Source organism: Ranitomeya variabilis, chromosome 3, assembly GCF_051348905.1.
Source record: "Ranitomeya variabilis isolate aRanVar5 chromosome 3, aRanVar5.hap1, whole genome shotgun sequence".
NCBI lineage: Eukaryota > Metazoa > Chordata > Amphibia > Anura > Dendrobatidae > Ranitomeya > Ranitomeya variabilis.
The window spans coordinates 44981846-45270203 of NC_135234.1; positions in this window are offsets into that span (position 1 = coordinate 44981846).

Here is a 288358-nt window from a genome sequence, read left to right on the forward strand (position 1 = left end):
CCAGTATACTAATTATTATTATTATTATTATTATTATTATTATTATTATTATTATTTTTATTTAAAATAATACACAAACAAACCTTTTTTATATTGAAACTAGACTGTGGCCCAATTCTAATGCATCGGGTATTCTAGAATATGCATGTCCCCGTAGTATATGGACAATGATGATTCCAGAATTCGCGGCAGACTGTGCCCATCGCTGATTGATCGAGGCAACCTTTATGACATCATCGTCGCCATGGCAACCATTATGACATCTACGTCGATACTGTGCCCGTCGCTGATTGGTCGAGGCGAATTCGCGGCAGACTGTGCCCGTCGCTGATTGGTCGAGGCAACCTTTATGACATCATCGTCGCCATGCTGTGCCCGTCGCTGATTCAGAGACGCGGGATTTCCAGGACAGACAGACAGAAAGACAGACGGAAAAACCCTTAGACAATTATATATATAGATATGGTCCATTATGTGAAAAATAAATATAAAAAAGTCCAAAAGATGTGGTAGTGCCATGTCTGTAATAGCTCCATCTATAAGTTTTCATGCTCTGTAACTCACACAGTCCATGCTATAAAAAGCATATAAGAAAAATAAATGAATGGCAACTAATATTTTTATATCCTGCCTCACAAAAAATAGAATAAATAATGATCAAAGAGGAGAATGAATTTTGAATTTATACCAATTTAAATGTGAAGTTATAAATCAAAAAACAAACCTCACAGAACTCTGTTGGTTGAAAATTTGCATCTCAGACAGCTCTGTAATGGTCTTCAGTATTTTTATTCATAGAAAACTTAGAACTAGGAAACTTTTAGTTCTTAATGTTCATTTCATTTTCATAAGATGTCTAGATCGTCCCACACCTTAATCTATAGACTAGTAAATTAGCTAATCACAGTGTCCATGTTTTTAGGAGGTAATCTTGTTTAACCCATTCCCAGCAGTGTACTGTCTATTGACAGCTGGTGGAGCAAGTTCTGAGTTTGCAGACGCTGTCTGGTGAGAAGACAGAAATGTTTTTTTACTGCTTCTGCCTTCTGTGTCTCAAAATACAAAGCTCTCAATTGGTGCTGTGTAGAGAATCGACAAAGACGATGAAAGTAAGGGACACATTGATTACATGACAGCTCTGGTGGTGATGTGTGGACTATTTTTCTTGCAACTGGAGCTTCTATTGATAAAAAACTGACCAAATGAAAAAAAAAATAATGTCCTTCAAAGGAGTTTTTCACCTATTTGAGGACATATTATGTAAAAAATATATGTAAATGGATAATCTAAGAAAAAATTGGATACAGATGTGATTACAAAAAATTTAAAAAATGTTATTTAAAAAAAACACTTTTTCTATGGTGGGAATAGTATGTTGATAATAAGGTACTGTTGGAAGTCTCATTTATTGTATAGGGAATCTCTGAGAAGAAGAAAACAGCAAGAAATAATTTAGAGACATGGAAAAACAGTGCGTGGCTAAATTATTCAGCAGCATACATAAGGTCTATGAATGCCAGAATAATCAATAAGTGTTAAGAGTACGATCATTGCACATGTGATAGGTGTCTGCCATAGCTCTGCAGTCTATGTTCATATACTAACCCGTTTCTTAACATGACTCTGATATTTCATTGAAGTATGTAGTTTGCCAGCAAGGCGTTATACATTCTGTTCTTGCTGCAGTCTTTTTTTTTTAAATTGGTAAACAAAATTAAAGTTTCATGATTTTGGGACATTCCCAGATGTAACCAGAATGATTACAGCGCATGCTTTACTTTTAAGTATCAAAAGTAATTATTTAATTGTTTTGTCAAAAAATTACTAATTAAGTCCACTAAATTAAAATGTTGCATTTACTGACCATACAGGTCCTTCTCAAAAAATTAGCATATAGTGTTAAATTTCATTATTTACCATAATGTAATGATTACAATTAAACTTTCATATATTATAGATTCATTATCCACCAACTGAAATTTGTCCGGTCTTTTATTGTTTTAATACTGATGATTTTGGCCTACAACTCCTGATAACCCAAAAAACCTGTCTCAATAAATTAGCATATTTCAACCGTCCAATCAAATAAAAGTGTTTTTTAATAACAAACAAAAAAACTATCAAATAATAATGTTCAGTTATGCACTCAATACTTGGTCGGGAATCCTTTGGCAGAAATGACTGCTTCAATGCGGCGTGGCATGGAGGCAATCAGCCTGTGACACTGCTGAGATGTTATGGAGGCCCAGGATGCTTCAATAGCGGCCTTAAGCTCATCCAGAGTGTTGGGTCTTGCGTCTCTCAACTGTCTCTTCACAATATCCCACAGATTCTCTATGGGGTTCAGGTCAGGAGAGTTGGCAGGCCAATTGAGCACAGTAATACCATGGTCAGTAAACCATTTACCAGTGGTTTTGGCACTGTGAGCAGGTGCCAGGAAGCATGAAGTGCTCCAAAATCTCCTGATAGCTAGCTGCATTGACCCTGCCCTTGATGAAACACAGTGGACCAACACCAGCAGCTGACATGGCACCCCACACCATCACTGACTGGGTACTTGACACTGGACTTCAGGCATTTTGGCATTTCCTTCTCCCCAGTCTTCCTCCAGACTCTGGCACCTTGATTTCCGAATGACATGCAAAATTTGCTTTCATCAGAAAAAAGTACTTGGGACCACTTAGCAACAGTCCAGTGCTGCTTCTCTGTAGCCCAGGTCAGGCGCTTCTGCCGCTGCTTATGGTTCAAAAGTGGCTTTACCTGGGGAATGCGGCACCTGTAGCCCATTTCCTGCACACGCCTGTGCACGGTGGCTCTGGATGTTTCCACACCAGACTCAGTCCACTGCTTCCTCAGGTTCCCCAAGGTCTGGAATCGGTCCTTCTCCACAATCTTCCTCAGGGTCCGGTCACCTCTTCTCGTTGTACAGCGTTTTCTGCCACATTGTTTCCTTCCAACAGACTTACCATTGAAGTGCCTTGATACAGCACTCTGGGAACAGCCTATTTGTTGAGAAATTTCTTTCTGGGTCTTACCCTCTTGCTTGAGGGTGTCAATGATGGCCTTCTTGACATCTGTCAGGTCGCTAGTCTTACCCATGATGGGGGTTTTGAGTAATGAACCAGGCAGGGAGTTTTTAAAAGCCTCAGGTATCTTTTGCATGTGTTTAGAGTTAATTAGTTGATTCAGAAGATTAGGGTAATAGGTCGTTTAGAGAACCTTTTCTTGATATGCTAATTTATTGAGACAGGTTTTTTGGGTTATCAGGAGTTGTAGGCCAAAATCATCAGTATTAAAACAATAAAAGACCTGACAAATTTCAGTTGGTGGATAATGAATCTATAATATATGAAAGTTTAATTGTAATCATTACATTATGGTAAATAATGAAATTTAACACTATATGCTAATTTTTTGAGAAGGACCTGTATATAGTTGTAGAATTAACTATAAGATTGCTAAACTACATTTATTCATAAGTTTGTAAGCTAGATAAACAGAGCAGCCAGTACACTGTTGGTATGGATTGGGAAAAAGAAGAGAGCCGGAGGGTTACATTGAAACTTGTTTTAGCTCTATGAAGGAAAATTGCCCTGTATTATAGGGCTTGCATGTATGGCCGGATTTTTGGTCCAAGTGCGATCCAACAAAACATCCACCAATGCTAGTTCATAGGGCCGTGCACATGTCAGAATTTTTCTTCAGACCAAGTCGTTCTTGTGAAAAAAATTGCAGCCTGCCCGAGTTTGGTTTGCATTCGTCCATTCAAGTCAGAGTCCGTGGAAAACATTGGACTCCACTTAGTAGACATGTGAGTGCAGTCCGATTTCCATGGCCTTGCAAAACTTAGAAGATGGAGACACCTGGATATGATATGGATATGGATATAAGGATATAGATGGATGTGATTTAAATGTATACAATATAGAATATTTCTCATGCATTGATGTGATAAGTATGGTATACCTGCAAAACCATTTCAGGCTGAGTGGATCTTTTATGGCTAAGTCATCCTACACAACATGCACGAAGAAGTCTTTTCTTTATTTGCACATTTGTTTATGTCGCACGTACAAAGGTATGTGTCTTTTATTGCTGCGTTGTTTGAGAAGAGCGCAATAGTTAAGAAAGTAATTTGCAATCTCAATAGGTTTCTTCTTTTGTGTTGTGTCTGGGACCTCAATTTCAATCAGTGCTTCTTAGCTGAGACGAAGAACCGTAGGCCACCACCAGAACTGACAAGTGAAAAGAGATTAGGTACTTAACAGCTCAGTTGCTTGGTAGCTAGATCCCAGAGTGAATCTAAAAAGAATAGGAATAAGAAGCTTCAGGGGGATAGCAAGTCTGAAAAAGAAAATCTCCTATTTGCAGCTGCTGATGAATATAGCACTGCCAGCTTTTTTCAAAGAAAGCCTAATACACCTTTTTTTTATTTATATTTTACTTTTTTTTATTTTTATTTTTACGTGCATGGCATATTTATTTTAGAGCATTTTTTTCCCCTTCAATCCTTTTCCAAGACTGCCCACAACCCCTTGTATTTACTTTTATTCCATTCCTTTGTATAATTTGGCTGTACCTTAATTTGTGTGCTTGCCCGCCTGCCTGACTTCGTTACAATCTTCTGAAAGGAAACGAGCTTGGGGGAAAATTGCACATATTACTGTTAATTTTCTTTTTTCCTGAATACCTTCTACCATCAGCTTTCACAAGTGGAAATAATCAATATATGTTTTATGTAAAATGTAGCTCTTCAGTACAGAATTCTTCCAGCTTTATTTTCCTTCTCTTTTTATATTTATGACAATCACAAGCGCAACAACCATAATTTCTTCTAGGAGGACTGCCAAAATTGTATTTCACTTGAGAGAACGAGAGAGAAAAAAACACTGGGATTGCTTATGAACAATTGTTTTTTTTAAAAAAAACATATATATTTTTTCTTCTACTATAAGTATTGCTCAATTTTCTACCAACTTAACTTCTTTGTGTCAATGCTTTATAACATTTCTTTTTTTACATATTTGTTTCCTGGAGCAGACCATTAAAATATCATTGAGTCATTTGTTTTTATAGGGATATGTATGTTATATTGAAACCTTCTGCTGTAGGTGCTTGGTCGAGCTCTAAAATTTACAAGGAGCAATAAAATAAAAAATATAAAGCGATAAAACATAACATAATAAAGAAATTTTTATGGGTTTTAAGTAATACCTATCTGTTCCTTTCTCAATGATTGTTTTATGCCAACCTTCACTTCTGCTGGGATATATATGTACAGTTTATATATTTTTTAATGGTTACAATCTAGAAATGCCTCATGCATTATGAAATTTCAATTGGTATGAAGTAGAATGAGTTAGCTGGTACTTAAATGAGCCATCGTCAGCCTACCCAGCAGGATTTTTAGTTTCAAGGTCAACTTTGATGCAATCTGTATCGGGAAGGATTCTAGATTTTCTGCTGCATACACAATATACTGTTCAAAGCTAGCATAGAAAAGGAAATAAAATAGAGACATATTGTATGTAAAAAAGTTATATTGTCAACTAAGTGTTTCAAATATTGAAAAATTATCTAAAACGTTAAAAAGTTATATTCCTATTTAAATAATGACATATCAGGAAAACACAAAATTGTACTTTTCAAGTTTTAGATCAAATAAGGTCATTGTCAAATTAAAGAGGCTGTGCAGCATTTTTATTAAATTGCCAGAAACGCTTCTGGTAAAATGCCTATCGCTTCAATTCCACTACTGCTGCCTGCAACTGTCCTGCGGTTGGAATGTACTGACCCTGTACACATGAATAAGGCCGGTGTCACACTTGCAACTGCAATGCGAGAAACTCGCGCCAGTCTCTCGCCTCAATACCCGGCACTTACGCCGGCGGTTCGAACCAAAGTATTCAGCTGCATAGAAATACATGCAGCCGCACACTCCGGTCCCGAGTGCTGGTGGCAGTGTCGGGCATTGAGGTGAGAGACTAGCGCCAGTTTCTCGCATTGCAGTTGCAAGTGTGACACTGGCCTAATACAGTTACTGGTAGAAAAGCAGAAAAATATAGCACTCCACAACATTTTGATCAAATGTGGTAAAAATTTGAGGTTTAATTGGTTTTCAATTGACCCGTTTACCCCCAAAGGTGGTTTGCATGTTAATGACCGGGCCAATTTTTACAATTCTGACCACTGTTCTTTTATGAGGCTATAACTCTGGAACGCTTCAGCGGATCCCGGTGATGCTGACAATGTTTTCTCAAGACATATTGTACTTCATGTTAGTGGTAAAATTTCTTTGACATTACTTGAGTTTATTTGTGAAAAAAACGGAAATATGGCAAAAATTTTGAAAATTTCTCAATTTTTCATGCCCTTAAATCACAGAGATATGTCACAAAAAATACTTAATAAGTAACATTTCCCACATGTCTACTTTACATCAGCACAATTTTGGAAACAACATTTTTTATTGTTAGGGAGTTATTAAGGTTAAAAGTTGACCAGCAATTTCTCATTTTTACACCATTTGTTTTTTAGGACCCATATCACATTTGAAGTCACTTTGAGAGGTCTATATGATAGAGAATAGCCAAGTGTGACACCGTTCTAAAAACTGAATCCCTCGAGGTGCTCAAAACCACATTCAAGAAGTTTATTAACCCTTCAGGTGTTTCACAGGAATTTTTGGAATGTTTAAAAAAAATGAACATTTAACTTTTTTTCACAAAAAAATAGCTTCTGATCCAATTTGTTTTATTTTACCAAAAGTAACAGGAGAAATTGAACCCCAAAATTTGTTGTACAATTTGTCCTGAGTATGTCGATACCCCTTATGTGGGGGTAAACCACTCTTTGGGCGCATGGCAGACCTCGGAAGGGAAGGAGCACCATTTGACTTTTCAATGCAAAATTGCCTGAAATTGAGGTGGGATGCCATGTCTCATTTGAAGAGCTCCTGATGTGCCTAAACAGTGGAAACCCCCCAAAAGTGACCCCATTTTGGAAAGTAGACCCCCTAAGGAACTTATCTAGAAATGTGGTGAGCACTTTGAACTCCAAATGCTTCACAGAAGTTTATAATGTAGAGCATTAAAATTAAAAAATCTTATTTTTTTCACAAGAATGATTTTTCGCCCCCAATTTTTTATTTTCCCAAGGGTAACAGGAGAAATTGAACTGCAAAAGTTGTTGTACAATTTGTCCTGAGTACGCTGATACCCCACTCTTTGGGCGCATGGCAGAGCTCAGAAGGGAAGGAACGCCATTTGACTTTTCAATGCAAAATTGTCTGGAGTTGAGATGGGACGCCATGTCTAGTTTGGAGACCCCTGATAAGCCTAAACAGTGAAAACCACCAAAAGTAACCCCATTTTGGAAAGTAGACAACCTAAGGAACTTATCTAGATGTGTGGTAAGCACTTTGAACCCCCAAGTGCTTCACAGAAATATATAATGTAGAGCCGTGAAAATTAAAAAATCTTTTTTTTCCTCAAAAATGATTTTTAACCCCCCAGTTTTGTATTTTTCCAAGGGTAACAAGAGAAATTGGACCCCAACAGTTATTGTCCAATTTGTCCTGAGTACACTGATACCCCATATGTGGGCGTAAAGCACTGTTTGGGTGCACGGCAGAGCTCGGAAGGGAAGGAGCATCATTTTACTTTTTCAATGCAGAATTGTATGGATTGAGATCGGACGTCATGTTGTGTTTGCAGAGCTCCTGGTGTGCCTAAACAATGGGAACCTCCCAATTTTAACTCCAACCCTAACCCCAACACACCCCTAAGCCTAATCCCAACCCTAACCACACCCCTAACCTGAACACACTCCTAACCCTAATCCCAACCCCAATACACCCCTAACCCCAACACGTCCCTAACCCAATCCTAACCCTAACCACACCCCTAACCCTGGCACACCCCTAACCCAACTGTAATCGTAATCCAAACCCTAACCCAGGGGTCGGGAACCTATGGCTCGCGAGCCAGATATGGCTCTTTTGATGGCCGTATCTGGCTCGCAGACAGGGCTCCTACCTGTCTATGGGAAGGATCAGTGGCGTAGGAAGGGGGGTGCGGGGGGGGCGGGCCGCCCCGGGCGGCACAATGCGGGGGGGCGGCACAATGCGGGGGTGAGTCAGTGGCGTATCTAGGGGGGGAGCAGCCGGCAGGGGGGCGCAGTCGGGCCGCCTAAAGCGGCGGTCCGCAGTGTCTCCCCCGGCGGCTGCATTCTGTCACCCCCCGCGCTGGGAGTCAGCTGTTCTCTGTGCCGACTGTCAAGCTGACAGCCGGCACAGAGAAGCTGCAGCGTGCCGGCTCCCAGTGTTCAATTGTACTCGTATCTGTGATGCGAGTACAATTGAAGCTCTGACTGCCGGGTCAGAGCGATGCCAGCAGCGTGATCAGGTCATGTGATCACGCTGCTGACGTCACTCACCTGCGCGGCAGAGCAGGAGATGCAGAGCGGTGGTAAGTGCTCCAATGGAGCTGAAGACACCGAAAGTGCAGGGGGGGAATTTACTGTGTGGGGAAGGGGGGCATATATTGTGGGGGGAATTTACTGTGAGTGGAGGCTGGAGCTGAAGACACCGAAGGTGCAGGGGGGGATTTACTGTGAGTGGGGATGGGGGAAAATATTGTGGGGGGGATTTACTGTGAGTGGGGATGGGGGCATATATTGTGGGGGGGATTTACTGTGAGTGGGGATGGGGGCATTTATTGTGGGGGGGATTTACTGTGAGTGGGGATGGGGGCATTTATTGTGGGGGGGATTTACTGTGAGTGGGGATGGGGGCATTTATTGTGGGGGGGATTTACTGTGAGTGGGGATGGGGGCATTTATTGTGGGGGGGATTTACTGTGAGTGGGGATGGGGGCATTTATTGTGGGGGGGATTTACTGTGAGTGGGGATGGGGGCATTTATTGTGGGGGGGATTTACTGTGAGTGGAGCTGAAGACACCGAAGGTGCAGGGGGGGATTTACTGTGAGTGGGCATGGGGGAAAATATTGTGGGGGGGATTTAATGTGAGTGGGGATGGGGGGCATATATTCTGGGGGGGATTTACTGTGAGTGGGGATGGGGGGGATTTCATGTGAGTGGGGATAGTGGGATATATTATTGGATTGGGGATATTTAATATGAGTGGAGATGGGGGGATTTATTGTGGTGGGAGATTTAATGTGAGTGGAGATGGGGTATTTATTGTGTGTGGGGGGAGATTTGTCATGGGGATGGGGGGATTTAATGTGTGGGGGAGATCTGAGGACACAAAATGAAGAGCAAAGGGGGAGATGGGGGGGCATATATGAGGAAACAGTATGGGGGATGGGTGCAGACAGCTTGGGGTCAAACAGGGGAATGTATGAGTAGCGATGTGAAAAACGTATGTGGACAGAGTACGGGGAGTGAGGGTGTTGGGATGTGTGCATGCGTAGCATGGGGGACAGTGTAAGGGCACAGCCAGGAGGGGATATGATACAAAGGAGGGGGAGTGTGATGAGAGAGTACAGTATAAATACTGGGCCCTATAGGGGGGACACAGTGTGAGAGGTCAGTGTGAAGAGGGGTCCGGTATAGAAAGGGGAGGGCAGTGTGAAGAGCAAGTACCATAAGACAGACAGTGTGGGGGTCATATTTTATGCAGACAATATAGTGCGGGGAAATTTTTTATTCAGGAGCATTATAATGACACTTGTATCTTTAAGGGCGTCATGTGGAGACTTTCTGCAAAAGAATGGAGAAGATGGAAGTCTGCAGAGACGGCTGTGGATGAGAAAACTCATCATGGGATCTGGACAAGATGAAGAAAAGAAGAACGGCTCCAGAGGCGACGTCATCTATAAGGTACCTGGATGTAAATGTTATTTGTGATACTGACTAACTCTCATGTTTTTATTTATGTTAGGAGCATTAAAGTGGATGTCCAGGTTTGTAATGAGTCTGCAGTCATTCTTTGTGACTGCAGACTTCTGAGTTCTCACAGTGCACCCTGCACACTGTCAGGATTCTCTGGTGCTGGCGATTTACATACATGCGGTCACGTGCTGACTAGACATGTGTGGCCTCACTCTATGAAAATGAACTGAGCGAGGCCAGGCACGTCTAGTCGGAATGTGGTCGGAAGTATACAAATCGCATGCTTGTGCTGACATGACTGTCCACCGGCCAGGGAGAATCCTAAAAGTGTGCAATGCATTAGTTGTGAGAATTCAGAAGCTGCGATGTCAGGATTCACCTCTGCAGGTTCCAGTCGTCGACACATGGACACGTCACTCATATGCGATTTTCATACTCATGGTCCTGTAACAACGAGCTTCTCTTCTGCTTCTCTCAGTTTTTCACTGAACATTGGGAGCTTAAGGGAGAGGAGCTCGTCGGTACATGACTAAGTGTGAAAATCGCATACGTTCTAGGGGGGGGGGGGGGGCGCCAAACTCGGGAACAGCCCCGGGCGGCAAAAGCTCTAGCTACGCCCCTGGGAAGGATGCATGCACCGCGCTCCATCAGGCCGCGGTGCACGCTGATATTGGTAGTTCTTTGATGGCCTGATAAGCATTGGCGGCAGTGGTGAGCGGCAGGGAGCATGGACTACATTTCCCATAACTCCCTGCATAGCCGCGCCATCTGCAAGCACGCACCTGCGTCCCCTAGTGAAGCGGCATCTGCCTCCTCCCTTGTGTCTCCCTTGGATGTTCCAGAAACCCCTGGCTGTGCTGTTGCTTTGAAGGTGCACTAAGCCACCGCTGGACCTAAACAATAATTCGCTGTAAAATAATAAAATAGATAATTGACATAACTGACAATGCGTTGTGTGACATGTCCAACATTCCAGCTTCTTTCTTCTGCGAATGCCTCAAAGCTGGCATTCTCTCAACATCAGGTGGGAAGAATGCCAGCTTCCAGTCATGCGCAGGAAAAAGAAGAAGCCAGACTGCTGGACTGATGTCATGCATCGCAAGCTCACAATGTAAGTTATTTATTTAATTTTTTTACTGCTAATTACCATTGTTTCAGTCCAGTTGTGGCTTTATACAGCAGGGAGGAGCATTCCCTGCTGTACTAAGTGAACATTGGAGCGATTGATCTGTCAATGGCCCTTTAAACATATTGTACGGCTCTCGCGGAATTATATTTCAAAATATGTGGCGTTTACGGCTCTCTTAGCCAAAAAGGTTCCTGACCCCTGCCCTAACCCCAACTGAAGCCCCAAACTTAACTTTTGCCCCAACCCTAACCCTAACTTTAGCCCCAACCCTAACCCTAACTTTAGCCTCAACCCTAACTTTAGCCCCAACCCTAACCCTAACTTTAGCCCCAACCCTAACTTTAGCACCAACCTAACCCTAACCCTAATGAGAAAATGGAAATAAATACTTTTTTTATTTTATTATTTTTCCCTAACTAAGGCAGTGACAATGGGGGGTTTGATTTACTATTTATAGCGGGTTTTTATAGCGAGTTTTTTTGTTTGGCAGCTGTCACACACTAAAAGACGCATTTCATTGCAAAAAAAATTTTTGCGTTACCACATTCTGAGAGCTATAGTTTTCCATGTTTTGGTCCACAGAGTCATGTGAGATCTTGATTTTTGCAGGATGAGTTGACGTTTCTATTGGTATCATTTTCGGGCACATGACATTTTTTGATCGCTTTTTATTTCGACTTTTGTTAGGCAGAAAGAACAAAAACTTGCAAGACTCCTCACTGCAGGACCCGAAAGGAGCCTTGCAGCTATTTTGGATCCGGGGCCTGCATGGAGGAGGACGGAGGAGACCCTCGGAGCAACGCGATCACATCGCGTTGCTCCGAGGGTCTCAGGGAAGCATGCAGAGAGCCCCCTCCCTGCGCGATGCTTCCCTATGCCACCAGAACGCTGTGATCATGTTTGATCACAGTGTTCCAGGGGTTAATGTGCCGGGGGCGGTCCGTGACTGCTCCTGGCACACAGTGCTGGATGTCAGCTGTGATAATCAGCTGACACCCGGCCGCGATCGACCGCGCTCCCCCGTGAGCGTGGCTGATCGCGTTAGATATACTATCCCATCGGTGGTCATACGGGCCCATACCACCTCAACAGGATAGTACGTCTAATGTCAGAAAGGGGTTAAAAGGTTTTGATAAATATATTTTTCATTGTTTTACTGTTTTTATTTTTTCAACAAAATGAATTTGTACTGTATTTTCTTTTTCCAGTATAATTGTTTTTGTCACAATAAAGACTTTGCAAATGCAATTATCTTCATCTGTGCGGTATTTCTGTGATTGTGTTATTTCAACATTTTGCTGAGTTATGAAAGTTATAAGGGCGCACTACCAATAGAAAATGACCATACAAATAGAATATAGTTTAAAGAGGAGGTGCTACCGGGGTAGTAATATTAGTCAATTAGAAATAAGAAGAGAAAGAGCTACCCGATAAGTGTGCACAATCCAGTCGGATAAACAAGCACTGACACTACACACAAGTGAATTAAAAACAGTTTAGAAAGTACAAAAACTGTAGAGTCCCAAAACCAGATGGCCAGAAAATATCCACTTAAATGATAAACAGACCAAAACCTGCAGGAAAACAGTCCAAGACAATATAGAGTGCTGTTATAACATATACTGATTTCTATATTGTCTGGGACTGTTTTCCTGCAGGTTTTGGTCTGCTTATCATCCAAGTGGAATATTTTCTGGCCATCTGGTTTTGGAACCCTACTGTTTTTGTACTTTTTTTAACTGTTTTTAATTCACTTCTGTGTAGTGTCACTAGACTCCTGGTATCTTGTGACAGCAGTCTGGGAAGGGCTCTGGAAAGTCCCCTTCCCTTTTAGCAGTGGGTGAAGAATATCCCAGTCCTTAAGGACTTGTCTAGCAGTGATGGCTTGTGCAAAGTGCCTCTATATCTGTGCTTTGCTGGTCTAATGTGAGTCACTACAGATTAGTTATTCCTGCGCATAATAATCTCAAGCTGTGGTGACATGATGGATGAACACTCTGTAGGTAGATCGATCTTGTGCAATCCTAGATAGGTCCAACAGGGTCTTCTCTCATCTTGATTGTATCAAGTCATCGGATTGATGTTCTTCCTCTTTGCCTTGTTATTTTTCCGATAATAATGTTCTTCTCCAGCGATGGCTCTAGGCAAGTCATAGTTTGGTGATCTTTGCTTCAAGTGACATGTCTGGCTTGACTTGTTTCAAAATTGATTTGTTTATTCTTCTTGCCATTCATGGTATTGGTAGCTACTTTCTCCAGTACCACATTTCAAAGGTGTTGATTCTTCTTCTATCCTGTTTCTTTATCGTCCAAGTTTTGCATCCATATATTACTACAGAAAACACCAGACTGTGTACGAGCTGTCTCTTCTTCATCACAATAATATGCCTCGATAATTGTTTTTCATTTCACCCAATACTTCTGTTCTTCTGCTCCAGTAAACCTCTCTGTTGCAGCAGGCAGGTATCTGTTTTTATAGAATTAAAAGTCCTGATCAATCTTTATTTTTAAATATATTTGCATTTACCATTGTATTTTTAGCTAAGTATTGTATACATTTTAACCTTGAATATAAAGACTATCTGATGAAGACAGTGCCATCAAGATCATGATAAAGCTTGAACTTTGCAAAACTATCTACCACATATTACACATAATAATTATGTTTTTTGCGATTCACAGCATTGAATATACCAAAATATGTCATATTTACAAATTCTATTCCATACTGAAATCTGATTTGGAGTGAAATCCTAAATAACTTCCTGCACATGGCACAACACAGCTGTGAAGGGTTTGCAATGAAACCAAGCAAACAAGTGTATATCTGAGTATTGCCAATTAACTATTGAAAATTCAATGTTAATTGATTTGATTTGTAATGGACGCATAGTTTTTCATGGTTGTTGGTTGTGAGGCGTCGTTACAGCCACACCTTGCCCCCATGATAGTTGCTCGTCAGATTGGACCCTAACATTTACCTTGATTTAGTCTGTTGAATATCTAAAAACTAGAGATAATATAAACTTGAGCAAATCGTGCTGTAGCTTTTTATTAGCACATCACATGGCAACGTGATTATATATGTGTTTGACAAATAGCTGTAAGCAGTTTATGTGAGTAAAATGAAAAGATTTTTTTCTTTAATTAAAGTGGACTTATTCTACACAGATGGATATTATGTTTTCATTCTTGCAGATTTGTTCCACTATAATTTGTTCCTTTATGATACTTTATATTCAGAAAATAATAACAGAAAAATTGCACTTTTATATTTACATATTTTATAGTGTTTTTTATATACTGTTGGGCATTTTTAAAATTTATTAGCATAGGATTATTGCCTAATAAACACTATGTTCTCCAAAACAGAATTACGCTTTAAATGTTTCTATTAACTTTCTACTGTGTACGTTTATTAATGGGAAGCTATCATCAGATAATTAACTATTGTTTAAATCCAATTTTTGTGTTACATGTATTTTTTTAAATTTTTCAATGTGAAAATCATTCTGATATTTGGCGCTTTCCCCTCAATGTCATGGCAAGTTTCTGTTTTTTATTTTAGCTTTTTCCTCCCCTTCTTCCAAGAGCCATAACTTATTTCTTTTTTAGTAAACACAGCCATATGAGGGCTTGATATTGCAGGACGAATTGTGCTTTTGATTGACACCATTCATTCTACCACATTCTACCACACTGGAAAGCGGGAAGAAAATTCCAAGTACGTTGAAATTGAAAAGAATTTCTTAATTGTTTTTTGGTTTTTTTTTTATTTACCATGTTCACTATATGGTAAAAAGGACCTGGAAATATGATTCAAGAATTCGATATGAGTATGAGTACGTAGATATCAAACTTTTTTTTTTTTTTTTTGTTAAAGCAGTGAAGCAAAATTCAGAAATTTGTAAGAATTTTTATTTTTTTTTGCTTCAGCCCTATTTTAGTTTTATTTTTCAGAATCTGGGGTTGTGTGAGGGCTTATTTTTTATACCCTGAGCTGACATTTTTAATTACACTATTTGGGGATGGGTACAATGTTTTAATCGCCTTTAATTGCATTCTGTTGCAAGTTGCGGTAGCCAGAAACAAAAAAAATTGGAGTTATGATTATTTTTTCATTACACCGTTTACCATTTGGATTAATTTATTTAAAATGTTCATAGATCGGACATTTATGAATGAAGCAATATGAAATATGTGTATTTTTTTACTTTTTTATTTTTATTGGAGAAAAAGTGGATGATTTGAACTTTTGTGTTTTTTTATATTTTTTGCATATTTTTAAAAACTTTTTTAAAATTCTCAGTGGATTTGTTATTAATGAATGGGAGTACTCCTTTGCAGAAGACCCATGCGTTTTGCCAATGAGTGTGGCTTCTTCTGGGTATTGGTGCTGTGTTTTGATGTGCTATAAACATTGGTGATCAATAAATAATAAGCAATACAGTACCACTGTGATTTTAGGTCCAGGAGCACTCTGGAGACCAATCCCCCTTACTAGCACAAGACAGTGATTCTGCTAACTCAGGGCTGAGGTCAGCACCCGGCCAAGTGCTGGGTACCTGAGCAGGTGGGGGGGCCCACTCACCATCGGGGACTTACATCTCCCTGTTCCTCCACAGCTGCAGCATATTCCACATCTTCTGATTCTGTGATGTTTCAGATTTCAGGTCAGAGGGCGCAATGATGTCACTACACTCACTGCACTCTCTGCTCTAAACAGTCAGTGCAATTAGCTATTAGACGGTGACGCTGTGAAGTCCAGAGCAGAGCAGCGGCGAGTGAGAAGTGTTAAGTGCTTTATTTTTTTTATGTTTGGAGAAATATATTGGTCCATTCTGCATGGAGCATTATTTGGGGCCCATCATATACTTGTAACATCATATGGGACAAACCATATATGGAGAAATATATGGGGCTCATCATATACTGGATCATTATATGAGGCCCATTCTGTATGGAGCATTATATGGGGCCCATTATCTATGGAGCAATATATGGGGCTCATTATGTATGCCGCATTATGTTAGGCTCTTTATATATGGAGCAATATATGGGGCCCATTATGTATGTCGCAATATATGGGGCCCATTACATATTGTATGGAGCAATATATGAGAATCATTATGTATTGAACATTATATGGGGCCCATAATGTTTGGCACATTATATGCGGATCATTATATATGGAGCAATATATGCGGTTCATTATTCTGTATGGAGCAATATATGGGGTCCATTATACTCTATGGAGCACTATGTGCTGCCCATAATACTGTATGGAGGACTATACTGTCCAGTTTCTGCGCTATTATAGAATTTACAATAGCTGTCACTCATGTAATGTAAGAAGTAAGTAAAATGTTTGGTATTGTACTATACCTATATTTCTCTGCCGTATCTGTACATCATGAAGCGTGGTATGTGTTAAAGTGGCCCACTGAGACTCTTTCACCCATGGCCCATAAAAACCTAAAAATGTGGAGCCGGCCTGTGCTGACTACCTGAACTTTCTAAGTATTACTGCGCTGCAAATACATAGTGTCAAAGATGACACGGGAGGGTCATGCAGATTCTACCTCTGCCACCAATTGTCAAGGATCACAGCCAGGAGAGTTACAATGAACCACCCTGCTTTTACCTTTTTGTTACAAACAGCTTCTGCTGCTCCTATAGTCAGGCCAATTACATAATTGGCTGATGATTAATGAGTGAGGCTGCGGCTGTTACCACTAATAGGCTAGTTATGGGAAAACTAACACTGAGTGTATGGTATGTACGCCTCCAATTCCAATGCATGGTATATACAGTATATATACCCTGGTACGGTAACTGCTAACTCCACGATAGCCAAATAACTACTTGCTGCCACCACCATTTGTTTATAAAGGCCTATTGGATGCCTAATTTCTGGTAGTGTATGGCTTTCAGGAGTGTGATTTACAGAAAAAAAGACAGAACTGTTCAATTTTATATTTAATCCAGATTTTACAAAAGGGACAATGCAATACAGCATATATAATTACATAAAATAAAAGGAGAAACAAAAGAAACTTACTATTTTGGTCATAGAGATGGCTCAGCTTAGTGAAAGAGAGCGCTTCAATTGTAAGCGTCCAGGAATGGGAATTATGCATTCACTCATATGCATGTCTCTGCATGGAACACAGATCATAATTTACCTTGTCTTTTTATGAGCACCTAAGTTACATCCACATACCTCCCTTCAATGATTCACAACAGAGCTGGTCATGGGATGTGGCTTCAGTTTTTGAAAATTATGAAATTAGGAACATCCACGATATCTTCACTCCTGACAGTTGCAGGAGTTCGATATCATTGCCATTTTTTTCATCCGGACTTTACCTTTTCATAGATAAGAAACAAGGCATTGCTGTTGTTGATAATCTGGCCATTATTGACTTGGGGATTATAGGTATTACTGATCTGCAACACAGAACTAAGGTAGAAGGGGGGAAAACTGACCCTGCACTATGACTAGGCTGAAACCCTACGATAGAGTGGGCAACCCATTCCTTGCGAATACACCCACTGACGATCCTAGGTTAATCTCAAGCGAAGACCTATAGATAAGGGGAAGGGGTTCCCAAAAAGAACTAAGGATTGGGTACAAAAATGGGTCACCTCCTAATAGAAAACACAGAGAAAGCTGCATAAACCAATAGAAAACAGAAACTAAGGCTAGCAGAACCAGAGGTACCAGCACTGCACAAATAACACACACAGAAGACAAAGCAAAGCACCAAGCTAGAGCCCAATCAGATTAACACTGCTGTCCAGCAAGGACTGGGAGGTAGGTGCTGGTTAATAAAGAATGATACAAACACCTGACCCAAAACAAACCCAACACCAGAGGAAAAAGACCAGCAGCCAGAGCTCCACAAGAAAATGGCGGATAGTTACAAACTAAACAGATTCTAACAATAGGCATGTGTCACAGTTATGAAAAAAATATACATATTCTTCCTCAATTAGTCTTAAAATTGAAGATGTACGCTCCTTCCAAAATTGGATCTATACAAACCCCAATATTCATAACTTTCCACCGATACTCAAATGTCTAGTTGCAGATGTAAAGTTCCTTCTAACGGTTGTAGATTTCCAGCTACTCTTCCTCTCTAATCTATAAATCTCACAAAAGACATCCTGCTTGGCCCTGCTTGGATCCTCTGCTTTAAAGGGAGTTTCAATTAATTTTCTCACCCCCAGCTATGCATAATTTATTATCATCCCATATGTTAAACAGGTGGTTCTGTTACCCAAAGAGGTTTGTAGATTCCCCTATTACAATTTTGTGTGAGAGAGGAGGGGGGTGAATGCCCCCTTCCTGGAAAAGTCTTAAGAGGCTTTAACTTTTTCTATGATGCATAGTACATAGGTACTGTATACACAGTACCAGATCAGATAGATTACAAAACGCATGCCCAAGGCCTACATTGTATGCGTAGGACAAAGATAATGTGCAGTCTGCATGCACTGGAGCCTGAAAAATGCATCAGCATATAGACCTGTCAATTCATAACTCATGACTTATAAAAACTAATGGCAGATATATGATAATGGAATTCTAGGCTTACATCTTAAGCCAGCATTCAACTAATTTTCCCAGTAGTCCAAAATGTACATCTATGGGGTGATCAACACAGAAAATTACTTGAACACAATTCCAAAAAAATGATAGGAATGATATCCCTGAAAGAAAGACCTCAACTCTCTGCCAACATAATCTAGCAGAAGTATGGTGATTGGTGAAGCATTACTACTTCTAAAGACTATTTTAATCCTTTTCTCCCCTATTTGAAAATTGCCATTTATTAATATGATCGCTGCTGTTCCAAAATTGTAAGAAACAATATATGAACCTAAACCATGTTTAGCAAGCAATTCTGCCTATAAATACACTGCAGTCTATATAATGTATTTCTATGTGAAGAAACTACCAATTTAATACTGTTGCTTTCGGTTATTAAAGTGCATTCAGCCATTGGTTAAAAGAAAAGCCAGAACTTCTATTCTAGTTGTATGTATATAAATATAAGATGCTTGCAATTTCATTATTCTGTCACTGCAATTTCATTGGTCTACTGGACTTTATAATTCCATTTACTAAGCCATGCTAATGGTATTTTGTATGCATTTACCTGTGGCATTTCTAAGCAAAGGTGAGTCACTTGCTAATGTTCCGGATTTTTTAATACAGAAAGAAAGCATTGGACCCTGTTAATGTATGACTTATGGAAAAAGTCATTTGAATTATGTCATTATGCTTTTAAGATAATTTTTCACGGCTTGTTCTTGTATTTTTCTACTGCCAATGGAGATTTAATTTATCTTTTGGGACAATCTGAAATGCGCATTCCATTATGTGACCTCAAACGCATTAAAAAAAGGCAAAAATTGACAAAATTGTCAAGGTGTATAGGCAGTTACCACTCAAAGTAAAACATGACTCAATGCAATCAGAAAGATGAGAATGTCAAACATTGTAACAGTTATGTATATATTGTCTTCAATTTGTTACACCTTGACTTAAAATTTATTGTGAAATCCACAAAAATTTGAGAAATCAATAACAGTAAGGCTGTGTGCACACGTAGCAGATTTCTCATGTTTTTTTCGCGGGTTTTCGCTATAAAAACGCTATAAAACCGTAAAAAAAGCACTCACATTAAGCATCCTATTTAATAGAATGCAAGCCACATTTTTTGTGCACATGCTGCGTTGTTTTCCTGAGCGGAATCTTATTCCAGAAAAAAACGCAGCATGTTCATTAAATTTGCGGAATCGCGGGGATTCCGCACACCTAGGAATGCATTGATCTGCTTACTTCCCGCATGGGGCTATGCTCACCATGCGGGAAGTAAGCAGATCATGTGCGGTTGGTACCCAGGGTGGAGGAGAGGAGACTCTCCTCCATGGACTGGGCACCATATAATTGTTGAAAAAAAAATTAAAATAAAAAATAGTGATATACTCACCTTCTGATGGCCCCAAAGGCTTCCCATCTCTCAGCGGTGCACGCGGCCGCTTCTGTTCCTATAGATGCTTTGTGTGAAGCACCTGCGATGACATCGCGGTCACGTGACTGCGACATCATCGAAGGTCCTGCACACAAAGCATCTATAGGAACGGAAGCCGCTGAGGAGATCCGGGGCCATCCGAAGGTGAGTATAACCATTTTTAATTTTTTTTATTATTTTTAACATTCTATCTTTTACTATTGATGCTGCATAGGCAGCATCAATAGTAAAAAGTTGGTCACACTTGTCAAACACTATATTTGACAAGTGTGACCAACCTGTCAATCAGTTTTCCAAGCGATGCTACAGATCGCTTGGAAAACGCTAGCATTCTGCAAGCTAATTATGCTTGCAAAATGCTAGTTTTTAGCAGGAATCTGCATGCCAATTCTGCATGCGATATACCAACGGCAAGAGTTGCAGAATTGGCGTGGAAATTTCCGTGGCAATTCTGTGACGTGTGCACTTAGCCTTAAAGTTGAAGGTAAAGCGAGAGTGAGACCATCCCGACTAGGTACACTTTGTCGCGGTGGGATGGCTTATATGCTTTTTTGATCAAAATAGCGCTAACTAATTACCCTATGCTTTTTACAAACACTATTACTGATTACTTAATTACTTACTATAGGGTATATATTCAATTTTTTCTTTCTTGAGTAATGTTGCCAATTTTTTGCCCCTTGATCTACAAATTATTGTGAAATCCTTATTAATTGTAGAACTGAATTACAATTAAAGTTGAAGGGTAAGCAAGAAATGGAACATTAGAAATACAGTGGATTTTCGTAGTCCAAACCTTTATAACAGATAGAACACTATAGAGAAATCCCATTAAAGTCAATATTGATCAACACTGAAAAAACTAAGCTTAGATTTTTTTTAATAGACAAGAAATGTAATTGCCCTCATTGTTTGATATTTTTCAATATTTTCTGCATATTCCTGAAATTCAGTATTTGCAAAAATCATGCAAGGAACAAAGGGCTAAATCTCCTGCTGATCATTTACATATTTACCTAGTACACACTAAAACTCTGCCCCTTGGCGAAACAGATTTACAGGGTACAGGAAGAAGGCTTCTGCTTCAGCCATTCATAAAACAGTGAGGTGGAGGAGGAAGAAAGAGGATCATACTGCAGCAAGTTGTCTTACAGCAAGTGAGGAGGAGGAAAAAGAGAGGGGTTGGGAGGATCCCGCTGCAACCAATTCTTTTACAGCTGCAGTGAGGTAGAGGGGCATGGCAGAACTTCTTAGTCACAGATAGAAGATATCTTTATATTTTTCTCATTTTTAACTGTTATATGAAAAACAATTGGATCACTGAAAATAAGGAAGTGTTGGGATTTTTTTTGTTTAATTGCATTGCAAGCCCTAATATGCACCCACTTAATGAAAAACAAGATTACAATGTGTTTGGTATTTAAAGTAGCGGTAGAAAAAAGAGAACATGATAAAGTATGCTTAAATTCAAGTGCCTTTGTAGCTTCTAAAAAATAGGACAGTAAATGTAAGGAAATCCATTTTCTACTCCAATTTTGCTTCTGTTATTATTCTTTTAAAGGGAACCTGTCACCCCATTTTTTCCGTATGAGATAAAAATACTGTTAAATAGGGCCTGAGCTGTGCATTACAATAGTGTAGTTTGTGGACCCCGATTCCCCACCTATGCTGCCGAAGTACGTTACCAAAGTAGTCGTTTTCGCCTGTCAATCAGGCTGGTCTGGTCAAAAGGGCGTGGTGTCTATCCCAGATTTTGCTTAGTTTTCCGTTGGTGGCGTAGTGGTGTGCGCATGCCCAAGTCCAGAATCCTCTGCCAGGGGATTGAAAAGAGAGCAATGTTCGTTATTTCATTGGTGATCGGTGGGTGTGGCCATCTTCCTTTGGCCGCGCGTGCGCAGAAGCGGCGCTCTGCTAGCCGCGGCTTCAGGAAAATGGCCACGGGATGCCGCGCGTGCGCAGATGGATATCGCGGCGGCCATTTTCCTGAAGCAGAGTTCGCATCTCGGCTTCAGGAAAATGGCCGCCGCGATATCCATCTGCGCACGCGCGGCATCCCGCGGCCATTTTCCTGAAGCCGCGGCCAGCAGAGCGCCGCTTCTGTGCACGCGCGGCCAAAGGAAGATGGCCGCGCCCACCGATCACCAATGAAATAACGAACATCGCGCTCTTTTCAATCCCCTGGCAAAGGATTTGGGTCCTTGGGCATGCGCACACCACTACGCCACCAACGGAAAACTAAGCAAAATCTGGGGGAAGACACCACGCCCTTTTGACCAGACCAGCCTGATTGACAGGCGAAAACGACTACTTTGGTAACGTATTTCGGCAGCATAGGTGGGGAATCGGGGTCCACAAACTACACTATTGTAATGCACAGCTCAGGCCCTATTTAACAGTATTTTTATCTCATACCGAAAAAACGGGGTGACAGGTGCCCTTTAAGTAAAATTAAAAAGTTCATTCTGTTCTGGAGAAAACACAAGACAAAATGCCTGTAGACTACAGTAGTACACATGGTTAAAACTTGAAAATGTAGCTGGTCATGAAAGGAGAAAAGCTTCTGGTCTCCAGCAGTTATTAATAAGCAGATCACAAGGTGTCTAACTACTGTGACCATAAGCGATCATCTTTCAACTTTGTGCAATATAGGATCTAAGTATTCAGTATCCCTGCAGCGCCACAATAGGACAAATGAAGAATTACACCTTACCTATTTTCATCAATTGACATTACATGAATGAGCCCATCCTCTGAACTTATGAAGGATAGTTGCAATTCCTGTTCCTGAACATCATAAAGACTCACTTGGATATTAATCTTATTCTGTCCAAATAAATGATAATATACATTAGTTTGCAATGGGCAGCTGACACCTGTCGTTAAAATTGTATGTATGCATTGTGCTTGATATATGAGATGCGAATTGTGTCAGAGATGTTCATTCATGGCTTCTTGTTTAATCTTGTTTATTTTAATCTTGCGACTATTACTTTACAATCCCAAATCTGTAAGAGAAGGATTACATAGATTGTGATAGTCTTCAGTCTGTGATTACATTGTGCCAGGTGCTCCCGGCATTGGATGGTGGATTTCAGCAATAATCCGTAGATAATTTGTTATGTCCTGTCTGGGAGATTAAGCACTATAGATCTTTAGGACAGAAATAAAGTAAGTGCATGTGTTCTTCCTCATTATGTACCTTGTAAATCCATTTACATTACAAGGTTAAACATACTGTATGTGGTATAAAGAAATCTAATTACGGAACACAAAGATATTAATGGACTGCGGACTCAATGTGACATTAATAAAGAAGTACTGTCTGTAACTTCTCTTGTTCATTATGTTGCACTGAAGCAGGCTGTGCTATTTATTGGGCCAGAGTACAGGTGCGAGAATCTGCTGGAATGTAATTTTGTCAGAATTTCTCTAATTGGGCTGGAATTTCGATTCGCATGAAATTTATTTGAATGTGGCTCATTGTAATCTGCAGTATTTCCAGACACCGAGCATACCAAAAAACATGTTTAATGAAAAAGTACTCAACTGAACCTCCACGCAGCTCCCTAGCAGGTCTTCAACTTGCAACTTGCTTTCTCTAATATATTTTTTCATCTTCAGCGCTCATTAGAAAATCCACAGCTCGGGTCTAGTGTTGAGCATTCCGATACTGCAAATATCGGGTATCGGCCAAAATTCACGGTATCGGAATTCCGACACCGAGTTCTGATACTTTTGCGATATCGGATACTGGAATCGGAAGTTCCTATAGTGCAATTATGTACTATAATGGAGTGTGGGTGGAGACTGCGTGTGTGTGTGTGTGTGTGCGCGGGCAGGGTCTGTGCGTGACCGTGGGGGTCTGTACGTGCCTTCCGGGACTCTGTGCGGGCTGCCGAGGGTCTGTGCAGGCACGCACAGAGCCTTGGCAGCCCCGCACAGAGCCCCGGCAGCCCGCGCAGAGCCCCGGCAGGCACGCACAGAGCCCCGGCAGCCTGCACAGAGCCCCCGGCAGCCCGCACAGAGCCCCCAGCAGTCCGCACAGAGCACCGACAGGCATGCACAGAGCCCCGGCAGCCCACACAGAGCCCCAGCAGCCCGCACAGAGCCCCGGCAGCCCACACAGAGCCCTGACAGGCACGCACAGACCCCGCTCGCACACACATACACGCACAGTGTCCGCCCACACTCTTCCCCCCTCCGGAAAAGGAAGAACAAGGACAGAAAGGGCTTATTTACATTCCGATATTTGTGTCCCATTGACTTGCATTGGTATCGGGTATCGGGTATCGGTATCGGCGATATCCGATATTTGTTGGATATCGGCCGATCCAATCTGATACCGATACTTCTGGATATCGGAAGGTATCGCTCAATACTACTCAGGTCTCAAAATCGCATCATAATGTGTGTCCCCCCATCACATCACAATGCAACATGAGTCTGGGTAAACACTGAAGAGCCAATTAGCAAAGTGAACAGAAAAATTGGATTAGTGGGCGCTAACTATGTAGAGGATTTGGGACCTGCACATAGGGCCGAGTGAGAGCCATGGTGAATTGTGTATAATTTGCTTTTGCTGCCCCTTCCTGGCTTAAAAAAAATCTAGCAAAATGGCAGCTGTCATGTTGCTGGATTTGAACAAATCACATTTTTGGAAAAATCAAGGTGAATTTGATTTGCTTCAAATAGATTTGTTTATTGTGAGTCCAGAGTCAATCTGAATTTACTGTAAACAGGATACGATCTTCCTAAGGCTTCGTGTACAGGTTTTGGAGTTCTGTGCTCTTTTAATCTTTGTAACTACAGGACTTCTGAGAGCAGTTGTGCAAAAAAAGCTCCATTAAATGCTGTATTTATGGAGCTATTCAAGATATCCTCTACACATTCAGTAAGCGAATCTAAATAACAAAGCACAGCAATGTCAAAACAACATTCCTGTGCACATGTTCCATCTTATGTCACATCTTTTAACTACTTCAAGGTTTGAAAACCCAGAAGCATGTATAATTTGTGCCACGCTTATCGTTTGGAAATTTTGGACAGCCTGCATTAGGTTGCTGCCTGCTGTCTTTACTTCACTGTATAGCGTAAAAGACTCTGCTGTCCAAGAACAGCAGTAAGAAAGCCAGTAAAGCTACTTTAATACCTTTAAAAATCATAAATATCATACAGAAGTCCTCCAGAGCTGGAGGCATTCATTGTCTGGTTATGTGGTTTTTCTCTATGGCACCATGTTGAAAAGAATTTAATCCCTATAAACAAAACTTTTATCAGAGAGGAACTTCAAAGTATAATTTATGTGTGTACATAGGCCGTAGAATGCTGACGGTTTGTAATATACTCCCTGTCTACATACTGCTTGATGACTTAGGTATCACATTTAGCCATGTGAGCAGCTTTCTCCTGATTCTGGAGGAGCTGCTCACTCCCTGACTAGAGACAGTAACGTCACAACAAACTTCACTCCCCTAGTCACTGTCAGACCCTCTCCCTCCTGCCTCCTGCTCCAGCCACCCTGTGCAGCACACAGTGAGAGGCAGCAGTGGAAAGACTCAGCTGATTGGACTAGTCAGGATGGAAAAGTCTTCTACATAGGTAAGTATAATGTGCTGTGTGCATCCATTCCTCCCTCATCCATACATCATCCATCCATCCATCCATCCATCCATCCATCCTTCCCTCATCCATCCATCCATGCATCATTCCTAATTTTCTATTTTATTTTTTTTTAGCATTTTGGTGTGTGTTTTTCCTTTTTATTACTGGGACAGTTATGGGGATGTCTGATAAACACCTCTCCATTAGTAACTCCAGGGATTGAGATCAGCTGACACTACACAGCTGACATCAACCCCAAATACCATTATCTTGATTACCACAGCACCAGGGTAATTGGGAAGAGGAGGGCAAAAAAAACAAAATTGTAGCATCTAATGTGATGCGCCATTTTTGGGTGTCTATGGGCATGTAATTTTAGGCTAGGAAGGACTCAATAAGTATGGACCTTCCCAGTCTGATAATATCAGCTCACATCTGTCTGCTTTACCTTGACTGGTTATCAAAAATAGGGGGGAACCACACATTATTTTTTCTATTTATTTAATGTTTAATACAAAGCTGAACAATAAGCTCCACATGCCATGCACTAAAGGGTGCAATTTTATAATATCTTGTGTGGTAGTGAAGTTATATATTAGCCGGATATCTATTATCAACCACTTTATCTATAGCTCTGTGCATCATTATCTTTGCAGATCATTAAATGGAACCTGTCAACAGAAAAAACACTATTAATCTGCTGATATGGCACTAATCTGCAAGTTTATAGCATTACTAACCTGCCTTGAAGAAAATGAACTTTATTCTCCCCCACAGTGTTCTGGTGTCAGTCACGGGGGAGGTGCTGGTTCGGTCATCGCTCTGAGAATACAAATCTCTGGCTGTAATTGCCAACCCCGGCTCTGACTGACACTGGCTCTGCTTTCAGTCAGGACCTAGGATGCAGTTACAGGGAGCACTCTGTACATTCCAGAGCGATGACTGAGTCAGCACCTCCTCCATTACTGACAACTGAACGCTAAAGTGCATTTATCCCTGCAGCTTTTAACTAAATGTGAGCACCAGGCAGGTTAAAAATTCTTTTAACCTGCAGAATAACACCATATTTGCTGATTATGTTTCTGGTGACAGGTTACCTTTATTGCATAAAAATCAGTAATTTCTTGAATGCATTATATTCTGATACAAAGTCACATGAGCGGCACATACGTACACACAGATGGTAAAAATGGACTGGGCACACTTTTATGTGTCCATGTGAAGGAGGCCTAAGACGTATTATGAGGTTCTGCAGCAGATGAGGTGTGAATTGGGAGATTCTGCAGCAGCTGAAAAGTACTAGGAGGTATATATGTAGATTTACAAACACACACATACACTCTTGCGCACACACACACATCACTATAGACTGAGGTTCTGCAGCAGCTAAAGTATATTATGAGGTATACATGTAGATATACACACACACATACTTAGTACTACAGTAGCTCTATCACCACTGTGGATGTTGTGCGGAGTGCAGTGATTGTGCCGCTTTCCACAGATGAGGACCCTGCTCTGGTATTTCCCATACTGGACATGTGTCCCTAACAGCCACCAGTGGAAACGCATCACTTGCTCCACCCATCGACACCCCTGTCACCGGGCACCGATGGGTTGACATGACAACCCAGGGTCTGCAGGAGACTCCCGTGGTTATCATTGCTGATCTGGTATGAGTGCCGCCCCCTGGCCAGCGCTCATAGCAGATGATCAATTCTGCTACACATAGCAATGCTGAAACCCTGCTATGTGTAAAACAAGAGCAGCTTCAAGTCTCCTAAGGAGACTATTGAAGAAAGTATAAAGTAAAAAAAAGTTTTTAAAAAAACAAAAACAATATATAAGTTCAAATCATCCCTGCTTTCTCCTTTTCAAACTAAAACTATAAAAAAATAAAAAATACACTTATTTGGTGTAGCCGTATTCAGAAATGCCAGATCTTACAAAAAATTAAAATAATTAATCCTATTGGTAAATAGCGTAACGAGAAAAAACTTCAAAACCCCAGAATTATGGGTTTTTGGTTGCGCAACATTGCAATAACGGGCGATCAGGACATTGCATCTATCCCAATATGGTATCAATAAAGCACAAGATTCCAAAAAATGGAGATGCTACGGATCTCGGAAAATTGCACCATTTGTTTTTTTTAAACGAACTTTAATTTTTTTTTTCACCACTTAAATAAAACAGGTTTGCTCTCTACGAACTTGTAATGACCTGGAGAATCATAGTGGTGGGTCAGTTTTAGCATTTAGAGAACATAGTAAAAGCAGCAACACCCCCCAAACAATTGTGGAATGTCACTTTTTTTGCAATTTCACTGCACTTTTTTTTACCAGTTTTCCAGTACAATATATGGTAAAATAAATGGTGTTGTTCAAAAGTACAACTCCTCCTGCAATAAACAAGCCCTCACGGTGGAAAAATAAAAAGTTGTGGCTCTGGGAAGAAAGGGAGCGAAAATGAAAAAGAAAAAATTTAAAATGTCCCAGGAGTGAAGGGGTTAAGGATAAATTGCTTTGCTTAATGCCCAATAAACATCAAACAAAAAAAAAAGTTTGAGATGCAAAAGAGAAAATGTCAGATAAGTCAAAGAAGCTCAATATAAAACTTAATGAGTTGCTAATGAAAATGGAAAAATCTCTAATTTCTTGTGATATAATTATAATGAGGAAAAAAATTAGAAGATGCTGTAATGCATGAGGTGTAACGCATGTAAGCTTTCCTGGAAGCACTTCTTTTAAGAGAAATAGAAGAAAATATAACGTCTTACAGAGGCGCTATATGACAAATACATGCTTTATGACATACATTTACAAAAACTTTTCACTGCTTTTAATACAATTCCAAATCTTTGGAAAGAAAAACATAAGGCTGTGAGTCCATGATAGGACGATTTTGGCGAGTTTTTGATGCTGTGTATTTTCTCAGCTTTAAAAAACGCAGCGTCTTACAGTTCTTGTGATATCGACTGGAGCTTTAAAAATCTCATGCACAATGTGCTTTTTCACTCAGCATAAACTGATCTGCACGCTTGTATTAAATCCACAACATGTCCATTATTCTTGCAAGTAGACTGAATTTTATGTGCATTATTTTTTCCAAAAGACTTGCATTAGATGCGGAAAGTCTGATGGTAAAAAATGCACTAAAAATGCATGTAAAAAAAGCCCTAAAAATGCAAAAAAAAAATTATAATAAAAAGATTTGATAGAAAAAAGAGAGGAAAAACGGGTGTGATATCTAAGCATAATGTTAAAAGTGTAACATCAAAGTGGGTTATGAGCGATTAATCTCATCTTATGGAGTTGTGCAAGCAACTTGAAAGGCAAGTGTCACCGATATGGATTCCTGTTGGTGGGTTCCTGCCAGCGTATTTGCATGGATGATTCCTGAAAATGGTTCCAACGTGACGGGTAGAGCAAAGAAACAGAACACCATGCTGTAAGTCACTTCAACTCAGATGCATTGAGGATCCATAGAGATGGAAGGATGGAAATGTTTCATTTTAAAAATGTAGCACAGGGTTACTACATGACATATGACACATTAAAAAAAAACTTATTAAAACATAAACAAAATGTGTTTCAGATGTCTAGCTTTCATCAGGTGTACAAGAAAAAAATGCAAGTAAGCTAATTTACTTAATTAGTGCAGAAATGATGTAGAAAATCTGCAACATCAAAACCTCACCAAAAGCTCATTCTGGAAACGTAGCTTTGGACAATGATAAACGCTTAGCATGTATGCTTGAAAACCTCACAACAATCATCAATAGAGGAAACACTTCCTCTGGCATTCCGGAGCACATGTATTTTTTTCTATTGGATACTGTATATTGCCTCAGAAGAGCTCCGTACATGCCAGTAAAAAATAAAGATTTACTTGGGATTAAACTGGTTATTTCATCCTTTTTCTTATGCTTATCACACCTATTCACTTTCAGTGACTTAACTTATGGTAAATTTAAAGTGTCAAATTTTATTGCATATTTGGAAGGCATATGATGGTGTATCGTTAACTCAACTTTACTGAAAAGTGCTATTGTATGCCGAAAAATCTATATTATGGAATTGGGCATACAGCTACATATTATACATGAAGGGTATGAGGAAAAATGTTTGGTGGACCGTTTCAAATATTCCAATTGATTATGATTCCAATATATGACATGAGCCTAGTCTTATCTTTTTCTTCTTCTTATTATTATTATTTATTATAGCACCACTTATTTCATGGCGCTTTACATGTGAGGAGGGGTATACATAATAAAAACAAGTACAATAATCTTAAACAATACCAGTCACGACTGGTGCAATAGGAGAGAGGACCCTGCCCGCGAGGGCTCACAATCTACAAGGGATGTGTGAAGATACAATAGGTGAGGGTAGAGCTGGTCATGCAGCGTTTTGGTCGATCGGTGGTTACTGCAGGTTATAGGCTTGTCAGAAGAGGTAGGTCTTCAGGTTCCTTTTGAAGGTTTCGATGGTAGGCGAGAGTCTGATATGTTGTGGTAGAGAGTTCCAGAGTAGGGGTAATGCGTGAGACAAATCTTGCATGCGATTGTGGGAAGAGGAGATAAGAGGGGAGTAGAGAAGGAGATCTTGTGAGGATCGGAGGTTGCGTGCAGGTTAGGGTACCGTCTCACAGTGGCACTTTGATCGCTATGATGGCATGATCCGTGACGTTCCAGCGATATCCATACGATATCGCTGTGTCTGACACGCAGCAGCGATCAGGGACCCCGCTGAGAATCGTACGTCGTAGCAGATCGTGTGGAACTTTCTTTCGTCGCTGGATCTCCTGCTGTCATCGTTGGATCGGTGTGTGTGACACCGATCCAACGATGCGTTCGCTTGGAACCAGGGTAAACATCGGGTTACTAAGTGCAGGGCCGCGCTTAGTAACCCGATGTTTACCCTGGTTACCATCGTAAATGTAAAAAAAAACAAACAGTACATACTCACATTCCGGTGTCACGTCCCTTGCCGTCCACTTCCCGCAATGACTGTCTGCCGGCCGGAAAGCAGGGCACAGCGGTGACATCACCACTGTGGTCTTCTTTCACTTTACGGCCGGCAGTCAGTCAGTGCGGGAAGCGGACGGCAAGGGACCTGACGGACACCGGAATGTAAGTATGTAGTGTTTGGGTTTTTTTACATTTACGATGGTAACCAGGGTAAACATCGGGTTACTAAGCGCGGCCCTGCGCTTAGTAACCCGATGTTTACCCTGGTTACCCGGGGACTTCGGCATCGTCGGACGCTGGAGAGCTGTCTGTGTGACAGCTCCCCAGCGACCACACAACAACTTACCAATGATCACAGCCAGGTCGTATCGCTGGTCGTGATCGTTGGTAAATCGTTTTGTGTAACGGTACCCTAAGTTCCACGAGAAGAGGTCACAGATATATGGAGGAGACAGGTTGTGGATGGCTTTGTATGTCATGGTTAGGGTTTTGTACTGGAGTATCTGGGCAATGGGGAGCCAGTGAAGGGATTGACAGAGGGGAGAGGCCGGTGAATAGCGAGGTGACAGGTGGATTAGTCTAGCAGCAGAGTTTTAAGTAGATTGGAGGGGTGTAAGAGTGTTTGAAGGAAGGCCACAGAGCAGGAGGTTGCAGTAGTCGAGGCGGGAGATGATGAGGGCATGGACTAGGGTTTTTGCAGACTCTTGGTTTAGGAATGTACGGATCCATGAAATATTTTTGAGTTGAAGGCGGTAGGAAGTGGAAAGGGCTTGGATATGTGGTTTGAAGTAAAGATCAGTGTCAAGGATTACCCCGAGGCAGCGAGCTTGTGGGACTGGGGAGAGTGGGCAGCCATTTACTGTAATAGATAGGTTTGTTGGGGGGTCGCGTGAGATGGAGAAAAGATGATGAATTCTGTTTTGTCCATGTTAAGTTTTAGAAATCTAGTGGAGAAGAAGGATGAAATAGTGGACAGACTTTGAGGGATTCTGATTAGTAGGCTGGTGATGTCTGGTCCAGATATGTAGATCTGTGTGTCAACAGCATAGAGGTGATTCTAAAAGCTGTGAAATTCTATGAGCTGTCCCAGGTTGAAGGTGTAAATGGAGAAGAGCAGTGGCCCTAGGACTGAACCTTGCGGGACTCCGACAGATAGGGGGCAAGGTGAGGAGGTGGTGTGTGAGTGGAAGATGCTGAATGTCCAGTCTGCTAGGTATGACCAGATCCAGGATAGGGCCAAGTCTGTAATGCTAAGGGATGAGAGGGTCTGTAATAATAGGGAATGGTCCACTGTGTCAAAGGCAGAGGACAGGTCCAGGAGGAGGAGGACAGAGTAGTGTTGCTTGGTCTTGGTGGTTAATAGGTCATTGGTGACCTTAGGGCAGTTTCAGTGGAGTGTTGTGACCGGAAGCCAGATTGTAAGTGTTTGAAGAGAGAGCAGGAATAGACATGGGAGGACAGTTCATGATGGACGTGTTGCTCCAGTAGTTTTGAGGCATAGGGAAGAAGTGATAAAGGGCGATAGCTTTATGCAGAGGATGGGTCAAGAGAGTGCTTTTTGAGGATAGGTGTGATTGAGGCATGTTTAAAGCTTGAGTAGAAAACACCAGTTGTTAGTGATAAGTTGAAGAGATGGGTTAGGGTTGTGATGAAGACTGTGGCTAGGTTTGGGATGAAGTTGGAAGGGATCAGGTCAAGTGCACAGGTGGTGAGATGCGATCTTTAGAGTAGAGTGGAGAGTTGATCTTCTGTAATGGTGGAGAAGTTGGTTTTGGAGTTGGAGGGCTGGGCAATTGGGAGGAAGGGCTCTGGGGGTTGTCGACCAAAACTGTTTCTGATGTTATCCATCTTCTGCTTGAAAAATGAGGCAAAGTCTTCAGCTGAGATGAGTGGGGAGGAAGGAGGTGCTGGGAGACGGAGGAGAAAATTGAAGGTTGTGAGACAGATGTCACGGGGAGACTAGGTAGGCTAAGGCTGGTTACCCGGGCCCCTGTGATATCCCTCAGACTAGGGAAAACCCTGTCTGTCCCTCTCCCAGAATTTACACTAATGGTGTGCTTGTCTGGGCCACCAGGCCTGGCCCTGACTCCTGTTTCAGCCCTATGCTGAAACCACAACCCGCCACCCAGTGAATAGACCACACACCAACACCCACAGAAAGCACAGACAGGGAAAACTAAAAAACGCACCATGCCGCAGACACACAGGAAAACACTATAATGTGCCCAGGGCAAAACAAATACAAATATAGGAAGGAGAAATATAAAAAAGGATAATACACCACCAGATAAGATATTTCTTCTCCAAGACCACCACTCCAGACCGGAATCACTAGGCACGAGGCACAAGCTATAATCAGCGACGCCCAAAGTCCAGCAAAACTATTTAAAGGGCGTGGGCGTGACAGAGCCTCCAACCCGAGTACCAGCTAGATTAACCCTGGGCATCTTGGATAAAAATCTAGCCGGCGCCACTGAGCGTATAGTGGACGAATGTGGAATTACCGATGTCTGTCGGACGCCTTAGTGTCAATAACGCGTCCGACATGACAACAGTGAGGATATGAGAGATGAGGAGTAGGTTTGTCTAGCTGTGGCGAGTGTGGCCTTGAAAGAAGTGAGGGACTATAATTATAAATAGTGATGATCGAATAGTGAAATATTCTGATTCAGAGAAATCGGTATGAATAATTTCTAATATCAGTGTATTGATACCAAATAACGAATCCAATGCAAGTCAATGGGAAAGCTGAATATTTTCATGCTGCACCCAACAACCCAATAGAAAGGTCTGGGGGTGTTAGGTGTCGAGATGCCGCCTCTGCACAGGGGGAATCTTGAACCATCTCCACTGCGGCCTCCCATTCTTCTCCAGCCACAGTGGAGTCTGCTCAGCGGAGACAGAGAGAATATAGTACACCGCACACTCTGTATGTATATTGCAATGGTGAAAATTTATTGACAAAATAGCTATGTGAGGTGAAAGCGACCAGAGGTAATTATGACGTTTCGGCCCTACCAGAGCCTTAATCATACAATCGCTAGGAAAAAAACAAAAATAAAAACATAAGTATACAGTATTTACAATAAACAATATTCAAAATAAATAAATAAGAATAAAATTAACAGATCCCAACCTGGATGAAAAAAGCAAGGAAAGGGTACAAAATAGAGGGAGTACAGTGTAGTAACTGTAAAATCACAATATGCAAAATATAGGAAACACCACGTATATCTGTGAAGAAAAGGGGAGGGGGGAAGGGGGTGGGTGTTTATACGCATTATCATAATCACAGGAGAAAAGGCTAAGGGAGCCAGGTCACATGACTACGTACAATTGAAAAACAAAGCGGTATTTTTTACCTTTTTTGTGCATAGGAGAGAGGATAGAGAGAAAGGCATATACTGTAAGGAAGACGATAGATGCATGTAAGAGGATGCTTTTTTCATCCAGGTTGGGATCTGTTAATTTTATTCTTATTTATTTATTTTGAATATTGTTTATTGTAAATACTGTATACTTATGTTTTTATTTTTGTTTTTTTCCTAGCGATTGTATGATTAAGGCTCTGGTAGGGCCGAAACGTCATAATTACCTCTGGACGCTTTCACCTCACATAGTTATTTTGTCAATAAATTTTCACCATTGCAATATACATACAGAGTGTGCGGTGTACTATATTCTATTTATACGTAGGGCTTTCACAGCCCACTACACCTGCACATCGCTCCCTTATTATCCTGAGTGTGCGCCAATTTTCTTTATTTATGCTCAGCGGTCCCAGCATCTAGCTCAGGCTGATACTGGACCACTGCTTACTACTGCCTATCCAGCTTCTGCCATTGTAGCCAGTACTGGGCAGCGGCGAGCAGACGTGTTTGGGACTAAGTCCTGCTCTTCCCTTTATGAACATGCCCATGGCAAGATCTCTCATTGGAGATCAAGGGTCATATGCTTAGATACTGCAGCAAATCCCATTGGTCCTTTAGGAAGGTCCTGAAGGTGTTCTTCTTATGTAGATTGGTTGTTACGTCCCCTTTTACGTGATATTCCTTCCTTTATAAAAGACACCGGAGATTTTTTGGGTACAATAAATAATTTTGTCTGGCAAGAAGATTTTTGCTTGACTTCAATTGACATTGAAAGTCTTTATACCAGAATTCCCCAGAAAATGGGAGTGGAAACAATTGATATGATTTTAAGGAATACCCCGACAGATGCGGGAACCATTTCCTTCATCTGTGGGGGTCTTTCCTTTATTCTCGAACATAATGCCTTTCAGTTCGACGATATCTGGTATAAACAAATTGAGGGAGTAGCGATGGGCACTCCAGTCGCTTGTACCCTAGCAAACCTCTTCTTGGCCAGACTAGAAGAGGAATATATATACTCTATAAAAAATCCCTTTTTGAGACACATAAAGTTTTTTGTGAGATTTGTGGACGACGTATTCATGGTGTGGGACGGTGATAGCGACACCTTCACAAAATTTGTGGAATACCTCGAGACATCCAACACCTTGAATATGAAGTTCACGTCTCAATTTGGAGGAAATTAATTAGTATTCCTAGATGTCAAACTCACGGTTATTGATGGTATAATTCACACAGAGACATACCGAAAACCTTCTGCAACAAATGCTTTGCTTCATTATAATAGTGCTCATCCCCTCTATACTAAAAAATCCCTGCCTTATAGCCAGTTTTTACGGGTAAAAAGGATTAATAATAGTCCAGCGGGATTTGAACGTCAATCAGAAGAACTATATAAGAGGTTTTCAAAAAGAGGGTATCCACAATCGATTTTAGATGGGGCTTTAAATAGAGCTGTAAGTGCAGATATACACTCACTGGCCACTTTATTAGGTACACCTGTCCAACTTCTTGTTAACACTTAATTTCTAATCAGCCAATCACATGGCGGCAACTCAGTGCATTTAGGCATGTAGACATGGTCAAGACAATCTCCTGCAGTTCAAACCGAGCATCAGTATGGGGAAGAAAGGTGATTTGAGTGCCTTTGAACGTGGCATGGTTGTTGGTGCCAGAAGGGCTGGTCTGAGTATTTCAGAAACTGCTGATCTACTGGGATTTTCACGCACAACCATCTCTAGGGTTTACTGAGAATGGTCCGAAAAAGAAAAAAAATCCAGTGAGCGGCAGTTCTGTGGGCGGAAATGCCTTGTTGATGCCTGAGGTCAGAGGAGAATGGGCAGACTGGTTCGAGCTGATAGAAAGGCAACAGTGACTCAAATCGCCACCCGTTACAACCAAGGTAGGCCTAAGAGCATCTCTGAACGCACAGTGCGTCGAACTTTGAGGCAGATGGGCTACAGCAGCAGAAGACCACACGGGTACCACTCCTTTCAGCTAAGAACAGGAAACTGAGGCTACAATTTGTACAAGCTCATCGAAATTGGACAGTAGAAGATTGGAAAAACGTTGCTTGGTCTGATGAGTCTCGATTTCTGCTGCGACATTCGGATGGTAGGGTCAGAATTTGGCGTAAACAACATGAAAGCATGGATCCATCCTGCCTTGTATGGAGCATCTTTGGGATGTGCAGCCGACAAATCTGCGGCAACTGTGTGATGCCATCATGTCAATATGGACCAAAATCTCTGAGGAATGCTTCCAGCACCTTGTTGAATCTATGCCACGAAGAATTGAGGCAGTTCTGAAGGCAAAAGGGGGTCCAACCCGTTACTAGCATGGTGTACCTAATAAAGTGGCCGGTGAGTGTAAATGACAACTCCTGTGTCAGGTCCACAAAAAAAGAAAAAAGATTTGTTTTTTGTTTTGAATTTGGACCTATGGATTCACAAATTAGGTCAGTAATTCGTAAAAACTGGCATATCCTAGGTCAGGACACTGACTTGAAACAAATGACAGATAGGGGGCCTTTATTTGCGTGTCGGCGTAGCAGAAATATTAGGGATTTGATAGTGCGTAATAGGTTCTCCTCAGATCGGGATAATTGGCTCACATCAAATACACCTAAGGGAAATTTTAAATGTGGCCACTGTAATTTTTGTAAATACCATCTGACAGGCACCTATGTTAAAATTGGTCCCATCCAACATACGGTTCGAGATTTCATCTCATGCAGGTCCACTCATATTGTATATGCCATTTTCTGCCCATGCGGCTTTTATTATATAGGCAAGACAATCCGGCCGTTGTTCAAAAGAATAAGAGAACATTTTAATTCGGTGAAAACAGGCAAAGGGGTCCCAAGGTTTATTAACCATGTAAGAAATCAATGGTAATATACAATCTTTACGTTTTGCGGGGTTAGAACAGGTTTCCTTACCAAAACAAGGTGGAGACTTGCAGCGCTTGCTACTCCAGAGAGAAGGGAGATGGATTATGCGCGCAGGCGCTGTAGGTCCCCTAGGTCTAAATGAAAGGATCGACATGGCCGTTTTCCTCTGAAAAGTGATTGTAAAATTCATTGCAATGTTCTGTTTCAGATTTAAATAATTGGTTGCGTTGTTTTTAAATTGGTTTTAAATATGTCTTTGTTATTAATGTTTTCACATTTAAGATATAGGTGATTGGTGCACCTTGCTGACAGGAGGAGTAGCAGGAGGGGCAGTGCCTTTCAGCTAGCACTGATATGGACCCACCCTACTTCCTTTCAGTGTTTGGACCCGTTGAAGTGCTGAGGCACGAAACGATCGTTGTCCGCATTTTTTCTACACTCTCCCTGGCTGTTATTGTAATGTTGTCCGAATAAAGTTGTCACTTTTTACATACACGGGTAAGTGCACTTTTTTATCTTTTCATGGACTTCTTATGTGGCTGACTCCCATTGGTCCTTCTGGGAAGGTCCTGTTCTTGCTACAGCTATAAAAGGTTTGCATAGCCGCACGGCCATGCGCTAGTGTACATTTGGAATCGTGTGTGTGTTGATGAGTGCAAGTCGTTCTTTAAAATCCCCTCCCTTTTGTATGACTGTTTGCAAAAGGTGGATGCTGGCTGTCTAGCGCCCGACTAAGCTGTCAACATAAAGACACACAATACAGCGTCTATTACTGTAACCGCCAGTGCAGCGCCGTGCGCTTATAGAGCGCTTTCCTATCCCAAGTCTGTGTGGTTAGTGGCGTACGCCAAAGCGGCACAGCACACACTCTTGTGCTTTAAGTTATATTTTCTGCTACTTTGACACTCCAGTTGCAGTGTCTATCGCAAGTGGTCTGAACGTACTCTATCCTGTGGATAGAGTCCTGAGACTCCTTGCTTGCGCTCTTGGTGCGGTACCGCGGCCCTGTGACGCAACAGGGTTTGCTTCCTTCACACAGGGTGAAGTTAAGCCATGTGTGTATCCACATTGTACCGCCATATAGTTCGTCATTACTCAGCAGCAGGTTCCATCTCTGCACGGTGGACCCCGGGCTGCGAACGCACCTTATACCATCTCTCTTATAATTTGGTGCGTTCCACTAGCCCTAACAGGGGGCGTAGGAAAAAAAAGCTGAAATTGATGAGAAAGAGTTAAAACTAAATGGGAACAGCATGGAGAAGATATCTGCATGCTTTCCTGATTCACATCTGGTATCTGGGAATAATGTTGTCAGACTATTGCACTGGTTTTACGGATTATCCCCAAGGGTGGTTTGCACGTTAATGACCAGGCAAATTTTTACAATTCTGACCACTGTCCCTTTATGAGTTTATAACTCTGGAAATCTTCAACGGATCCTGGTGATTCTGACACTGTTTTCTCGTGACATATTGTACTTCATGATAATGGTAAAATTTCTTTGATATGACTTGCATTTATTTGTGAAAAATGCGGAAATTTGGCGAAAATGTAGAAGATTTTGCAATTTTCCAACTTTGAATATTCATGCCCTTAACTCACAGAGATATGTCACACAGAATACTTAATCAGTAACATTTCCCTCATGCCTACTTTACATCAGCACAATTTTGGAACCAAACTTTTTTTGTTAGGGAGTTATAAGGGTTAAAAGATGACCCTCATTTTTACAAAACCATTTTTAAGGGACCACATCACATATGAAGTCACTTTGAGGAGTCTATATGATAGAAAATACCCAAAAATGACATGACTCAAAAAAACTGCACCTTTCTGGAGCGTCATAGGAATTTTTGGAGTTTTTAAAAAAATGAACATTTAATTTTTTTTCACAAAAAAAATACTTTAGATCCAATTTTTTTTATTTTCCCAAGGGTAACAGAAGAAATTGGACCTCAAAAGTTATAGTGCAATTTGTCCTGAGTACACTGATACCCCACATGTGGGGGGAACCAGTGTTTGGGTGTATGGCAGAGCTCGAAAGGGAAGAAGCGCCGTTTGACTTTTTTCAACGCAAAATTGGCTGGAATTGAGATCGGACGCCATGTCGCTTTTGGAGAGCCCCAGATGTGCCTAAACAGTGGAAACCCCCCCAATTCTAACTCCATCCCTAACCCCAACACACCCCTAACCCTAATCCAAACCCTAACCATAACCCTAGCCACAAACCTAACCCTAATCCCAACCATAACTGTAACTTTAGCCCCAACCCTAACTTTAGCCCCAACCCTATCCCTAAGTTTAGCCCTATCCCTAACCCTAATAGAAATAAATACATTTTTTTATTTTATTATTTTTCCCTAACTAAGAGGGTGATTTACTATTTATAGTGTGTAATTATAGCTGTTTTTTATGTTTGGCAGCTGTCACACACTAAAAGACACTTTTTATTGCAAAACATAGTTTTTGCATCACCACATTTTGAGAGCTATAATTTTTCCATATATTGCCCTCATGTGAGGGCTTGTTTTTTGCGGGACAAGTTTACATTTTAATTGATACCTTTTTCTGGCACATTGCTTTTTGATCGCTTTTTATTCTGATTTTTGTGAGGCAGAATGAACAAATACCAGCAATTCATGAATTTCTTTTGGGGGGGTGTTTATACTGTTCCGTTTGTGGTAATTGATAAATCAGTTTTATTCTTCGGGTCAGTATGATGACAGCAATACCTCATTTATATTTTTTTATGTTTTGGCGATTTTATAGAATATAAATTATTTTATATAAAAAATAATTATTTTTGCATCGCTTTATTCTGAGAGCTATAGTGGCTTGTTTCTTGCAGAACAAGATGACATTTTCTGCGGTACCATGCTTATTTATATCCATCTGTTTAATAGCGTGTTATTCCACTTTTTGTTAGGCGGTATGATGATAAATAGTGTTGAGTGATACCGTCCGATACTTGAAAGTATCGGTATCAGATAGTATCGGCCGATACCCGAAAAGTATCGGATATTGCCGATAGCGATACCCGATACCAATACAAGTCAATGGGACACCAAGTATCGGAAGGTATCCTGTATGGTTCCCAGGGTCTGAAGGAGAGGAAACTCTCCTTCAGGCCCTGGGATCCATATTAATGTGTAAAATAAAGAATAAAAATAAAAAATATTGATATACTCACCTCTCCGACGCAGCCTGGACCTTACCGATATAACCAGCAGCTTCCGTTCCTAAGAATGAGCGCTTGAAAGACCTTAGATGATGTCGCGGCTTGTGATTGGTCGCGTGTTGGTCACGTGACCGCTCACGCGACCAATCACAAGCCGCGACGTCATCTAAGGTCTTTCAAGCGCTCATTCTTAGGAACAGAAGCTGCCGGTTACATCGGTAAGGTCCAGGCTGCGTCGGAGAGGTGAGTATATCAATATTTTTTATTTTTATTCTTTATTTTACACATTAATATCGATCCCGATACCGATTCCCGATATCACAAAAGTATCGGATCTCGGTATCGGAATTCCGTTACCGCAAATATCGGCCGATACCCGATACTTGCGGTATCGGAATGCTCAGCACTAATGATAAAGCATTTTTTTTTGCCTTGTTTTTTTAATGATGTTCACCAAAGGATTTAACTAGTGGGACAGTTTTATAGGTTGGTTCGTTACGGACGCGGCAATACTAAATATGTGTACTTTTATTGTATAGATTTTTTTACTCAAATATTTATTTATTGATGGAATAAATACTGATTTTTTATTATCATTTTTTATTATTTTTTTTTAATATTTTTACAATTATTATTTTTTTTAAATTCATTATTACTTTTACACTTTGTGCAGGCTGATCACTTCTAGATCTGAGCACTGCAGTTTCTATTACACTGACCTGGGAGGCTTACTGGTCATCACTGCGCATGACAGGAAGACTCTCAGGTCTGGAGACCTGGATGTTGTCATGCCGCAGGGTCTCCGGTCCAAAGGCAGAGGGGCTGTGCACAACTAGTGCACATTTTTGTCCCTAGTTTGGGCGGATAGTGGCGTTCACCAGAGCGTCGCTGGACGCACTCAGTGCGCCATGCGTTTGTGGGTCTAGAGGGACTCTATCCCGGTGTCCTCGGGGCAGAGTTCTGTGACCAAACACTTGAGCTCATTTAGCGGCATTACGGCTCTGTGAGGCAACATGGTTCGTGTCTGTGCATACCAGGTGACGTTAACCTGTGTGTGTTTACCATTATACCACCATATAGTGTCCACCATTACTGAGCAGCAGGTAACATCTCTGCACGGAGGATCCCAGGCTGCGAACACACCTTACTACTACCCTTTATTATTTGGTGTGTTCCGCCAGCCCTAACACACTATCCCCACCTAACAAAGAACTAATCTATTCATGTTCGCAATTTTTAGCTCTTAAAGGAGCTTTTTGGAATGAATAATGCTCCCTATACACTCCTATCACTCTTCCTACGCTCACACTACACTCTCTCTGCGCTGTTTCCAGCTGCAATGTGCGAAAGATGGCACCGGCAGCCTTTAAATATCCTCTATAATGCTGTAAGGCCAGCCAATCACAGTAATGCCACAAGAAGGATGGTGGTGGCATAACTGTGATTGGCAAGCTAGCCCAGCATGTTCATTGGCTGCAAATAAAGCACCAAACATGCTTGGCTGGTGACTCAATATAACGGCGCAAATACCTAATTACTCATCGAGTATCGAATAGCCCATATCGCGTACTATTCGTGCAAGTAACGAATAGTGCAGAATGTATTCACTCATTACTAGTTATAAAGAAATGGTCATCTATCCAGATCAATATTTTTATATCTATAACATAATAGCTATAACATAGGACAGTCACATGTGCTTAGAACTAGTTTTCAAAATTAATATGAACAAGAACAAGCATTCATTTGATCTCAGTGAGTGAAACACAAATGGCTATATGTACGTAAGAAGAAAGGTTTAGGTTTTTCTATTACAGAAAGAACACATTTAGCCAAATACACAGAAATGATTTAAAATCATATAACTAAAAGCATATAACTCTGCAGAGGGACTTCCATCTGTTGGCAATGTAATCAGCTGCCTCCTGGTTCAAGTAAAGGACAATTTAAGATTATGGCCCTGAAAATGTCAAAATTTCCATTTAAAAATATCATCAAAAGTCTACCTCTTTACAGACTAAATAATAAATGTTATTGTGCGGAAGTGAGTTATCAAATTTTGCCTAACAAAGGAATTAAAAGGGCAGACAGATAGAAATAATTATCAAATTTGGGTTTGAATACCATTACAATGTTTTTTACAAATCCCTTTTAAGTTTATTTTTTTGTTGGTGGTAGGGGAGAATCATGTTAACTACCCCGTGATAATGTATCAATAATGTCACTATATTTTGGCAAGTATTAATAACAGCTAGAGATCAGCGGTTCTTTTGAAATTCAAAATAGTTTTTTTCCAAATATTTGATTTGTGGCAAATAAATTTGCATTGATCACATAAGTAAAAAACATGTAATTACCTGAAAAATAGGTGAAGTACACTATGAGTTTCATTTAAAATCAATTGAATATGTTATACAGTCAGCAATGCAAACACAGCCATTACAATGTCAATTTGACAACCTATTAGGGTGCGTGAAAATTGATGGTGCCAGAGGAAATTAGCAGCATAGTCAGAAACAAGCTGCAAGATTATAGTTTTTAGACAACTAATAATTGTCTTTTTTAAAGGTGGGAGATGGATGCATTGCTTTTGTTTATGAACAGGTTGTGAAAACAGAAAAAGCTGTGGTACTGTGCAGCACCCCAGAGACCTGGTCGTTGCAGTAATGCCGCTCTGTCACTCAGGGGAGTGATGTTACGTCTGATTGCACAAAAGGAGTTCACCTGACCAGGTATCACAGTCACACACTACATTTCACACTTCAGCCGCCTGGGGGAGCAAAAGGTTCTATGTATTAGGCCACTCCTCACACTTGGGTAAAACTAGGGGCTGGATAGGAAGTTAGTCAGAAGCTGACTGGGTTGGACCCAGGCAACATCCTGTGGCAGAGGGTGTTGCGGGGGAAGATTCAGGGGGTCTCTGTCAGGGGTGGGATCCTGACAGTGACCTAGCGAACAGGACAGATTGTTACGGAGCCGCGCCTGCACTCGAATGCGGCGGCATCTTAAGAAATGAAACGAAGCGAAGTTTATTGTGGAGAAGTGAGAAACGAGATCGCAGCAAAAAGGAGATAAACCAGTAGGAGTCGTGCCTTAAGATCGTGGCAGCATCCTACTGAGGCGCGTAGCCGGTGGCCGGAACGCCGAGGAAGTATTGGGCTCCAAGCAGTACTTCAAACAGCGGCAGGACAGTTGATTATAGGTTGGCTGTCTCACCTAAAACACCTAAGTAGACATAGGGGGCAATTGTGGGAGAGGGGCGACGCTAGGGTCCCAGAAGAACTCCAGGCCTACCCGTCATATGGGTGCGTCCTAGCCATATCATCTGGGGGACGGAGAAAGAACATCAGAACAGATACGAGTTGTGAGAAAGAACATCAGAAACAGACACAACAGTTGTGAGGACTATCCCATGGTGCTCAGCAGGGAGGTACTACAACACACAGGCGCTAGAAGGTAGGCACTGATTTCCACCTGCAAAGGAAACTCTGGATGTGCCTTTGGACCGGCCAGTCTCAGCCAGCCCTGTTAGCAGTACTCTGGATTGTGGACCCTGAAGCCTTCAGTAAAGAGGTAAAGAGACTGCAACCCTGTGTCCTCCTCATTCATTGCGACCTGCACCACGCACCATCATCACACCTTTCTTTGGACGCCCCTCAGCAGGGTCACGGACCGGGTCTAGCCACTGTGACAACCCCAGGACTGAGACTGAGAGGCCCGGTACGGAGTACCCCGCGGCCCTGCATCTGGGGGCACTCCAACTTGGCGTCACGAACAGGATCTACTTAAGCCTGAAGAATCAGGTCATGTGTGCCTTGGAACTGTGTTGGATTGTGCTTGAACTGTGATTTATTGCAAAGATTGTGTATTGCCACTTGCCGCCAAAAGTTCCTGCCAAAACCGCCACCATTGCAGCGCCACGGGGAGCGCAGAAGAAGAAGAAGGGCGTGCCATGGGAGGAGACTATCAAAATGGCGCCAGAAGCAGTGACCGCCCCCTCCGTCTACTGCTGCGAGATGACGACCTGCCCAGAAGCAGAGGAGAACCGCCCCCTGATTTGCAACGGTGGGAACGAGAGGAAGAAGAAGCTACGCCCTCAGAAATGGAGAAGCAACGTGAATGTGCCGCCGAAGATCCCGGAGCAGGGATGGCGACTAGCGAGTCCCCGAGCGACGGCAAAGTGATCCCGGCCTGTCCTCGCCAACCAGAGACGGACCCGAACCCACCGCAGCTGGAGGATCCGGACTTCTCAGAGCTACAGGCGGCGGAGCCGAGCCGGCCTATCCCGAACGCGGAGCCAGCCGCTGTGAAGCCACGGAAGTCAGAGCCCTGTGAGAGGGTCGCACTGGAGGAACCGCGGTCCGGGCTGCAGCCGATTCCAGTGTCCTCGTCAGCAGAACAGATCGGCATCGGTGGAACCACATCTGACGCAGGTATGGAAAGCGTCCCTGCTCGTCCGACCAATCCTGCTCCCATGACCACTCCCCAGCCCGACAATGACCGAGTCCTCACCGCTGAGCTGGTAGTGATAACCCCAGGCACTATGGAGAAGCTGGTGCCTCCGTTACTAACAACTATGGGGAAACCGCTAGATGTGAGCCCAGAGGGGTGATCTTCCAATGGGACTCTCCACGGATTGGGCCGGACGGAGCCAGGCAGGATGGCCTCAGCATTGCTGCACTCACCTGGGAACAATATAAGCAATGCTTAATTCTACAATGGCAAAACCAAAAAGAGACAGAACCAAATGACCCACCAAAAATACAAAGACCAAAGACCGAACACAATAAGAGGAACTCGGTAAGGCAGGGGACTGTACTAGCCTTTCACCCGAAGCGGGGTTGGGGCTCCATAAAGGAATCGGGAATGCCGACTGAAGTCTTCTTTACCAGCTACAATGTGAAGACTTTGTTCCGCAACAGATGTGACAAACAATTATGTAAAGGGAACAAGGTGACCTGCACCCGCTATCGGAGTGCGCAAGGGTGGTGCGCTCGGGATATCCAACGATGCGAACCAGCGGTGGCGCCACCTACTGTCCTGACCACGGCTAATTCTGACTTGACAAACGCTACTACTGTCGCCACGGTGTGTATTATCGCCGCGACTGAACTTGCAACCACAGCTGACATTCGAATCCAGATGCCGGGTGACCTGACCGTGCCTGGGAGGCCAACCAATGATACCGATCCCGCATCAGCCGAGAACAGAGGACTGCAGCCTTACCAGTCAGGGAGTGTTCGCCACCAGCTGATGCAGTGTAACCTCCTGTAAGGAAAAACCTCGGAACCACGAGTATGTAAATAGTTTTCTGGAATTGTTCGTTTGTTTGTCCTGTTTTGCTGCAACAACCCGACTAGGGTTATTTCTTAAAGGGAACCCTTTGTTTACCCGGGATCCCTATTATTTTTGGTTTTGTTTTTATTTTTGCTTTTGTACATCATTGTTTACAAAGACTGCTGAACTATGGATGGAGAATGGTTCACAAACTGTATTGTAAATAGTTCGCACCTTCTTAAAGGTGCCCTTTACTGGTTTTACAAAAAGGAGAGCTTTTTGAAGAGACTGTTCCTGAATACAGCACGGAAGCTCTTGCCTTAAACGGACTTGCAGATAGAGAGTCTGCACTACCTCGAAGACTTGGTTCCCTCTTAAAGGGAATGTTCACTTGTTGCACTTGAGTATAATGTTGACTTAAGAATGTTGAATAGTGATAATGTTTTACATAAAAGTAGTATGTAGTTAGCTAGATAGTTATAGAGAATGTTTAATGATGTTACCAAGAGATTGAGGACGGGAAAGAGTTGAAAGCTGAATTTCAATAAAGTGAACCCGTGGGGGTTGGTTAGTGAGTCCTCCTGAGAGCCAAAGAGAGATGGTTAATTGATCCTGTACTAAGAAAAGAGGCAGTAGGCCTGGGCAGATAGACAGGCGGTCCTGCATATGAGAAATCAGAGAGTCAAAAGAAAAATGTTGCACTTAGAAAAAGAGAAATAAAGAAAAAGTTAATTTATATTTCAGAGTTTTATAGTAAGCCTTTAGTGGGTTCAGCCTATACGCCCTTAAAGGAAAGTTAAATTATTGTTCAGAATTTTGCACTTGATAGATAGAATTCCCGGCTGGGTAATAGAAGTTATTTATAGTATGTTATTTAAAATATTTAAACATGTTTCTGTTTGTAACGTCCAAGAGTCCTCACCTCCCATAAAGGGAAGCACTGTTATAATTATTTGTTTATTGCATTTCAAAATTTTGTATGTCTTTTGCTGACATGTATTGTTGTTCTTCTTCCCAGTCCGGGAGTAATGGATTTAACCGGGGGGGGATTGCAGCGCCCCAGAGACCTGGTCGTTGCAGTAATGCCGCTCTGCCACTCAGGGGAGTGATGTTACATCTGATTGCACAAAAGGAGTTCACCTGACCAGGTATCACAGTCACACACTACATTTCACACTTCAGCCGCCAGGGGGAGCAAAAGGTTCTATGTACTAGGCCACTCCTCACACTTGGGTAAAACTAGGGGCTGGATAGGAAGTTAGTCAGAAGCTGACTGGGTTGGATCCAGGCAACATCCTGTGGCAGAGGGTGTTGCGGGTTAATATTCAGGGGGGACTCTGTCAGGGGTGGGATCCTGACAGTGGCCTAGCGAACAGGACAGATTGTTACGGAGCCGCGCCTGCACTCGAATGCAGCGGCATCTTAAGAAAGGAAACGAAGCGAAGTTTATTGTGGAGAAGTGAGAAATGAGATCGCAGCAAAAAGGAGATAAACCAGTAGGAGTCGTGCCTTAAGATCGTGGCAACATCCTACTGAGGCGCGTAGCCGGTGGCCGGAATGCCGAGGAAGTATTGGGCTCCAAGCAGTACTTCAAACAGCGGCAGGACAGTTGATTATAGGTTGGCTGTCTCACCTAAAACACCTAAGCAGACATAGGGGGCAATTGTGGGAGAGGGGCGACGCTAGGGTCCCAGATGAACTCCAGGCCTACCCGTCATACGGGTGCGTCCTAGCCATATCATCTGGGGGACGGAGAAAGAACATCAGAACAGATACGAGTTGTGAGAAAGAACATCAGAAACAGACACAACAGTTGTGAGGACTATCCCGTGGTGCTCAGCAGGGAGGTACTACAACACACAGGCGCTAGAAGGTAGGCACTGATTTCCACCTGCAAAGGAAACTGGATGTGCCTTCGGACCGGCCGGTCTCAGCCAGCCCTGTTAGCAGTACTCTGGATTGCGGACCCTGAAGCCTTCAGTAAAGAGATAAAAACTGCAACCCTGTGTACTCGTCATTCATTGCGACCTGCACCACGCACCATCATCACACCTTTCATTGGACGCCCCTTAGCAGGATCACGGACCGGGTCTAGCCACCACGACAACCCCAGGACTGACACTGAGAGGCCCGGTATGGAGTACCCCGCTCCAACTGTAATTTGCACTTTTTTACAATATGATTATGGGGTTAGTAATGGGGTGTCTTATAGATGCCTCTCCATTACTAACCCATGGGCTTGATGTCAGAGGCAATAAAACAGCTGAAATCAACCCCAACGCTATTTCCCCATTAGCCACTGCACCAGAGCAAGAGGGAAGTGCGAGGCTAAGGGCCAGATTTGGCGCATCTTATGCATGTGCCATTTCTGGGGCAGCTAGGGGGCTGATATTGTTAGCCTGGGAGGGGCACCAATATCTGTGGCCCTTTCCCAGGCTACAAAAATCAGCCAAAGCCCTTAAACTAAACAGTAAAGGCTAAGCAAACACACCTGTGAGCTGTTATTAACAACCTGCGAACCTTATCCAGATTATTAATATCAGCCCCCAGCCGTGGGATTTCTCTTTCGCTGGTTCTGATTATTTGGGAGCCCATGCCATTTTTTGTTTAATTATTTATTTTACACACGATGTACAAAGAGGGTGGTGAATACAACACTCATCATTATAGCTTGGTCGTGCTGAGATCAGCTGTCTTCAGCACCCGGCACCTGAGAACAGCGCAAACTGCATGACTTTTCTCAGGCACCAGTACGAGTTACACTGATGTGGAACACGGACGGTACATGGATGCCACACATATATAACATACACACATGACAGTTAGCTCTAATAGTGGTTTTTCCAGCACCAGAAATATTAGGACGTGTGAAAGGGCCCTAACTGCGATCAGAGCAGTGAAATAGGAATGATCGAACAGCTTCGAATATGAGGTTATTTGAATAGCTATAGCATTTCCCAAATAGCTGCCTCTGTAACCTGGGCACCTGGAGGACTCCCAATAATCAGCTGTTCAGTGCCGCAGCTGCATGTGTCGTGGCTGTGTGACAGTCACAACAAACAGGCTCTCCATGCATGTGCAGAAGTTCTATAGCTATTTGGATAAGGCCTTATCCGAAGATATTCGATCAACCCTTCTGTGAAAGTGAAAGTGTCATAGAATGACTAGGTAAATAAGAACAAAAAAGTTATAAATATTCTACATTTAAAAAAAAATATCACAAAATAATAAAAGAAGTACACATATTTGGTATTGCGGAGTCCATAATGACCCGACTTAGAAAAATTGTCCAACTAGTTAACCCCTTCAGTGAACACTGTAAAAAAAAATAAATTAAAAAACAAATAAAAAACTATGCTTTTTCATCATACCGCTGAACAAAAAGTGGAATTAAAATGCAGTCAAATAGACAAATGAAAATAAAATAATAAATAAAAATGGTATCACAGAAAACATCATCTTGTCCAGAAAGAAAAAAGAAAGTCATACAGCTCCATCAGCAGAAAAATAAAAACGTTAGAGTTCTAAGTATAAAACGATACAAAAATAATTACTTTTTCTTGTGTAAAAGTGCCAAAACATAAAAAAATATATAAATGGGGTATTGCTGTAAACAAACTGACCCAAAGAATAAATCTACCTTATTAATTTTACCACACATGGAATGGCATGAAAAAAACAAAACAAAAATCAATTCCTGAACTGCTGTTTTTTGTTGATTTTGCCTCCCAAAAATCTGAAAAGAAAGTGATCAATAAATGTTATGTGCCCAAAAATGGTACCATGAAAATGAAAACTTGTCCCACAAAAAAAGAAGCCCTCGCATGACTCTGTAGGCAGAAATATGGAAATATACTGCTCTCAAAAAATTAAGATGCTAAAAACTGTTTTTTTAAGAAAAAGTCTTTTAGTGTGTGATGATAGTCAAACATAAAAACCCATAATAATTACGGTAAATGCATCGGCTCGAAAAACAGCATAAAAAATAAATAAAAACAATTTTTAATGTGCTGTTGACTTGTTCATTCTGCCTCACAAAGATCGCAGTAAGGCTTAGCTCACTTATATCCTGCACTATAGGCTGAGTGCTTACACCGGAGTTTCCACGTAAATCTTTGAAATACATGATTCAGATGAAACTCACGGTGGAAGATTCTTTATAATGAGGCATCGAGAGTCACTGCAGTCTGGCCTGTACTCTGGCAGTGTCCGTCTTTTTAGGTGCGCATAAAAGTGTCGTCGGCCACAAGTGTTTGCACCTCTTTAAAGAAGGAAACCGCTGAACAGAGGCCAGGAAGAGACCAGAACAACTCTGCTGCCTCAGTATAGTCAATGGATCTCTAGGGCATTTCATCTGACTCAAATCATTCAGAGATTTAGATGGAAATCTTGATATAAGTGCTCAGTGTAGAGCACGGGATAAATGTGATCCCAAATTATGTGTAAAATGATCCCAATAAAATCTTAAACTCAATCCACAAAAAAAGCAAGTCCCCACTCAGGTCCATCGTCTGCTAATGGAAATATAGGGGGCTTGTATGGATAGTATAAATGCTCTGTAGAGCACTATGGCGCCTCGCCTCCAAAAGAAATCCAGCAAATTTTGCCGAATCCAACTGCCTCCCTCCCTTCCGAGCCCCACAGTGCGCCTAATCCACATTTAGCATCCATATGTTTCGCATCTCTGTAGCGGTGAGAGCCTGCTTAGTTTATGGTTGCATGTCTCCAGAAGCATGAGCTGTTTATAAAGTAAAGGGCACTACAAATATACTAGCACTGCAATAGCAGATTTGCAATTTTCACTTGGCAACATCCACTGCTTCTTGTTTCTGGAAAATACCCATGAAGTCAAAATCATCACTACACTTGTACATAAATTTCCAAAGGGTTATAATTTCCAAAATGGTGTTATTTAAGGGTGTATTCTACTCCTCTAGCTCTTAGGGGCTCTGTATATGGAGTCCGCAAACTGTTCTAAGAAAATCTGCGCTCCAAGAGGCAAACAGTGCTTCATCCCTCCTGAGTCTCGCCGTGTGGCTAAGTAGTACTGTACAACTGCATATGGGGTATTTCCACGTTCAGCAGAATTTGTGTGAAAAATTTTGGCTATTTTTACCTCATTGTGAATATGTAAAATCTGGGGCTAAAACAAAATTGTTGTGGTACAAATGTAATTATTTATTCTTCACTGCGGAATGGTATAGACTTCTGTTATGCACCCATGATGTCAATATGATCACTGCACCTTTAGATGAATTCACTGAGAAGAGTACTTTGTTAAAAGGGCTCACTTATGGAAAGTTCTGCTGTTCTGGCACCTCGGGGGCTCTCCCAGTGGTTTATAGCACCTTCAAGCCATAACAGTAAAATGTGCATTAAACTATGGCCCTATTTCCCTTCTCAGTTTTGCACTGTGCCTTTAACCTCTTCACCTCTGAAGGTAGTTTGTACGTTAATGACCAGGCAAGTTTTTACAATTCTGACCTCTGTCACATTATGTGGCAATAACTCTGGAATGCTTCAACGGATCCCGATGATTCTGAGATGAACAGCAATTTTTCATTTTTCCAACAAAATTTGCAAAAACTTTTTTGGGGACACATCAAATTTGAAGCCACTTTCAAGGAAGTTTAGTAACTCTTCAGGTATTTCACACAATTTTTTTAATGTGGAAATAAAAAATGAACATTTAACTTTTTTTTTTTCAAAAAAATTACTTTAGATACATTTTTTTTATTTTGACAAGAGTAACAAGAAAAAAATAGACCTGAAAATTTGTTGTGTAAGTTCTCCTGAGCATGCTGATACTACTTATGAGAGAGAAAATCACAGTTTGGGAGCACAGCAGAGATTGGAAAGGAAGGAGGGTCATTTGACTTTTTGAATGCAAAACTTGCTGGAACAATTGGTGGATTCCATGTTGCATTTGGAGAACCTGTGATGTGCCTAAAAAGTGAAAACAAAAACCCACAAGTGACCGCTCATGGAACTGATATAGATGTGTGGTGAGCACGTTGAACCCTTAAGGTACCTTCACACGAAACGACATTATAACGATATCGCTAGCAATCCGTGACGTTGCAGCGTCCTCGCTAGCGATATCGTTTCGTTTGACACGCAGCAGCGATCAGGATCCTGCTGTGATGTCGCTGGTCGCTGAATAAAGTCCAGAACTTTATTTGGTCGTCCGATCGCCGTGTATCGTTGTGTTTGAAAGCAAAAGCAACGATACCAGCGATATTTTACACTGGTAACCAGGGTAAACATCGGGTTACTAAGCGCAGGGCCGCGCTTAGTTACCCGATGTTTACCCTGGTTACTAGCGTAAAATGTAAAAAAAACAAACAGCACATACTCACATTGCGTCCCCTGCAGTCTGCTTCCTCCTCTGACTCAGCGCCGCAAAGTGAAAGTGAAAGCAGCACAGCGGTGACGTCACCGCTCTGCTCTCACTGTACGGCGCTCAGTCAGTCAGGAAGTGGACGCAGGGGGACGTGAATGTAAGTATGTGCTGTTTGTTTTTTTTAGATTTTACGCTGGTAACCAGGGTAAACATCGGGTTACTAAGCGCGGCCCTGCGCTTAGTTACCCGATGTTTACCCTGGTTACCAGGGGACCTCGGCATAGTTGATCGCTGGAGAGCGGTCTGTGTGACAGCTCTCCAGCGACCAAACAGCGACGCTGCAGCGATCGACATCGCTGTCGCTATCGCTGCAGCGTCGCTTCGTGTGAAGGTACCTTTAGATGCTTCACAGGAGTTTATAACATTGAGCCATGAAAATAAAAAAATCACATTTTCCCCACAAATATGATTTAGCCCCAAATGTTGCATTTTCCAAAGAGGTCCGGTACTTAAAAGGATGTGTCATGGCGGCAATGACCCAGTCCATGGCCCTAGGCACCCATGTTAAAGGGAAAGTCTTTAAAGGGGTTTTTGAAATAAAGAAATTTTGTGACGCCACCTGTGGTATTCGGTCAGTAGGGACCAACGCTGCTTAACCCCTACATGACCCAGTCTGTTTTGACCTTAAAGACCTGGCCATTTTTTGCAATTCTGACCAGTGTCCCTTTATGAGGTAATAGCTCAGAAATGCTTGAACGGATCCTAGCGATTCTGAGATAATTTTTTCGTGACATATTGGGTTTCATGATACTGGTAAATTTAGGTCGATAATTTATGCATTTATTTGTGAAAAAATCGGAAACTTGGCGAACATTTAGAAAATGTTGCAATTTTCAAAATTTGAATTTTTATTCTGTTAAACAAGAGAGTTATGTGACACAAAATAGCTAATAAATAACATTTCCCACATGTCTACTTTATATCACAACAATTTTTGAAACAAAATTAGGCGCAAAGTATTAACTGGTCTAAATGGAGGCCAGGGCCCCTGTATATTTTAACTATCATCTATCATTTCAACAAATTTGTATTGGCAGTGCCATTGAAGGATTTATCAGCACAGACTACACTGTGGTGGAGCAGGGAGAGGTAAGTATTGCAAGTGGTAGAGCACTGTTTGAGCTGGGGGGAACACTCTCTCATGGGCGGTGGTACTGGCAAAGGGCCCCTCATATTACAATGGTGTGTCTGATGTTGGTTGTGCACCCCACCATCAGAGACACTTCATTGTACTATGAGGGACCCTGTGCCAGTGCCGTCGCCCAAGAGTGGGCCCACCCACCTGTCCAGGCAAATGGCACTCGCACGGGTGCTTGCTCCAGGTGGTGACCACGGCCCTGTTGGGGGAGTCAGCCCATTTAGGGAGGTATAAAAATGGCCTATGGTGGACATTCAGCCGCTGCAAATGGAGGAATTGGAGAAGTCAGTAAGAGGAGGCCAAAAGCCAGACATTTTTCAGGCAAGCTACGTGTCAGCAGGGGAAGGTGGGGCAAAATAATTTGAAATACATGATTGGTTCATTTTAATGAAGGTTAGATCATCAACATTTTGGGTACCCAGACGTGTCCTTTTTTTGGTCAGTATTGAACCAGCAGCACTGAAGACTCTTTCTGATAGCACACTAGCAGCAGGGCAAGCAAGCTCCTGTAATGCATATTCTGCCAATTCAGGCCAGGTGTCTATTTTAGATGCCCAGTAATCAAAGGGGAATGACCTGTGAGGGAGAACATCGATAAGGGAGGAAGAGTAGTTCATAACAACACTGAACAAATGCTGTCTCCTGTCACTTTGAATCGATGCAGCAGTACCTGTCGTGTCTGCGGTCATTGTGAAATCACTCCACAACCTGGTCATAAAACCCCTCTGTCCAACGCCACATCTGATTTGTGCACCTCTAACACCTCTGCCATGTTGCCCCTCGCAGCTCGTGTGAGAACCATCACCGCCGCTGTGTGCTGGGAATGCCTGAACCAAACGGTCTACAAGAGTTGCTTGTTTGATAGCCAATATTTACTCAAGGTTCTCATGTGGCATGATATTTTGTAATTTTCCTTTATATCGTAATATATATTTATATTCAGGACTGAAGTATATCCACTTTGTGAGAATTTGAATCTCACTTTTTTATGGGGAGACTGAACCAAAACTCAGGCCCAGTGTATATAACAACACAATGTAAGTGGCAGAAAGTGGCTGGAAGATATATGAAAAAATACAAGGACTGTAGTACAATTTCAATCTCCCTACAATGATCTCAGGACAATTATGGCAGCAATAAAAAGTACTGCTGCACACAAAAGTGTGGACAAATAAACAAGATAACTGTGCAGAAAGGAGCAACAGGATTTTTGCTTTTAAAAAAAGCAGTTGGTTTGCACAGCAGCGGTGCAAACAGCAATGCAGCTATCAGGGAGCCTTATAAGGCAGCCTAATAAGCTACAGAGCTGATGCACAGAAATCTAGCCTCCACTGTCCCTGCAAAACAAGGTGGTGTTGGACAGTGGAAATCGCTACAGCACAAGAGGTTTGGGGGTTAATCTTCCCTCCCTAACTATACCCCTTCTTCTGATGAAGCTGCAGCAACCTCTCCCTATGCTAAGATCAGCAGAAGTAAGATGGCGGTCAGCATGCACACCCCTTTATACCCCCTGTGACGCTGCAAAAAGCAAGCCAATCTCTGTCATGCCCTTCTCTAAGATGGTGGGGACCGAGACCTATGTCATCACGCTGCCCACACTCTGCATCCTCCTTCATTGGCTGAAAAATGGCGCTGAAAGCGTCATATGAAACGCGACTTTTGCGTGCAGATCGCCGACCTCATGGCCAATCCCACACTAGGATCGGGTCGGGTTTCATGCAACCCGACTTTGCCGAATGTCGTTGATTTTTGAATTTGTCCTATCCGTTTCGCTCAACCCTACTGTTCACAACAACAGTAAATTTGACCAGGTATACCCAAACTTTTACATGCCACTGTATGTTTGACTTTGAAACTCTGCGGTGTTTCATAGAAAAACATACGTTAAAAGCCACTGAGCTGCAAGACCATGCTATAGACTAAATGGATAGTCATGCCCTTTTGACTTCTCCCTGCCCTGAAATGACATGTCTCTGCATATGTGCGCAATAAGGCAGAGACCTGCTAATCCAGGGTAAAAGATGGGGAGAAGCAGATGTGGACCCACCTTCATGACTAGTCTATAGTGCAGTCCTAGTCCCAGAGGCTTTTAATGGATGTTTTTCTCTGAAACACGGCATCGTTTTAGATTCAAACATACCTGCCGTTTTCATGAAGCCAGTACCTGATTCATGCTGCCCAAGAATAAAGACTGCGAAGCATGTATCAGGTGTCAGGTTCTCTTTAATTCAAATTTCCTTGCCAAATTAGAATAAAAGTGCACAATTCAAATTTCAGCAGATTCACTCGTCACTACTTAGTCTCCTAATATTTTTTGCTGTTACAGTAGCTCGTGTGGGATGGCTGTCGTCTTCTCGTGTAAAATAAAAAAAAATCTGATGATATATTTGTTAATTATATTAATTAATATCTAGTGATTAGCGAATATACTCGTTACGCGAGATTTCTCGAGCATGCTTGGGTGTCCTCCGAGTATTTGCCGCAGCTGAATGATTTACATCTGTTAGCCAGTATAAGCACATGTGGGGATTCCCTAGCAACTAGGCAACCCCCACATGTACTTATGCGGGCTAACAGATGTAAATCATTCAGCTGCGGCAAGAAAATCTAAATCTCCGAGCACTAAAAAATACTCGGAGGACCCTCGAGCATGCTCGAGAAATCTCGAGTAACTAGTATATTCGCTCATCACTATTAATATCCCTTTTTTTAATATTTATGTAGATAAGAAGGCGTTGATGTCTGACAATAGTACCGAAATAATTTTCTCAGGGTTGTAAAAAGTATATGTTATAAAAAACTGAGATAAAACTTGTGAATATTAAATTAAATAACTATGGTGTTTTAGGTGCATGGGGAAATAATATCTAAGAAAAGAAATCTGTTGATAGTGATTACGCAGTCTTTGAAGATTTATTCAGTTCATCCACAAGGGCAGAATTGCTATATGAACTGTCTAGCTGCACAGACTTTTATAAGTTGTTGTAGGAATGGCTCATTAAGTGCAGTTCATATCATCGCACAATATATTCCTCCATCTTGCCCTCAGCAGCTTTCTGGTGCCTGTGGATTACTAGCTTGTCTGCAGAAGACCTCTTAGCTTTTTGACATTTAATCAGAATTTTGTATCTTTCTTCCAGTATCATTTTGTGACTAAGTACGGCAATTGTGTCATTTCAGGAGAAAACCAAAATAAAGATGATAAATTGCTATATGGCAAGTTTTCAGTATACGCTGTGTTATTATTTATTTTTGTCGTGTTAGCATCAGATGGGACATGAATTGATTCTTTGTAAATAATGTCCAGGAGCGAAATCTTCACTTGTTAATTTTTTTTCTTTGTTAATTAGGAAGATTCACGTTTAACTGAACAATATGAAAAAACTTCAGACTAATGACTAGAACAGTCCAGTGATTTTAATTAGGTATCTAGTAGTTCAAGAGTGAGTTGAACAAATATATGAAATATTTATTTGAGGCATATTGCCAACAAGCAAAGTCATTTAATGGAGCCAAATTCTTTGCGTATATAAGTCAACAGAGGCTGAGACCCATTAGAAATAATCCGTATTTCAGACTTCATGAACATACATGTAGAATAAGCAATCAGTTTGTAACAAACTAATGTCATTCGTGAATTCCTCATAAGTCAATTCATGTGCCTTTCAGTAAAAAGACGGCACTCCCATGACTTCTCCCACCTCTCTCTTTCTGGTTGTCTTTCACATGGGGAATAGTCCCATGATAGAGTAGGCAGATCAGTAGAGCAAGAGGCTTGGGAAAAGAAACTGAGAAGAAGAAAGAAAAGCCAATCAGAGAGGTATGGAGAGGTCCATGGAAAGGTTCTTATAAGCATTTTTTAAAGGGAACCTGTCACCCCCCCCCAGGCGTTTGAAACTAAAAGAGCCACCTTGTGCAGCACAGCAATAATGCTGCATTCTGACAAGGTGGCTCTTTTAGTTATTGGTGCTGTAACTGCCGAAATAATCAGTTTTGTAATTTGTCCTAAATACCTTTTCTTCAGTCAAGGAGGCAGGCCTTTCCCCCCTGCTGCAGACGCCACGCAGCCATCACTCAAATCTTCTTGGCGCCGGCTCCTCCTCACCGCTGTTTTGAAATGAGCCAGCACCTACGCTCTTTTCTCCTGCCTTGTGCAGGCGCAGTGAGCGCTGCCCGTCCTCTGTGCTCATATGCAGTTTAGCTGACTGCGCCTGCACGGCCGCCCTGCCTGTGAATCCCAGCCCCGCAGTGTCTTCTGATTTATTCTCACTGTGGGGCTGGGATTCACAGGCAGGGTGGCCACACAGGCACAGTCAGCTAGACTGCATATGAGGATGGGCAGAGCTCACTGCGCCTGCCCAAGGCAGGAGAAAAGAGCGCAGGCGCCGGCTCATTTCAAAACAGCAGTGAGGAGGAGGCAGCGCCAAGAAGATTTGAGTGACGGCTGTGTGGCGTCTGAAGCAGGGGGGAAACGCCTGCCTCCTTGACTGAAGAAAAGGTATTTAGGACAAATTACAAAACTGACTATTTCGGCAGTTACAGCATCCAGAACTAAAAGAGCCACCTTGTCAGAATGCAGCATTATTGCTGCACAAGGTGGCTCTTTTAGTTAAAAACGTCTGGGGGGGTGACAGGTTCCCTTTAACCTTTTCCAGACAGATTAATTTTGGATTAGATTACCTGACAGAATTTGAGTGCATCTAATAAATTAGAAATTAGGCAAATTCATTCATTCTCAACATATATGGAAAAACATCATTTTGATTCAGGATATCCATCCAAGAGATTTACCTATTCTTATGACTTTGCCTACCAGCACAGCTAGGTGAAGGACACCCACAGTCAGCTTGATGTTGTGGGTCCAAAGAATCTGTGGTCTTTTAATCTCTATTCTGAAATTTAAACAAGGAGACCCATTTAAAATTTTATACCAAAACTTATACCCTTATCAAACAAATATCTTAATTCAAAAATTGTCAGGAACATCTGAGATGCTTGAGAACAAACTTTCAAACTATTTTCTTTTCAAATAGGTAGCACTTTTTACATGTACAATACATTATTTTTCTAAAATTTGCCACATCCTGTTGAAAAAGCCACGCGAAACGCGTGTCCGGGGGGACCGAGTGAGGTGGGGAGAACACACCTGATCCATAATGGGTAAGCAGCAACTATATGTACTTATGAAGATATGATCTTGTACTTCGGGCTATTTAATCATGTGAGTTGGACACAGTGATTGTATTTGGTCGTACGTTTTTTCTTATATTTTGAGTTGACGCTGCCATCCAAAAGGTGTATATGTGAACTCCCCCCCTGACTTGGTCATTGCCGCATTTTCTCCTTTATGTGTCTTCTGCTATATGGCGGTATTGACAATACACCCATGTTTTGTATTTTACATATTTGTATTTGTACATGATTGATTACTTAATAAACCTTTTGTATATTGTTTTCTAAATATGTTGAAGTGGACTTTTTTTCTCCGTGTTTTTGTTTATGTATTGGTTTGGAGTAGTCCCAGAAGGGCACCTGAGGAGTGCCTAGAGAGAGTTGGTATTTACCACTCATCTATACAAAGTATATTGGTGCTTCATGACTGTAATATTAAATCCTTGCTAAGGTTCAGAGACACAATAAAGTTTATGGCACATTTCTGTTCCTAGCTTTATATAGCCTGGAACAGTGTTATACTATAATACTGTGTATTTCATGATATATAGTGATATTGCATAGATTATCACAAGACATGAACGTACCACTTTATGCTACCCTGGTCCATGGTTCAGTTAAGTGCACTCTGGCCGTGTACATGGGTTTTAAAATTTTCTTACATTCTGGGTTCCTTGATTGATTTGCCACAGTGGCATGATGTTATCAATGTGCTTTGCAGTAGCCAAGTAATGCCGCTCCAGCGCTGCAAATCTTAAGACTAGAGATGAGCTACTCTGCTAGGAAAAGTGTGGCAATCTCAAATTTGGCACGAACATAGCACATTTGGATTTGTGTTTGCTTTCACACGCTTTTTTACTCAAAGTCGGAAAAAAGTCAGTCAACGTTCAGAAAATCATTGCGTTTCCACTAATGCTTTTGCTATTACTTTGGCTATAATAGTGGTGCTGTATGATGAGAGGAGGGGTAGGGGGCTGTGTTTGATGAGGGGAAGGAGGTGTGTCTAGGTCAGAGGAGCATGTGGATAGGTTACGCTTCTTTTATGTTTTTTTCTTTCCTTAACCTTACATGTGTTTAGTCTGGCAACCAATCAGGGCACATAAGCCATCCACAATGTCACATGAGACAAGGTGTTCTCTGATGGGTTGCTAAAGTCATATGTCTCTGGCCATATAAAAAGCAGACATCTTGCTTTGCTGGCACTATTTGCTCAGTGTCACAGTGCAGAGAGGTCGCTCCGCCATAATTTGCTGCTGATAGCACAAAATGATATGTTTGAACGCAGCACAAATACTTCTGTTAAAAAAGTTGTTAGTATCATTAAGATGTTTATTAATTCTGATATTCATGCAGCGGCTAATGCAATCAACTTAATTCAAATGACATGAGGTACATTGAATACAATAGATGACATTTTTAATATTACAGTTAATAAACTGTTAAATCATGTGGTTTTGGGTATTATTATAATTAGAGAAGGTTTTGCATGGACTAGCAAGTCTGCATGTTTTGCAGCGTGTTGCTCAACAGCGAAAAAAACCTTTAAAGTTGAGCCATGTATTTTTGGGAATACAATTCTTCATGCAGCCAGTTGTCATCCTCAAGATGTCATAAGGTCAATACCGGTTGGTGAATATATTAGGAAGGTGAGTTTCAGTGCTCCTTTCATTTTGGTGCTGGTGCTGTGTGGCGGCCATTGTTGCTGTGGCTTTGTGCTGGTGGGGCGGCGCAGTCTGGAGTCATGGAGGCTCAGTCTCCCAGCATGGGTGCTGTGGGGCAACAGGCCATTCGCCCTGCTGGTGCATTGCCGCTGTGGCGGTGGTCGCCGCTGTGGCGGTGGTCGCCGCACGGCTCCGCTCCGTTAGGGCGGTAGGACCCACTACGAGGTTTTCTGTGATGTGGCAGTGGGCTTCATACAGTCTGATCAGAATGTTAAACTGAAAACCTCATATTCAGTTATATAAATTTTTGCCTAGCGGCTTTAAATCAACTTATGATTTTTGGCTTTTTTTTTTTCCTTTTTGTGCAAAGCATGTTCTAGTCTCTTTCTTGGACCAGCACTCCTCCCATTTGGCACAGGTGATTTTAATTGGCAGGAGACTGCAAAGTAAGGGGTGCAGCCCATTTTGGCTTTCACTGAAGAGCTGGAGGTAGGTGAGTTTCAGTGCTCCATTCGTTTTGGTGCTGTGTGGCGGCCATTGTTGCTGTGGCTTTGTGCTGGTGGGGCGGCGTGGTCTGGAGTCATGGGGGCTCAGTCTTGCAGCATGGGTGCTGTGGGGCAACAGACAGGCTGTCCGCCCTGCTGGTGCATTGCCTCTGTGGCAGTGGTCGCCGCACGGCTCCTCTCCATTAGGGCAGTAGGACCCACTATGAGATTTGCCATGACAATCAGTGGGCTTCATACAGTCTGATCAGAATGTTAAACTGAAAACCTCATATTCAGTTATATAAATTTTTGCCTAACGGCTTTAGATCAACTTATGATTTTTGGAGGTATGGTTCATGCTTTTTTTTCCTTTTTGTGCAAAGTATGTTCTAGTCTCTTTCTTGGACCAGCACTCCTCCCATTTGGTACAGGTGATTTTAATTGGCAGGAGACTGCAAAGTAAGGAGTCTAGCCCATTTTGGCTCTCATTGAAGAGCTGGAGAAAGGTGAGTTTCAGTGCTCCTTTCATTTTGGTGCTGGTGCTGTGTGGCGGCCATTGTTGCTGTGGCTTTGTGCTGGTGGGGAAGCGCAGTCTGGAGTCATGGGAGCTCAGTCTCGCAGCATGGGTGCTGTGGGGCAACAGGCCATCCGCCCTGCTGGTGCATGGCCACTGTGGGGGTGGTCGCCGCACGGCTCCGCTCCGTTAGGGCGGTAGGACCCACTGCGAGGTTTGCCGTGACGTGGCAGTGGGCTTCATACAGTCTGATCAGAATGTTAAAATGAAAACCTCATATTCAGTTATATAAATTTTTGCCTAGCGCCTTTAGATCAACTTATGATTTTTAGAGGTGCGGTTCATTCCTTTTTTTTTCCTTTTTGAGCACTCCTCCCATTTGGCACAGGTGATTTTAATTGGCAGGAGACTGCAAAGTAAGGGGTGCAGCCCATTTTGGCTTTCACTGAAGAGCTGGAGGAAGGTGAGTTTCAGTGCTCCATTCGTTTTGGTGCTGTGTGGCGGCCATTGTTGCTGTGGCTTTGTGCTGATGGGGCGGCGGGGTCTGGAGTCATGGGGGCTCCGTCTCGCAGCATGGGTGCTGTGGGGCAACAGACAGGCCATCCGCCCTGCTGGTGCATTGCCGCTGTGGCGGTGGTCAGCACACAGCTCCGCTCCGTTAGGGCGGTAGGACCCACTATGAGGTTTGCCGTGATTTGGCAGTGGGATTCACACAGTCTGATCAGAATGTTAAACTGGAATCTTCATATTCAGTTATATAAATTTTTTCCTAGCGGCTTTATATCAACTTATGATTTTTGGAGGTGTGGTTCATGCCTTTTTTTTCCTTTTTGTGCAAAGCATGTTCTAGTCTCTTTCTTGGACCAGCACTCCTCCCATTTGGCACGGGTGATTTTAATTGGCAGGAGACTGCATAGTAAGGGGTCTAGCCCATTTTGGCTCTCACTGAAGAGCTGGAGGAAGGTGAGTTTCAGTGCTCCTTTCATTTTGGTGCTGGTGCTGTGTGGCGGCCATTGTTGCTGTGGCTTTGTGCTGGTGAGGCGGCACAGTCTGGAGTCATGGGGGCTCAGTCTCGCAGCATGGGTGCTGTGCGCCCTGCTGGTGCATTGCCGCTGTGGCGGTGGTCGCCGCACGGCTCCGATCCGTTAGGGCGGTAAGACCCACTACGAGGTTTGCTGTGATGTGGCAGTGGGCTTCATACAGTCTGATCAGAATGTTAAACTGAAAACCTCATATTCAGTTATATAAATTTTTGCCTAGTGGCTTTAGATCAACTTATGATTTTTGGAGGTGCGGTTCATGCCTTTTTTTTTTTCCTTTTTGTTGCAAAAGAAGCTCTTTCTTTGGGCAACGTGTCATCACCCAGTTTTTTAATTCTTCCAAGTCCAAAAATACATGGCTCAACTTTAAATGTTTTTTTTCACTGTTGAGCGACACGCTGAAGAACATGCATATTAACTAGTCCGTGCAAAACCTTCTCTAATTATAATAATGCTCAAAACCACATGATAAAGCAGTTTATTAACTGTAATACTAAAAATTTCATGTATTGTATTCAATATACCTCATGTCATTTGTATTACCGTATGTTGGTTGCACTAGCCGCTGCATGAAAATCAGAATTAATGAACATCTTAATGATATCTCCACTACTAACAACTTTTTCAACAGGAGTATTTCTGCTGCGTTCAAACACTTCATATTGTGCCATCAGCAACATTTGATGTCCCTACTAGTCTTTGGCATTGAAAGGGTGAGGGATCCTCCACGGGGCGGAGACATCAAGAGATTGCTTCTCAACACAGAGGCATTAAGGATTTTTAATTTAGGATCCAGATCACCGGAGGGTCTCAATCTGTGCTGTGATATTATGTGCAATTATTAGGCTTGTTTTTCCTCCATGTATTTTTATATTTTGTTCATATTGATCTTGCATTGTGTTTTTTTACACAGATTTTGTTGTGCTTTTTCTCTTTTGTTTTGTTTATCCATATTGTTTTTAGATCATGTGATTTTTTTTCTGGCCAACTACCTTCATTCACTGTGGTTTTAAGACTGATGGGAAATATCAAGCATTGAGGAAGAATGCTGTTTGTGTTCGAAATGCGTCAGTCACAACCAAAAGTGACACAAACTATAATAAACACATAAATAAAGTGCTAGTGCTTAAACCAGTGCTCAATAAAAAATGTTTTGGTCTAACCAATATGCTGAATATTTTTTGTAACAGGTCCATATTACACAGGAACAAAACATATAGTCCAAAAGTACAGGGGGAATTTTCCTCGTATTCCCTGTCATGCCCCTGCATAGCTCCTGTCCTCACAAGGACAATCCCCAAGTGTAGGCTACTACCGGTTTCCCACCAATGATGTAAACAAGTTAATCTCCCTACGCATTTCCTCCCCAGTAGGGGGGATTCATCACGGGAGCAAAGAAGATAATAGTAGTGGGAAAATAAAGGGACCATGCAGTGGCAGGAGTCCTTATCTCAGATATGACCTTTTGTGTCACAACCGATGTGTTGAAAGTAAGTGGTACAAAAGAGCCCTGCATACTCTGCTCCTATAAATAGAGGCGCGCCATGCCTCACTTACCCCGGCATGTGACACTACCTCCAGGTCTCTGATCCAATACAGAAGCACTGGAGATTCCGGAGGTGATGTCCTGATTCTATCACATTTGGTGGATAAGGGGCATGGTATCGTGTTGTCCACCAAGGAACGCAGACGGCCCAGAAGTAGTGGTGCCATCTTGGCAGTGTCATGTTTAGTAGCGGTCCCCGCATGTTACCCAGTTTTCCATGAATATGTAAATTTGTCAGCTATTCAAAGTAATTGGACCGCTATGCTTACATGCACCTAGATCCACATGGGGGGCATTCCCATTCAATGATGTGGAAATTCCCTCATTCATTACGGCCAAGGAAGTCACACTATATCATAGAGGAAAGTTCCTAGGTGTCACCCGGAATCAGTAAGCCAGCATATATTTAGACTGGATAATGTGACATGTGAATCTTTTTTATTTTTCCCCTGTAGTAGAGGGAATAGCACAATTAGAGGAAAGAGAGTCCATCTATTTGAACTAAATCTTAAAAAGTTTAATTTCCTGTATCATATGCGATTATCCCATGGTAAAAAAAAATGGAGTCTTAGATACACAGAGAATTTGGTATGAATATGATTAGTAGTGATATTCTTCATGATACCTATTAAGTCCTAATAGACCTCATAATATAATCTGTTTTCAACGGATGCCCCCACGGCAGACAAACAGATACAAGGCCACTGAGAATTGATCATGGCGTTAATATTTTCATAATAGCAAAAACTAAACAATCAGACAAGAAATAGGGGAGAAAAAGGAAGAAGGGAGGGAGGGGGGTTTAGGGGTAGGGGGAGGAGGGGTGGTGGTTTTTGTATGAGAGACCTAGGGGGAATTAGGAGGGATTAAAGAAAGGGGTTCTTGTAATTCCATGAGTGTATAACCAGTGGATGCAAGATACTCACTTCTTAAAGTAAACATCCATAATTTAACTGCTCATTAAGACCCCAAGGGTGGCAAGTATACAACTGGAAAAGCACAGGTTTGAAATGACTACTTAGATGGTTAGCGCTGATGATGCCTTCATCAGCATCACTATTACAGTCATCTACATGCTGTTGCACTCTTTGAAAAGTCTGCGTGAGAAGGTGATGGTCCCAGAGGAAAAGTTGGAAGCAAAGGAGGATGCAGAAGGGATAACAGTATCTCAAATTTCCGGACTGTCATCACGCAGGCGGATGCAATGGGAGGGTGGCTGACAGAGATAAAGGGGGTATCATAATACCAGACAAACTGTTAGTGAAGATGCAGGAGCCAAGGAACAAATTGAAGAGGACAAGGTGATGGGCGAGCAACAGTCAGGATGTGAAGAGAATAACGATACACTTTCTGTTTTCTGTGGTTGGCAGGAGTGGACGGAGGAATGAGACCACCTCGTCACATTTTGCTAAATTCACACAAAGTGAAAGGCAAAAAATATGGATTTATGAGAATTCAATTCAACTCAAGAAGTTTGCTCATCTTTAAATAAAACCCTTTGCAAATACGTCACATTCTGTATCACTAGTACCAAATGTCCATAGTAGAGATAAGCAAACTGTTTTGGAAAAGGTTTGTCAATCTTAAATTCAGGATGAACCTTGCGCATTCAGATTTGTGTTCGGATTCCCAAGCATTTTCCTCAAAATGATCAAGTTTCCAGTAATGCCTTTGTTAGGATCTTGACTCGGATAGTCGTGCTGTATGATGAGTGGGGGAGACGTGTTCGATGAGGGGAGGGGGTGGGGAGCAGTCAGAGGAGCAGCAGATTGTTATACTTTTTTTATTAACTGAATGTGTGGAGACTCTGGCAGCCAATCAGGGTGCAGAAACCATCCACAACATCACACAAGGTCTTGTGTCATTGGCTGCTGAAGTTTAGGAGTAAGGGGAGCAGGGGCGGTGGTTTTTGTTTGAGAGACCTAGGGGGAAATAGGAGGGATTAAAGAAAGGGGTTCCTTTAATTCCATGAGTGTATTACCAGTGGATGCAAGATACTCACTTCTTAAAGTAAACATCCATAATGTAACTGTCCATTAAGACCCCTAGGATGGCAAGTATCCAGCCAGAAAAGCACAGATTTGAAATGACTATAAATCTGGAGTGCTAATTCTGTGGTTCAGCCACAAGTCACCATTTCAGCATATAAATCCATAGCGCTGCTGATTCTGTGGTGCAGCCTCAAGTCGCTACTTCAGCACATAAATCGATAGTGCTGCTGATTCTGTAGTACAGCAACCAGTCACCATTTCAGCATATCAATCCTTTGTGCTAATTGTGTGGTCAAGCCATCAGTCCACATTTTCAGCATATAATTTCTTTATTCTAATTGTATGGTTCCGTCAGCAGTTCACATTTCAGCATATGAATGCATATAAAAGTTTTGTTCTAATTCTGTGGTCCAACCATACTATCTCAGCAAATAAATACTGATTGTTATTTTAGTGACAGGTGACTGACAGGTCTGGGCCGAGGGTTGTGGAACAGCTAGTTAAAAAAGGGGAAGGGTACATCCAACATGAGTGGGAAAAAGCGAGGTTGTGGTGGAAGGAATAGGTGTGGTGTTTGAGGTGTACGTGGGGTAGGTGATAATGTTATTTAAAGCTCTACTGAACAAACAATGGCTCATCCTATCCAAAGACAACTGACAACTTCTGTTACTGGACAGGCTACTCAACTCCCTTTATTTGGCACCAGCACAGTAGTACGTCTTGTATATAATTTTTTGAAATGTGGAAACTCCAAGTTGGGTCTCCATCTGGTGGGTTGCCTTTAGTGGAAGGGGTCTCAGAGCCCCATTATACTATTTCTACTCTCCGGAAATTGATGCCCCTTTAATGGTGTGTGCCAATAAATTTTTTTGTACCTTCATGTGTGTTGAATTTGGCAGAGCTGCAAGCACAGCAGGCCTACACCATTCCCTCACCCACCTCTTAATTTTAACTTAATTTCAAAGCTGAAAATGCTGGACCAGACCCTGTCTCTTGCATAGCACATGCCTGACTGCTTACACCATTATACAATTTCAACTGTGGGTTAATTGATGCCACTTTTCTGGTGGCTTCCCCTAATTTTTGGAAATGTTTGGACTCCAAGTTGAGTCTCCTTCACGTGTGTTGCCTGAATTTTGCAGGGCTCTCAGAGAACCAGGCCTATACCTGTCACTCAACCACCTGAACAATGCTTAAGCTAGAAATGTTGGTCCAAGCCGACAGACCCTGTCAAATGCATCCATGCTGTGCAATTATACTATTAGTACTCTGGGTCAATTTATGCAAATTTTCCTGGTGTCTATCCCTAATTTGAGCTTTTTTTGTGTAGCTTTTGCCCCCCCCCCCCCGGAGGGGGATGTTTATGCCTTTGTTTTTGCCTAACATTGAATTGAATGGGGTTCGTATAAGTTCAGAGAACATTGTGAAGTTCACCGTGCTGAACCTTAAAAAGTTCACTCATCTCTAGTCCTGACTCCTTGGGGAATCATCTCATAAGGAAGCTCAGAACTGACTCCTGCGGACAGTTGAGTCTTTTGTATAATGAACATATGACTTATACAAAGGTTTTTTTTATTTTAATGATATGTATTTAGAAACATATCTATGGGAGTTCTAATGTCTTAAAAAACACATATTTCTATGCTAGGTTTTTAATATCTTCCATTCTGATATATCATTTGGCTAGATAAACTAGCTCACCTAAATTAAAGAGGTGTCCTGAAAATGCATTTTCTGACATATTAATTACATGTGTGAGTGGTCCATCAATTAGACCCTCTTTTCCCCCCTCCAATGCCCCTAATGAGTTACTATTTAGACCTGTATTCACCTCTGATTTGTCAATGTCAAGTGGCACAGTGATTATTTTGCTAATATGTTGTCTTTTATTCAAGACCTGAGTGAAGAATAGACCTTGACGCATTGATATAGCTTTTTGCATTTCTGATTGATGGATCTTAAATGTGTTTACATTTAATAGTAAGTTTTGACCCTTAAGCAATGGACCAAAAACCTAAGAATGTTAGCAAATTATAATAAGTACTAGGAAACTTAATTTGAAGTCTAGCGATAATACTATATTTTGTAAAATAATTAAAGTTTAGTGTTATCTCACAGATGAGGATAGTGTCTAAATGATGGTTTAAGCAAAGGTAATTAGAGGTGCCATATTTAACTTCTCCTTCATTTTCTAATATTCAGTCAATCAAGAGACCTTAAATGAGTGCAACAGTAAAGCATTGAGCTGGACTTCAAATCGTCTCCAACACATTGCATTTTATCACTTTTAATAGTGTCAAGACATCTCACAGTAGGGTTTACATTGGGTTTTGACATGTAATAGACTATTCCTAAGGCAAGCCATAATTTCAATCCATTAGACTAATGTACTGCAGCTGCTGTTAGCAGAGGCTATGTCATGTTTAAGCATAATGAGGCCTTGAAAGCATATCAAACTGAATAAACCAAAAAATAGCACAATTTATCACACAATAAAGAAGAGTTATCTCTTATGAGAGTAAAAGGATACTTTACTATCACAAAAAAATTGAAACAGAATTGATTTCTTATGTAATTATTTTATAGAAGGATTTCTAGCACTGATTGTACTTTAACCCTTTTAAATCGTAGCAAAATGATATATTTAGATTGTTATATGCATACTGTACTGAAAAGTTACTAAAATATAACAAAAATGTCCAATAGTGATGAGGCCCTAGGATTGGATTGGATTACCAGTGTCATGTAAGTCTTGTCCGGGACATCTCCAGCACCTTTAATCACTTTCTGAAAGAAAGGAGAAATTGGAGCTTTTAAATTCTGGACTATAAAGTGGGGGAAATAAGTATTTGATCCCTTGCTGATTTTGTAAGTTTGCCCACTGACAAAGATATGAACAGTCTATAATTTTAAGGGTAGGTTAATTTTAACATTGGGACATAGAATATCAAAAATAAAATCAAGAAAATCACATTGCATAAATTATATACATTTATTTGTTCTAGTCCCCATCCTCTCTGAAGAGACAATTTGCACTATTATTAGTTGCATTATTTTCCCTGAGGAGCATTACAAGTCTTAAAAGTCTCCTCATCTCTCCCTTACATCCCATGCAAATAAATAGAATTTACAAAACGGTAACTTCCCTTGCAGAAAACTTATTTGACAGAAAAGTAGAACAAAATAAATGTGTAGCATGCTGCATATTTCAACCTTTTGTTGCATGTCAGGGACATCGTAATAACTGTTAAGTTTTTATGTGCTTGAAACATTGCAGATCTCAATATATTTGAAGGCAAATTTTGCCATTATATTTGGAATTGAGCATAAATAGTTCCAGGTGGAATTATTTATGGCCATTTTATAGCTTAGCTAACAAGAACTAGAAGTTCACTTGAGCTGACTGAAATTCTATTTATAATTTGAGAAAAATATATATTTAATTTAGGATAAAAAGATATTTGCTCTCAGTAAAGTTTTATGAAGTCATTGTATTTTTGGCAATGAGCTTTCACAGTCTTAATACCCAACAAGACAATTAGCAATTACATGTTGCTGCAAACTCAAGGCTATAAGAATTAAAATATATTACCTACACTGCCTGATGTCAATTCCCTTAATTGTGATTGTTGCTGAAAAGAGCTAAAGTATGCTTATTACCAGTTTTAATGTTTTAGTGTATTGCTCTCATCGCTACTTTACTTCATCTCTGTGATCAAGAAGTACACGTTTTAATTATTTTCAGTCTTATTCACAGCATGTCGGAAACAAAGGAAATTAAATGTCTTATTTTTAATATAACCTTGAACTTCAATTGTAAACTATTCCATTTTGTTCTTTCTGGAGTATACATCTAATGATTTGGTTTTACAATCTATATAATTAGCTATTTGCATCATTGTTTGTTGGTGAAATGCCACGGTTAGGAATCTTGCCCAAATCAAATCAGCTGCCAGTAAGACATCATACTGAAACATATAGATTGTACATATTTGAAAATGTAAATATTTTTATAGATGGGAAATGATTTTTTTCCTCCCCTTATTGTAGTACCATTAATGTGCATTGGAGAATAAGCATTTTTTTACTCATAGGCTGATTAGACAGTCTGAAGATGTGGTGCACAAATTCTCCAAACCTAACATGTAAGGAACCAATGTCACTCCAACAAAAGGTCACTATTAACCCCTTTCTGAGATTAGACTTAATGATCCCCTGGGCCCTGGGCCTATTTGACCAGGGATGGATCACTACATCAATGCAATTGCCTGCACACACAGGGGTTGTGCGGGCGATCGCTGCCAGATGTGTCATGATTCTCAATGGCGAGAGAACATAGCCCAGCATATATGAAACTAGCTCTTGGAAGATGGAAACTATACTGACCATGAACTAAACCTGCCGCACAACTAGAAGTGGCCGGGTAGCATGCCTACGTTTTTTATCCCTAGATGCCCAGCGCCAGCCGGAGAACTACCTAATCCTAGCAGAGGAAAAGACAGTCCTGGCTCACCTCTAGAGAAATTTTCCCAAAAGGCAGACAGAGGCCCCCACATATATTGGCGGTGATTTCAGATGAAATGACAAACGTAGTATGAAAATAGGTTTAGCAAAATCGAGGTCCGCTTACTAGATAGCATGAAGACAGAAAGGGCACTTTCATGGTCAGCAGAAAACCCTATCAAAACACCATCCAGAAATTACTTTAAGACTCTAGCATTAACTGTCATGATCTCTGCAGGCAGAGATCATAGCAAGCCTATAGAGGGACAAGCTCTCGGAAGATGGAACTATACTGACCATGAACTAAGCCTGCCGCGCAACTAGAAATAGCCAGGTAGCATTTCCTATTTATCGCTAGATGCCCAGCTCTGGCCTAAGACCTAAATAGCTAGCAGAGGGAAATATAAGACCTGGCTCACCTCTAGAGAAATATTCCAAAGAAGACAGTAGCCCCCCACATATAATGACGGTGAGTTCAGATGAAACAACAAACGCAGCAGGAAAATAGTCTTAGCAAATTTGAGGTCCGCTTACTAGATAGCAGAAGACAGATAGTATACTTTCATGGTCAGCAGAAAAACACTAACAAAACACCATCCAGAGATTACCTTAAACTCTGGCATTAACTCATAACGCCAGAGTAGCAATCCCTGATCAACGAGAGCTTTCCAGACACAGTAACAAAACTTCAGCTGTGAACTGGAACAAATAGGCAAAACAAAACATGGACAAAAGTCCAACTTATCTAGTAGTTGTCTAGAAGCAGGAACAAGCACTGAGAGGCATCAGATAACATTGTTGACCGGCAAGAAACCACCAGAGAAATGAGCTTAAATAGCGACACCCACTACTGATGGAATCAGGTGAAACAGGAAAGAGGATGACAAGTCCAATTCCACAAGCGGCCACCGGGGGAGCCCAGAATCCAAATTCACAACAGTACCCCCCCCTCAAGGAGGGGGCACCGAACCCTCACCAGATCCACCAGGGCGACCAGGATGAGCCCTATGGAAGGCACGAACAAGATCAGAAGCATGAACATCAGATGCATTGACCCAAGAATTATCCTCCTGGCCGTAACCCTTCCAGTTGACCAGATACTGGAGTTTCCGTCTGGAAACACGAGAGTCCAAAATTTTCTCCACAACGTACTCCAACTCACCCTCAACCAACACCGGAGCAGGAGGCTCAACTGAAGGTACAACAGGTACCTCATACCTGCGCAATAACGACCGATGAAAAACGTTATGAATGGAAAAGGACGCAGGGAGGTCCAAACGGAAAGAAACAGGATTAAGAATCTCCAATATTCTATAAGGGCCGATGAACCGAGGTTTAAACTTAGGAGAAGAGACCCTCATAGGGACAAAACGAGAAGACAACCACACTAAATCTCCAACACAAAGCCGAGAACCAACACGACGATGACGGTTGGCAAAACGCTGAGTCTTCTCCTGGGACAACTTCAAATTGTCCATAACCTGCCCCCAGATGTGATGCAATCTCTCCACCACCGCATCCACTCCAGGACAATCCGAGGATTCCACCTGACCGGAGGAAAATCGAGGGTGAAACCCCGAATTACAGAAAAACGGGGACACCAAGGTGGAAGAACTGGCCCGATTATTGAGGGCGAACTCTGCCAATGGCAAAAAAGCAACCCAATCATCCTGGTCAGCAGAGACAAAACACCTCAGATACGTCTCAAGGGTCTGATTAGTCCGCTCGGTCTGGCCATTAGTCTGAGGGTGAAAAGCAGATGAAAAAGACAAATCTATGCCCATCCTAGCACAGAATGCCCGCCAAAATCTAGACACAAATTGGGTACCTCTGTCAGAAACAATATTCTCAGGAATACCGTGCAATCGGACAACATTCTGAAAAAACAGAGGAACCAACTCAGAAGAAGAAGGCAACTTGGGCAGAGGAACCAAATGGACCATTTTAGAGAAACGGTCACAGACCACCCAGATGACAGACATCTTCTGGGAAACAGGCAGATCTGAAATAAAATCCATCGAGATGTGTGTCCAAGGCCTCTTAGGAATAGGCAAGGGCAACAGCAGTCCGCTAGCCCGAGAACTACAAGACTTGGCCCGAGCACAAACGTCACATGACTGCACAAAGACTCGCACATCTCGTGACAGAGAAGGCCACCAGAAGGATCTTGCCACCAAATCCCTGGTACCAAAAATTCCGGGATGACCTGCCAATGCAGAAGAATGTACCTCAGAGATGACTCTGCTGGTCCAATCATCCGGAACAAACAGTCTATCAGGCGGACAACGATCCGGTCTATCCGCCTGAAACTCTTGCAAGGACCGCCGCAGATCAGGAGAAACGGCCGACAAAATTACTCCCTCCCTAAGGATACCTGTGGGTTCAGAATTACCAGGAGAGTCCGGGTCAAAACTCCTAGAAAGGGCATCTGCCTTAACATTCTTAGAACCCGGTAGGTATGACACCACAAAATTAAAGCGAGAAAAAAATAAAGACCAGCGCGCCTGTCTAGGATTCAGGCGTCTGGCAGTCTCAAGATAAATCAAATTTTTGTGGTCAGTCAATACCACCACCTGATGCCTAGCCCCCTCGAGCCAATGGCGCCACTCCTCAAACGCCCACTTCATGGCCAAAAGCTCCCGATTCCCAACATCATAATTCCGTTCTGCGGGCGAAAATTTGCGAGAAAAGAAGGCACAAGGCCTAATGACGGAGCAGTCGGAACCTTTCTGCGACAACACTGCCCCAGCTCCGATCTCCGAAGCGTCAACCTCAACCTGAAAAGGCAGATTCACATCAGGCTGACGCAACACAGGGGCAGAGGCAAAACGGCGCTTAAGCTCCTGAAAGGCCTCTACAGCATGAGGGGACCAATTAGCAACATCAGCGCCTTGTCTGGTCAAATCAGTCAGTGGTTTAACGACATCCGAAAAACCAGCAATAAATCGGCGGTAAAAGTTGGCAAAGCCCAAAAATCTCTGAAGACCCTTAAGAGAGGAGGGCTGAGTCCAGTCACAAATAGCTTGCACCTTGACGGGATCCATCTCAATGGAAGAGGGAGAAAAAATATACCCCAAAAAGGAAATTTTCTGGACCCCAAAAACGCACTTAGACCCCTTCACACATAAAGAATTAGACCGCAGAACCTGAAAAACTCTCCTGACCTGCTGGACATGAGAGTCCCAGTCATCAGAAAAAATCAGAATATCATCCAGATATATTATCATAAATTTATCCAGAAAATCGCGGAAAATATCATGCATAAAAGACTGGAAAACTGAAGGGGCATTAGAAAGACCAAAAGGCATGACCAAATACTCAAAGTGGCCCTCGGGCGTATTAAATGCGGTCTTCCACTCATCCCCCTGCCTGATCCGCACCAAATTATACGCCCCACGAAGATCAATTTTAGAGAACCACTTAGCACCCTCTATACGAGCAAACAAATCAGTAAGCAATGGCAATGGGTATTGATACTTAACAGTGATCTTATTCAGAAGCCGATAATCAATACATGGTCTCAAAGAGCCGTCTTTTTTAGAGACAAAGAAAAACCCAGCTCCCAAGGGAGAAGAAGATGGACGAATATGTCCCTTTTCCAAAGACTCCTTTATATATTCCCGCATAGCAGCATGTTCCGGCACAGACAAATTAAACAAACGACCCTTTGGATATTTACAACCCGGTATCAAATCTATGGCACAATCGCACTCACGGTGCGGAGGTAACGACCCAAGCTTGGGTTCGTCAAAGACGTCTTGATAATCAGAGAGGAACTCAGGGACTTCAGAGGGAATGGACGACGAAATAGAAACCAAAGGTACGTCCCCATGAATACCCTTACATCCCCAGCTCAACACAGACATTGCTCTCCAGTCCAAGACTGGGTTGTGAGACTGCAACCATGGCAATCCCAGTACCAAATCGTCATGTAAATTATACAGCACCAGGAAACGAATAATCTCCTGGTGATCCGGATTGATACGCATGGGTACTTGTGTCCAGTATTGTGGTTTATTATTAGCCAATGGGGTGGAGTCAATCCCCTTCAGAGGAATAAGAGTCTCCAAAGGCTCTAAATCAAAACCACAACGATTGGCAAAGGACCAATCCATAAGACTCAGAGCGGCGCCAGAGTCAACATAGGCGTCCGTGGCAATGGATGACAAAGAGCAAATCAGGGTTACAGACAAAATAAACTTAGACTGAATGGTGCCAATGGAAACAGACTTATCAAGCTTCTTTGTACGCCTAGAGCATGCCGATATAACATGAGTAGAATCCCCACAATAGAAACACAATCCATTCTTCCGTCTAAAATTCTGTCGCTCGCTCCTGGACAGAATTCTATCACACTGCATACTTTCTGGCGTCTTTTCCATAGACACCGCCAGATGGTGCATCGGTTTGCGCTCCCGCAGACGCCTATCAATCTGAATAGCCATTGTCATGGACTCATTCAGACCTGCAGGCAAAGGGAACCCCACCATAACATCCTTAACGGCATCAGAGAGACCCTCTCTGAAAGTTGCCGCCAAGGCGCACTCATTCCACTGAGTAAGCACAGACCATTTACGGAATTTTTGGCAGAAAACTTCAGCTTCGTCTTGCCCCTGAGATAGTGCCATCAAAGTTTTTTCTGCCTGAAGTTCCAAATGAGGTTCCTCATAAAGCAAGCCCAAGGCCAGAAAAAACGCATCCACATCGCGTAACGCAGGATCCCCTGCTGGCAATGAGAAGGCCCAATCTTGAGGGTCACCCCTGAGCAAGGAAATCACAATCCTAACCTGCTGAGCAGGGTCTCCAGCTGAACGAGACTTCAGGGACAAATAAAGCTTACAATTATTTCGGAAATTCTGGAAGCTAGCTCTATTCCCTGTAAAGAACTCCGGCAAAGGAATTCTCGGCTCAGATACCGGAGCATGTACCACAAAATCTTGTAAATTTTGTACTTTCGTGATGAGATTATTCAAACCCGCAGTTACACTCTGGAGATCCATTATTGTCAGGTGCACACAGAGCATACAGAGATTAGGAGGAGAGAGAGAAAAAAGACTGCAGCAAGGCAGACTGGAGGAAAAAAAAAAAAAAAATTCCAGCAGACTTCTTATAACTCTCCTTTCTCAACCTGGGTCTTTAACACTTTATTGGGCCGGTCAAACTGTCATGATCTCTGCAGGCAGAGATCATAGCAAGCCTATAGAGGGACAAGCTCTCGGAAGATGGAACTATACTGACCATGAACTAAGCCTGCCGCGCAACTAGAAATAGCCAGGTAGCATTTCCTATTTATCGCTAGATGCCCAGCTCTGGCCTAAGACCTAAATAGCTAGCAGAGGGAAATATAAGACCTGGCTCACCTCTAGAGAAATATTCCAAAGAAGACAGTAGCCCCCCACATATAATGACGGTGAGTTCAGATGAAACAACAAACGCAGCAGGAAAATAGTCTTAGCAAATTTGAGGTCCGCTTACTAGATAGCAGAAGACAGATAGTATACTTTCATGGTCAGCAGAAAAACACTAACAAAACACCATCCAGAGATTACCTTAAACTCTGGCATTAACTCATAACGCCAGAGTAGCAATCCCTGATCAACGAGAGCTTTCCAGACACAGTAACAAAACTTCAGCTGTGAACTGGAACAAATAGGCAAAACAAAACATGGACAAAAGTCCAACTTATCTAGTAGTTGTCTAGAAGCAGGAACAAGCACTGAGAGGCATCAGATAACATTGTTGACCGGCAAGAAACCACCAGAGAAATGAGCTTAAATAGCGACACCCACTACTGATGGAATCAGGTGAAACAGGAAAGAGGATGACAAGTCCAATTCCACAAGCGGCCACCGGGGGAGCCCAGAATCCAAATTCACAACAATTAACTCATAACACCAGAGTGGCAATTTCCGCTCACAAGAGCTTTCCAGACACAGTAACGAAACAGCAGCTGTGAACAGGAACAAAATGCAAAAACACACAAGGACAAAAGTCCAACTTAGCTAGGAGTTGTCTAGTAGCAGGAACATGCACAGAAGGCTTCTGATTACATTGTTGACCGGCATGAAACTGACAGAGGAGCAAGGTTATATAGCGACTCCCACATCCTGATAGGAGCAGGTGAACAGAGGGGATGATGCACACAAGTACAATTCCACAAGTGGCCACCGGGGGAGCCCAGAATCCAATTTCACAACAGTACCCCCCCTCAAGGAGGGGGCACCGAACCCTCACCAGAACCACCAGGGCGATCAGGATGAGCCCTATGAAAGGCACGGACAAGATCGGAGGCATGAACATCAGAGGCAGTGACCCAAGAATTATCCTCCTGACCGTATCCCTTCCATTTGACCAGATACTGGAGTTTCCGTCTGGAAACACGAGAGTCTAAGATCTTTTCCACAACGTACTCCAACTCACCCTCAACCAACACCGGAGCAGGAGGCTCAACGGAAGGCACAGCCGGTACCTCATACCTGCGCAACAATGACCGATGAAAAACATTATGAATCGAAAAGGATGCAGGGAGGTCCAAACGGAAGGACACAGGGTTAAGAATCTCCAATATCTTGTACGGGCCGATGAACCGAGGCTTAAACTTAGGAGAAGAAACCCTCATAGGGACAAAACGAGAAGACAACCACACCAAGTCCCCAACACAAAGCCGAGGACCAACACGACGACGGCGGTTGGCAAAAAGCTGAGTCTTCTCCTGGGACAACTTCAAATTGTCCACCACCTGCCCCCAAATCTGATGCAACCTCTCCACCACAGCATCCACTCCAGGACAATCCGAAGATTCCACTTGACCGGAGGAAAATCGAGGATGAAACCCCGAATTACAGAAAAACGGGGACACCAAGGTGGCAGAGCTGGCCCGATTATTGAGGGCGAACTCCGCCAAAGGCAAAAAAGCAACCCAATCATCCTGATCCGCAGACACAAAACACCTCAAATATGTCTCCAAGGTCTGATTAGTCCGCTCGGTCTGGCCATTAGTCTGAGGATGGAAAGCAGACGAAAAAGACAAATCTATGCCCATCCTAGCACAGAATGCCCGCCAAAATCTAGACACGAATTGGGTCCCTCTGTCAGAAACGATATTCTCCGGAATACCATGCAAACGAACAACATTTTGAAAAAACAGAGGAACCAACTCGGAAGAAGAAGGCAACTTAGGCAAGGGAACCAGATGGACCATCTTAGAGAAACGGTCACACACCACCCAGATGACAGACATCTTCTGAGAAACAGGCAGATCCGAAATAAAATCCATCGAGATGTGCGTCCAAGGCCTCTTCGGGATAGGCAAGGGTAACAACAATCCACTAGCCCGAGAACAACAAGGCTTGGCCCGAGCACAAACGTCACAAGACTGCACAAAGCCTCGCACATCTCGTGACAGGGAAGGCCACCAGAAGGACCTTGCCACCAAATCCCTGGTACCAAAGATTCCAGGATGACCTGCCAACGCAGAAGAATGAACCTCAGAGATGACTCTACTGGTCCAATCATCAGGAACAAACAGTCTACCAGGTGGGCAACGATCAGGTCTATCCGCCTGAAACTCCTGCAAGGCCCGCCGCAGGTCTGGAGAAACGGCAGACAATATCACTCCATCTTTAAGGATACCTGTGGGCTCAGAATTACCAGGGGAGTCAGGCTCAAAACTCCTAGAAAGGACATCCGCCTTAACATTCTTAGAACCCGGTAGGTAAGACACCACAAAATTAAACCGAGAGAAAAACAACGACCAGCGCGCCTGTCTAGGATTCAGGCGCCTGGCAGACTCAAGGTAAATTAAATTTTTGTGGTCAGTCAATACCACCACCTGATGTCTGGCCCCCTCAAGCCAGTGACGCCACTCCTCAAAAGCCCACTTCATGGCCAAAAGCTCCCGATTCCCAATATCATAATTCCGCTCGGCGGGCGAAAATTTACGGGAAAAAAAAGCACAAGGTCTCATCACGGAGCAGTCGGAACTTCTCTGCGACAACACCGCCCCAGCTCCGATTTCAGAAGCGTCGACCTCAACCTGAAAAGGAAGAGCAACATCAGGCTGACGCAACACTGGGGCGGAAGAAAAGCGGCGCTTGAGCTCCCAAAAGGCCTCCACAGCATCAGGGGACCAATCAGCAACATCAGCACCCTTCTTAGTCAAATCAGTCAATGGTTTTACAACATCAGAAAAACCAGCAATAAATCGACGATAAAAGTTAGCAAAGCCCAAAAATTTCTGAAGACTCTTAAGAGAAGAGGGTTGCGTCCAATCACCAATAGCCTGAACCTTGACAGGATCCATCTCGATGGAAGAGGGGGAAAAAATGTATCCCAAGAAGGAAATCTTTTGAACCCCAAAAACACACTTAGAATCCTTCACACACAAGGAATTAGACCGCAAAACCTGAAAAACCCTCCTGACCTGCTGGACATGAGAGTCCCAGTCATCCGAAAAAATCAGAATATCATCCAGATACACAATCATAAATTTATCCAAATAATCGCGGAAAATGTCATGCATAAAGGACTGGAAGACTGAAGGGGCATTTGAAAGACCAAAAGGCATCACCAAATACTCAAAATGGCCCTCGGGCGTATTAAATGCGGTTTTCCACTCATCCCCCTGCTTGATTCGCACCAAATTATACGCCCCACGGAGATCAATCTTAGAGAACCACTTGGCCCCCTTTATACGAGCAAACAAATCAGTAAGCAGTGGTAACGGATATTGATATTTAACCGTGATTTTATTCAAAAGTCGATAATCAATACACGGCCTCAAAGAGCCGTCTTTCTTAGACACAAAGAAAAAACCGGCTCCTAAGGGAGATGACGAAGGACGAATATGTCCCTTTTCCAAGGACTCCTTTATATATTCTCGCATAGCCGCGTGTTCAGGCACAGACAGATTAAATAAACGACCCTTAGGGTATTTACTACCCGGGATCAAGTCTATGGCACAATCGCACTCCCGGTGCGGAGGTAGTGAACCAACCTTGGGTTCTTCAAAAACGTCACGAAAGTCAGACAAAAATTCAGGAATCTCAGAGGGAATAGATGATGAAATGGAAACCAAAGGTACGTCCCCATGAGTTCCTTTACATCCCCAGCTTAACACAGACATAGCTCTCCAGTCGAGGACTGGGTTATGAGATTGCAGCCATGGCAATCCCAGCACCAAAACATCATGTAGATTATACAGCACCAGAAAGCGAATAACCTCCTGGTGATCCGGATTAACACGCATAGTCACTTGTGTCCAGTATTGTGGTTTATTACTAGCCAATGGGGTGGAGTCAATCCCTTTCAGAGGTATCGGAGCCTCCAATGGCTCCAAATCATACCCACAGCGTTTGGCAAAGGACCAATCCATAAGACTCAAAGCAGCGCCAGAGTCGACATAGGCGTCCGCGGTAATAGATGACAAAGAACAAATCAGGGTCACAGATAGAATAAACTTAGACTGTAAAGTGCTAATTGAAACAGACTTGTCAGGCTTCTTAGTACGCTTAAAGCATGCTGATATAACATGAGTTGAATCACCACAATAGAAGCACAACCCATTTTTTCGTCTAAAATTCTGCCGCTCGCTTCTGGACAGAATTCTATCACATTGCATATTTTCTGGCGTTTTCTCAGTAGACACCGCCAAATGGTGCACAGGTTTGCGCTCCCGCAGACGCCTATCGATCTGAATAGCCATCGTCATGGACTCATTCAGACTCGCAGGCACAGGGAACCCCACCATAACATCCTTAATGGCATCAGAGAGACCTTCTCTGAAAATCGCCGCCAGGGCGCACTCATTCCACTGAGTAAGCACAGACCATTTGCGGAATTTTTGGCAGTATATTTCAGCTTCATCTTGCCCCTGAGACAAGGACATCAAGGCCTTTTCCGCCTGAAGCTCTAAATGAGGTTCCTCATAAAGCAACCCCAAGGCCAGAAAAAACGCATCCACATTGAGCAACGCAGGATCCCCTGGTGCCAATGCAAAAGCCCAGTCCTGAGGGTCGCCCCGGAGCAAGGAAATTACAATCCTGACCTGCTGTGCAGGGTCTCCGGCAGAGCGAGACTTCAGGGACAAAAACAATTTGCAATTATTTTTAAAATTTTGAAAGTGAAATCTATTCCCCGAGAAGAATTCAGGCAAAGGAATTCTAGGCTCAGACATAGGTGCATGAACAACAAAATCTTGCAAATTTTGTACCTTTGTGGCGAGATTATTCAAACCTGTAGCTACACTCTGAAGATCCATTTGAAACAGGTGAACACAGAGCCATTCAAGGATTAGAAGGAGAGAAAGAGAGGAAGGCTGCAGTATAGGCAGACTAGCAAGTGATTCAATTATGAGCACACTCAGAACTAGAGGAAAAAAAAAAAAAAAAAAATTGAAGCAGACTTCTTTTTTCTCTCCTTTCTCAGCCAGTAATTTAACCCTTTTTCAGGCCGGTCAAACTGTCATGATTCTCAATGGCGAGAGAACATAGCCCAGCATATATGAAACTAGCTCTTGGAAGATGGAAACTATACTGACCATGAACTAAACCTGCCGCACAACTAGAAGTGGCCGGGTAGCATGCCTACGTTTTTTATCCCTAGATGCCCAGCGCCAGCCGGAGAACTACCTAATCCTAGCAGAGGAAAAGACAGTCCTGGCTCACCTCTAGAGAAATTTTCCCAAAAGGCAGACAGAGGCCCCCACATATATTGGCGGTGATTTCAGATGAAATGACAAACGTAGTATGAAAATAGGTTTAGCAAAATCGAGGTCCGCTTACTAGATAGCATGAAGACAGAAAGGGCACTTTCATGGTCAGCAGAAAACCCTATCAAAACACCATCCAGAAATTACTTTAAGACTCTAGCATTAACTCATAACACCAGAGTGGCAATTTCCGCTCACAAGAGCTTTCCAGACACAGTAACGAAACAGCAGCTGTGAACAGGAACAAAATGCAAAAACACACAAGGACAAAAGTCCAACTTAGCTAGGAGTTGTCTAGTAGCAGGAACATGCACAGAAGGCTTCTGATTACATTGTTGACCGGCATGAAACTGACAGAGGAGCAAGGTTATATAGCGACTCCCACATCCTGATAGGAGCAGGTGAACAGAGGGGATGATGCACACAAGTACAATTCCACAAGTGGCCACCGGGGGAGCCCAGAATCCAATTTCACAACACAGATGTCAGCTGATTCTGACAGCTGACACCCAGCACTAAGTGCAGGGTCCTGATCATTGCCATGGTGACTGGATGTCGTCATGATGACATCCGGGTCACCACAGCTACGAAACTTGCTTCTCATGTGCAGTGCAAATTTTTCTATCAGTGCTGAACTGACAGTTTCTGCAGCATGGAGATGCTGCTTCATCTCTATGCTGCAGAAGCAATCAGCCGGCAAAAAATGTTAGTTCACTAGTGGGACAAAGTAAAAAACTCCTAAACCTTTCATCCAATTTTAATGTGGATACCCTCAAATAAAAGCTAAAAGTCTGAACTTCAACTGCATCTTAATTGTTTTGTTTAAAATTCATTGTGGTAATGTCTATAACCAAAATTAGAAAAATGTAATCTCTGTCCAAATATATGTGGACCTAACTGTATGTGATTCAGATGGAACCTTTGGCGAAAGATTTCTTATAATGAGACAAATGGAGGCACTGTAAATGCTGTGTGCCGGTTTTGTGCACTTCTGAAAAGAAGGACACTGCTGAAGAGAGGCCAGACGGAGTCCAGAGTAACTCTGCTCCCTCATTATAGTGAATGGATCTCTCGGGGGTTTCATGTGAATCAAGTCACTCAGAGATTTAGCTGGGTACCCCAAAGTAAGTGGTCAGCATAGAGCCAAGTCCTGCTGGTGAATGAAATTTCCATCTCCAGAAAGCTTGTCAGCAGAGGGAAGCATGAAGTGCTCTAAAATTTCCTGGTAGACGGCTGCATTGTTTTTGGTCTTGATAAAACGCAGTGGACCTACACCAGCAGATAACATGGTTCCCAAAACCATCATTGATTGTGGATACTTCACACTAGACCTTAAAAATCAAGGTCCCAGAGTCAGGAGGAAGAGTGGAGAGACAGACAATTCAAGCTGCTTATGGTCTTGTGTGAAGATTTCACAATCAGTGATGGTTTGGGGAGCTATGTCATCTGCTGATATAGGTACACTGTATTTTATCAGCGCAGCCATCTATCAGGAAATTTTAGAGGACTTCATGCTTCCCTCTGCCAACAAGCTTATTGTAGATGGAAATTTCATTCTCCAGCAGGACTTGTCTCCTGTTCCCACAGTCAAAGTACCAATACCTGGTTTAAAAACAACAGTATCACTGTGCTTGACTGGCCAGCAAACTCACCTGACCTTAACCCCATAGAGAATTAATGGGGTATTGTCACGAGGAAGATGGGAGACACCAGACCTAACAATACAGACAAGCTGCTATCAAAGCAACCTGGGCCTCCGTGTCACCTCAGCAGTGCCACAGAATGATCACCTCCGTGCCACGCTGCATTCACACAGTAATTGATGCCAAATGAGCCCCGACCAAGTATTGAGTGCATTTACTGAATATATATTTCAGTAGACCAATATTTTGGATTTCAAAATTATTTTTTCAAGCTGGTGTTATAAAGTATTCTAATTTACTGAAATAATGACTTTTGGGTTTTCATTGGCTGTAAGCCATAATCATCAACATTAACAGAAGTAAACACTTGAAATGCATCACTCTGTTTGTAATGGCTATCTAATATATGAGTTTCACATTTTGTATTAAAGAACTGAAATAAATTAACTTTTTGATGATATTCTAATTTTGTGAGATGCACCTGTATGTAGCTGTACAGTACTTCTTAGCCAAACGACAAAACTCAGGAGGCTCTATTTGCCTCCTGAAGCACAGATTTTCTTAGAATAGTATGCAAACTCCATATACAGAGCCCCAAGTCAGTGTTCCCCAACTCCGGCCCTCAAGAGCCAAGAACAGGTCATGTTTTCAAGATTTTCTTAGTATTGTTCAGGTGAAAATTGCATCACCTTAACAGGCAATAATTTAATCACCTCTGAAATACTATGGAAATCCTGAAAACATGATCTGTTGGTGGCTCTTAAGGACCAGAGTTGGGAAACACTGCTCTAAGTGCTAGAAGAGCAGAATACCTCCCTCAAGTGACCCCATTTTGTAAATTATACCCCTTTGGGAAATTATCTACAAGTATAGTGTGGATTTTGACTCAAAGGGTGTTTTCCAGAAACAAGCAGCAATGAATATTGCCTAGTGAATATTGCAAACCGCTGTTGTAGTAACCAGTACGTTGTAGTGACAAGTACCTTATAGTGTTCAGTAAATTATGCCCAGACCATGCTACTGGAGACCCACACCCGTAATTTCGGCTTGCTCTTATCTCTTGAGAAATGCCATACATGTGGATGCTATATCTGGTTTGGGCACACTGTGGGGCTCAGAAGGGAGGGCACAGTTGGATTTGAGAGCGCAGAGCTTGCTATATTTCTTTAGGTGGGTGAGGAGCCATTTTGCATTTCCAAAGCCTTTGTACTACCAGTTACGTGGAAGCACCAATATTTCCATTAACAGATTTCGGACCTGAGTGGAAACTTGCTTTTTTGTAGATTGAGTTCAAGCTTTTGTTAAGAACATTTTACATAATGTTTAGGATCACATTTTTCTGGCGCTTTATGCTGAGCATTTACAACAGGGTTTCCATCTAAAGATCTGAGTGATGTGATTCAGATGAAACCCTTGAGGGATCCAATCACTATAATGAGGAAGCAGAGTTACTCTGTACTCATTCTTGCTTCTGTTTAGTGCTGTCCTTCTTTTCAGAAGTGCACAAAACAGTGGCCAACTGCACCAAATGCATGCCTGCAAGACGGACACAGTCAGATAATAGGTCAGACAACGTCTGCAGTGCTTCCGTATGCCTCATTATAGGCAATCTTTCACCGTGGTTCTGTCTGAATCACATATTTCAGAGATGTACACGGAAAGCCCGGTGTAAGCGCTCAGTATAGAGTGCAGGATAAATGTGAGCCAAGCCTTATTGTGCTCTTTTGGGAGGCAGAATTAATAAATCAACAGCATTTGAATAATTGGTTTTATTTATTTTTTACCCTGTTCCCTTGTGTGGCATATATAATACACTGTGTGCAGAATTATTAGGCAAGTTGTATTTTGAACTCATGATACTTTTTATACATGTTGTGCTACTCCAAGCTGTTCAGGCTTGAGAGCCAACTACCAATTAAGTAAATCAGGTGATGTGCATCTCTTTAATGATGAGGGGTGTTGTCTAATGACATCAAAACCCTATATAAGGTGTGCTTAATTATTAGGCAACTTACTTTCCTTTGGCAAAATGGGTCAGAAGAGAGATTTGATGGGCTCTGAAAAGTCCAAAATTGTGAGATGTCTTGCAGAGGGATGCAGCAGTCTTGAAATTGTCAGACTTTTGAAGCGTGATCACCAAACAATCAAGAGTTTGATGGCAAATAGGCAACAGGGTCGCAAGAAGCGTGTTGGCCAAAAAAGATGCAAAATAACTGCCCATGAATTGGGGAAAATCAAGTGTGAAGCTGCCAAGATGCCATTTGCCACCAGTTTTGCCATATTTCAGAGCTGCAACGTTACTGGCGTAACAAAAAGCACAAGGTGTGCGATACTCAGGGACATGGCCAAGGTAAGGAAGGCTGAAAAACAACTACCTTTGAACAAGAAACAAGATAAAACGTCAAGACTGGGCCAAGAAGTATCTTAAGACTGACTTTTCAAAGGTTTTATGGACTAATGAAATGAGAGTGACTCTTGATGGGCCAGATGGATGGGCCAGAGACTGGATCAGTAAAGGGCAGAGAGCTCCACTCCGACTCAGACGCCAGCAAGGTGGAGGTGGGTTACTGGTATGGGCTGGTATCATCAAAGATGAACTTGTTGGACCTTTTCGGGTTGAGGATGGAGTGAAGCTCAACTCCCTGACCTACTGCCAGTTTCTGGAAGACAACTTCTTCAAGCAGTGGTACAGGAAGAAGTCGGTATCGTTCAAGAAAAACATGATTTTCATGCAAGACAATGCTCCATCACATGCCTCCAACTACTCCACAGCATGGCTGGCCAGTAAAGGTCTCAAAGAAGAAAAAATAATGACATGGCCCCCTTGTTCACCTGATCTGAACCCCATAAAGAACCTGTGGTCACTCATAAAATGTGAGATCTACAGGGAGGGAAAACAGTACACCTCTTGGAACAGTGTCTGGGAGGCTGTGGTGGCTGCTGCACGCTATGTTGATCGTAAACAGATCAAGCAACTGACAGAATTTACAGATGGAAGGCTGTTGAGTGTCATCATAAAGAAAGGTGGCTATATTGGTCACTAATTTTTGGGGGTTTTGTTTTTGCTTATCAGAAATGTTTATTTCTAAATGTTGGGGAGTGATATTGGTTTACCTGGTGAAAATAAACAAGTGAGATGGGATTATATTTGATTTTTATTAAGTTGCCTAATAATACTGCACAGTAATTGTAACCTGCACAAACCGATATCCTCCTAAGATAGCCAAATCTAAAAAAAAACCCTCTCCAACTTCCAAAAATATTAAGCTTTGATATTTATGAGTCTTTTGGGTTGATTGAGAACGTAGTTGTTGATCAATAATAAAAATAATCCTCTAAAATACAACTTGTCTAATAATTCTGCACACAACGTAAGGCAAATTTATTCTTTGGGTCAGTGTGATTACAGCATTATGAGATTTTTTTTTGTTTTTTATGTTTGGCTGCTGTCACACAGTAAAAGACGCTTTTTATTGCATAAACTAGCTGTTGCATCATCATATTTTGAGAGCTATAATTTTTCCATATTTCTCCCGACCGAATGAGTCATGTGAGGGCTTGTTTTTGTGGGATGAGTTGACCGGATTGGTACCATTTTCAGACAACTGACATTTTATGATCGCATTCTATTCCTATTTTTGTTAGGCATAATTAAAAAAAACAGCAATTCAGGATTTTTTTACGTTGTTCCTCATGTGGTAGAATTGATAAGGCAGTTTTATTCTTCAAGTCAGTACCCGTTACCACATATGTATATTTTTTATGTTTTGGCGCTTTTACAAAATGAAAAATATTTTATAGAAGAAATTATTAATTTTGCATCACTTTATTTTGAGAGCTATAACTTTTTTTTTTATTTTTCTGCAGATGGAGTTGTATCATGGCTTGCTGTTTGCAGGGCAAAATGGCATTTTGATTTATATTTGTCTTTTTTAACATGTTTTATTCCACATTTTGTTTGGCAGTCTGATAATAAATCAGTGTTTTGTTATGGTGTTCACTAAAGGGGTGAAGTTGTGGGACAGTTTTATAAGTTGGGTCATTCCGAATACGGTGATACTATATAAGTGTACTTTTATTGTTTATATTTTTTTCATAAAATAATTTATTCATGAGTACAATATATTTTATTTTTTTATATTTTTCAATTTTTAAAAATTTTTTTTTTTTACTTTTTTCACTTTGTCTCACTATTGAACTTTCATTTTTTGCAGTCTGATCGACTGTATAGCATAGCTATGCTAGCGCTGTACTGACAGAAAAACATGCTCCATCATCCTCTGACTATGATCAAGCAACTTTGCTAGCTCTGGTGACCCAGATGTCATCATGACAACATCTGGTCACCATGGCAATGATTGGAAACTAATCAAAGGGCAGAGGGGCTTTCATCTCTCTGCCTGCTCCCGAAATGCTGTGATTGAGTTCAGCTCCTGAGTGCTGGGTGTCAGCTGTCAGAATCAGATAACACCTGGCGGTAATCACATAAGCACAGCATCTGTTCATGCAAAATTGCCTAGACGTACCCATATGTCCCAGGTCAATAAGTACCAGGTCACAGGGATGTATGGATATGTCTAAAGTGGTAAAAGAGTTTCAATCACATGTCAAAAAAATGAAAACCAGAAACATATTAAAACAAAAAGTACCGCATTTCTCAACAGCCACCAAATAGCCTCAGGATTTCATGACTGAACGATTACTGGCTCGTGTTTTTGCAGCCATGGCAGACCTAGAAGCAGAGATTGAGACAAACCAGATAGCAAAGAGGAATATTTTATGAATGCATCATTCCTACCCGAAGTTCAACTGGTTCAGTGACGGAAAGGAGGCCTCGGAAAGGGGTCTTCCGTCTTTCGTCAACGGTACCTCTAGACGTTGGACCGGTATCTGATATCACTCCACAAGTGACTTTTGGATGAAATTACCTACAGACACAGAGTCCAGGAAAGCTAGTTCAGACCAGTCCAGTACACAGCTACTGTCAGAGACAGTGATGGAGAGTTGTAATTCTTGCCCAGAGTGACCTCTCCCACACACCCTAGGCTCTGCAGTTTCCTGGTCTCTCAGGACAGGAGTGGATGACATGCTTGGAACTGCCACAATAAAAGCACCTACCCTCAGTGCGATGGACCTCCCAGCCCCAGCGATTTTTAGCCATCATCACCTCGTTCACTTGCATAGGCTCTGGTTAGGATGCCAGCTTTTGAAAAGTAGGTGTCGGTGTAAGGGTCTTCTCTCATGGATCACCTCTCGGGAGCGCTTCTGGAACCTGATGTCAATCCATGTTGCCAGAGACACCATGTCATTCAGAGAAGAGGGAATGTCACGACCGGCCAGCTCATCTTTGATTCACCTGGAAAGACACTCTCAGAAAGTTACACCTAGAGCTTTGTTATTCCAGGTGAGATCAAACAAGAGTGTGTGGAAACGTACAGCATACTGGTCCACTGTGAGGTTTTACTGACACAGACTGAGGAGAGAAGAGGCCTCTGAGGACACATGTCAGGACTTATCAAAAACCTTCCTGAAGGCCTCTAGGAAGGACTGGAGATTTGATACAAGGGGATCCCTTTTCTCCCATAGGGGATTGATTCAAGCCAAAGCCTCACCAGAGAAATGGAACATAATGAAAGCTACATTGGCTTGGTAAGAGATGTACTGATGAGCCAGGAGTTTGAAGTGCTCATCAGAGTCTCCCTCATAGCGTGGAAACACAGACAGATGGGGTCCAGAACCAGGCATATAGCTGGCAGGCTGTTGGATCACAGCTGAGGTGGTCACAGCTGGAGAGCGTGCAGGTGTTGCCAGAGTATTTAATGCATCCAGATGGGTGGTTACAGTCCGTAGCTAGGAGAGCATTTTATCGAGCTGCTACTTCCGGTGGGAGACTTCCAAGTACAGATCTAAGAAAAGGGAGGTCTGTGAGCCAGTGGATTCCATAGCATGTGTAAACTGTAATGGGCTGGGTGGTGGAACCGCTATGCCAGGGACCAAAGATAGCCTGAAGGGGCTTAACTATGGGCTTCAATTTATCTGCCCACCGATACACAGCGGCATATGATATAGTGATCTGAGGATAGTCAAAGGAGGTGGATCAGATGCTATACAAGGACTGACTTTTGGTACGTGGCAGCTGACCCCCTAGGGATGGGTAGCTGGGATGACCCAAAGTAAAGTACTGATTATGCAGGCTCAGTAGGAACACAGGAACCACAGATACAGATGGGATCGGATCGGCTGATGTACTGATGAGCACTAGCAGATGTGGCTGGACCAGCTGACATGGAGTTGAGCACTGGCAGGTGCAGCTGGACAAGCTGACATAGAGATGAGCACCAGCGGGTGCAGTGGGACCAACTGGCATAGAGATGAGCTCTGGCAGGTGCAGTTGGACCGGCTAACTAAAAGTTGGGCCCTGGCGGGTACAGGTGTACACAGCTGATAGACAGACAGAAAAGCACAGATGATAGGCTAGCGGGCACGGCTGATAGACAGGCAGGTATACAGGAATACGAGCACTGTGACCTGAGAACTAACAAGAATGTTTAGGAACAAACTTATAAAGTTGCACAGGCACCTCCGTTCAGGTGGAATTGCCTTAGATATTGAGTGTCTCCCAGCCATTGACTGGAGACACTTTATGACAGTGCGTACTGTCCCTTTAAGAGGATGGAACCACGCATATGAACTAACCATGGTGCCAGGGGATCTGTATGCAGCGTGCACCTCAGACATTAGCAGCAGAAGCAGTAATTTGGAACTAGGGTAGTGTCGAGAAGTAAGTCAAGGTCTCTGCTGGGGAAGAGTGGCAGCCGGCAGCCTTACAAAAATATTTTCTTCAGTGGAAATTGAAAATTCAAAATTTCAAACAATCTGTCGAACTCTAGAATTGGGATCTACTTTAAAAGTTTTGTAAGGAAAAAAATAACACAAATTTCTATTGTACATTTTTAGTCATTGATTTCCACATTGATAACAGCTGTTTCCAAAGAGTCACAACAGCAGGATTTTCTTCCCAATCAAATCTTAGTTGAAAAAGTGTTTATTCTGATTAATTGTTGAGCTTCTGAAAACATGACTTAACTTTTTTAATTATATCTCAAAATATTAAAGTAAATCAATTATAACAGAAAACCAATTTTTATATACACTATTAGAAAATTAATTAATGCTGGGGATCTTCTGTTTAGGATATTCATCTTTTATTCAAAGGGGATAGCGGTTACAAAGAAAACGGTCTCCTGGAAGTTAAAGGGTATGTGCACATGATCATTAAAACTGCAGGTTGGATGCTGCGTACTTGTGTAGCATCTAACCCGCAGCGGCCAGATGATACAGCAAGAAATCTCATGCCCACTATGTGTCCATAGATGTCCGCGTTTCACCAGCATGTCAATTTCTCTTGCGGTAATGCTAGTCTCCGCAAAAGAAAATTCACCATGGTTCAATGAACACATGCAGATTCACCTGAGTTCAATAGACGGCAGCGATTTGGAAGCTATGAACATGCGCTGCGTCCAAAGTGCTGCAACTTCCGGATCGTGTGCACATAACCAAAGGGGTATTCCTATTTACAAGATCCTATACCAATATGTAGTAGGTGTAATAATAATATAATTAACAAATATCTCCAATTAGAAATGTAACACAGTTCTTCTGATTTGCTATGTTGCTTACCCCATGTGCAGGCCATCCAATATCTTAGAGAACTATGGTTACAACCACTGATATAGTGGCAGTTAGTTAGCTAATTAGTTAGTTAGTTAGTTAGTTAGTTAGTTAGTTGTTAGTGGTCTTAACCATGGATACCTATGCTACTACAATGCCCTGCACATGGAGGAGCCACATAGCTAATCAGAACTGTACTACATTTCTAATTGGAGGTATTTGCAAATTTTATTATTATTACACCTATTACATATTGGGATTGGATCTTGGAGATGGGAACACCCTATTAATAGTAAAGTGCTGCGGAACATGTAGGCACTATATATATAAAATACAAATTTTTATTATTATTATTATTATTATTATTAATATATGTCCTATCTTGTATTACACAGAAAGCTCATTAATTTGAATAATAAGCATGTAATCTTTATTTTCTCCTGTGGTGGCAAATAAAATCTGATGTAGTTTTGATGTAGAAATATAGAAAATTCTGAAGGGTTCACAAACTTTCAGGCATACATGTATATTTCAGATTAAATAATAAATTGCACTTTCATTTATTAATTGTGTATGTAATTACCCTGGTGAATGGAATATGGTAATTTGTGTCTGGAGGTTCATAAATTTTCACAACTCAAATCCATGTAGTGTGGCCTCTTCACACTTTTCTCTGTACATTTCATGGTAGCTAATGATTCAATTAAGATACATTTAGAGAAAATTTCTTACCAATGAACTGAATTGTAGAAAGTACTAGTTCATTTTTTATAACCACAAGAAGATCAATTTACACCTGATCATATAATTTTCAAAAACTATCTATAACTAGATGGTGGCCTGTCATGAATCCCAATGGCTAGGGATAGCAAGGGACAAGCAAAGTAATACAAAATATCGGACGAGCTCTAGGGTGATGGAACCTGGGCTGACCGCTGCCCTACGCCTGACAAACGCAACTAGAGATAGCCAGGGAGCGTGCCTACGTTGGTTCTAGACGCCACGCACCAGCCTAAGAGCTAACTAGTACTGCAGAGAAAATAAAGACCTCACTTGCCTCCAGAGGAATGAACCCCAAAAGGTATAGTTGCCCCCCACATGTATTGACGGTGAAATGAGAGGAAGGCACACACATAGAGATGATATATATAGGTTCAGCAAATTGAGGCCTGCTGTAAACTAGAAAGCAGAACGATACAAAAGGGGTCTGAGCGGTCAGCAAAAAACCCTAATCAAAAAAACCATCCTGAGATTACAAGAACCCATGTGCCAACTCATGGCACATGGGGAGAACCTCAGTCCACTAGAGCTACCAGCTAGCATAGAGACATAATAAGCAAGCTGTACAAAAAAACCAACAACTGAAAATCAGCACTTAGCTTATCCTGAAAGATCTGGGAGCAGGTAGGCAGGAACCAAACAGAGCACATCTGAATACATTGATAGCCGGCAAGGGAATGACAGAAAGGCCAGGTAAAATAGGAAACACCCAGCCTCTGATGGACAGGTGGAAACCAAAGGCCGCAACCCACCAAAGTCACCCAGTACCAGCAGTAACCACCAGAGGGAGCCCACAAACAGAATCCACAACAGTGGCCCGATTCTAATGCACGTGTATTCTAGAATATGTATGTCCACGTAGTATATTGCCCAGCCACATAGTATATTGCCCAGCTACGTAGTATATTGCCCAGCCACGTAGTATATTGCCCAGCCACGTAGTATATTGCGCAGCCACATAGTATATTGCCCAGGCACGTAGTATATTGCCCAGCCCACGTAGTATACAGCACAGAGCCACGTAGTATATTGCCCAGTTACGTAGTATATTGCCCAGCCACGTAGTATATTGCCCAGTCACGTAGTATATTGCACATCCATGTACTATATTGCCCAGCCCAAATAGTATACAGCACAGAGCCACATAGTATATTGCCCAGCCCATGTAGTATACAGCACAGAGCCACGTAGTATATTTCCCAGTGACGTAGTATACAGCACAGAGCCACATAGTATATTGCCCAGTTACGTAGTATATTGTCCAGTGACGTAGTATATTGCCTAGTGATGTAGTATACAGCACAGAGCCACGTAGTATATTGCACAGCCCATGTAGTATACTGCCCAGCTATGTAGTATATTGCCCAGCCACATATGACACAGGGTAAAAAAAGTAAAAAATAAACATACTCACCTTCCGCTGGCCCGTTGTAGCTGTGTTGCCTGTGTCGGGTGCAGCCGGCCGCTTCCGGTCCCAGGCTGTGATGACATCGCGGTCACGTGACCGTGACGTCACGGCAGGTCCTTTCAGCGCAGGCGCCCAGGACTTGTGATGACGTCGCAGGTCCTTCTGCCAGACCATCCGTGCACCGGAACGTGCCGGTTGCATCGCAAGGAGCGGGAAAGTCGGCGTAGATGAGTATATAATCATTTTTTATTTTTTTTATTATTTTTAACATTAGATGTTTTTACTATTGGCGCTGCATAGGCTGCGTCAATAGTAAAAAACTTGGTCACACAGGGTTAATAGCGGCAGTAACGGAGTGCGTTACCCGCGGCATAATGCGGTCCGTTACCGCCGGCATTAACCCTGTGTGAGCGGTGAGCGGAGGGGTGTATGCGGGCACCGGGCAGTAAGTGCGGGGAGTAAGGAGCGGCCATTTTCTTCCGGACTGTGCGCATCGCTGATTGGTCGCGGCAGCCATGACAGACAGCTGCCGAGACCAATCAGCGAACGAATAACCGTTACAGACAGACAGACAGAAGGACAGACAGATGGAAGTGACCATTAGACAATTATATAGTAGATTGTTTTCATGAATGATCTGCACAGACTTGTTGCTATGTTCACTTTTCTCTAATACCATGTGTCAGTGAGATACATAAAATTAGTGCTTTGCGTGTCAGGACTGGCGGAACGCACCAAATAATATTTAGAGAGGATATGAGGTGCATTCTCAGTCTGGGGTCCACTGTGCAGAAAGGGCACCTGCTGCTCGGTAATGGCGGACTAGATGGCGGTATAATGTGTACTGTATATACACATGGGTTAGCTTCACCCGGTATGAAGAAAGCGAGCCCTGTTGCATCACAGGGCCATGATACTGCACAGAGAGCGCAAGTAAAGGGTCACAGAACTCTGTTCCAAGACAAGGGGAAAGAGTTCCTCTAGACCTCTTACGCTTGACACCATTACTGTGGTGTCAGGGGTAGAACTAGACAAATAATTAATTTATCGCACAAGAGTGGACTGCATACAATGCCGTTCTGGAGGACGCCACTAACCACCCTAACCAGGGCCAGGAAAGTGCACTAAGTGCACTGGCGATCGCTGCTGAGAGATGCTGCATTGTGTGCTGGATGTGCAGAGTAGCACTGTCTGGTGCTAGGTAGCTTCCACCATTCGTGAGCAGGCAACAACACTAGGGATGGGAATGAGTCGGAGCTTCCATCCATCCATCAACAGGCATTCATCTACACACACACAAGTAAATCAGTTTACACTAGCGCATGGCCGAGCGGCTATACGAACCTTTTATAGCAGTAGCGCTCCAGGACCTTTCTGATGGTCCAATAGGAGCCACAACAGGACCTGAGCATGTGACCCCTGACCTCCAATGGGAGGTCATCCTGTGGGCATGCTCAGTATGGGAAAAGAAGGACTTAGTCCCAGAAAGGCCTGCTAGCTGCTGATCAGTGCTGGCTACAAAGGCAGAGCCTGGAAAGGCAGCAGTAACCATTCACACAGTATCAGCTTGAGCCAGATGCTGGGACCGATGTCTCCGCTAAGCAGGCTCCACTGTGGCTGGAGGAGATTGGGAGACCGCAGTGGACATGGTTTGAGATTCCCCCTGTGCAGCAGCGGGAACTCGACACCTAACATTGCGTGCTTAGTTTTCTGTACTTGTATTTAGCCAATAATTAAATAAAAAAATAGTGTGGGTTCCCCCTTATTTTTAATATCCAACTTAGGGACCTGTGAGCTGGTGTTATTATTCTGGGAAGGGACCAATATCTATGGAGCTTACCAGAAAAATAATATTGTCTCATAACTGTTTGCGTAGACTTTACTTGTAATTTAAAAGGGGGAATAAAATAAATTGCTTTGGGTTTCATCTTTTTTAATAACTAGCAAAGGCTAAGCAGGCAACTGTGGGCTGGTATTAATAAGCTTGGAAGGGTCCATGGATATTGGCCCCTTTCCAGACTAATAACACCAGCACTCAGCTATCCCAGAAATGGCGCATCCATCTAATTAATTATTTATTTAATAGGTTAAATAAGGCTAAACACCCTTTACTGCCACATGAAAAGAACTTAAGGGTCCTAGTTTATTATATGCAAGGGGCTTGTGACATTAAATATCTACGGGACACCTATCCTATTTATTCTATCTATCTGTCTATCTATCTATCTATCTATCTATCTATCTATCTATCTATCTATTCTAACTTTATCTGTATATAAGATTTCTTTATTAGTTTACAAACTAGCTTTAAATAACAAAGATAATTGCAGTATGTAAAAGCTGATGTTAAAAACACTTTGCAAACGAATTGCATACGCATATCAAACTAATGCTAGGTGAGAAAAATTGCATTGTACTCGCATAACACATGACAATCACATGACACTCGTCCTACTTTTCTGGATCAACATCTGACCAATTTTTTATAGGCTAGTGTGACTCCAGACTTACACTGACACTTCATCTGTTACACCTTGCTTATTGCGGAGGCTTTCTGTCCACCATAGCTGATCAAAGGATATTAATTGGCCTATTACTTATTACAATGGCATTTACCAACACCCCGAGATTGTGAAGTGCCAATAAGCTTAAAAAGGAGCCACTTCCTTGAAATAACCATTTAAATACCTCTGTTACTATTGACAGCATTATGTAAGGGGTTAAATGAACACAACTGGTGCAAATATCTATTGTGGCCACTGCAGCTGGGTGTTAGCTATAATAAACAGCAGACACCCGCTGATAGTGGAGTTGATTCTGCTTATGTGCCAGCCATCATCATCGTCATACTGTATATGCAATTTCATTTGCGGACATCACCTTCCACTACACAAAGGATTTACAGTGGATTTTGGAAAGGGACTGAAGCAAAAAAATCATTTTCCTAGCACCAGCGATCCAGCAGCACTGGAAACACATGCCTCCTCTCCAACACACTGAGCTCCAGCATGATGTGCTAATACACTCTTCCTTTGCCTTGCTTCTTGGGAGCTCCAATGTGCCCCATGGTGATAACCTGCAGGCCATGTCTTTGAGACTCCTGGTCTAGATCTAGAATTGAAATCATTGTGGGGAAGATAACCTGGATGCTCAGTGCCAGGTGATGATAAACAAGTTACATAAAGTTCCTATGGTAGCTAAGAATAAGTTTTGGACACCAAACTGACTATTTGCCTAGTTGTAAAATTAAAAAACATTACTCATTTCTTTAATCCCTCACTGTCCTCAATGGTCAGAAATATATGCAAACAATGTGAAACACACAATGCAATTATAAATTAAAACATTTCCTTATTTCTATGTATGTAAAAAATATGCTATTCTTATTTGTAGAAATCAAGTATTGTTAATTGCAAGTGAATTACATAATGTTTGCATATATGTCTCTTTTTTGGCTTTGGCACATGTGCACAGTAATTCAGTAGTGTAGGAGTCCTGATGTTGTCCACTTTTGTCCTCAATGGGCTCAGTGTTGAGTGGCCACCGACTGGCTGAAGTGGTCAATTTCTGGCCAGCTGCTGGAATCATCAGATCAGAGGGAAGTGACAGAGTTTAGTAACATGCCTTGCCTTTCATTTGTACCACAGTCCTTTATCTGATCCTCTATGAAGCTCACACTAGCAACATGTACACAGCATCCTCTTTGGCTCTTCCAGAATCTTCACTCAACAATGAACCTTCTGAAGCAAAGTAGGCCTCTGATGTCACGATACACGTTGATCAAGGTCTAGACCAGTGTTCCCCAACTCCGGTCCTCAAGAGCCACCAACAGGTCATGTTTTCAGAATTTCCTTAGTATTGAACAGGTGATGCAATTATCACCTCTACAATACTAAAGAAATACTGAAAACATGGCCTGTTGGTGGCTCTTGAGGACCGGAGTTGGGGAACACTGGTCTAGACAGTACATTGGCCGATGTACATCATGATATTCTGACAGGATATAAGAGGGCTGCTTGGTGCTGGAATCTTCAGTGCCAAGTGTCTTAGTGGCAAGTGAAGATGCTTTAGGAAGGGAAGTGGACGTTGGGTATGGTGCTGGAGGGAGCTGCTGAGAGAATATTGGCAGGGTGAATATAGGCAGGGGGCTGCAGTGGAAGGACAGGCGAATGTCAGGGTGTTTTCTTCTTTTCACCACCTTTTCCATCACTTTGCAAATCAGCAGAATCAGGTTCAGATGTGATCTTACTGAATTTGCAAGAAGGCAGTCACAAAAAAATTTAATTAGGTGAATCTATTTTCTGTTCAACAAAAAAGCTTTATTAAAAAATGTCAACTTATAATAGATCTGGTATTCAAAAGAAGAAAATAAAAAAGGCTATATTGTATCTGAGCTTATGTTCCAAAAGAGGCCACGTTAACATCAGTATTTGTAGCCCAAATCAGGAGTGGGTAAAAAATGCAGAAGTGGCGACGTGTTTCTATTATAGTTTTCCTCTGATTGTCCTTCTCCTGGTTTTGATTTACAGATACTGAGTTAAAAACTCACCAAATACAGAATGTGTGAACGTGGCCTAACTGTGAGGTATAACTGCTATTTGACCCCTGGTCCTTAGAAATCCCTGTAAGTATGACCCAGAAGTCAGATTTTCATTGATTAGTTATTAAAATATACCCTATAAGCTTATGTTTTCCCTATTTGGTGCATGGTGATTTTGTCCCTACACTGGAAGCATTTTTTCAACTTTAAATTCTGCCTCTTTGCTATTATTTAAAATACTAGCGAAATAAGGCCACACACCCTAAACATATTATTACATTTTTATGTTTTTACACTTTGTTATGCTTCAAGAGCATAAAATACAGCAACTACTCACCTAATTATACTTGTTAGATATAAGAGCACATAACGCTAAGGAAGCATTAACATACAAAATGCTGGGTACACAATTAATAATGATATTTTATAATGTCAATTATAATAATGAAAAACTACTTCATAATAATTATTTCAAGTGACTAAAAGATACACTTTGTACCAAACCAGCAGGAGAAATCAGCAGGAAGCGAAATAATAAATACTAGGCATTAGCTGAGATGAGCATGTTGATTGTACACACCACTGCTGAGATAATTCGGTTCCTTGGGTTTCTTTTTTCAGACTAGCCACTGTAATTATTTGTTTTCATATGTATGGTATGATCAGGATACATTTTCCTTATTTACGCTCAGCAGACATTAAGCTGCTATGGTTGAAGTCAACTATCATGTGCATAAAACCAAATGGGTTTGTTTGGAAATATTGGCATTGATACGCTTCAGTTCTTTATTTAGACTTACGAAGCTTCTTAAATTGTAATCACCTACAGTAATTGTATGTTAACTATTCGCAGTGGGTATAAGGGTCTGTAAAAAGAAATATTGATTGATGAAATAGCTGGTTATTAACATTCATAAGACATGCTTTTACATACTTTCATATACTTCATTCATCTAATGCATTCATCCTTGGAAAGCTTCAACCCTCATTTCAATCTGTGCATGTGTTAAGGGTATAAACTTCATTTCTCTGCTGTGTTTCATCACTGAGGCTGTAAGGTCATCTCACTTACTTTGACAATTTATGATCCATGTGGTTATGTGAGCTTGTTTGCTTGTCTGTGCATTTTATTATCTACTGCTGTCTTAAGCTAGCTAATTGATTGCCATTGAGTTAAATTTGTGTTAGATCTAAGCACATACTTTCCTATGTATCTGGTCATAGCCGATGGGATGCACATGTGCAGGAGTGCACTTGTGCAGATTGTATCAAAGTGCAATTGTTCTAAGTTCCAGGGCAGTTAAACATGACAGTTCTTCAATTGTTCTAAATGCCAGGGGAGCTAAACATGGCAAATGGACAGGGAAGGCGATAGGTAAGACATGCAAGCCACTGAAACAAACTTGCTTCCAGGTCATCTGAGTTGCAAAGAGTATTCACCATATGTATTTGTATGTACATTTATGTTCTACCTGCTGAAATCACTCACGTCTACCCTATACACTCCCTCCATATCAACCCCTCTCTCCTCTATTTGCCTATGTACAGCTCTCATGCTCTCTTCACATTGTTAAACCTCACAGATCCATTCACTTCCACCATACAACTCAAGAGACCCTTTCACAAATCACACAACCATTTTCTCACTCTCTCTATTCTCCTCCTAGTTGCAGGAGATATCTCTCCTTATCCTGGCCCTTCTTGTAACTAACTTCTTCCTGCTACACTCAGAAACCCTGCTAATCTCATTAATATTCTTTGCATGAATTCTGTCTCTTTTATTTGTATCCTTTGGAACGCATGGTCAGTGAGTAACAAACTCTCCTACTTCCATGACTTTTTCCTTTCATTTTCCCTTAACTTGGCTCTTACTGAAACCTGGAACAAGCAGTCAGATACCACCACCACCGCTGCTGCTTTCTCATATGGTGGCCCACATTTCTTTCATACCCCGAGATATGACAATAGATCAGGTGGAGGTATTGGTCTGCTCTTTTCTTTTAAGGTCCACACTGTCAGACTCTACCTGCCTTTCTCCTGCAAGTGGTGGCTGTGTATCACCATCCGGGATCCTCCCATCAGTTCTTGGATTACTTTGCCACCTGGCTTCCAAATTTCTATCCTGTGAAATTACCACCCTCATCATGGGGGATGTTAACATCCCCTTTGGTGATCCCCTCTCCCCAGCTGCCTCCCACCTTTTATCGCTAATTTCCTCATTCAGCCTTTTACAGCTTACTAACTCTCCTATGTAAGTAAATACACTGGACCTGATATTCTCCCAACTCTGCTCAGGGTATGACTTTAGTAACTCCCCTCTTCCATTCTCTGACTACAACCTTCTTTCATTCTCTGTGAGTAACTGTCACCCTTTCAGGACACCCCCACTTTCCACATATATAGAAATATACATGCTATTAACACTCAGAAACTTATGAAGAATTTACAGTCTTCATTAGAGATCAGCAAACTTGTTCGGAAAATGTTTGCCAATCTCAAAGTTGGCACAAACCTTGCACATTTGGATCCGTGTTTGAATTCCTGAGCATTTTCCTCAAAATTGTCAAAACTCGGGTAAAGTTTGGCAAATGATATGGTTTCCACTATGGCTGCGTGCACAAGGCAACTATGATAGGTGGTAATGTTACTGCTAGTAATATTGTTACCGTCAGTCAGAGTGCTGTGAGGTCATGCTGTCATACGTCAGACAGCGGGAGCAGGTGGCAGCTGATGGGCGTAGTCATCAGCCAGCAACGGTGCTCAAAGTAAAGAAAAAGAAATTAAATTAAAGAAACATATATTGAAATAAAAATAAAAAACTGTATATACCCACCTTACACCTAATCCCTGAAGCCCTTGTTTTCTGTAAAAAATAAAAAACACAATATACTCACCTAAATGCCTAATTCCCGATGCCCATGTCATCTGGAAAACAGAAAAAAGGATAAAACCACCATATCCCTCACCTATTGGATGGATGCAATCCTTACTGTCCCACGATGATTCGTGTAGTAGAGCTGCGGTGAGAAAGGTCACCAGAGTCAATTAGATGATGAGCCGCTGTGATTTCACGGCACCTTTGCTGTGTGAGGGATATGGTGGTTTGACATAGGCATCAGTGATTAGGCGTTAAGGTGAGGATATGGTGTTTTTTATTTTTTACAGAAGACAAGGGCTTCAGGGATTAGGTGTAAGGTGAGTATGTATTGTGTGTTTTATTTTTATTTTAATATACAACATTATTTCAACATTAGTGACTGCTCTCAAAGTCATCAGGATTATCGTGAGACATTACGGATTATCTCTTCACTTTGCACAGGTGAAGAACATTGTTGTTTATTATTTTAATTTATTATTATTTTTTAATACAATATCACTATGAGGTTAGTAATGGGGGTGTCTTATAGATGTCTCTCTGTTACTAACTTTTAGGCTTGATGTCACTTGAAAATACAAAGTTTGAACAAATATGAGCCCCACTTGCCACCATCACAGAGCAAGTTGGAAGAATTGGTACATCTAATAGATGCAACTTTTCTTGGGAGGCTGTGGGTTGCTACTTTTAGGCAGGGAGAGGGCAATATCCATGACCCCTTACCAGCGTGAGAATATCACCCCCAGCTGGCAGCTTTAGCTTGGCTTGTTGTAAAAAATGAGGGAGACCCCACACCATTTTTTTTTTCAATTATTTATTTAAATGTATTCTTGATAACCAATCTCACTAAAGCTGACAGCTGAGGGTCGCAGCCCACAACTGTCAGTTTTTCCTTGCTAGTAGGGTTGAGCGAAACGGGTCGGCCATTTTCAGAAGTCGCCGACTTTTGGCAAAGTCGGGTTTCATGAAACCCGACCCCTTTGTGGGGTCGGTAGTGTTGAGCGATACCGTCCGATACTTGAAAGTATCGGTATCGGAAAGTATCGGCCGATACCGGCAAAGTATCGGATCTAATCCGATACCGATACCCGATACCAATACAAGTCAATGGGACTCATGTATCGGACGGTATTCCTGATGGTTCCCAGGGTCTGAAGGAGAGGAAACTCTCCTTCAGGCCCTGGGAACCATATTAATGTGTAAAAGAAAGAATTAAAATAAAAAATATTGCTATACTCACCTCTCCGACGCAGCCTGGACTTCAGCGAGGGAACCGGCAGCTGAATTTCTAGGAAATTCTAGGAATTTAGGACCTGAGAATTACGTCACGGCTTGTGATTGGTCGCGTGGCGATCACATGGGCAGCCGCGACCAATCACAAGCCGTGACGTTAAACTAAGGCCCTGAACGCGCTCATTCTTAAGAAGGAAGGCTGCCGGAAAGAAGCAGGGCGCGTCCGAGGGTGAGTATATACCTAATAGGAATATTCTCACCCTCGGCTTCTTTCCGGCAGCCTTCCTTCCTGAGAATGAGCGCGTTCAGGGCCCTAGATGACGTCACGGCTTGTGATTGGTCGCGGCCGCCCATGTGACCGCCACGCGACCAATCACAAGCCGTGACGTAATTCTCAGGACCTAAATTCCTAGAATTAGGATTTTAGGACCTGAGAATTACGTCACGGCTTGTGATTGGTCGCATGGTGGTCACATGGGTGGCCGCGACCAATCACAAGCCGTGACGTCATCTAAGGCCCTGAACGCGCTCATTTTAAGCAAAGAAGGCTGCCGGTTTCCAGCGGTAAGGTCCAGGCTGCGTCGGAGAGGTGAGTATATCAATATTTTTTATTTTAATTCTTTATTTTACACATTAATATGGATCCCAGGGCCTGAAGGAGAGTTTCCTCTCCTTCAGACCCTGGGAACCATAGTATCCCATTGCACTGCATTGGGTTTCGTGTTTCGGCCGACCCCGACCCCGACTTTTTTATAGGATCGGCCGATTTCACTGGACCCGACTTTTGAGAAAGTCGGGTTTCGTGAAACCCGACCCGATCCTATAAAAATAAAAGTCGCTCAACCCTACTTGCTAGTTGTCAAAAATACAGGGGAACCCATGTCAATTTTGTTTTTAAGTTACTGCTTTTATAGTGCAATTGATGGATCAATTGATGCTACTTTTCCTTGTGTGTGCCCTTAATTTGAGCTATTTTGGTAGCTTTTGGGCCCCCTGATTGTGTTTATCCATTTGGTCTTGCCTCCCATTGAATTCCATGGGGTTCAGTTATGTTTGGCAAACTGTTCCACAAATATTGGGAAGTTAGCCGAACATAGCCAATCAGAACCATAAAAGATTTGCTTATCTCTAGGTATCATTGGTTTTAATCTCCTCCCTCTCATGTCCTGAATCTGCACTGAAGCATTACAATGAAACACTGCAAAGAGCACCGGATGGCAGCAGAGATCCCGGAGAAAATCCGACTCTGGGGGGCGCTATACACTTTTTCCACAGCGCCATTAATTAACGGCGCCGTGGTTTAAGTACCCTTAACTACCACCGTTAAAAGTCATATCGGCAGTCGTTAAGGGGTTAAAGATAGATAAATGCCTATACTGGACCCCAATGAATATTAGAGAGAGATCTGACATGTTTCAAAAGGGTGCAATGTTTAAAGGGTTGTCCCAGAAACAAGGCACATTTTAATTGATAGATTAATCAATAAATCTTTAAATAATAATAATTTCCACAATTGGATGTGTTAAAAAAAGTTTCTGTGCTGAGATAATCTTATAGATGTGCCCCTGCTGTGTACTGTGTAATGGCCGTGTCTGACCGTACAGGGATATGGTCTGCTCATACCACAACTCCTGGGTAGGGGAGGAAGAAAATGGAGTATACAGAGAGCACAGCATGGGATTGCAGTTGTTTATTTCTGTGATGTACAACATGTTTTTGGTATGTGCCACCCATGTTCCTTTAAGGTCAGACACAGCCATTAGACAGTACATAGCAGGGACACATTTATAAGATTATCTCAGCACAGGAACATATTTTATTAACACATCCAATTGTGGAAATTATTATTATATATTATTATTTCAAGACATATTGATTGAAACCTCTTTAAACCAAGATTATTGCCATGAAGTTTCCACGCATACCTCAGAGAACATAACAATTATTAGTTCTCAAAGATAATTCCTTGAGCCTTGGAGGTGCCTCATGTAGATTGCAATATCTTATCTATATTACAGCATTTAGGGTATGTGCACACGTTGCGGATTTCTTGCAGAAATTTCCTGAAGAAAACCGGAAATTTTCTGCAAGAAATCCGCATTTTTTTTTTTGCGTTTTTTTTCCGGTTTTTTTGCGTTTTTTTAGCATTCTGCAAGCGTAATTAGCTTGCAGAATGCTAAAGTTTTCCAAGCGATCTGTAGCATCGCTTGGAAAACTGACTGACAAGTTGGTCACACTTGTCAAACATAGCGTTTGACAAGTGTGACCAACTTGTTACTATAGATGCTGCTTTTGCAGCATCTATAGTAAAAGATAGAACGTTTAAAAATAATAAAAAAAATAAAAAAAATGCTTATACTCACCCGCAGACATCAGATCTCCTCACCGGCGTCCGTTCCGTATAGCTGATGTGTGCGCGCAGGGCCTTCCATGACGTCACGGTCACGTGAGCGGTCTCGGCCAATCACAGGACAGTGACGTCATTCGGCAAGGTCCTTCACCGCACACCAGCTACAGGAACCGAAGCCAGCATGCAGCACAGAGGTGGGAACACTTCGGGGGCCATCAGAGGGTGAGTATAGGACTATTTTTTATTTTAATTCTTATTTTTTTACCAATTATATGGTGCCCAGTGCGTGGAGGAGAGTCTCCTCTCCTCCACCCTGGGTACCAACCGCACATAATCTGCTTACTTCCCGCATCGTGGGCACAGCCCCGTGCGGGAAGTAAGCAGATCAATGGACCCCTAGGTGTGCGGAATCCCCTGCAATTCCGCATTTTAATGAACATGTTGCTTTTTTTTCCGCGATGCGATTTTTTCGCGGAAAAAAAGGCTACATTTGCACAAAAAATGCGGAATACACTGAAAATAATGGGAGGCATATGTTAGCGTTTTTTTCGCGTTTTTATCACGTTTTTATAGCGAAAAAACGCGAAAAAAATGCGAAAAATACTGAACGTGTGCACATGGCCTTACAGAACTTTCTGAGAACAACTGCAGGCGCAGCCTTGGTTTCTGTTAGCTGAAACAAAACAGGATTCTATAAAGCTGTTTCAAAGTTGAAATATCACAAGTAAGATAACATATTGGCAAATTATGGATTGTAATAGCTGCAGTGATTATTTTCTTTATCAGTTCCCTGCTTTTGTTTATAAGTAAACACAATTATCAATCACAGAACTATTATAATCAGAAGCAGCTTTTAAGAGTTGGAAGTTCACTGTTTGCAAATACACATTGAAATTCAGAATACAAACTATTGGATTAAGGTAAAAACAAGAATTGCAACAATTGGAGAATGGATTACATTCACTTATTTTGTATTTTAACCCTTGGTGCTCTTTCACCTTTGTGATATAGCGCTTGCCGAATAAGCTGCAGAGGGAGGCCGGATACATGGAGCACACCGGTTGATCAGCTGATCGGCACCGTATGTGTCGCGGCTGTGTGACAGTCACAGCACATGCATGGAGAGCCTATGTGTTGGGCTCTCCATGCATGTGTTATGACAGTGACACAGCCACGACACAGGCAGCCGTAGCGCCCGACAGCTGATCAGCCGGTGTGCTCCATGTATCCGTACCCTTAAAACACAGAGTTATGACACACAAAATAGTTAAGAAATAACATTTACCACACGTTTACTTTATATCAGCACAATATTTGAAACATAATTTTTTGTTAGGAAGTTAGAAGGGTTAAAATTTGACCAGCAAATTCTCATTTTTCCAACAAAATTTACAAAACCATTTTTTTAGGACCACATCACATTTGAAGTAACTTTGAGGGGCTCATATGGCAGAAAGTACCAACAACTGACACCATTCTAAAAACTGCACCCCTCAAGGTGCTCAAAACCACAATCAAGAAGTTGATTAATCCTTCGGGTGCTTCACAGGAATTGATGCAATGTGTAAGGAAAAAATATATATTTTAGACCCTAATTTCTTTATTTCACAAAGGTAACTGGAGAAAATAGACCCTCAATCACCCGAAAATCACAGGTGCTCAAGTGACATGCTTGAGTCCCTGTCCCATAACATGCAGGGATCTGTGATACTCTGTGTATACCCAAACACACAATGCAGACTTGAGTAGTTAGCACTTGAGCTCAATACTAGGCGTCATATTGTCATTTTTTTGCTTTTGAAAGGAAACAATTCTAACCCTAACCCTAATCTAACCCTATCCCCAGCCCTAACAATAATCCAACCCTAACACCGACCCTAACCCCAACCCTAAGCATAATACAACCCTAACTCCAACTGCAAAGAATGAGAAAAAAAAGTATTTTATACTTTTTATATAACTAAGTGGGTGACAAAGAGGCATTTGATTTACTAATTAGTTTTTTTTTATCACTGTGATAGGGTCTATGTTCTATCACAGTGATCAAAATGAACCTTTTTAAAGATTTCCTATAGTTGCTTGCCTGATACCGACCAGCAGATCTCAGCGGGCGTATAGTACACCCGCCATTGTTTTTTCCAGGAAAATGATGCCGGGTCGGGGGATGGATCATGAGGGCCTGAGCATGGTTGAGGTATCGGGTGGACCTGGGAGGCATAATTTCTCTCGCCTCTGACATGTACATCATGTCAGAAAAGATAAAAAGCATTGTAACAGCGGGCACACTTTTTTTGTGATCGGTGACCGGAAAATCTGGCCATGATCATGTTCAGACTCTGGGGGGGGGGGGCTACAGGGCATAATTATCCATAGCAACAGCAATTTTAATGGTATTTGACGGTTGTTAAGGGTTAAGCTGATAAGGATGTTCAGGTCGTTGACAAAGGACTCAATCTAACAAATGGATTTATGACTCACTATATGAATACTTCACCCCTCTACTAGAGTGACTCCAGATCACTAAGCCAACACTCCCACTACCTCTCTATTTGTAGAAAAAACCTTCATTTTAGAATCTTTTTGTACCTTCAGAAAGTTGCCGGTCCAGGACAGAAATGTGTTGGTATTAGTAAAAACTGATTTGTAATCCCAAGGCTCTTCATTCCAGCAGTGCAACCTGCATAAACATGCCAGTTTCTTACATCTGGAACTTGAAAAACCTTTTCCTCCAGCCATAGGGCAGCGGGTTTCCATGCTTTTATAGGTTTTTGCCTTCACACAACATCTGCGGGTGAGCGATGCCATCTCTTTCATTTATCCTTCACTATATGATATTACCCTATTTTGTGAGGCAGGTTCACTCATTTTGGCAACTGTGGTAGTTCTCCCAAACCTGGTCTCAGACTTTTGCCAACAACGTATCCTGGATACATTACTTCCCATGCCTTCTTTTGTTTTATTTTTTGGTGCACAACCAAACATTCAGGCAGAGCCCCTCCATTTGCTGTTGAGTACTGATCTTTCTTGGAGATGAAATAAGCCTAAGCCTAGCAAGAAGTGTAACTGTGGGGGAGGTCAGAACAGTCCAAGTACTCAGCAATAGTACAAGATGGGGCTGTAGTGATCAATGACATTTTAGGAATTCCTGAAATCGCTTGCCTGAACACAGCCATGACACAGACATATTGCCTGTCAGTAGCAGCCAATCTCATGTGTGAGTTATTTCCCAATCCCACATATTGCCACTAGCAAGTAGAAACAAGACGTACAATTATATAAACATTTGAAGAAGCACTGCCATAAAAAGCTTTTATTCTCTTAGTATATTGCAGTTATCATATTATTACACAGCACTGTGTCATCACAATTGCTCTTTTTGCCCTTCTACCCAGCTAATTATTAGTTCTCAAGGATAACTCCTTGAGAGTTGTAGGTACCTCATTTCTGTTAGGAATATCTTATCTACCTAAAGCCTGGACACCTAGTCAAAAATACATATTTTCAAGAAATTAAATTTATTAACATCTTATTTAATTTATTAAGTTGGAATATTAAATATCTTCTTCAATAAAATTTCTATCATTTGCGATGCAAAAGTTGATTGTAAAATTGACACGAATTTGATGTAATAAATGCACACTGCTGTTAAGTTTAGCACATTTATTCTAGTTAATGAGAATTCCTATGTGTCAAGACTTTAAGGACACCCTGTATATTACAATGTCTTACAGAACGTTCTTACAACATTTGCAGGCGCTGACTTTTTTTCTGTTAGCTGAAACAAAATAGAATTTTATAAATCTGTTACATAGTTGAACTATCATAGGAAATATAACATTGGCAAATGGATTATGATAGCTGTATTGATTATTTTCTTTATCATTCATTAACTAAAATGGTATTTCCATCATCAAAATCTTATGCCAATATGTAGGTGTAATAGTAATATTATTAATACATATCTTCACTTAGAAATGTAGTATAGTTCTTCTGATTTGCCATGTCACTTACACTATGTACAGTGCATTGCAGCAGCTTAGGTATCGATGATTACGGTTAGGCCCCTTTCACACATGAGTTTTTTGCTATGAGTCACAATCCCTCAAATTTTGAAAAAAACTGATGCCGCCGGGTCCGTTTTTTCTGTCATAGACTTGCATTAGCGATGGATTGCGACAGATGGCCTCACGTTTCCTCCGTCGTTCGCCGGATCCAATTGAAAATTGTTTGTACGGAGGCCGGAGACGATGGACAAAGTAACTTTTTTGTGTACGGTGAAAAATCGGACAGGGATGGATCTGTCGCTGTCCGTCGTTTGCTCGAATGGAAGCCTATGGGTGCCAGAGCCGTCAAATGATGGAATCCTGTGACGGATCCTGCTTTTTTAACTGAGCATTTTCCAATTTATTTGGGATCCAATTTGCCAGATCCGCTAGTCGGATCTGTCAAAAAACTAATCCGTCCCATCAGTTTTTCACAATCTGCGATGGATCCGTCGATCCGTCGAGCCAACAGATTGTGACTGACAGCAAAAAACTGATATGTGAAAGGGGCCTTAATGATATAATGACAGTTAGCTGTTAGTTGTCCTAACCATGGATTAAAAAATACAGCTGAAAAAGGGGCAGCACCGGATACCTGCCTAGATCTCTGAATAAATGCACCTAAGATACTGAAATGTCTTAAACATGGGGAAAGTGACATAGCGAATAAGAACAACTATACTACATTACTAATTGTAGGTATTTACTAATATTATTATTAATAATTATTACAATTTTAACAATAAAAATAATAATAACTAATTATTATTATTTTATTATTATACAGGTGCTTTTCACAAAATTAGAATATCATCAAAAAGTTAATTTCTTTCAGTTTTTCAATACAAAAAGTAAAACTCCTACATTATATAGAGTCATTACAAACAGAGTGATATATTTCAAGTGTTTATTTCTGTTAATGTTGATGATTATGGCTTATAGCCAATGAAAACCCAAAAGTCATTTTCTCAAATTAGAATACTTTATAACACCAGCTTGAAAAATCATTCTAAAACCAAAATTTTGGCCTACTGAAATGTATGTTCAGTAAATGCACTCAATACTTGATCGGGGCTCCTTTTGCATCAATTGCTGCATCAATGCAGCATGGCATGGAGGCGATCAGCCTGTTGCACTGCTGAGGTGTTATGGAAGCCCAGGTTGCTTTGATAGCTGCCTTCAGCGGGAATAGTTCCCAAGACCGCTAACATCCCTCTCAGATCCTCCAGACAATACCATTCCGTATGGCGGAAGGAACTAATCATTCTCAATATTTCATGAGGGCTATAATGACAACCAATTAACATTTTCCATAGCGGGAATACTTTCCCTACAGATTTTATTTTACTCCTTTCCCCCTCTATTTATTCAATTCCCAGTAAGTGTTTCATCTGGCCTATTATCATTACCATTGTTGGGATGCTTGGTTTAAGCCATTTGCCAAACAAACCACGTAAGGGTACCGTCACACAGTGAAATTTTCATCGCTACGATGGCACGATTCGTGACGTTCTAGCGATATCGTTATGATATCGCTGTGTCTGACACGCTACTGCGATCAGACATCACGCTGAGAATCGTACGTCGTAGCAGATCGTTTGGAACTTTCTTTCGTCGCTTGATCACCCGCTGACATCGCTGGATCGTTGTGTGTGACACGGATCCAGCGATGTGTTCGCTTGTAACCAGGGTAAACATCGGGTAACTAAGCGCAGGGCCGCGCTTAGTAACCCGATGTTTACCCTGGTTACCAGCGTAAACGTAAAAAAAACAAACAGTACATACTCACATTCCGGTGTCTGTCCCCCGGCGTCTCAGCTTCTCTGCACTGTGAGCGCCTGCCAGCCGGAAAGCGAGCACAGCGGTGACGTCACCGCTCTGCTTTCCGGCTATGGTGCTTACACAGTGCAGAGAAGCAGAACGCCGGGGGACAGACACCGGAATGTAAGTATGTACTGTTTGTTTTTTTTACATTTACGCTGGTAACCAGGGTAAACATCGGGTTACTAAGCGCGGCCCTGCACTTAGTAACCCAATGTTTACCCTGGTTACCCGGGGACTTCGGCATCGCTCCAGCGCCGTGATTGCAAAGTGTGACCGCAGTCTACGACGCTGGAGCGATAATCATACGACGCTGCGACGTCACGGATCGTGCCGTCGTAGCAATGAAAATGGCACTGTGTGACGGTACCCTAAGGCTACAACTAAGAATGTGTGAATATTTTTAGGGATCTTTTCTTTAACTCCTGTGGATTGTGTCTCCAGGGGTCTTAACTGGTGAAATAACATTGTTTGTGGTGTTTGTGGAAGATGGATTCCCCAGCACGATCAAATCTGCTCCCCTACCTGTTTCCAGTACTCTTTGGCTGCCCGGAATTCCCACACCCCGTGCCAGAGATTCGATGAAGGCGTTCCGCACTTAAGTACACTATCAATTATTGTTTTAAAATGGTCAAAATGTATTTAGTTATAACAACATAAAAGGGTTAAAAATAAGCAAAATAGGTATCAGAAAAATATGGGACAAGGCCAAAACACATATAGTATTACAATGATGTGCAGGTGCATGTACACCATGGCCAAGATATTTTACAGACATGAATTCCACTTTTTCAATACACTTAAAATTTGTGAGGTAAATTGATTATCGAGTCAATAGAGATAAATGTCACTCCATTGAGGCCACCTTGTTGCTGGCAGATGGCTTAATGTTTGCTAATCAAAAAATGTTTACTAACTAACTCATGTTTTTTTGTGTGTAGAAATAGGGAAAATCTTGAGTCCTGTTGCATTCTATTTGTAAAAATATCACTACTGTCAGATGACATTTTCTTGATATGTAAGACACAATTTATTGTTATCCATTGCTTACAGCACGAGCCCGATCATGTTAAGATTCAAACTGTCAAACATCTCCCACATTAAAAAAAAGAAAAAAACAGAACAAAATAATTGTAACTTTTACATGACGTAATGTGAAATCTGAATAAAAGCAGTTTTAAAATACTGCAACTAACATAGTCAGCATTATATATGACATATCCAAAGTGGCAAAAGACATAGATAAAAAAAAAACCTTTTCAATAAATAAAATTATATTCTATAATTATGAAACATTATGTCCCATAGGGAACAAAATTATAGTCTCAAAATCAAAGACCTGTCCATGCAATGTTCACTTAGAAACGTGAGCTTATATTTAACCCTCACCAGAAAATATAGACCCAATGTTAAATAATCCAATTCTCACAAATAGCAAGAGGTGGAAAAGAGAAGATAACATTAGAGATGATAAAATAGATTCTTAGTGGATGAGGTTTGAGTTGAGTTTCCTGAAATTGGTGGTTTCACGCAAATTCAAACATTTTGAAACTTGATTTGCAGTTTGCAAAAAAACATTGCCCAACATAATTCCCCACACTGCTGAAGCATCAGAGAGTTGGAAAGCTTAGTCTGGCACTGCCATGTAGGCATCTTCAATATGCTCTGCAGCTATGACATCTTACGGACTATCATACCTTTTACAGTGGTGGTCAGTACGTGGGTCATCACAGTAAGTTCTTATGGTAAGTGTGAAACTCTGTCTCTCTCTTGTATAGTGTTAGTTCTTATGATCAGCAGGGTCCTCTCTCTCTTACATGTAGGATGGAAGCTGTTATGGTTAGCGGGGTCCTCTCTCCATCTTTCTCGCTTTTGTAGAGTGTAAACTCTTATTGTCAACGAGGTCCTCTCACTTGTAGAGTGTGAACTTATGTACAGCAGGGGCCTCTCTCTTTCTCCTGTAGAGTGTAAGTTATTATTGTCAGTGGGGTCTTTTCTCTCTTTCTCATACCTATAAACTGCTAGCTCTTATAGACAGTAAGGTTCTCTCTCTCTCCTCTCCCCCACGTGTGTTTTACGACAGAGGTGTCAAACTGCATTCCTCAAGGGCCGCAAACCATGAGTGTTTTCAAGATTTCCTTAGCATTCCACAAGGTGCTGGAATCATTCTGTGCAGGTGATTAAATTATCACCTGTGCAATACAAGGAAATCCTGAAAACATGACCTGTTTGCGGCCCTCGAGGAATGCAGTTTGACACCTCTGTTTTACGAGCAATTATGAGCTTTCCATTATTGAAATCCCTGCAAATTTATTCACCACAAATCGAATTACTTCAGGAAAATTCAGCAAATATGAATTTCAAGAACGTTTGCTTGTCTCTAGATAGAACGCTAATTACAGAATGGCACCTTCACTCATCATCAACTGATCCCTAAATAACCCTTACCATTCCTTAGGTTAAAAATATAATAAACTAATAAAGGAGTTTAATAAGCAAAAGCGGTCACACCTTAAAGGCAGCCAAAATGAAGAGATCCAGAATAAAGTAAATTAAGGCTTTTATTGGACAAATTATAAAAAAAATGCATAAATGTTCTAGCACCCTAACATAAGGTGGAAAGCTGAATGGTATACATCATTAAATAATGACAAGTGCAAAGTAGTAACTTTATAACGTCATACTGTCAGGTACACCTCTAGCTGCCTAAGCATGCCTCTAATGCAGAACAGTCCTAGTGCATATACACCCAGACATTGTAATGATATCTACCTGCAATCAGCACTTAGGAGGATATGCTGGGAGGAAGTTCAATTTGATAGTCAAGCCAAGAACCTTACTTGTAGATTTGAGTCAAGAGGGTACAGCGCCCGGTATATCAAAAGAGGATATATAAGGGCCAAGAGGGCCACTCGGAATTAACTTTTATATAAACAGAGGAATGAGAGTATGGAAAAAGAAGAAAAACAGATGAGATTCATCTCAACATATAATTGCCAGTGGCAAATGCTGACCAACATTATCCGGAAACATTGGGAAGTGCTAAAGGTCGACCCTATTTTAAAACGTGTGCAACCCCCGACTCCATCTTTTGTGGCTAGGTGATCCCCTAATCTTAAAGACACTTTGGTCAGGAGCCATTACATAGCCCCTAGGTCAGGACCTTCTAGACCTGTGGGTGGAGACCATAAAGGGTTTTTTCCTTGCGGCATGTGCAAGGGATGCCTTAATCACACTAGGTCCACAAAGTTTTGTAACTTTGATGGATCAAGATCATATGAGATTAGAAAGCACCTTAGTTGCAACTCCCGGGGGGTGGTTTATCATGCTCAATGCCCCTGTGAGAAAATATATATGGGGCTCACCACTAGAGAACTGAAAATCAGAACTAGAGAACATGTCAGAGACATCAGTAAAGCAAAGATGGTGGAGGATGATACCACCTTGAAGACCTTACCTAGGCACTTTAAGAAATATCACGATGGACAGACTAAAGGCCTGAGGATTAAGGGTATTGACCAAATAAATCTAGATATACGTGGTGGGGATTTAGGTAGGACCTTGGCCCAATTAGAGAGTAGGTTGATCTACAGCTTGGGGGCGATGACCCCACAAGGGTTGAATGAGAACTTGGGATTCGCCTCATTTTTATGAAGTTTGATCAGATTCTATTGCATTAATTTTCCTTTGTATCCCTATGAGATATTCTTTTATGGGATTTAGTTGGGGTTCTCTTTACAGTCTTATGGCATTTTTAATTGTAAATAGTTTAAACGTTTTGATTTTAACAGTTTTTTCATTAGTTTTCAGGAGTATGTGATGTATGGGAGATTGTCCTTCTTGTGGCCATGGTGAACTGCAGAGGAGATAAATCCTTGTGTCTGGTCGATCTGGGACGATTACGTTCCTTAATGAGGATGGAGTTTAAAGGTCAACATCACCCTTGGAAATGGGATATTCTAACCATAGGCATCATCCCTTCTTTAATATCGTATGGACTATTTTAAGAATACAAAGACTACTTTTTAATAATACAAGGACCGTAAGGACTCTTGCCCTTCCTCTTCCATCATTTTAGGGATGCTATGATTTGGTATTTAAGAGGGTATAGAACTAATGGGGGAGTTATAGGGATAAGGGTATATATATATATATATATATATATATATATATATATATATATATATATATATATATATATATATATATATATATATATATGTATAAGAAAGGATGTATTGGAAAATAACATTGTATTTGGGATATGCATTTTTTATCCAAGATATTTTATCATGAGATCTTTCATATGCACTTTTGTTAATAAATTATAATGCACAGTCACGTTGCGATCACTTTCTCTATTTTTATGGGCACATTCGGCGTCAAGCACTGTCACCATGTGATTATTCCAGTGCAATATGCACTTAATATATGGATGTGCACGTATTTCATGGCTCAAAACCCCCTTTTTTATGCATAAAGCAAGCACACTGGTTATTGCTCTTTTAATGCAGTTTGGCACTATGTCATATTAATAAGTAGGTACTGTATAATTATTGTAGTGTAGAACGTATTTTGCACATTGCATATTTTAGACGTATACAGTAAGCACGCATCAATTGTCCCGATAGTGGATTTAGGCACTATATCCCTTTAATATTAGCTATATAAATAAGCATACTCAGTTTATCGATAGGTTACATTAGAGGTATTCTGGCACTTTTTCTCAGCACTTGGCACTTCTTCTGGGTGGGGTTTATATGCCACGGTCACTGTTCGCTGTTCGTGTGCAATAAAAAGCCCTTTCTTCAGAGTCACTCTGGTCTCCCCAGGCAGAGTCTTTTATTTCCATGGCTGTGTGCATGCACCTGCTCCCCGCCATGCTCAATTCCGGATGCGCACTAATTTGGACCGCTTGCATACCAGCATGCGTTCCAATGAGCGCAGGTCTGGAAATGACCTTCATTCCAGGAAGCGGGTAGCGGTACATGCGCCGTACTAGTCGGGCAATTGCTCTGCATCACTCCGGGTCACATGATTATGTTTATTCATCCCATTGGCGCCTGGTCATGATAAAAACTCCGCACTTACCCACCCCAGACACGCCCCCAGAAGAAGCTAGTTGCGAAACGCGCATTGGGGTGAGGTGGAATGCTGTGCTGATTGCAGGTAGATATCATTACAATGTCCGGGTGTATATGCACTAGGATTTTTCTGTATTAGAGGCATGCTTAGGCAGCTAGAGGTGTATCGGACGGTATGAGGTTATAAAGTTACTACTTTGCACTTGTCATTATTTAATGATGTATACCATTCAGCTTTCCACCTTATGTTAGGGTGCTAGTGCATTTATGCATTTTTTATAATTTGTCCAATAAAAGCCTTAATTTACTTTATTCGGGATCTCTTCGTTTTGGCTGCCTTTAAGGTGTGACCGCTTTTGCTTATTATGTATTCAGAAGTGCCAGTTGTAAAATCTGGACATTTGTTATTAGATTAATAAAGGAGTTTGTATGTTCTCCCCTTGTTTGTGTGGGTTTCCTCCGGGGACTTTAGTTTCCTCCCACATTCCAAAGACATACTGATAGGGAATTTAGATTGTGAGCCCCACCGGGGACACTGATGATAATGTGTGCAAACTGTAAAGCGCTGCAGAATATGTTAGAGCTATATAAAAATAAAGATGATTATTATTATAAATTGGTACAAGGTGCAATATAGAAATGGGGTGAAAGAGTGTCAGCATCATCATTGACAAGGTACTATGTAGAGGTATTTTGTGATCTAAAATCAGTACAGGAATAGGGGATGCGCTTTGTAGGCTACTATGCTGTGATATTTGTATTATATAGACATTCCCGTGTTCCACATCTGAATGTATTGTTGTTTTTACCTATATCTATATATGACTTGTACCAGGGACATACCCTGCCTTGGGCTTTTTTGTATGTAGGTATTATCTGGATACCATCTTTTGGCCCCGTTGACTCCGACTGTCTGATGTAATATGCTCTATATATTTTATCTAATAAAGTTGCTATTTTTGAATTCTATGACTGCTTGGTAGTTGTTTGTTCTAATATAAAAATGGAGTTAGGGAATAAGAAAGAACAACAAATTGATAATAATATTGCTTGGGATATGTAGGGTAAATGAAAGACTATTATTAACCCCGTAGAATGTAAGTCCACAAAGACAGGGTCCTCTCCCCTCTGTACCAGTCTGTCATTGCAAATTTGTTTACTGTTAATGATATCTATAACTCTGTACGTAACCCCTTTTCTAATGTACAGCACCACGGAATTAATGGTGCTATATAAATAAATAATAATAATAACCCAAATAGCATGAATCAACATTCAATATTATACAGCTTGATAGAAGAGAAGAGAGGACCACTTTTTGCTCCCAATTCTAGGGTCCAGATCAGTAACTGAACGTGTACATGAGCTGTGCAAATGGCCGGAGTTTCCAAGTTCCCCTGCATGTTGTTTGATTTGCTGGTCTGGTGTAATGTAACCTGGGTGATGTATAGCACACAGATGATGATGTGCCAGCCCAGCAATTCATAAGCTGATCCTTGATGGTAAGGAAATTCAAGCGGCTGACAGTTGCCTGGACCGTAGACCGGAGTTGCGCATGTCTTCTTGGAAGAAATTGTGATAACATCAAAATATAATATGAGCCATGGATAGACCAGTCAATAAAGTCCCCACAAGTAAACAACTCATTTATCTCATGGTAAAGCATGTTGCTTATTATAGAATGCAAAAGCATCACCTATTAATATCCTCAGGTTCAACGGAGAACAAAAGATGGGGCTATAGAGTGGTGTGCTGGAGGGAGGACAGCGATATCCGCCACTCTATCCTCCTCCTCAAGTGCTTGGTGCACAATATTAGAAATTGTATATTGACTATAGACTTTTTATTTATTCACATATTTTATAATGTATGTAAAGTGTATTGCTTTTAAATGATCATTGCTGCAAGAATATAAGAGCTAAAGCTTAGATCTAATATAAAGGATATTGTATATCACATTGCAGCCTAGAATCTTAGCTTTGAAATGATATTGAGTTCAATATTCTAAGTGAAATATTCAAAGCACAGAACTGTGAGCTAAAAGTGACGTCAAGAATATATATCCCATCCCGTACCTCTGCTTCCTACAGTGATACCAGTGGGGATTCAGAAACCTTTTTTCATGTTATCATCCCCTTTATCAAGAAGATGTATAGCTGCTTTCGTAATAACCCTGAGCACCTAATTAGACCATTTGTTGACTTTTTTCTACTGGTTTCTGGATCATGGAGAGTGTTAATGAATATCTGAAAATATGTGCATGCGTTGTAGATACAGACCAATCCAAAGCAGAATATGTGAGTTCTGAACATTTTAAACATTTTTATTAAAGTATTCTATTTCTCAGTCTCTGCATCAGAATTTAAGGTTTTTTTAACAAATCTGTTTGCGTTAAAGATGTTGGTGAGTGTAGAAATCTTAAATGCCTTTTGGTACATTGTGCCAGATGTCTTTTTTCAGAACATATATTAACTTAGGTATTCGGTGTTTTTTTGTGTTTAACAGCAGGAAATTGTCACAACAGCAAAAGGTGATAATGTCTGTAAACTGCTGTGGGATTAATGATGCTATATACTGCACATGAGTAAAATAAAATAATATACATTATTCCTAACTTTGAACTCACTGATAATGTAATATGCAAAAAATGCCAGAATTCCTTTAGGTGAAAATTGCAAATATTTTGAATTTTATAATTTAAAGTTTATATTTAATTTTTGGTGGCGTTCTAAAATTGGCTGTATGTGTACATGAATAGTCATGTTATTGATGGTCATTACATAACTTGATTCCTGCACTTTATGTGTTCCGTTCCCCTGCAGATGTTATCTTCAGATTTCAAGTGTCTTTGAGCCAATAGGTGGAGACCAGCTACTATGATGTCTCCTATACACAGTACTGACAGACGTGAGGAATACTCTTTATATAGCATATAGGGACCTTACAAAGCAGCACAGACCACTATAGCTGCTAATCCAACACTGAGACAAAAATAAAATACTTATTAGAAAGCGGAACCATTAAGCAGGTCTGTGTGCCTTTCTGCCTGTCTGTGCTGATGGCGTCCCCTCACCCCCATGGCGTCCCCCTGGGGGTGAGGGGACGCCATCAGCACAAGGTAATACCATCTCCTTACAGTTTTATGGATTCAGTGGTCAGTTAGTTTGTTCCTATATGTTTACCCTATATCACTTGTAACTACGGTATTGTGTAGTATTACCACTGTGTGTACTGTACTTAGGTTACCCCTTGGTGGGTAGATAGAGAATCTGGTACCACTACATGTATTGGATATATTAAGCCATTGTGCTAATTACCTTTCACCACCACTTTAGGGGTATTTATCCACTGATACTACCTTAATCCTATTGAGTATGGTTTGTTAATTTTCCCTTGTCTTTTGGTTTCCCCTATGGTAATTTTGCTTTTTATTCTGTGAATTTTAAAAAAATATCAATAAACATTTGGTTTTAATTTATGGGATCTCTTCGTTCTTCCCACTAGAAATTATGTGGGATTAGTTGAGTATGGTGTTGTGAAGTGCCCTCTTGATTGTGTTCAGACATATATAGAGACTATAAACTTAAAGACAACTTTGCTTATTCATATACTTACATCTTCATCTTTATCTATCTATGCCTACACAAACCTTTGATGAACTATGCTATCAACAAGTCGAAAATTTATTTGACCCTTTACTCTGTTTGTGTGAGGCAGCTTAGAGTTATAAATGAAGTTTTATGCAAATAGGTTTAGAAAGCCATAGTAGAATACAGATACAGTGCACCATGGGTAATAGCATAGAGCTCCAAGGAAAACTGTGCTACTAATGTAGCATGTTTTATGTCAAAATGACTGCAGCCACATCTATGCATCTGTATATTTCTTCTTTCTCCATGTCATCCTTCCTCATTTATTCCCATAATTTAAATTGGTCACCCTGACTTCTTTTTCTTCGTTTATTTTTTCTCCTTTTAGGATTCTGCTAGATGAGTACATTCTTGTGGCATTGATTACTGCATAAAACCCTCATTAACACCTCTGTGGAATGCTTACATGTCTAACTAGAGTGCATCCTAAGAACATTTTACTAGCCATGAAACTTTAGAGAATACATTGTCTAAGCAAATGTTCACTGTCTACCATTCCCCAAAGTAATTACATTTTTATTTTTCTAATTAGTCAGCACAGTGGCTTAATAGATTTTCTTTTTTCTGAGTTAACAAGAAAAGTTTGTTTTTTATCTTTTTTACTTTGTTCTTCTATTTGTAAGAAAAATAAACAAATTTAATAAATGTTTATTCAAACTTCCAGTATACGACTGATTAAACTCATGTTTTGCATACAAATCACTTTACTTCGGCCATGCTCTTTTGGGAAATCAAACTGAGTCGGGCAGAATGAATAGTAACATGTCTATTTCTTCTGCATGTAAATATACTGACATAACGCACAAACTGATTAATTATGAACTTAGTAAATAGAAAGATCGATAAGTTAGCTTTCTTACAGGTCAATATACACTCACCGGCCACTTTATTAGGTACACCATGCTAGTAACGGGTTGGACCCCCTTTTGCCTTCAGAACTGCCTCAATTCTTCGTGGCATAGATTCAACAAGGTGCTGGAAGCATTCCTCAGAGATTTTGGTCCATATTGACATGATGGCATCACACAGTTGCCGCAGATTTGTCGGCTGCACATCCCAAAGATGCTCCATACAAGGCAGGATGGATCCATGCTTTCATGTTGTTTACGCCAAATTCTGACCCTACCATCCGAATGTCGCAGCAGAAATCGAGACTCATCAGACCAAGCAATGTTTTTCCAATCTTCTACTGTCCAATTTCGATGAGCTTGTACAAATTGTAGCCTCAGTTTCCTGTTCTTAGCTGAAAGGAGTGGTACCCGGTGTGGTCTTCTGCTGCTGTAGCCCATCTGCCTCAAAGTTCGACGCACTGTGCGTTCAGAGATGCTCTTAGGCCTACCTTGGTTGTAACGGGTGGCGATTTGAGTCACTGTTGCCTTTCTATCAGCTCGAACCAGTCTGCCGATTCTCCTCTGACCTCTGGCATCAACAACTCATTTCCGCCCACAGAACTGCCGCTCACTGGATTTTTTTTCTTTTTCGGACCATTCTCTGTAAACCCTAGAGATGGTTGTGCGTGAAAATTCCAGTAGATCAGCAGTTTCTGAAATACTCAGACCAGCCCTTCTGGCACCAACAACCATGCCACGTTCAAAGGCACTCAAATCATGTGATTGGCTGATTAGAAATTAAGTGTTAACAAGAAGTTGGACAGGTGTACCTAATAAAGTGGCCAGTGAGTGTATATAATACTTAGACAAGGTTCATGATGATTATATATCTGCAGACAAGTGCAGATTAAGGGTAACCCAGGACAGTTTAGACTGCTTGGACCCCCTTGCGTCTGATGTATAATTTGACATATTGCAGGGCATTTTTTAGAAGCCATTTTATAGGTCACATGATGAACACACAGATAATCTGGCGCACATCTGCAGAAACAAGTAGATTTTTTTTACTATTTCATAAGGGACAAACAAAAAATAGGTACAGGTGGGCACCCTCAAAGATATACCGTGGGGAAAAAAGTATTTAGTCAGCTACCAATTGTTAAAGTTCCCCCACTTAAAAAGATGAGAGAGGCCTGTAATTGACATCATAGGTAGACCACAACTATGAGAGTCAAAATGAGAAAACAAATCCAGAAAATCACCTTGTCTGTTTTGGAAAGATTTATTTTGCAAATTATGGTGGACATTAAGTGTTTGGTCACCTAAAAACATGCAAGATTTCTGCCTCTCATAGACCTGTAACTTTTTCTTTAAGAGGTTCCTCTGTCCTCCAAATGAACATTTAATTTTTTTCCACAAAAACTTTACTTTAAACCCAATTTTTTTTATTTTCACAAGGGTAACAGGAGACAACGGACACCCAAAATTTGTTATGCAATTTCTCCTGAGCACTCTCATACCAGATATCTGGTGGAAAACTACTGTTTGGATGCTTGGCAGGGCTCAGAAGGTAAAGAGCGTCATTTGACTTTTTCAATACAAAATTTGCTGGAATAATTAGAGGACGCCATGTCATGTTTAGAGAGCCCTTGATGTGTCTTAACAATAGAAACCTCCACAAATGGCCCCATTTTGGAAACTAGACTGGTGAAGGAACTTGTGATTAGCACCTTAAACCCCCAGGTGCTTTACAAAAGTTTATAATGTAGAGCCGTGAAAATAAAAAAAATCTAATTTTTTCCACAAAAATATGTTTTAACCCCAAATTTTTCCTTTTCACAATAGTAACAGGAGAAAATGTACTGCACAATTAATTTTGCAATTTCTCCTGAGAAGGCCAATACCCCATATATGGAGGAAACTACTATTTGGGAGCACTGCAGGGCTTGAAAGGGAAGGAGCGCCACTTGACTTTTTTAATGCAAAATTTGCTGGAATTATGTGGCATTTTTAGAGCCTCTGAATTGCCAAAACAGTGGAAAACCCTCACAAGTGACCCCATTTTGGAAACTAAACCCCTCAATGAACTTATCTAGATGTGTGGTGAGCACCTTGAATCCCCTGGTGCTTCCCCAAAGTTCATAATGTTGAGCCATGAGTGCCGAGTACGCAGATACCCCATAGGTGGGAAAACTACTGTTTGGATGCACAGCAGGGCTCATAAAGGAAGGAAGGAGTGAAGTCTTGGAAAGCAGATTTTATTGGAATGCTCTATGTGTTTCATGTCATGTTTGGAGAGCTCCTGATGTGCCTAAACAGTGAAAACTCACCACAAGTGACCCCATTTTTGGAACTAGATATCTCAATAAATTTATCTAGACATGGGATGATAGACTTGAACCCACAGTCCTTCACATCATTTTACAAATGTGGTCTGTGAAAATAAAAAATTAAAAATTTCCCACAAAAATGTTGTTTTAGTCCTTATTTTTTTAATTTGTCCAGGATAGCAGGAGAAAATGAACCCCAGAATTTGTTGTGCATTTTCTCCTGAGTACAACAATACCCTATATGTGTTTGAAAACTAGTTTTGATGCACAGTACAAAGCTCAGAAGGGGAGAAGCGACATATTGGAGTTCAAATGTTGCTGGATTGATTTGAGGGTGCTATGCACATTGGTAGAGACCCTGATGTTCCAGAACAGCAGAACCCCCATAAGTGATTGATTTTGCAAGCTACACCTTTCAATGAATGCATCTTGTAATCATATTGACATCACAGGTGTGTCACATAATTTTATACCATTTGGTAGTGAAGAAAAAGTAATTACATTTTAACCACCAAAATTTAGGTTTAGCCCCAAATTTAACATTTTCACACTGGGAAATGGGTAAAAATGGCACCAAAATTTGTCCCACAATTTCTGCTGAACATGGAATTACCACATTTGTAGCTGTACAGTACTGCTTAGCCACATGACAAGAATCGAGAGGGACTAAGCACTATTTGCCTCCTCTAGAGCATATTTTCCTAGAATAGTTAACAGACTCAATATCCAATGCCCTTAAGTACTGGAAGAGCAGAATACCCTCTCTAGTGACCCCATTTTGGAAATTATACCCTTTTGGGAATTTTCTTTAGGTGTAGTGATGATTTTGACTCCATGGATGTTTCCCAGAAAAAAAAACAGTAGTGGGTGTTGCTGAATGAAAATTGCAAACTGATATTCTAGTGCCAGTTTGTTGTAAGCACCAGTATGTTGTAGTGCCCAGCTCATGCTTCTGGAGACTAGTGACTGTAAATTAGGCAGGTTCTCATAGAAATGCCAACTATTTGGATGCTAAGTGTAGTTTAGGCACACTTTGAGGCTCACAAGAGAAGGTGTATTTTGATTTGTCAGTGCAGAATTTGCTGAATTTTTTTGGGTCGCAAGAAGCAATAGCGCTTTCTCTGAGCTTTGGTACTACCAGTAACATGGAAACCACCTATATTTCCATTAACAGATGATGGACCTGAGTGGGGACTTGCTATATTTGCAGATTGAGTTGAAGCTTTTATTGGGAACATTTTCCATAATATTTTGGATCACATTTATACCATGCTCTTTGCTGAGCATTTATATCAGGTTTTCCATCTAAATCTCCAAGTGACATGATTCATATGAAACCCCCGAGGGAGCCACTCACTATAATTAGGCAGTAGAGTTACTCTGGACACCATCTGGCCTCTGCTCAGCATTATCCTTATTTTTAGAAGTGCGCAAAACTGAGGCGGACTGTGCTTTTATGCACGGTTAAAAAGACAAACACTGCCAGATCACAGGTCAGAAGGTGTCCTCAATGACTCCATCTTCCACAATATAGGGAATCCTCTGCTGGGAGTTACAACTGAATAATAAGTTTCCAACATTTACAGGGAAACCTCAGTGTACGTACTGAGTGTAGAATGCAGGATAAATGTGAGCTGAGCCATACTGCGATATTTGGGAGTCAGAATGAAAAAATCAACAGCAGGTGAAGAATTGGTTTTATTTATTTTTTATGCCATTCCTTGCACTGTATACAGTAAGTGATTAGATTACTTTATTCTTCAAGTCGGTGTGATTACAGCAATATCAGATTTGTATCTTTTTTAATGTTTTGCTGCTGTCACACACTAAAAGATGCTTATTATTTCAAACTGTTTTTGCATCTCTAAATTTAGATAGCGATAATTTTTCATATTTTGGACGACAGAGTCAGGTGAGGGCTTGTTTTTTGCTGGACGAGTTGATGTTTTTATTGTTACCATTTTCATGCACATGTCTTTGTTTCATCGCTTTCTATTCTGATTTTTGTGAGGCAGAAAGAACAAAAAACAGCAAATCAGGAATTTTTATTTGCCAATCCTCGTATTGTAAAATTGATAAGACAGCTTTATTCTTGGGTCAGTACGATTACAGTGATACCACATTTATATTTTTTATGTCTTCGCGCTTTTACACAATTAAACCTATTTTATAGAGAAAATAATTATTTTTGCATTGTTTTTTCTGAGAGCTATACCTTTATTTTTCTGCTGACATAGTGATATGGCAGCTTGTTTTTTGAGTGGCAAGATTACATTTTCAGACATACCATTTTTATTTACATTTGTCTTTTTGATCGCATAAAGCATCATTTGTGTTTCGTTTTTTTTACTATGTCCAATGAAATGGTTAACTAGTGAGAAAGTTTTATAGGTCTGGTTGTTCTGGTCACATCTATATCAAATATGTATACTTTTTACATGCACATAATTGTAATATAACAATTACACATAAATGTAATTTTTTTTAATTTTCTATTTTGAAATTTTAAAAAAATATTTCTACAATTTGTAAAACTTTTTTTTTCCTTTTTACATTACATTATCTACCTTGCATAATCTTTCCATCCCCTGATTGCTGATCTTATACTCTGCAATGCCTGGAGTCACCCTGGAGACCATCAGTACAACGTGATCTGATTCGAATTTTGCCAAAGGGAGCAAAGAGGGAGTCCCCTCCTTCTGTGATGCCTATCAATGTTGCAGTGACTATTGACAGTGGCATAACAGGGGTTAAACGTACGCGTTCAGTGCCAGTAGGCATTGCTGCAGGGTGTCGGCTCTCACATAAACCTGACACCCATATTTGATCCCAGTGGTGCTCAGCGTGAGCCCATGAGATTGTGAAGCAGTATATGTACTGAGGTTTGTGGGAATGCAGCTCTTGCAGCACCGTACAAATACTGCACATGTTGGGAAGGGGTTAATAGTGCTCATTTCATGATAATCTTTCAATGTAAAAAGACTGCCAGTCACTCAGTGAAATTATCTTTATTGCAGTGCAAAAGCTGTTCTTGGCAAGGCATTGTCATGTGTAAACAGGACTTATACTGCTGAGAACTATTGCAGCCTATGTGGACTGAATGATCAATTACAGATCGTTCAGTATACATCATTTTCTGTTATGACCCCAATGGCGAGGGTCTCAGAGGAACGTGGAAGTCTGCAGAATACAAAAATCCAGCTCATAGGGCAGTGGTAACTGGGTTGACCATATATCTACTCCTAACGCCAACACTAGAAGTAGCCGGGGATCATTCCTACGTTGATTCTAGATGACACGCGCCAGCCGGAGAATCTAGCTACCCCTAGTAGAGGAAAACAAAGACCTTTCTTGCCTCCAGAGAAGGGGACCCCAAAGCTGGATAGAAGCCCCCCACAAATAATGACGGTGAGGTAAGAGGAAATGACAAACACAGAAATGAACCAGGTTTAGCACAGAGAGGCCCGCTTACTGATAACAGAATAAAGAAAGGTAACTTATATGGTCAACAAAAACCCTATCAAAATCCACACTGGAAATTCAAGAACCCCCGAACCGTCTAACGGTCCGGGGGGAGAACACCAGCCCCCCTAGAGCTTCCAGCAAAGGTCAGGATATAGATTTGGAACAAGCTGGACAAAAATGCAAAACCAAAACAAATAGCAAAAAGCAAAAGGCAGACTTAGCTGATATAACTGGAACCAGGATCAGTAGACAAGAGCACAGCAGACTAGCTCTGATAACTACGTTGCCAGGCATTGAACTGAAGGTCCAGGGAGCTTATATAGCAACACCCCTAACTAACGACCCAGGTGCGGATAAAAGGAATGACAGAAAAACCAGAGTCAAAAAACTAGTAACCACTAGAGGGAGCAAAAAGCAAATTCACAACAGTACCCCCCCCCTTAGTGAGGGGTCACCGAACCCTCACCACGACCACCAGGGCGATCAGGATGAGCGGCATGAAAGGCACGAACCAAATCGGCCGCATGAACATCAGAGGCGACCACCCAGGAATTATCCTCCTGACCATAGCCCTTCCACTTGACCAGGTACTGAAGCCTCCGCCTGGAGAGGCGAGAATCCAAGATCTTCTCCACCACGTACTCCAACTCGCCCTCAACCAACACCGGAGCAGGAGGCTCAGCAGAAGGAACTACAGGCACAATGTACCGCCGCAACAAGGACCTATGAAATACATTGTGAATAGCAAACGACACAGGAAGATCCAGACGAAAAGATACAGGATTAAGGATTTCCAATATCTTGTAAGGCCCAATAAAACGAGGTTTAAATTTGGGAGAGGAGACCTTCATAGGAACAAAGCGGGAAGAAAGCCATACCAAATCCCCAACGCGTAGTCGGGGACCCACACCGCGGCGGCGGTTGGCAAAGCGCTGAGCCTTCTCCTGTGACAACTTCAAGTTGTCCACCACATGATTCCAGATCTGCTGCAACCTATCCACCACAGAATCCACCCCAGGACAGTCAGAAGGCTCCACATGACCCGAAGAAAAGCGAGGATGGAAACCAGAGTTGCAGAAAAAAGGCGAAACCAAGGTGGTGGAACTAGCCCGATTATTAAGGGCAAACTCAGCCAACGGCAAGAATGTCACCCAATCGTCCTGATCAGCAGAGACAAAACACCTCAAATAAGCCTCCAAAGTCTGATTGGTTCGCTCCGTCTGTCCATTAGTCTGAGGATGGAAAGCAGACGAAAACGACAAATCAATGCCCATCCTACTACAAAAGGATCGCCAGAACCTGGAAACGAACTGGGATCCGCTGTCTGACACAATATTCTCAGGGATGCCGTGCAACCGAACCACATTCTGGAAAAACACAGGAACCAGATCGGAAGAGGAAGGCAGCTTAGGCAAAGGAACCAAATGGACCATCTTGGAGAAGCGATCACATATCACCCAGATAACGGACATGCCCTGAGATAGCGGAAGATCAGAAATGAAATCCATGGAGATATGTGTCCAAGGTCTCTTCGGGACAGGCAAGGGCAAGAGCAAACCGCTGGCATGAGAACAGCAAGGCTTAGCTCGAGCACAAGTCCCACAGGACTGCACAAATGACCGCACATCCCTTGACAAGGAAGGCCACCAAAAGGACCTGGCCACCAGATCTCTGGTGCCAAAAATTCCCGGGTGACCTGCCAACACCGAGGAATGAACCTCGGAAATGACTCTGCTGGTCCACTTATCCGGGACAAACAGTCTGTCAGGTGGACAAGACTCAGGCCTATCAGCCTGAAATCTCTGCAACACACGTCGCAGATCCGGAGAAATAGCTGACAAGATAACTCCATCTTTAAGAATACCAACAGGATCAGCGACTCCAGGAGCATCAGGCACAAAGCTCCTAGAAAGAGCATCGGCCTTCACATTCTTTGAACCTGGTAAATACGAGACAACAAAATCAAAGCGGGAGAAAAACAATGACCAGCGGGCCTGTCTCGGATTAAGGCGTTTAGCAGACTCGAGATACATCAGATTTTTGTGATCAGTCAAGACCACCACACGATGCTTAGCACCCTCGAGCCAATGACGCCACTCCTCAAATGCCCATTTCATGGCCAACAACTCCCGATTGCCCACATCATAATTTCACTCGGCAGGCGAAAACTTCCTAGAGAAAAAGGCACAAGGTTTCATAACAGAGCAACCAGGGCCTCTCTGCGACAAAACGGCCCCTGCCCCAATCTCCGAAGCATCCACCTCAACCTGAAAGGGAAGTGAGACGTCAGGCTGGCACAAAACAGGCGCCGAAGTAAACCGGCGTTTCAACTCCTGGAAAGCCTCCACGGCAGCAGGAGCCCAGTTAGCTACATCGGAGCCCTTCTTGGTCATATCCGTCAAAGGTTTCACAATGCTAGAAAAATTAGCGATAAAACGACGGTAGAAGTTAGCGAAGCCCAAGAACTTCTGAAGACTCTTAACTGACGAGGGCTGAGTCCAATCAAGAATAGCTCGGACCTTGACTGGGTCCATCTCCACAGCAGAAGGGGAAAAAATGAACCCCAAAAAGGGAACCTTCTGTACACCAAAGAGACACTTTGAGCCCTTGACAAACAAAGAATTTTCACGCAAAATTTTAAAGACCAACCTGACCTGCTCCACATGCGAATCCCAATTATCAGAAAAAACCAAAATATCATCCAGATAAACAATCAAAAATTTATCCAGATACTTCCGGAAAATGTCATGCATAAAGGACTGAAAAACTGAAGGCGCATTGGAGAGCCCAAAAGGCATCACCAAGTACTCAAAATGACCTTCGGGCGTATTGAATGCGGTTTTCCATTCATCACCTTGCTTAATGCGCACAAGGTTGTACGCACCACGAAGGTCTATCTTGGTGAACCACTTGGCACCCTTAATCCGGGCAAACAAGTCAGACAACAGCGGTAAAGGATACTGAAATTTGACAGTGATCTTATTTAAAAGCCGATAATCAATACAAGGTCTCAAAGATCCGTCCTTTTTTGCCACAAAAAAGAATCCCGCACCAAGAGGGGAAGAAGACGGACGAATATGTCCTTTCTCCAGAGACTCCTTGATATATGAACGCATAGCGGTATGTTCAGGTACCGACAGATTAAACAGTCTTCCCTTAGGAAATTTACTGCCTGGGATCAAATCTATAGCACAGTCACAGTCCCTATGAGGAGGCAGTGCACTGGACTCAGACTCACTGAAGACATCCTGATAATCAGACAAATACTCCGGAACTTCCGAAGGCGTAGAAGAAGCAATAGACACAGGCAGGGAATCCCCATGAATACCACGACAGCCCCAACTTGAGACTGACATAGCCTTCCAGTCTAGGACTGGATTATGGGTCTGTAACCATGGCAGCCCTAAAACAACCAAATCATGCATTTTATGTAAAACCAGGAAACGTATCACCTCGCGGTGTTCAGGAGACATGCACATGGTAACCTGTGTCCAATACTGCGGTTTATTTGCTGCCAATGGTGTAGCATCAATACCCCTAAGAGGAATAGGATTTTCTAATGGTTCAAGAGTAAAACCACAGCGCTTAGCAAATGAGAGATCCATGAGACTCAGGGCAGCACCTGAATCTACAAACGCCATGACAGGATAAGATGACAGTGAGCAAATCAAAGTTACAGACAGAATAAATTTAGGTTGCAAATTACCAACGGTGACAGGACTAACAACCTTAGCTATACGTTTAGAGCATGCTGAGATAACATGTGTAGAATCACCACAGTAGTAGCACAAGCCATTCCGGCGTCTATGAATTTTCCGCTCATTTCTAGTCAGGATACTATCACATTGCATTAAATCAGGTGTCTGTTCAGACAACACCATGAGGGGATTTGCGGTTTTTCTATCACATTGCACCGAATTAGGTGTCTGTTCAGACAACACCATGAGGGAATTTGCGGTTTTGCGCTCCCGCAACCGCCGGTCAATTTGAATAGCCAGTGCCATAGTATCATTCAGACCTGTGGGAATGGGAAAACCCACCATAACATTCTTAATGGCTTCAGAAAGGCCATTTCTAAAATTAGCGGCCAGTGCACACTCGTTCCAATGTGTCAGCACGGACCATTTCCGAAATTTTTGACAATACACTTCAGCCTCGTCCTGCCCCTGAGACATAGCCAGCAAGGCCTTTTCTGCCTGAATCTCAAGATTGGGTTCCTCATAAAGTAAACCGAGCGCCAGAAAAAACGCATCAAGATCAGCCAATGCCGGATCTCCTGGCGCCAGCGAAAAAGCCCAATCCTGAGGGTTGCCCCGTAAGAACGAAATAACAATTTTTACTTGCTGAGCAGAATCTCCAGATGAACAGGGTCTCAGGGACAAAAACAATTTACAATTATTCACGAAATTCCTAAACTTAAACCTGTCTCTGGAAAACAGTTCAGGAATCGGTATTTTAGGTTCTGACCTAGGATTTCTGATAACATAGTCTTGTATGCCCTGCACACGAGTAGCCAGCTGGTCCACACTTGTAATCAAGGTCTGGACATTCATGTCTGCAGCAAGCATAGCCACTCTGAGGTAAAGGGGAAGAAGAAAAAAAAAACTCAGAATCTTCTTTCTTATAATTCTCTTCTGCAATGCATTAAACATTTAATACTGGCCTGGCAAACTGTTATGACCCCAATGGCGAGGGTCTCAGAGGAACGTGGAAGTCTGCAGAATACAAAAATCCAGCTCATAGGGCAGTGGTAACTGGGTTGACCATATATCTACTCCTAACGCCAACACTAGAAGTAGCCGGGGATCATTCCTACGTTGATTCTAGATGACACGCGCCAGCCGGAGAATCTAGCTACCCCTAGTAGAGGAAAACAAAGACCTTTCTTGCCTCCAGAGAAGGGGACCCCAAAGCTGGATAGAAGCCCCCCACAAATAATGACGGTGAGGTAAGAGGAAATGACAAACACAGAAATGAACCAGGTTTAGCACAGAGAGGCCCGCTTACTGATAGCAGAATAAAGAAAGGTAACTTATATGGTCAACAAAAACCCTATCAAAATCCACACTGGAAATTCAAGAACCCCCGAACCGTCTAACGGTCCGGGGGGAGAACACCAGCCCCCCTAGAGCTTCCAGCAAAGGTCAGGATATAGATTTGGAACAAGCTGGACAAAAATGCAAAACCAAAACAAATAGCAAAAAGCAAAAGGCAGACTTAGCTGATATAACTGGAACCAGGATCAGTAGACAAGAGCACAGCAGACTAGCTCTGATAACTACGTTGCCAGGCATTGAACTGAAGGTCCAGGGAGCTTATATAGCAACACCCCTAACTAACGACCCAGGTGCGGATAAAAGGAATGACAGAAAAACCAGAGTCAAAAAACTAGTAACCACTAGAGGGAGCAAAAAGCAAATTCACAACAATTTTCTGTGCTCTGCTTGTGTGAACAGACTATTGCATGACTGACGACTGGTAAATGTTTACTAATTGGTAGTTGTTTAGTGCTGCTGGTGGGTCAGTGTAAATGCAGAATAAAATTTTGCAGCAACTTACTGCAGACGGCTCATCTAATTAGAGACATTTTTCTTGTGTCTTCTCCATCTTATCAAACCTTCAAGTCAATGTAAGCAGGTGCTGAGATGAAGTAAGCAGGGATTGCAGAGCAGTATGGTATAACAATACTATTTATCCTTTTAACAGTAAAAGTTACAGTAGTCTCATCGCAGGGATTTATAAGCAGTGGCAAAGAGCTATTGGAACAACAAGGGTTAAATGAAATAAACAAAACTAGTGCGACAGTCTAAGTTTTAAGCAACACTTATCGTAGCTCCTGGTGGGGTCCTTAATCCACAGTCCGATGGGGGTAGTAGTACCGGCAACGGCTGGTGTAGGGTCCTCAGATGGGGTCCAGGGTTAACAATCCGTCTTCTGGCGGCAGCGGGCGGTCACCGGTTTTACCCGCTGAGTCCCTAGTCCATAAGGCCATGCAATCAAAGTGGGAAAAGCTGCAGAAGTCTTTGTACCGACTGTGGGGTGATGCGTACTGGCCAGCAAAGGAAACCGCACTTCAATGTTCTGAAATAGGGCCAACGCTTCTCTGCACACACCCGATCTTATGTTTAGCCATGAGCACAGCGCTTCCCAAACTCCCTCTCCTGCTGGCATTACCCGAAGGTATCGGCTGCCGTACATCACAGTGCCAAGGCTCGGGGGGGGCGGAGTGAGTTTCTCCCTGACTGCTGGAACCTGACCTCCTGCTTCGCACACTTTTTTTCTGTTTCCAGCCTAAACATGCCTCCTCTTCCGGTCCATTTTTTTTCCCCTGGGAAAACATGGGACGCAGCCTCGACAGTTCTGGACCCAGCTCAGAGCAGGTACCCGCAGCCCGGTCTTACTCCTTACATCATCATCCTAAAGCCATGAGTCACTGCACAGTTACCCACACTGATCACCGTGCCTATGAAAACATAAAGGTCCCATATGTATGCATTTGGTTTCTGCATAAAAATCACACACACTGCATCGCTGAATACAGATATGCACCCAAAACTTAATATATAATTGCCATTGTGCAAACCTCCATTCAAAATACAAATTGATACACCAACACTGTGCCCCCACTAACTGTAATTAGCAACTTTTTTTGCACCCAAAAAAGATAAAGAGCAATTACCAATCTACTTGATCCCCCAAATCATTAATAGGGGCTTGATGAAACAGAAGAATGACTAACACTGTACTCTTCCTGCTCCCCAATTCATTATATATAGATAAACTCCCATAATTTATTATAATATTATGTCTACTCTCCCTACCCTCCAAACCAATTCATTGTAATGTCATGCTCTATCTGTTTTAATCTTGACTAGTTTTTTTCTCCATAGAAAATGCTCACAACAGAATCAACCTATAGATGCAAAAGCTGTACTTGTGTATCACAAAATAATGTTTTTCATTGTAATTCCTATATATACAGCTCTGGCAAAAATGAAGAGACCACCACATCAAAACCCTGTCATGGGCAGCCCAATCTCCAGACCTGAACACCATTGAAAACCTCTGGAATGTAATCAAGAGGATGATGGATAGTCACAAGCCATCAAACAAAGAAGAACTGCTTGAAGGTTTGCGCCAGTAGCAGTGTGAAAGATTGGTGGAAAACATGCCAAGATGCATGAAAGCTGTGATTAAAAATCATGGTTATTCCACAAAATATTGATTTCTGAACTCTTCCTGAGTTTAAACATTAGTATTGTTGTTTCTAAATGATTATAAACATGTTTCCTTTGTATTATTTGTGGTCTGAACGCACTGGGCTTTTTGTTTTAAGTTTGACCATTTCTCCTTTTCAGAAAAAAATATAAAATTTATTGCTTGGAAATTCAGAGACATGTTGTCAGAAGTTTATAGAATAAATGAGCAATTTACATTTTACTCAAAAAAATACCTATTAAGACAAAAATCAGACAAACTGAACATTTTGCAGTTGTCTCTTAATTTTTTGCCAGAGCTGTATATTATTTGCATTCACAGACTATTCATTTTTACCTTACCTGCTTATCGCTGTTTTCTAAGATTTGTCTTATGAATTAATATTTTTATTCACTTCCTGGTGTTAGGGCTGGCAGAACGCACCAAATAATAATAAGGAAGATATAAGGTGCGTTTGCAGCCAGGGGTCCACTGTGCAGAGATGACACCTGCTGCTCGGTAATGGCGGACAGTATATGGGGATATAATATGATCACACGGGTTAGCTTCACCCGATATGTAAGGAGGCAAACCCCGTTGTGTCACAGAGCCGCAATACGGCAGAGTGAACACTAGTATGAGGTCCCACGACTCTGCCCCAAGGACACGGGGTTAGAGTCCCTCTAGACCACTAGCGCTCGGCACCACAACTGCGGTGCCAGGGGAAAAACTAAATAAAGATTTACAGCACAGCGTGTGTACAGCGCCGCTCTGGCAGACACCACTAACCACCCTAACTAGGGCCTGGAAGCACACTGGTTGCGCACGGCGCCACACTGGAGGTCGCTGCTAATAGACATAGAATGCTCGTGCCTAATGCTGGATGGCACAGTCTGGCACTAGATAGCTCAATCACCGAAGAACATGCAACAACACTAGGGATGGGTATGATTAGGAGCTTTCAACAGATGCAATCACACATCCACACACAAGTACAATTCTATACTAGCGTATGGCCGAGCGGCCATGCGAGCCTTTTATAGATGCAGCCTTCCGGGACCTTCCTAGATGTCCAATCGGAGCTGCTACAGGACATGAGTATGTGACCTCTGACCTCCAATGAGAGGTCATCCCACGAGCATGTTCAGTAGATGAAAAGCAGGACTTAGTTTGTTTGATGTCTGCTCACTGCTGATCAATGCTGGTTACAAAGGTTGAGCCTGGGACAGCAGCTGTAACCAGATGCACAGTATCAGCTTGAGCCAGATGCTGGGACCTACGTCTCTGCTGAGCAGACTCCACTGCAGCTGGGGAAGAATGGGAGACCGCAGAGGACAAGGTTTGAGATTCCCCCTGTGCTGCGGCAGGACCTCGATACCTAACACCCGGTGTCATGACTTGCTGTTTTACTGGTTTGTAGAGGGCCAATAAAGGAGTGGAAAAATAACGCATGGCTGCAGTTCCCCCATCTGGTTTAGTCAGCGACCAATTGTGCAATTTCTCCCACTTGAAAAGATGAGAGAGGCCTGTAATTGATATCATAGGTAGGCCACCATTATGAGAGTCAAAATGAGGAAACAAAGCCAGAAAATCACCTTGTCTGATTTGGCAAGATTTATTTTGCAAAATATGGTGGAAAATAAGTATTTGGTCACCAAAAACATGCAAGATTTCTGGCTCTCACAGACCTGTAACTTCTTCTATAAGAGGCTCCTCTGTCCTCCACTCATTACCTGTAGTAATGGCACCTGTTTGAACTTGTTATCAGTATAAAAGACACCTGTCCAAAAACAGTCACACTCCAAACTCCACTATGGTGAAGACCAAAGAGCAGTCGAAGGACACCAGAAACAAAATTGTAGCCCTGCACTAGGCTGGGAAAACTGAATCTGCAACATGAAAGCAGCTTGATGTGATTACATCAACTGTGGCAATAATAAGAAAATGAGGCTTCACTCAAGATCTAACCCTGTGGGGTCAAAATGATCACAAGAATGGTGAGCAAAAATACCAGAACCACACAGGGGACCTAGTGAATGACCTGCATAGAGCTGGGACAACTGTAACAAAGGCTACCATCAGTAACACACTAAGCTGCCAGGGACTCAGATCCTGCAGTGCCAGACAAGTTTCCCTGCTTAAGCCAGTTCATGTCTGGGCCTGTCTGAAGTTTGCTAGAGAGCATTTGGATTATGTAGAAGAGTATTGTGAGAATGTCATATGGTCTGATGAAACCAAAGTAGAACTGTTTGATAGAAACAAAACTCATCGTGTTTGAAGGAGACAGAATGCTGAGTTGCATCCAAAGAACACTATACTTACTGTGAAGCATGGGTGTGGCAACATCATGCTTTGGGGCTTGCTTTGGGTCCCTCTGGATAGGGACCAGGACGATTGATTCAAGTACATGAAAGAATGAATTGGGCCATGTATTGTGAGATTTTGAGTGAAAACCTCCTTCCATCAGCAATGGCATTGAAGATGAAATGTGGATGGGTCTTTCAGCATGATATTGATCCCAAGCACACCACCAGGGCAGCACAGGAGTGACTTTGTAACAAGTATATGAAGATCCTGGAGTAGCCTAGCCAGTCTCCTGATCTCCAGATCTCAACCCCATAAAACACCTTTGGAGGGAGTTGAAAGTCTGTGTTGTCCAGAGACAGGCCCAAAACACCACTGCTCTTTAGGAGATCTGCATGGAGGAATGGGCCAACAGTGTGTGCCAACCTTGTGAAGACTTGCAGAAAACATTTGACCTCTGTCATTGCCATCAAAGGATAATAACAAAATATTGAGATGAATTTTTGTTAATGATCAAATTCTTATTTTTCACCATAATTAGCAAAATAAATCTTGTCAAATCAGGCAAGGTGATTTTCTGGATTAGTTTCTCATTTTGACTCTCATAGTTGTGGTCTACCTATGATGTCAACTATAGGCCTCTCATCTTTTAAGTGGGAGAACTTTCACAGTTGGTGGCTGACTAAATACTTTTCTCCCCACTGCAGTTAGATTAGGGAATGAGGCCTTCTTCTTTGCACCAAAATGTAACAAATGATTTAGATTAGGAAATGTGGCCTCCAGCCTGCACCACAATATTAGTAGAAAAGAGTCAGGTTAACAAATTTGGCCTCCAGTCTGCACCACAATATGTTCACAAATGATTTACATTAGGAAATGTGGCCTCCTACCTGCACTGCGTATTAGCCCAAGCTATTGAGATTAGGAAATGTTGCCTCCTGCCTGCACCACAGTATTAGCTCAAAAAAATTAGATCAGGAAATGTGGCCTCTTTCCTGCCCCACAGTATTTGCACAAACAATTTGGATCAGGAAATTTAGCCTCCTGCCTGCATCACAAAATTAGCACAAACAAGTTAGATTAGGAAATGTGGACTCCTGCCTTCACCACAGTATCAGCACAAATGATTTAGACTATGCAATGTGTCTTCCCACCTGCACCATAGAATTAGCACAAACAATTTCATTTATGAAATGTGTCCTCCTGCCTGCATCACAATATTAGCACAAATGAGTTGGGTTAGGACATGTGGCCCTCAGTCTGCACCATAATATTTGCACAAATTATTCAGATTAAGAAATGTGTCCTCCTGTTTGCACCACAGTGTTAGCCCAATTTATATTAGGAAATATGGCCTCCTGCCTGCTCTACAGTATTAGCCCAAACAATTTAGATTAGGAAATGTGGCCTCCTGCCTGCATTAGAATATTAGCACAAATGATTTAGATTAGGAAATGTTGCCTACTTCCTGCACCACAAAATTAGCAATAACTATTTAGGTTAGGAAATTGGTCCTCATGCCTGCACCACAATATTAACATAAACAAGTTAGATTAGGAAATGTAGTTTCCTGCCTGCACCACAATATTAGAACAAATGATTTCATTTATGAAATGTGGCCTCCTACCTGCACTACAATGTAAACACAAACGAGATAGATTAGGAAATGTGGCATCCTACCTGCACCATATTATTAGCACAAATTATTTAGGTTAGGAAATGTGACCTCCTGCCTGCACCACAGTATTAGCCCAAACAATTTAAATTAGGAAATGTGGCCTCCTGCCTGCACCACAATATTAGCCTCCACAATGTTCACCCAGTGTGCCATCAGGAAAATGTAGCGTCCCTGGCAACAAGTGCTTCACTATGTGTCCATCGTTTACTGGACTATCTCAGTGTCTGCATTTGAAAGGGCACAAGTGATGCTCCTGGACATGTGCTGATTCAAGATAGGGACACCATACCGGGAGAAATAGTGCCGACTGGGAAACAAGTACCAAGGGACTAAATTTGCACACCTGTAACAGGGCAATTTTAGATATAATTTAACACCAACAAAATTTCACAGAAAGTAAGTTATGCAGTATTTATGACAATAGTCAATTTTTTAACAACCAAATTTGTACACCTGTAGCAGGCCAATTTTGGACTTTAATTTAAACCAACAAAATTTCACAGAAAGTAGGTGCTACAGTATATATGACAATAGTCAATTTTTGAAAAACCAAATTCGCACACCTGTAGCAGGCCAATTGTGGCCCTTCTTTCAAACCAATGAAATTTCACGCAAACCAAGTTCTATAGTATTTATGACAAAAGTCAATTTTTTAACAACCAAATTTTTATACCTGTCGCTAGCCAAAATTGATGTTTTTTTCAAACCAATGAAATTTCACACAAAGCAGGTTCTAGAATATATATAACAATAGTCAATTTTTGAACAAACTTATACACCTGTAGAAAGCCAATTTAAGATTTTATTTGAAATCAGCGATATTTAATGCAAACTTAATTATACAGTATACTGTATATGAAATAGTCAATTTTTAAACAACCAAATTTTCAAACCAGCAAAATTTCACACAAAGCAGGTTCTAGAAAATACAGTATATAACAATAGCCAACATTTTAACAGTCAAATTTGTACAACTGTAGCAGGCCCATTTTGTTTTTCATTTCAAGCCATCAAAATTTCACATAACCCAAATTATATAGTATATACAGTGGGTTCCAAAAGTTATCAGACCCGTTTACATTTTTCACTCTGCTTCATTGCAGCCATTTGGTAAATTCAAAAAGGTTCATTTTTTTCACATTAATGTACACTTTGCACCCCATCTTGACTGAAAAAACAGAAATGTGCTAATTTTTGCAAATTTAATAAAAGAGAAAAACTGAAATATCACATGGTCATAAGTATTCAGACCTGTTGCTCAGACCTTTTGCTCAGACACTCATATTTAAGTCACATGCTGTCTATTTGCTTGTGATCCTCCTTGAGATGGTTCTACTCCATCATTGGAGTCCAGCTGTGTTTAATTAAACTGATAGGACGATCCCCAACTCTGATAAATCTGGTTGCATTACTAAGTGGTGATAAATATTACCAATCAGCTCACACTGAGCTGAGAATGAGGACGTTCTCTCGCTCGGCTCATTGTGATATGGTTATGCATGTCCCATACTTGCTGTTACATGACCGCCCGTTCACACTGCCGGAACGAGAGAATTCTGCAGCCTGCACTATGCCGTACTCTTTGTAGCCATGCCAGATTTATCAGAAGAGAGCATCCGAATAAAGCCTTCTAGTATCTGCATAAAAGCATCTAACAACCTGAAGCAAGAGAAAGATCCTTTGGTAGAATTTTAAATAATTTTATCTAAAATGGAATAATTTTCTGCTATGGTTTTGAGAAAGTACTTAGCACAATTAACAAATGCTGAGTCCATTATGGTGATCAAATACTAAATAGGTCATGTAGTAATTAATAATCCATTGCTTTCACATGAAAATTCCATTAAAATTATGTTTTACTGAAATGTGCAGAATAAATCTGTAAGGAACATTTTTAAAAAACATAAAATGCACAATGATAATGGAGCAGAAACTATACACCTGCTTTCTAATGGGTATTAAAATTACTATAAGGCACCACTAGTGTCATTCCATTTGTGAAATGCGAACAAGGAAGAAGCTATTATTTCATGTGGTGTTAAGTCATTTTTATAATTACTCCAATTATTAATCCACAAAACCTATCCAACATGCAAATCACATGACACATGGATCAAAAGTAGATACAAGACCACAATATTAAAGCAACAGTTAAAAATTAGAGTCAGAAAGAGCTTGGATTAAAGCAGAATCTTAATCATAAAAGGTACCAACCAGCAAAGAGATAGACAATGCCAAAATATTACCAGCCAGTATGCCAGTTGGTAAGGGTCTGTTTACCGACCAACCAGCGTCATTAAATGTCTACTGATTGGTAAACATTTATTGATCAATGATCATGTATTGGCCATTTACACGAGTTCTATATGATCTGTAGTATGCAGTAGAATGTTCAGTGTGTATAGGCAGCCATTTTTTTGGCAATGTGAGTCCTGTGTATACTGAATGATTCACCACCAAGAATGATCATCTTTTGCTATGTACAAAAGATCATTTCATACAATGTATGATCATTTTGCTCATTTATTGGGTAGTTGGCCTGTTTACACTAAAAGATTATCATTAAATGAGTGTTTGTAAGAATGCGCCTTCATTATAATCTTTCCGTGGAAAAAACACAAATCTTTCACAGCTTAAGACTATCAGGAAAAAATGCAATTTAACAAAAGGCACAAACTTATTGAACCACATGAAGAACCAAGAACCTAATAAACCTTGTAAAGAACAAGTAATCTAATGATCTTTTTGAAGAACCAAAAACCTAATGAACCTAGTGAAGAACCAAGAAACTAATGAACCTAACAAAGAACCAATAACTTAATGAACCTTGTAAAGAACCAGTAACCTAATGAACCTAGTGAAGAACCAAAAACCTAATGAACTTAGTGAAGAACCAATAATCTAATGCACCTAGTAAATAACCAAGAGCCTAATGAACCTAATGCAGAACCAAGCACAACCTAGCACCTAATGAACCTAATGAAGAATCAAGAACCTAATCAAAAGTATTGCTCAGTCCTACATAGAAAGGTTAGCATAATACATGGAACCAAGACACTGCTAGATGGCAGTGGTAATTGACATTACATAAGCTTTAAGAGTCACTGTATGACAAAATACAGAATGACAGTAACAGTCAAGAAGTTGATGCACACAAGTGACAAAATTAGGATGGCACAGCATAATACTTGGTAATGGACAAGCTCTCTACAGTGCATCCACCATGTTCTTAATGTGGAGAATATAGTAGCTGCAGCATAGTACAGTAGACGTTCCAATAGAGCCGTATTGGACTTCAAACTACAGCTTCTAAGCCATGTGCATTTGGTCTCGAAAGTGGTTTTACGAAATTCCATTTATAAATACTGCAACTAAAAATTCAGAATTAATATAGGGATCTCCCAGCTTAGAAGGTTTCCATTTTTGTGGAGGACTAGCCCCTTTGTGCATTGCATATGCAAAACATTGTCTTGATTGGTCATTGTGTGATTCTTCATTTCTCTCTGGCATATTGACAGGATAATTACTACCTTATTTCCTAATGACTTTCAAGTGATTTGTATTGTCAATAAACATCTAAGTAGGGATTACCCAAAGTAGAAAAACTCTTTAAAATTGTAATTTGCAACCTATAATAAATCAATACATTGACCAATAAAAGTAGACACATTTACAACTGTAACTAAAACATGTTTACAAGTTTGCATCCCCAGTTAATGTGAATATTAATTATATGAGCACATTTATCAATGAAGCATGGGCTGAAAATATTTTATTTCTTAATTATGTGAGAAACCAATTACCTTGCCTCTTCTGTACTAGTACTTAAAAAATACACCTTTTATTTTAGTCTCAGCACAATACAACAAAGTGAATGATTGAAACACACTATAATTTGGAAAATAAGCACACATCTTTATTAATGCTGCTCTTAGCCACTATTAACAACACTTTTATAATTATCTGCAGAAAAAGTAATTCATAAGCAAGGTCAGTGCATTAAATACATCAATTAAGTTCCAAAAATAATTCTGAGAATGAGTAAATTATGTAGATTAAATTAAAGGAGATTAGGTATAGTTCATTTGTTAAAAGTAACATAGGGAATATATATTTCAGGCAGTCAAGACCAGCCCGTACCCCAGTTCTGAATGCAAATAGGAAAAATAATACATGAAAAAAAAGACTAAGTTCAAATTGTAAACTGCAAGATTTTTTAAAAAATTAAAAGAATAACAAATTCAATAGTTTCATTGACTGTTAGGATTGCTGCTTCCAATAGGTGACACTAGAGTTCTAGTCCTCTTCCTCTCTGAAGAGAAAATTTGCATATTTCCCAGAGGAGCATTGCGGCTTTAAGTCTCCTCACCTTGACATGCTTAACATGTCACTCTCCGCAAGGAGAAACGATACTTCTTGGATCCCGGTCAGACGCCTCTCAATCAGCCAAACCAGATCTCCACTTTGCACTGGCAAGGGGCAGTACCCTGAAACACAGTGTCTGCAAATTGAGATTCTGGTTTGGCTTTTATGCTAAGTCATTTGACAAGGCTCGTTAAAGGGTCAACATTGATTGTTAGGATTGCTACTTCCAATAGGTGGCACTAGAGTTCTAGTCCTCTTCCTCCCTCGAACTCGGCTTCAGGAAAATGGCGGCCGCGATCTCCATCTGCGCACGTGCAGCATCCCACGGCCATTTTCCTGAGGCCCCGGGAAGCAGAGCACTCCATCTTCGCACGCGCAGCCTCAGGAAGATGGCCGCCGCCACCGGTAACCAGGGGAATAGCACAGATCGCGCTCTTTTTCGGCCGTTGCGCAGTGCATTCGGCTGCTGCGCATGTGCCTACCACTAAGCCAACGCCGGGAAGAAAAGCAAGAGGTGGGGGAGAAACAGCGATTTCACCACGCCCATTTGACCTGACCTGCGTGATTGACAGCTGAAAAACGGCGACTTTACTAAGATATTTTGGCAGCAAAGGTGGAGAATCAGGGGATTATAAAGGCACTATTGTACAGCATGGCGCAGGCCCTATTGAACACTATTTTTACCTCATATTGGAAAAACGGGGTGACAGGTTCCCTTTAAAATCTAAGGATGGCTAATTGAATCCAGAAAAAAAAATGTTTACCATACATCTGTAATATAACACTAAGCATGTTAAACTCTATGGATGAGTAATTCAAACCAGAAAAAAATCTTTGAACTTTTTTGAGTTTTATATATCACAGTAATGTAACACTAAGCACGATAAACTCTATGATTGACTAATTGAGTCCAGAAAAAAATGTGGAACATTTTTTTTGTTTTATATACCACTGTAGTGTAGCAGGTTATACTCAATGGATGACTAATTCAATCCAGAAAAGAAATGAATGTGCTTTTAGAGTTTTATATACCACCATAATGAAACACTAAGCATGGTAAAATGTACGGATGATTAATTGAATCCAGAATGTTTTTAAAACTTTTTTTGGGAGTTTTATATACCATCCTCAGGTAACATTAACCACATTAAACTCTATGGATGACTAATTGAATCCAGAAAGAAAAATTTATTTTTTTGGTGTTTATATACTATTTTAATAAAACATTTAGCACCTTAAACTCTATGGATGACTAATTGAATCTGTAAAAACATTTTTTACTTTATTTGGAGTTTTATATACAACAGACATGTAACGTTAACCACATTAAACCCTATGGTTGGCTAATTAAATGCAAAACAATTTTTGTAACCTTTTTTGTTACTTTTATATACCACCATAATGCAACATTAACCAAGTTAAACTCTATGAATGACTAATTCAATCCCAGATTTTTTAAATTTTTGTTAGCATTTTATATATTATCCAATGAAACACTATACACGTTAAACTCTATAGATGACTGATTGAAACTAGGAAAAAATGTTGAAGTTTTTTTGGAGTTTTACATACCACTGTAATGTAACATTAACCACATTAAACTCCATGGATGACTAATTAAATTCCCCTTAAATTTTTATTGTTGTTTTGGAATTTTATAAACCACTATAATGTAACACTAAGCATGTTACACTCTATGGATGACTAATTAAATCTAGAAAAAAAATATATATATGTTTTTTCAGTTTTATACATCACTGTAATGGAACACTAACCATGCTGAACTCTATGGGTGATTAATTAAATCATCCAAAAATTTGGAACTTTTTTAAGTTTTATATACCACCATAGTGCAACATTTAACACATTAAAATCTATGGATGACTAATTGAGTCGAGAAAAAGATGAACTTTTTTGTTGCTGTATTATCATTGTAATGTAATACTAAGCATGTTAAACTCTATGAATGACTAATTCAATCCCAAAAATATATAACTTTAAGTTGTTTCGCGCTGTGCATACAATCTCCACCTTAATTCAATAGGACCTGCTTCTTCTTTAATCACATACAACAAATATCGGGAAATCCATCCTCATAAAATCAAATCCAAAATATAGTAGCTATATGTATAAAACAATCAACCCCCTTGCTATGAGTGTGAACCAAACGGTTCAAGTGCCACAAATTTGTCAGCAGTTCAACAAATAGATATACCTATTGCACATGTGCAGCAATTTTCTAGAGGTATAGAATAATTAGTTCAAATGCCTTAAGTTTGTCAGCAGTTCAATATAGTAAAGTGCATAGTGCCAACAGGTACCTCTTTTGGCGATGATGTTGATTTCAAGAACAGAGGTGCAGTCTCCAGATAAAGTCCATGGTAAAAAAAGGTATGAAAATCTCTTCAGGAGTGTAGTCCCGGCTGGTGACATACACCCCCTAGGCGTCCTCACTGAAGGTACGCGACCGAAGCCGGTACACACTTGAAGCCTGTGGTGCTGCAGACACCGAACAGGACCTTGCATGATGTAGGTAGTCATGTGACCAATCGGAGTAAGGGACGCTGTGTGGACCAGTTGGAACTATATTTTGGATTTGATTTTATGAGGATGGATTTCCCGATATTTGTTGTATGTTATTAAAGAAGAAGCAGGTCCTATTGAACTAAGGTGGAGATTCTATGCACAGAGCAAAACAACTTAAAGTTATATATATTGAATTTTTTGACATTTGTGGTTTTTGTCCTGTTTTGCAGCAGCATCGTTTCTCTCCCAACACTGTTGCTTCTGCGCCAACAACTATATATCTGCTCAATCCAAAAAATGTTTTGAATTTTTGGGGGAGTTTTATATATCATGTAATGAAGCACTGAGCATGTTAAACTCTATGGATGACTGATTGAATCTAGAAAAAAATATGGAAGTTTTTTTGGAGTTTTACATATCACCGTTATGTAGCAGTAACCATATTAAACTCCATGGATGACTAATTCAATACAAAAAAAATTTAATTATTGTTTTGGAGTTTTATATACCACCATAATGAAACACTAAGCATGCTATACTCTATGGATGACTAAATCAATCCCCCAAAAATGTTGAACTTTTTAAAACATTTCATATACCGCTGTAATGTAACACTAAGCACATTAAACTCTATGGATGACTAATTGAATTCAGATTTTGCTTTGTAGTTTTATATACAATCGTAACATAAAACTTACCAGGTTAAACTTTATGGGTGACTAATTTAATCCAGAATTTTTTTTCTTTTTTTTCAGAGTTTTATATGCCATGTTAATGTAACACTAACCAAGTTAAACTCTACAGATGACTAATTCAATCCAGAAAAAATTTGAACTGTTTTTGGAGATTTACATACCACTGTAACACTAAGTATGTTAAACTGTATAGATGACAATATAGTAATTTTTTTTACCCCATAAAAAGAATGTGATCAAGTACAGCAGCTATATAATTAGCATCAGACTGCAAAGCCCTAAGCCCTGCCTTGAGGCTGTATTCTGCCACTGTTTCTGCAACTCTCCTTAGGCTAAATGCAGAATGTATCTGCCATAAACAGCAAAGCACAGTATTAGCCTTTAGAATGTCTGTTAGCATGATGGCTTTGCATCCGAACCAGTATTAAAGCTAGAGGACTCTGATTAGATAAACTGTGTACACACAACCTGGATAACTGCTTTATGAGATATGCAATGTCATCAGTGAGACAAGCGTAGTGGCACCAGTCCTTTTAGAACCTTTTATTAGGTAATGCGGCCAATCACAGTAATGACACTACCAAAATGGCTAGGGCATTATAGTGACTGGCAGGCAATCCCCGCATGTTTATTGGCTGAGTAACATTCACCAAACATGCTGGGTGGGGATTTGATCTCCAAATCCAAGTATCAGTCAATGCTCGTCTAGTGCCAAGCATATCTGAGCACCCAGATACCCAAATGATATCTGAATATCACCGAGAACGTTTCCTCATCCCTAGTTATATGGTTTATTATTATTGAGCAAAAACACATACAACAGCACTGTTTTGGCAAGTAGGATGTTTCTCATATTCAGATATTTTATCGGATAGCACTCAGACCAATGTTTTACTATGAGGTAGTGTAGATCTGTTTATTTTCTTCATTCCCCAAAAGGCATGAGAAAAAAAATGACAGCATGCTGTGAGTGGCTCCACAAATCAGACCAAAACATTACACTGCACATGGATGTCATTCAATTGCAGTTAGATTTACGCTGACACATACAATGAAGAAGATAGAGAAATTAAGTTCTCCATCTTCTACGCACCTGCCATATGATTCTCTCATGAGCGAGAATCAGATCACACTGTACTGACACTCGGCTCAAACTCTGACCTTAGTTTGAGCCAAAAGTCAGTTCCATAATTGGTTCAACTCTCTCTAAAATGAGAATCATCGCTCGTGTGCCTGAGCGAGCATTTAGTCCCAAGCTGCTCAATACCTGGAATAGGAGTGGTTTACCAAATATCAGAGTGATTTAATTAGATAATTTCAAATAATTGGCTGATCAACTGGTGTGATTTAGCTACATTGTTGTGTTGGATGGACTTTTTTACATATATTGGATCTATCTAAAACTAGATTTTATTATTGTTAAGGGTTACACAGAAATGTATTGTGATTGTCTTATTTGCAATCGGAATGAAGATAAGATAGATAAGTTTCCAAGTGTAAGTAAGACCCTTAAGCCGGGGTCACACTTGCGCGTGCAATGCAAGATAGCAAGATACTCGCGCAAGTCTCTCGCATCAATTCCCGGCACTGGTGCTGGCACTCCGGACCAGAACGTTCAGTTGCATAAAAAGACATGTAGTTGCACACTCCGGTCCCGAGTGCCAGCAGCAATGCCGAGTATTGAGGAGAGAGACTCTGGTGAGTTTCTCGCATTTCACTCACAAGTGTGACCCCAGCCTTATAGTGACCCTTCAGCTGTATAGAAAACATACCACATGCTTTCCTTTGGAATGTCAATACTAGTAATGCAAAGTTAAGGTCTGCAATCTGTCCTTTTCCCAATTTGATGTCACATTTTCATTAAGAGAATTTTGGAAATGTCAAAGACATAAACTCCTTTAGTGACTTCTCTTTTTGTAGAACCAGTGTATTGTATATGTACAGGTGACTTTTTAACATATTTTCCCAAGGATTTGAAAAAAAAAATAAAAAAATATATGTTACAGTATATACTGGCTGTGTAAAAAAGTATCCCCAAAAAATGCTTGAAAAAAAATGCATAAAGTTAGAAAGCCAAAAAAGAAAAATGTTGCAAAAAACCTTTGTGTGAAGGATGCCATTGTCAAGAGTTCAATCTCTCCGGATTCTCTAGTCTCCAGTGACAGCTGGAAGCCATAGGAATTGTATCTCCTGTGTGTCATGTACATTACCAGCGTCAGACTAGAGTACCTTAGGCCCACCAGAGAAAATCATTCTTGGGGCCCACTATGTAGCTACATTGAAATACTGTAAATACAAGACCAGCAATTATGTGGTAAAACACGCTAATATCAGGGTATAATATAAGGTAGTACACGTCTTAATTATGTAGCAGGGGTTGGTAGCCCCCTCATAGAACATAAAGTAGCCCCTCATAGAATGTAAAGTAGCCCCCTCATAGAATATAAAGTAGCCCCCTCATATAGTATAATGTAGCCCCCTCGTAGACTAGAATGCAGCCCACATAGAATATAATGTACCCCCATAGAATATAATGCAACCAGCCTCATAGAGTATAATCCAACCCCCTCATAGAACATAAAGTAGCCCCCTCATAGGGTACAATGCAGCCCCCGCATAGTATATAAAGTAGCCCCCTCATATAGTATAATGTAGCCCCCTCGTAGACGAGAATGCAGCCCCCATAGAATATAATGTACCCCCATAGAATATAATGCAACCAGCCTCATAGAGTATAATGCAACCCCCTCATAAGGTATAATGCAGCCCCCTCATAGAATATAATGTAGCCCCCTCATAGGGTATAATGCCGACCCCTTCATATAGTATAATGTAGCCCTCTCAGAGTATAATGCATCCCCTCCATAGAATATAATGTAGCCCCCTCAGAGTATCATGCTGCCCCCCTCATAGGGTGTAATGCAGCTCCCCCATAGGGTATAATGCAGCCCTCCCTCATAGGGTATAATGCAGCTTCCCCCATAGGGTATAATGCAGCTTCCCCCATAGGGAATAATGCTGGCCTCATAGGGTATAATGCAGCTTCCCCCATAGGGAATAATGCTGCCCCCTTATAGGGTACAAAGCAGCTCCCCCATAGAGTATAATGCTGCCCCCATAGGGAATAATGCTGCCCCCTCATAGGGAATAATGCTGCCCCTTCATAGTGTATAATGCTGCCCCATAGGGAATAATGCTGCCCTCCATAGGGTATAATGTATCTCCCCAGTAGGGAATAATGCTGCACCCTCATAGGGAATAATGCTGCTCCCCTCATAGGGTATAATGCTGCCCCCTCATAGGGAATAATGCTGCCCCCATAAGGAATAATGTTGCCACCCCATAGGGAATAATGCTGCCCCCCTCATAGGGTATAATGCTGCCCCCTCATAGGGTATAAAGCTTCCCCCATAGGAAATAATGCTTTCCCCCTCATAGGGTCTAATGCTGCCCCCATAGGGAATAATTCTGCCCCCACATAGGGAATAATGCCCCCCTCATAGGGTATAATGATGCCCCCCATAGGGTGTAATTATGCCCCCCATAGGAAATAATGCTGCCCCCCATAGGGAACAATGCTGCCCCAGACTCACTGATATATATATTAAAAAACCCACAATACTCACCTCTCCTCCTTGCTCCCACACTGATTCTGGTGGCAGCTCTGCTCCGATCTCAGGAGCTGTGCTGCAGTCGGCCTTGCACACAGCAGGTACGCGATGATGTGACATCATTGCACACACGCTGTGTGTCAGAGGCAAGGGGAATGATGGAAGAGGGAGAGTCATTTGACGCTCTCTCCTCCAATAATGCATGGTGGGGGCGGTGCTGGCAATGGGTCCCCCTGGCTTATGGTCCCACAGCAGCTGCATGGGCTGGGGAGCCTCTGAGGGGGCGGGGTGGGGGCCCTGGTCTGCGGACCCTGATAGCGGGGAGTGTTAGCTGCAGCATGCAACTAACGCTGCCCGCTATTATAGTGAAATTAATTCACTCCTCTCCACACACATGGGGGCGTGGGGAAGCGTGAATATGCATTTCACTTTAGCAGTGGGAACAGGCTTAGGCTTCCTGTCACCCGCTGCTGATCTGCTGGCACTTGGGGCCCCATAGCAGCTGCGTGGTATGTCGCTATTAATGATACCCCATTGGCTGGGGGCCCCGGGAGCAGCGGTTGGCCCTAGGCAGCTGCCGGCCCTGTATGCCAGCAGGTGTCAGGGCTTGGGCCCACCGGAGAATCTGGGTGTCCCAGTCCGACCCTGTACATTACCCTATATCATATCATTGACTTTATCTTGTCATGGCCTGTTACTTTGTATCTCTTACTACTCTGGGGATCAATTTGGATTAATCTTCATTTTTTTTCTAAATCAACTTTATTTCTGTTTACTCTCACTCTCTTATGTTACTATCTGATTTTCTGGACTTGAACATTTGAACTCATTTTTGGCACTGATTTTGAACATGTCCATGTCTGATTAGCATTTTAAGAAGGTCCTTCAAGTGATTGACCCATAGCTAATGCAAGAGTAAGCCACGGGCCTCTGTACTATAGAAAAGACCATATCCCTTTGTAGGGGAGAAAATTTGAATGTAAGGGAATTTCTTGGATTTGCTAGTGCAAAGTCTGTTCTTTAAAGGGAACCAGGCGCCGCCTCCTCTTCCTTCATTAGCATTCCCGGCGCCTGCTCTGTTATTTTTTTTCGGGCATGCATAGTTGCGCTGCCCTTCGAACTTACAGCGCAGGTGCCAGGGATGCTAATGAAGGAAGAGGAGGCGGCACCCGGCACGCAGAGGGCCTGAGTGATGGCTGTGGTGCATCTGTGTTTGGGGGGAAAGACCTGCCCCCAGGTCTAATTCGAGGTATGAGGGGGTACATTATAAAAGCGATTATTTCAGCTTTGCAGGGACCCGACCTAAAAGAGCCACCTTGACAGAATGCAGCATTAGTGCTGCACAAAGTGGCTCTTTCAGTTAAAAACGCCTGGGGGGGGTGACAGGTTCCCTTTAATATATTTGTGAGTTACTACATTCCTAAGGCCTTATTCACATAGCAGTATCATGCATTAGTATTTGTAAGCTAAACTCACGAGTGCTACCTACACAGAAAATTACTATAAAAAAAAGATTCACATGTCCATGCTTTTGAACGACTTCAGGTTTTGACTTAAAAAACCTGACTAAAAAAACTGATGTGTGAATAAGTCAGTAGAGAAGGCAAAAATATAAGGGCACCGTCCCCATTCAATTATACTCTGTAGCCAATTCATTAAGCAGTTTTCACAAGAATTCCAGTTGAAAAATGCTTTAAATGGCATGAAAAATGTTTATGCAATTTGATATTGCAGAAAAAGTTGCAATTCTTACATTTTTAAGGTATTTCCAATCACCTCCGACAAGGTTTTGACAAGTGACAAGGAGGAGCATGACTGGGACAGCCCAAGGTCAAGTGCACACATAAACCTTTTTTTTAAAATTTACTGAAAAATGTTCAAGATAAATGTGCACCATTTTCTAACTGGCATACATTTTTTGCGGTTGCATATGGAAAATTCAATTCATTTTATGAAGCAAAACATATTTTTTTTCTAATTGAAATACAACATAAAAAAAAAGTATTTTCAGATTCCATATTACAAAAAGGTAATCTACTTTATGGATACATGTGCTTAATTGTAAAGCTATTAAGTGTTCATTTCATTAATAGCATGTGGGGTGTCGGGGTTGTGTTTTCCCAGTGCTAGTAAAAGCTTGGCTTTTTAAAATGTATATGTGACTATAGGGACTTGAAGTAAAGGTGATAATTGCTCGTCATCTGGCTGCAGAAGGTTAATTAGACCTCTTCATCATTGCTTTCAAAAAGAACTTGTGTGCAGTGAGTATGGAGATATTTAACTACAGTCTAAACTTCATTTGCAGTCTCTATGTATCCCTAAAAGGCAATATCAATTATGAAAATGTTTTCTAGCAGAGTAAGGTTGTTGTGCAGCAGAAAATGCAAAGTGGTTTTACAAGAACAATAACAAGCACATCTAATTCTTTGTTTGTGATTCAGATGGTAGAAGTTTGCTTAAAAAGCATTTTTTCAAGGTAAACAGTTTGTTTGCAAAACATCAAATTGTTCATTATGGTGCAAATCTTTCTTTACAAGATTTCACATATTAACTGGTTTACATACTGCACCGAAAATGCACAAAGTTGTCAGCTAGAATTTTACGCTTAGCATTTGCAGTGCATCTTCCAAACATCACACACCACTGCATTGGCTATAAAAATGTAGGTACTAGTGATGAGTGAGCGTGCTCGGAAAAGATGTTATCCGAGCATGCTCATGTGCTAACCGACTGTCTTCAGCGTGCTCGAAAAATATGCCGCGGCTGCATATTTTGCGGCTGTTCGACAGTCTCAACACATGCAGGGATTGCCTGTTTGTTACCTTACCCGAGCACGGTCACTAGTAGATACCACTGAGATATTGAGATCAATAGCATAATTGGAAGGTGGGCACCTCCTAAGGGCTCATTTACATGTCTGATTTTTCCACATATGAGAAAAACAGATCAATTATTCTGATCAGACTTTGAGTTGATCAGAGTATCCACGTGTCATCCCTTTTTTGTTGTGCGTGGAGAAAATGTTTTTCCACCTTCTCCATTCTGACAATCTGTGAAAATAGTATTATCAATGAATGACGTGGCACAACCGTGGGTTGGTGCTCAAAGTAGAGTCCCAGACCTTAAACTATAGTAGACTGAAAACTTGGCACTCATTGGATGTGTTGGCAGGAATTTAATAGTGGTCAAAACACAGTATAACAATGCAAGCGTTTCGGTCAAAACACAACCTTCATCAGTGTCCGACTGCAATGATGTGTTCCAAATACTCAAATGTCCATAGATGAGCAAGAAATTCTATATGCCAGGACCGTCCTTAGGCATGTGAATGAGGAAATAACCCAAATGATGTGGTAATCAATTGCAGTTACGTTAGTTGCCGGTGTGTGAAGGGTATGGAGGTCACTCATCTGACGTGGTATCAGAACCACTGTTCTTGATTGATGAAGGTTGTGTTTTGACAAAACATTTGTATTGTTGTACCATGTTTGGACCACTATTAAATTCCTGCCCACACATCCGTTGAGTGCCAAGTTTTCATTCTACTAATCTTTGCAAATAGAACCACACTTGGATGTCATCCAAATGTGGTCCGCTTTTTTCTTGGATCCATTGACTTGGATTGTCGATTGTGATCCAATGCTTGGATCAAAATCAGCATGAATCTAAAATTTTCTGTAGACATGTGAATGACTCCATAGATTAACACAGGTGCAAGCGCTATTCATGAAAAACACGGATGTGCAAGAAAATCGGAAGTGTGAATGAGCCTTTAATGTAGCAGTTTTAGGTTACGTTCCCATGATGAAGTTTTGGTGAGTTTTTGATGCTATGTACTTTTGCGGCACTAAAAACACAACATCATATATATCAAATTTAAAGAAATCTTACATCAGCTTTGCTTCTCTTACGCAGCGTAAATTGACCTGTGGAATGTGTTTGAATTTTGCAACATGTCAATTTCTCTTGCTAGTATGCTGTAGTTTACTGTATGCATGGATTTTCCCCATAGAATTACATTAGGTGAGCAAAGTCAGCAGGTAAAACAAATGCACATGAATTTGTAGTACAATTATGCTTTGACAATTCACTAAAACGCATATTGTTTGCACCAATAAAGTTTTTCAAAGACATATATTGGGATTTATCAAAAAACAAAATAGGCTTATTTAAAGTATGATACACCAAAAAGAGACAAAACAGCATAAATCAAAAAAGCAATAAAAGACATGTAAAAAATGCACTAAAAAATAAAATGATAAAATAACTCAAGTGATCTAATTGACCTAATAGATGAAGAAATGTTGGAGAAAATCTGCAACATTAAAAGCTCAGTAAATGCTTTGAAGGAACACAACGTAATATTACATCCAGATCTTAGTAAAATTTACCAGAGCTGCCCTAAGATAATGTCTCAATAGGAAGTAGTCCCAAAATCCTCAGGAAATGCATAACACTTCACTAAACAAAATTAACCACAACCTAGTAAATAGTGGATAATACCAGGACAAGAAGAGAATCATGCAGAAAATCTTATTATTTCAAAGTTATAGTTTTATTGGAAAAATACATAAAAAATCTATAAAATGACACAGAAAATGTCATAACAGGGACGATAATAAGCCTGGAGGAACCTAAAAAGTGATGCGAGGGTCAAAAACAAAGTAGCCAAGGGTACAAAGCAATAAGGTGGAAGTACTCACGGTAAATAAACATATATCTATAACTTCCCTTAGTGCTAAGCTAATTTGAGCATCACAATGGTATAATATGAGTAGGTAAAGTTACCTGAAAATTAATCATTTCGACGCCTATGGGGTCCCAGGCACTGTGTCCCACCAACCCAATGTCATTTCACAGGAAAGGGGAGATATATTATTAAATATTTCTATATTTATATCAGAAAAAATGCTAAACTTTTTTTCATGGACCAACACAATGAAAGGGTCTTTCAAACTTATTTTGAAAATATTTAGCATTGAACTGGTGAATGGTGTTCATCAAGAGAAGTTATACTTTATATACTTAGAACAACCTTTTCCATTTGTACTGAACTGATAGAGAAGTGAGAACTCTTTAAAATTCCAGAGTATTTGTGAGACTAATAGTGACAGATGTAAATTTAATTAGGTTGAAGTGCTGAGGCTAAAGTGAATCAAGATTTCTCAACAAAATTATTCTGGTATTATATGCATAAAATAGTATTAGGTCCTGCAATTTCTTGCCTTGAAAAGTCAGGCTTTTTTAATTATGACCAATATTAGCATGTAAAGAGCATGTGTTTTTTTCATAGGTCTAACTAATTGTAAAATTCAACAGAGGCATAAAAAATTACTATAATCAAAATAAATATGGCATCTAGAAACTGAACTTTCCGAAAGATTGCTAACTAACCCATGCAGAGTATAATTTTTTTTTAGTATTCTCTCATTTCTGGAGTATAAATTGCCTCAATTTCTATTTTGCTATCATCTTAAGCATTTATAAAGGTTATTAGTTGTGAAATGTTTCATGTCATGAAGCAGAGAAATGTTTAACTACTGCACAACCAGCTTTGTTACTTTGTAAGGAACCATCATCAACTTGCACAGTTCAACATTGACTTATTTATTAAAATGTTGCTCATGGTAATTTTTTTTATGCTACTTCAGAAATTCATGTTGTTACATATTTCTTAAGGCAACACTTTTAATAAAATCTAATAATTGGTGGTCTCATAAAAAAATAAACAATCGGTCAGGGGAAAGTTTATATAAGATGCAAGAATTCAAAGGGAACCTGTCACCAGGTTTTTCCCATATAAAGTACGGCCCACACTTGTATGCCATCATATTCAGCATTCCAAGATATGGGGAGCAAGGTCAGCTGTGACTTCCCATGCCTGTACCACTGCCAGTGGTCTTGTGATTAGTTCTTCTATCTTCTATCATTCTTCCTGTGGGGTCATCTTTTCACTTGGCCCCATCTCATTATCTGGTATGTGATTAATGTGCGTCACAACGCATGTGGTCACAGGTAATCATGTTCTATTTATATTAAATCTCATATTAGTTTGGGGCTTACTGAATGGAGATTCCATCCAGAGATTGAGAAATACTGATATTATACTTTAATACCCTCCTTAAGAACAGTGCAACAATGTTGGTTCCACTGAAAACTGTAGTTGCTAGTGCCCCCAACAAACAGCCTAATAGTGCCCCCAATATAATCATGCCCACAGGTATTGATATCCTACATGAAATAGTGCATCACAAACCACAAACATGGTGGTTCCAGATAGTAATAGCATTCGGAATGGTAAAGTGCCCTAATTGTGCCCCGCAAAGTAATAGTGACACCTTTTGAACCCCCTAGTGCATTACTGACCACTTTCTGAAATACTGATATTCTTAGTGCCCACAAGCAATAATTCAACTTTTGCATCCTTGCAATACTATTACATCGCATTAATATCTGCAAGTATGTCCCCAGCAATGTCCCACTGTGAACCCTTAAACATTAATATCCCTTTATGCCTCAACACTGTCCAAAACTCCTTTGTAGAAATGCTTTCTTTGTGATCCCTTGAAAAAAATAATATTTTTATGCCTACGCAATTAAAAAAAACTTTTTTGTGCTTTTCTTTCCAGATCCTAAAATACTCTGAAAATAAACATAGTAGTTGAGGACTGACATGACATGAGGTGCACTAGCCTGAGTACATTCTATACAGACAAGTTGATTCTGCAGATGATGAAGAGAAAGATTGTAAATATTTGCCCATGCCTTTGCAATTTAAGCAACAGAAGTGAATAATAATATTAATTCTTTAAAATAAATATCACCAGTGGCCACCAGCTTTTAATAACTCCAGTTGATGACTCTAGTAGTGAATAAATTCTCACTGCAACATTAACAAGTTCTAACATAATCAAAATGTGAACAAATGCTCCTTATAACAGTGAGCTAATACAGTACAAGTCCTAGCATAGCCTACAAGTAAATAAATGACTAGTGTAAGTAGTGTAACTTTATCTCAGAGCTGCTCATAGGGACAAGATGTACTTGAAATCAGGATTCTTCATCTTGGAATGCTGAAGCTCTAATCTGGCTCATAACATATTCTTATGTGGTGATGATATAGTATGGAGATAAACTGCAATAGAAGGAAGGCCTTCATGAAAGACTCATCAGAAGAAAACCTCTCTTGTGTCCTCATCATAAAATTCAATCACTGCGAATGAAGGAAATGTAGGTCAATAACCTATAGTTACCTTCAGTCGCGGTGATGCGCTCCCTGCTGGATGTCCTCATGAACTGCAGCCTGGAAACTTTTTCCCATGCTCCAGGTCATATGAGGACATCCACCAGGGGGCGCATCACCATGACTGAAGGTAACTATAGGTCATTGACCTACATTTCCTTCATTCCCCGGGGTTTACAGGCACGAGCACAGCTGCATTATAGCAAAGCTCCTGCCTGTAAAATATTTTAACCCCTTCAGATGGATTTACCTCGTGGGACGTGACAGTTCATCAGAGGGTATGTATATTGTTGGTTTATTATTTTTCCAAGCGAGGGTCTTCAGGTGGATTGAGAGAGCAATAAAATATTAAAACAACCTGTGTGTTTATTTCATTAAAATACTTTTTAATCATGTGTGTGTGTGTTTTTTAACCCTTTCATACAATTGGATTAATAATGGATAGGTGTCAGAATTGACGCCTCTCCATTATTAATCTGGCTTAATGTCACCTTACAATAGCAAGGTGGCATTAACCCTTCATTACCCCATATCCCACCGCTACACGGGAGTGGGAAGAGAGTGGCCAAGTGCCAGAATTGGTGCATCTTCCAGATGTGCCTTTTCTGGGGTGGCTGGGGGCAGATGTTTGTAGCCAGGGGGGGCCAATAACCATGGACCCTCTCTATGCTATTAATATCTGCCCTCAGTCACTGGCTTTACCACTCTGGTGGAGAAAATTGCGCGGGAGCCCACGCCAATGTTTTCCACAATTTAACCCTTAAATTTAATAGCTACAGCGGCAAAATTTTGCACATACACACTACTAACATTAGTAGTGTGGAATATGCAAAAAAAAGGGGGATATGAGATGGTTTACTGTGTGTAAACCATGTCTCATATCATGTCGGGTTTAGGCAGGCGAAATGAAAAGCCGGCAATTGAATTACCGGCTTTTCAACATTATCGCGCTGAAGCAAATATTTAAAAAGTATGCTTCCCCGTTGAATTGCATTGGGTTTCGTGTTTTGGCTGATCCCCGACCCCGACTTTTCAATAAGATCGGCCGATTTTACTCGACCCGACTTTTGAGAAAGTCGGGTTTTGTGAAACCCGACCCGATCTCAAAAAATGAAAAGTCGCTCAACCCTATTCATCACCTGTCCTGGTTGCAGTGGTATGTCATTGCTGCTCAAAATATTCACCCAGTGGGCCATAAAACTCATGTATCTCAAGTATTGTGTTGGTACATAGTTTCTGCTACAGGTGTCCACAGTGCAGTGAATTTTGATGCTCAAAGACAAGTTTAAGAAGCTTACCGTATATACTCGAGTATAAGCCGACCCGAGTATAAGCCGACCCCCCTAATTTTGCCACAAAAAACTGGGAAAACTTATTGACTCGAGTATAAGCCTAGGGTGGAAAATGCAGCAGCTACCGGTGAATTTCAAAAATAAAAATAGATGCTCCATACCATTCATTATTGCCCCATAGATGCTCCATATAAAGCTGTGCCATATATAATGCTCCATACCATTGATTATTGCCCCATATATTATCCATATATAGCTGTGCCATATAGAATGCTCTGCACCGTTCATTATGGCCCCATAGATGCTCCATATAAAGCTGTGCCCCATATACAATGCTCTGCACCATTCATTATGGCCCTATAGATGCTCCATATAAAGCTGTGCCATATATGCTCTGCACTGTTCATTATTGCCCCATAGATGCTCCTTATAAAGCTGTGCCATATATGCTCTGCACCGTTCATTGCCCCATAGATGCTCCTTATAAATCTGTGCCCTATATGCTCTGCACCGTTCAGTTTGGCCCCATAGATGCTCCTTATATAGCTGTGCCCTATATGCTCTGCACCGTTCAGTTTGGCCCCATAGATGCTCATTATAAAGCTGTGCCATATATGCTCTGCACCGTTCAGTTTGGCCCCATAGATGCTCCTTATAAAGCTGTGCCCTATATGCTCTGCACCGTTCAGTTTGGCACCATAGATGCTCATTATAAATCTGTGCCATATATGCTCTGCACCGTTCAGTTTGGCCCCATAGATGCTCATTATAAATCTGTGCCCTATATGCTCTGCAGCGTTCAGTTTGGCCCCATAGATGCTCATTATAAAGCAGTGCCATATATGCTCTGCACCATTCATTGCCCCATAGATGCTCCTTATAAATCTGTGCCCTATATGCTCTGCACCGTTCAGTTTGGCCCCATAGATGCTCCTTATAAAGCTGTGCCCCATATACAATGCTCTGCACCGTTCATTATGGCCCCATAGATGCTCCTTATAAAGCTGTGCCATATATGCTCTGCACCGTTCAGTTTGGCCCCATAGATGCTCCTTATAAAGCTGTGCCCTATATGCTCTGCACCGTTCAGTTTGGCCCCATAGATGCTCCTTATAAAGCTGTGCCCTATATGCTCTGCAGCGTTCAGTTTGGCCCCATAGATGCTCATTACAAATCTGTGCCATATATGCTCTGCACCGTTCAGTTTGGCCCCATAGATGCTCATTATAAATCTGTGCCATATATGCTCTGCACCGTTCAGTTTGGCCCCATAGATGCTCCTTATATAGCTGTGCCCTATATGCTCTGCAGCGTTCAGTTTGGCCCCATAGATGCTCCACATAAATCTGTTCCATATATAACGCTGCTGCTGCTGCAATAAAAAAAAAAACACATACTCACCTTTCTTGCTTGCAGCTCCCCAGCGTCCGATCCCGGCGTCTCACCGCACTGACTGATCAGGCAGAGGGCGGCGCGCACACTATATGTGTCATCGCACCCTCTGACCTGCACAGTCAGAGCGGAGAGACGCCGGGAAGATGGAGCGGTGCCCGGCGTGTGGATCGTGGACAGGTGAATATGCGATACTTACCTGCTCCCGGCGTCCCGCTCCTTCCCCCGGACAGCTGGTCTCCGGTGCCACAGCCTCTTCCTCTGTCAGCGGTCACAGGCACCGCTGATTAGAGAAATGAATAGGCGGCTCCGCCCCTATGGGAGTGGAGTCCATATTCATTTCTCTAATGAGCGGTCCCACGTGACTGCTGAACAGGGGAAGAGCTGTGGCACCCGGAGACCGTGTAACGGGCAGGGGAGCGTCAGGATCGCCGGGACTAGGTAAGTATGCCTCAGCGCCCTCTCCCCCTCACCCGCCGACCCTGCCACAGACCGTGACTCGAGTATAAGCCGAGAGGGGCACTTTCAGCCCAAAAATTTGGTGGATGGCAATATGATGATGTTGACACTGGGAAGTTACCACTTGGGGATGCAGTTGGCTGACAAAAATAATAAAAAAGAGAATAAGTGATATTGTAACAACTTGAGGCTTGCTATGATTGATGGTTGGTTTACTATTTTCAAGTGAGCAGTTGATGTTTCTACAAATGCTGATGAAGAGCAATCGTTACTAGACTATATGCACCCAGATATCCACAGAAAATTTTCCTCTTGCATAGCCTGAATCATAAGGCAATAACATGCAAAAGTACTCCCACATAAGCAATGCCCATATAAATGACTCAACTCTGCAGTGACAAGACCATTGAGGCAATTTTTAACGTCCTAAACCAATAGTACTTGTGGCATCAACTTCTCTCACTAGATTTTGTCTCGAAGGATCTTTTTAGCTGTACATGTGTATTGCCAAGAACAATACCTCATTTCTTTGATGACTTTAACTCGTTGACACCCCTGTCTGGTTACCATATCTTGAGCACCCTGTATGGTAACAATAGACTGCAAACGTGGCCGTTGTATCTTTTAGCTCAATTTTACTGCCAAGCATAAATATTACTGTCGTTGCTTGTACAAATTACTAGGAAAACATTGCAATCCAAAATGTTGAAAATGCAGACATTTACTTTTCATAGTTGAGCATTATTAAGCAAAAGGTGAACAGTGAACTTCTGGTATAAAATTAATTAGAAGAAAAAAAGCAGTGTCTTCAAAAACGAATCTTTGCTCTGTTCTATTGTATTCCTTCCAGCGTATTTTAAAGGCCTCTGATATTTTGCTATCAATTTGCAATGAACATTGCCTGAAATGACTTTTGATACAATTCATGTTTCACAAAATATAAGATTGTTTGTGTTTAGAGATGGGCGAACATTCGTACTGAACACATGCTGCTCATGCACGGACACTGAACACAGACTTCACCAGGAAAAACGCGAAGACCTAGTGATTGTCACACTGTCATATGCATGTCTGCGTGGCAAACACTGCTTCTGATCGGCGGTAAAATTATCACCGCCGGTCAGAGAGCCGCGGTTCCCACACTGTGAAATGACAACGTGAGAGCACAGCTGTGATCGGAGGTATAAAGTTTACCTTCATTCACTGGTGTTGACTGATGGGACTACTGGTTCCATGAGCTGATGCCTGCTGTTGCTAGTAACAATGAGAGCAGGAGCCGCTGATGGTAGTATTCATCAGCCGGCTCCTGCACTACAAAGAATTAAAAAAAAAAAAAAAAAACAGCGTGGGCTCCCCTGTATTTTTGATAACCAGCCAGGCAAAACTCACGTCTGGGGGCTGCAACCCTCAGCTGTCAGCATTAACATTTAAGTTTAATGTTCACAGATGATGATAACCAAACCTTATCATCAATCTTAATCCCTTCAAGACCTTGCCCTTTTCCGTTTTTGCATTCTCGTTTTTCGCTCCCCTCCTTCCCAGAGCCATAACCTTTTTATTTTTCTGTCAATATGGCCATGGGAGGGCTTGTTTTTTGCGGAACAAGTTGCACTTTTGAATGGCATCATTGGTTTTAGCATGTCGTGTACTAGAAAACAGGAAAAAAATTCCAAGTGCGGTGAAAATGCAAAAAAAGTGCACTCCCGCACTTGTTTTTTGTTTGGCTTTTGTGCTAGGTTCACTAAACACTAAAACTGACCTGCCATTATGATTCTCCAGGTCATTACAAGTTCACAGACACCAAACATGTCTAGGTTCTTTTTTATCTAAGTGGTAAAAAAAAATCCAAACTTTGCTAACAAAAAACCGTAGCGTCTCCATTTTTCGTGATCTCGGGTTGGGTGAGGGCTTATTTTTTGTGTGCCGAGCTGAAGTTTTTAATGATACCATTCTTTTGATCGCCCATTATTGCATTTTAATGCAATGTCGCGGCGACCAAAAAAACTTAATTCTGGAATTTTTATTTTTTTCTCGCTATGCTGTTTAGCGATCAGGTTAATGCTTTTTTTTATTGATAGATCGGGCGATTCATGCGGTGATGCCAAATATGTGCAGGTTTGATTTTTTTATTAAACGAAAAAACCAAAACACAACAAGGATCCCTAAAATGTAACCTTTATTGATTAGGAAAGCTAAAATCAGTTTGCTCCAATATAAGAGACAATAATGTTAGAAGAAAAAATTCCAAAAAATTAAAAACTAACTTACCCTATCAGGTGTCCTAATTACTGCTCCCTACCTGACAGCGGAGGTTGGCACCCTAAGTTTCTGCGGTAGGCGCCCCCACTCCTCGACGGCTGGCCCTAATAGCCCTACTTACACCCTATGTCCCTAATTGAGACCTGATCGTTCTCAGAAAAAATGAAATAAATATAAAAAATCCAAAAAACGTGCAAATGAACAAGAAAAAAGCAAAAACTTGAACTCAGCAAAAAAACAAAATTGTTTTTATCATATTAGACAAAAAGGTCCCCAATAGGGTATAGCAAAACACACTTAATGGATAACAATGCCAATATCCTATTTAAATGAAAAATCTCAATGTCTTGTTTATCCAACAAATATATAAGCGGGCCACTTCATCTCGCCCTACTCCATATAATCATGTATATCATGGGTTTTCAATCAAAATACACTAAAAGCAAACTCAACAAGAAGTAGAAATGAAGACCAGTCCTCCTGCCAAGCTGCCACAAAGCTCCTTAACCCCTTCCCGACCTGTGACACCACGTAGGCATCATGAAAGTCGGTGCCAATCCGACCTGTGATACCTATGTGGTGTCATGGAGGGATCGCGTCCCTGCAGATTGGGTGAAAGGGTTAACTTCAATTTCACTCGATCTGCAGGGATAGGGGGAGTGGTACTTCAGCCCAGGGGGTGGCTTCACCCCCATGGCTGCGATTGCTCTGATTGGCTGTTGAAAGTGAAACAGCCAATCACAGCGATTTGTAATATTTCACCTATGAAAACTGGTGAAATATTACAATCCAGCCATGGCCGATGCTGCAATATCATTGGCCATGGCTGGAAACCCTGATCTGCCACCCCCACTGCCACCGATCTCCTCCCCAGTCCTCCGTCCTGTGCTCCGCTCCCCTCCGCCCTCCTGTCTGCTCCCCCGTCCTCCCATCCACTCCCCCGTGCTCCGATCCCACCCCCGTGCTCCGATCCCAATCCCCCGTGCTCCGATCCCCCAGAATTGTGATCTCCCCCCTCATACTCACCGAGCCTCCTGGTGTCCGTCCGTCTTCTCCATGGGCGCCGCCATCTTCCAAAATGGCGGGCGCATGCGCAGTGCGCCCGCCGAATCTGCTGGCTATAAAAAAAATAGTAAATGAACCCCCTTTATCACCCCCATAGGTAGGGACAATAATAAAATAAAGAAAATATATTTACTTGTATTTTTCCACTAGGGTTAGGGTTAGAACTAGGGTTAGGGTTAGAACTAGGGTTAGGGCTAGGGTTAGGGCTAGGGTTAGGGTTAGAATTAGGGTTAGAACTAGGGTTAGGGTTAGAAGTAGGCTATGTGCACAAGGTGCGGAGTTTGCTGCGGATCGGCAGCGGATTGACCACTGCGGATTCATAGCAGTTTTCTATCACGTTTACAGTACCATGTAAACCTATGGAAAACCAAATCCGCTGTGCCCAAGGTGCATAAAATATTGTTTTTTCCACAGCATGTCAATTCTTTGTGTGGATTCCGCAGCGTTTTACACCTGTTCCTCAATAGGAATCCATAGGTGAAATCCGCACAAAAAACACTGAAAATCCGCAGTAAACCTGCAGGTAAAATGCAGTGCCTTTTACCTGCGTATTTTTCAAAAATGGTGCGGAAAAATCTCACAAGAATCCGCAACGTGGGCACATAGCCTTAGGGTTAGGGTTGGAATTAGAGTTAGGGATGGAATTAGGGCTAGGGTTGGAAATATGGTTAGGATTAGGCTTGTGGTTATGGTTAGGGTTAGGGGTGTGTTGGGGTTAAAGTTGTGGTAAGGGTTGGGATTAGGGTTAGGGTTGGGAATAGGGTTAGGATTAGGGTTAGGGTTGAGATTAGTGTTAGGGGTGTGTTGGGGTTAGGGTTGTGGTTAGGGGTGTGTTGGGGTTAGGGTTGTGATTAGGGTTATGGCTAGAGTTGGGATTACAGTTAGGGGTGTATTGGGGTTAGTGTTGGAGTTAGAATTGAGGGGTTTCCACTGTTTAGTAAGTCCGAAAGGACAGGAACCTCTCCCCTCTGTACCAGTCTGTCACTCTAAACCTGCTTACTGTAAATGATATCTATAACCCTGTATGTAACCCCTTTCTCATGTACAGCACCATAGAATTAATGGTGCTATATAAATAATAATAATAATAATAATAATAATCAGGGGTCTCCAAATGCAACATGGCACCACCATTGATTCCAGCCAATCTTGCGTTCAAAAAGTCAAATGGTGCTCCCTCTCTTCCGAGCCCTGACGTGCGCCCAAACAGTGGTTTACCCCCACATATGGGGTGCCAGCATACTCAGGACAAACTGGGCAACAACTATTGGGGTCCAATTTCTCCTGTTACCCTTGCGAAAATAAAAAAAATGCTTACTAAAACATAATTTTTGATGAAAGAAAAATGATTTTTTATTTTCACGGCTCTGCGTTGTAAACTTTTGTGAAGCACTTGGGGGTTCAAAGTGCTCAACACATATCTAGATAAGTTTCTTGGGGGGTCTAGTTTCCAAAATGGGGACACTTGTGGGGGGTTTCTACTGTTTAGGCACATCAGGGGCTCTGCAAACGCAGCGTGATGCCCGCAGACCATTCCATCAAAGTATGTATTTCAAAACGTCACTACTGCCCTTCTGAGCCCCGATATGTGCCCAAACAGTGGTTTACCCCCACATATGGGGTACCGGCATACTCAGGACAAACTGGGCAGCAACTATTGGTGTCTAATTTCTCCTGATACCCTTGTGAAAATAGAAAAATTGCTTGCTAAAAAATAATTTTTGAGGAAAGAAAAATGATTTTTTATTTTCACGGCTCTGCTTTATAAACTTCTGTGAAGCACTTGGGGGTTTAAAGTGGTCACCACACATCTAGATTAGTTCCATGGGAGGTCTAGTTTCCAAAATGAAGTCACTTGTGGGGGAGCTCCAATGTTTAGGCACACAGGGGCTTTCCAAGCGCGACATGGTGTCCGCTAATGATTGGAGCTAATTTTTCATTCAAAAGTCAAATGGCGCTCCTTCCCTTCCGAGCCTTGCCGTATGCACAAACAGTGGTTTGTGACCACATATGAGGTATCGGTGTACTCAGGAGAAATTGCCCAATACATTTTAGGATCCATTTTATCCTGTTGCCCATGTGAAAATGAAAAACATTGCGGCTAAAAGAATTTTTTTGTGAAAAAAAGTACTTTTTCATTTTTACGGATCAATTTGTGAAGCACCTGGGGGTTCAAAGTGCTCACTATGCATCTAGATAAGCTCCTTGGGGGTCTAGTTTCCAAAATGGGGTCACTTGTGGGGGAGCTCCAATGTTTAGACACACAGGGGCTCTCCAAACGTGACGTGGTGTCCGCTAAAGATTGGAGCCAATTTTTCATTGAAAAAGTCAAATGGCGCACCTTCCCTTCTGAGCCTTGTCGTGCACCCAAACAGTGGTTTCCTCCACATATGGGGTATCAGCGTACTCAGGACAAATTGTAGAATAAATTTGATGTCCAGTTTCTCTTTTTACCCTTGGGAAAATAAAAAAATTGTTGCTAAAAGATCATTTTTGTGACTAAAAAGTTAAATGTTCATTTTTTCCTTCCGTGTTGCTTCTGCTGCTGTGAATCACCTGAAGGGTTAATAAACTTTTTAAAAGTGGTTTTGAGCACCTTGTGGGGTGCAGTTTTTAGAATAGAGTCACTTTTGGGTATTTTCAGCCATATAGACCCCTCAAACTGACATCAAATATAAGGTGGTGCCTAAAAAAAATGGTTTTGTAAATTTCGTTGTAAAAATGAGAAATCGCTGGTCAAATGTTAACCCTTATAACTTCCTAGCAAAAAAAAAATTGTTTCCAAAATTGTGCTGATGTAAAGTAGACATGTGGGTAATGTTATTTATTAACTATTTTGTGTCACATAACTCTCTCGTTTAACAGAATAAAAATTCAAAATTTGAAAATTGCAAAATGTTCTCCAAATTTCCATTTTTTTCACAAATAAACACAAAAATTATTGACCTAAATTTACCACTACCATGAAGCCCAATATGTCATGAAAAAACAGTCTCAGAACCGCTAGGATCCATTGAAGATTCCCTGAGTTATTACCTCATAAAGGGACACTGGTCAAAATTGCAAAAAACGGCCAGGTCATTAAGGTCAAACTATGCTGTGTCATGAAGGGGTTAAAATTTGTTCCAAAAATTGATTTGTCCTGTCACTCTTACCATTTGTTTTAGAGACATAAGCAGATGAAAATGACAAGTTAATCCCAGGTTTTCTACAAAAATCTCTCCAGAATTCAGAGACAAATTGTACTCCACTATCAAGCTCAATATTAACCCCTTCCTGATATGCGGTGTACATGTACAGGGCTGAGGGAGCTGCGTTCCCGCAACCGTAGTACAAGTACGGTTACACAATCATAGGACAGCATGATGAGCACGGCTGTGATCAGGTAAGGGTGTCAGCTGTAGCATTGCATAGGGAGAGGGCTACCTGTGTGCGTCTATCAGCACAATGAACCCTGGTTGCAAGAATAACCGTGGAGTCCTTCAGGGAGGTTGGCTTGTTAGTGGCTGTTCAGATCAGAAGCTGACACGCCTCCTTCCCTGCCTGTCAGATGCAGCTCTGATGCTCTGCAGTGCAGAAGCATTGCAGAGTAGGGTTGAGCGACTTTCATTTTTTTAAGATCGAGTCGGGTTTTGTGAAACCCGACTTTGTCCAGAGTCGAGTCGAGTGCAGTCGGCCGATTATCGCTAAAAGTCGGGGATCGACCGAAACACGAAACCCAATGCAAGTCAATGGGGAAGCATAGTCGGCAGTGAGTGGAGGCCAGGAAAACACCTACAGTGCCCATTTTAATGCCAAAAACATCCATTCTTGTTTCTGAAGCTTGTCAATCTTAATTAACTTTATAATAATAGTTGGGCATTGGAAATTGGGGGTCATTTGGCAAAAGTTGTGGGGGGTAGGGCTGGTTCAAGGTTTTAGTGGGCCCAGGAAACGTGGACTACGTCACGGCGGTGGAGCAGTGAGAGGTAAGTATGTCAAGTTTGCAAGTGCTGTGATCCTAAGCAAGCAGGGGGGGCCCACTCGTTGGCATTGGCACTGGCACAGGGCCCCTCAAAGTACAGCGGTGTGTTTGCACGGCGGGGGCGCCTCCCACCAGCAGCGACACTTTTGCATACTCTGAGGGGCCCTGTGCCAGTGACGTCGCCAACGAGTATGCCCACCCACCTGATGAAGGAACCTGCACTTTCATCTGCACCTTCCTCTTTGTCCCTGTGTAAGGTGGTATAACATGCGGGAAGGGGAACCTTACTTTCAGCAGGGTCAGATTCTGGATGTGTAGAGTGCAAGGGGAATGTAGTGGTCTAGGTCAATGTACCAGCAGACTCATCTAGCAGTGGCTGGGCAATGGGCAGGATGAGTAGGAAACACATATATAGGGCCAAAGAATAAAGTAGGCTAAATGCAGTTCAAAATTGGTAACAGGACTAAACAGGCGGCATTGCTTTGTTCAGTGGAGTAGCAAACCCAGGAGCAGCAGACACTGTTTTAAGGGCCCAACCACACTAGTAGGCCAAATGCAGTTTAATATCTGCTACTATAGGCCAAAAGCCTAAAGACTGAAGCCCAGCTTTATACAGTGGAGGACAACGCCATGGAGCGGCAGAGACCGTTAGTAGGCCCTAACCACCAATTTTTTGTTAAAAAAGCACTTAATGAGAGCCAGAAGGTTGAAGCTCAGACAAGGCAACCTGGAGGAGAACACCAAGGAGGAGGAGAACACTCAGGAGGAGGACAACACCAGGGAGCGGCAGACACCGTTAGTAGGCCCTAACCACCAATTTTTTAAAAAACAGCACTTAATGAGAGCCAGAAGGTTGAAGCTCAGCTTTATACAGTTGAGGACAAACACCAGGGAGCGTCAGACACCGTTAGTAGGCCGTAACCAAAGTTGAAGGCCAAATGCAGTTTAATATCTGATACTATAGGCCGAAAGCCAGAAGGTTGAAGCTCAGCTTTATTCAGTTGAGGACAAACACCAGGGAGGGGCAGACACCGTTAGTAGGCCCTAACCACCAATTTTTTTAAAAAACAGCACTTAATGAGAGCCAGAAGGTTGAAGCTCAGCTTTATTCAGTTGAGGGAAAACACCAGGGAGGGGCAGACACCGTTAGTAGGCCCTAACCACCAATTTTTTAAAAACCAGCACTTAATGAGAGCCAGAAGGTTGAAGCTCAGCTTTATTCAGTTGAAGACAAACACCAGGGAGGGGCAGACACCGTTAGTAGGCCGTAACCAAAGTTGAAGGCCAAATGCAGTTTAATATATGATACTATAGGCCGAAAGCCAGAAGGTTGAAGCTCAGCTTTATTCAGTTGAGGACAAACACCAGGGAGGGGCAGACACCGTTAGTAGGCCCTAACCACCAAATTTTTTAAAAAACAGCACTTAATGAGAGCCAGAAGGTTGAAGCTCAGCTTTATTCAGTTGAGGACAAACACCAGGGAGGGGCAGACACCGTTAGTAGGCCGTAACCAAAGTTGAAGGCCAAATGCAGTTTAATATCTGATACTATAGGCCGAAAGCCAGAAGGTTGAAGCTCAGCTTTATTCACTTCAGGACAGACACCAGGGAGGGGCAGACACCGTTAGTAGGCCCTAACCACCAAATTTTTTAAAAAACAGCACTTAATGAGAGCCAGAAGGTTGAAGCTCAGCTTTATTCAGTTGAGGACAAACACCAGGGAGGGGCAGACACCGTTAGTAGGCCCTAAACACCAATTTTTTAAAAAACAGCACTTAATGAGAGCCAGAAGGTTGAAGCTCAGCTTTATTTAGTTGAGGACAAACACCAGGGAGGGGCAGACACCGTTAGTAGGCCGTAACCAAAGTTGAAGGCCAAATGCAGTTTAATATCTGATACTTTAGGACGAAAGCCAGAAGGTTGAAGCTCAGCTTTATTCAGTTGAGGAAAAACACCATGGAGGGGCAGACACCATTAGTAGGCCCTAACCACCAATTTTTAAAAAAACAGCACTTAATGAGAGCCAGAAGGTTGAAGCTCAGCTTTATTCAGTTGAGGGAAAACACCAGGGAGGGGCAGACACCGTTATTAGGCCCTAAACACCATTTTTTTTTAAAAACAGCACTTAATGAGAGCCAGAAGGTTGAAGCTCAGCTTTATTCAGTTGAGGAAAAACACCAGGGAGGGGCAGACACCGTTAGTAGGCCCTAACCACCAATTTTTAAAAAAACAGCACTTAATGAGAGCCAGAAGGTTGAAGCTCAGCTTTATTCAGTTGAGGGAAAACACCAGGGAGGGGCAGACACCGTTAGTAGGCCGTAACCAAAGTTGAAGGCCAAATGCAGTTTAATATCTGATACTATACGTCGAAAGCCAGAAGGTTGAAGCTCAGCTTTATTCAGTTGAGGACAAACACCAGGGAGGGGCAGACACCGTTAGTAGGCCCCAACCACCAATTTTTGGTTAAAAAAGCACTTAATGAGAGCCTGAAGATTGAAGCTCAGATTTAGACAGTGGAGGACAATTTGAATTAGGGACTGCAGACAGACTTAGTAGGCTATCCCCTGTGGACCATGCATCCACCACATTAACCCATTGCACCGTAATGGACACGTAATGCCTACAGGTCCATGCGTCTGTTGTCAGGTGCACCTTTGTACTCACAGATTGCCAGAGTGCATGGACAATGCGGGCTTTTACATGCTGGTGGAGGGTTGGGATGGCTTTTCTAGAAAAGAAGTGCCGACTGGGTAGCTCGTAGCGTGGTACAGCGTAGTCCATCATGGCTTTATTAATATTAAATAAAATATATAAATAGGCTCTATGAACTTTTAAATAGGTTCCAGGGGTACACGGGCAGCATTGGTGTGGTCAGTGGAGGAGTATTGCAAGGAGTGACCGCAGACAGGCTAACGAAGGCCTAACATAGCAAAAAATAGGCTCATGGCAGTTTTAAATCGGTTACATGGATACACAGGCAGCATTGTGGTCAGCGGAGGAGGATTGCAAGGAGTGACCGCAGACAGGCTAACGAAGGCCTAACATAACAAAAAATAGGCTCTTGGCAGTTTTAAATCGGTTACATGGATACACAGGCAGCATTGTGGTCAGCGGAGGAGGATTGCAAGGAGTGACCGCAGACAGGCTAACGAAGGCCTAACATAACAAAAAATAGGCTCATGGCAGTTTTAAATCGGTTACATGGATACACAGGCAGCATTGTGGTCAGCGGAGGAGGATTGCAAGGAGTGTCTGACACAGTTAGTACTCACAAAAAATAAATAGATGTTAATGTCTCGCAAAACAACCAAAAAAAAAAAAAATGGCATACTTAGTACAGGGGTGGGCTCATCTGCTGCATTTCTGACAAAGTAATTTGGCAGTAACTTAGTATTTACTGGTGTCAATATAGGACACTGACCCAGACTACTTTAACTAGCATCATAGATGTCAACAAATTGGTGTTGTCAGTGCCAGGCATTGAATGATGTCAGCGCATAGACTAAACATTTGTGGAGCTGTGCGAGATAATTTTGCACGTGGTAGAGCACAGTTTGAGCTGGGTGGGGGGGTGGGGGAACTCTCTTGTGTCCGGCGGTACCGTCCCAAGGCCCCTCATGTTACAACGGTGTGTCTGACGTTGGGTGCGCACCACCACCACCAGAGACACTACATTGTACTATGAGGGACCCAGTGGCAGTGCCGTCGACCAAAAGCGGGCACACCCACCTCTTCAGACAAACAGCACTGTAACGGGTGCTTGCACCAAGTGGAGAGACCACGGCCCCGTGGGGGGAGTTTTCCCATTGAGGGAGGTGTAAACATGTCGTATGCTGGACAAACAGCTGCTGCAAATTAAGAGATTGGAACACTCAGTAAGACCAGTCCACAAGCAAGACCTTTTTACAGGAAAGCTAGGTGTCAGCCGGGAAAGGTGGGGCAAAATAATTTGAAATCCAGGAGTGGTTCATTTTAATGAAGGTGAGATCATCCACATTTTGGGTAGCCAGACGAGTCCTTTTTTCGGTTAATATTGAACCAGCAGCACTGAATACTCTTTCTGATAGCACACTAGCTGCTGGGCAAGCAAGCTCCTGCAATGCATATCTGCCAATTCAGGCCAGGTGTCTAATTTGGATGCCCAGTAATCAAATGGGAATGACGCTTGAGGGAGAACAGCGATAAGGGATGAAAAATAGTTAGTAACCATACTGGACAAATGTTGTCTCCTGTCACTTTGAATAGATGCTGCAGTACCTGTCCTGTCTGCGGTCATTGCGAAATCACTCCACAACCTGGTCAGAAAACCCCTCTGTCCAACGCCACTTCTGATCTGTGCACCTCTAACACCTCTGCCCTGTAGCCCCCTGCAGCTTGTGTGAGAACCATCACCGGCGCTGTGTGCTGGGAATGCCTGAATCAAACGGTCTACAAGAGTAGCTTGTTTGGTTGCTAATATTTGTTCGAGGTTCTCATGTGGCATAATATTTTGCAATTTGCCTTTATAGCGAGGGTCAAGGATGCAGGCCAACCAGTAATCGTCATCGCTCATCATTTTAATAATGCGTGTGTCCTTTTTGAGGATACGTAAGGCATAATCCACCACGTCGGCCAAAGTTCCAGTTGTCAAATCTGCGGTTGTGCTGGTTTGAGGGGCAGTTACAGGCAAATCTACGTCACTTGTCTCCCTTAAAAAAACAGAACCCGGCCTTGCAACGCCACTAATTTCTGTTGGCCCAGGAGAAGCTTCCTCATTAAAAAAGTACTCATCCCCATCATCCTCCTCGTCCTCCTCCTCCTCTTCGCCCGCTACCGCGTCCTCTACACGGCCCTGACCAGACAATGGCTGACTGTCATCAAGGCTTTCCTCTTCATCGGCTGCAGACGCCTGCTCCTTTAAGTGCGTCAAACTTTGCATCAGCAGACACATTAGGGGGATGCTCATGCTTATTATGGCGTTGTCTGCACTAACCAGCCGTGTGCATTCCTCAAAACACTGAAGGACTTGACACAGGTCTTGTAGCTTCGACCACTGCACACCTGACAACTCCATGTCTGCCATCCAACTGCCTGCCCGTGTATCCTCCCACAAATACATAACAGCACGCCTCTGTTCGCACAGTCTCTGAAGCATGTGCAGTGTGGAGTTCCACCTTGTTGCAACGTCGATGATTAGGCGATGCTGAGGAAGGTTCAAAGAACGCTGATAGTTCTGCATACGGCTGGAGTGTATGGGCGAACGGCGGATATGCAAGCAAAGTCTGCGCACTTTGAGGAGCAGGTCGGGTAACCCCGGATAACTTTTCAGGAAGCACTGCACCACCAGGTTTAAGGTGTGAGCCAGGCAAGGAATGTGTTTCAGTTGGGAAAGGGCTATGGCAGCCATGAAATTCCTTCTGTTATCACTCACTACCTTGCCTGCCTCAAGATGTACAGTGCCCAGCCATGACTGAGTTTCTTGGTGCAAGAACTCAGACAGAACTTCCGCGGTGTGTCTGTTGTCGCCCAAACACTTCATTGCCAATACAGCCTGCTGACGCTTGCCACTAGCTGTCCCATAATGGCACACCTGGTGTGCAACAGTGGCAGCTGCGGATGGAGTGGATGTGCGACTGCGGTCTGTGGACGAGCTCTCGCTTCTGCAGGAGGAGGAGGAAGAGGAGGAGGGGGGGCGAACGCCTACAGCCAACTCTTTCCTTGACCGTGGGCTAGGCAGAACTGTCCCAATATTGCTGTCCCCTGTGGACCCTGCATCCACCACATTCACCCAGTGTGCCGTGATGGACACGTAACGTACCTGGCCATGCCTACTGGTCCATGCATCTGTTGTCAGGTGAACCTTTGCAGTCACAGACTGCCTGAGTGCATGGACGAAGAGTTCTTTAACATGCTGTTGGAGGGCTGGGATGGCTTTTCTAGAAAAGAAGTGCCGACTGGGTAGCTCGTAGCGTGGTACAGCGTAGTCCATCAGCGCTTTGAAAGCTTCGCTTTCAACTAACCGGTAGGGCATCATCTCTAATGAGATTAGTGTAGCAATGTGAGCGTTCAAACCCTGTGTACGCGGATGCGCGGATGAGTACTTCCTTTTCCTAACAAGAGTCTCATGTAGGGTGAGCTGGACTGGAGAGCTGGAGATCGTGGAACTAGCGGTGGTGCCGGTGGACATGGGTGAGTGACAGAGGGTTGGAGATGTTATTCTTGCCGGTGCCCTACATGCAGTGTTTCCTACTGCAAACCTGGTGATTCCCTGACTGCTTTGGCCAGGCGACGAAAGCTGCACACATACTGCAGGTGGTGCGGGAAATGGTGGGTTTACAGTGAGGGAAGGGATGTAGCGTTGCTGACTAGCTTCATTGGCCGAGGGTGCTGCAACCTTTAGGGATGTTTGGTAGTTAGTCCAGGCTTGCAAATGCATGGTGGATAAATGTCTATGCATGCAACTTGTATTTAGACTTTTAAGATTCTGACCTCTGCTTAAGGTAGTTGAACATTTTTGACAGATGACTTTGCGCTGATCATTTGGATGTTGTTTAAAAAAATGCCAGACTGCACTCTATCTACTATCGCAGGGGTCAGGAACCTTGGCCCTCCAGCTGTGGGAGAACTACAATTCCCAGCATGCCTCAACTGCTGCAAGTTGCTAGGGCATGCTGGGAGTTGTAGTTTTATAACAGCTGGAGAGCCGAGGTTCCCCACCCCTGTATATCGGATACCTTTTCAGGCATTGCAGACTGAGCTTCTTTAACCGGATGGCCACGCTGTCCTCCAACAGGTTTTGGTTTTGCCACGCGTTTTTGGCCAGATACGGGCCCGGTACATGGAACCTGTTGTGATGTTGATGCCTGCTGCGGCTACTCCTCCTCCGTTTCAGAACTACTGCCACCTGCACCCTGTTCCCCCAATGGCTGCCAATCGGGGTCAACAACTGGGTCATCTATGACCTCCTCTTCTATGCCGTGTGCAACTTCGTCTGTGTCACCGTGTAAGCCGGTGGTATAGCATTCGTGACGGGGCACCATAGTCTCCGCTGGGTTTGATTCTGCCTCAGTACACTGCGAGGGCAATGTTCTGGTCTGAGTCAAAGGAACAGCATAGTAATCTGGCTGTGGCTGTGCATCTGTGCACTCCATGTCCGATTCAATTTCTAATGGGCATGGCCTGTTAACTGTTTCACTGTCTAACCCAGGAACGGTATGTGTAAAGAGCTCCATGGAGTAACCTGTTGTGTCGACTGACGCATCCTTCACTGTTGTTCTGGGTGAAGGACACAAGGAAGTGACTTGTTCCCGACCGGGAGCATCCACTGATGATGCACTGCTCTGACATTTGGCACTTTCCGAGGAGGAGGCAAAAGAGCTAGAGGCAGAGTCAGCTATGAAAGCCAATACTTGTTCCTCCTGCTCCGGCTTCAAAAGTGGTTTTCCTACTCCCAGAAAAGAGAGCGTCTGAGGCCTTGTGTAGCCAGACAATGAACCTGGCTCAACAACTCGAGACTTAGGTAATGTACTGCTTTTACCATGACCACCTGATGCTCCACCACCACTACCATCATTACCAGCTGACAATGACCACCCACGGCCACGACCTCTTCCACTAGACTTCCTCATTGTTTGCAAAACGTAACCAAAGTAACGGTATTTGTTACTGTAAAACAACGTATAAGGTGAACTCAAACTTCTGTAGGATTTATATATACCTTTACAGGTGCCTGACACTGAAAGGAAAATCAGGCCCAATGTTACACACTTGGTTTTCTGTGCCCCAATAATTTGAGACAGATGGCACACACAGGATCGGCACTCAAGCAGAAATGCCAATCTTAATCTCCCACTATTTTTTTTTTTCAGGGAGAATTTAAAAAAAAAAAAAAAAAATGGCCAAGTATTACACAGTGGTTTTCGGTGGCACACAATGAGAGACAGATGCCACACACAGCAATGGCACAGAGGCAGACTTGCCAATATTTATCTCCCACTAATTATTTTTTTTTGAAAAGGGAGAATTTACCCATAAAAAAAAAAAATGGCCAAGTATTACACAGTGGTTTTCGGTGGCACACAATGAGAGACAGATGCCACACACAGCAATGGCACAGAGGCAGACTTGCCAATATTTATCTCCCACTAATTATTTTTTTTTTTAAAGGGACAATTTGTAAAAAAAAAAAAAAAAAATCGCCAAGTATTACACAGTGGTTTTCGGTGGCACACAATGAGAGACAGATGCCACACACAGCAATGGCACAGAGGCAGACTTGCCAATATTTATCTCCCACTAATTATTTTTTTTTGAAAAGGGAGAATTTACCCCCCCCAAAAAAAGGCCAAGTATTACACAGTGGTTTTCGGTGGCACACAATGAGAGACAGATGCCACACACAGCAATGGCACAGAGGCAGACTTGCCAATATTTATCTCCCACTAATTATTTTTTTTTGAAAAGGGAGAATTTGTAAAAAAAAAAAAAAAAATGGCCAAGTATTACACAGTGGTTTTTGGTGGCACACAATGAGAGACAGATGCCACACACAGCAATGGCACAGAGGCACACTTGCCAATATTTATCTCCCACTAATTATTTTTTTTTGAAAAGGGAGAATTTGTAAAAAAAAAAAAAATGGCCAAGTATTACACAGTGGTTTTCGGTGGCACACAATGAGAGACAGATGCCACACACAGCAATGGCACAGAGGCAGACTTGCCAATATTTATCTCCCACTAATTATTTTTTTTTTGAAAAGGGAGAATTTGTAAAAAAAAAAAAAAAAATGGCCAAGTATTACACAGTGGTTTTCGGTGGCACACAATGAGAGACAGATGCCACACACAGGACTGGCACAGAGGCAGACTTGCCAATATTTATCTCCCTGCAGTAATGTCAGAAAAGTATGGCAGGCAGCTATAAAAAGGACTGCTGCACACAAAAGTGTGGACAAACACACAATATAGCTGTGCAGAAAGGAAGGAAAAACAGGATTTGTGCTTTGAAAAAAGCAGTTGGTTTGCACAGCGGCGTACACACAAAGCAACGCAGCTATCAGGGAGCCTTCTAGGGCAGCCCAATGAGCTACAGTGCTGTGGAAAAAAAAATGTAGCTTCCACTGTCCCTGCAAACAAAAGGTGGTGTTGGACAGTGGAAATCGCTACAGCACAAGCGGTTTGTGGCTTTATGTACCCTGCCTATCACTATCCCTGCTTCTGAAGAAGTGGCAGCAACCTCTCCCTACGCTCAGATCAGCAGCAGTAAGATGGCGGTCGGCGGGAACACCCTTTTATAGCCCCTGTGACGCCGCAGAAAGCAAGCCAATCACTGCAATGCCCTTCTCTAAGATGTTGGGGACTGAGATCTATGTCATCACGCTGCCCACACTCTGCATCCACCTTCATTGGCTGAGAAATGGAGCTTTTAGTGTCATTGAAACGCGACTTTGGCGCGAACGTCGCGTACCGCATGGCAGACCCCACACAGGGATCGGCTCGGTTTCATGAGACGCCGACTTTGCCAAAAGTCGGCGACTTATGAAAATGAACGATCCGTTTCGCTCAACCCTATTGCAGAGTATCAGATCAGTGATTTGTCATTATCCAGTGATATTCCATCCTGGGAAATGTAAAACAGTTTCAAAAAGCTACTAAAAAGTGTGAAATAGTCTTAACCCCCCCCACAAGAAAAGGAAAAATATGAATCCGATAAATACCTTGATTTATTGAAACAATAACCACTAAAAGTAGACAAATTTGGTATCGCCACATCCATAACAGTCTGCTCTGTAAAACTATCCCACTATTTATTCCCTTCAGTAAACGTCATAAAAAAGGCAAAAAACAATGTTTTATCATCATATTGCTGAACGAAAAATGCAATCAAATATGATCAAAAAGACAAATGTAAATAAAAAGGTACAGCTGAAAAGGCCTTCATGTCCAGCAAAATACAAGCTGTTATACAGCTCCATTAGCAGAAAAATAAAGTTACAGCTTTCAGAATAAAGCAATGCAAACATAGATATTTTTTGTATAAAATAATTGTTATTGTGTAAAAGCTCCAAAACATAAAAAACAAAATAAATGGGGTAACGCTGTAATTCTACTGACCTGAAGAATAAAGATGCTGTTAACCGCTGGGATTTTCTCACTGCACGGGGTAGATCCAAAGCCTTGTCTAGGTCTGTATATGATTGGTTACTCCAGGATCTCCAGCCAAGGCTTTTGTAACCAGTGCTATACAGGAGAAGCCAGTCACTCTGGAGCCTTAATACAGAGTTTTGCTTACTGAGCATGTCCGGGATGTGGCAGCTCAGGATTGGCCCGCTTGTGATGTCGCCCAAATGGGCATAAGTGTTTTTGGCAGAGCCCTATGTATAAAACCCCCAGTGGTGCATACAGGCATGCTAGTATCGTTTGTATGTGGCTATGGAGGTGTAGACCCTCTGTTTGCAAGTCCAGTACAAAAAAGAACAGCATCCCATCCAGGAGATGAAAGATTAAAAGAGCTTTTTTCTGCCATCATGCAACATTTTGATCATAGTAGGTCTTTGTCAAGCCTCTGTCTGCAAGTGTCGTATGTCTGTCAAAGCTTTGGGACTGTACATGTAGGCAGGCAGCTAGCGTCAGTGGGGGCAATCAGCCACTTGGCTTAGCATCTGTTACCTACATGTGCGCGATTAGCATAGTAAAGCTTCAGAGCAAGCTCAACCTTAGTCAGGGTATTATGCTCAGAGCATTTGTTTTGTTTCTGTGTGCGAGTGACACAGCTCAGTTGCAGAGCATCAGTTTCATTTCTGTGTGCGAGTGACACAGCTCAGTTGCAGTGCATCTGTTTAGTTTCTGTGTGTGAGTGACACAGCTCAGCTGTAGAGCATCAGTTTAGATTCTGTGTGCGAGTGACACAGCTCAGTTGCAAAGCATCTGTTTCATTTCTGTGCACGAGTGACTGTATTGCCAAGTTTTCAACACTAAGGTTCGGATTATGGTTTTAAAGAAGGCTACTACTTGCGATATAACGCAATTTTATTTCAAAATACAAATTTAAAGGAATAATATGATTGAATAGTGTGATTGTATACACATTTGTATATTTTAAGATGCAAAGGACATATAAGGATTTAATTCATATAAATGATTAAGTGCATATACTCACATCATCCACCACCAAGGGGCTTTTAAACATCATCCATCTGGAAAATCAGAGAAGCAACACCAAGACAGAGAGACCCTGGAAAATTCACATCACTGCACGGGTGTCCCCACTTATGCAGGTATCACAACACTGTGCATGTGTGAGTACAGGTACACTAGTTTATGCTTCTGTCTTAGTCATGTTTCTCTGGTCTTATATAGTGATTTGCACTATGTGTAACTCTGGTTTCATCCTGCCCTTCAAGTGGCCAGCTTTCAAGATGGGATGAGACCAAGATATCAGTCATACATCAGACAATGGGCCATAGACCCATAGATACATAAAAACTCACAAGGGTTAAATAAAACCACCATAGACAGAGGTTAAATAAACCTTAGTGTTTTACAATAACAAACAGAAACTTAAAACTGTTTGTTAATTGAAAGGTCTTCAGACAATAAATAAACAGTTCTCAAGGTTGTGTCACAATGAGCATTGTCTGTCTGTAAATGTATGACAAGAAATGCTGCTCTGTAAGGCTGTGTGCACACGTAGCATATTTTCGCTTTTTTTTGCGGTTTTTCGCTATAAAAATGCTATAAAACCGCGAAAAAAACGCTACCATTAAGCATCCTATGTAACAGAATGCATTCCGCATTTTTTGTGCACATGCTGCATTTTTTTCCTGAGCGGAATCGCATTCCAGAAAAAAACGCAGCATGTTCATTAAAATTGCGGAATCGCGGCGATTCTGCACCCATAGGAGTGCATTGATCTGCTTACTTCCCGCACGGGGCTATGCCCACCATGCGGGAAGTAAGCAGATCATGTGCGGTTGGTACCCAGGGTGGAGGAGAGGAGACTCTCCTCCACGGACTGGGCACCATATAATTGGTAAAAAATAAAAGAATTAAAATAAAAAATAGCGATATACTCACCCTCGATGTCCCCCGCAGTCTTCCGGCCTCTCCGCTGCACGCTGCCGCTATGGTTCCTATAGCTGCTGGGCGGTGAAGGACCTGCGATGATGTCACGGTCTTGTGATTGGTCGCGAGACCGCATGTGACCGGTCACGTGACCAATCACCGTGACGTCATCACAGGCCCTTCACCGCACAACAGCTATAGGAACGGACGCCGCTGAGGTCTGCAGGTGAGTATAACCATGTTTTTTATTTTTTGTATTATTTTTAAACATACTATCTTTTACTATTGATGCGGCATAGGCAGCATCTATAGTAAAAAGTTGGTCACACTTGTCAATCAAACACTATGTTTGACAAGTGTGACCAACCTGTCAGTCAGTTTTCCAAGCGATGCTACAGATCGCTTGGAAAACTCTAGCATTCTGCAAGCTAATTATGCTTGCAAAACGCTAGTTTTCTGCGGGTATATGCATGCTAATTCTGCATGCGATATACCCGCGGCAGGAGGCGCAGAATTGCCACTGAAATTTCCGCGGCAATTCTGCAACGTGTGAACTTAGCCTTATGGTCTGTATGCATTCTGTATATTTCAATATAGACTCAAAATAGCCATTTTTATATTCACACTACAGTGACACAGCTCAGTTGAAGAACTTCTGTTTCGTTTCTGTGTGCGAGTTCAGTTCACATGTTTGCCTTGTGCCGTTTAACAGGACAAAGCACTTAGTACTCAATTGTACTGTTCCGTCCTGTGGAGAAACAGAGTTTGGAACTCAGCGTCCTGTTCACACTGAGTGGCCTTAACCCAGTGTGTATAGGCAATCGCTCACCATGTGTTCCGTAATTGTTTACTAGCAGCAGTTTTCCATCTCTTCACGGTGCACCCCGGGTTGCGATTGCACTTTATTATTTATTTTATTTAGCGCAATCCGCCAACCCTAACAGATGCCTTATCAAATTTATCACACTCAGTACAGTATAAAATGAAAGCAAAAAACAATTCCTGAATTACAGTTTTTTGTTCATTCAACCTCCAAAAAATTGGAATCGAAAGCAAAAAAAAGTCATGTGCCCCAAAATAGTACCAATAAAAATGTCAAATTGCAAATGCAAAAAACAAACCCTCACATGACTCTGTTGCCTGAAATATGTAAAAATTAGAGCTGTCTAAATATGGGGATATGAAAACACGTTTTTGCAATAAAAAGCGCTTTGTAGTGTGTGACAGCAGCCAAACATAAAAGCCCTATATAATTCTTTATTGCAGTAATTGCACCGAGCTGAAGAATAAAGTTGCCTAATCATTTATACCAAAAGAGAAACATTGTAAAACATAAATTAAACCAATTATTCACCTGCTGTTGATTTTTTTCATTCTGCCTCCCAAAGATCGCAGTAAGACTTTGTGCGCATTTCTCTGAAATACGTGATTCATACAGAAATCCCTGAGGAATATACCCTACAATGAAGCAGATGGAGGAAATATGGATGCCATAGGACCTGTGACCCGCTGATGTCCGTCTTTTTAGGCGTATGTAAAAGCACGGTAATCCACAGTTTTGTGCACTTCTGAAAAGAAGGACAACGCTAAACAGAGGCCAGAGGGAGTCATAGAATCAAAGAATGCTAGAGTTGGAAGGGACCTCAAGGGTCGTGTCCAACCCCATGCTAAATGCAGGATTCACTAAACCATCTGAGACATATATCTGTCCAGCCTCTGAAGACTTCCATTGAATCAGAACTCACCACTTCTCGAGGTTCTTTGATCACCCTCACTGTCAAGGTCCAGAGTAACTCTGCTGCCACAATATAGTGAATGGATCCCTCGGGGGTTTCATGTGTAAAGTCACTCAGAGATTTAGGTGGAAACCCCAAAGTAAGTACTCAACGTACAGCGCTGGATAAATGTGGTTTCATATGTTATGCAAAATGTTCCCAATAAAAGCTTCAACTAAGTACACAAAAAAATCAAGTTCCCATTAAGGTCCATCATCTGTTAATGGAAATATAGGGGGCCTCCATATTACTGGTAGCACAAAAGCTCTGAAAAAACAAAATGGCTCCTCACCCCTCAAAATAAATTGAGCAAATTATGTGCTCCCAAATCCAAATGCCCCCTCCCTTCTGAGCCCCAGTGTGTTTAAATCACAACTAGAGCCCACATGTTTGGCATGCCTGTAGTGATGAGAGCCCGCCTAATGTACTTATGCGTGCCTCCAGAAGCATGAGCTGGGCATAACATACTGTTCAATACAAAGTACTGGTCTCTACAATGGTAGTTTACAATTTTCACTCAGCAACATCCACTACTGCTTTTTTCTGGAAATCACCCATGGAGTCAAAACAATCAGTATTCCTGTAGATAAATTTCCAAAGGGGTATAATTTACAAAATGGGATTACTTGTGAGTAGTGTTGAGCGATACGGTCCGATACTTGAAAGTATCGGTATCGGATAGTATCGGCTGATACCCGAAAAGTATTGGATATCGCCGATACCGATACCCGATACCAATACAAGTCAATGGGACACCAAGTATCGGAAGGTATCCTGATGGTTCCCAGGGTCTGAAGGAGAGGAAACTCTCCTTCAGGCCCTGGGATCCATATTAATGTGTAAAATAAAGAATTAAAATAAAAAATATTGATATACTCACCTCTCCGGAGGCCCCTGGACATCACCGCTGGTAACCGGCAGCCTTCTTTGCTTAAAATGAGCGCGTTTAGGGCCTTCCATGACGTCACGGCTTCTGATTGGTTGCGTGCCGCTCATGTGACCACCACGCGACCAATCACAAGCCGTGACGTAATTCTCAGGTCCTAAATTCCGAATTCTAGGCATTCAGGACCAGCGGTGATGTCCAGGGGCCTCCGGAGAGGTGAGTATATCAATATTTTTTATTTTAATTCTTTATTTTTTACATGGATATGGATCCCAGGGCCTGAAGGAGAGTTTCCTCTCCTTCAGACCCTGGGAACAATACACTGGGAACTTCCGATTCCGATTCCCGATACCACAAAAGTTTCGGATCTCGGTATTGGAATTCCGATACCGCAAGTATCGGCTGATACCCGATACTTGCGGTATTGGAATGCTCAACACTACTTGTTAGAGGAAACTGCTTTTCCAGCACTTAGGGGCTCTGAATATGGAGTCTGCAAACTATTCTAGGAAAATCTGTGCTTCAGGAGGTAAAAAGTGTTCCGTCCCTCTTGAGTCTCACAGTGTGGCTAAGCAGTACTGTACAGCCACATATGGAGTACATTAAGCAGAAATTGTGGGACAAATTTTGGTGCAATTTTTACATATTTACCAGTCTTAAAATGTAAAATTTGGTGCTAACACACAATCTTGGTGGTAAAAATTTTAATTATTTTTTCTTCAGTGCCCAATGGTATAAAGTTATGTGACACATCTGTGTATAAATATGATCACTGCACCCGTAGATAAATTCATTGAGAAGTGTAGTTTGTAAAATAATGTCATTTATGGGGGGTTATGCTGTTCTAGTACCTCAGGGGCTCTACCAAAGTGACATGGCATCCTCATATCAGTGCATCCTAATCGGTATTGTAATAAGGTGCTCCTTCCGTTCTGAGCTTTGCACTGTGCCTCAAAAGTTGTTTTTGACCAATTATGGGGTATTGGTGAACTCAGGAGAAATTGAACAACAAACTGTGCTGTCCATTTTCTCCTGTTACCCTTGTGAAAATACAAAATGTGGAGCTAAAAAACATTTTTGTGGGGAAAATTAGATTTTTTTTATTTTCATGGCTCGACGTTATAAACTTCTGTGAAGCACCTGTGCTTTTAATGGGCTCAATACATATCTACATAATTTCTCTGAGTGGTCTAGTTTCCATAATGGTGTCACTTGTGGAGGTTTCCATTGTTTAAGCACATCAGGGCTCTCCAAACATGACATGGCATCCACTAATTATGCCAACAAATGTTACATTCAAAATGTCAAATTGAACACCTTCCCTTCTGGGCCCTGCCATGCACCCAAACAGTGGTTTTCCCCCACATATGAGGTATCAGCATGCTCATAACAAATGGTATCATCTACAGGTCCTTCTCAAAAAATTAGCATATAGTGTTAAATTTCATTATTTACCATAATGTAATGATTACAATTAAACTTTCATATATTATAGATTCATTATCCACCAACTGAAATTTGTCAGGTCTTTTATTGTTTTAATACTGATGATTTTGGCATACAACTCCTGATAACCCAAAAAACCTGTCTCAATAAATTAGCATATTTCACCCGTCCAATCAAATAAAAGTGGTTTTTAATAACAAACAAAAAAACCATCAAATAATAATGTTCAGTTATGCACTCAATACTTGGTCGGGAATCCTTTGGCAGAAATGACTGCTTCAATGCGGCGTGGCATGGAGGCAATCAGCCTGTGACACTGCTGAGATGTTATGGAGGCCCAGGATGCTTCAATAGCGGCCTTAAGCTCATCCAGAGTGTTGGGTCTTGCGTCTCTCAACTTTCTCTTCACAATATCCCACAGATTCTCTATGGGGTTCAGGTCAGGAGAGTTGACAGGCCAATTGAGCACAGTAATACCATGGTCAGTAAACCATTTACCAGTGGTTTTGGCACTGTGAGCAGGTGCCAGGAAGCATGAAGTGCTCCAAAATCTCCTGATAGCTAGCTGCATTGACCCTGCCCTTGATGAAACACAGTGGACCAACACCAGCAGCTGACATGGCACCCCACACCACTGACTGTGGGTACTTGACACTGGACTTCAGGCATTTTGGCATTTCCTTCTCCCCAGTCTTCCTCCAGACTCTGGCACCTTGATTTCCGAATGACATGCAAAATTTGCTTTCATCAGAAAAAAGTACTTGGGACCACTTAGCAACAGTCCAGTGCTGCTTCTCTGTAGCCCAGGTCAGGCGCTTCTGCCGCTGTTTATGGTTCAAAAGTGGCTTTACCTGGGGAATGCGGCACCTGTAGCCCATTTCCTGCACACGCCTGTGCACGGTGGCTCTGGATGTTTCCACACCAGACTCAGTCCACTGCTTCCTCAGGTTCCCCAAGGTCTGGAATCGGTCCTTCTCCACAATCTTCCTCAGGGTCCGGTCACCTCTTCTCGTTGTACAGCGTTTTCTGCCACATTGTTTCCTTCCAACAGACTTACCATTGAGGTGCCTTGATACAGCACTCTGGGAACAGCCTATTTGTTGAGAAATTTCTTTCTGGGTCTTACCCTCTTGCTTGAGGGTGTCAATGATGGTCTTCTTGACATCTGTCAGGTCGCTAGTCTTACCCATGATGGGGGTTTTGAGTAATGAACCAGGCAGGGAGTTTTTAAAAGCCTCAGGTATCTTTTGCATGTGTTTAGAGTTAATTAGTTGATTCAGAAGATTAGGGTAATAGGTCGTTTAGAGAACCTTTTCTTGATATGCTAATTTATTGAGACAGGTTTTTTGGGTTATCAGGAGTTGTAGGCCAAAATCATCAGTATTAAAACAATAAAAGACCTGACAAATTTCAGTTGGTGGATAATGAATCTATAATATATGAAAGTTTAATTGTAATCATTACATTATGGTAAATAATGAAATTTAACACTATATGCTAATTTTTTGAGAAGGACCTGTATTTTCTCAATATTTATGAGAACACATCTCCAAAGTCCTTCAGGTACCCTGGCAGACCTTTCAGACTTGGAGAGCATTTATGTACAGTTTTTAGTCATTACTTGCAACAATTGAGGCACCTTTTAACAACTTCTTTCTGACACCAATCAATAACAGGATTGATAAGAAGCAGCAAGGTAAGCCCCAACACCAACTCAGCAGGTAAATTATCCAAAATGAAACAGGAGATGGATTCAGAGTGGTGCGCTCCCACGTGGTACGTGAAATCCACCATTACCCTCTTGGCCAAATTCCGGGCTTGTGGTTTCTTGTCAAGGGCGAAGATTTGTATGGGTCTTTCTAAATTAACTGTCCCTAACCCTATCTTCAGAATCAGTCCCAAATAAATGAAATTAGCAGCAGACCCACAGTCAATAAACACCAATGTTGATAACACCTTGTTCTTGAAGGATAACACTGTCTTTATCAGTACTTTATGGTGGGTTTTTCTTATTGCAAGCTGTTAGCTTTCTTAAAAAGATGGATTTCCATGTTTCATCTGAAAGTTCCAAATGTGGTGGATAATAGGATGTGTTGGGAACCAGAATTCCAGAGGATAAGGGATACTCAGAAGTCTTGGAGCCGATTGAGCGAGGAACTTACAAGTATGAAGGAGAGAAGTAGGTCTTGGGAGAACTGGAGATTAAACGTAAGAAAGTGTCTGGAGATTAGTTCTGAGATATATGAAGGAGTCAGATTATGGACTGCTCTGTAGATCAATGTTAGTAGTTTAACCTGGAAATGTTGGGGAATTGGAAGCCAATGAATGGATTTGCAGAGGAGAGAAGTGGGGGAGTAGCAAGGAGAGAGGTGGACTGGAGTGGTGTGAGAATGTTAGCAGGGAGGCTTCAGAGGATGATGCAGTATTTGAGGTGGGAGATGATGAGGGCATACGTTAGTATTAGACTAGTACTAGCAATATGTAATACAAGGTCAAATACTGAGTCATTGGGCAGCTCATTGGAACAACAACCTATGCAACCCATTAAATATTTTACTTTTCATTTTACTAGTCTGAAGCTCAAATGATCTTTAAGAAAAATATCACTCAACTGAGTGATGTGTCAATAAATATTGAAACAAAAATGTGAAATAAAAAACATGCGAAAAGAAAACGTCAGTAGTCTCTAAAGGGCATTTCAAGGTTGCATGCACAGGATCAGTGGGGATCCCTAGGGTCAGATTCCCAGTGATCAGTATCACCTATGCCAAGTAGTCTATATCCTGAGAAGGGTATATTTTATATTTTTTTATTTAATTTAATGTTTCAGTTGTGATATTTCATGTTAGATTTCTGTATGAGTAACTCAAGCTAAACTTGTATTACAACCAGATGTAGGATTAATAATAAATGAAAGTTAGATCAAAATGCAGATGCAAAGAAAATAAAAGTTCCTTTAATGACTTTCTCAAAGCTCGATCTATCAATTTTTATAGGTGTGACCATGGTGTGCTTACAGGTAACTTCATTTCCTGCTTCACTGAGATGGCTGAAAAAAAATCTAAAAGCATGAATATTCATTACATTAAACCTTAAGAGTCTAATTCCACTACATACTCGAAATTTTAAAACAACAGTGAATAATAGCAGCAGCTGATTTCTTAATGAAATTTCTAATTACATTTTTCAAATGTTAATTTTTGAATCTATCAGTAAAATAACTGAATGCACAGTTGGAATACAGAATCATCCAAATACATGTTACTACAAATGAATGTAATATTTTAAGAAGGAAATATAATTTTATGGTAATTATATCATTTTCATATAATATTTTTTAACTTTTGTAGTTTATTATCACAAATTCCATTTTCGTGTGTAATTAAGTTAATAAACTCTTTAAAGCACCACTCCAGCTTTTTTTGTCTTTTTTTCAACTCTGGAGTGGCACTTTAAATGTAAGTTCCCTGTCCCATATCTTATAATCACCGTCCAGTGTATTTAGCTTTTTTGTAGTATTGCTGCACTCCTGTGGAGCCATCTTGTGACAGCAGCTTATGACTGGCCGGAAGGCAGAAGTTACTGTATGTCACAAGCTCTAAATACAATTCTATGACACCCAGAACAAGGCTGTCATAGAATTGTATTGAAAGTAACCTCCACGCCGCTCCATAAAATACAGGAACAGCCAGTAGGTCACTTTTCACTGGAGACTGACGGTACCGATGGTGAAAAAATGATGAAAATACTGGAAGGTGAGTATAAGACAGGGGCGGGGGACTAACATTAGAAGCACCACTCCAGCCATGAAATAAAAAAAAAAGTTGGAGTGGTGCTTTAAAAGGAATCTGTGAGCAGGTTTTTGCTATGCAATCTGAGGACAGCATGAGCTATGGGATGAGACACTGAATTCAAGGATGTATTTCTTATCAGGCTGTGTGCCGATGTTTACTTACACTGAAGGTTTAATCACTAGGAGCTTATCATTGCCAGGTCTTATGTGCATGTGATTGCCAGTCCGACTTCACCTCCTCTAGTGATAAGCAGCTCACTTTCAATAGACTATGTACATCCAGAGCTTGGTGTGGGTGCGGGCTAAAACCTTGATTGTGTCAGGACTGTTGTACCCAATGACAAAAGTGATACATTGCTGGTTTCCGCTTCTCTTTGCCTACATCATGCTGCTCTCAGATAAGTAAGCCAAAACCTGCTGACAAAGTTCCTTTAAAAAATAAAGAATTAGATATCCTTCATGAGTAGGTGCTAGTCCCTGCGTCACAATGTAGATATCCATAATAATGATTTTGTGAGTAGAGTACTGCCAAATGTACTCATAAAGGAAACAGTAACAGAGAGCTGTAAAATACCTCTGATGTTCACAAATTAACCATTTAGATGTAGGCAAAGCATAGCATTTGTCTGCCCATTAGCGCCATACATTGTTATAATGGGGTGGTTATAGCTTACAATATCAAATGGGGGCATAGCAATAATGGCCAGGTTTGTCATTGTTATCTGATTAGTAGGCATGCTATATTGTCTATGAGAATACTGCTGACCATTCACAATATTTTGGAATAACCTGCTGATATTTACCCCTTTAAATATTACTGTGAAACTCTAAAAGTGGCATTTCAAGTGTGTATCCTGGGGAGCTGTAAATCATAACTTTCAGTGATGTTAACAGCAGCATGCGCAAGATAGCCACTTTCATAATCAAGATAGCCATTTTCATAATCAAGATAGCCTTTTTCGTAATCAAGATAGCCACTTTCATAATCAAGATAGCCTTTTTCGTAATCAAGATAGCCACTTTCATAATCAAGATAGCCACTTTCATAATCAAGATAGCCACTTTCATAATAAAGATAGCCACTTTCATAGTCATGTACAAAGAGATATCTACAATCAGAAAACATACTTTCAACAGTTTTGAATGCCATCTTAACTTTCATTTGTTGTAGGGTTGGAAAGCTACAGCAGCTACTATTCTGGCCCTGTCATTTGCCTATTCAACCTCGCGTTGAACCTATTATTCAGTTCCTACACGGGTTCGCTAAAAGGAAAATGATCATCATACCTAAGCTGCTCTAACAGTAGATTATATTAAGTTAAAAAGATAAATTTGTTTTATTTATTTTTTTAAATCATGAGTGCATTATTTGTCTATTCCTAATCTTGGCTCTGATTTTACTTTTTACCAAAACATATTGTTGTCTCTATAGCAAAGTATCTGTAAAATAAGTAAAACATTCTAGTGTTAAAATTAATTCTGAACTCTTTAAGGCTAGGTTCACATTGCGTTAGGGCAATCCGTTTAGCGCTAGCGCTAGCGGATTGCGCTAACGCAATGTTTATTTAGGGGCCACGTTCAGGGGTCGCGTTAACGTCCCCGCTCTCGCAGATCCCCGATCTGCGAGAGCGGGGAACGGACCTCGGGCGCGCCGCGGACGCTGCAAGCAGCGTCCGAGGCGCGTCACAGAAGAACAGCACATCACTAGCGCGAGCCGAAAAAGGCACGCGCTAGTGATGCGCTGCAGGCGAAATTTACATTGCTGTCAATGGGTGCGCTAACGGACCCGTTGCACGGCGTTAATTGCGACATTTTCGCCGTGCAATGCTGTCCGTTAGCGATCACCCACTAACGCAATGTGAACCTAGCCTAAAAAGTAAAAATGAAAAAAATGTTATAGATTTTCAGAAAATTCTGAAAATGAGTCCTTTAGTGCATTGTACAAATCAAACTGATTTTTTTTTCGGTGTCGATACAGAATACACAACGCTTTGCCTATGCAGATTATATAATTTCTCCAGCCAAAAAATCTTATGTGGAAATTTTAATCAAAAGTTGGCTTCAGCTCACAAGTTCTCTTGAAAGGCTTGCAAGGTAAGACATTGCACCTCAGATTATAAATATTTATGTTGAAGTGATACATTACAGACATAGCAAAAATGCAGAATAAATGGAAAGGGTAAAATGTAAGAAAAATTCCCCTTGAACAAAAAGATTTGGCAGTCTTAAAGTTCATGCTCATTATATAGTAATTTCTGGACTCGCTCTAAGACTAGGATATAGTAATTATCCATGGTAAATTCGAGGCTTGTATCATGTACTGTAGTTAATGAATAATGAATGTGTTTCTGCTGATGAGTTTGCCATAATATCTATAATGGCTGTATTTAATATTTGCTACAGTTACTATTTCAAAGTGTGAGTATATTCAGTTATAAGACAAGGGTGCAAATTTTCATATGGTATTGAAGAAACTCGTGTTAGTCATCTGTTGCCTTATAGTGATCTATCATGAATAAATAACATTTTTGCCCAAAAATATAAATGAAAAAAATATTTTTAGATTACTAACTATTAATATAATACATATATACAAATACAACAATGGCACCTCCATCTATATACGCAATCCTATAAACACAAGGAAATCTTATGCCAAGTATGTAAATAAACAAGTATCTTAAATATATACAGTACAGACCAAAAGTTTGGACACAACTTCTCATTTAAAGATTTTTCTGTATTTTCATGCCTAGGAAAATTGTAAGTTCACAGTGAAGGCATCAAAACTATGAATTAACACATGTGGAATTATATACTTAATTTCAGTTGTTTCACACTTTTTTGTTATGTCTTATATTCTAGGTTCTTCAAAGTAGGCACCTTTTGCTTCGATGACTGCTTTGCACACTCTTGGCATTCTCTTGATGAGCTTCAAGAGGTAGTCACCGGAAATGGTCTTCACTTCACAGGTGTGCCCTGTCAGGTTTAATAAGTGGGATTTCTTGCCTTATAAATGGGGTTGGGACCATGAGTTGTGTTGAGCAGAAGTCTGGTGGATACACAGCTGATAGTCCTACTGAATATACTGTTAGAATTTGTATTATAGCAAGAAAAATGCAGCTAAGTAAAGAAAACCGAGTGGCCATCATTAGTTTAAGAAATTATGGTCAGTCGGTCCAAAAAATTGGGAAAACTTTGAAAGTGTCCCCAAGTGCAGTTGCAAAAACCATCAAGCTCTACAAAGAAACTGTCTCACATGAGGACCGCCCCAGGAAAGGAAGACCAAGAGTCACCTCTGCTTCTGAGGATAAGTTTATACTAGTCACCAGCCTCAGAAATCACAGGTTAACAGCAGCTCAGATTAGAGACCAGGTCAATGCCACACAGAGTTCCAGCAGCAGACACATCTCTACAACAACTGTTAAGAGGAGACTTTGTGCAGCGGGCCTTCAAGGTAAAATAGCTGCTAGGAAAACGCTGCTTAGGACAGGCAACAAGCAGAAGTGACTTGTTTGGGCTACAGAACACAAGGAATGGACATTAGACCAGTGGAAATCTGTGCTTTGGTCTAATGAGTCCAAATTTGAGATCTTTGGTTCCAACGACCGTGTCTTTGTGCGACGCAGAAAAGGTGAACAGATGGACTCTACTTTGAAGCATGGAGGAGGTGTGATTGTGTGGGGGTGCTTTGCTGGTTACACTGTTGTGGATTTATTCAAAATTGAAGACATACTGAACCAGCATGGCTACCACAGCATCTTGCAGCGGCATGCTATTCCATCCGGTTTGCGTTTAGTTGTACCATCATTTATTTTTCAACAGGACAATGACCCCAAACACAACTCCAGGCTGTGTAAGGGCTATTTGACCAAGAAGGAGAGTGATGGGGTGCTACGCCAGATGACCTGGCCTCCACAGTCACCCGTTTACAGCGTGAGCCTATGCTTCCACACGCTGGTTGCCGACGAGGTCCAGCAGAGCCGCAGGACCTCGTGCGACGTCACTTACACGTGATGTGACACGTGAACGGCTAACGGATTGCACTCGGTACCAAAAAGAATCTATCCAACGCGTTTCAAAGTCCACGGACTTCTTCTTCAGTCCGTGGACTTTGAAACGCGTTGGATAGATTCTTTTTGGTACCGAGTGCAATCCATTAGCCGTTCACGTGTCACATCACGTGTAAGTGACGTCACACGAGGTCCTGCGGCTCTGCTGGACCTCGTCGGCAACCAGCGTGTGGAAGCATAGGCTCACGCTGTAAACCCAGGAACATTATCGGTGAGTTAAGGGGGGACTGTTACCGGCCGGGACAGCTCTCCACCTTCTCCTCATATACACCTTGGAAAGGAATTGGTTTTAATACCATCGCCTGCACTTACCTAGAAGATTCTTACTGGAACACACCTGAAGGCTGCGGGCAGATCCAGGAGAACTTCAGTGTGAAATATCCGGTAAATAACAAATCTTTTATATATTATATATAAAGCACCGAAAATGTATTAATATATTTTTGATTAGGCAGTTGTGGATATACTTTTTGGTGGATAACACATGCAGATAATTTTATTAATCATTTTTATTCTGTGATCTACAGCGCAGATAGATATATTTATATACTTTATGGTTGGTATTTTTTCCATCCTATATCGGACACTTTTGGTAGTTAGGTCCGTTTATCTGCAGCAGTAGAATTACTAATGCAAATATACTGTGTGCAGCGCCTATAGTTGTTTTTATATTTTAAGTTTAATACCTTGACTTTTTAATTCAGGGTAGAAATGTTCTTTAATACATATAAGGAATCATATTTTAATGTGTTATTTTAACAGATGTTTCACACGATTTATACAGTAAAAGCGGTGCTATTTACAGAATACATTGAACATTTTCTCATTTTTTCTCTCAGCGGTGCAATTCGTAAAAGAACAAATTATTGAAATTTCTAGTTTTGCTATTCTTTATCTAATGAGACTAAAATGCTTAATTTGTCTAAAGCTTAAAAGCGCTCTGCAGCTATCCAATTCTACAGAGGCCAGTGACTAAGCAAATCGATGCATGGTCCATTGCAACCAGCAGGCAGAATATCTATTTTGCATAGAATTGTCTTTTGCACAAAGAGACTAATGCACGCTGAAGGCTGACTTAAATTTTTTCTTTTAAACACCCATGGTTTTAATTAATCTGATGTCAATGTAGATGGCGTTCTCTGAATCTACGGCTCTCTTGCCAACAGACATTTAAATATTTTGATCCATATTTAGAAATGAAGAATAATATAACTTTCTATACGAAAAATGAAAAAATGTTCTATACAAACTTGTAATACAATGAAATAACTCTTAATATTAATATAGTATATTAAAGGGGTTGTCATTTTTAACTTGTAAAATGAACATAACATGCACTGACCACTCCCACTGTGGCTGTTTGAATGATGTCATCACTGGGTCTCCCTGGGTTCACGTGACATTGTTATATCACGTGAGACATGCAGACAATCAGGGGTCACTATTGGATTGCTACTCTCTTACTTTCCGTGGATGAATTTTGGACAAATTGAAGAAGTGAAAGCATAACTGCCCAATAGCAAGAGCTGACTGATTGCAGGGCTCAAGAGACATAATAATGTCACATGAGCTCCAGTAGACCTGGTCCTGAAGTCATTGAAATGGTGCTGGTGACAGAGGTAATTTATTTTACAAGGGGAAACCTTCTTTTTAAAACAAAGCTGTTTGAGCTAGTGGACATCCCCTTTGATGAAATCAATAATAATTGTCCTTAAAAAAAAACAATTAATAGAAATAAATTATTTTTTACATTTACATTTTACATATTTGATGACCACTTTGGTCCTAAGCTACCACCTGTAAGGCTCACATAGCATATTATGTCTTTCTTTTAGGCACATTTTGCTATGGCAGATCTAAACTTAAAGTAATAGTACACTTTTTATGAAATCTCTAAAGCCTCTTATGCCTAGTGCACGTTAAATGCCGCTGACAGACTTTGACAGTGGAATTTAACAGTCAACAGCCGCGGACAAAGCTTTGCTCCACCTTCCTCTGTTAGAGACAGATGATGGCTGAATAACAGAGCCATCATCTACTGGCAAAAAATTGGTTCGACTTGAGAGCCAGCAAAATCAAGGGGCCTGCATCTGACAGACATAGTGCATAATTCTGTATGTCGGTAAGGGGTTAAGTAAGCTTTGCGTTCAGTGTGTTCAGTTACCTTTAACTTTGGAGTTTTCACTACCAATTCTCTCACCTCCAATCACCTCATCAAACTCCTGTTTATTTCAATAAGGCTCAGGTCTTATCAACACTTTGTAGTTAGCATACCAAACTGGCCTCTGGACTTGTTCACGCTTTGAACTCACCTACATCAGGTTTCATCTTCTCCAGAAATAAGTTTGCCTATTCATCCATGCTGCCAGTAGCTATCCATTTGCTGATTAAGTTTTTGCCTGCTGTAGGCATAATGAAAAATTCTCTAGTCGTGTTTACACTACAAGTTCTGCTGCAAGTCCTCAACTGACCAGATATCTTCAGTTCTTTTTATGTGTCACTCCTGGTTCTGTGTCTTCTGGTTTACCCAGTTTATCTCCTTGCTTGTGCCAAATGATAAGTCCTGTTCTGTGTGACATCACTATAGCTCAGTGTACTGCACCCTGACATTGCTTGGAAAATTCACCCTTACCTTTACTAAAGATCATCTTTAAAAGGCAAATCCTGTCGGCCCATGATAATGGAAGCTGCCTCCAGATTTAGATTGTAGTTTGAGACAATTTAGCAAAGAGATAGACACAAAAGTGACCTGTCACCAGATTTTACAATACAAACCGCATATTTCATTTAAACAGATCTCTTAGAACAACTTTAAAAGGTTAGGAAAGGTTAACTCAATCTCTCCCTCACTACTAAGATTTCCACAACATTTCTGATGTGATCTCACTTTCAGTACAAGCTGTAACTATCAGTCAGTTTGGGTGGATGGAGACTGAATATTACCATTATGGAGCTGTTCTAGCATGAAATTTCAGTGTAAATACACAAGTATCATCAGGGGTAAGAGATCTGTTTAGAGATATATACAGTTTGCATTGTGAAATCTGTTGATGGATTCTTTTAAAGTTCCCCAAAAAATCTTGTTCCTGACTCTACATTGTCCGCGTCACCAGACGCCAGCTATCCTGCAACATTTAAAGATAAACTTGGCACACACGAACGTGATTGCAGTGAAAATTTAATAAAGTAGAGTACATACAGTAGACGTTTCGGTCAATTTCGACCTTCATCAATGTACCTCACTTAAGTACTTTCTAAGTTTTTTGGGTCACATAGGGTTACAAAACCCCACTTTGAATAAGGAGTCAATCTGTGTTAGAGCCGTGTCCAGCACAGATGGATAGGAGTGACGGACGCAGTATCTACCGCTAGTCCAGTGTATCAAACACGTTCATGTGTGCCAAGTTTATCTTTAAATATTGTATGGCTTGGGCACCTACTTGGGCACCACAAAAATAGTAGTGCCTACTAGAGATGAGCGACTTTTACTTTGAAATCAGCTGATTATTGCGAAAAGTCGGGGATCCGACTGAAACACGAAACCCAATGCAAGTCAATGGGGAAGCAAAGTCGGCAGTGAGTGGGGGACAGGAAAACATCTACAGTGCCCATTTTAATGCCAAAAACATCCCTTCTTGTTACTTAAGCTTGTCAATCGCAATTTACCTTATAATAATAGTTAGGCATTGAAAATTGGGGGTCATTTGGCTAAAGTTGTGGGGGGTAGGGCTGGCTCAAGTTTTTCGTGGGCCCAGGAAATGTGGACTATGTCACGGCAGTGGAGCAGGGAGAGGTAAGTATTTCAACTTTGCAAGTGCTGTGATCCTGAGCAAGCAGGGGGGCACACTCATTCGCATTGGCACTGGCACAGGGCCCCTCAAAGTACGGCGGTGTGTTTGACGACGGGGCGACTCCCACCGGCAGAGACACTTTTGCATACTATGAGGGGCCCTGTGCCAGTGACATCGCCAACGAGTATGGCCCCCCACCTGATGAAGGAACCTGCACTTTCATCTGCACCTTCCTCTTTGTCCCCGTGTAGGGTGGTATAGTATGCGGGAAGGGGAACCTGACTTTCAGCAGGGTCAGATTCTGGCTGTGTAGAGTGCAAGTGGAATGTAGTGGTCTGGGTCAATGTACCAGCAGACTCATCTAGCACTGGCTGGACAATGGGCAGGATGAGGAGGAAACACAGATATAGGCCCAAATAATAAAATGGGCTGAATGCAGTTCAAAATTGGTAACAGGACTAACCAGGTGGCATTGCTCTGTTCAGTGGAGGACAACTGTAATGAGAGGCTGACACAGTGAGTAGGCCCAAATAAGTAACTAGGCTAAATGCAGTTCAAAATTGGTAACAGGACTAACCAGGTGGCATTGCTTTGTTCAGTGGAGGACAACTGTAATGAGAGGCTGACACAGTGAGTAGGCCCAAATAAGTAACTAGGCTAAATGCAGTTCAAAATTGGTAACAGGACTAACCAGGTGGCATTGCTTTGTTCAGTGGAGGACAACTGTAATGAGAGGCTGACACAGTGAGAAGGCCAAAATAAGTAACTAGGCTAAATGCAGTTAAAAATTGGTAACAGGACTAACCAGGCGGCATTGCTTTGTTCAGTGGAGGACAACTGTAATGAGAGGCTGACACAGTGAGAAGGCCAAAATAAGTAACTAGGCTAAATGCAGTTCAAAATTGGTAACAGGACTAACCAGGCGGCATTGCTTTGTTCAGTGGAGGACAACTGTAATGAAAGGCTGACACAGTGAGTAGGCCCAAATAAGTAACTAGGCTAAATGCAGTTCAAAATTGGTAACAGGTCTAACCAGGCGGCATTGTTTTGTTCAGTGTAGGACAACTGTAATGAGTGGCAGACACAGTTAGTAGGCCCAAATATTAAAGTGGGCCAAATGAAGTTCAAAATTGGCAACAGGAGTAAACAGGCGGCACTGCTTTGTTCAGTGGAGGAAAAAAGCAAGGAGCGGCAGACACCGTTAGTAGGCCCAACCAAACTAGTAGGCCAAATGCATTTTCATATTCAAAATATAGGCCGAAAGTCTGAAGATTGAAGCTCAGCTTTGTTCAGTGGAGAACACCAAGGAGCGGCAGACACCGTTATTAGGCCCAACCAAACAAGTAGGCCAAATGCAGTTTAATATCTGATATATGCTGAAAATTGAAGCTCATCTTTATTCAGTTGAGGAGAAAAGCAAGCAGCGGCAGACACCGTTAGTAGGGCCCAACCAAACTAGTAGGCCAAATGCATTTTCATATTCTAAATATAGGCCGAAAGCCTGAAGATTGAAGCTTAGCTTTGTTCAGTGGAGGAGAACACCAAGGAGTGGCAGACACCGTTAGTAGGCCCAACCAAACAAGTAGGCCAAATGCAGTTTAATATCTGATATATGCTGAAAATTGAAGCTCATCTTTATTCAGTGGAGGAGAAAAGCAAGCAGCGGCAGACACCGTTAGTAGGGCCCAACCAAACTAGTAGGCCAAATGCATTTTCATATTCTAAATGTAGGCTGAAAGCCTGAAGATTGAAGCTCAGCTTTGTTCAGTGGAGGACAGTTGTATTGAGTGGCGCAGACAGACACAGGTAGTAGGCCTAAAATAAAAAAGTAGGCTCAATGCAGTTTAAAATAGGTTACAGGGGTACACAAGCAGCATTGGTTTGGTCAGCGGAGGACAATTGCAAGGAGTGGCACAGACTTACTGGGCCTAAAATAAAAAAGTAGGCTCCATGCAGTTTAAAATGGTTTACAGGGGTACACAGGCAGCATTGGTTTGGTCAGCGGAGGACGATTGCAAGGAGTGGCGCAGACTTACTAGGCCTAAAATAAAAAAGTTGGCTCTATGCTGTTCTAAACTGGTAACAGGAGTAAACTGGTGGCACTGCTTTGTTCGGTGGAGGACAACTGGAAGAAGTGGCAAAAATAAACAGGTGGCAAAGCTAGGTACAGGGGTGGGTTCATCTGCTGAGTAGCAGACAGTGGTAGTTCGCGCACAGTATTCACAGGTCTAAATGGAGGGCAGGGCACCTGTATATTTTTACTATCATCTATCATTTCAACAAATTTGTATTGGCAGTGCCATTGAAGGATTAAACAGCACAGACTAAACAGTGGTGGAGCAGTGAGAGGTAAGTTTTGCAAGTGGTAGAGCACTGTTTGAGCTGGGGGACACTCTCTCGTGGGCGGCGGTACTGGCCCAGGGCCCCTCATATTATGATGGTGAGTCTGACGTTGGGTGTGCACCACCACCACCAGAGACACTTCATTGTACTATGAGGGACCCTGTGTCAGTGCCGTCGGCCAAAAGTGGGCACACCCACCTGTCCAGGCAAATGGCACTCGAACAGGTGCTTGCGCCGTGTGGTGACCACGGCCCTGTGGGGGGAGTCAGACCATTTAGGGAGGTATAAAAATGGCCTATGGTGGACATTCAGCAGCTGCAAATGGAGGAATTGGAGCAGTCAGTAAGAGGAGGCCATAAGCAAGACATTTTCAGGCAAGCTACGTGTCAGCAGGGGAAGGTGGGGAAAAATAATTTGAAATCCATGATTGGTTCATGTTAATGAAGGTTAGATCATCAACATTTTGGGTAGCCAGACGAGTCCTTTTTTCGGTCAGTATTGAATCAGCAGCACTGAATACTCTTTCTGATAGCACACTAGCAGCAGGGCAAGCGAGCTCCTGTAATGCATATTCTGCCAATTCAGGCCTGCTGTCTATTTTAGATGCCCAGTAACCAAAGGGGAATGACGTGTGAGGGAGAACATCAATAAGGGAGGAAAAATAGTTCATAACCATACTGGACAAATGTTTTCTCCTGTCACTTTGAATCGATGCAGCAGTACTTGTCGTGTCTGCGGTCATTGCGAAATCACTCCACAACCTGGTCATAAAACCCCTCTGTCCAACGCCACTTCTGATTTGTGCCCCTCTGGAAAAATCAGGCCCACTGTATTACACTACACAGTTTCAGTGGCAGAAAGTGGCTGGAAGATATATAAAAAATGAGAACTGCCGCAGATGCACTTAGTGGCAATATAAATCTCCCTTTTTATGTGTGGGAGACTGCTGGAAAAATCAGGCCCACTGTATTACACTACACAGTTTCAGTGGCAGAAAGGGGCTGGCAGACATACCACAAACAGGACTGACACAGATGCACTTAGTGGCAATATAAATCTCCCTTTATATGTGGGGGAGACTGCTGGAAAAATCAGGCCCACTGTATTACTCTACACAGCTTCAGGGGCAGAAAGTGGTTGGCAGATATACCACAAACAGGACTGACACAGATGCACTTAGTGGCAATATAAATCTCCCTTTTTATGTGTGGGAGACTGCTGGAAAAATCAGGCCCACTGTATTACACTACACAGCTTCAGTGGCAGAAAGTGGCTGGAAGATATACCACAAACAGGACTGACGCAGATGCACTTAGTGGCAATATAAATCTCCCTTTTTATTTGTGGGAGACAGCTGGAAAGATCAGGCCCACTGTATTACACTACACAGCTTTAGTGGCAGATAATGGCTGGAAGGATATATATATATAAAAAAGGGACTGTACTACAATAACAATCTCCCTACAATTATCTCAGGAAAAGTATGGCAGCCAGCAATAAAAAGGACTGCTGCACACAAAAGTGTGGACAAATAAACAATAGAACGGTGCAGAAAGGAGCAACAGAACTTTTGCTTTTAAAAAAGCAATTGGATTGCACAGCTTCGTCCAAACAGCAATGCAGCTATCAGGGAGCCTTATAAGCTACAGAGCTGATGCACAGAAATCTAGCCTCCACTGTCCCTGCAAAGAAAAGGTGGTGTTGGACAGTGGAAATCATTACAGCACAAGCGGTTTGGGGGTTAACCCCTTTCTGACATCTGACGTACTATCCCGTCGAGGTGGGGTGGGCCCGTATGACTACCGACGGGATAGTACGTCATACGCGATCGGCCGCGCTCACGGGGGGAGCGCGGCCGATCACGGCCGGGTGTCAGCTGCATATCGCAGCTGACATCCGGCACTATGTGCCAGGAGTGGTCACGGACCGCCCCCGGCACATTAACCCCCGGCACACCGCGATCAAACATGATCGCGGTGTGCCGGCGGTATAGGAAAGCATCGCGTAGGGAGGGGGCTCCCTGTGGGCTTCCCTGAGACCCCCGGAGCAACGCGATGTGATCGCGTTGCTCCGAGGGTCTCCTACCTCCCTCCTCGCCGCAGGTCCCGGATCCAAGATGGCCGCGGCATCCGGGTCCTGCAGGGAGGGAGGTGGCTTACCGAGTGCCTGCTCAGAGCAGGCGCTGGTAAGCCTGCAGCCCTGCACAGCAGATCGCAGATCTGACAGAGTGCTGTGCACACTGTCAGATCACTGATCTGTAATGTCCCCCCCTGGGACAAAGTAAAAAAGTAAAAAAAAATTGTTTCCACATGTGTAAAAAAATAAATAAAAAATAAATTCCTAAATAAAGAAAAAAAATATTATTCCCATAAATACATTACTTTATCTAAATAAAAAAAAACAATAAAAGTACACATTTTTAGTATTGCCGCGTCCGTAACGACTCCACCTATAAAACTGCCCCACTAGTTAAACCCTTCAGTAAACACCGTGAGAATAAAAAAAAAAAAACGAGGCAAAAAACAACGCTTTATTACCATACCGCCGAACAAAAAGTGGAATAGCACGCGATCAAAAAGACGAATATAAATAACCATGGTACCGCTGAAAACGACATGTTGTCCCGCAAAAAACGAGCCACCATACAGCATCATCAGCAAAAAAATAAAAAAGTTATAGTCCTGAGAATAAAGTGATACCAAAATAATTATTTTTTCTATAAAATAGCTTTTATCGTATAAAAGCGCCAAAACATAAAAAAATGATATAAATGAGGTATCGCTGTAATCGTACTGATCTGAAGAATAAAACTGCTTTATCAATTTTACCAAACGCGGAACGGTATAAACGCCTCCCCCAAAAGAAATTAATGAATAGCTGGTTTTTGATCATTCTGCCTCACAAAAATCGGAATAAAAAGCGATCAAAAAATGTCATGTGCCCGAAAATGTTACCAATAAAAACGTCAACTCGTCCCGCAAAAAACAAGACCTCACATGACTCTGTGGACTCAAATATGGAAAAATTATAGCTCTCAAAATGTGGTAATGCAAAAAATATTTTTTGCAATAAAAAGCGTCTTTCAGTGTGTGACGGCTGCCAATAATAAAAATCCGCTAAATAACCCGCTATAAAAGTAAATCAAACCCCCCTTCATCACCCCCTTAGTTAGGGAAAAATAAAAAAATTAAAAAAATGTATTTATTTCCATTTTCCCGTTAGGGCTAGGGTTAGGGTTAGGGCTAGGGTTAGGGCTAGGGTTAGGGTTACGGCTAGGGTTAGGGCTAGGGCTAGGGCTAGGGTTATTGCTAGGGTTAGGGCTAGGGTTATTGCTAGGGTTAGGGTTAGGGCTAGGGTTATTGCTAGGGTTAGGGTTAGGGCTAGGGTTAGGGCTAGGGTTATTGCTAGGGTTAGGGCTAGGGTTAGAGTTAGGGCTAGGATTAGGGCTAGGGTTAGGGCTAGGGTTAGGGTTATTGCTAGGGTTAGGGCTAGGGTTAGGGCTAGGGTTAGGGTTAGGGCTAGGGTTGGGGCTAGGGTTAAGGCTACAGTTAGGGTTGGGGCTAAAGTTAGGGTTAGGGTTTGGATTACATTTACGGTTGGGAATAGGGTTGGGATTAGGGTTAGGGGCGTGTCAGGGTTAGGGGTGTGGTTAGGGTTACCGTTGGGATTAGGGTAAGGGGTGTGTTTGGATTAGGGATTCAGTTATAATTGGGGGGTTTCCACTGTTTAGGCACATCAGGGGCTCTCCAAACGGGACATGGCATCCGATCTCAATTCCAGACAATTCTGCGTTGAAAAAGTAAAACAGTGCTCCTTCCCTTCAGCGCTCTCCCGTGTACCCAAACAGGGGTTTACCCCAACATATGGGGTATCGGCGTACTCAGGACAAATTGGACAACATCTTTTGGGGTCCAATTTCTCCTGTTACCCTTGGGAAAATACAAAACTGGGGGCTAAAAAATAAGTTTTGTGGGAAAAAAAGGATTTTTTATTTTCACGGCTCTGCGTTGTAAACTGTAGTGAAACAGTTGGGGGTTCAAAGTTTTCACAACACATCTAGATAAGTTCCTTGGGGGGTCTAGTTTCCAATATGGGGTCACTTGTGAGGGGTTTGTACTGTTTGGGTACATCAGGGGCTCTGCAAATGCAACGTGATGCCTGCAGACCAATCCATCTAAGTCTGCATTCCAAACGGCGCTCTTCCCTTTCCGAGCTCTGCCATGCGCCCAAACAGTGGTTTACACCCACATATGGGGTATCAGCGTACACAGGACAAATTGGACAACAACTTTTGGGGTCCAATTTATCCTGTTACCCTTGTGAAAATACAAAACTGGGGGCTAAAAAATAATTTTTGTGAAAAAAAAATAATTTTTATTTTCACGGCTCTGCGTTATAAACTGTAGTGAAACACTTGGGGGTTCAAAGTTCTCACAACACAGGGGCTCTCCAAATGCAACATGGCGTCCCATGTCAATTCCAGTCAATTTTGCATTGAAAAGTCAAATGGCGCTCCTTCCCTTCCGAGCTCTGTCATGCGCCCAAACAGTGGTTCCCCCCCACATATGGGGTATCAGCGTACTCAGGACAAATTGAACAACAACTTTTAGGGTCCAATTTATTATGTTACCCTTGTAAAAATACAAAGCTGGGGGCTAAAAAATCATTTCTGTGAAAAAAAAGAGGAATTTTTATTTTCACGGCTCTGCGTTATAAACTGTAGTGAAACACTTGGAGGTTCAAAGTTCTCACAACACATCTAGATAAGTTCCTTGGGAGGTCTAGTTTCCAATTTGGGGTCACTTGTGGGGGGTTTCTACTGTTTGGGTACATCAGGGGCTCTGCAAATGCAACGTGACGCCTGCAGACCAATCTATTTAAGTCTGCATTCCAAATGGCGCTCCTTCCCTTCCGAGCTCTGCCGTGCGCCCAAACAGTGGTTCCCCCCCACATATAGGGTATCAGCGTACTCAGGACAAACTGGACAACAACTTTTCGGGTCCAATTTATTATGTTACCCTTGTAAAAATACAAAGCTGGGGGCTAAAAAATCATTTCTGTGAAAAAAAAGAGGAATTTTTATTTTCTAGGCTCTGCGTTATAAACTGTAGTGAAACACTTAGGGGTTCAAAGCTCTCAAATCACATCTAGATAAGTTCCTTAGGGGGTCTAGTTTCCAATTTGGGGTCACTTGTGGGGGGTATCTACTGTTTGGGTACATCAGGGGCTCTGCAAATGCAACGTGACGCCTGCAGACCAATCCATTTAAGTCTGCATTCCAAATGGTGCTCCTTCCCTTCCGAGCTCTGCCGTGCACCCAAACAGTGGTTCCCCCCCACATATGGGGTATCAGCGTACTCAGGACAAACTGGACAACAACTTTTGGGGTCCAATTTATTATGTTACCCTTGTAAAAATACAAAGCTGGGGGCTAAAAAATCATTTCTGTGAAAAAAAAGAGGAATTTTTATTTTCACGGCTCTGCGTTATAAACTGTAGTGAAACACTTGGGGGTTCAAAGCTCTCAAAACACATCTAGATAAGTTCCTTAGGGGGTCTACTTTCCAAAATGGTGTCACTTGTGGGGGGTTTTAATGTTTAGGCACATCAGGGGCTCTCCAAACGCAACATGGCGTCCCATCTCAATTCCAGTCAATTTTGCATTGAAAAGTAAAATAGCGCTCCTTCCCTTCCGAGCTCTGCTATGCGCCCAAACAGTGGTTTACCCCCACATTTGGGGTATCTTCGTACTCAGGACAAATTGCACAACAAAGTTTCTTTTCTAATTTCTTTTCTTACCCTTGGGAAAATAAAAAAATGGGGGCGAAAAGATCATTTTTGTGAAAAAATATGATTTTTTATTTTTACGGCTCTGCATTATAAACTTCTGTGAAGCACTTGTTGGGTCAAAGTGCTCAACACACATCTAGATAAGTTCCTTAAGGGGTCTACTTTCCAAAATGGTGTCACTTGTGGGGGGTTTCAATGTTTAGGCACATCAGGGGCTCTCCAAACGCAACATGGCGTCCCATCTCAATTCCAGTCAATTTTGCATTGAAAAGTCAAATGGCGCTCCTTCCCTTCCAAGCTCTGCCCTGCGCCCAAACAGTGGTTTACCCCCACATTTGGGGTATCGTCGTACTCAGGACAAATTGCACAACAACATTTGTGGTCTAATTTCTTCTCTTACCCTTGGGGAAATAAAAAAATGGGGGCAAAAAGATCATTTTTGTGAAAAAATATGATTTTTTATTTTTACGGCTCTGCACTATAAACTTCTGTGAAGCACTTGTTGGGTCAAAGTGCTCACCACAAATCTAGATAAGTTCCTTAGGGGGTCTACTTTCCAAAATGGTGTCACTTGTGGGGGGTTTCAATGTTTAGGCACATCAGGGGCTCTCCAAACGCAACATGGCATCCCATGTCAATTCCAGTCAATTTTGCATTGAAAAGTCAAATGGCGCTCCTTTCCTTCCGAGCTCTGCCATGCGCCCAAACAGTGGTTTACCCCCACATATGGGGTATCTGCGAACTCAGGACAAATTGTACAACAACTTTTGGGGTCCATTTTCTCCTGTTACCCTTGGTAAAATAAAACAAATTGGAGCTGAAATAAATTTTGTGTGAAAAAAAGTTAAATGTTCATTTTTATTTAAACATTCCAAAAATTCCTGTGAAACACCTGAAGGGTTAATAAATTTCTTGAATGTGGTTTTGAGCACCTTAAGGGGTGCAGTTTTTAGAATGGTGTCACACTTGGGTATTTTCTGTCATATAGACCCCTCAAAATGACTTCAAATGAGATGTAGTCCCTAAAAAAAAATGGTGTTGTAAAAATGAGAAATTTCTGGTCAACTTTTAACCCTTATAACTCCCTAACAAAAAAAAATTTGGTTCCAAAATTGTGCTGATGTAAAGTAGACATGTGGGAAATGTTACGTATTAAGTATTTTGCATGACATATGTCTGTGATTTAAGGGCATAAAAATTCAAAGTTGGAAAATTGCAAAATTTTCAAAATTTTCGCCAAATATCCATTTTTTTTCACAAATAAACGCAAGTTATATCGAAGAAATTTTACCACTATCATGAATTACAATATGTCACGAGAAAACAATGTCAGAATCGCCAAGATCCGTTGAAGCGTTCCAGAGTTATAACCTCATAAAGGGACAGTGGTCAGAATTGTAAAAATTGGCCTGGTCATTAACGTACAAACCACCCTTGGGGGTGAAGGGGTTAATATTTCCTCCCTAACATAATCCCTGCTTCAGACGAAGCTGCAGCAACCTCTCCCTATGCTCAGATCGGCAGAAGTAAGATGGCGGTCGGCGTGCATGCCCCTTTGTAGCCCCTGTGACGCCGCAGAAAGCAAGCCAATCCTTGTCATGCCCTTCTCTAAGATGGTGGGGACCGAGACCTATGTCATCACGCTGCCCACACTCTGCGTCCACCTTCATTGGCTGAGAAAGGGAATGGTCATACGAAACGTGACTTTGGCGTGAAGATCGCCGACAGCATGGCCGATCCCACGCTGGGATCGGGTCGGGTTTCACGAAACCCGACTTTGCCGAAAGTCGGCGATTTTTGAAAATGTTTGATCCATTTTGCTCAACCCTAGTGCCTATGGTCTTGCTTCTAAGCTATCCTGCAACAGCAGCTAGGAAGGGCTCTGTAATGTATAGCCCCCTCCCAGCTCTTAAGGACTTACCTAGCAGTGGCGGCTTGTCCAAAATTCATCTGTGATTGCACTTTTGTTGGTTCAGTGCTACAGAGTAGTTTTTCCTGTACATACATACATTCTAATACATGCTCTTTAATGTCTTTAGTATCAATACACAATGACACTTTTATTCTTCCTTAAGCAATATAGCTGCATTTTATCTTGTTTTTTTATTACAGAGGACAACAAGCACATTTTAAAGTCTCAAGTGCTATCACTTTTGAGAAACTGTCAATCATTTTCAGCATGATAGTGCTAGAATCATAGTGTACTGTAAAACTGCTTTGTTGTCTTTTTACCTACTAGGAAAAAGGTCACATCACATCACAATGCAGTATTGAAAACCATCCATTGCTTTTCTATTGAACTGCTACATGGTACAAGATATATGAGAAGTCTGATACTTATCTTTTTGTCAAACCACTACACTACAGCCTATCCCCTGTGCCAGCATAACATTGGTTCTACATTGCCTTCTGAATTAAATTCTAAACTCAAAGCCCTCGCCAATTGCTGGACCTTCCCATATTTATTTCATAATCTCTGTACTAAAAGTAACCTTCTTTATCTAACTTTATTACTCCTGTCTCCAATAGTTTTCTTGTTTTGCACAATTTATTCTATAATGTGCAATGTAATTGCAGCGCCTCAGAGTCCTGGTCGTTGCAGTACTGATGCTCCGCCGCTAAGGGGGGCTATGGTACGTCTGATGGCACTGAAGGAGTTCACCTGACCAGGTGTCACAGATACCAATACACTTCACAGTCTACCCTCCAGGGGGAGCTAAGGGCGCTATGTATTAGGCCACTCCTCACAATCTGGTAAAACTGGGGGTTAGGTAGGAAGTTAGTGAGAAGCTGACTGGGTTGGAACCAGGCCACATCCTGTGGCAGAGGGTGTTGCAGGGGAAGATTCAGGGGGGTCCCTGTCAGGGGTGCGATCCTGACAGAGGCCTAGCGAAAAGAAAGAACGTTATGGGACCACGCCTGCACTTCATTGCGGTGGTACCCCAAGAAAGGACAAGAAGTGAGGTTTATTGTGCTGAGTGAGAAACGAGATCAACGCAACAAGGAGAAACACCAGTAGGAGTCGTGCTGTAAGTCGAGGCAACATCCTACTGAGGCGCACAGCCGGTGGCCGGAATGCCGAGGAAGTATAGAGCTCCAGGCCTTACTTCAAACCTATGGCAGGACAGTCAGTTATAGGCGGGCTGTCTCACTCAAATCACCTAAGAAGACATAGGGGGCAACATTTGGAGAGGGGCGACTCTAGGGTCCCGGAAGACCTCCGAGCCTACCCGTCATACGGGTGCGTCCTAGCCATATCATCTGGGGGACGAAGCAGAACATCATAATCGAGTTGTGAGGGAACTTCAGAAACAGACACAACAGTTGTGGGGACTATCCCGTAAGCACGGCAGGGAAGGACCACAACACACAAGGGCTAGAAGGTAGGCACAGATTTCCACCTGCAAAGGGAACCCTGGAGGTGCCATCGGACCGGCCGGACTTGCGCAGCCCGGTTAACCGTATTCCGGACTGAGGATCCTGAAGCCTTCGGTAAAGAGGTAAAGAGACTACAACCTAGTGTCCTCGTTACTTACTGCGACCTGCACCGCACCACCACAACATCATCCCCATCCACACCTTCCATTGGACGCCCTTCAGCAGGGTCACGGACTGGGTCTAGCCACCGTGACAACCCCAGAACAGAGACTCAGAGGCCCGGTACCGGGTACCCCTCAGCCCTGCGGCAGTGGGGGCGCTCCAACTTGGCATCACGAACAGGATCTACTTAAGCCTGAAGAATCAGGTCATGTGTGCCTTGGAACTGTGATTTATTGTGCTTGGACTGTGACTTATTGCAAAGACTGTGCATTGCCACTTGCCGCCAAAAACCGCCACCATTACAGCGCTGAGGAGAGCGCAGGAGGAGAAGAAGGGCGTGGAAATGGGCATAGACAAGCTGAAGAGCACGAAAGACAATGGCCACCCAATCTAAATATTTCTGTACCTTGAGGACGTGTCCGTCAGCAGCCAAGATCTGCCTCCTGATTCTTAATGGTGGGCAGAGACAGAGAAAACGCAACCGCCCACGAAGGAGAGAGCGGGAAAAAGACCAGGAAGTGACCCATGTGGAGGACGTCATGACCAGTCGCTCAGACCAGGAATGCGGGGTCGGAGCCGAGGACTCCCCCAGCCACCTGGACGAGCACAGTGGTCAGCTCTCCGCGATTAGGACCGGCCTCCTGCAGATTGAAATGGAAGGCCTGATCGAACAACTCCTCCAGCTGCGGATGGAGGTGCCGGTGGAGGACCTTCCAACGCCTGACCCTGCGTCGCTGCCGGAACTCCAGCCAACGTTCCCATCTACCATTCCGCCAGCGGAGCCAACAAAGGAGGAGGGGCCTGTACAGACTGGTGAGTCCGCCGACCCTGTCCCGCTGGCTGAGGGTCTGTTGATAGGCCCCGTCGCGGCACCCCCTCTCCCTGGGACCCATAGACTCCAGCGCCAGTTACCATGGGAGGAGACAACGGGTATGGAACACTTCCTGAAAGCTCCGATTCCACCGATGATCCTGCTGTGTGAGGTCCATGCGAAGCGCACAGTGTGCCGCTGGGTGAACCCAGGATTCAACCTCATGGGGTTCCCCGGGGTGGAGACCCAGGAAGGGGAGATGGTGCAGGCCCTGAGCTGGGAGGAATACCAGGCCCAGCTGGAACAGCAGTGGGAGGAGAAGGAAAAGGTGTACCAGGCCGGGCTGGCGGCCCACCACCAAAAAGACTTGGCGGTCAAGGACCGGGCCTGCAAGGACCCCACCGCTCACCAGGCCCCGCGCAGGCAGGGCACCGTCGTCGCCTTCAAGCTCCACGGAGGCTGGGGCTTTATAAAAGAGGCGGGCCTGTACGCCGAAGTCTTCGTCAACCGGCGGGATGTGGAGTCTCATCTCAGAGAAGGCCATCCAGACCGGGTTGTAGCAGCAAAACAGCAAAAAGACAAACAGTTTACAAACTATTTACATGTTCAAAATATTAGGACATTTACTTGAACCACTCAGGAGGCAGCACCGGTGTAGGCAACCCCTTTGGATATTGCCCGCCGCCTGGTACTGCGTAAGGGGGTTTGTTGTCCCATCTGGGGGTCTGCGTACCCACTGTCTTCAGTTCTGGGGCAGCAGGGGCACCGACCACCTGGGGAGGCGCCTCCTTGGCCATGACGGTGGTTGAGGTGACGATGCTGCAGGTCGTGGTTTTGACAATGGTGCACATTGGAGTGACCACGGTGGTCTTGGTGATGATCGTGGGCTGACCACAAGGGGGCACCTTCGCTACAGGGGACAGCTTCACCGGCACCTTAGTCGGGGGTGTCACGGGGTTTCGCTTCTTATGGACATTCAGGGCGAACCACCCCTTTTCCCCAAAATGCCGGGTGTAAGTGACTTCATCCCCCGGGTAGAGATCCCGTATGGGGTTAGTCGGTGAGTCCTCCTAGGAGCCATACAGAGATGGCTCAGTGATCTTGAACTGAGAGAAGGTTGATAAGTTCTATACTGTGTATAGTAGCAGAAAGGCAGTAGGCCCGGGCGGAAAGAGGCGGTCCTGCAACAGAACGAGAGGCAGTAGGCCTGGGGCAGATAGACAGGTGGTCCTGCGGATGTAAAGGTGGAAAATGAAGAAAAGTTGATTAGCCTTATAGTGTTTTATAAGAAGGTCTTTAGTGGATTCAGTGTGTACATCCTTAAAGGCAACGTTAAATTATTGTTCAAAAATTTGCACTTAGTAGAATACCCGGTTGGGTAAGAAAAAGTTATTTATAGTATGTTATTTAAAGTATTTAAACATGTTTGTAACGTTCAAGTGTCCTCACCTCCCATAAAGGGAAGCTCTGTTAAAATTCACTTATTGTTATTGCATTTCAAAATTGTATGTCTTTTTGCTGACATGTATTGTTGTTTTCTTCCCAGTCCAGGAGTACTGGATTTAACCGGGGGGGGAGTGCAGCGCCCCAGAGTCCTGGTCGTTGCAGTACTGATGCTCCGCCGCTAAGGGGGGCTATGGTACGTCTGATGGCACTGAAGGAGTTCACCTGACCAGGTATCACAGACACCAATACATTTCACAGTCTGGCCTCTAGGGGGAGCTAAGGGCGCTATGTATTAGGCCACTCCTCACAATCTGGTAAAACTGGGGGTTAGGTAGGAAGTTAGTGAGAAGCTGACGGGTTGGAACCAGGCAACATCCTGTGGCAGAGGTTGTTGCAGGGGAAGACTCAGGGGGGTGCCTGTCAGAAGTGGGATCCTGACAGAGGCCTAGCGAGTCGTGCTGTCAGTCGAGGCAACATCCTACTGAGGCGCACAGCCGGTGGCCGGAACGCCAAGGAAATATAGAGCTCCAGGCCTTACTTCAAACCTATGGCAGGACAGTCAGTTATAGGCGGGCTGTCTCACCCAAATCACCTAAGAAGACATAGGGGGCAACATTTGGAGAGGGGCGACTCTAGGGTCCAGGAAGATCTCCGAGCCTACCCGTCATACGGGTGCGTCCTAGCCATATCATCTGGGGGACGAAGCAGAACATCATAATCGAGTTGTGAGGGAACTTCAGAAACAGACACAACAGTTGTGGGGACTATCCCGTAAGCACAGCAGGGGAGGACCACAACACACAAGCGCTAGAAGGTAGGCACAGATTTCCACCTGCAAAGGGAACCCTGGAGGTGCCATCGGACCGGCCGGACTTGCGCAGCCCGGTTAACCGTATTCCGGACTGAGGATCCTGAAGCCTTCAGTAAAGAGGTAAAGAGACTGCAACCTGGTGTCCTCGTTACTTACTGCGATCTGCACCGCACCACCACAACATCATCCCCATCCACACCTTCCATTGGACGCCCCTCAGCAGGGTCACGGACCGGGTCTAGCCACCGTGACAACCACAGAACAGAGGCCCAGTACCGGGTACCCCTCGGCCCTGCGGCAGTGGGGGCGCTCCATAATCTCATGCCATCACATGGAGTGAGCATATCTTTTAAGACATTCTCAAATTTTAGTCCTTTGACTTTTTGCAATACCATCATTCCTCACAACTCAGTTTCTTGATTCAGTAACTTCTTAAAGCTTAATTCTCATTATATTTGGATGCACACACAGTGGATGAGTGATGGAGTCATGATGTTTCATGTTTGTTCTGTGCTGCTAATTTTGAGTATTGGATTAGACAATAGTTTATAATGTTCTTGTACTTTAAATGGTCAAAAAACTGTATCTGATCTAATATTCTCTACCTTGAAAGTGATAACAGGAAAATAATGTATTTTATTTGTCCCAGTAATTAAAAACATTAGTGGCTTAGTGCAAAAAATAAAGATGTTCACGTTCAAACAGTGCCATTAAGTGTCTAAACGAACAATAGTACTGAACCTAACTATTTATATTATGCGTGAAACATGTGATTCAAAGCACTAATAAAAGTATGGTATTATGCCTAGCAAACAGTGGCATACAGATCTCATGTAATTAAGTTTGAACTTTTTCAGGTCAACTAATTTCTCTTGAAAAGTGAAAATAGAGTGTCATACAATGGAGAAATATTTATTAATATTTCACAATAATGTAAACTAGAGATGAACAAATTGATTCGCAGGACTGTGGTTCAGTAGTCAAATCAGTATTTTGTGGCCACTAGACTAGAGTCCTACAAACGTCCACTTATCTCCTGGTATCAACTGTCTGTTCGTTTGATTATATGGAATAGCATGATGTCATCGTTGAGGTGTGACACATACAGTACATCATACTGGGCCATATAATCAAAAGACTAGCCAGTGATGTCTGAAGATGGGAGGTGGCTCCCAGTGCCCCCTTCTAGCATATATGAATCCTATCCTGGCTGTTAGACCTGGGTCCAGCAAATATTTTCACTCATCTCTAGCATAAATAATAATTTACAGGGTCACAGTATTCTATAGTAGAATCTTAGGTCATATTATATATTAAGGGTTACCGCAACAGAGATGAGCCAGAAGACCTCAGCATCTGATTGTTCCTACTCCTGCGCTGAAAAGAAGCACTTCCCCTTCTTTTTAAATTGTGTTAATTTATTTTGACAGTACAGAGATTAATCAACCATCTTGGGAACTCTGGAAATCTGAGCTTTCAGCTGAGCTCGGTTAGCAACTCCCATCCCCTGCATAATCTGGGTCCTGACTGACACACATCATCAGAGCTAGCTTATGCGGCATGTCTGGGAGGATAGTAGTTTCGTGGTTTTATGAGAAGGCATATGGTGGGTTTATTAGTGACTGTTCTTGGGTTTGTAAGTCTGATAATTCCTTCTTCTACTTTGGTTTTACCCCATCCTCCACTCCTCGATGCATTCCTTTTCTATATGTGAGTGAATATTAGTATGCCTGGCATTTTCAGTTGCCTTTGTTCATTTTGCCTTGTCCGTCTGGTTGGTGTACTGTGGTGCATGGCTGCTCCCCTCTTTCCTGGCTGGGGGAAGGGTACAGATGGAGGGCGGATATAGTAGATGAGGCAAGGTAAGTGGCCCCGGCATCTTCACCTGCCGAAGTAACCCAGGGAATAGGGTGAGCTAGGGCGCTCCCTAGCGTTAGGTACATGATAAAAAGCCCCTGGTCCCGGGTTACTCGACAGCCGTGTCGTGACACTATAGAAGTCTCATAGAAGTAACATCTTTCAATATCAAAACATTTACATACAGTTAGCTGATAATTCATCAAATCTTTTTCGCCAGAAAACTGTTGCAAAATGCTTTAAAAAGTCTCAAAATTGAACAAATGTTGCCATTTCCATGCAATTTGAAACAGCTCTGCAAAACTGGACATAGCTGTGGAGGAGTCAGGGTGGGATGGAACATCCAGAAAAAGAGCATTTTTATTTCAGAAATGCTATCCCAGTCCTTTTTTGAGTAGCATTTCTGGTGAGGTAAAAGGCAGCACACACCACTGAGAAGATGTGTTGAATTAGTTAAGGGGCGAACTACTGGGGGCGAAACATCCAAATCCCGCTACAGAGAACCCTTCATTAAGACTGGCATGAGCTATACCAGTCTAAAAAGAATCGGCCCCTTAGTGTCTATTTAAAGTTGTTTTTCCTCTACATTTTGAAACTTATCAGTGAGAGGTAAAGTTAATGAAATAAAAAAAGAAGTCATACTTGCCACCACAATCCATCCCCAGCTCAAACTTTGCTGCTCCTACTGTTTTTCCAGGACTGGAAGCAATAAAGTCACTATCACCAATGAATGGAACAGTGATGCCCATGGTTTGCTGTTGAGTCAGGTGACTGGTAGTTGGAATATTATCACTTGTGGTTAGGTCAAACTTTTTTGAGGGACACCGATGGACCATTGCATATATTCCGATGTTAAGTATGCCTTTTTTTTCTTTCCACAGTATTGCTTCCCACTTTTAAAGAGGTTGCCCAGACACCACAAATTGATGACCTATCTGTACGATAACTCATCAATTGGAGATCCATGGTGTCTGACACCCAGCATTCTTACCAATCATTGCTTATTTGCTCTAAAGATTGCTGTTCGACAACATTTCGAATGGAGCAGCAAAGTGAAGCTCTCTTAGCTGTTTACTTGCATAAGGAATGCCTCTGAAAACTTACTATATACTGATTGGGTGTCCCTCCTGAACTGTGCAACAAGTAACCATGGAGCATTATAACAAAAAGGTTCTTATGGTCGTAAATGCAACAGAAAATAGTTGTACAAATGGGAAAGAAAATATGTTCACTGTTTGAACTTTTGTTCTTTCCTCTAATTCACAACATTTTACATTGTGGCCTTTTGTAACTATTGTATTATGGTCTTTACTGACTTCTATGACCTCTTTTTGCCTTATTTTTCCTCTTCATTCTATCTAATATATAATTGCCTAGAATACTACTTCCTGCAATTTGTGCCAACTTCCGTGGCTTTGTCCGGAGCTAATGTCCGGAGATAATGTCCGGAGCTAATGTCCGGAGCTAATGTCCGGAGCTAATGTCCGGAGATAATGTCCAGAGATAATGTCCGGAGCTAATGTCCGGAGATAAGTGACGTCACCAGTGTCCTACACCCAGGCAGAGCACAGGGGCCCCAGGCAGCATATGGGGCCCCAGGCAGAGCACAGTGGCCCCAGGCAGAGCACAGGGGCCCCAGGCAGCATATGGGGCCCAAGGCAGAGCACAGTGGTCCCAGGCAGAGCACAGGGGCCCCAGGCAGCCTATGGGGCCCCAGGCAGAGCACAGGGGCCCCAGGCAGAGCACAGGGGCCCCAGGCAGCATATGGGGCCCCAGGCAGCATATGGGGCCCCAGGCAGAGCACAGGGGCCCCAGGCAGAACATGGGGCCCCAGGCAGAGCACAGGGGCCCCAGGCAGAGCACAGGGGCCCCAGGCAGCATATGGGGCCCCAGGCAGAGCACAGGGGCCCCAGGCAGCATATGGGGCCCCAGGCAGAGCACAGTGGCCCCAGGCAGAGCACAGGGGCCCCAGGCAGAACATGGGGCCCCAGGCAGAGCACAGGGGCCCTAGGCAGAGCACAGGGGCCCCAGGCAGAGCACAGGGGCCCCAGGCAGCATATGGGGCCCCAGGCAGAGCACAGGGGCCCCAGGCAGCATATGGGGCCCCAGGCAGAGCACAGTGGCCCCAGGCAGAGCACAGGGGCCCCAGGCAGCATATGGGGCCCCAGGCAGAGCACAGTGGTCCCAGGCAGAGCACAGGGGCCCCAGGCAGCCTATGGGGCCCCAGGCAGAGCACAGTGGCCCCAGGCAGAACATGGGGCCCAGGCAGAGCACAGGGGCCCCAGGCAGAGCACAGGGGCCCCAGGCAGCATATGGGGCCCCAGGCAGAGCACAGTGGTCCCAGGTAGAGCACAGGGGCCCCAGGCAGCCTATGGGGCCCCAGGCAGAGCACAGGGGCCCCAGGCAGCATATGGGGCCCCAGGCAGCATATGGGGCCCCAGGAAGCATATGGGGCCCCAGGCAGAGCACAGTGGCCCCAGGCAGAGCACAGGGGCCCCAGGCAGAACATGGGGCCCCAGGCAGAGCACAGGGGCCCCAGGCAGAGCACAGGGGCCCCAGGCAGCATATGGGGCCCCAGGCAGAGCACAGGGGCCCCAGGCAGCATATGGGGCCCCAGGCAGAGCACAGCGATATTTTGGACCACTGTGCCATGTTTCAGACCCCCTGTGTTATGTCTGGGACCCTGTTCTTAAGTATATTAAAGATTAAAGTAACGTATATTAAAGTATATTATAGATCAAATTTGACACATTTATGAGCACCATTGAGTGATATACTCAAGAATGACATAATTTTTCAACATTTTATGGTTTCAAACTGTAAACACTCAGAGTTTTTTTTACTTCAACCAGAAAACCTTAACGGTTCATAAAAAACTTGACTGTTCAGGATGATAAAAGTCATAGTATTCTGAATCTTTAACTTATAAAGATACCTTTACATGGGGTGATTATTGGTTCCAGAGAGGCTTTCGGCCGATAATCGTACACATGGCTGGTGACAGGACAATACAATATAAACGTTCAAAGGTAAACACTGATAACATTAAAATCTAATATATAATTGCCTAGAATACTACTTCCGGCAATTTGTGCCAACTTCCGTGGCTTTGTCCGGAGATAATGTCCGGAGATAAGTGACGTCACCAGCGTCCTACACCCGCTCAGGGTGGACAAAGATATATGCCTTCGTGGTGCGCGGCACTTTTCTGATTGGTTGCCGCCTGCCGCGAGCGACCAATCAGAAATGTGCCGTACTGTCAAGAATTGTCAAGAGCTGGTGAGTGCAGCCATTTTTTGTTCTTTCTTACTATTATTTATTAATTGTATTATTCTTACATTTGAATAAATAAAGTATATATGGATTCTAGACTCCCGATTCTTTAGAATCGGGCTTGTTGTGAATTTGGATTCTGGGCTCCCCCGGTGGCCGCTTGTGGAATTGGACTTGTCATCCTCTTTCCTGTTTCACCTGGTTCCATCAGTAGTGGGTGTCGCTATTTAAGCTCATTTCTCTGGTGGTTTCTTGCCGGTCAACAATGTTATCTGATGCCTCTCAGTGCTTGTTCCTGCTTCTAGACAACTACTAGATAAGTTGGACTTTTGTCCATGTTTTGTTTTGCCTATTTGTTCCAGTTCACAGCTGAAGTTTTGTTACTGTGTCTGGAAAGCTCTCGTTGATCAGGGATTGCTACTCTGGCGTTATGAGTTAATGCCAGAGTTTAAGGTAATCTCTGGATGGTGTTTTGTTAGTGTTTTTCTGCTGACCATGAAAGTATACTATCTGTCTTCTGCTATCTAGTAAGCGGACCTCAAATTTGCTAAGACTATTTTCCTGCTGCGTTTGTTGTTTCATCTGAACTCACCGTCATTATATGTGGGGGGCTACTGTCTTCTTTGGAATATTTCTCTAGAGGTGAGCCAGGTCTTATATTTCCCTCTGCTAGCTATTTAGGTCTTAGGCCAGAGCTGGGCATCTAGCGATAAATAGGAAATGCTACCTGGCTATTTCTAGTTGCGCGGCAGGCTTAGTTCATGGTCAGTATAGTTCCATCTTCCGAGAGCTTGTCCCTCTATAGGCTTGCTATGATCTCTGCCTGCAGAGATCATGACAGTTTGACCGGCCAATAAAGTGTTAAAGACCCAGGTTGGGAAAGGAGAGTTATAAGAAGTCTGCTGGAATTTTTTTTTTTTTTTTTCCTCCAGTCTGCCTTGCTGCAGTCTTTTTTCTCTCTCTCCTCCTAATCTCTGTATGCTCTGTGTGCACCTGACAATAATGGATCTCCAGAGTGTAACTGCGGGTTTGAATAATCTCATCACGAAAGTACAAAATTTACAAGATTTTGTGGTACATGCTCCGGTATCTGAGCCGAGAATTCCTTTGCCGGAGTTCTTCACAGGGAATAGAGCTAGCTTCCAGAAGTTCCGAAATAATTGTAAGCTTTATTTGTCCCTGAAGTCTCGTTCAGCTGGAGACCCTGCTCAGCAGGTTAGGATTGTGATTTCCTTGCTCAGGGGTGACCCTCAAGATTGAGCCTCCTGCTCCGGTGTTGGTTGAGGGTGAGTTGGAGTACGTTGTGGAGAAAATTTTGGACTCTCGTGTTTCCAGACGGAAACTCCAGTATCTGGTCAACTGGAAGGGTTACGGCCAGGAGGATAATTCTTGGGTCAATGCATCTGATGTTCATGCTTCTGATCTTGTTCGTGCCTTCCATAGGGCTCATCCTGGTCGCCCTGGTGGATCTGGTGAGGGTTCGGTGCCCCCTCCTTGAGGGGGGGGTACTGTTGTGAATTTGGATTCTGGGCTCCCCCGGTGGCCGCTTGTGGAATTGGACTTGTCATCCTCTTTCCTGTTTCACCTGGTTCCATCAGTAGTGGGTGTCGCTATTTAAGCTCATTTCTCTGGTGGTTTCTTGCCGGTCAACAATGTTATCTGATGCCTCTCAGTGCTTGTTCCTGCTTCTAGACAACTACTAGATAAGTTGGACTTTTGTCCATGTTTTGTTTTGCCTATTTGTTCCAGTTCACAGCTGAAGTTTTGTTACTGTGTCTGGAAAGCTCTCGTTGATCAGGGATTGCTACTCTGGCGTTATGAGTTAATGCCAGAGTTTAAGGTAATCTCTGGATGGTGTTTTGTTAGTGTTTTTCTGCTGACCATGAAAGTATACTATCTGTCTTCTGCTATCTAGTAAGCGGACCTCAAATTTGCTAAGACTATTTTCCTGCTGCGTTTGTTGTTTCATCTGAACTCACCGTCATTATATGTGGGGGGCTACTGTCTTCTTTGGAATATTTCTCTAGAGGTGAGCCAGGTCTTATATTTCCCTCTGCTAGCTATTTAGGTCTTAGGCCAGAGCTGGGCATCTAGCGATAAATAGGAAATGCTACCTGGCTATTTCTAGTTGCGCGGCAGGCTTAGTTCATGGTCAGTATAGTTCCATCTTCCGAGAGCTTGTCCCTCTATAGGCTTGCTATGATCTCTGCCTGCAGAGATCATGACACGGGCTGCCATCTAGTTATTTTATATTTCCCCCTTCCACTTAAAAATGAATACCACCTTTTACATTATCTACTGTGACATATTTCTCTAAATAAACATTTAATCAATAATTGGAATGGAGAAAATATCAGTTATGTAATTATTTTCCTGCATTACTGCCGAACACTGGAAAAAAAAGTAATTATGATGTTTTCTTTACTCTGTTCAATTTTCTTGGAAGAAATTTTCTAAGCCCAGTTTCCTACTTTTTTTTCTTCCCAATTTGCATAAGTTGAGCGATCTCCATTTAAATACAATTAAAATGTTATTTGTAGCTGCAAAGTTCAAGAACTTTGCATATAGAAACTGAAATGAGACAGACACCAAAGGTCATGATGGAAACACTTGGTCCATGTCGCTGTCTAATTAACACGGTGCTGAAGTGTTAATGTGAAGTGTCGGAGAGCAATGACAATTGAAGAATAATGTAGAAAGCACATTGCGTTACAAGGAAATCACACATAAGTGCAAACTGAAAGCACTAAACAATGGCAATTATAGGCAGATCTGTGAATTTAATTTATTGCTATCACATTACGTTAAAACAGCGAGGACAAACGCATTGTTGGTATTCAAATCATATTCCATTTGTGGAGCGGCGTGCAATAAATCTGCATTTATGTTACATCTACAAGTGCAGTGGTGTCATCATTTCAAATTGTTGTGGACCATATATCCAAAGAGGACCTACGATTTGATTGTCATCCTAAATTATGATTATTAATTAAATATAATTTAATTATCAATTGTTAACTAATGTATACCATATTTTTCGGACTATAAGATGCACTTTTTCTCAAAAAATTTTTGGGGAAAAATGGGAGTGCATCTTATATTTGGAATATACTTACAAGTAGTGTGGCGGGAGCAGGAGTCGGGTGATTGTGTGGAGGTCCAACGCTGCACGGTGGTGATCACACTCACTTCACAGGCTGGTGCAGCAGGCTCGAAGATGCTCTGTGGTGCATGGGGGCATTTTGTAAAAGCTCAGAGGCCCCCCTGCTCATCCATTGCTGCGATGCTGTAGCCTCTGGGAAAATGGTCGCCGGGGACAGTGCATGCTCAGATTGAGATCTCGGCAACAAGATCTTGTCCCGAGATCTCAGCATCGAGATCTCAATCTGCTGCGATGCAGTGGCCTCCAGGGAAATGGACGCCAGGGGTGAATTATGCTCAGATTGAGATCTCAGCAACGAGATCTCGGGAGACGAGATCTCAATCTGAGCATGTGCCACCCACCCAGATGGCCATTTATCTGGAGGCCACCACATCGCAACAATGGATGTGCGGGGGCTCCTGCAACTCTAGCACCGCCAAACGTGCCGCACCAGTCTGGGATGGGAGTCATATTGACGGACCACTGAACACCCCCTGTGATTACGCTCTACAAGCGCTGCCGATCTCCTGGTAAGCTGAATTCAGACTGTAAGATGGACCCCATTTGACACATTAATTTTTTTTACATATTTTCCTTCTGAAAATTTGGGGTGCGTCTTATGGTCCTGTGCATCTTATAGTCCAAAAAATGCGGCAAATATTTTTTTTTTAAACTTAGGATTCTCAGAAAATGAATCTATAAACTTTTTTTTATATAACATCACTGATTTATATGCTGCAAATCTCCCAGGTTTCTGAATGCTTATCTCTTTAAAACCCAGTCCACACCACTGATTGGTCACTTTCTGATTACACTGTGCATAGGCAGAAAATTGCCAATCAGTGGGGGGACGAGGTTATACAGAGCTCATAGATATGGAGGGCTACATGGCAAGAGGTTTACTAGTCCCCTAGTGATAATCAGCTGCTGATAGAACTGTGATCTTATCAAAACACTACATAGCTCAGTAAGTTAAACATCACTTGAATCAGGGTATCTGTCTCTATATTATGCTGCTAGATTGTGTCACAAAAGCCTGTTGAGAAATTCCATGTTAACTAAGATTAGGTAAGTTCTCTTATCCAATTCTTACCAGTTTAAAGCGATGACAGTGTCAGCAAGAGAGTTGTATTATTAAATTAGGACAAGTAATAAAGAGATAAAACTTATTAAAAATATTACAAGTGATAATAAATGAAGCCTCATTATAATGTAGAACTTAGTTTCAATAACACTGGCCAACAGTGAAAATGTTTCTGAAATGAAAATAGCTGGTTTGTAATAATTTTAGCATCCTAAAAACGAATATGTTACTTAAAAATCATTATTAGCTCTTGTTGCTGAGATACAGGTCATTTAAGATTATTATGCAGGAAAATAGGGAAATTTTGAATTTTCAACAAATGTGTATTGGTAAACCTGATTACAGACCTGTTGAACCAATGTCAGCCATTTTATAAATTGTGTCTGCATAGTTTGTACTAATTGAAGTCTCTTTCTCTTGTTGCAGTAATTTTGTGGAGAGAATTTACACTTTGAAAATGCCTCGTAAATGTGCAAATATTGTTAACAATTTTTGTTACGTGTGTGGTTATGTGACATTTGCCAACCAAAGAAGACCAATTACTCCACTTGTGAAGACTGCTTACCATCATTACTTTGCTTATACGTGGCACTTAAATACGTGGCACTTATACGTGGCACTTAAATACGTGGCACTTATATACGTGGCATTTTGAGACCTATAATTTTTCCACATTTTGGTCCACAGAGTCATGTGAGGTCTTGTTTTTTGCGGGACGAGTTGACGTTTTTATTGGTAACATTTTCGGACACGTGACCATTTTTTATCACTTTTTATTCCGTTTTTTGTGAGGCAGAATAACCAAAAACCAGCTATTCATGAATTTCTTTATACCGTTCTGCGTTTGGTAAAATTGATAAAGCAGTTTTATTCGTCGGGTCAGTACGATTACAGCGATACCTCATTTATATCATTTTTTAATGTTTTGGCGCTTTTATACGATAAAAACTATTTTATAGAAAAAATAATTATTTTGGCATCGCTTTATTCTGAGGACTATAACTTTTTTATTTTTTTGCTGATGATGCTGTATGGCGGCTTGTTTTTTGCGGGACAAGATGACGTTTTCAGCGGTACCATGGTTATTTATATCCATCTTTTTGATCGCGTGTTATTCCACTTTTTGTTCGGCGGTATGGTAATAAAGCGTTGTTTTTTGCCTCGTTTTTTTTTTTTTTTTCTTACGGTGTTTACTGAAGGGGTTAACTAGTGGGACAGTTTTATAGGTTGGGTCGTTACGGACGCGGCGATACTAAATATGTGTACTGTACTGTGCAATTTATACTCTTGTAATGAATTCTTCTCGCTACCTACAGCACATACTTCCATGGCGTGTATCTAAAAAACGAGAGCTAATTAAACAATTCTGTGGGTATATTTGAGTTTCTCGACCCAAAATTAGTAATATTTGCCTATTTTCATCAAAGAAACATAAAAAAAGTTGTTTTTTGTTGGCCTGTGTAATGAAACACAAAGACCAGAAAAGCATGAAAGGGGTGGTCTCCTTTCAGAAAATCTTAAAGGGAACCTGTCACCCCCAAAATCGAAGGTAAGCTAAGCCCACCAGCATCAGGGGCTTATCTACAGCATTCTGTAATGCTGTAGATAAGCCCCCGATGTATCCTGAAAGATGAGAAAAAGAGATTAGATTATACTCACCCAGATGACTTGACATTAGCACAGTCAATACTGGATACCAGGAGAACTGGCAGAGACTCAGTAATAGATATGAAATAGTGAGTAAAACGCAGTTTGTAATTCTATAAAAAACTGCAACCTGGAACAAAAATTTTCTGTAATGGGATAAATTAGTTTTGGATGCCTATTTGTCATGGTTCCACCCCTCAGTGTGTCTGGGATGCAGTTATTGACAGTTCAGCCATCCAATCTGGTACAAGGGTGTGCTGAAGCTGTCGGTGCTTTGATTGACAGATTGATGATCCAATCTGAGTCTGGGAGGCGTTGGTTGTAAAGGAGGAGACCGTATGCACTATCCCGTGAGGGTGCCCGGGTAGGATCCCACACCATATGTAAATATAAAGAAACCCGGCACTCAACTTATAGTGAATCTTGTTAGATTTATTTAAAGCAAGAAACGTTTCGGCCTATATTGGCCTTCTTCAGTCAACTATATACAAAAAATTGAGAAATAATATGAGTTAACATCACTCAGAAAGGAAAAATAAAGTATATACACAAACAAAGAATACAATGGAACGGTCATATAAATGAATATATGGTGTAGTATTGCAGAGGTGAACCAGACCATTACACAATAAATACAGATCTCTGACTCAGGGTGTAAGACCTCCCATACACAGAATGTGCTATTGTACCTGTTATAGTAACAAAAAACAGATGTGTAAAGTCGCTAAGTGGACTATAGGACATACCGTGCTGCCTGTCGGAGCTGTAGAGAATAGGGCAGGAAAGATCTGCCAGTGCTGTTTGTCTATAGGGAAAGTGAAACAGCGCCAGTAAATAAGAGGCAGTGAGGTACAGAAAAAACCTTTGTGGGTAATATATGTAAGCATACCAGAGGATGGTAATGTGCGCAGGCTCACTGGGTCCGGCTGTAATAAAGATTAATGGAGTCCTCAGTAGCCTGGATGGGGGGAGTATACAATTAGTGCCACTGCTGTACATAGCGTGCGGTGCCTGGGTGTGAGGGTACAGACCTGAGAGGAGGAAGAACGGAGGGCGTGCGAGTCCTGGTGACGCGGTATCCACCGCTTGTCTGTCCGGACTGTGAGCGCGCCGAGACTGTTGTAAGAGAGTGGGCGTGGCTTAGGTCCGTGATTGGAGCAGTCCTAGCATGGAGTGAGTGAGGGAGGCTGGGCGTGCGCACTGTGTGCGTTCCAGTGACCTCATTATGCGTTCCACAGGACTATGGTGGCTCAGAACGGTCAAATGTAGGTCCCAAAGGTGTAGGAAGGGGCCGTGAGTGATTAACGTGGATCCTAGGTAGTGAAGATCAATACCGGTGACTCTGTAAAGGGAGAGGCAGAGTTAGTACACATTATATGACATATATACATATGTACACGCCTAAATAAACAATGAATCTATAAACCCATAAAGTAAACATTTGGGGCAAGATGGCATAAACCTTGCAGTAAAAAAGGGGAGATTATATCCATATTTCATAAGAATGACAACAGGTCATATTCTCTATTGAGACCCCTTGGATGAAGGGTCCCTAACGTGTGAATCCAGTATGCCTCACGTTGTTTCAGTCTTTGGATTCGGTTACCACCTCTCCGTGATTCTGGTACATGCTCAATAATTTGGAATCTCAGTTGAGAAATGTTATGATTATGTGCAATATAGTGTTCGGGTATGGGGAGAAGCAGGTTCTTGCAACGAACTGTTGACTTGTGTTTACTTATCCGGTCCCTAACAGGCTGTGTTGTCTCTCCGATATACAACAAGCCACAGGGGCATTTGATGAGATAGACGACAAAGGCAGTGTCACAAGTATAGTAACCCCGGATCTTTAGACGTTGGCCTGAGTGAGGATGGTGAAATGAATCTCCTCTGATGACATTGCTGCACTGGTTGCAGTGGAGGCAAGGGAATGTACCGAATTTAGGATTTTGTAAAAACCGTTGTTGTGGGGTGGTTTTTTGGGGAGGTATATCTGCTTTAACGAGTTTATCTCTGATATTTGGTGCTCTTTTGAAGCAGGGAAGAAACGGTGTACCGAACTCTGTGACCCTAGGGTATGCTTCATGGAGCAGATGCCAATGTTTACGGATGGTTTTATGAAGTATGTAGGCGTAGGGGTGGTAGGTGTGTACAAACGGGATTCTGTTGGACCCCTTGTCCCTGTTGCTAGGGTTGGTTGGAATGGTGTAGGGAAGGACTGAGTTCGGGTAGCCACGTTGACGGAATTTAGCATGAAGCTCCTCTACCCTAATAGTGCGTGTATTGTCGTTAGATACAATGCGATTGATCCTTTGGACCTGAGATTTTGGTATCGAATTTTTCATTGATTTAGGGTGAAAGCTGTCAAAGTGGAGGAGGCTGTTCCTGTCTGTTTCCTTGGTGAAGAGGTCTGTGGAGAGCGATCCATCATTTTCTTTAATGACCCAAGTGTCAAGGAAACTCAATCTATTTGGGTCGTGGGTCATGGTGAAGGATAAACCCGGCCAAGAAGTATCTAGGAACTGATGGAAGGTCTGTAGAGACTCAAGTGGACCCACCCAGACACAGAAAATGTCGTCAATGAAGCGTTTCCATGACCGAATGTGGTTACGGAAGAGAGGATGTGAATAAATAAGTGTAGCTTCAAAATCCGCCATGTAGCTGTTAGCGTACGGGGGCGCGACGTTGGACCCCATCGCGGTCCCCCGTAGCTGTAGATAGTATTTATCTTGAAATATGAAAAAGTTGCGTGAAAGTACGAGTTTCAGCAGGTCAACACAGAGATTAATCTGTTCACTAGCCATGTCTGTAGAGATAAGGAGACGACGTATTGTGTCTAAGCCTTCCTCATGTGGGATTGAGGTATATAAGTCTTTTACGTCAAAAGATACTAGGAGGGCTTCTTTAGGTATAATACCTAGTTGTTTAATATGAGATAAAAAGTCGCCTGTGTCAAGAATGAATGAGGGTGCATTTTTAGTCAAGGGTGTGAGAACCTTCTCAAGGTAGACGGATAAGGGAGATAGAATGGATTCCGTTGAGGCCACTATAGGTCTCCCTGGTGGACTTTGTAAACATTTATGAATTTTGGGGAGTGTATAGAAAACCGGAGTAATAGGATGTTGTTGAGTGAGAAATTCACATGTTTTGGAGTCTAAAACTCCCAGATCTGTATACTTTTGTAGAATTTCTGATATTAGTGCCCTAGTCTCGCTAGTGGGATCTCTTAATAGTGCCTTGTATATAGTGGCATCTTTCAATTGTCTCGATATCTCCTTGATGTAATCTATTTTATCCATGACCACGATGGCTCCCCCTTTATCCGCAGGTTTTATGACAAGATTGGGGTCATCTTGTAAAGATCTCAAAGCCTGTTGGTCGAGGGCTGTGAGATTAGGGGCAAAGTGTAGTTGACCACTGTTGATGTTTGAGCATAACTCATGAAAAGATTTATACACAAGATCAATAAATGATTCAAGAGTGTGGGAGCCACGTGGAGGTCTAAAAGAGCTTTTGGTTCTTAAGCCCAGGCTCGCTGCGGTTAAAAGTTTAGAATCTGACCTTGTGGGTACGGGCGGTGTGTCATATGGTGGTACCTCTGAGAAATACGCTTTCAATCTAAGACGACGAAAAAATTTTAGTAAGTCCATTTCGAGTTCAAATGTCCTGCACCTGTACGAAGGGCAGTATGATAAGCCCTTTTGTAGGACATTATGTTCGGCTATCCCTAGAGTCCTGGAAGAAATATTGACAACTAAAGGCCAATTACCTGGGAGCGGGTCACGCGTTGTTGTATGCTGTCTCTGCCTGTGTCCTTGGCCTCGCCTCGTCCTCTTCGCCTGGGTTGTCTGCGGCCTCTCGATAAAAAATGACTCATGGGTGCTGGTTCTCTCCTCTCTGGTTCTGACCCTGAAGTGGAGAAGTCTACTGAAGATCTGGAAGCATTTCTGTTTGGGGCCCACCTGGTAGAGGGTTTGCTGCGCCATTTATAGACTCTATCCAAGTCGTAGTCCTCTGTGTCCCGTGCAAACTTATTTCTTTTCTTGTCTTCCGTATCCTTACGATGTAAGTCCAGAACAGTTTGAATTTGAGTTTTCAGAGCACTCAATTCTTCTGTGGTGCTGGCTGCGGCCAGTTGTGTCTCGATGCTTTGGATCCGGGCTGCACTGGAGTCGAATCCAGTGCAGCCCGGATCCAAAGCATCGAGACACAACTGGCCGCAGCCAGCACCACAGAAGAATTGAGTGCTCTGAAAACTCAAATTCAAACTGTTCTGGACTTACATCGTAAGGATACGGAAGACAAGAAAAGAAATAAGTTTGCACGGGACACAGAGGACTACGACTTGGATAGAGTCTATAAATGGCGCAGCAAACCCTCTACCAGGTGGGCCCCAAACAGAAATGCTTCCAGATCTTCAGTAGACTTCTCCACTTCAGGGTCAGAACCAGAGAGGAGAGAACCAGCACCCATGAGTCATTTTTTATCGAGAGGCCGCAGACAACCCAGGCGAAGAGGACGAGGCGAGGCCAAGGACACAGGCAGAGACAGCATACAACAACGCGTGACCCGCTCCCAGGTAATTGGCCTTTAGTTGTCAATATTTCTTCCAGGACTCTAGGGATAGCCGAACATAATGTCCTACAAAAGGGCTTATCATACTGCCCTTCGTACAGGTGCAGGACATTTGAACTCGAAATGGACTTACTAAAATTTTTTCGTCGTCTTAGATTGAAAGCGTATTTCTCAGAGGTACCACCATATGACACACCGCCCGTACCCACAAGGTCAGATTCTAAACTTTTAACCGCAGCGAGCCTGGGCTTAAGAACCAAAAGCTCTTTTAGACCTCCACGTGGCTCCCACACTCTTGAATCATTTATTGATCTTGTGTATAAATCTTTTCATGAGTTATGCTCAAACATCAACAGTGGTCAACTACACTTTGCCCCTAATCTCACAGCCCTCGACCAACAGGCTTTGAGATCTTTACAAGATGACCCCAATCTTGTCATAAAACCTGCGGATAAAGGGGGAGCCATCGTGGTCATGGATAAAATAGATTACATCAAGGAGATATCGAGACAATTGAAAGATGCCACTATATACAAGGCACTATTAAGAGATCCCACTAGCGAGACTAGGGCACTAATATCAGAAATTCTACAAAAGTATACAGATCTGGGAGTTTTAGACTCCAAAACATGTGAATTTCTCACTCAACAACATCCTATTACTCCGGTTTTCTATACACTCCCCAAAATTCATAAATGTTTACAAAGTCCACCAGGGAGACCTATAGTGGCCTCAACGGAATCCATTCTATCTCCCTTATCCGTCTACCTTGAGAAGGTTCTCACACCCTTGACTAAAAATGCACCCTCATTCATTCTTGACACAGGCGACTTTTTATCTCATATTAAACAACTAGGTATTATACCTAAAGAAGCCCTCCTAGTATCTTTTGACGTAAAAGACTTATATACCTCAATCCCACATGAGGAAGGCTTAGACACAATACGTCGTCTCCTTATCTCTACAGACATGGCTAGTGAACAGATTAATCTCTGTGTTGACCTGCTGAAACTCGTACTTTCACGCAACTTTTTCATATTTCAAGATAAATACTATCTACAGCTACGGGGGACCGCGATGGGGTCCAACGTCGCGCCCCCGTACGCTAACAGCTACATGGCGGATTTTGAAGCTACACTTATTTATTCACATCCTCTCTTCCGTAACCACATTCGGTCATGGAAACGCTTCATTGACGACATTTTCTGTGTCTGGGTGGGTCCACTTGAGTCTCTACAGACCTTCCATCAGTTCCTAGATACTTCTTGGCCGGGTTTATCCTTCACCATGACCCACGACCCAAATAGATTGAGTTTCCTTGACACTTGGGTCATTAAAGAAAATGATGGATCGCTCTCCACAGACCTCTTCACCAAGGAAACAGACAGGAACAGCCTCCTCCACTTTGACAGCTTTCACCCTAAATCAATGAAAAATTCGATACCAAAATCTCAGGTCCAAAGGATCAATCGCATTGTATCTAACGACAATACACGCACTATTAGGGTAGAGGAGCTTCATGCTAAATTCCGTCAACGTGGCTACCCGAACTCAGTCCTTCCCTACACCATTCCAACCAACCCTAGCAACAGGGACAAGGGGTCCAACAGAATCCCGTTTGTACACACCTACCACCCCTACGCCTACATACTTCATAAAACCATCCGTAAACATTGGCATCTGCTCCATGAAGCATACCCTAGGGTCACAGAGTTCGGTACACCGTTTCTTCCCTGCTTCAAAAGAGCACCAAATATCAGAGATAAACTCGTTAAAGCAGATATACCTCCCCAAAAAACCACCCCACAACAACGGTTTTTACAAAATCCTAAATTCGGTACATTCCCTTGCCTCCACTGCAACCAGTGCAGCAATGTCATCAGAGGAGATTCATTTCACCATCCTCACTCAGGCCAACGTCTAAAGATCCGGGGTTACTATACTTGTGACACTGCCTTTGTCGTCTATCTCATCAAATGCCCCTGTGGCTTGTTGTATATCGGAGAGACAACACAGCCTGTTAGGGACCGGATAAGTAAACACAAGTCAACAGTTCGTTGCAAGAACCTGCTTCTCCCCATACCCGAACACTATATTGCACATAATCATAACATTTCTCAACTGAGATTCCAAATTATTGAGCATGTACCAGAATCACGGAGAGGTGGTAACCGAATCCAAAGACTGAAACAACGTGAGGCATACTGGATTCACACGTTAGGGACCCTTCATCCAAGGGGTCTCAATAGAGAATATGACCTGTTGTCATTCTTATGAAATATGGATATAATCTCCCCTTTTTTACTGCAAGGTTTATGCCATCTTGCCCCAAATGTTTACTTTATGGGTTTATAGATTCATTGTTTATTTAGGCGTGTACATATGTATATATGTCATATAATGTGTACTAACTCTGCCTCTCCCTTTACAGAGTCACCGGTATTGATCTTCACTACCTAGGATCCACGTTAATCACTCACGGCCCCTTCCTACACCTTTGGGACCTACATTTGACCGTTCTGAGCCACCATAGTCCTGTGGAACGCATAATGAGGTCACTGGAACGCACACAGTGCGCACGCCCAGCCTCCCTCACTCACTCCATGCTAGGACTGCTCCAATCACGGACCTAAGCCACGCCCACTCTCTTACAACAGTCTCGGCGCGCTCACAGTCCGGACAGACAAGTGGTGGATACCGCGTCGCCAGGACTCGCACGCCCTCCGTTCTTCCTCCTCTCAGGTCTGTACCCTCACACCCAGGCACCGCACGCTATGTACAGCAGTGGCACTAATTGTATACTCCCCCCATCCAGGCTACTGAGGACTCCATTAATCTTTATTACAGCCGGACCCAGTGAGCCTGCGCACATTACCATCCTCTGGTATGCTTACATATATTACCCACAAAGGTTTTTTCTGTACCTCACTGCCTCTTATTTACTGGCGCTGTTTCACTTTCCCTATAGACAAACAGCACTGGCAGATCTTTCCTGCCCTATTCTCTACAGCTCCGACAGGCAGCACGGTATGTCCTATAGTCCACTTAGCGACTTTACACATCTGTTTTTTGTTACTATAACAGGTACAATAGCACATTCTGTGTATGGGAGGTCTTACACCCTGAGTCAGAGATCTGTATTTATTGTGTAATGGTCTGGTTCACCTCTGCAATACTACACCATATATTCATTTATATGACCGTTCCATTGTATTCTTTGTTTGTGTATATACTTTATTTTTCCTTTCTGAGTGATGTTAACTCATATTATTTCTCAATTTTTTGTATATAGTTGACTGAAGAAGGCCAATATAGGCCGAAACGTTTCTTGCTTTAAATAAATCTAACAAGATTCACTATAAGTTGAGTGCCGGGTTTCTTTATATTTACATATGGGAGGCGTTGGTTGTCTCCAAATGTTCATTATCTCAGGTGATGGTCATGTTTCTTAACGGAGCTGTTTCTCCCAGAGCTCTGTCAGACATACATTCAGCTTGTGAGGTTTGTTCCTATGTGCCTTGAGTTTTGTATGCTTGATCTTTCGTTGCCTGTCCTTGGACCTCGCTCTGACCATCCGTTTGTTTAACCATTTCTGCTCTACTCTTAAAGTAAAGTTGGTGTGCACACAGTGGATGAGGTGCTGGTGAAAGGGGGTGGTCAGCCCCTGGTACATCTAGTGAAGTAAATTCACCTCACACTCGAGATGAATGCAAGTTCTTTTGCTTTTATTTCAGAACACAGATACACACAAGCTCAGTTTAGAAATAGAAGAAAGGTTGTGAGTGCGATCTAGACGTTTCCACCCTGTCCCAGGTCTTGTTCCCACAGTCGCTCTGGAGGGGAAGAGATAGACATTATTATATCATATACACAAACAGTACATACAAGTTATGTATACATATATATAATATATAGTTGAGACCCAAGATTGGAGTCTGTGGTGGATAGACGTAATAGCAACATACTGTAAATGTCCAGCTATGTTATATATTAAAAAGTACACCATTACAAGTACACTTGTCTTACATCTTTAATACAAATAACGACCACGATGGTATAGTGCAGCGCCCCAGAGTCCTGGTCATTGCAGTAATGATATTCTTCCACCAGGGGGAGTGATATTACGTCTGAGGGCAATAAAGGAGATCACTTTACCAGGTATCACAAACAACACAACACACTTCACACTCCAGTCCATCAGGGGGAGCTATGCTCCTATCTATTAGGGCACTCCTCACAACTAGGTAAAACTGGTGGGCTGGATAGAAAGTGAGGCAGAAGCTGACTGGGATTCACACAGGCAGCATCCTGTGAGACAGACCCTGACTGGGATTCACCCAGGCAGCACCCTGTCAGGCAGACAAAGGGGAAGGGGGAACCTCATAGAGCTGCAGACAGAGAGGTCCCTGACAGGGGTGGGATCCTGTCAGAGGCCTAGACAGTAGGCCACGGAGCTGCACCTGCCCCACGTGCGGCAGCATCCTAAGGAAGGACACGAAAGAGAATTGTATTGTAGTGGGTGAGAAATGAAGTCATAGCACAAAGAGTGGAATCCAGAGGGAGTTCTGCCCTGCAAAACGCTGCCTCCTTCTGAGGCGCAGAATCCGGTAGCCGGAACACCGAGGGAGAAATCGTCTCCAAGACTTGCTTCAGAGACTGGCAGGACAGTCAATTCCACGTTGGCTGCCTGACCATATACCGAGGAGGCACGGTGGCAACTTGTGGGGGCTGGGGCATCGTAGGGTCCCTGTAAAAAGCCTCAGGCCACCAGTCATTATCCCTTTAAAGACCTATCCCCATTTTATTAACGGACGCCCCTAGGGCCACGGACCGGGTCAGCCACCGTGACATCCCCACTGAGAACCGAAGGACCCGGCTCCAAGTACCCCGCTGCCCTACTGGGGGCGCTCCATATAGCAATACAGCAAAACCATGAATTATGTGGAAGGTGATGCAGCAAAAAGGTAGGATGGACTGCCAATATAGGCAAAGGACCAGCTTGGGCTTGGCCATTAAAGAGAAAAAGGAGGAGGGGGAGAGGGGAAAGAGAGGCTGAAGGCTGGTGTGAGTAATAATGGAAAAGTAAATAGGAATAGCCCAGCAGCATATATGTGAAGAGATTTAGTTTTCAAAGTATCATGTCTGCTGAAAAGATGTGTGTAATGGGAAGAAAAGTTAGTACCTTATAGTGCTAAGCTTGACCAAAGATGCTGATGGTCCATGGAGGGATAGTAATGAAGGGGCTTCTCCTGGAGAGGAAAGGAAACAGTTATGGGATTATGTAGAGTTGCAGGGTAGTTCAGGGGTACTGGTGGCAAAGACCCACAAGTGTTACCTGAAGGAATATCTTGTACTGTGCGCATCCACACCTCTGGAGTGCATGCCATGGTGGTCTAGTGTCATATGGGCCTGTATTTATGGTGACATGGTGTAAGCCACACAATCCGTCTCTGAGCCTTAAAAAGCTGCACATCTTGCCTGTCCTATAATATTCTATTCTACTGTGTAGTTGCTTGTGCTGCCCCAAATCATACTTTCATACATCTGTCAGTCCATTGTGTACTATAGCTAAACTATACTGCAGCTGCTGATACCGGTGCTGCCATTGCTGACCCTACATAGTGGAAAATTTCTTTGTCTGTCTCAGCTTATTCCGTGCAGAGCAGTTGCTTCCTTCTGCTGCCATTGCCAGTAAACAGCCTCACAAACCTCCTGCTTCTCCACTGTGTTCTCTAGCTATTATATTCTGCGCTGGGAATCCTACACTGCTGCCATCAAAAATGTAATGTTTGCATGACTTCATAAAAAATCCTTACTTCTTCCTCTTTCAAACAGTAAACCTATTGCTCCCCTAAAAAAGTATCACTTTGGAAATCTTTTTAAAAAGTTATAGATTTTTCGTTTAACAAAAACAAACCTGATAAGGCTCCATAAAGAGAGTTCATTTTTGGACCACAGCTTGTCAAACCGCCATGGTACTGCTATGCACACCACCTGTGTATAAACACAAGCAAAGCAGGCATCTGTCCCCAAAAGCGTTAATTTTTGGACAACCTTTGCTTTTAAAAAAATGGTGAAAAGTCTTTCAGTTCAGTGAATTATTAACTCCTTAGTGAATGCCTATACACATTAAAACAGCGCCCTTTAAGGGTACTTATTTCCTTATCACAGTTTTAAAAAGGCCATCAGGAATAAGACTTTAGTGCTCCCCAGGGTCTGAAAATCTCCAGGATCTTGGCTACCGGTGATAGCTGAGACCCTGGAAAACATGTTCAGGGCCAGATTTTCCAGTCCTCGATCACATGATCACCATTATTCAGTGAATAACCTCAATGACATCACCACTAGATGCTGTAGCTGCGCTCGCTGCACCTCATTATAATGTGGTTTTCAGCATGAACGGTCACATCATGGCACTGTCCAGGTTGTAAACCACATATCGCAGACATTGATTACGGCGTGGGGCATCTTCACTTCAGACAGGTGAGGGACTTCTTTTATACTTAGGATCTGCAAAGGGTCTGACACCCAGACAGGCAAAATGGTTGTTGTTATTCAACAGAATCTATTTTTTGTGACATATAAATCCTTTGCTAGGTGAAGAGAATGGGGCATCAGACTGTGCTGCTCGCCTGTCAAGATAATGTACCAGAGAAGTCCAAGTAGGTGTAATAGAGAATAGACTTTATTTCTATGCATTTCGTGGTGATCACACCACTTCCTCAGGACAGTCTATACAAATAAACATAGAGTGTCTTGTATTTATAGCAAAATAAGGTACATGGAGACGCCTCCTTTCAAACAATACGCCACACGCAGTGGGCGGGTATCAGACTTAAACAAATATTCAAACACATATGTACATCATAAAACACAAGAAACAATCATAAAATATAATTGAGTATAGCACTTAAAACCACTGATCATACATGTAAAAATCAAAATACAGGGAAACGCATTAAAAAGAGTAAAGCAAATGCATAACTTTTGCAAGCTGGGGGAGTGCTTGAACCTATGGCGTTAAAACATTTATTCTTTGTCATCACCCTGCTACTGATGTTTGGAACCATTGAGCCATGGGTGGATTTGATTGGATTGCTAAATTTGGTGGTAGATTCACAAGAGTCTGTGAAATAAAAGAGATAACAGTGGGAAAAAAAACAAAGAAAGTTTCTGAGAATTTCTTTTTCTTCCCTTTTCTTCTCTTTTTCCTTTTCCCTCCCCCTTTTTTTTCATCCTTGGCCTGACATCCTTGAAGTAAAGCCATCACAGATCTTCTTACTCATCTTTTTTGGTGGTCTCGAGTGCATCAGGATGTTTGGAGTATGTAGCTTCCTGCAGTATTTGTGCGTATTTTGCTACCCCAAATATTCATCTGTCTGGGGTCTTTCAACCTTTTGGCGATTCCTTGTAGATCTTGGATTCGTTTTTTGGTTGATTTAATTACTGATCTACCCGTGTAGTCAGGTAATGCTGTTATATTCCTGGTGGTGGAGAGATTAAGCAAGATGTCTGATTTCATTGTGCTTCCCACTTTACCTAATGCCAAGTCCTTGGCACAAATTTTTATCAAAGAGATCGTGAGGTTGCATGGGATTCCTTCTGATATTGTTCCTGACCGTGGGGGTGCAATTTATTTCCAAATTTTGGAAAGCATTTTGTGCTCATTTGAGGGTTCTTTAATTTTCTTCCTCCTTTCATCCACAGTCTAATGGGCAAAGAGAACCGGTTAACCAAAGTCTTGAGACATGTCTGAGGTGTTTTGTGTCTGAGAATCAGAAGGATTGGTGTCATGATTCTCAATGGCGAGAGAACATAGCCCAGCATATATGAGAACTAGCTCTTGGAAGATGGAAACTATACTGACCATGAACTAAACCTGCCGCACAACTAGAAGTGGCCGGGTAGCATGCCTACGTTTTTTAACCCTAGATGCCCAGCGCCAGCCGGAGAACTACCTAATCCTAGCAGAGGAAAAGACAGTCCTGGCTCACCTCTAGAGAAATTTTCCCAAAAGGCAGACAGAGGCCCCCACATATATTGGCGGTGATTTTAGATGAAATGACAAACGTAGTATGAAAATAGGTTTAGCAAAATCGAGGTCCGCTTTCTAGATAGCAGGAAGACAGAAAGGACACTTTCATGGTCAGCAGAAAACCCTATCAAAACACCATCCAGAAATTCCTTTAAGACTCTAGCATTAACTCATAACACCAGAGTGGCAATTTCCGATCACAAGAGCTTTCCAGACACAGTAACGAAACAGCAGCTGTGAACAGGAACAAAATGCAAAAACACACAAGGACAAAAGTCCAACTTAGCTGGGAGTTGTCTAGTAGCAGGAACAAGCACAGAAGGCTTCTGAATACATTGTTGACCGGCAAGAAACTGACAGAGGAGCAAGGTTATATAGCGACTCCCACATCCTGATAGGAGCAGGTGAACAGAGGGGATGATGCACACAAGTTCAATTCCACAAGTGGCCACCGGGGGAGCCCAGAATCCAATTCCACAACAGCACCCCCCCCTCAAGGAGGGGGCACCGAACCCTCACCAGAACCACCAGGGCGATCAGGATGAGCCCTATGAAAGGCACGGACAAGATCGGAGGCATGAACATCAGAGGCAGTGACCCAAGAATTATCCTCCTGACCGTATCCCTTCCATTTGACCAGATACTGGAGTCTCCGTCTGGAAACACGAGAGTCTAAGATCTTTTCCACAACGTACTCCAACTCACCCTCAACCAACACCGGAGCAGGAGGCTCAACGGAAGGCACAACCGGTACCTCATACCTGCGCAACAATGACCGATGAAAAACATTATGAATCGAAAAGGATGCAGGGAGGTCCAAACGGAAGGACACAGGGTTAAGAATCTCCAATATCTTGTACGGGCCGATGAACCGAGGCTTAAACTTAGGAGAAGAAACCCTCATAGGGACAAAACGAGAAGACAACCACACCAAGTCCCCAACACAAAGCCGAGGACCAACACGACGACGGCGGTTGGCAAAAAGCTGAGTCTTCTCCTGGGACAACTTCAAATTGTCCACCACCTGCCCCCAAATCTGATGCAACCTCTCCACCACAGCATCCACTCCAGGACAATCCGAAGATTCCACTTGACCGGAGGAAAATCGAGGATGAAACCCCAAATTACAGAAAAACGGGGACACCAAGGTGGCAGAGCTGGCCCGATTATTGAGGGCGAACTCCGCCAAAGGCAAAAAAGCAACCCAATCATCCTGATCCGCAGACACAAAACACCTCAAATATGTCTCCAAGGTCTGATTAGTCCGCTCGGTCTGGCCATTAGTCTGAGGATGGAAAGCAGACGAAAAAGACAAATCTATGCCCATCCTAGCACAGAATGCCCGCCAAAATCTAGACACGAATTGGGTCCCTCTGTCAGAAACGATATTCTCAGGAATACCATGCAAACGAACAACATTTTGAACAAACAGAGGAACCAACTCGGAAGAAGAAGGCAACTTAGGCAAGGGAACCAGATGGACCATCTTAGAGAAACGGTCACACACCACCCAGATGACAGACATCTTCTGAGAAACAGGCAGATCCGAAATAAAATCCATCGAGATGTGCGTCCAAGGCCTCTTCGGGATAGGCAAGGGCAACAACAATCCACTAGCCCGAGAACAACAAGGCTTGGCCCGAGCACAAACGTCACAAGACTGCACAAAGCCTCGCACATCTCGTGACAGGGAAGGCCACCAGAAGGACCTTGCCACCAAATCCCTGGTACCAAAGATTCCAGGATGACCTGCCAACGCAGAAGAATGAACCTCAGAGATGACTCTACTGGTCCAATCATCAGGAACAAACAGTCTACCAGGTGGGCAACGATCAGGTCTACCCGCCTGAAACTCCCGCAAGGCCCGCCGCAGGTCTGGAGAAACGGCAGACAATATCACTCCATCTTTAAGGATACCTGTGGGCTCAGAATTACCAGGGGAGTCAGGCTCAAAACTCCTAGAAAGGGCATCCGCCTTAACATTCTTAGAACCCGGTAGGTACGACACCACAAAATTAAACCGAGAGAAAAACAACGACCAGCGCGCCTGTCTAGGATTCAGGCGCCTGGCAGACTCAAGGTAAATTAAATTTTTGTGGTCAGTCAATACCACCACCTGATGTCTGGCCCCCTCAAGCCAGTGACGCCACTCCTCAAAAGCCCACTTCATGGCCAAAAGCTCCCGATTCCCAATATCATAATTCCGCTCGGCGGGTGAAAATTTACGGGAAAAAAAAGCACAAGGTCTCATCACGGAGCAGTCGGAACTTCTCTGCGACAACACCGCCCCAGCTCCGATTTCAGAAGCGTCGACCTCAACCTGAAAAGGAAGAGCAACATCAGGCTGACGCAACACTGGGGCGGAAGAAAAGCGGCGCTTGAGCTCCCGAAAGGCCTCCACAGCATCAGGGGACCAATCAGCAACATCAGCACCCTTCTTAGTCAAATCAGTCAATGGTTTTACAACATCAGAAAAACCAGCAATAAATCGACGATAAAAGTTAGCAAAGCCCAAAAATTTCTGAAGACTCTTAAGAGAAGAGGGTTGCGTCCAATCACCAATAGCCTGAACCTTGACAGGATCCATCTCGATGGAAGAGGGGGAAAAAATGTATCCCAAGAAAGAAATCTTTTGAACCCCAAAAACACACTTAGAACCCTTCACACACAAGGAATTAGACCGCAAAACCTGAAAAACCCTCCTGACCTGCTGGACATGAGAGTCACAGTCATCCGAAAAAAATCAGAATATCATCCAGATACACAATCATAAATTTATCCAAATAATCGCGGAAAATGTCATGCATAAAGGACTGGAAGACTGAAGGGGCATTTGAAAGACCAAAAGGCATCACCAAATACTCAAAATGGCCCTCGGGCGTATTAAATGCGGTTTTCCACTCATCCCCCTGCTTGATTCGCACCAAATTATACGCCCCACGGAGATCAATCTTAGAGAACCACTTGGCCCCCTTTATACGAGCAAACAAATCAGTAAGCAGTGGTAACGGATATTGATATTTAACCGTGATTTTATTCAAAAGTTGATAATCAATACACGGCCTCAAAGAGCCGTCTTTCTTAGACACAAAGAAAAAACCGGCTCCTAAGGGAGATGACGAAGGACGAATATGTCCCTTTTCCAAGGACTCCTTTATATATTCTCGCATAGCAGCGTGTTCAGGCACAGACAGATTAAATAAATGACCCTTAGGGTATTTACTACCCGGAATCAAGTCTATGGCACAATCGCACTCCCGGTGCGGAGGTAGTGAACCAACCTTGGATTCTTCAAAAACGTCACGAAAGTCAGACAAGAATTCAGGAATCTCAGAGGGAATAGATGATGAAATGGAAACCAAAGGTACGTCCCCATGAGTTCCTTTACATCCCCAGCTTAACACAGACATAGCTCTCCAGTCGAGGACTGGGTTATGAGATTGCAGCCATGGCAATCCCAGCACCAAAACATCATGTAGATTATACAGCACCAGAAAGCGAATAACCTCCTGGTGATCCGGATTAATACGCATAGTCACTTGTGTCCAGTATTGTGGTTTATTACTAGCCAATGGGGTGGAGTCAATCCCTTTCAGAGGTATCGGAGCCTCCAGTGGCTCCAAATCATACCCACAGCGTTTGGCAAAGGACCAATCCATAAGACTCAAAGCAGCGCCAGAGTCGACATAGGCGTCCGCGGTAATAGATGACAAAGAACAAATCAGGGTCACAGATAGAATAAACTTAGACTGTAAAGTGCTAATTGAAACAGACTTGTCAGGCTTCTTAGTACGCTTAAAGCATGCTGATATAACATGAGTTGAATCACCACAATAGAAGCACAACCCATTTTTTCGTCTAAAATTCTGCCACTCGCTTCTGGACAGAATTCTATCACATTGCATATTTTCTGGCGTTTTCTCAGTAGACACCGCCAAATGGTGCACAGGTTTGCGCTCCCGCAGACGCCTATCGATCTGAATAGCCATCGTCATGGACTCATTCAGACTCGCAGGCACAGGGAACCCCACCATAACATCCTTAATGGCATCAGAGAGACCTTCTCTGAAAATCGCCGCCAGGGCGCACTCATTCCACTGAGTAAGCACAGACCATTTGCGGAATTTTTGGCAGTATATTTCAGCTTCATCTTGCCCCTGAGACAAGGACATCAAGGCCTTTTCCGCCTGAAGCTCTAAGTGAGGTTCCTCATAAAGCAACCCCAAGGCCAATGCAAAAGCCCAGTCTTGAGGGTCGCCCCGGAGCAAGGAAATAACAATCCTGACCTGCTGTGCAGGGTCTCCGGCAGAGCGAGACTTCAGGGACAAAAACAATTTGCAATTATTTTTAAAATTTTGAAAGTGAGATCTATTCCCCGAGAAGAATTCAGGCAAAGGAATTCTAGGCTCAGACATAGGTGCATGAACAACAAAATCTTGCAAATTTTGTACCTTTGTGGCGAGATTATTCAAACCTGTAGCTACACTCTGAAGATCCATTTGAAACAGGTGAACACAGAGCCATTCAAGGATTAGAAGGAGAGAAATAGAGGAAGGCTGCAGTATAGGCAGACTAGCAAGTGATTCAATTAAGAGCACACTCAGAACTAGAGGAAAAAAAAAAAAATTGTAGCAGACTTCTTTTTTCTCTCCTTTCTCAGCCAGTAATTTAACCCTTTTTTGGGCCGGTCAAACTGTCATGATTCTCAATGGCGAGAGAACATAGCCCAGCATATATGAGAACTAGCTCTTGGAAGATGGAAACTATACTGACCATGAACTAAACCTGCCGCACAACTAGAAGTGGCCGGGTAGCATGCCTACGTTTTTTAACCCTAGATGCCCAGCGCCAGCCGGAGAACTACCTAATCCTAGCAGAGGAAAAGACAGTCCTGGCTCACCTCTAGAGAAATTTTCCCAAAAGGCAGACAGAGGCCCCCACATATATTGGCGGTGATTTTAGATGAAATGACAAACGTAGTATGAAAATAGGTTTAGCAAAATCGAGGTCCGCTTTCTAGATAGCAGGAAGACAGAAAGGACACTTTCAAGGTCAGCAGAAAACCCTATCAAAACACCATCCAGAAATTCCTTTAAGACTCTAGCATTAACTCATAACACCAGAGTGGCAATTTCCGATCACAAGAGCTTTCCAGACACAGTAACGAAACAGCAGCTGTGAACAGGAACAAAATGCAAAAACACACAAGGACAAAAGTCCAACTTAGCTGGGAGTTGTCTAGTAGCAGGAACAAGCACAGAAGGCTTCTGAATACATTGTTGACCGGCAAGAAACTGACAGAGGAGCAAGGTTATATAGCGACTCCCACATCCTGATAAGAGCAGGTGAACAGAGGGGATGATGCACACAAGTTCAATTCCACAAGTGGCCACCGGGGGAGCCCAGAATCCAATTCCACAACAGATTGGGTTTCTTACTTACTACTAGATGAATTTGCTGTTATTAACCGGTATCATGAATCTACTGACAAGTTTCCATTCTTCCAGGTATACGGATTTCATTCTCAATTCAGCTCTTTCAAAAGGAATCATTCTTCAGGATTACACGAGTAGGAACGGTTTTATTCATCTAGTACAGCAGTGCGGCAAGGTGTTCTGGATAATTTGAAAAAAGATGGGGTCCAAAAATAAGTGTGGCTAATGAGAGAAGTTTGATGTGTCCGGATCTGTGTATTTGTGATTTGGCATGATTGTCTTTGAAGGACATTAATTTGAAGGCTTCTTCTTGGAAATTGGGACCCTGGTTCATTGGTCCTTAAATAATTGTGGCCATCTTCAATCCAGTAATGTTTTGCTCTGCACTGCAACCCACTTTTAAGATTCGTAATCTATTTTGCAGATCTCTACTCAAAAAGCATTGCTTCCTCTGGACGAGCTCCACCACCAACTTCCCCAGTCATTATTGTTGTGAATTTGGAGTTTCAGATAGCTGAGATTATCAATTCTTGCTTCGTTTGTCAGTCTCTTCAGTCTCTGGTACACTAGAAAGGTTACGGTCTGGAGAGAGAATGTGGGTACCAGCATCTGATGTTCATACAATCAGTTTGGTCTAATCTTTTCACCCTGCAGACCCTGATAAACCTGTCCCAAAGGTCACTCTTAGAAAGAGGGGTCCTGTCATGGAGATTTTGCAACAGAGAGAGGCCGGAAGATTGTGGCATCTGGTTTCACAAACTTCCCCACTGGTTAGAAGTACTTCACCATCTTATTAAACAGTGCAGGTTATTTCCTTGCTGACACATAGGTATTGCTGATCTTACTTCTTGCTGCCTGGTTTGGATTTAGAAGTGTATTTCTTGGTTGGAGAAGGGATTTTGAGATTTAATCAGGAGATTGTTTTGTGTGCAAATCCTCATTCTCTCCTCTTTGGTTTGTCCTTCCTTTTACTCCCCTGTATTCCACTCTGTTGTTTGATGAGTGTATTTTAAATGATTGTTATTTTCATTTATCGCTGTTTGTCTTACCTTGCTTGTCTGGGTAATGTTTAGTATACACTTCAGCTTCCCATCTCCCTGGTTGGGGAAGAAGACAGATTAGAGTTGATATAGAAGCAAAGCAAGGCATGTGTACACCTCAGGAATGATTAGGGGGACAGAGATAGATAGAGCACCCCTAGTTCTAGGGACGTGGTTATCGCCCACTGTCCCAAAGCACTGCATGACATTAGGTTATTATTATTATGCTTTGCTAATACTGTATAACGCTATCATATTCCTCAGCTCTATACACTAATTATTATCACTGTCCACAATGGGGCTCACAATGTAAATTTCATATCAATATGTTTTTGGAGTGTTGAAAGAAAAGAGAACATACAAACTCCTTACAGATGTCATCCTTGGTGAGATTTGAACCCAGGACCCCAGCATTTCAAAGCAAAATGCTAACTAATGTGCCACCACACTGCCCTAAGTGTACTTGACTTGACTTGACTTGAACATTATTTTTGGTTTAAAGAGTTTAATAGGCGCTCAAAGAGTCTTTAGAGACATCAGAGTGTTAGAGTATGTGCAAAAAATGTTTTTAATCTGTCGGTAGAACTGAAAAAAATGCTTCAGGAATATGTTGACAGACATTTTCGAGAAAAGTCTTCTCCGGCTTCTTTTCAATTGTTTCTACAGCTGATGTCTTTTCTTAGGGTACTGTCACACAGTGCCATTTTGATCGCTACGACGGTACGATTCGTGACGTTCTAGCGATATCGTTACGATATCGCAGTGTCTGACATGCAGCAGTGATCAGGGACCCTGCTGAGAATTGTACATCGTAGCAGATCGTTTGGAACTTTCTTTCGTCGCTTGATCACCCGCTGACATCGCTGGATCGTTGTGTGTGACAGCGATCCAGCGATGTCTTCGCTTGTAACCAGGGTAAACATTGGGTAACTAAGCGCAGGGCTGCGCTTAGTAACCCGATGTTTACCGTGGTTACCAGCGTAAACGTAAAAAAAACAAACAGTACATACTCACATTCCGGTGTCTGTCCTCCGGCGTCTCAGCTTCTCTGCACTGCCAGCCGGAAAGCGAGCACAGCGGTGACGTCTGACGTCACCGCTCTGCTTTCCGGCTATGGTGCTTACACAGTGCAGAGAAGCAGAACGCCGGGGGACAGACACCGGAATGTAAGTATGTACTGTTTGTTTTTTTTATGTTTACGCTGGTAACCAGGGTAAACATCGGGTTACTAAGCGCGGCCCTGCGCTTAGTAACCCGATGTTTACCCTGGTTACCCGGGGACTTCGGCATCGCTCCAGCGCTGTGATTGCAACGTGTGACCGCAGTCTACGACGCTGGAGCGATAATCATACGATCGCTGCGACGTCACGGATCGTGCCATCGTAGCGATCAAAATGGCACTGTGTGACAGTACCCTTATACTGTCAAGTATATAGAGTGGTCAGCTTCCAAATGAAGCCATGCAAAGAATTAACATTATCTTTATTTAACTGCTTTAAGGTTTCTAAACCCGGTAGTGGATAAAAGAAATAACTTGAGATGGAACATGTTCACAGCAATGTGATTTTAGAGTTGTTGTACATTAGGTTAATTTTTTTGAGGAACCTTGTCTGTCGGGTGCACATACCATGATACATGTTTTGCCAGAGCAATTGGAGGCTTTGTAATTTTGTCATTCTCAGCAAATTGCTTAGCAAAGCTGGTTAATTAGAATTTCAAAGGATTTGCTCATCTCTGTATTTGTTTGCATTTTCCTTTCCAGTAAATAAAAGATACAATACGACAATGCATACTGTATATGTCAAGTGTAAGTGAAAAAGTCATTTGCAGAGGTCAGTTATCAAGTTGAACATCTATTCATAGTATTTGCCAATGTACATCTGAATGTACACATAAAATATGGTCTGAATAAACCCAAAGATGTGTATATTATGATACAATTAGGAATCCTTAATGCTAGATGGATATTCTCATTATCAAAATATTTTGCGAATGCTGAATATCAACTGTAAACATAACAAAAACAGATGTATAAATTGGTGACAGCATTTATAATATTTGATAAGCACATAAAGCTAATTTAGCTAAGATGTACTTCTGGGATATATAAAGTTACAATGTGAAAGAAGGTCAGCAAGGACATTATTGATCCCACATCCATAGAAAGCTGTATTGATCTTACCATCTATAGATTACGTTTGAGTATGACATTCCATTAATAAGGGGTTCTTTTTATTTTCTATTTGGAAATACATATTGTGAGTAGGTCATTGTTAAGATACCAGAGGGGAGATATGTGTAATTTAGGATGTTAGCCTCAATGATATGAACCTAGAAAAATGCTTCAGCATACTAAATGCTGAGAGGGGTTAATCGGCCATGTTAAGGGCTGGGTTTTTGTGAAAAGCTGAAGAGTGGATGGGAAGCTGTTCACAATATCTCCACCCCAGAGTATGGTCTAGAAGCTAAATGTGGAGCCTTTGTACTCATTCAGTGTTTTGTGTTCTGGAGGTGAGAGATCCAGACCTGTGCTCAGGTTAAAGAGAGGTGAACCTTGTGTTTTTTTTCCCTGAGAAGACAGATCCCCCAGCCACACAGACTGTACTGTATGCTATTTTTTTTACGTTATTCCAGAAGGGCAGTGTGTGTCTATTTAATCTTGAACTGGTTAATGTAGCACATTTTTTAATAAACCAGTGGAAGGCTTTAAAATAAAATGTTCCTGTGTCTACCTTTGTGAGCAGTCGAGTGAGCCGATCTACCACATTTGGTGCTAGAAGTACAGGCAAACACCCCAAGACGTACAAGTGATGGCTGTGGACAAACTGCATGTCTTGGGTGAAGGTGGATGCAGGATTAAAGCAGACTACATGGAGGAGATGTTCCTGAGTTGAAAGTTTTTGATGGGAATTTTGGGATTGCTCAAATGCACAAGTTTACATTAAAAAGGGGGATTTGATATTACTTTTTGTTGAAGACAAGATTTTCTCTCACTCGAACCAACCTCAGGTATAGCTTTTCATAGGCGGCAACTAGAATTGGGAGAAATAAATGAGAGAGACAGACTGCACGTTGTCTTTCCAAAGGCCTTTATTTTCTGGAGCCCATCTTTTATAGCCCAAGATCAAAAGGAAATACAGCGTTATATAATAAATTGGCAAGTATATGGATTATACAATGGGTTGTCATATACATCCTGGGATTCAAGATAGATTAGGTGAAAAGAATGTGGGGGTGCTTTGCACATGTCTGCGTTTTTATGAGATTTTGGCTGAATATTCAGGATTTTTGGGTGGATTCAGACAAAAACAGACACATATTGTTAATCTGGACAAAAACAACAAGATGTCCTTGACAATTTCTGGGAATTATTGACCACTGCCATGTGGAATGTCCGGGAAATCATGCTATAAGAGACTCAGATGACAACATTGCACAATACTTGTTTTTCTGTTATTTTTCTAATATTATAAGATGAAGATTAACCATTTCTTTAACAATTCCCCTCTTTTTATCATCTGATCTACCTTGCCCTAGCTGATCCCTTCCTATCCTTAGGCCTGCAAGATAGCCCTACTTCTCAAAATACATGGCTTTTCCTCTGTATATCATGAGATACCAGCCCTGCTGCGCATCCATTCAGACTATACTTGTTATTCAGGCCTACTTTCCCTTTCTCAAACCTATCCTTTATAGGAACCACTAAATAAGGGGATATAGAGATATATAATAATAAGTACTTTGTTAATGTATTAATGTATATATATATATATATATATATATATATATATATATATTAGAAAATAAACTTTTATCTATTAATATAATAATTGTAGAGAGTTCATGTAAAAGTTCACGTAGTCAAGAACTCTTCATAAAATCTTGTGCATGTTCTCTTTGCAACTAGACCATTGGCTTTCCACAGTGCATGCAATCGGCCAGGTCCACAGATGTTTGCTTGTTGCAGAATATGCATTCATGCTGAAGTGCAGTTATGAAGGTAGTCATCATCACTTGAGTAGGCTTTATCTCAGTGTCAGTATCGATCTTAGTTTTGTATTTACCTGGAAAACATTTGCAATTAGAACCAAGGATTTTCTTAATCAACATCAAAAATAACTTTATCATCACTGCAATGATCAGAATTACAAAAAACTATCTAAATAAGGCAATGTATCACCCCTTACACCCATCCGCCTATTCCCTTGAACCAATTTAAAGGGTTTAACCAGGATAGCCATTCAGGGAATGGCAAATCATCAAGTGAGTTAGCCTTTCGCAATCCTTCCTTGGTCAACCTTGCTTGTTCTAAGTCATGAGTGACCCTCTTTAGTCAAGAGGATCTATATAATGGCAACATGCAGGCCCTATTACCTGACAGAATCCCCCTTGAGATGCAGTCAGATAATCAAGCACCAATGAATGCTGATTGATAATAACTATAAGCTGTTTCATATATGCGGACTCGACATTAAGGGCATCAAACAGATATTCGGTCACATTATCCAAAATATCCCCCAATTCCTCTATCATCTGGGCATTTCTTATGGTTCCAAACATAACTCCAAGGGGGCCTGTCAATACCATTCCTGTCTTAATGTACCATGGGGTATGCATGAAATGTTTTTCCTGATTGGAAGATACACTGCGCTTGGCTATCATATGGCTTGGGATATTTTTGTAGGAGAAATCTTTTTCTTCCCACACCCGCATTGCTGGCTCTAATCTAGCCAAGGTACAAGCACCCTCTGCCCCTCACAGGATCCATCTTTATGCATTGCTGCCACTCACTATGTATACACCCTTGGGCAACTCAAATTGATATTCACTAATCAGGGCAATTACTATTGTAACTATGAGTGTAGTATCAGTGTAAAGGCACCAGGAATCGGTTAAATCAGTAGTGACTGATCTATAATATCGCAATGGTTGACATTGGAGATCGGTGTTGATGCTTATGGACATATTAGCTGCCCTGTCTCCATATTGGCCTTCTCTAGTTTCTTCATCTACTTGGACTGCTTCTCTTTCCTTACATACTTCAATGTCACCTCCTATGAAGATATAATTTCTAGACCAATTAGAGTCATGCAGCGTACATTCTAGACAGACTTGTCTATAGCATTGTAATTTAATGGGGATCAAGAGTCGGGGGCTAACATCAGGTTTCCATACTTTGCAATAAATGAAGACTCGCTAAACTCGCTAATCTTCAATCAACGACTAGAATATACTATCCTTAATTTTACTTTGATGTCAGCCACCACCAGAGGTTAACCATGGCTAGCAATCTTACCAATATGATATATTATCATTTATCAGCAGTACTATAGTGTAAACACTGCCAGCCCCTGATGAATCACACAGTAAACTATGTTTCATGAAACACGAAGGGATAACTCTACAGTCTTAGGGCTATGATCTTGTAAAAGTGATTAGGAATGTTAACCCCTTCCCGACCTATGACGCATTTGCTGGGTCATGAAACTCGGTGCCAATCCGACCAGTGACGCAGTGTATGCGTCATGGAGGGATCGCGTCCCTGCAGATCGGGTGAAAAGGCTAACTCCAATTTCACCTGATCTGCAGAGACAGGGGGAGTAGTACTTCAGCCCAGGGGGGGTGGCTTCACCCATCCGTGGCAACGATCACTCTGATTGGCTGTTGAAAGTGAAACAGCCAATCAGAGCGATTTGTAATATTTCACCTATGAAAACTGGTGAAATATTACAATCCAGCCATGGCCGATGCTGCAATATCATTGGCCATTGCTGGAAACTTTGATCTGCCCCCGCCACCACCACCGATCTTCTCCCCAGTCCTCCGTCCTGTGCTCCGCTCCCCTCCGTCCGCCTGTCCGCTCCCCCGTCCTCCGATCCCACCCCTGTGCTCCATCCCCCCCAGTGCTCCGATCCCCCCCTCATACTTACCGAGCCTCCCGGTGTCCATCCGTCTGCTCCATGGGCACCACCATCTTCCAAAATGGCGGGTGCATGCACAGTGCGCCCTGTCATGATCTCAATGGCAAGAGATCATAGCATCAGCATATATAGGAACTAGCTCTTGGAAGATGGAAACTGAGCTGACCATGAACTAAACCTAACGCACAACTAGCAGTGGCCGGGTAGCATGCCTACGTTGATTCTAGATGCCCAGCACCAGCCGGAGGACTAAATAAAACTAGCAGAGGAAAATATTAGTCCTAGCTCACCTCTAGAGAAATACCCCAAAAGGAGACAGAGGCCCCCCACATGTATTGGCGGTGAATCAAGATGAAATAACAAACGTAGTATGAAAATAGGTTTAGCAAATTTGAGGTCCACTTACTACATAGCAGAAGACAGGAAGGACACTTTCATGGTCAGCTAAAAACCCTATCAAAACACCATCCAGAAATTACTTTAAAACTCTGGCATTAACTCATAACACCAGAGTGGCAATTCCTGTTCACAAGAGCTTTCCAGACACAGTAACGAAACTACAGCTGTGAACTGGAACAAAAATGCAAAAACAAACATGGACAAGAGTCCAACTTAACTAGTAGTTGTCTAGGAGCAGGAACAAGCACAGAGAGGCTTCTGATAACATTGTTGACCGGCAAGCAACTAACAGAGCAGCAAGGTTATATAGCGACTCCCACATCTTGATGGGAACAGGTGAACAGAGAAGATGAAGACACCAGTTCAATTCCACCAGTAGCCACCGGGGGAGCCCAGAATCCAAATTCACAACAGTACCCCCCCCTCAAGGAGGGGGCACCGAACCCTCACCAGAACCACCAGGGCGATCAGGATGGGCCCTATGAAAGGCACGAACCAGATCAGAGGCATGAACATCAGATGCATTCACCCAAGAATTATCCTCCTGGCCGTATCCCTTCCACTTGACCAGATACTGGAGTCTCCGTCTGGAAACACGAGAGTCTAAGATTTTCTCCACAACGTACTCCAACTCACCCTCAACCAACACCGGAGCAGGAGGCTCAACGGAAGGCACAACCGGTACCTCATACCTGCGCAATAATGACCGATGAAAAACGTTATGAATAGAAAAGGATGCAGGGAGGTCCAAACGGAAGGAAACAGGGTTAAGAATCTCCAATATCTTATACGGGCCGATGAACCGAGGCTTAAACTTAGGAGAAGAGACCCTCATAGGGACAAAACGAGAAGACAACCACACCAAGTCCCCAACACGAAGACGAGGACCAACACGACGACGGCGGTTAGCAAAAAGCTGAGTCTTCTCCTGGGACAACCTCAAATTGTCCACCACCTGCCCCCAGATCTGATGCAATCTCTCCACCACAGCATCCACTCCAGGACAATCCGAAGATTCCACCTGACCAGAGGAAAATCGAGGATGAAACCCCGAATTACAGAAAAACGGGGACACCAAAGTGGCAGAGCTGGCCCGATTATTGAGAGCGAACTCCGCCAATGGCAAAAAAGCAACCCAATCATCCTGGTCAGCAGACACAAAACACCTCAGATATGTCTCCAGGGTCTGATTAATCCGCTCAGTCTGGCCATTCGTCTGAGGATGGAAAGCGGACGAAAAAGATAAATCTATGCCCATCCTAGCACAGAATGCCCGCCAAAATCTAGACACGAATTGGGTCCCTCTGTCAGAAACGATACTCTCAGGAATACCATGCAAACGAACAACATTTTGAAAAAACAGAGGAACCAACTCGGAAGAAGAAGGCAACTTGGGCAGAGGAACCAAATGGACCATCTTAGAGAAACGGTCACACACCACCCAGATGACAGACATCTTCTGAGAAACAGGCAGATCTGAAATAAAATCCATCGAGATGTGCGTCCAAGGCCTCTTAGGAATAGGCAAGGGCAACAACAATCCACTAGCCCGAGAACAACAAGGCTTGGCCCGAGCACAAACGTCACAAGACTGCACAAAGCCTCGCACATCTCGTGACAGGGAAGGCCACCAGAAGGACCTTGCCACCAAATCCCTGGTACCAAAAATGCCAGGATGACCTGCCAACGCAGAAGAATGAACTTCAGAGATGACTCTACTGGTCCAATCATCAGGAACAAACAGTTTATCAGGTGGGCAACGATCAGGTCTATCCGCCTGAAACTCCTGCAAGGCCCGCCGCAGGTCTGGAGAAACGGCTGACAATACCACTCCATCCTTAAGGATACCTGTGGGCTCAGAGTTACCAGGCGAGTCAGGCTCAAAACTCCTAGAAAGGGCATCCGCCTTAACATTCTTAGAACCCGGTAGGTATGACACCACAAAATTAAACCGAGAGAAAAATAATGACCAGCGCGCCTGTCTAGGATTCAGGCGCCTGGCGGTCTCAAGATAAACCAAATTTTTGTGGTCAGTCAATACCACCACCTGATGTCTGGCCCCCTCAAGCCAATGGCGCCACTCCTCAAAAGCCCACTTCATGGCCAAAAGCTCCCGATTCCCAACATCATAATTCCGCTCAGCGGGCGAAAATTTACGGGAAAAGAAGGCACAAGGCCTCATCACGGAGCAGTCAGAACTTTTCTGCGACAACACTGCCCCAGCTCCGATCTCAGAAGCGTCGACCTCAACCTGAAAAGGTAGAGCAACATCAGGCTGACGCAACACAGGGGCAGAGGAAAAACGGCGCTTAAGCTCCCGAAAGGCCTCCACAGCATCAGGGGACCAATCAGCAACATCAGCACCCTTCTTAGTCAAATCGGTCAATGGCTTAGCAATATCCGAAAAACCAGCAATAAATCGACGATAAAAGTTAGCAAAGCCCAAAAATTTCTGAAGACTCTTAAGAGAAGAGGGCTGCGTCCAATCACAAATAGCTTGAACCTTGACAGGATCCATTTCAATGGAAGAGGGGGAAAAAATATATCCCAAAAAGGAAATCCTCTGTACCCCAAAAACACACTTAGAATCCTTCACACACAAAGAATTAGACCGCAAAACCTGAAAAACCCTCCTGACTTGCTGGACATGAGAGTCCCAGTCATCCGAAAAAATCAGAATATCATCCAGATACACAATCATAAATTTATCCAAATAATCGCGAAAAATATCATGCATAAAGGACTGGAAAACTGACGGAGCATTAGAAAGACCAAAAGGCATCACTAAATACTCAAAGTGGCCCTCGGGCGTATTAAATGCGGTTTTCCACTCATCCCCCTGCCTGATTCGCACCAAATTATACGCCCCACGAAGGTCAATCTTAGAGAACCACTTGGCCCCCTTTATGCGAGCAAACAAATCAGTCAGCAACGGCAATGGGTATTGATATTTAACAGTGATTTTATTCAAAAGCCGATAATCAATACATGGTCTCAAAGAGCCGTCTTTTTTTGACACAAAGAAAAAACCGGCTCCTAAGGGAGATGACGATGGACGAATATGTCCCTTTTCCAAGGACTCCTTTATATATTCACGCATAGCAGCATGTTCAGGCACAGACAGATTAAATAAACGACCCTTTGGGTATTTACTACCCGGGATTAAATCTATGGCACAATCGCACTCTCGGTGCGGAGGTAACGAACCAAGCTTGGATTCTTCAAAGACGTCACGATAGTCAGACAGGAACTCAGGAATTTCAGAGGGAATAGATGATGAAATGGAAACCACAGGTACATCCCCATGAGCCCCCTTACATCCCCAGCTCAACACAGACATAGCTTTCCAGTCGAGGACTGGGTTGTGAGATTGCAGCCAAGGCAATCCTAGCACCAAATCATCATGTAGATTATACAGCACCAGAAAGCGAATAATCTCCTGGTGATCCGGATTAATACGCATAGTTACTTGTGTCCAGTATTGTGGTTTATTATTATTAGCCAATGGGGTGGAGTCAATCCCCTTCAGAGGAATAGGAGTCTCCAAAGGCTCTAAATCATACCCACAGCGTTTGGCAAAGGACCAATCCATAAGACTCAAAGTGGCGCCAGAGTCGACATAGGCGTCCGTGGTAATAGATGACAAAGAGCAAATCAGGGTCACAGATAGAATAAACTTAGACGGTAAGGTGCAAATGGAAACAGATTTACCAAGCTTTTTAGTGCGCTTAGAGCATGCTGATATAACATGAGTAGAATCACCACAATAGAAACACAACCCATTTTTCCGTCTAAAATTCTGCCGCTCGCTTCGGGACAGAATTCTATCACACTGCATACTCTCTGGCGATTTCTCAGTGGACACCGCCAGATGGTGCACTGGTTTGCGCTCCCGCAAACGCCTATCGATCTGAATAGCCATTGTCATGGACTCATTCAGACCCGCAGGCACAGGGAACCCCACCATAACATCCTTAATGGCATCAGAGAGACTCTCTCTGAAAGTCGCCGCCAGGGCGCACTCATTCCACTGAGTAAGCACAGACCATTTACGGAATCTTTGGCAGTAAATTTCCGCTTCATCTTGCCCCTGAGATAGGGACATCAAAGTTTTTTCTGCCTGAAGCTCCAAATGAGGTTCGTCATAAAGCAACCCCAAGGCCAGAAAAAACGCATCCACATTGAGCAACGCAGGATCCCCTGGTGTCAATGAAAAAGCCCAGTCTTGAGGGTCGCCCCGGAGCAAGGAAATCACAATCCTGACCTGCTGTGCAGGATCTCCGGCAGAGCGAGATTTCAGGGACAAAAATAATTTGCAATTATTTCGAAAATTCTGAAACCCAGATCTATTCCCCGAGAAAAATTCCGGCAAAGGAATTCTCGGCTCAGATACAGGTGCATGACAAACAAAATCTTGCAAATTTTGTACCTTCGTGGCGAGATTATTCAAACCTGCAGTTACACTCTGAAGATCCATTGCAAACAGGTGAACACAGAGCCATTCAAAGGAGAGAAAAAAAAAAAAAAAAATTTCAGCAGACTACTTATTTCTCTCCTTTCTCAGCCAAGGATTTTAACCCTTTAGGGGGCCGGTCAAACTGTCATGATCTCAATGGCAAGAGATCATAGCATCAGCATATATAGGAACTAGCTCTTGGAAGATGGAAACTGAGCTGACCATGAACTAAACCTAACGCACAACTAGCAGTGGCCGGGTAGCATGCCTACGTTGATTCTAGATGCCCAGCACCAGCCGGAGGACTAAATAAAACTAGCAGAGGAAAATATTAGTCCTAGCTCACCTCTAGAGAAATACCCCAAAAGGAGACAGAGGCCCCCCACATGTATTGGCGGTGAATCAAGATGAAATAACAAACGTAGTATGAAAATAGGTTTAGCAAATTTGAGGTCCACTTACTACATAGCAGAAGACAGGAAGGACACTTTCATGGTCAGCTAAAAACCCTATCAAAACACCATCCAGAAATTACTTTAAAACTCTGGCATTAACTCATAACACCAGAGTGGCAATTCCTGTTCACAAGAGCTTTCCAGACACAGTAACGAAACTACAGCTGTGAACTGGAACAAAAATGCAAAAACAAACATGGACAAGAGTCCAACTTAACTAGTAGTTGTCTAGGAGCAGTAACAAGCACAGAGAGGCTTCTGATAACATTGTTGACCGGCAAGCAACTAACAGAGCAGCAAGGTTATATAGCGACTCCCACATCTTGATGGGAACAGGTGAACAGAGAAGATGAAGACACCAGTTCAATTCCACCAGTAGCCACCGGGGGAGCCCAGAATCCAAATTCACAACAGCGCCCACCGGCAGATTCGGTCCTTGTACATTTTGTTTGATTATTGTGAGAAAACCTCACAGTGATCAAAATAAAAAAAATTGTAAATGAACCCCCCCTTTATCACCCCCATAGGTAGGGACAATAACAAAATAAAGAAAATATATTTACTTTTATTTTTCCACTAGGGTTAGGGTTAGAACTACTGTAGGGTTAGGGTTAGAATTAGGCTATGTGCACACGGTGCAGTTTTAGCTGCAGATCCACGATGGATTGGCCTCTGCAGAAACGTAGCAGTTTTCCATCAGGTTTACAGTACCATGTAAACCTATGGAAAACCAAATCCGCTGTGCCCATGGTGCGGAAAATACAGCGCGGAAACGCAGCATTGTATTTTCTGCAGCATGTCAATTCTTTGTGCGGATTCTGCAGCATTTTACACCTGTTCCTCAATAGGAATCCACAGGTGAAATAAAAAAAACACTGGAAATCCGTGGTAAATCCGCAGGTAAAATGCAGTGCATTTTACCTAAGGATTTTTCAAAAATGGTGCGGAAAAATCTCACAATCCGCAACGTGGGCACATAGCCTTAGGGTTAGGGTTGGAATTAGAGTTAGGGTTGGAATTAGGGCTAAGGTTGGAAATAGGGTTAGGATTCGGCTTGTGGTTGGGGTCATGGTTAGGGTTAGGGGTGTGTTGGGGTTAGGGTTGTGGTTAGGGTTGGGATTAGGGTTAGGGTTGGGATTAGGGTTAGGATTAGGGTTAGGGTTGGGATTAGGGTTAGGGGTGTGTCGGGGTTAGGGTTGTGGTTTGGGGTGTGTTGGGGTTAGGGTTGTGATTAGGGTTATGGCTAGAGTTTGGATTAGGTTTAATGCTGTGTGCACACGTAGCAGATTTTTTGCTTTTTTTTGCGGTTTTTCGCTATAAAAATGCTATAAAACCGCGAAAAAAACCGCTCACATTAAGCATCCTTTTTAATAGAATGCATTTTTTGTGCACATGCTGCATTTTTTTTCCTGAGCGGAATCGCATTCCAGAAAAAAACGCAGCATGTTCATTAAATTTGCGGAATCGCAGGGATTCCGCACACCTAGGAATGCATTGATTTGCTTACTTCCCGCATGGGGCTATGCCCACCATGCGGGAAGTAAGCAGATCATGTGCAGTTGGTACCCATGGTGGAGGAGAGGAGACTCTCCTCCACGGACTGGGTACCATATAATTGTTAAAAAAAATAATAATTATAATAAGAAATCGTGATATACGCACCCTCTGTTGGCCCCGGAGTCCTCCCGCCTCTCAGCGGTGCATGTGGCCGCTTCCGTTCCTATAGATGGTGTGTGTGAAGGACCTGCGATGACGTCGCGGTCACATGACCGCGACGTCATCGAAGGTCCTGCACATACACCATCTATAGTAACGGAAGCCGTTGAGGAGATCGGCTGTTTGCAAAAGGTGAGTATAACCATTTTTTTATTTTTTTATTATTTTTAACATTCCATCTTTTACTATTGATGCTGCATAGGCTGCATCAATAGTAAAAAGTTGGTCACACTTGTCAAACACTATGTTTGACAAGTGTGACCAACCTGTCAATCAGTATTCCAAGCGATGCTACAGATCACTTGGAAAACGCTAGCATTCTGGAAGCTAATTATGCTTGCAAAACGCTAGTTTTCTGCGGGAATATGCATGCCAATTCCGCATGCGATATACCCGCGGCAGGAGTTGCAGAATTGCCTCGGAAATTTCCGCGGCAATTCTGCAACGTGTGCACTTAGCCTAAGGGTTAGTGAGCACCTTTATATATCTAAAGAGAAATAGTTGCTATATGGCAAACAATTATGTGGACACCCATTTTACGGGTCTTGGTATTGATCTGCATAGTATTGATTATAGTGAACAGTTATTTTAGTGTTCAATGTAACTGACATTTATCAAATGGGTGTTGACCTTAACACCATGCAAGGCAATTGACGGTTTCCAGAGAACACCAAGATTGGCAGATTTGACATTGGCACCCTGTGCTCTTCACAGATGAGAACACGTACTCAATGAGCAGATGTGAAAGACGTGACAGAGTCTAGAGTCACCGTGGCGAATGTTCTGCTGCCTGCAACACCCTCCAGCATGACCATTTTGGCAGTGGGTTAGTAATAGTGTTGGGAGGCAATTTATGGAGGGTCGCACAGCCCTCCATATGCTGTAGCCAGAGGTACTCTGACTGCAATTAGGTACCAGGATGAGATCTTCAGAACTGATGTGAAACTGTTTGTAGGTGCACTGAGCCCTGCGTTCCTTCTGATGCAAAGCAATGCTAGCCATCATATGGCTGAGGTGTGTTGACAGTTCATGCATGACGAAGGCATTGATGCTATGGACTGGCCGACCAGTTCCCCAAACCTGAATCCAATCAAATACATCTGGGACATCATGTCTTGTTCCATCCTCAAATGCTACGTTGCACCACAGACTGTTCAGGAGTTGACTGACACTTTAATACAGGTCTGGGAGGAGATCCCTTAGGAGAACAAGTAGGAGGTCATACACTACTGAGCATCATTTCCTCGTATTGTGCCATTTCCATTGAAGCTGATTTAGCCTGTAATTTGATTTTTCACTTTGATTATCTATCTATCTATCTATCTATCTATCTATCTATCTATCTATCTATCTATCTATCTATCTAGGATGTGGTATTTTAGTTTTCCCTCTATTTGAGAAGTGTGTATATATATATATATATATATATATATATATACAGTATATATATGTGTGTGTGTGTGTGTGTGTGTGTGTATATGTGTGTGTGTGTGTGTGCGTGTGTTGGTACCTTTGACATTATTCTAGAAAAGGAAATATTTGAAAATTCACATGTTTTGTTATAAATATTTTTATCTCCTTTGTGTGTATTGGTACAACCCCCAAAAATAGAGAAAACAAAGAAAATTGGACTTAATTTCACACAAAACCCCCCAAAATGGGAAACTACTTTGTTACAAGCATGTGATGCTTTTTCCAGGCCATTTTTAGGGTTTTGTGTGAAATTATGTCCAATTTGCCTTTTCTTCAGTTTTTTGTGTTGTTCCAGTACATACAAAGGAAATAAATGTGTATAACAAAATATGTGCAATTGCAATAATTTTCTGGGAGAAACAATGCAATTTCACGGGTGCCATCATGTTCGGCCATGTCTGTATGTACAGTTGAAACCAGAAGTTTACAAACACTGTAACTTTGGATTTTTTTCAACACTTACTGTTAGTGAAAAAGAACCTAGACATGTTTGGTGTCTATGAACTCATAATGGCCTGGAGAATCATAATAGCAGGTTAGTTTTAGCATTTAGTGAACATGGTTAAAAAAAACCTGTGGAATTGCACTTTCTTTTCTATTTCACCGCACTTGGAATTTTTTTTCCCATTTTCCAGTACATGATATGTTAAAACTAATGGTGTATTTCAAAAGTACAACTGATCCTGCAAAAAAACCCTCTCATGGCTATTTTGACCGAAAAATAAAACAGTTATGGCTTTGGGAAGAAGGGGAGCAATAAATGAAAATGCAAAAATGAAAAATGGTCGGGGGTTAAAGGGCAATGGTACCAAATACTAATGAAATGTATGTAAACTTTTGACTTTGCAGTAAGCAAAACAAATGCCTTTAAAACATTCTCTCTCTCTCATTATTCTGGCATTTGGCAAATATTAATAACTAGATGGTGGTCCGATTCTAGCGCATCGGGCATTCTAGAATATGCATGTATGTATGTATATAGCAGCCACGCAGTATATAGCACAGCCACATAGTATATAGGAGTCATGTAGTATAAAGCATCCACATATTATATAACACAGCCATGTAGTATATAGCACAGCTATGTAGTATATATCAGCCTCGTAGTGTATAGGACAGCCACATAGTATATAGCAGCCACGTAGTGTATAAAACAGCCCATGTAGTATATAGCAGCCACGTAGTATATAGCACAGCCCATGCAGTATATAGCATAGCCCACACAGTATATAGCAAAGTCCACGCAGTATATAACACAGCCCACGCAGTATATAACACAGCCCACGTAACACAGACAGCCACGCAGTATATAGCAGCCAAGTAGTATATAACACAGCCACGTAGTATATAACACAGACAGCCATGTAGTATATAGCACAGCCACATAGTATATAACACAGACAGCCACGTAGTATATAACACAGGCACGTAATATATAGCAGCCACATAGTATATAGCATAGCCACGTAGTATATAGCAGCCACGTAGTATATAACAGCCATGCAGTATTTAACACAGACAGCCACGTAGTATATAAAACAGCCCACATAATATATAGCAGCCACGTAGTATGTAACACAGCCCACGTAGTATATAGCAGCCATGTAGTATATAGCATAGCCACATAGTATATAGCAGTCACGTAGTATATAACAGCCATGCAGTATATAACACAGACAGCAACATAGTATATAACACAGCCCACATAGTAGTTAGTGGTCTCGCAAGACTGCTAAGTCATCTGGGTAATTTTGCAATGCATCTCTGGGAATGGAAGCTGGCGGCAGCATCGTGCACATTGGTGGAAGTCGGAAGGTGAGATGTTGTGAATTCTGTTCTCGAGCTCCCTCCTGTGGTTATGAATGGTACTTCGGCGAGTTCGGTTCATGGACTCCCTCTGGTGGCTGTGAGTGGAGCTGCTGGTTCTGAGATTCCTTCTCCAGCTGATCCTTGGCTGGCTGCTCTATTTAACTCCACTCAGATCGTTACTTGATGCCAGCTGTCAATGTCCTAGTACTGGTTCAGTTCTCTTGGATCTTTCAGATGACCTGTCTACTTCAGCAAAAGCTAAGTCCCTGCTAGCTTATTTGTTTCCATTGTGTTTTTGTCCAGCTTGCTATTATATTTAATCTTGTTAGCTGGAAGCTCTGGGATGCAGAGTGGCACCACCGCGCCATGAGTTTTGCTCACTCTGCGTGGTTTTTTGTTAGTTTTTTATGCTGACCGCAAAGATACCTTTTCTATCCTCAGTCTGTTTAGTTCAGTCTGGCCTCCTATGCTGAAACCTATTTCATTCCTGTGTTTGTGACTTCCATCTTAACTCACAGTCAATATATGTGGGGGCTGCCTATTTCTTTGGGGAATTTCTCTGAGGCAAGGTAGGCTGTATTTTCTATCTTTAGGGGTAGTTAGCTCTTAGGCTGTGAAGAGGCATCTAGGCAGAGTCAGGAACGCTCCACGGCTATTTCTAGTTGTTGTGATAGGATTAGCGGTTGCGGTCAGCAGAGCTCCCACTTCCCAGAGCTCGTCCTGTATTGCTAGTTTGCTCATCTGGTCATTTCTAGTGCTCCTAACCACCAGCCCAACATAACAGTGAGAACAGAACGGTTTTTTATATTTTAATTATTTTTAACATTTTATCTTTTTACTATTGATGCTGCATAGGCCCCATCAATAGTAAAAAGTTGGTCACACAGGGTTAATAGCAGCGTTAATGGAGTGTGTTACACCGCGGCATAACACGGTCCGTTAAAGCTGCCATTAACCCTGTGTGAGCGCTGACTGGAGGGGAGTATGGAGTGGGCACTGACTGGACGGAAGTAGGGAGGGGCGAATTCGCAGCCTGACTGTGCCCGTCACCGGCTGCAACCAATCAGCGACGTGGGATTTCCGTTACAGACAGACAGACAGAAAGACAGACAGAAGGAAGTACCCCTTAGACAATTATATATATAGATTATGGTAATTCTAATTGACCTAAAAAGGAAAAGGTTTATTCTGATTTCATGTCAGATATTGAGATAATCATCCATATTTGTCTTTTTATATAGTGGATGGAAACATCAGGTTTTAACTGTATATAATGCATATGGACACATAAACCGAAGCAATATTGGCATATAGAACAGCTCATCACTGTAGCTTTCACTTAGGACTGCAAATAATCTTTCTCAATTACCTATCTCAAGATTTGTAACATTGAACAAATATTTCAGTATAGTCTAATGTTCAGCTTTGACTTAGATTTGACTCTATATATCTATAGTAATTTCAGATAATCATATGTCATTTTGATGAAAACTCAGAGCTCACTTCTCCTTCTATAAGTTGTATAGGATAAACATCATATGTTATAAGTCATGCATTGGTTGGTTTACTTACTTATCCAAATCCAATCTGCATGTGCATGCAGGCATGAAGCTTAAGACAAATTGGAAAATCACTTTCTAATATTCTTGTGTATCATTTTACAATATACTAATGACTTGAAGAGCTTAATTATGCCTGATATTAGCAAAATGACTTCTAAAGTAGAAAGGTCATAGTCAAGTGTGTGTAATTTAACATAATTTAGTTTTATGTCTTTTTTTTGTGTCTTTGTGGTCAAAATAGAAACAAACCAAAATCCAGCATCCAAGAAGACAAAAATTCTGATTATCGAGGATTTTTGAAAATCTAAAAATTTCCAATCCTAAGACCACAAATCTGTACTCAGTGGATTGATTCTGAAAATTGTTTTTAAAGGGCATAATAAAATATATTAACAGCATTGTCTGACTTGTATAAAAGCAGGAAATCTGGTAAAATATATATATAAAAATAATTTAAATTCACTTGCTTATTCTTCCCTATTTCATTGCCACTCTAGCCATCAACACTTGTCTTTCACTTGATCTACAGGGAACACGTGCCAAAAACTGGCTTCAGCATGGATTCCTACTGACAGTGAAGGGACCCTGTGCACATTTTGATTTCACCTCACTCTGCTCCCTAGGCCACCCCCATGTAAATACCCACACATATAAATGCATTTTTTTCACATTAGAAACAATATAAAAAAGTGGACGTGCTAATACTTTATACATGTGCATGTACATGTTATGTATGCAAGAATGTATTATATACATGCACACAAACATAAATGAAATATCCATATAAACACATAATACATACATATGCACAGTAACATATTCCTTTAATATACAAGTATATAGAAATTCAATGGTATATAGAAATTAATCTCTATATACCAGTACAAAATGATTGTAAAGAATAATCTCTCTTTTTGGTCTTTAGACAGAAATAAATGCCCCACCCTTAGCAGTGGAGCCTGTAACTTACAGCGAAAGCCCCTGCCTGTTATGCAAGAGGTTGTGAGTTTGAAGATTGGTATGGTGTGACCCGTTGAAGCGCACTTACGCAAAACGATCGTCGTCATTCACGCACCCTTGTTCCCATTCTCCCGCAGAAGATGCTACAATAAAGTCTGAAAAACTAGCCTGGTGAGTGCCATTCGTTTGTCTATATTTGATATTGGAGGACTGTTGTGGCCCTGGATGAGCACCCGAAGGCTTCAGGTTGTCTGCTGGCTGTGGCTCACATAGAGATATGGACGGCAGCACTGCAGGTGTTTACGTGCTGCGGACTCTTTTGGTTCTTTCATGAGAGAGTGATGCTGACTCTGCCATGATGGTTAGGGCACTGGCAGTGGTAATAGCCATTAGTTGCTCAAAGGGGGAATAAGGCAGGGGTGCAAGAAACTCTGACCATTTCCCTCATCGATATACCTGTCAGCTGCTTCACAGATGACGATGATGATGATTCTGTGGTGATGAAGACCTGGAAACCATATAGGGGTACTGAAGACATAATGTCATCAGAGGAGGTTATTGGCCCAAGCAATATAAAATGCAGTCATGTGTGGTTAGAACAGCATCTGGGGCAAAACCTGCTTGGTCTGCAATCAACTGTCAAGGTAGTCCATGGAGGAAGCTCAACAGTTGCTGAAAGCTGTCGTAAAGGTTTTCATGGTAGCTAGTCCTAAGTGTGTTAATCCTATAGCAATGTGCATGTGGTGATATTAGAAAATAACTGTGTTTGTCCTGACACCCATTGACTAGGAACTAACTAATTCTGTCAACACATGAAACAGGATCCCCTGATTTTGTGGATAAACCAAAGTGACCAGCAAAATGAGCAAGGCTCAAGCTATCCTTATGATTGCCTTTCTGGTAACCAGTCTGCACCCACGAGTATTACCTTTTATGTTCATCATCAATATCCTCATCCTTACATGGTTGCTCTCCATACACTTTTTCTACTAATGCCATTGCGTCAGTTCTCCCTTTGTGTGCCCAATAAACATATACTCTCTGCAAGCATCCATATTACATGGAGATTGTACTCTGAAGTACACATTCACCACAATTGATGCCAGAGCACCTGGATTGCATGATCTTTTGCAAGAGAAATTTATGTGCTCTGTCTTAGGTGTGCTCAGGCGACATGGAAAATACATAGCTGTCTTTATCTTTTGTACCAAAAAGCAGCCCGTGCCAGGTTCAGGCATACAATTGGGGGAATTCACTTTTTTGGCAATCATTTTTCCAGTAGCACCCTAATCAAAAATATGAGAAAATGCAAAATTGTTTAAAATTCTGAAACTAACATTCTTTGAATTCCTTAAGCAAAATTTTCTTACCAAATTGTAAGAATTTTTGTGGAAGGGAAAATGGCAAACAACTAGGAAAATCTGGTGAAGCTAATCTCTGAAGCTTTTGTGGACAGTCGCCAATTGCAAGTATGACCAGATGACCCCTCTCTGCTCCCTGCAGAGTTAAGATTTGTATGTGGCCCATGTGCCAAAAAAGTCAGAAAGGTAAAAAAAAAAGTATTACAATTTCAAAACAAAATTCTTTGATTTATTTAATTGAAAACTTGTTTAATAACTTATTTCATAAAAATTATTGTTTTTTTTCCAAAATTGTTAAGAAATGTTTGGAGCAGGGGAATTGGCATAATAGCAGGAAATTTTCTGTTCCCTAATAACTAAAGCTTTTATGCGGCAGATGGTGTGCAGAGCAGGTCGGAAAAGGAACACTTGTCAGACATGGCTTAAAATAATCAAACCAAAATTATTTCACTCCCTTGAGTCCAATTTCCTTGTACAAAATTAACAAGTTTACAAATAATTGCAGTAACAGTACAAATCAGGTTCAGTCCTATTTGTCTTTCCTGGAGCAGATACCATGAATGACAATTTCATGGACTTCTGGGTCAACAGATTTGGCCTAGAACAGGCCCAGTTTGCTATGAGCGCACTGTCATGTGCTGCTTCAAATGTAATGTTAGATAGGACATTCAGTATGGTCCTTGGCTTTCCCTCATTCATGAGGAGCAGGTTAAACATCACAAGTGTGGATTTTATTCTTCTACAGCTGGTGTTAATAATTAAATTGTTCATACCACCTTCCTGCTTGTCTGTTGTCTATATATGACACTGTTATTCTGCCACTGGTGCTGAAGGGCTACGCACATCTTGGCATCGACTCCCTTTCCATCATCTCATGTATGCTGTAATGCTGCTGCTTTCAGGGCTGATGTTGCTGTCCCTAAACTGACACACATCTCCATGCCTGCCCAGTACAAACTCTACAATTTATCCTCCTGCCACAGTAACTGCACAGCCATGCCCTCCACACATTTCATGACAGTGCCCACTGTTTTCATAATGCTAAACAGTTTCATATATGTTGAGAAATATCCTATCTTGAGGCTACATAAACAATACGTCCCGGACAAGGATAATATTTTTTAAAAGGCTTGGTGACAAGAAGCCATATCTACTTCAAATTGAAAACTGTGCTCCTGTTTGGTCTCAGTAAAAAAGACGCATAATTTTTGGACAGATTGAAAATAAACATGTGTACTTGCCTAATCATTTTGTGTTTAGCAAACCAGTTGAGGACCCACAAAAAAGTGATCATTTTTCCATCCAATCAAAGAAACAATCAGTTTGTCACATGCAAAACAGTTTTGATTCCAATGATGGAAGAGTGAAAAATAAATTATATAATTTGTCAATTATTTACATTTAAAAGGCCTAAAATAGTGACATTTCATAAGAAACAAAAATGTCCTGTCCACAGCTTGAGAAAATGAATTTAGATGGACAATAAATATATGGTAGAAATAAAATGTCCATTTAGTAGAATGACAAGCGGCATGAAGAAAATAAATTTGCAAATAGGGGACCATAAGCAAAAATAGAGCCTGTAAAAGTTTAATTTTAACTTTTAAAAAACATAGAATTTTTTATGACAAAAACCTATTAGTCTAAAGTTTGGAAACTTCATAGCCTGGAATAATAGAAATGGTCAGGTAGCAATTTGTTTCTGAAGGTTTTATAAGCAGTTAGTACTTAGATGACTCTTAACGAGATCTGGGCAAACTGTGTCCTGATTGTCGCATTGTGTGGATCAATTTAGAAGAGACCTGGGCACACTGCAGTCCACGGGCTGCATACTGACTTTTGGCTGTTCCTGTCAGGCAAGCGGACCAGGACAACTTAAGGGCTAAAAATAGTGATGTACCATTAATCAGTTGGGGAAGCCCAGTATCAACTGGCATCATGACCCACCTACCTGACGTCATAGCTTCAGTGGTAAGAAAAATTAAAGCTGAACTCTGAAATATTAAAAATAAAAAAATGTGAAAATTGGAACAGCATTACTGCCATAAAAAAATAGGTAAACGCTACATTATCTACATATGGAATATTGGAAACATGGAGCTACTAAATTGCTATGGAAAAATTACGGTTAATAAGCAGGTACTTAGCACATAGATTGGACCAATGTATGTGAGCCCAACAGCCATCATCAAGGCGTAACTAATTGTTGGGTCCCTAACCTGATAAGTCACCTCTCCTTGGCTGAATAGCCTGCAATTTATAGGGCAGCAAAGAACTAGCTAATTAAAATCACCTTAGGTTGATGGGGTAGGAGTGCACATGTGATAGGAGCTGGCTATAAAGAAAAATACCAACCAGCACATCCAAGTGTGTGTACGGTTGTCAGCTAAGACAATAATTGTAGGAAAAAATATAGCTGCACTCTGAAATACTAAGAATAACAAATTTAGAGAATTGGAACTGCATTACTGCCATAGAAAATAGGTAAACACTATATTATGCACGTATGGTATATTGAAAAATTGGAACTGCAAAATTGCTATAGAAAAAATTTCTGGAGCGGTAATACAGTTCCAATTTTCATCAAACTATTTTGGGGTGCTATGGGGGAATCATAATTTATGTAGAGGCATCATATTATGTGTGGGTGAATGTGTAACCATCATACTGTCTGGGGAGCTGTGGTGTCATCAGTGTTTTGGGGTCTGTTTTGGCATCATATTTTGTGCAGGGGATGGCTGTGGGGACATATCACTGTTTGGGGGCTGTAGGTATTCATAATATGTGTGAGAAGCTGTGGGGACATTATTCTGTGAAGGTTGCGTTGACATCATACTATGTGGAGGGGATGTTCATCATGGTGCAAAGGCTGAAAAACAAGAGCAATATGATTTACTGCTCTTTCTAAACATTATAAAAAGCAGTAAATCATATGGTTTTGATTGTTGTTACTGCTAAAAATACATGTTATAGTAAACACACAACAATCACAGTCTCTCATGTGGCCCCTGTGGAAAATAAATTGTCCACTCTTGCTCTACAGCAAAGGTAAGAAGAGAAATTTGTGTTCCAGCTGTTCATAAAAAAAATAATAGGTCAAATAATACTATTTAACAAGGGCTTATAGTAAGCAAATTAAAGTTATGGCATACCCACAGGATTCCTAAATCAGAGACCCACAATAATGTTGACAAAATCACCATCTAAACCATGAGGAGGCAGAAAAACAATTGAAAAATTATATCTCAGCTAGTGAGGTGGCTCCTCAAAGTACCATATCCAAGTAAAAACTCCTTGAGCAACATGGACAGATAGTACTGTTGAAGCAGGACCACAAAGTCAGGGTGAAGTGATGTTGAAAATGTATAGGGCTGCAGAGTAGATGTTGTACTGATGTAACAGACTTGGAACAGCAATGACTGGTGTAGCAGAGCTGGATCAGTGTTGATCAATGCAGCAAAGTTTGAACAGGAATGATTGATATAGCAGACATGTAGCAGTCCTGAAGCAGCATAACAGACAAAGAAGAGCTTGCCCAGTTATGACTGATGTAGCAGAGCAGGCACAGCAATAGCTGATGTAGTAGAACTGGAACAGTGAGTCTGAGTAGCGGTAGCAAAGGTATACCAAGTGAGCCTAATATGATATGCTGGAATAGTGATGAGCGAGCGTGCTCATTACTCGATCGAACATTGATGTGCTCGAGGTGCTCGTTACTTGGTGAATATTTCTGAATGCTAGCTTTGAAGCTTGAATCTCCACACCACATGTTTGGTGCTTGTTAAACAGCCAACAAACATGCAGGGATATTCTGACAGTCACTTTAATGCCATACCCATCTTGGTTGTGGAATTACTGTGATTGGATTGTCGCATAGCATCATCTGGTTTATATAAGATCTGTGAAGATTTTCTCATCTCTCCCTGATCGTTTCAAGTGGGACATGAGGAGATAGAATGTAGCGATGCCCAACTATTTTAGTAACTACGCTCACAAGAAGACAACGGTGTGAAAATACAATTACTGTTGCAAGAGGGGGTTGATTTTGAAGCACAATTGCCAACAAGTGATGTTGTTAAGTCAGCAAGTCAGGAGGAGGACCAGAATGCGGAAGTGAAAGACGAGGTAGTGAACGATAAAGTCACTGACCCAACCTGGGAAGGTGACATTCAGAGTGAGGACAGCAGCGCAGAAGGGGTGGCATCCGCAGCACCACAACAGACAGAAAGAGGCAGTGGGGTGGCCAGAGACACAAGGTGAACAATTGTTCCCCAAAGCACCAACACGAGTAAAGTTGCCAGGCCAAGGGTTATTTGTTCCCGAGTCTGACACAATTTTAAAGAATCTCCAGTTAACCCAAAAAAGGTCATTTGCAACATCTGCCATGCCAGCATCAGCAGGGGTAGCACAACTACCAGTGTGACCACCACAAGCATGATCAGGCACATGACAGCACAGCACTCGACTAGTTGGATCGAACACCATGGTCCATTAATAGCATCTGTGGGTGACACACCAATCCCCTGTTTATGATGCATTTGGAGCGCCCCCAGACGCAGGGCAGTGGGGTACTCGGTACCGGGTCCCTCTGTCTCGGTTCTGGGGATGTTACGGTGGCCCGACCCGGCCCGTGGCCCTGCTAAGGGGCGCCCAATTAAAGGTGATGAAAGTTTGTCAAGTGTTCATGATGCCACCTGTGGTATTCAGTCAGGGTGACCAACGCTGATAGGGGTCCACTGGGGTGATGGAATGGCAGCTAGATGGTATACCTTCCCACAGGTGAAGTATGTCCCCAGGGCTTCCCTTGATGAGTAGATAGTAATGATGTAGGTCGCAGTAAATGACGAAGACACAGGGTTTCAGTCTCTTTACCTTTTTACTGAAGGCTTCGGCATCCACAATCCAGAGCATTGCTAACAGGGCTGGCTGAGACCGGCCATTCCGAAGGCACATCCAGAGTTCCCTTTGCAGGTAGAAATCAGTAGCCTTCCTACTAGCGCCTGTGTGCTGTAGTACTTCCCTGCTGAGCACCACGGGATAGTCCTCACAACTGTCATGCATGTTCCTTTTTCTCTCTCTACATCCCCCAGATGATATGGCTAGGATGCACCCGTATGACGGGGTAGGCCTGGAGCTATTTTATAGGGACCCTGGAGATGCCCCTCTCCCACAATTTGCCTCCATTGGCTTCATTAGGTGTAAAGGTTGGACAGCCAACTTGGAATTAACTGCCCTGCCGTAGTTCAGAGTAATGCGTAGAGCCAATCACTCCCTCGGCATTCCGGCCGCCGGCTACATGCCTCAGAAGGATGTTGCCGATCTCAAGGCATGACTCCTTCTGGTCTTATCTCCTAGTGCTGTGATCTCATTTCTCACTTCTCCACAATATACTTCGCTTCTTGTCCTTTCTTAGGATGCTGCCGCAAGAAAGTGCAGGCGCCGCTCCATAACGCTCTATCTCGTGCTAGGCCGCTGTCAGGATCCCACCCCTGACAGGTTCTCCCTGGGTCTCCCCACTCAGCTTCTCTCTCTGACTCGATGTTGCCGGGGCTGAGCCCAGTCAGCTTCTCCCTAACTTCCTATCTGACTACCAGTTTTACCAGAGTGTGAGGAGTGGCCTAATAGATAGAACCTTTTGCTTCCCCTGGTGGCCGGAGTGTGAAGTGTAGTGTGTGACTGTGATACCTGGTCAGGTGAACTCCTTTAGTGCCATCAGACGTACCATCACTCCCCCTTGTGGAAGTGTGACAATACTGCAACGACCAGGACTCTGGGGCACTGCACATTAAAAAATGCCTCCCACACTGCACCTGTCATTCTACACTCCACCCACAGGCCACAATACTACACGGCTACATTTCCAGACTGCTTGCCCTTGAAATGTTGCTATTTTGGATTGTGGAGATGGAAGCCTTCTGTAACCTCATAGCGGCAGCTTTCCCTTGGTACATGGTCAACAGCCACCACTGTTTCTCCTGGTGCGCCATCCCCACTTTACACAAACACGTGTCCCATAGTATCAGTGAAGCAATGCTGTTACTATGAAGGTCCACTAAACCACAGACACCTGGACAAGTGCTTGTGGCAAGGGATACTATATTGCCCCAACAGCACACCGAGCGATCATTGTGGAAGCCGGTGCCCAGTCAGACCCTGAGATGGAACACGTGCTACCGACACAGAGGATTGCAGACCCTGGTGCAATCAGGTTTGCTCCCACCCACTACAACAGTTTCTATACCTCCTCCTCACCCTCCATCTCTGAACAGTCAACATCAGTCCCAAGCTGGAAGCACTGCAGCTGTTATGATCCTAATGGTAGAGGATCTCTGGTATTCTGGCTCAGTGTGCAAAAAACATAGAACTGCTCTAGGGAGGTGGAAACTGGGCTAACCGCATACCTGATCCTAACACACACACAACTAGAAGTAGCCGGTGAACGTGCCTATGTTGATTCTAGACGTCTCGAGCCAGCCGGAGAACTGACTACCCCTAGAGGGAAAATAAGACCTCACTTGCCTCTAGAGAAATTAACCCCAAAGATGTAGTAAGCCCCCAACGAATAATAACGGTGAGGTAAGAGGAAAACACAAATGTAGAGATGAACTAGATTAAGCAAAGTGAGGCCCACTAATCTAGATAGGCAGAAAATAGAAAGTGAACTATGCGGTCAGCCGAAAACCCTGCAAAAACATCCACGCTGAATATTCAAGAACCCCCGCACCGACTGACGGTGTGAGGGGAGAATATCAGCACCCTAGAGCTTCCAGCGAGTTAGAAAATCACATTTTGAGCAAGCTGGACAAAAAACACTGATAATGCAAATGATCCAAAGTATGCAAACAGGACTTAGCTTTTCTTGCATGAGACAGATGGCAAGGAATCCAGAGGAGTCAGAATAGGACTGAATACATCGATACCAGGCAAGAGACTGAGTCCTAAGGAGGACTAAATAGGGAACACCCACAGATTAATGGAACAGCTGAAGTCCAAGCCTGCAGAAAGACATGACTCATACCATACCATTAGTGACCACAAGAGGGAGCCCCGATACACAGTTCACAACAGTACCCCCCCTTGAGGAGGGGTCACCGAACCCTCACCAAGACTCCCAGGGCAATCAGGATGAGCAGCGTGAAAGGCATGAACCAAATCAGCCGCATGAACATCAGAGGCGACAACCCAGGAATTATCCTCCTGACCATAGCCCTTCCACTTAACCAAATACTGAAGACGACGTCTAGAGATACGAGAATCCAAGATCTTCTCTACCACGTACTCCAACTCGCCCTCAACCAAAACCGGGGCAGGAGGCTCAACAGCAGGAACCACAGGCACCACGTACCGCCGCAACAAGGACCTATGGAACACATTATGAATAGCAAATGACGATGGAAGGTCCAAACGAAAAGACACCGGGTTAAGGATTTCCAAAATCTTATAAGGACCGATAAAGCGAGGCTTGAACTTAGGAGAGGAGACCTTCAAAGGAACATGCCGAGAAGACAACCAAACCAAATCCCCAACACGAAGTCGGGGACCCACACCGCGGCGGCGGTTGGCAAAACGCTGAGCCGTCTCCTGTGACAATTTCAAATTGTCCACCACATGGTTCCAAATCTGCTGCAACCTATCCACCACCGAATCCACCCCAGGACAGTCAGAAGGTTCAACCTGGCCCGAGGAAAAACGAGGATGAAAACCAGAATTGCAGAAAAAGGGCGAAACCAAAGTGGCAGAACTAGCCCTATTATTAAGGGCAAACTCGGCCAGAGGCAAAAAGGTCACCCAATCATCCTGATCAGCAGAAACAAAACATCTCAAATAAGTTTCCAACGTCTGATTAGTTCGCTCGGTTTGGCCATTAGTCTGAGGATGAAAAGCCGATGAGAACGACAAGTTAATACCCATCTTAGCACAAAAGGATCGCCAGAATCTGGACACAAACTGGGATCCTCTGTCAGACACAATATTCTCAGGGATGCCGTGCAAACGAACCACATTCTGAAAGAACAAAGGAACCAAATCGGAGGAAGAAGGCAACTTAGGTAAGGGCACCAAATGGACCATTTTAGAAAAACGATCACACACCACCCAGATGACAGACATCTTCTGAGATACTGGAAGATCCGAAATGAAATCCATGGAAATGTGCGTCCAAGGCCTCTTCAGGATAGGCAAGGGCAAAAGCAACCCGCTGGCACGAGAACAGCAAGGCTTAGCCCGAGCACAAATCCCACAGGACTGCACAAAGGAACGCACATCCCGCGACAAGGAAGGCCACCAAAAGGACCTAGCCACCAAATCTCTGGTACCAAAAATCCCAGGGTGCCCTGCCAACACCGAAGAATGAACCTCGGAAATAACTCTGCTGGTCCATCTATCAGGGACAAACAGTCTCTCTGGTGGGCAACGATCAGGTCTATCAGCCTGAAACTTCTGCAGCACTCGTCGCTAGTGTTGAGCGATACCATCCGATACTTGAAAGTATCGGTATCGGAAAGTATCGGCCGATACCGGCAAAGTATCGGATCTAATCCGATACCGATACCCGATACCAATACAAGTCAATGGGACTCAAGTATCGGACGGTATTCCTGATGGTTCCCAGGGTCTGAAGGAGAGGAAACTCTCCTTCAGGCCCTGGGATCCATATTAATGTGTAAAATAAAGAATTCAAATAAAAAATATTGCTATACTCACCTCTCCGACGCAGCCTGGACCTCACCGAGGGAACCGGCAGCGTTGTTTGCTTAAAATGCGCGCGTTTCCTGCCTCCCGCGACGTCACGGCTTCTGATTGGTCGCGTGCCGCCCATGTGGCCACGACGCGACCAATCACAGCAAGCCGTGACGTAATTTTGAGGTCCTGGAAGCTTAATTCTAGGCATTCAGGATTTTAAAATTACGTTCCGGCTTGTGATTGGTCGCGTCGCGGTCACATGGGCGACGCTACCAATCACAAGCCGTGATGTCACGGGAGGCAGGACACGCGCGCATTTTAAAATTACGTCACGGCTTGTGATTGGTTGCGTGCCGCCCATGTTGCGACGCGACCAATCACAGCAAGCCGTGACGTAATTTCAGGTCCTGAATGCAGAAATAGGCATTCAGGACCTGAAATTACGTCACGGCTTGCTGTGATTGGTCGCATCGCGGCCACATGGGCGGCACGCAACCAATCACAAGCCGTGACGTAATTTTAAAATGCGCGCGTGTCCTGCCTCCCGTGACGTCACGGCTTGTGATTGGTCGCGTCGCCCATGTGACCGCGACGCGACCAATCACAAGCCGGAACGTAATTTTAAAATCCTGAATGCCTAGAATTAAGCTTCCAGGACCTCAAAATTACGTCACGGCTTGCTGTGATTGGTCGCGTCGCGGCCACATGGGCGGCACGCGACCAATCAGAAGCCGTGACGTTGCGGGAGGCAGGAAATGCACGCATTTTAAGCAAACAACGCTGCCGGTTCCCTCGGTGAGGTCCAGGCTGCGTCGGAGAGGTGAGTATAGCAATATTTTTTATTTTAATTCTTTATTTTACACATTAATGTTGTATTTTACACATTAATGTTGTTTCGATACCGACACCCGATACCACAAAAGTATCGGATCTCGGTATCGGAATTCCGATACCCGCAAGTATCGGCCGATACCCGATACTTGCGGTATCGGAATTCTCAACACTACTCGTCGCAAATCTGGGGAAATGGCAGACAAAATCACTCCCTCTCTGAGAATACCAGCCGGTTCTGAGACTCCCGGAGAGTCAGGCACAAAACTCCTAGAAAGCGCATCAGCCTTCACGTTCTTCGAACCAGGCAGGTATGAGACCGCAAAGTCAAAACGGGAGAAAAACAATGACCAACGAGCCTGTCTAGGATTCAGACGCTTGGCAGACTCGAGATAAATCAGATTTTTATGATCAGTCAAAACCACCACACGATGCTTAGCTCCCTCGAGCCAATGTCGCCACTCCTCAAATGCCCACTTCATAGCCAACAACTCCCGATTACCAACATCATAGTTCCGCTCAGCAGGCGAAAATTTTCTGGAAAAGAAAGCACATGGCTTCATCACAGAGCCATCAGAGCTTCTCTGCGACAAAACGGCCCCCGCACCAATCTCAGAAGCATCAACTTCAACCTGGAAGGGAAGAGAGACGTCTGGCTGGCACAAGACTGGCGCTGAAGTAAACCGGTGCTTCAGCTCCCAAAAGGCCTCCACGGCCGCAGGAGACCAATTAGCAACATCAGAACCTTTCTTGGTCATATCCGTCAAAGGTTTAACTACGCTAGAAAAATTAGCGATAAAACGATGGTAAAAATTGGCAAAGCCCAAGAACTTCTGAAGGCTCTTAACAGACGTAGGCTGAGTCCAGTCATGAATGGCACGGACCTTGACTGGGTCCATCTCCACGGTAGAAGGGGAAAAAATAAAACCCAAAAAAGAAACCTTCTGTACTCCAAAGAGACATTTTGAGCCCTTCACAAACAAAGCATTATCACGCAGAACCTGAAACACCATCCTGACCTGGTTCACATGGGACTCCCAATCATCAGAAAAAACCAAAATATCATCCAGATAAATTTATCCAGATATTTCCGGAAGATATCATGCATGAAAGACTGAAACACAGAAGGAGCATTAGAGAGTCCAAAAGGCATCACCAAGTACTCAAAATGACCCTCGGGCATATTAAATGCTGTTTTCCATTCATCTCCCTGCTTAATGCGCACAAGGTTATACGCACCATGAAGATCTATCTTGGTGAACCAACTGGCACCCTTAATCCAAGCAAACAAATTAGACAACAATGGCAAAGGATACTGAAACTTGACAGTGATCTTATTCAGAAGACGATAATCAATACAAGGTCTCAAAGACCCGTCCTTCTTGGCCACAAAAAAGATTCCTGCACCAAGAGGTGAAGAGGATGGGCAAATATGTCCCTTCTCCAAAGACTCCTTAATATAACTCCGCATCGCGGCATGCTCTGGTACCGACAAATTAAAGAGTCGACCCTTAGGAAATTTACTACCAGGAATCAAATTTATAGCACAATCACAGTCCCTATGAGGAGGAAGGGCACTGGACTTGAGCTCACTAAATACATCCTGGTAATCTGACAAAAACTCAGGGGTCTCAGAACGAGTAGAAGAAGCAATAGACACCACCGGAGTATCATCATGAATCCCCTGACAACCCCAACTTGACACAGTCATAGCTTTCCAATCCAAAACTGGATTATGGATCTTTAGCCATGGCAGACCCAAAATGACCACATCATGCAAATCATGCAGAACAAGGAAGCGAATAACCTCCTGATGTACAGGAGTCATGCACATGGTCACCTGCGTCTAATACTGAGGTTTATTCTCCGCCAATGGCGTAGCATCAATTCCTCTAAGAGGAATAGGAAATTCCAAAGGCTCCAGGACAAAACCACAGCGCCTGGCAAACGACAAATCCATAAGACTCAGAGCAGCACCAGAATCCACAAAAGCCATGACTGGGTAGGAAGATAATGAACAAATTAAGGTCACAGACAAAATAAATTTAGGCTGCAAAGTACCAATGGTGACAGGATTAACAACTCTTTTTAAGCGCTTAGAGCATGCTGAGATAACATGCGTTGAATCACCACAGTAAAAACACAACCCCTCTTGACGTCTATGATTTTGCCGTTCGGCTCTGGTAAGAATTCTGTCACATTGCATAGGATCAGGTGTCTGTTCAGACAGCACCGCCAAAGGATTAGCAGATTTGCGCTCCCGCAAACGCCGATCAATTTGAATGACCAGAGCCATTGAATCATTCAGACCTGTAGGGATAGGAAACCCCACCATCACATTCTTAATGGCTTCAGAAAGACCATTTCTGAAATTTGCGGCCAGGGCACACTCATTCCATTGAGTAAGCACAGACCATTTCCGAAATTTTTGACAATACACCTCAGCTTCGTCCTGACCTTGAGATATAGCTATCAATGCTTTTTCAGCTTGATTTTCAAGATTAGGCTCCTCATAAAGCAAACCAAGCGCCAGAAAAAACGCATCGACATTCACCAATGCAGGATCTCCTGGCGCCAGAGAGAAAGCCCAATCTTGAGGGTCGCCACGCAAGAAGGAGATAACAATTTTAACTTGCTGAGTGGAATCACCAGAGGAACGAGGTCTCAGAGACAGAAACAATCTACAATTATTCCTAAAATTCAGGAACTTAGATCGATCTCCAAAAAATAGCTCAGGGATAGGTATTTTTGGTTCAGACATAGGACTATGAGTGACAAAATCCTGAATGCTTTGCACCCTTGCAGCAAGCTGATCCACACAAGAAGTCAGAGTCTGAAGATCCATGTCTGCAGCAGAGCTCAAAACCACTCAGAGTATAAGGGGATGGAAGAAGATAGACAAACTGCAGCAAAAAAAACCAAAAACCTCAGAACTTCTTTTTAATCCCGCTTCTGCGATGCATTAAACATTTCCTTTTGATGCATTAAACATTTCCTTTTGGGCCTGGTATACTGTTATGATCCTAATGGTAGAGGATCTCTGGTATTCTGGCTCAGTGTGCAAAAAACATAGAACTGCTCTAGGGAGGTGGAAACTGGGCTAACCGCATACCTGATCCTAACACACACACAACTAGAAGTAGCCGGTAAACGTGCCTACGTTGATTCTAGACGTCTCGAGCCAGCCGGAGAACTGACTACCCCTAGAGGGAAAATAAGACCTCACTTGCCTCTAGAGAAATTAACCCCAAAGATGTAGTAAGCCCCCAACGAATAATAACGGTGAGGTAAGAGGAAAACACAAACGTAGAGATGAACTAGATTAAGCAAAGTGAGGCCCACTAATCTAGATAGGCAGAAAATAGAAAGTGAACTATGCGGTCAGCAGAAAACCCTGCAAAAACATCCACGCTGAATATTCAAGAACCCCCGCACCGACTGACGGTGTGAGGGGAGAATATCAGCACCCTAGAGCTTCCAGCGAGTTAGAAAATCACATTTTGAGCAAGCTGGACAAAAAACACTGATAATGCAAATGATCCAAAGTATGCAAACAGGACTTAGCTTTTCTTGCATGAGACAGATGGCAAGGAATCCAGAGGAGTCAGAATAGGACTGAATACATCGATACCAGGCAAGAGACTGAGTCCTAAGGAGGACTAAATAGGGAACACCCACAGATTAATGGAACACCTGAAGTCCAAGCCTGCAGAAAGACATGACTCATACCATACCATTAGTGACCACAAGAGGGAGCCCCGAAACACAGTTCACAACATGCAGCACTGCCTCACATAAGCCACAACAGGCTCTGCTGATGTTTATCTGTATACATGACAAACTGCACACTGCTGCAGAGTTGTTGAAAGGTCTAACAGACTGATGTGTGGCTCTCGCCCCTGAGTGTTATGGACCTGGTGGTAAGGAGCACCCGTAATGACCTGATGAGTAAACTAGTAATCGGAACAAGCTCTGGGAAAGTGGGAACTCTGCTGACCGCAAACTCTACTCCTATCACACACACTAGAAATAGCCGTGGAGCGTACCTAACTCTCCCTAGACGCCTCTTCACAGCCTAAGGGCTAACTACTCCTAAAGATAGAAATAAAGCCTAACTGTTGTGAATTAGACTTTTTTGGCTCCCTCTTGTGGTCACTAGTGATATGACTCTGGGATTGTCTTTCCTCAGTTTGGCACCCACCTGGGTCGTTAGTCCAGGGGTGTTGCTATATAAACTTCCTGAATTCTCAGTCTGGTGCCTGGCATCGTTGTAATCAGTTCCTTTCTGTTTGCTCCTGTCTGCTGGTCCTGGTTCTTGCAAAATTAAGCTAAGTCCTGCTTCTTTGTTTTTTGGTTATTTGCATTGCTCTTATTTTTTGTCCAGCTTGTACTAAATGTGATTCCTGATTTTGCTGGAAACTCTAGGGGGGCTGGTGTTCTCCCCCCCGGGCCGTTAGACGGTTCGGGGGTTCTTGAATATCCAGCGTGGAAATTTTGATAGGGTTTTTGCTGACCGTATAAGTCATCTTACTATATTCTGCTATTAGTCAGTGGGCCTCTCTTTGCTAAATACCTAGTTCATTCTTACGTTTGTCTTTTCTTCTTACCTCACCGTTATTATTTGTTGGGGGCTTGTATCCAACTTTTGGGGTCTTTTCTCTGGAGGCAAGAAAGGTCTATCTTTTCCCTTCTAGGGTTAGTTAGTTCTCCGGCTGGCGCGAGACGTCTAGAATCAACGTAGGCACGTTCCCCGGCTGCTGCTATTTGTGGTGCTAGGATTAGATATACGGTTAGCCCAGTTACCACTGCCCTATGAGCTGGTTTTTTGTGTTTGCAGACTTGGTATTTACTTTTGAGACCCTCTGCCATTGGGGTCATAACAGTATGCCAGGCCAAAGTTGGATGTTTAATGCATTGCAGAAGTGGGATAATAAGAAAGGAAATTCTGAGTTTTTTTTTTTTTCCTCTCTTTCTTCCTCCCCTTTACCTCTGAGTGGCTTGAGCTTGCTGCAGACATGAATGTCCAGACCTTGATTACAAGTGTAGATCAGCTTGCTGCTCGTGTGCAGGGCATACAAGATTTTGTTACCAGTAGTCCAATGTCTGAACCTAAAATACCTTTTCCTGAACTGTTCTCTGGAGACCGATTTAAGTTTAGGAATTTCAGGAATTGTTTCTATCTCTGAGACCCCGTTCATCTGGAGACTCAGCTCAGCAAGTTAAAATTGTTATCTCTTTCTTACGGGGCGACCCTCAGGATTGGGCCTTCTCGCTAGCGCCAGGAGATCCGGCATTGGCAAATATTGATGCGTTTTTTCTGGCGCTCGGATTGCTTTACGAGGAACCCAATCTTGAATTTCAGGCAGAAAAAGCCTTGCTGGCTATTTCTCAGGGCCAGGATGAAGCTGAAGTGTATTGCCAAAAATTTCGGAAATGTTCTGTGCTTACTCAGTGGAATGAGTGTGCTCTGGCCTCAAATTTCAGAAATGGCCTTTCTGAAGCCATTAAGAATGTGATGGTGGGTTTCTCCATTCCTACAAGTCTGAAAGATTCCATAGCGCTGGCTATTCAAATTGACCGGCGTTTGCGGGAGCGCAAAGCCGCTAATCCTCTGGTGGTGTTGTCTGAACAAACACCTGATTTAATGCAATGTGGTAGAATTCAGACTAGAAATGAACGGAAAAATCATAGACGTCAGAATGGGTTGTGTTTTTACTGTGGTGATTCTACACATGTTATATCAGCATGCTCTAAACGCCTAACAAGGGTTGTTAGTCCTGTCGCCATTGGTAATTTGCAACCTAAATTTATTTTGTCTGTGACTTTAATTTGCTCATTGTCCTCCTACCCTGTTATGGCGTTTGTGGATTCAGGTGCTGCCCTGAGTCTTATGGATCTGTCATTTGCCAAGCGCTGTGGTTTTGTTCTTGAGCCGTTGGTAAATCCTATCCCTCTTAGAGGTATTGATGCTACGCCATTGGCAGAAAATAAACCGCAGTTTTGGACACAGGTAACCATGTGCATGACTCCTGAACATCGGGAGGTGATTCGTTTTCTTGTTCTGCATAAAATGCATGATTTGGTCGTTTTGGGTCTGCCATGTTTACAGACCCATAATCCAGTCTTGGATTGGAAGGCAATGTCTGTGTCAAGTTGGGGCTGTCAGGGAATTCATGGTGATTCCCCGCCGGTGTCTATTGCTTCCTCTACTCCTTCGGAAGTTCCTGAGTATTTGTCTGATTATCAGGATATATTCAGCGAGTCCAGGTCCAGTGCTCTTCCTCCTCATAGGGACTGTGACTGCGCTATAGATTTGATTCCAGGTAGTAAATTTCCTAAGGGAAGATTATTTAATCTGTCTGTACCTGAGCATACCGCAATGCGTTCGTATATCAAGGAATCTCTGGAGAAGGGGCATATCCGTCCATCCTCTTCCCCTCTTGGTGCGGGATTCTTTTTTGTGGCCAAGAAGGACGGATCTTTGAGACCTTGTATTGACTATCGGCTTCTGAATAAAATCACTGTTAAATTTCAGTATCCTTTGCCTCTGTTGTCGGACTTGTTTGCCCGGATTAAAGGTGCCAAGTGGTTCACCAAGATAGATCTTCGTGGTGCGTACAACCTTGTGCGCATTAAGCAAGGAAATGAATGGAAAACTGCATTTAATACGCCCGAAGGTCATTTTGAGTACTTGGTGATGCCTTTTGGGCTCTCTAATGCTCCTTCAGTGTTCAGTCCTTTATGCATGATATTTTCCGGAAGTATCTGGATAAATTTATGATTGTTTATCTGGATGATATTCTGGTTTTTTCTGATGATTGGGACTCGCATGTAGAGCAGGTCAGGATGGTGTTTCAGGTTTTGCGTGAGAATGCTTTGTTTGTTAAGGGCTCAAAGTGTCTCTTTGGAGTACAGAAGGTTCCCTTTTTGGGTTTTATTTTTTCCCCTTCTGCGGTGGAGATGGACCCAGTCAAGGTCCGAGCTATTCATGATTGGACTCAACCCACGTCAGTTAAGAGTCTTCAGAAGTTCTTGGGTTTTGCTAACTTCTACCGTCGTTTTATCGCTAATTTTTCTAGCGTTGTTAAACCTTTGACGGATATGATCAAGAAAGGTTCTGATGTTGCTAACTGGGCTCCTGCAGCCGTGGAAGCTTTCCAAGAGTTGAAGCTCCGGTTTACTTCGGCGCCTGTTTTGTGCCAGCCTGATGTCTCACTTCCCTTTCAGGTTGAAGTGGATGCTTCTGAGATTGGTGCAGGGGCCGTTTTGTCGCAGAGAGGCCCTGGTTGCTCTGTAATGAGACCATGTGCTTTTTTCTCTAGGAAGTTTTCGCCTGCTGAGTGGAATTATGATGTTGGCAATCGGGAGTTGTTGGCCATGAAGTGGGCATTTGAGGAGTGGCGTCATTGGCTCGAGGGTGCTAAGCATCGTGTGGTGGTCATGACTGATCACAAAAATCTGATGTATCTCGAGTCTGCTAAACGCCTGAATCCTAGAAAGGCCCGTTGGTCATTGTTTTTCTCCCGTTTTGACTTTGTGGTCTCGTATTTACCAGGTTCAAAGAATGTGAAGGCTGATGCTCTTTCAAGGAGCTTTGTGCCTGACTCTCCTGGAGTCGCAGAACCAGTTGGTATTCTTAAAGAGGGAGTTATCTTGTCAGCCATTTCTCCGGATTTGCGACGTGTGTTGCAGAGATTTCAGGCTGGTAGACCTGACTCTTGTCCACCTGACAGACTGTTTGTTCCTCATAAGTGGACCAGCAGAGTCATTTCCGAGGTTCATTCCTCGGTGTTGGCAGGGCATCCGGGAATTTTTGGAACCAGAGATTTGGTGGCTAGGTCCTTTTGGTGGCCTTCCTTGTCACGGGATGTGCGGTCATTTGTGCAGTCCTGTGGGACTTGTGCTCAAGCTAAGCCTTGCTGTTCTCGTGCCAGCGGGTTGCTCTTGCCCTTGCCTGTCCCGAAGAGGCCTTGGACACACATTTCCATGGATTTCATTTCAGATCTTCCGGTGTCTCAGGGCATGTCTGTCATCTGGGTGGTATGTGATCGCTTTTCCAAGATGGTCCATTTGGTATCTTTGCCTAAGCTGCCTTCCTCTTCCGATCTGGTTCCTTTGTTCTTTCAGAATGTGGTTCGTTTACACGGCATTCCTGAGAATATTGTGTCTGACAGAGGATCCCAGTTTGTTTCCAGGTTCTGGCGATCCTTTTGTGCTAAGATGGACATTGATTTGTCGTTTTCGTCTGCCTTTCTTCCTCAGACTAATGGACAAACGGAGCGAACTAATCAGACTCTGGAGGCTTATTTGAGGTGTTTTGTTTCTGCAGATCAGGATGATTGGTTGACCTTCTTGCCGTTGGCTGAGTTTGCCCTTAATAATCGGGCTAGTTCCGCTACTTTGGTTTCGCCATTTTTCTGCAACTCTGGTTTCCATTCACGTTTTTCCTCGGGACATGTGGAGCCTTCTGACTGTCCTGGGGTAGATTCCATGGTGGATAGGTTGCAGCAGATTTGGAATCATGTGGTGGACAACTTGAAGTTGTCACAGGAGAAGGCTCAGCGTTTTGCCAACCGCCGCCGCGGTGTGGGTCCCCGACTTCTTGTTGGGGATTTGGTATGGCTGTCTTCTCGATTTGTTCCTATGAAGGTCTCCTCTCCTAAATTTAAGCCTCGCTTCATCGGTCCTTACAAGATATTGGAAATCCTTAATCCTGTGTCCTTTCGCTTGGATCTTCCGGTGTCGTTTGCCATTCACAACGTGTTCCATAGGTCTTTGTTGCGGCGGTACGTTGTACCTGTGGTTCCTTCTGTTGAGCCTCCTGCTCCGGTGTTGGTTGATGGCGAGTTGGAGTACGTGGTGGAGAAGATCTTGAATTCTCGTCTCTCCAGGCGGAGGCTTCAGTATCTGGTCAAGTGGAAGGGCTATGGTCAGGAGGATAATTCCTGGGTGGTTGCCTCTGATGTGCATGCGGCCGATTTAGTTCGTGCCTTTCACGCTGCTCATCCTGATCGCCCTGGTGGTCTTGGTGAGGGTTCGGTGACCCCTCCTTAAAGGGGGGTACTGTTGTGAATTAGACTTTTTTGGCTCCCTCTTGTGGTCACTAGTGATATGACTCTGGGATTGTCTTTCCTCAGTTTGGCATCCACCTGGGTCGTTAGTCCAGGGGTGTTGCTATATAAACTTCCTGAATTCTCAGTCTGGTGCCTGGCATCGTTGTAATCAGTTCCTTTCTGTTTGCTCCTGTCTGCTGGTCCTGGTTCTTGCAAAATTAAGCTAAGTCCTGCTTCTTTGTTTTTTGGTTATTTGCATTGCTCTTATTTTTTGTCCAGCTTGTACTAAATGTGATTCCTGATTTTGCTGGAAGCTCTAGGGGGGCTGGTGTTCTCCCCCCGGGCCGTTAGACGGTTCGGGGGTTCTTGAATATCCAGCGTGGAAATTTTGATAGGGTTTTTGCTGACCGTATAAGTCATCTTACTATATTCTGCTATTAGTCAGTGGGCCTCTCTTTGCTAAATACCTAGTTCATTCTTACGTTTGTCTTTTCTTCTTACCTCACCGTTATTATTTGTTGGGGGCTTGTATCCAACTTTTGGGGTCTTTTCTCTGGAGGCAAGAAAGGTCTATCTTTTCCCTTCTAGGGTTAGTTAGTTCTCCGGCTGGCGCGAGACGTCTAGAACCAACGTAGGCACGTTCCCCGGCTGCTGCTATTTGTGGTGCTAGGATTAGATATACGGTTAGCCCAGTTACCACTGCCCTATGAGCTGTTTTTTTGTGTTTGCAGACTTGGTATTTACTTTTGAGACCCTCTGCCATTGGGGTCATAACACCTAACCTTGCCTCAGAGAAATTCCCCAAAGGTAAAGGCAGCCCCCCACATATATTGACTGTGAGTTAAGAGGAAAGTCACAAACACAGGAAGAAACAGGTTTTAGCAAAAGAGGCCATACTTCACTAAATAGTCAGAGGATAGAAAAGGGAACTATGCGGTCAGCACAAAAGACTACAAAAAACCATGCAGAGTAAGCAAAAAGACTCCCCACACCGACTCACGGTGTGGAGGTGCCACTCTGCACCCCAGAGCTAACAGCTAGCAAGGGAATATCATGATAGCAAGCTGGACTAGAAATTAGCAGTACTAAGAAATATATTCAGGAAGCAGTAACAACAAATGAACTAGCAAAGACTTAGCTTCTGCTGGAGTATACAGGTCCTCAGAGAAGTCCAAGAGAGATCTGAACCAATACTGATACATTGACAGCTGGCAAGAAGTAACGATCTGAGTAGAGTTAAATAGGGAAGACAGCCTAACAGTAAACGAGGTCAGCTGAGAAAGCAAACCTCAGAGACCAGCAGTTCTGCTCAAAGCCACCAGAGGGAGTCCAAGAGCAGAACTAACCAAAGTACCATTCATGACCACAGGAGGGAGTCTGAGAACGGAATTCACAACACCTGAGGCTACAAACAAGCTTGGTCATGTGTGACAATGGCTTTAACCAGGTGGCAGCTCTGAAGCTTGGCAACATTGGATACGTACCATACCTGGCCCACATGTTCAACCTAGTGTTTCAGAGGTTTCTTAAAACTTACCCATATCTGCCTGAGCTTCTTGTGAAAGTACACCGTGTGTGCCCATTTATGCAAGTCAGCTACATCTGCCACCATCCTGGCAGTGCTGCAGCAGCAAATGCAACTTCCAGCTCACCAACTTGTGTGTGATGTCACCACATGTTGGAACTCAACTTAACATGTTGGCAAGGCTATGTGAGCAGCAGAGAGTAGCAGTCGAATACCAACTGCAACATGCCTGTCGGCATTCCGGTCAGCCTCTGCACATAAGAGCTGATGAGTGGGCATAGATGTCTGACCTCTGTGCGGGTCTAAAAAATGTTGTACTGAAATGTTCGCTGTTCACAACTAAAGAGACGGCTTTGCAGGCTGGGCAAGTTGAGATTGACCAAGAAGCTATAAAGGTTGATGCTACACAGCCTAGTCTCATGTCATCCTTTGAACATGGATTGGGTGATAATGAGGAGAAGGAGGAGAAGAAACAGGAGCTGGATGCCTGCACGACACACAGTACCACCCACACCAGCTTCATTCAGTCTGTTCAGTGTAGATTGCCTGAAGACAAGGAGGAGAGGGAAGATGAAAAAGAGGACTAAGAGGACAAGATGGACAGTCATCCTCTTGGTAGGCACAGGTAAGTCTTGGCTGTTGGCAGTCAAGCACACTTGGCTGAGTTTATGTTCCATTACCTTTCCCGTGACCCTGCTGTTACAGATACGGCCATTACAAAACCTTATGGCCACTACAATGCACGTAATTAGAGTTACTACATACTGTACTACCACCTTGTGTGACAGAACATATACAAGTTATTCTACTAACCCTTTCCTCAACCCACCAGGTATCTGGTGACTACCTACCCCCATCTCTTATCACGCTGGATCTTTCTAAAGAACACTGATCTTCCTTCTCTATTCTTTGCTGTACTGGTAGAAATACTTCCTATTTTGACTTTTCCATGGGACATCGCTGTATCCTTTATATTTCATTGCTATGCTAGATGCTTTTCAAAAAAATCTAGCTAAAAGATTGATAAAAATGTGATGTTGTTTATAGCCGTGACTCTGAATATTTTCTCCCTGGCTGTATTAGGGCTCATTCTGTATTGAAGATAGGACGTTCTGCTATTGTCTGTACAATGATGTGACCCAATTTTTATATTTGTCACTACCACTTTATCTTGATGTATTTGGATTTGTCATTTATTTGACACATATTTCTTTTGTATATCTCCATAGTTTCTGGTGAAGGTCTATACCCAGACCGAAAACGTTTAATTGATCACTGTATGCAAAATAAATTAGAACCCTTTTTTTCAACAAAATACATTTTGAGTGCCAAGTTTTTTTCTTATATTAATATTGGGATGGATACCCTATTTGAGCACCTATTCCAATGAAATTATGAGTGCCGTATACAATCCATTACTAAATTCTGATTGGTCACCCTTCTACTCCCATGCTGCAGGTAGAATTTTCCATCTCTCCTCCCTGTGGCAGAGAGGTCTGATATAATGTTGCAGTACCAGAAGGTCCTAGTTGAAGAATTATATAAAAAAATCTCATCTAACAATTATGATGGCAGAGGTCACAGTTCCTTGGACTACCAAGGAGTAGAGATGAAGGAGACACACACCAGATGCACCAGAGGCAGAGGAACACTCTCAAAGGTCTGGTACATTTTTTGCGGCCCTTGCCATTGCCCAGGACCTAATGCACAGTGTACTCTGACAAAGAGGGAAAAGTTTTGGAAGATGCTGAAAGAGTACCTTGCCAACCGAACCAGCATCCTCCGCGATTCATCTGTGCCTTACAACTATTGGGTTTCCAAGCCAGACATATGGAATGTCTCTCTATGCTTTGGAAGTAATGGCCTGCCCTACTGTTAGCATTTTGTCAGAATGGGTATTTAATGCCGCCAGAGGTATTATAACCGATGGGCGCATCTGCCTGTCAACTGAAAATGCTGATTCTTATCAAAATAAACAAGGGCTGGATTGGCCCAGACTTCTCAAAACCACTGGAGGACAGCAACAGAACATCAGAAAAAAACACTGGATTTTAGTTTGTCTATTCACATGCACCCCATCCAACCTAAAGTTGGGTATACTTTTCATGATTTTGTCTTTTTTGTGTCATCATCCATATTCTTCTCCACTCCCATATCAACAGGGTGATCATGCTACCCTTACTATTAATTTTTTAAGAGTGTTTAGGAAGTTCTCACACTATATATAGGATTTCTCAAGTAGGACAGGAGACTTTCCGCAGCAAATACAGAAGATCCTCCATGTCAGGCTGAGTAGATGTGAAACTCTCTGTGTGTCGATATTCGTGGGGCCTTTCCCCCTCTTGGTCACAGGACGTTATCTACAAGGGTCTTTATGGGCTGCTCAGCACTCTATTACTGAGTTAGGTTTGGACCTTTGTGGGAAATGAATTTGCCATCTAGGCAGTAGATTATCATAGGCTACCAAGAGGCATATACTGTATCTACATGTCTTGATTATATAGGAGCCTTCCCTATTTCATGGGGTTTATCTTCCTTTATTCCATTACTTGTTCATTCGCATAGTTCCTCTATTTGGTGATTTTTCTTTGAGCTGGCAGCACAAGATCTATGAGGTTGTTATATGTTTTGTATTACTCATTATGTGGCACTTGTTATGCAGCATTTATTATTTATCATACATTAGTATTTAATATGAGATATTTCATGTAACATCGGCAAACTGACTTTATTCACAGATTGTTCAGACGGTTTACCCTTTCACTATTAGATGCTCGTTTGGGGAGGACCTTATTATTTGGTCCAGTTCTTATTAGCCTTTGGCTTTTATAATTGTTTTTAAACTTTCTTGTGGTTTGTATGTACAGTATGTTTTAGTATAATTAATAAGCTGATCCCTATGTTTTGCATGCCTCTTTTTCTCTTGTTTTTTGTTCATACTATTTAATATATTTAATATGCATTAGGTTAATCCCTGTCATATATATTTTTGTGGTGCCTACCTACACCATATTTTGCTCGAATTTCATACACATACTGCAGGAGAGTTTACTAGGCATAAAAAAGTACAGTGGGCATGAGGTTTCTATAAATCCCATCTATATAAATTCCATTGGTGGAACTGTAAGGTTATGTTCACATAACATTTAAACCTATGTTTAGTGGGTTCACATATACTGACAAAAACGATATAAGACAGGGTACACTGTGACTCCTTCAGCAACTTTATACCTAATAGCCCAGTCAGAGTGTATGCCAGAATCCCATTTTGTGAAGGTTTGGATGTAAGCCCTGATGGAGCCACTAAACATAGGTTCATACCTAATTTAACCCTGCATAAGACACTGCATTTATTGCACAGAGAAAATACAATGCATCTAAAAAATCTCCAAAAACTCATTCTGGGAACTTAACCTAAGTCTTTCTCTTAACGTGTCTGAGTCCTGATACCTGCTATGAAATAAACCTTTGGGATTGCTCTGGCAGCAGCTCAAGCAAGATTTATGTTTGTAAAGTTGTGTGGAGACAAACTAGGCTTGAAATGTAGATGAATATAGAAGGAATATAAATATTAAAAAAGGTATTTTTTATGGTAGGGTACACCTTTATTTTGGGGAAAAAAATCAAGATCAATTATCTAGAATTTTATTAAATGGATTTAAATATTTGATGTTTGCTAATTTTGGGGAATTGCATCATTATTCTCACTGTGTCCGTGCCTAAAATAAATTATGCACAGCTTTGCAAACAGTCAAACTCTCCCTTTACTGTGTTAAATGGTATTACAACCTATGACAAATCTAATCTCTCGGCTGTCAGCTTAGATTTATTTCACTTACGAAATTCTAGTGTCCAGACTTATTTACTGTACATATATCATATTGTGTTGGTAATTTACAAGCTGCTGAAGTTATGAATCAGAAAATCTCCGGTGTAAGGAAAGCCATTCTACTTTGATATTCTTTCTTTTATTGTAATGATTCCATTTCGACCAGGAAATCTTTAGTTGTATAGAGGACTTTGAACTGTGTCTATTAAATAAGGAATAATCTTCGCCTCGGGTTCCTTATTGTAATTGCTATTGTAGATTTTCTTTCTAAGTCATCAATAAGAACATTTGTGTTTTTCTAAAGTTTTTTTTTTCCTGTTTGGAAAGTTAACGACTGGACATTATTTACCATTGCTCCCATAACATGATTGATTAATATCCAGTGATCCTATATTTATTTCTGCAATTTATTTCTCTGCACAGAGTAAATGTGATTGTAAATGAATTTGACATTTCACCTTCTCACATATGGATTGTGCGTATGTGATATGACTATTTGTCAGAATTTTTCATTGAACTGCAGCTTTTAGGCTACCTTATCCTAAACCCATGGGTGAACATACCATTGGTGGGTCATAAGCCACCACACAGGGACTCAAGAAGTAAGGGGGCAAACTTCATACTTATTTTATTTTGCACCTTACTACTTTTCAAAGAAACACTCTATAGTTAATGTAGTGACAAATTATTACACGATGACCCTTGAGGTCCCTTCCAACTCTAACATTCTATGTACGATTGGTGGAGAAAGGTTGAACTTGATGGACCTAGGACTTTTTTTCAACCTATATAACTATATAACCCTCATCACAAATGTTGAATCTGGCTTTTCAAGAAAATGAATCATATGTATAATGCAACCCACAACATGAGGACAGGTGTGGCACTTGAAGATAACAGCCATTTTTTCTAATCCTGTACACCCTTTAAACTTTTGATTTATTTGGTATCAGTAAGAACATATGTGCACATCAATTCCGAGGATTTAGGGAGTTTAGCATTTTTGTGAAGAACTTGTAGATTTTCTGTTCCAAATAATCATAAAAAAAACTCAGAGAGCAAATAACTTAAAGCAGGTTCAAATAGGTACACCATCTATTCTACTTACATTCTAAGGGCTCATGCTTATAGCTGTATAATCAGTCTGGGTGCCATCCGACAAAACATCTAATTACACTCTGATTAATGTTAAACTATGGGACTGCGCACATGTCAGATTTTTTCCAAGCCAGCCTGAGGAAAAAATTGCAGCATGCCCGAGATGGATCTGATATACAGATCACACTCACATATGCAAGTCAAAGAGTTTGTGGAAACCATCAGACTGCAATTGGATGCAAACTGATTAGAATTCGATTTCCGAGCACTGACGGAATGAAGAAGACGCAGAATTTTTTTTTCCATCTTCTCTTCATCCAAGAGAATCAAATCACTCTATGATGAAACTCTGATCAGAGTGTCATTTGCATAATCTGCCCGATTTTCTCAGATGATAAAACATGCATTCATTTTCACGTAGCTTTACACACATTTTTGTAAAAGAATAGTGGCCATTTTCAGTAAGACTCATGTGTACTTCTAAATAAAATAAATGTACAATATGTTGCTAATTAAAAATATATTAATTTATTTATAACTTTTTTTATTAACCCCTTAATCTCATATGACGTATTATCCTGTCAAGGTGACCTGGGACTTTATTCCCAGTGATGGGATAGTACATCATATGCGATCGGCTGCGCTCATGGGGGGAGCGCGGACGATCACAGCCGGGTGTCAGCTGACTATCACAGCTGACATCCGACGCTATGTGCTAGGAGCGGTCACGGACCACCCTGGCACATTAACACCCGACACACTGCGATCAAACATGATCGCAGTGTTCCGGCAGTATAGGGAAGCATCGCGCAGGGAGGGGGCTCCCTGCGTGCTTCCCTGAAACCCCCGGAGCAATGCGATGTGATCGCGTTGCTCCGAGGGTCTTTTACCTCCTCCTCACTGCAGCAGGCCCGGATCCAAAATGGCCACAGCATCTGTGTCCTGCAGGGAGGTGGCTTCACAGTGCCTGCTCAGAGCAGGCGCCGGGAAGCCAGGAGCTGTGCATGTCAGATAGCCGATCTGACACAGTGCACAGCAAAGTGTCAGATCAGCGATCTTACACTATAACATGATGCCCCCCCTGGGGCAATGTTATAGTGTAAAAAAAAATATTCACATGTGTATAAAAGTAAAAAAAATTCCCCCCAAAATCCCCCCCCAAAAAAAAATATTGTTTCTATAAATACATTTCTTTATCTAAATAAAAAAAACAATAAAAGTACACATATTTAGTATCGCCGCGTCCGTTACGTCCCAACCTAAAAAACTGTCCCACTAGTTAACCCCTTCAATGAACACTGTAAAAAAAAAAAAAAAAAAAGAGGCAAAAAACAACGCTTTATTATCATACCGCCAAACAAAAAGTGGAATAACACCTGACCAAAAAGACGGATGTAAATATCCATGGTACCGCTGAAAACGTCATCTTGTCCCGCAAAAAACGAGCTGCCATACAGCATCAACAAAGAAAAAATTAAAAATTTATAGTCCTCAGAATAAAGCGATGCAAAAATAATTATTTTTTCTATAAAATAGTTTTAATCGAATAAAAGCGCCAAACATAAAAAATTATATAAATGAGGTATCGCTGTAATCGTACTGACCCAAAGAATAAAACTGCTTTATCCATTTTACCAAAGGCGGAACGGTATAAACACCTCCCCTAAAAGAAATTCATGAATAGCTGGTTTTTGGTCATTCTGCCTCACAAAAATCGGAATAAAAAGCGATCAAAAAATGTCACGGGCCCGAAAATGATACCAATAAAAACATCAACTTGTCTCGCAAAAAACAAGACCTCACATGACTCAGTGGACCAAAATATGTAAAAAATTATAGCTCTCAAAATGCGGTAACGCAAAAAATATTTTTTGCAATAAAAAGCGTCTTTCAGTGTGTGACGGCTGCCAATCATAAAAATCCGCTAAAAAACCCGCTATAAAAGTAAATCAAACTCCCCTTCATCACCCCCTTAGTTAGCGAAAAATTAAAAAATTAAAAAAAAATGTATTTATTTCCATTTTCCCATTAGGGTTAGGGTTAGGGTTAGGGCTAGGGTTAGGGCTAGAGTTAGGGTAAGGGTTAGGGTTAGGGCAAGAGTTAGGGTTAGGGCTAGGGTTAGGGTTAGGGCTAGGGTTAGGGCTAGGGTTAGGGTTAGGGCTAGGGTTAAGGCTACAGTTAGGGTTGGGGCTAAAGTTAAGGTTTGGATTACATTTACGGTAGGGAATAAGGTTGGGATTAGGGTTAGGGTGTGTCAGGGTTAGGGGTTTGGTTAGGGTTACCATTGGGATTAGGGTTAGGGATGTGTTTGGATTAGGGTTTCAGTTATAATTAGGGGGTTTCCACTGTTTAGGCACATCAGGGGCTCTCCAAACATGACATGGCGTCCGATCTCAATTCCAGCCAATTCTGTGTTGAAAAAGTAAAACAGTGCTCCTTCCCTTCCGAGCTCTCCTGTGCACCCAAACAGGGGTTTACCCCAACATATTGGGTATCAGCGTACTCAGGACACATTGGACAACAACTTTTGGTGTCCAATTTCTCCTGTTACCCTTGGGAAAATACAAAACTGGGGGCTAAAAAATAATTTTGTGGAAAAAAAAGATTTTTTATTTTCACGGCTCTGCGTTATAAACTGTAGTGAAACACTTGGGGGTTAAAAGTTCATACAACACATCTAGATAAGTTCCTTGGTGGGTCTAGTTTCCAATATGGGGTCACTTGTGGGGGGTTTCTACTGTTTAGGTACATTAGGGGCTCTGCAAACGCAATGTGATGCCTGCAGACCAATCCATCTAAGTCTGCATTCCAAATTACGCTCCTTCCCTTCCGAGCTCTGCCATACGCTTAAACAGTGGTTCCCCCCACATATGGGGTATCAGCGTACTCAGAACAAATTGGACAACATTTTTTGGGGACCAACTTCAACTGTTACCCTTGGAAAAATACAAAACTGGGGGCTAAAAATAATTTTTGTGGAAAAAAAAAAGAATTTTTATTTTCACGGCTCTGCGTTATAAACTGTAGTGAAACACTTGGGGGTTCAAAGCTCTCACAACACATCTAGATAAGTTCCTTAGGGGGTCTACTTTCCAAAATGGTGTCACTTGTGGGGGATTTCAATGCTTAGGTACATCAGTGGCTCTCCAAATGCAACATGGCGTCACATCTCAATTCCTGTCAATTTTGCATTGAAAAGTCAAACGGCGCTCCTTCCCTTCCAAGCTCTCCCATGCACCCAAACTGGTTTACCCCCACATATGGGGTATCAGTGTACTCAGGACAAATTGGAAAACAACTTTTGGGGTCCAATTTCTTCTCTTATTCTTGGGAAAATAAAAATTGGGGGCGAAAAGATCATTTTTGTGAAAAAATATGATTTTTTATTTTTACGGCTCTGCATTAAAAACTTCTGTGAATCACTTAATGAGTCAAAGTGCTCACCACACATCTAGATAAGTTCCTTAGGGGGTCTACTTTCCAAAATGGTGTCACTGGTGGGGGGTTTTAATGTTTAGGCACATCAGGGGCTCTCCAAACGCAACATGGCGTCCCATCTAAATTTCAGTCAATTTTGCATTGAAAAGTCAAATGGTGCTCCTTCGCTTCCGAGCTCTGCCATGCACCCAAACAGTGGTTTACCCCCACATATGGGGTATCAGCGTACTCAGGACAAATTGTACAACAACCTTTGGGGTCCATTTTCTCCTGTTACTCTTGGTAAAATAAAACAAATTGGAGCTGAACTAAATTTTTTGCAAAAAAAGTTAAATGTTCATTTTTATTTAACCCTGCTGTACTGTTCGGGTCAATATGACCCGTACTGATTTTTGAGACCCTGTAAATTTTTTTATATGAGGATTTGAAACTAGTGGTAGCTTGACTTCTCCTCGTTTGTGGAGCTCTATACAGTTTTTTTTTTTTTTTTGTTTACTTTTTGCTACATGCTGATTGTTACACTTGTACTGTTCGGGTCAATATGACCTGATAGCATTTTATACTGTTCTACAGGTCTCTGATTATTTCTGACTGCAAAAGTTATGTTTTTTTTGTGAACTTCATCTCAAAATGGTGGTGGTTTCACTGTTCTTATCAGTAAGCAAGTAATTATCTAGTATTATCCATTTGCTGTTTGTGAGAGAGGAGACTGGTTGTCTATCATTCAAAGACTGGGGGTTTCACTGTTATGAGTACTCAAGTATTTATTTAGTCAAATGCATTTTCAGTTTGTGAGAGAAGACACTCTTGTCTTATAAATTGGACACCAGTCATTTGACTTACACCCTGAAGCTAAAGGTACCTTCACACTGAACAACTTTCCAACGAGAACGACAACGATCCGTGACGTTGCAGCATCCTGGATAGCGATATTGTTGTGTTTGACACGCAGCAGCGATCTGGATCCCACTGTGATATCGTTGGTCGGAGCTAGAAGGCCAGCACCTTATTTCGTCGCTGATCACCCGCTGTCATTGCTGGACCGGTGTGTGTGACACCGATCCAGCGATGTGTTCACTTGTAACCAGGGTAAATATCGGGTTACTAAGCGCAGGGCCGCGCTTAGTAACCCGATATTTACCCTGGTTACCATTGTAAAAGTAAAAAAAACCACTACATACTCACGATCTGATGTTTGTCAAGTCCCCCGGCTTCCACAGGGTTACGCGCTGCTGCCGAGAGCTTCTTGCACTGACTGAATGTGTCAGCGCCGGCAGCAGCGGTGACGTCACCGCTGTGCTCTGCTTTACGACCGGCCGGCGCTGACACATTCAGTGCAGGGAAGCCGCCGGCGGGGGATGTGACAGACATCAGAAGGTGAGTATGTAGTGGGGTTTTTTTACTTTTACAATGGTAAGCAGGGTAAATATCGGGTTACTAAGCCGGCCCTGCGCTTAGTAACCCGATGTTTACCCTGGTTACCCAGGTGCTGCAGGGGGACTTCGGCATCGTTGAAGACAGTTTCAACGATGCCGAAGTCGTTCCCCTGATCGTTGGTCGCTGGAGAGAGCTGTCTGTGTGACAGCTCCCCAGTGACCACACAACGACTTACCAACGATCACGGCCAGGTCGTATCGCTGGTCGTGATCGTTGGTAAGTCGTTTAGTGTAACGGTACCTTAAGTGTTTTATTTGAATACTTTTTTCTGGTCATTATTATACTGTATGTGAACATGGTTGATCATAATCAAATGAAAAATTTAAATTCAAACTTAATAATTTATTTTTTTTCTTAAAAAGGTTACACATTAATCCCTGCTTTTGAATAAATCAGATGATGTCACCTTTCACCTTAGGAAATGTGCCCATGTTCAGTATGTAGCATACACTCTTTGTGCCACATTTTTAATGCATTTTTTATGTGATTTTTTGATGCATTACTTCCAAGTTATTAAAGTGGGTGAAAAATACCACAAAACGCTGAAAGAAATGACATGCTGCTGGTTTGAAACCATTTAAAATCTGCAAGAAAAAAATAAGCATCATGTGCATGAGATTTGAGAATTTTCATTCACTTTCCTGAAACAGTAAAGTGCTGCGCTTATCAAAGTAAAAATAGGCTGAAAAAAACCAGGGATAAAGCGTGATGTGTTTAACATGGATAAACGTTAGTTGCTTCTGAAGTTACCAGATAAACTGAATTACGTGTAATTGTTAGCGTATATTGTCAGAAGGAAGGTCAAACATGGTAGATCATCAGCAGTCTGTAAGGTTAGCAGACAGGCAGTGCACTAAAAAAATATGTAAAATATACTACTTAAAACAAAGTAAATAACAAGAAACTTTCATGTATCCAAATATTATTGATAACAAACAAGCTTAACATACAGTACAGGTGTTTGAACACACCTTCTCATTTAAATATTTTTCTGTATTTTTATGACTATGAAAATTGTACATTCACACTGAAGGCATCAAAACTATGAATTAACACATGTGGAATTATATATTTAACAAAAAAGTGTGAAACAACTGAAAATACATCTTATATTATTAATTATTATTATTATTATTATTGTTATTTATTTATATAGCACCATTAATTCCACGGTGCTGTACATGAGAAAGGGGTTACATACAGGGTTATAGATATCATTTACAGTACACAAATTTATGATGACAGACTGGTACAGAGGGGAGAGGTCTCTGTTCTTGTGGACTTACATTCTTGGTTCTTCAAAGTAGCCACCTTTTGCTTTCATGACTGCTTTGCACACTCTTGGCATTCTCTTGATGAGCTTCAAGAGGTAGTCTCCGGGAATGGTCTTCCAACAATCTTAAAGAATTCCCAGAGATGCGTAGAACTTGTTGGCCCTTTTGCCTTCACTCTGCGGTCC